Below are 243,793 nucleotides of genomic sequence, written 5' to 3'. Positions count from 1 at the left end.
TTGCTTTCCCTGGCCAGAACAAGACGTCTCCAGCTCTTTCTTTGCACTTTTCAATACCCAGATGTGCTTCATGAATTTTTTCAAGCATCTCAGCTCGCATTTTGTTTGGCACTACCAGTTTTCCATTTTTAAACAATAATCCATCAGCGTGACTCAGGTCCTTTCTAAACGTCCAGTACTGCTTTACAGGCTTTGGTACTTGAGTTCTTGAGTTTGGCCACCCGGACTGAACCGCTTCTCTGACCATTCTCAACTCTTCGTCGTTCTCTGTTGCTAACTGGAACTATTCTTTTTTTTTCTTTGAAACCGGTAGCTGATGCACAATCAAACTCACATCCATTTCATCCTTTTCTCTGTTGTCCGGCGTGCAATGCTCTTTAAGGTAAGCTCTGCTCAGTGCATCCGCAATGTGTAGCTGCTTTCCTGGAACATATCTCACCTTTAGGCCGTACTTTTGCAGTCTCATCAGCATTTTCTGTAGTCTGGACGGGGCTTTGTGTAGAGGCTTCTTGAAAATTATTTCAAGTGGCTTATGGTCAGACTCCACCTGTACACAGCGTCCGTACAGGTATTGGTGAAATTTTTCGCAACCCTTCACAATGGCTAACAGCTCCTTCTCGATTTGTGTGTAGTTTCGCTCACTGTCAGTTAATGCTCTGGAGCCGTATGCAACTGGTTGTCCCTCTTGGAGAATCACAGCTCCTAAACCATCTGAGCTGGCATCAACTGACAAGGTAACTGGCTGTTTCACGTCATAATATTTTAACACTGGGGCTGTACTCACTAGAAATTTCAAGCAGTTGAAGCTCTCTTGTTGCTCCTTCTCCCAATGCCATGTGTTTCTCCTTCCAGCAGTTTTCTGAGAGGTGCTGTCAGTTCTGAAAGATTTTGGATGAACTTTGCCATGTACTGCACCATTCCTAGGAACCTCTGTAGAGCTGACTTGTCCTGTGGCTCTGGCATCTCCTGTACAGCTTTCACTTTTTCTTTATCAGGTTTTAGTCCGTCTTTACTGGAGGTAAATATAGGATATGTTTTATATAGGATGTGACCTATATAGCTGATTTCACTTAGGCCAATCTTGCATTTCGCTTTGTTCAGTTTCAGGTTTATGCTTCTCAGTTTCTGGTATTAATTTTCGGGTGGGTGCACATTCTCTTGAAGTTGGGAACACCAGTGCTACCCATAGATATGGTGCTACCAAGGAAAAAAGTTCATTTCGAGCGCTGTTCTCTATTTATTTGCTTAAATATGTGTGCAAGTTACCTTTGCATGCTATTCAGTTGTTAAAGAAGTCTAAACTTTGCAGTTATTACAGGGGAAGGGGATTGTTTACATTGCGTTACAAGTTGTTTGCGAAACTTGCACAATTAAAAGGTTCTGTATTTTGACTGCAACTGTCATGCATCCTGATTCCTTCACTTCATCGTGAGTGCCACCTCTTTATAAATAGCATCATTTTGTGGGACTTACTAACCCATATAATATTAGAGTGGAATTTTTCTACAATATTCACTCACCATGACAGTATAAAAGTGCATTTTAAGTCAATCAACTGCAGTATTTCCTCTCTCAATCAGTAGAAATGTGGTTTTAAAATACCGTACTGTACCGGAAACGTATGGTGCGTAAATGACAGAATTTTTATTTTTGGGTGAAGTATCCCTTTAAACCAATCCCTGTCGAAACTACTATTTTTGGGTAATTAAATTAATATATTTCTAACCCAGTGTGGGGTCAAAAAGAATCCAACCCAACCAGTGGGTTAAATTAACCTAGAAAAAGGTTTAAATTTTTTGGAGTGCCCCTTCAATGCACACGGTGCAAAGGAAGTACTATAGAAATGCATGAAAAATCTACAGTTCACAAAGTGCAAAAAAGATCATAGAAGATTATCATTTAGATGCATTTAGTGTACATATATAAATAATGGTGCGCACAAAGTAAATGGTTATGAATGCTTTTTTTTAATAATAACACAGTTACTACTAAATTTGGTTAATATGCTGTCAGACACATTATTCAGATATAGTTCCCTCCATGTGGTAGCCTAGTAAAACATATACAAGCCTGCTATCTAGTGGTCAAATAGGGTACATATTTCATTATTATTGACAGACTTTCAAAGTTAATAACCATTTTAAAAACATTTGAAAAAATGTATTGCATACATAATAATTAATTACCACATGCTTCCTTTTTAAAACATATTCTCAATAAATAAATGATCACATACTTTTGTGTGCGTGTTGTTTTCTATTGATTCACTAGTTTTCAATAAATCCCCATACTGAAAAGACACCCAAAATTCACATGTGCAAAAAACACGTTATCACATGTTTTTGGAACATTTAGGTGTGAATCCCATGTGATAACATGGAAAAACCAATGGGATGACATGTGGTGATGTGTCTCCACGTGATCACGTGTTCTTCACATCACCACATGTTGCACGTCATCCCACAGGTTTTTACACGTTATCCCATGTATTTCACATGGGAATTCAGACAAAAATGTTCCAAAAACACAGTTTTTGCACATGTTGTACACATATGATCACATGTGAAAAACGTGAAATTCATGAGTCTGTTCTGTAAGGGACATTCTGTTAAATATAAGAATCCAACAGGTTGCTGAAGTGCTCCAGCGTAGATATCTGTCCTTCATTGTAACCGATTTCAAATGGTGCTAGAAACCCCAAAAGACTCTGAACACCAAAAGAAATCAGTCAACCTTGTGAAGAGGACACAGATCTCGAAGTCAAAGTATACCTCCTAATATAAGCATACAGAATGAAGGTGGTCAGTTCTTCAGATAGTTGTAAAAGTGATGTGTTTCCCACTCTAAGAACACTGATTTTAAATGGTGCTAGATTTATTTCATCAGTACTCTAAAACACCATCTGAAACCAGCTTCCAAGAGGAGTTACAGTCAGCCTCTCTCCGCTGGCCTTTGATGATCAATTGCTGAAACATAAATCATACAAACAACAGCAAAAATATTAATTACATGCTAGACAGATATACAGTATTTTTACAGTGTAGAACCCTTAAGAAACTTATTTTTTCACTTGTTTCAAAATAAGTGTCAGCAGAAATTAGGCATTTTTTCATCTACTTATAAAACACAACTCTTCCAGGCTTTGCTTTTGATTTAGAGCTATCATGTGCCTGGTTACCAAAATATCAAAAGTTATAAAGTCATGCAGTGAACCCTCTGGCTGGTTAATACATTTTAACCATAACGTCAAACGCATTATTGTCATCATCACATAATCGTTTTTATTCAATAGCAGCTACTGAAAAACTCAATCCTTGCTGACAGACTGACACAACAAACCACAATAAAAAAAAACACAATAAACCTCACACCGCCCATTCAACAGGAAACCCAACCCCGCTACGCTTCTTTGACAAACAGTAATCAAGATTATTAACAAGATTAATAGACAGCTTTGAAGAATCCAGCAGATAGGATTTGAAAGGGAAGAGGCAGGCTGCTTTAATCTCACACATCTTCAGCTGGCCACACTTTAATCAATCAATGGAATGAAGAAAAAAATAACTTTAAGCAACACCTTTTATCGATTTGAAGGATAAAGAAATAATGTGGTTTTATAAATGCAAGAAGTGGAACACGAGCAAATGCGGTGGCATAATGCCAGTGAAAAATAATACAAAAGACAATGCTGATTTGCAACCTGACTAGCAAATCTGGCATAATGGAAGAACAGTATGTATATAACAACAGTCCACACCTCCATCTCTATAGCTACAGTCTGAAACATTTTGTGTTTGTATCTCCCCTATGCAAATGAGCCAATTTACCTACATCTGATACATTCTGCATCAGACAGATTAAATAATGGGCACAGATGCTGGAAAATGTCCTTTCTAGTCAGGAATGTGAGGCAGCACCTGTTGGAGGCAAACATGAGGATTAGGACTAAATCAGTGCAACATACAGTACCTGACAAAGTGGGAAAATGTCTATATCAGACTCGATTTCCCTTAAATGACTGTATTTAAACATTCCTTACACAAGGATTGTTTACATTTTGTAAGAGAACAGAGACTATGTTGTCATGGCCAGTTATGAAGTTAGTGAGGTTTGTGCCTAAAACACGAAAAAAATGCTTTTACGACAACAACAAAAAAACAAGACAAAACGCTGATTAAGAAAATATTAAAACAAATATTATTGTTCTCTATGTATCTGGTCATCAGTGACAAACCTTTTGCATGAACATAACCTTAACATGTATATTCTTTATTACATTCAACTCCATTCCTAAAGACTGATTTACAGAGTACAGCACTTCACAGAGTATTGTTTTCAACCTTTAGTTTGATATGGTTTACTTTGAGCTCTATGACAGAGGGAAGAAACATGCCATAGGAGCCCCTGTAACCCTTATCTGACTAATAGGACAGCACCCGTGGGAGTTTCCCAGCCGAGAGGAGAGGAGCATGGAGACAGTTGCTGTTTAGAGGTATCTGGTTGCCCCTCTCGCTTTCTCCCTTTCTGTTTGTCTTATCCCTGCTTTCAACCTGTTATGTAATATGTACGAAATTTTACAGTAAAAGCTTTCTTTTGGACAAAACAAAAATAGTATATATACTCATGCGTAACATATACATACATGTGTAAACACATATTTGCAATCCCTTAAAGGCGTTTCATATTTTTAAATAAGTTACATCGACAAATAACACAAACACAACTCAAATATGATCTCCTGGACGAACGACACAAATACAAATATCACAGACGAGGGGTAAAACAATACCACACCAAATATCGGTGCAAAACAGCACAAGTTACAATCTGCGTCACAGTCAAATCCTAGGCCCAGACGCCTGTGGGTTAACTCCATCATGAGTCTCATCCCTCAAAATATCCCCTCCTCCCCATATGATGAGGCAGCCGGAGATGCTCTCCCCTCCAGCCTGCTTGTGCCATTGTGCAACCAGCGTTTGCCATAGCTCTGGTCTGTGGCGTCTAATGCAGCATTAACAGCTGCAGTGCAACCTCTGCCTCACACGCACACTCCGATGTAACCTGGGGACAGCGCTGCTAGACGCGCAACAGGTTTCGGATGAGAAAATATGTTTTCTGAAAGGGTCACACTGTCTTCTACATGACAGCAGAGATGACACGCAAAGTTGCAGACATATAGCAAGATGCTGCTTTGACACCATGCATCTAAACAGGAAGCACAGTGGTCAGCTAGCGGAGGAAGAAGTGATTGACGGTGCCAAATCACGCAACAACTCTGTATCGAGGAGACGGCGTTAGATAAGTAACTCGAATAAAACCTCAAGAGAATCGAGGATACAGGATCAAAAACCCTTAACCAGATTCCTTCAATTGATATTACGTAGTAATATCTGATGCGTCACAATCAAGAATATAAAGAACAAACATATGTTTACTTCGACTACATCAAATGTACACTGTTTTGGCGTAACTCATTTCTATTAAGTACAGCTCTCTAAAACAACAACATCCCACGTCATACAGTACTCCCAAATAACACCATTACCTTTCGACCAATCGGATTAATCGTCCAGTTGATAATCCAATAGGACTCGGAGCAGCAGAAGCAGCAGATAGGAGCAGACTTCTGTCACTCACTCCTCTGATGCGGCTGCTTTAGGAAGTCTAGCGCATGTGAACTGGACGCCTGCCAGTGCACAGTCACTAAGAGAGCAAGGTAAACAATTTCTCTCTCTCTCACCCGCTCGCTCTTTCCCTCTCATTCTAGCTCTTTCCCCGATTCCCTCCCTTAACATGTACGCCCTTTTCTAAAAACTACCCTACATTAGGACACGAACTAAGATATAAGGTGAGACACAGGGAGAGAGACAAACACAAAAAAAAAAAAAATGCAGTAAACATACGACTGCGTCATTAAGTGTGTTTCCCGTAATTCGGCGGAAACATTTTAAGGATGAAACTGCAACACAACTGTCCCATTTACCAGCAATATCTGGAGCCAAAATATTGTATTTGGGTTCCTAGTGGCGTAAAAATATCTCGAGTCGCACCTGTTCTTATTTCCACCTGAGCTTTTACAGTATGTGGAGGATAAAACGCAGGGTACCAACCCTAAACTCATTTCACAAGTTGTCTTACCTGTAAGAAAGTGATCTCTCATAAGCCCTTTCTGAGTTTGTGATATATCACTTACCTGTTACTAGGAGCCAGCTTTTCTATACGGTGGCGTGTATAGATACACAACAACATCGCCTGAAAACCTACGCATACAATGTAGACCCTTTCGGTGTTGGATCAAATAATGATCAAAACAAAACATTTACAGTATATGCATCCTAAAGTCTTCACGCCTGTATCGAAGGAACGTTCGAGAGCAGCATTCGCTTCGTTAACGCTTTATATTGTTCATCGTTTTTTGCTCGTTCGCATCATACAAACCTCGCGACGCCATCACACACCCAGCATCGGACTCACACACACCAATCCTCTGAATCACACACACGCTCACAAGCGTGGACTGTATAACTGTATCACATTCTCAGCATCCATGTTTGAGCAGCGATTCTGGAGAACGGACGAAATCGTGAAATCAGAGAGAGTGAAAGTGTGGAGAGGAAAGCGATGGAGAAGAAAAGAAGTGGATGAAAGGCGGACGGATAGATGGAGGGCTGGGACACACTCACAGGTAGGAGAAAATCGCACATGTCCGAATCCTCTTCTCCTAGCTGCTGTTTTCCTCTCGACGTGAAAAAGTGACGTAGCAACTAATCCAAAATCTCTCTCTTCCTCCCTCCCTCCCTATCTCTCTTCGCTCTCTCTCCACCAGTCCTCCACCCTCTCCCGCTCGCTCTATTTTCATCTTGTTGCAACAGCAGAATCGCTCTGTTTTTTTCAGACAGACACATGTCGGCATAAATAGATCACTAATACACACATATGAACACACACGCTGTGATCACCCAGACAGTTATGGCGAGAACTCCCACAATCCCTGTGTATACTCCCTCACTTTGTCTCCGTCTATCTCTCTCGCTCATTGTGACGCAGCACTTAATTCTTGGGTCTTTTTTGCCGTTACGGCCACACAAACGTGGCTTCTTGAAAAATCCAACCTGGCAACACGCTCGCTGCTACATGATGAGCGATAAAGAGCAAGACCGAGAGGGAGACAGAGCTGTTTGATAACAGTTTGCTTCTGTCTGGTATCCTCTTCTCCCCTCTGTCCTCCTATAACTGTGTGTCTACCCATCATCCCCCCCATATCTTTAGCGTCTCATCTGCCTCTCCGAGAACACTCCGGTGTCTCGATGAACTGAGACGACCGTGTTCCTCTGATCACCTGACAGCCTCCAGCTTTTAAAGGCACATCGCAGAGCTGGGTTATGTAACAACTGGTCTGTTTTGTTTCTTGCGTTTTTAATCTCATCTTATTTCCTCGGCCTGTTCGAAATGTCCCAGGCTGTCGGGGGAGAGCTAAATCAGATAATATGGGTTGGGGCGGAAGGACTCTTGGAATTATAAACACGAAAACTGACAATATGACAACATTATTCTGTTAGATCGATATGTGGCTGGATGGATGTTAAAACTATTTTTTATATTATATGATTTGGATGGGTATGACAGGACAAAATATGACAGGATTTTTTCAATCATGGAACGTCTCACCACCAGTATCTTATAGGTTTCCTCTTCCTGTTTTAAGAGTACAGATCTGTAACCATGGAGACAGCATAGATGATGTAACTGAATTCAAAATTACGTAAAGGAAAAAGGAAGCGTAAATGTTAGCAATCACATTAAATTTAGTGATTTAGCAAACACCACATGCAATTTATCACATAAAATATAAAAATAATAAATATTAAGTAGCTTCGGGAACAGATGCTAGAGCAGTAGTTTAAAAAATACAAAAATGTTTATTATAACAAATCACTTAAAAAATATATCTGTAAGTGATTTGTTGGCAAAAAAGGGCTAAATTAAAGAAAAAACATGACACATTCAGTTCACAGACAGAGGAAAACGTCCATATTTGGCTGGTTGACATGGACCACCGTACTTAAATATGCCATTTTGTTCCAAAAATGTTGTTCTGTCTCTATATTAACCTAAAAAAAGTCATGAATTTGAACAAAATAATGTTTGGTAAGCAACATTTCATTAAAGTATAACACGTTTAACCAATACCTGCTTGATTTTGAGAGGGATGCATTAAATGTTTTATTATTCTTCCATTCTACATTGAGTGCATTCTGTACGTAAACTCAAGATGTTTAAGGTGCAATCAGCCAATCAGTATTGTCAGAATGTCGTGAGTTAGTCAGACATCATGGACAACTCTGGTGGTTTCTGGTTTTCTCTGCTTTAATAGACCAGAAGCACCACTTCTCTAGAACAAGATATTAGAACGTCTATCCTATCAAAAAAGACAAGCACAGGCACCTAAAATCTCTCCAAACCTAAAAACTCTATGCTCCGAGTAGCCTGACACACTTTCACGTGGACCACAATTCCCAGCATGCACCTCCCTTTGACATCTCAATCTAAGTGTGGAAGTGAGGCAGGTCAGTTGGCAGGGTGCGCAGCCGCCTGCAGTCTGGCACCAGCAGTAAATGATAATCCTCCTCTCTGTTCCAGTTTATATGCGAGAGGTGCACAGTATGAAACGGCACTATGAAGTGTGTAATGTTATTCTTGGATATCTTTAATTAACGTCTTGTAATCAAACGTCTGCTTAACGCCCGGAGGAACTTCTATGTCGGCTTAATGGCTTTTTGAATAACCCCTTATTGCATTACAACTTGGCACCAAAAACACTGTCAACCGTGTATTGATTGGGGCATAAAAATGCAGGAAGATACAGATAGACCCACTGCAAATAGACTTTAATTGGATATAGAACCAACTGGACTTGCAGAAGGAACAAATGAACTTTCATTTAAGCTTGAAAAAAGTCAGTCTGAACACAGATTAAATGTGGTCAACATTCATTGTGTCAAATTCATCAAATATGTTTTGATTGGTTGTGGCAGACAAATGACTTGGTTGCTGGAAACTTCAAATCTGTTTAGGATATGGTATAAAATATGAATGTAATGTAGTTTGAGGTTTGATCTCGGCTCTCATCTTTTTAAAGCCTCTGCCCTATTTTAATGGCTATTTTGTGGTAAATAAACAAAAGCTAAATCAATACATTTGATACAAGACAAAACATTTGAATGACAAGAAACACTCTGTCGTTATCAACACAACTGATATTATTTTGACCTTTACTGTCTGTGTTTGTTTGTCAACCGTACGCACTAACTAGGGCCCTTCCTGTTGCTATTAATACAGTCATCATTTAGCACCAAGCAGCAGGTGGGCTAATTTTAGTAGCGTCATCTTTACATAGTACTCCACATCCTAGGCTTAATGTCAAACAGTAGGGGAGCCCGGCCAGATGACTACAATGGTCCGACAGGCCTCGACTACCTCTCAAATCTCAGGCCCTGAGTGACGCACTTTCGAGATAGCTGCCACAGTAGACGCTCGGAACAAATGACAGCAAAACCGAGGCATAGGATGAGGATCTTGGCAGACAGAATATAGTGTGCAGGGCTGTAGAGCCACTAAGGAGTGAGACTTTTAAAAGACTGATATTAGTTTAAATTGGGTGGAGGGCAATGGGGATGTGACTAACCTCGTTTGGCTTGGACAGCTGTAGAAGAATTAAACTGCAGATTCGCAACTCCAAAATAGTCCCACAACCAAGATTTTATTCTTTATTACAAACCTATACGAACAATATGTAAACACATACCTTTATGGTGTTATGGTCTCTCTCCATCCTGGATCCCCTGAAAAATAATAATAATACTATGTTCACAAATACAGCAGAAAACTATGTACAGAAACATTTGAAGATTGTAATTTTATGAAAACTATTTATAACATTAAAGAGCAATCAAGTGGTATTTTATATTGTTCGAGTCTGATGAAGTAACATTCAACATTAGTCCAGTCTGGTATCCATAATGTAATATTTTGGAACAGAATTGTTTCACAAGTTTCTCGTATTGTGGCAACAACACGTGTAACTTTATAGTAGAAAATAAATGTTACAATAAATTTACTCTAGGACAAGACTTGACCTGTTTTGTACAGCATTCATTACCATACTTTCGGTCCATGAAATCCTTAATCATCCACAGAACAGCCTTTCAATTACCAGCCGAGGTCGTAACATCATTCTTAACCTTCTCACGCTCCCTTCTAAAGAACCGTCTGCTGTCAATGCTAAATTCTTTAACACTAATAAACTCAAGCCCCTTTATAGCTGACTTCTCCAATCTCTGCAGTCACACAATACAAAACAGCGCCACCCCGCGACATAAGAAAATAAATGCCTGCTTTGTTTACATCAGAAATAAAAGGTGCGCACTTCACTAAAAACATTATTAGCTGGGAATTTCGTGGCTAACAGAGGGATAAAACGTCACACAAAACACCAAACATCCAGAAGTGAAAATAAGGACAAGAGAATTAAAAAGTTATATAAACTCAGCCATAATATTAGGTATGACTGAGCAAGGTTTTCATGCAAATTTGAGACATTTGTGTACTCGGTACATCAATTTGGTTAATCGACTGATGCATGTTAGGAACCCTTATACGCTTAATACTGATGAGAAAATATCGAGCTGACCTGCTAGATGGTATTCTGACGGGAAAGCTGTCTGATGATGGTTTCAGTTCGGATGAAAACATGGGTCTGGGCAAAGCGCATTGGCTTGTAAATAAGAACTGCGTAACATCCTATCTTTGCCACGCCAAGTAGGCTAGTCCATCCTCGCGCGCACGCATACACACACACACACACCTTTGTCGCAGCAGAAAACCCTCCTCCCTGCAGACCCCACCTTGATTTGTTCTCGACTAAAGGCACGCATCTTTTGTATATTTAACTAAAGGCAATTTTGAAGTCATTTTGAAGAACACCACTCAAGGTATTCCCAAGAGATCTCAATGAACACATAACGTTACTTCTGTTTCACAGCATCATTATCATGAAGCACATGGACATCACAGAGTAAATGGACAAAATACGATTACATTGGCTACAATTTACAATAACAATGACATACTTGAATACGCAATTCTGTCTTTGAGCGTAAACACAGTTTAACAAAACTTAAGCAACCTGCCACATTACAATGCATGTTTTTTTTTCTTCTAATGGTGGATCATCTGGAATGCCCAAGGACTTCACATCTTTCTTGAATAAATTCCCCATTTACCTGAACAGGCGTGTCGTTGAGTTTTCTACCACATAACGAGGGCATGCGGTGGACGAACTCCTATCATTTTTAAATCGTCTATAACACACCTTGTTGCCGAGAGCATAGAATTTTCCAGAGCGCAGCCCCGCCCATCCGCACACACCCCCGTTTTCTGATTGGCCGGTGTTCCCGAACGCAGTGTTTCGTCAGCAGAATCACATGCTTTTGACGCATGTTTACAAACACTCGACCGAAACACATGTCGCAGAGCAATTTCAACAAGTTTTGCTGCCGCTGGTTGACAAGTATGGTTCACCGCAAAGAGTCGTTTCCTTTGGGCTACACTCGCCTGTGTGACGAGCCGCTTTAAATAGTTAGATGACAAATTTGAGCGGTCTGTCACGAAATGCGACAAACGTGCCTCGGAAGAGGCGTTTCCGTAACAAAAAGTGGCGTGCGAACCTATAAATGACTGTTTATTAATAATATAAATGCGATTATAACATAATAATCAAGCAAGATTATACAGCACAATTAAACCGGAAGTTTTTGATCTTTAAAATGTTAAACCTCCAATGGTATCTTTTAACTCTGGCGATCGCCATCCTGCCTTGATCTGGAATGTTCTGGTGATTGTCGATTCTGAGGAAGACGCTGGTTTGCCCCTGTGCAGCACGTCACACCCCCATGGCAAAAATACTAAAAAAATCTTGTTTGTTAAATAAATAAGAAAATCTTTGTTCAAGCTGCATTTTACATTTTTTTATTGAAAAGGAATATATTAAAATAGATATTGCCAGATATAGGATTACTTACAGTACGATCCTTATAAAAATGTTTTTTTTTGTACATAATTAAAGTATAGTAAACATGTTTTTGGTTATGGTTTGGTTATAGTTTTACTACAAATACCACAGTTAAAATGCTTACTGTAGTAAAACATGATTAATGTTTCGTAATGGGTCATTTCCTATTTATCACAGCAGAGGGCGACATTTGCCCAATAAAAACACAACAGGCTAATGAATCAGATAACATTCCTAGACTGTGATGGAAATGTTTGAATTTCACACAATTTTGGTCTTCACTCTGGACCCTATCCATTAAAGCACTTAAGACGCTACCCAGCTTGTTCAAACTGCTCATGATATATCTTGCTTTTAATAAAAATTGATGCACAGTATTCTTTCGAGGCCATGTGCTGAGGTTAAGTTAGGGCAAGACATTTTTGTCTCTTCAATGAGCTGAAAATAACAATAATGTAAATCAAATGATGTCATCGTTTATATTTATATAACATATAATTATTAATAATTAAATGCGGCTACTTTTACCAAAACACTTTTACCCCATTTGCATGTAGTAAAGTCAGTGCTGATATAGAGAGACTCACTAATAGACTGCAATGTTGGATCATGTTAAGATTTGAGCTGTAGTGACGCTTGACTTTGGTGTGTTACAGAGAACAGGAAATGAAATCATGTGCATTGCATCATGGTAGAATGAAAGAGAGAGATGTTTTCCACATTCCTTTGGCTTTAAGGGCAGATGCTCGTTCACATGGTCTTAGTTCGTAAATTGTTGCTGACAAAAATGGTCTCAAGAGTGTTAACAACATGCCTTTAGAACAATTGTTATAATCTTTGTTTTCTTCATAGTGCTGCTGATGTTTATTTTTTATTAGTACCAGTGTTTGTGAGGTTTTTATACATATGTATTTAAATACACACACACAAATGTGTCCTTAATATAGGCACATCTCTTGAGCGGTAATCTAAATGTAGAAGCATGCTTAATTCTACATTTTTCTGTATGCACTTGTTGTATAGAATGGTCATGCATGCTTTAGGCAACAGGTGCGAACTTTGCATGTGATTGACAGCATGCTCGAAATTCAGAGATGCAGTAAAACATTACGATCCTCTAATATTCTTAAACTATACCGCTGTCATGTGGCAGGGATTTACAAGTTTGTCCACACCCAGGCTCCCAAAACACCTCTTCACGGGCTCTTTTGGAATGAACTCAGTCAGGCATGTTGTGAGGTACTTTCAATAAATTAAGATATATGAACGTGCTGCTTCCAGTGTTGGCAATCCGACTCTAACGCTATACACAGTTTCTGAGAGTGTGTGTTTTAATCTGCGTGCATGTGTTAGCCTCACCAATAAAACCTGAGAGTATCATATTTTACATAAGGTGAAATGAGTCTCAGGCGTGGCCACCAGAAGTCAGAAAGTGAATGCCGAGAGAAGCTCGTGCCTGGATGGCTTGTTATGTGTGTGTGTAGTTTAACATGTTATGGACACACCCTTAGGTCAGACCGAGTAGCAGCACATGGCTGTGTCAAACTGAGAGACGGATAGAATTTGGCACGCCTAACATGCGTAAGCAGGGCTATCCTTTGGAAAATGCATGTTTTGTCTACGTGTCTGCAAATGACATAGGACATGTTTGTCATGTATGTGCTCACCCACAGAAAAATGTTATTGCTCAGAGGTTGCACATAAGTGTCTTCATGACACTTCGTGGTTCTTAGTCATTTTTTATTAATTAAAATATGATCGCTGTCTGAAATGTTTTTCCTAAAAATCCTCATGAGAATCATTTTAGGAACATTTGACAAACATCTTTTGTCATAAAGAAGACATTTGTTATTCTACAGTAAGATTATAAAGTTATAACAATGAACCCATTTGTCCTTGTTTGTATTTATATAGTTCTGCTGTGGGGTGATTGTGGTTCATTCATGATTTGTAAAATATATTTAGCATGAGGGGGATCTACATTGGCCCTGGTATGTGTTGGGGTAATCAGAGTGGATTGTGGGTATGCCACTGTGGCTACCTATACCTATAGGTGTATTAAGACCTTACATAACGAAGCGTTATATTTTTATTACCTTAGAATGAGCTATTTCTACAGGTCCCCTTACATGGAATTCTCCATGTTGTTTCTACAGTAGCCCTAAACGGACAAACTGCTCTACAGAGCGTGTTCCGTCAATACATTATCTCCTTCAGCAAAGAAGCGAAAACGTCACGACATTTTAGTTCTGTGTCAGCCACCGTAGTTCCATTTCTCCTCCTCCAACCAAATTCCGACAGTTAGGTCTGGAATTCAGCCCATCATTCAACACCCTTTTATGACCCTTGCTGTAAGAACATCCATTGCCCCCCGTAAATCACGTATAGCTGTGGATTATGTGTCCGCTATATTATTCGAACACACAGTCTCACTGCCATTGGCCGTCGATGACAGCCCGTGTCTGGCATTAATAACTTGCAGCTTTAGACTGGAAGTGTAGGATGGAAAGACGGATTAATCCGAAAGGCTAACCAGTCGTGATAGTCCAGATGAAATTAGAGGCCCTGCAATAATAAAAGACACAACTGTCGACTATGTTGTCTGGCTTTGTGTCACAAGTTTACTGAAGATTCATTTAGCGAGGTTATCGTAAACATGATTTCGAAAATTTCTAGGTATTTGGCATGGCATGGATTTCACAAGTTTGTTCCATCTTCTGAGCATCTTGTTAAATTATTACTTTATTACTAAATATCCAGTGATGCATATACGTGCATCACTTCCTCGTTGTTGTGGAATTCTTCTTCTAGGAGGGGATTTTAAAATGGGGGGAACCAACGAATGGGGGAAAGTGGATATATTTCCTGTTCAGATCTGTAGGGACCAGATGTTTCCCTACTGCACGAGATAAGGACAGTGTCAACATAAAGTGTTCGAAACGCTGAGAAAAGCAGGAAGTTGGTAAACATTCTAAAGCCAACTGATTCCTAATAGAAACCTCCTGAGGATACATCTTATATAATGGGGACAGAACGGTCACGAGAAACTGTTTCTGTAGATAAGAGCAGGCATATGATCACGACATTAGCCGTGTTTACTTTGCCTTTGACTTATAGGTTAGATGGATTTAGGAATGATGTCATCTGTGGCACTGGCTTGACATGTAAAGGGGTGATATTATTGGGCTAAATCTCTCTAGAAATATCAGGTTTAGCTTCAGGCTATGATCATTGACCCATAAGGAATATAAGCATTTTGTTATATTGTGCAAGAGGAGTTCATCTAAAACAAAATATTTTGTTCTTTTTTTCACTCTTTCTCATCTATACTGTATTTGTACTATGTACTACCATTTTGATTACATCAAATCCTTTCAAAGGAGAGGTGGTCTTCAATACGTTCAGGAAGTTGAACCGAAGATGCCGGTGTGATATTTATGTTCATTTCAAACGTTCTAGTCAAAACAAATGAGGTAGTGCTGCACTTTGACCCCTCACATTGACACACCGTCAGAATCAGCGTCTGTCTCCCCTTCATCTGCCTTCACCCGCTGTGACGACATCAGACTCTCCGGGGATTCTCCTCCCTTGGCCGCTTTGACCCGAAGCCTACAGCTCTCTCTCTGTTTCTCAGTGAGGCTTTCTAAGCATGGGATGGAGGCGAGAGAAAACTCAATGAGTCTCACAGCTGCATCAACACACAGACCCGCCCTTAGAGGCCCGACGGCCAGATAAAACACCCTGCTGCCTTGTGTGGGAGTGTGTGTGAAGGAGTGTGTTTAATCTCTGACACCTCCTCTTTCACACACACATGGAAAAAGCAACATATTTTTCTAGAAAAATAGCACATCATACTTTTTTTATGAACCAAATCCGCTGATAATCTGTGACCTTGGGAGTGGACACACAAATAAAACATATCCATGGCAATGTCATCTTTTTTTGTTAATTCTCAAAAAGTTTTGCATAAATCCTGCAGTTTTTAAGGCGAGGGTTCGATTTTTCTGATAAACTAATTGCGTTATTGAAGTGTATTGATAATCTATGACCGGAACACACCCTAATGCATTTCTTTTACCAAAACATGTCAAAAAAACATCAAGAAGATTTAAAGACATGTTTTTCCTGCACTCAATGTACTTTTCTGAGGAGACTATCTCAGTGTTCCTTGTTTGCGCGAAACCCATTTGTCCTTGTTTCTATTTATAGTTCTGCTGTGGGGTGATTGTGGTTCATTCATGATTTGTAAAATATATTTAGCATGAGGGGGATCTACATTGGCCTTGGTAGATGTGTTGGGGTAATCAGAGTGGATTGTGGGTATGCCACTGTGGCTACCTATACAGTATGAAAATAGATGTATTGGTAGTATAACTGTCTCCAGACAGGAAAATGTCTGGATACTGATAAGTCTTTTTTAAATATATTTTTACCTTTGTATGTTTTGTTTCAGCAATATATGTTCTGAGCATTTTTTTCTTGATTATTTGTGATTTCTTAAGACTACATTAATAGCTTGTGTAATCTTGCTTGTACTTTATATGCTGCAAATGCTGTTGGCTGTTAGGACAAATTGCTTGTGCTGTGCCTCATTTGAAAGACACTGTAACTCATTTAGCGTCTGATAAATACATGTTATCTAATTTCGTCTAGTAAATCTGAGTCTTGGCTTATGGTCACAGGCAAGGCCGCATTTTACTTTCAATGTACTGAAGGTGATAATTGCTTCAACCACTAATCTGTGCAGTATCTTTTAACGACTCACAACTTTTTATGACCCCAATTTTTTCCAAATACCTTTTCCTCTGCTTTTTCTTTTATTTATTGAGAATGCTAAGACACTCTTAAAAAGGCTGCTACAAAATGTTCTTCACAAGTGATGCCATATAAGAATCATTTTTGGTTTCTTATAAGAACTATTTCTTTCTTATTTTTTCCACTAACAACCAGATTCAATGGTGCCTCTACAGCATCATAAAGCACATTTATTTTTAAGAGTGTATTTAAATGGACTATATGAAATTTATGCAGAATTGGGTGAAAACTTGAATACTGGTTTGAAATAAATGCTGCAGCAAATAGTCGCCTTGGATTTATAGGGTTCTATCTGACATTTTTATCAAATATGAGTTACTACAAAAACAAAAAAGTAAAATGGAATGGAAAAACGTTGAAGCTTGTTATCTCGAAACTCCTCAGAATGCAAATGGAACCTTACTTTATAATTACAAGGTTAACAGATGACTTTACCCAAAACGAAACATTTAAAAACAGTTTCATCAGATGCACACGCTGGCCCGAAGTTAACTTCCGGTCTGTGTTTGGTTATAATATAACAATTTATTTTATATTTATTTTACATATTTATATTTTATATGTATTTATATTTATTATATATCAATTGTATTAAATTAATTGAAAACTACTCAAAAGTTATTGATTGTTTGCAGAGGTCTACCGGAAGTTAAGTTTGGGCCACATAACGTATGTTTATGTTGTTGCCGCTGAAAATATAATTTACTCAACCTTATGTCATCCCAGATGTACAGGACTTCCTTTCTCAGTTTAATGCAAACATAATTTTATATTAAAATGCTGTCATGATTTATTCTTATGGTACTCAAAATGGTGAAACTTTCAATGTAATCCAAATGACTCCAATGTATTATGTCTTTGAAACCAAAATATGTTTGTAAACAAACAGAACTGATTGCTAAGTGGCATGTCCAAATCTCATTGGTTCCTGTGTGCCTCATGACTAGTTTAAAGTCATATGTATGTTTTGTTGCATTATATACCGCCCTATTGAAATTTAGCACATTAAAAGGTTTCAGTGCATTATGATTTGTCCCATAAACATGTTTTTGTCTGGGGCAAACAATTGAGTAAAAGCTGCAAACAGTACTGAACAACTGATTGTTCAGTACTGATTTTCTGAACCCCACCCATATCACTGCGCTGATGTCACCACCAGTTATATGTAAACCAGCTGTTTGCTCAAACAGCATTTAGATAAGAGCCAAATCTTTGCTTGTGTGTAAGGGAATGAGCGTGAGATAGAGAGAGAGTGCATTTGATCTCAAACAGTCTTTTTGAGAAACATCATCTCAGCCAAATAAATGCAAAAAGAAAAAATCTAAGGCACAAAACGATGAGGTTTCTCTGGCATACAGCACAAATGGACAGTGAGCCCATCACTTTATTTTCTAAAACTTTATTCCTATCTTAAACATACAGTACATCCGTTTAACACAATGCTAAGACACCGACCTGAAACACGAAAGAAAAACTGAATGTTACACAGGAAAAATAACAGAATTTGAAAAGGTACATGCTTATGGTGTAATGTCATTTTTTCCTGAATATGTTCATATGTTCTTATAAAATCCTTGTGTAATTCCACTTTCGTGTTATTTGAAATGACACATTCACACTAGCATCCAAGTTTAACCAGAAAGTTTAGAAGTTTTCTAGAGAATGATTAACAAACAGAAACACAAATGCGTGTTAGTATGTAGAAATGTTCTTGTTGTCTGAGTGTTTCCTCATTGTTTGCCGTCACTCTACAAAGCAACAGTAATAAAACTATAAGTACAACTTAAAGGGACAGTTCACCCAAAAATGTAAATTCTGTTATCATTTACTCACCCTCAGATTGTTTGAAACTTGTATAAATTTCTTTGTTCTGTTGAACACAAAGAAAGATATTTGGACGAATGTTAGCAATTTTCAGCTCTAAGACACCAAGAATTTAGGAAAGCCAACAGTTCTGCGGCACCTTTGACGACCATTACATTTTTCCTACTATGGTAGTCAAAGATGTCCCGTAACTGAAAATTGCTAACATACTTCCAAATATCTTTTTCTATGTTCATCAGAATTTATACAGGTATGAAACTACATGAGGATGAGTACATTATTACAGAATTCTCATTTTTTGGTGAACTATCCCTTTAAAAAGCCGGTCTAATGGCTGCACCAAGATACATCAAACTGAATAGTAATGTTTTCCTCTGCATTATGGTTAATGTACAGTGTAGTAGCAAATTACAAAAAAGACACCCCCCCAAAGTCAAAGGTCATTCAAACTATTAAGCCAGTCATTCATTCCATAAACACTACAAGACTCTAAATGTCTAGTAAAAATATTACAAAAGAGCATAATACTGGTTTACAAAGAACGGTGATGGTATACCTCATACCAATGATTGAATGCTACATCGGTCAAATAACACTTAACTGTGACCCTGAGCACTAAAGGGCTTTGCAGTACATTTGATTTGTTGGATTTACATTGTGGTTGTTTGCAGTAATGAAATGAAGCTTTTGTTCATTTTTCAGACGGCTTCAAAACTCATTACTTTGTCACACAATGATATTAACAAAATTATACACGACTATAAGCTAGTCAAATCTTATTGTACACAAAGACAAACAAACAGAACGTAGTAATTTCAGTACACTTGACTCAGAGGCACGTTAGACACACACAAACAATCTGTTGCAAACAAGACCACAACTTCCAAACGCTGCAGTCTGAGTGTTTCTTTATGACGTGGTATATTTTACAGTGAGATGGAAAGCACTGGTGTGTTGGGACCGGAGAAGGGACCCTCCCATGTGTCCTAACCCTGGCTTCCCTCATGGAAGCCAGTAATGACTAATGGGAAACGTCCCCCACCTCATACCAGTACTACACTCAAGGAATGCAACTTTTTTTAACCATATTCTAATTAAATTATACGATGTTCATGTAATTGCGGTCATAACTTGCGTCAGCATCAATCATCGCTTGCCTTTATAACATACAGAAACCGTTTGTATAACAATTACGCATATACACCACTTGTGTAGGAAAACTTGCTTGGCCAATTATGTTTACTTCATTAGTATTTTTTATTGTTTTCTTTGTCCCAGAAATGTTCAGAATAAACATATCCGATTGTATTTACATGAGAATGAGTCTTTATTTGATCTCCCTTGAGCCTGCTGAAGGTCAAGGTGGATGTGCAGTAGACGGAGCAGAACTGATTCTTCACAGCTCTGTGTCTGCTGTCTTGGTGGTAGAGTGGCCGTTGGTGGCGGCAGGAGGAGTCTGGGTTATCACTCCCTCCGGGGATTCTCCATTCAGACTGGGCTTCTCCTGGGGCTCGGGCTGGTTCAGAGGGGCCACAGACACGAGAGTGTTACCCTGGTTCTCTTCATCAGCCATGTAGGACTCCTCAGTCTGTGAGAAGATAAGACACTCAACTTAACTTGAAGGTTTCTTGTAGCTTACATTGCATTTGAAATGCAAATATCATAGGTTTGATTTCAAGGAGCACATAACTTCGGATAGAAGCGTCTGCCAAATGCATATACTATATAGTATGTAATTATTGCTCAAAGGTTGCTGTTTGGCTGAGCAAAAACCTCATCTGTCTATTCACTTTTTCTTCTAAAGAAGTTCAATAAAAAATAGCGTTGCTGTCCTTCCAAAACCTCTGATGTCCAAATTAGCTGTGTTTCAGAAAATGAAAAAAAGCACTGGATTTTTTAAACGATTAAATACTGTTTTGTCAAAATGGACAATTTTTAATACGTTTTATGGGTTAGATATTTGCAAAACCCAGTGACAAACATAAAGATTGACTAATAATACCGATTTATGGAAAAACATCATGAAATATGGGGATGCAATGTTTCAGAAGGACCGCAGCGATATGTTACTACATTAATGACACAAAGCTGAGAACTCCACTAAGTCTCATGAGCTATACAAGAGCAACCTCTAAGCAATAACATTTAGTCTGGGTGTGCTCACGGGTCATTAACATCTTTATACAATTTTATTAAGTTACATCGGCATACTAGAAAAGAAGCAAGACCTCTAAACCCTCATTTGGAAATGCTATGAAATCATTTTTCTTTCATGGAATACATTTTGCTGGCCCATCTTCAAAGCAAACCCACTCGATCGTTCTTTCTGCTTTGAGCAACATGTGGCTTATAAAATCCCGCTGTAAATAAAGGGGTGTTATAATGATCCACACAATGTTTTTTCTTGCTAGGCATGTTTCAGTTTCATGATTTGTTATGAAGAGAAAAGAAAAACGGTTGAGAAGTATTGGCAGGGAGATGAAACTGTTTGTTAGCGTCTGCTGTGGTTCTCAACATTAGATGTGGGGTAAGTGCTGGACTGAAATGCCGCTAGTTGTTTTCTTCTAAATTATGAGCTTGGCAACACATCACTACCAAATACGCGAACACTTGTCAATTAAAATTAATGCCTAATAAAATTGAAATTTGATTGATCAATTTGTGAGACAGAGGAAAAATTTTGGAGGAATTAAAATAATTACATAGGTGTCTAATTATATTTTCAAGTGCATAAAGATGGTAACAGTTCAGATAGATGTAATATAAAACACATTAATGTTTATCACAGTGTAAGTTCTTACAATAAAAAGAGTGGGTTGGTTTTAGATCCTAGATTTATTGATCGGGTCAGTGAACTACAGTATCTGTGTCTATGTGCTAACACTCACCAGTTTCATGCCTCCTTTGCCATTGGTTTTACGGTGCTGTTTAAAATAGTATGCGCCAATTATCATTGCAGCAAGCAACAAGCCTGTCACCAGAACAGACACAAAAACCGCAGAAGACCCAGAAGCATTCTCGTTTGTGACTTCAGGCTCCTATACAGAAACACAAAAATAATAATGAAGACATGTCTGATAACTAGAAATCTCAAAAGCATTTTGATTCAAATTTCATCGGATCATATAGTTTCCCCTAACAAGCAGGCAAGAAGTTGGATACATTTACAGGATACAGGATGTTTTGCATCTTCTTGTAAATTTGTCTTTACAGTTTGAGTGTAACTCAAACAAACCAAAAAATAAGGTAAACAAACCTGATCTTTTGTTTAAAGCTGTTAACCTCTGATATAAAAACAAAAAGTGGAAGTGAGCAGGTATATTATAGTTGAGCATCTCTCATTGACCATTACAGAGTTTACATCATCAAAAGTTGAAGTATCTCAAATACTGATCCAGCATCAAATGGCCTCAAAACAGCTATCGTTCAAATCACTTTAGGCCCTCAGATTCTCGCCAGCACCATCACTTCCTCTTCTAACCTCTGTTTAGATTGAGTTTATAACCACACTGAAGCAGTGAAAGGAAGCCTCTGGTCTCACACTTATTCATCTTGTGTGTGGAGGCATTATTTTTAGTGAATGACAAAACAGGATCTCCTTAATCTGGCCTCACAGGCAACAACAGCTTCAACTATCTTGCCAAACTATGTCCTCGCAGATACAACGTTTCCTTCCTTTCAAATGTGCACAGATGCAGACGACACCAACTGAAACAAAACATCTGTCAAACTTGTTCTGTTTATCGGTTTGGCAAGAGGCCTTTGAATTCCAGTTTTACTTAGATATAGAAGTATACAAGAAACGCTGTCATCTACATTCCTTCTAATGATATTTTTGGTAGATATCGGATATGTATCCGGTCAACCACACCTCTCACAACATTCAAAAAACGACTTAAAACCCATCTCTTCTGTGAATACTTGACAGACGAATGCGTAAAAAAAAAAAACTCAGGTAGTGGTCTGGGCCCGGTTGCACAAAGCACCTTACGTTTTTCCCTTAAGTATGACACTTCAGGGGTGATTTTCCTTTAGCAAAGACAATAGGAGAATAACTTAAGTAAAACTTAAGGTATACTTAAGGACACACTTAAGGGAAAATTACACTTAAGGTGCTTTATGCAACAGTCCCCTGGCTTTTGATGAAACTAGTAACTTTGTATTAGCACCTATTGTATCTTTGCTCCTGTATGACATATCGCTTATTGCTCCCTGAACACTCTGTAAGTCGCTTTGAATAAAAGCGTCTGCTAAATGACTAAATGTAAACTAAAATAGGGGTGTCACAGTATACCAGGATTGACCGTGATATTAAAACCATGATTATCGATATCATGTTACACATATGATACACATTCCTACGGTCATGAGTGTGATTCATTGATAAAAAAAGACATGCACAAAATAAAGTTAAATGTGAATTTGACTGTTTTGACTGTATGTAAAATTCTTTTATATCCTAGTATTGTTCAAACAAAATGATTTTGTGGCCAAAAACCACTTACTTCAGAAGTTAAGGACTTATTTAGGCCTGAAATAGTTTCTTCCTCTTGTCTGCTTTCGGTTTTCCCTGCAATGAAAACTGAGGATGGATTGGCTGCAGAGACTTTCAATTGGACAGGCTGGGCCGTGGTCTCGCTTATCCCGATAGCATCAGTGGTGTTGTCTGATGAAGGTGCAGGTGTTGTAGGGTGCGAAACATCTGGAGCTGAACCTGAGGAAGAAATCGAGGTGATGTCATTATAACACTCCAAAGATTCAACTAAACCAAGTGACAGATTCATGCTGAAGCTCACTCATGAGAATATGCATGCATCCCAACAAAACAACTAAAAATGAGTCATGAAGCATTATAGGAAAATGTACAGGTTCATACCTGGGGTGGTGATTTCAGTGCTTCGGTTGCTTGGGTTATCAGTATTTGGTTGATCTGTGACTGCTGCTGTGGTATTGATATTAGTAACTGCTGGTGTGGTTGTAATGTTAACTTGGTCATCCTGACCATGACAACCTACAGAGAAACAAAGAAGATATTAAAGAACAGAACAGACACACTTTAACTTTTCACTTCCACCTCCGCATCACCTTAGAACAAAGAATCTTCAGGTTACATAAGCAATGAAAAACAATATTTCTGCACTTGCCATTAAAGGAATAGTTCACCCCAAATTCTGTCATCATTTACTCACCCTCAGGTTGTTTCAAACCTGTAGAAATGTCTTTGTTCTACTGAACACAAAGGAAGAAGAATGTCAGTAAACAAACAGATCCCATCCCCCATTTACTGCCATAGTAGGGAAAATAAATACTACGGGAGTCAATGGGGGATGAGATCTGTTTGGTTACTGACATTCTTCCAAATATCTTCCTTTGTGTTCAACAGAACAAAGACATTTATACAGGTTTGGTACAACTTGAAGGTGAGTAAACGATGACAGAATTTTCATTTTTGGGTGAAGTATCCCTTTAATCCGCCACATTAACAGCTTTTTGTCAAGCCATTAAAGTCAAGTCACTTTTATTTGTATAGAGCTTTTCACCGTAAACAACAATACAACAAGCATTCTATGTATTTAAGCACTAAGGAAGAAAGGCATTCACACAACTATTTTCTTTGCCTATCACGCAATCACTGGGGGGTTTAAGGGGTTTGGCCTGAGTGTCAAGCATGAGCCGGCCACACTCCCTCTGTGTTTACTAACGTGTGGGTGGTAGGTGCACTGCGAGGTTGAGCGGAGGTTAAAAAAGCCTGGCCCCTCCCGACCGTTATTCAATGCCCCTGTCTACACCCGCTCCAAAAATGTGCCCTGTTTGCACAGCCACTCTGCTATATTATTAGCTTAAGCAAGAGGCTAATGCACACACCAAGGACAATGCAAATAAACATCACCCGCCAAAAGTCTCGACCTTTGGCGTGGCTGTGTATTACGACACCCCTTGTGAAGGAGTCTTTTTTCTAAAGAGGTGGTATGCAGGAAAATGATGAGGAAATGAAAATAACACGCGAGGATGCGGCAGGGTGTATTACGAATTCATTTATTCACTCGTTTGTTTTGGGTGGTGCATCCTCCTGGCGAATGCCTGACAAAATACGGCATCTCCGAAAGCCCTTGATCAGTGAGTTCTTGCTAACAGCAGTTAGACAAGTTTATCACTTGCCCTGGTCTAACTAATGGTTAAGATCTACAATCATTTCTGGTGCCATTATGGACTACCTATCATTCTGGGTAGAAAATAATAAATAGATCCACCCTGCGTATCCTGTAAGCAGTGCTATTGTGCACGGCCGGCCATATATTTTAATTAGCTGAACCGGGCATGTTTCCTACTGCTCTTAAAAATGTTCATTAAAGTAAGCGCTGACTTACCCAAGCCAAAAGGTGACATGTTTATTGATATAATAACAGTTAGGAAGAATGTTCGACTAACTTCACATAAACGGCGCCTGTTTTTTCCAGTTTACATGCACGACTTTGTATACCTCTGTATTTGTGTGTTTTTTATAAACGAGAAGTGCTAAAACATTCTGTTCTTTCTGAATCAAAAACAAACTCCTCTTAAATAGATGCAGGCGCAATCGCACACACTGGCGGAATACGTTAAGTTAACATGTTGGCATGCTAACTGTCCTAAATAGTATTTACATTTATAATTTGTGTTCCAAATCAGTTTATTGAAAAAAGCATGATGTACTGTTTAAATGTGCTGTGTGTAACTTTTGGAGGATCTGTTGACAGATATAATATATCATATACATATACAATATATAATATAATATACATTACTACATATTACATAATGAAGTGTTGTGTTTTTATTACCTTAGAATGAGCTATTTCTATCTACATACACCACGGGTCCACTTGGATGGAATTCGCCATGTTGTTTCTACAGTAGCCCTAAACGGACAAACGCGTTTCGTAAATACGTTATCTACTTCGGCAAAAATGTGACAACATCTTACTTCTGTGTCAACCGGCAAAGTGCTTTGAAATGGAGGGGTGGAGTGAGCCATTGGTTGCAATACGGACCTCACCTCTAGATGCCGCTAAATTTCATACACGGGACCTTTAACATGTTAGAAGCGTGCATTTGGGTTTTGTGTAGGTTGTGGATATATTTTTGTTGCATGCAATAGCACAAAGTTGGACATGAAGGTGAAACCTGCTGTTTAAACTGTGACTCCAACAACAGCCATAACAGTCCACAAACAAGACACATTTCCATCCCATGTGTGACCTTTTGAAACCTAGAATTTCACAATTTGTACCGCTGTGTGATTTTTTACCCATCAAACAGTGACATCTGGATGCTCCTACAGTAAGCACAAACAGAGTTCTAGATGAGTGCTAGAACGTGGCCCCACCCGACTGCTTGCCGCATGTTTCTCATCCACCAATAGAGCGACAATGATGGCGGCAAAACAGAACCATTGTTTTCCTGAGGCAAGGGGACACAACTGGGACCACAGTACTCTCCAGATTTCTGAATCACTCTAATTCGTTCCATGATGTTCTGGCACGTTTGGTCTGATGTAAGGCAATCTCAGGCAAAGACTCTCAAAATCCCCCATGCTCTCACCGTTTCTCAGCTGCGCTTGAATGACACATAGCAAAGAGCAGACCCAGACACGTTCTGACAGCTCTGATGCAAACCACCTTCATCCACAATCCCGTGGAACATGAGAAATGCCCCCAAAATGCTTAAAGGAAGTACCTCATTGTCTTGGTTTCAGGGGTTAGATTTCAAGAACTGAGCGTTTTGGTTTTTTGGTTAGTTGTGTGTGTAGTAAATACAGGAGAACTAATTTTGACTAAAACTAAACTAAACTAAAACTAAAGTCTTAGCTGCAAGAGCATGCTGATGAGATTATTTTTTGGACCTCTGTCTCTTTAAATGTCCCTCGGGTCTATGCATGACACTAAAAATGATGTCACTGTCATTTTCCCAGTGACATTTATTTCTGACATTCTGCATGCATGTCTGCATTCGTCTGACTTTAAAAGCCCTCTGGAAAATTGTATTCTGAAACGAATCCACAAGAGGAATGCAGCGATAAACAATCTGCCTTTTCACGGCTCATAAGGGAGTGGCTTTAATCTACCCGCATCAAAGACTCAATCACAAATCAATCCAACTATGGAATAGTTTCTATCTTGCTAACAAAGATTTCTTGTTGTCTCTCGCTCAGAGGACTCTAAGCCATGCTGTGGTTATCTTAACAGTACAGATGACCATCACAAGATCTCTTATCTCTGACCTCCGGAGCCTGATTGGAAGAGGAAACAAACAGCTTAAAGAAAGAGAAAACAGTGTGGTGATGGATGGAGACAACACAAAAGGATTGGTAACTACTCTAATCGCCACTAATGTGGTGTTTTTTCTTTCATTTTTCTTACATTTCTTTCCATCAGCAGATGTACAGATCTCCAGGGAAGCTCTCCCCTCCCAATGTACTTGGTATAAAACATCAGGCCGTGAAGTCCACAGCCGCTTGGCTGGACGGCAGACTGGGACTCATCCCCTCCACACCCAGACCTTAGAGAGCGTTTTTTAGTGTTGATTGTTGCCGGCTGCAGCTCTATCCCCTCCTTAAAGCAAGCATGAGCTCCGTATGGTCCTCTACAACAGCCCACATGTCTTGGTCCTACCAAACTTGCAATTTCAATTCAATTCCACTTGAGAACTTCAATATGGACGATTATGTGTCAAACCTAGCAAAGCCAATGTCATAGGTTTGTTTCTTAAAGGCACAGTTCACCAAAAAAATAAATATTCTGTCTTCATTTACTCACCCTCAAGTTGTTCCAAATCTGCATTCATTTCTTTGTTCTGATGAACACAGAGAAACATATTTGGAAGAATGCTTGTAATCAAACAGTTCTTGGCCACCATTGAGTACCATAGAAGGAAAAAATGGCTTTTTAAATTAGTTTGTTCTGTTCAACTATCCCTTTAAGAAACACACACTGATAAAATGTATATCTTGAATTTTATACAAAGACAAATTTTATTACAAAGCAAAAATAAATTTCTTACTTTTTACTTACTGTACTTCTTCCTTAAGTATCTAATTCAATTTTTGTTGTTGCTTGTTTTAAAGATAAACCTACTTCTTAAATTTTCTTTCATAGACTAAATGTATCAGGTCACTTTCCTTGTCAAGTAAATTAATCTTTAATAAAGAATTTGTAGATATTTGTACTATAAAACGAGACCAAATTGCTTAGTAAAAAAGAATCTTTTGCAGTGTATACAGTACTAATACTCTCTCCAATCATACTGGATTGATAAAAATATTTTTTCCCAAGATGCACTGTGCCATCATCACCAAGCTATAATTTCTTAAATGACCAAGGAAATTTTAATCAGGAACACATAACTGAGGCACTGAAACTATACTCAATTCATCTCAACTATGGAGAACTTTTTCATTTGTTGATGTTGATCCTCAGAGTTTACTTAGAAGACAGCTGCGCTATGGGATCCGCTGACTAAACAAAAATGGGATGAAGGAATAAATCAAATTACCGTCAAGCGTGGATTTTACTCCACTCAAGACAGGGTGAAGGTATCTCAGCAAGAAATTATAAACTAATATGCCAGAATGTTAACCATTAGTAATAACGAACCCATACTTGACCGCACTGATATTTAATACACAGACCACCCACACATTTAACCATCCAGAACCACATGTAGAAGAACACAGCAATACAAATACTGAACTTTAAATCTGGGGCCGGTTACATAAACTACTTAGACTAGACAAGTAAGTCATCTAATTTTTTTCTTCAAGCCTGGTCATCACTTCTTAAAGTCAGTTACATAAAAAGGTAGATTGGTCTAATTGAAGTCTGAAAAGTAGATTGATTGGTCCTAAATAATTGCTAGTCAGTGAGACTACCTGTTAAGACGCAGCGAAGTTTATGCAACTGGCCCCTGATGCATGGTTTCACCATGAATGTTGTAGATATCTTTTCTATTGTGTGCAGTAAAAGCTGTAGTTTTTTACAAAACTGGCGAGGCTTTTTCTTGTTACCCCCCTCTGTAACGGCTCACTGTCAGCACCAGCAACATTGTGTGGCTGCAGATGTCCATGGAGCGTTCCAAGCTCTTGTTCTTTGACATCACAGTGCAGATTGATTTGGACGTTGTAACTGGATATCTAAGTGTCTGATCGGCTGCTATGCTCAGCTTAAATAATGCTCGTAGAAACGGCTACAACAGAAAGAAGGGGGTGAGTTTGGGTGAAGCGCCTATTCCTTCTGCTTCCTTTCACACAAAAGAAAAACTAGGCTTGGGTTTTACCCCTCTCTCTTTTTCTGGCTAACCGTAACAAATCCCCTGGGTTCTGTAACCCTGCGGTTAAAGAGAAAAGACTGCCATAAAAAAGCCCTCATGCTCTTGATGGCAAGAAAACGATACGATCTTATGTTTTCAATTAAGGAACATTAGGGAGAATTGCCCCAGTGTTGTGTTGCTTGCAGAACATTAATTACCCCACCGGTTCAAGAGCCTCAGCCAAGCCATATTACTCTATTTACTCCTCAGGCAAAATGGCAAAAACCACCCTAGAAGTGAATGCTTATAACAACTAATACAAAACACAACTATTTAAATTGTCTTTGCATTTTATATGCTGATAATGATTTATACTAATGAAACCTATTCTCCAACGAAAACATGTCTGCATGATGTTGCACAATTTTGCATTCATCCCAACAGTTACAGGCTAGGTTTCTCTTAACCGTAACTTTGCTGCCATCTCTTTCTACATGCTTATTAGATGAACGATGATGCAAGCTGTAGACTGATCCAAACCGTCTTGAAGTTTCCATTCATTACAGATTTTGTATAACCACAGGCAAATGATGTGCTAATGTTTGGACTCAGGTTTTTAAGGGCTCGTATTACAACAGCGCCGGTGTCAAAATGAGTGTCAGCGACTGTGAGACGCAATAACTGCTAAACTGCATTTCAGTGCCAGAATTGCAGAATAACAAAGCAATGACAAACAAATGCTAATACGGATCCAGATTGTCTTGTTTTACTCATTAACTAATTGAACATGCCTGTTAGTGAATTTCTTGCTCAGTTGGGATCTTTTCTGAACTGTTGAGGCGACACATGTGAGATTACAAAGGTGTGTTTCTCATGAAAAACATCTGAGAGCCTGGAGACTAGCGGTACAGTAAAAGTCTCCATTACTCTTATTCAATTATTAAAGGGATCTTAAAGGGATAGCTCACGCAAAAAATTAAAATGTACTCCCACCATGTCTTTTCAAACCTGTATGACTTTCTTCTTCTGCAGAACACAAAGAACGTTGGTAACCAAGCAACATTGTCCCCCATTGACTTCCATTGTATGGACACAAAACTACAGAGACATCTCTAAAAATATATTTTGTGTTCCACAGAAGAATAAGTAGGCTAATACACAAAATAAACTAATGCTTATTTGTATTTCAGTATAAATCAACAAAAAAAATCCAGATGAAGCAGATTACGCATAAATCTGATTGAAGCTCTCCTTCTGTAAAGGTTCCTCCATCCATGACACTAACAGGACATCAGCAATGTGTCCCGGCACTGCTGGAATGCCAGGCAATCGCCGAGGGCCATGAGAAACTAGCATTTGTAATTTTCAGTCCATTTGTTTGGCCAGAAACTGCACTGTCCGCCAAGGGGAATGTTCTAGGTACACAGATATGAGGGACACATGCTTAAAAACAAGCTAAATAGCTCTGCTGTTCTGGTCAATGCTATAAATACCAGTCATACATTTCATGTGTTAAAATAGTGCCTAAGAATAAATGTCTGTTTGGCAGTTTGGGAATTCTCATTTGTTGGTTCAGATCAGTGTGGATGAAATGGCCCCACTGTTGGTAAGGATGATGTGAAGGACCGCAGCCCTGGATCATATCCAAATATAAATCTGTAATGCCCCACACTTGTAGGGTTGGGAAAAGACCTGCTCCAGGGATAGCTCTGCCAACTAGTTGAAGACGCCCGAAAGTGTTTTCTCACTCGCCACTGAGCGCTCAAGCCAAATAATATTCCATGATGCCTGGGTGGCACCAACCGTCACACTGGCACCTATCCATTGAAATGCCACATAGCTAGCAGGGTGTATAACGGCTCGAGTCCCATGAAAAAAAAGGTGGTAACTGAAATTGGGCAAGTTTGGAAAGCTAACGTTACTTGGGAGAGAACGTTTGCTCAGTTAAACATGTTTGCCAACAGGCTATGTCATCTAACCATTCTGCTGCTCCTTCCTTCTATGAGAAAGATGTAAAATCTCTATAAGAGTAATACTGGGCCATCAGAGTGCAATATTTCTAACTATTCTTTCTGTCTTCTAGTTAAGACAGAAGTTAAGACTTAAATCTAGTTCAAATATATGTTGTATATTGTGAAAATGGCTTCAATCTTCTGACCGTCTGTTAGTGAAGTCTCACAGAAGTGCCAATTGCACTAAAGTGTTGACCATTAACAGGCTGGTGGAAATGGTATCCTATAGTGCTTTGTGGTACATAGTGGAGAGGGGCAGAGGTCTGGAGTCAGAGCCATTATTGATGGTCATTACAGCTTAATGAATTCAGTAGGTTAACAGTTTTGCATTTATAAACACTTAACTCATAGGACATTTGAGGATAATCAAGGAATGTAGTACATCCCAAGCCTTGGGAACTTCAGTACAGGATACAGGCTTTCATTTACTAACAAGAGGGGCGGACCTGTCTAATTCAATTTCTCTTGTAGCTTGTAACAGATTATCTGCCGGAGTGCTTTTGTGTCCATACACATTTTTAACCTAGAATAGATTTCTTCCTTCTGTCATTGAAATGCATGCTTTTCTTTCTCTTATCTCAATGGGAAGATGAATAACAAATCCGATCTCTTTAATTGTTGAACCGTGTCTCCTAGATAGCAATGAGATTAGATAAAAAGCAATTGAAGAAAAATATTTCTCCAAAGATAAGGACCCTAGTATTCACATTCAAGTATTATTATGTACAGTATATGTATTTAAAGGAACAGTTCAACCAAAAATGAAAATTCTGTCTTTATTTACTCATTTACTACTAAGAAAAAACGCTTTGTAAAATGTATTTGTTCTGTTGAACACAAAAGAAGATATTCTGAAGAATGTAGGAAAGCAAACAGTTCTGTGGCACTTTTGACCATTGTCATTTTTCCTTCTATGGAAGTCAATGGTGGCCAAGAACTTTGGTTACAAGCATTCTTCCAAATATCTTTCTCTGTGTTCATCGGAGCAAAGAAATCTATACAAATTTGGATCAACTAGAGGGTGATGATGACCGATATTTTATTTTTGGGTGAACTGACCCTTTAAAGCTCCTGTGCAACAATGCAAAATCATGAAAAGCGCTATAGAAATAAAACCGAATTGAATCTAAATAAATGTAAACAATTCCACATGTGCCGTTTCTTTGAAGATATCTCCCAAGAATCTGTATATTAAATGTATACATTAAACACCTAACAGCTCTAAGTCCCTGAGACATCAAAAAGAGCATGCTGTGAGCGATAAAAGTTTATCTTTTATGTCTTTGCCTGGTTCAGTTTTTACACACGATTAATACTGCCATGTCCCTTTTACTTTTTTTTTTTTACTTTTTTTAACTGTGTTTAAACCAGATTTCCCATGATTAGACCCACTCTACAATACTTACATCTCTGGGGGAAAAGGGAATGGTGCGTACAACTGCCCAGCCCACATGGGCGTCACTTCCAGACATTTTTTTTACCCCTATTTGAAATAACGGAAGTGCAGAAACCTCTCTGGACGGAAAGCAGAGTTCTTCAAAACCGTCATCATCCCTGTGGCCAAAAATGTAAACATTCATCTATTTCCACATGAATGTGAACCAAACACAGTGGTCCGCATCTCAGATAACAATAAACACATGCGTAAACCTGACTTTGAGAGACAGAAAGCCCTGGAAATCAACTGTTTCACGTTGTTAAAAAGGCAGGATAAACTAGACATAAAAGATGCTCGACTGACCCCACAAACACTTCCTAAGCTTTACAACTCCTTCAGTGCTCGAACTAACATAAACACCCATGTTTCGACTCAAACCCCTGGCCAGCTCCACCCAGGCAGAGAACAGGAAACAGACCATAATTACGATCAACGGCAAATTTCCACTCTAGGCCAGACCCCTTTGTTTTACTTTCCCGCTAACTTTTAACTAGTCTCTTCTGAGTAAACACTACACGCTGCCGGCTGTCACATCCATCAAGGTGGGACTGTGTTTGAGTAAAACTGATGTTACTACTTAAAGTCACTAAAACCCCAAATTTTTAGCTCAAATCCACAATGCTTTATGACTTAAAATATGCCGTTCATCTTCTGCCTGATTTCCTACACCTCATTTAAAAACATGTTTTTCTTGCACAACTTAACAAACTAACTGATAAATGATACAAAATAACAAAAAGAGAAACATTAAAATTTACGTGAATGTTCAAATCATGACTAAACACTGCAAATAAGAAAAACAGAAAGACTATGTTCACATTACGTCTTATTTAAGACGTTTAAAAAAGGTATTTTTAAACTTACTGTGTATCAGAAGAAGACAGAACACCAAACCCAAAGCCGTCCTTTTCCAAAGTTCATTCATTGTCATGAAGACAGCCATTCTCTCGTCCGTGCACGCTGAGGTGTGTGTTGAGTTTAGGGGTTTCCTGAGCGTGAGACAGAAACGAATGGGTCACAGGATAAAGCATGGCTTGTGCTCCAGGGGTTTTATATGGCCCCACTCCACTCCCCCTTCATCTCTCTCTCTCTCTCTCTCTCTCTCTCTCTCTCACCCATCGCTCATCTCTTCCTGCAGGCTGGCCACCTCCTTCACTGTGCATTTCAGACTATAAGGACTGTTATAATACAGATGTGTAGAAATCTGGTGTAGTTTATTTGTTTGCTACTAGACTTCTTTATTGTGCTTTCTCATTTTTGTTTGTTTGTAGTAATTTGAACAAATCTCCTAAAACAATTTTTTTTATCATTAATCATGTTTCCAAATATATTCAGAGAACTCATGATTATTTATTATTAAAGAAATAGTTCCTAAATTAAAATGAATGCCGTTTCACCACATGGAAGTTATTGTAGAAAGTAAAGCTCAAACTCTTCTTCTCCATAAAAAGAAAGTATTGACCACTGGCTCTCAAACGAAAAGCATCATAAAGACTTTACCCTGAGGGCCTGAACAGAATCTCTCTGGAAAGATTTAAACTACTCTATAGGCATTATAGGATTTTCTTTAAAACCAAGAACATTTTCAATTAACAATTAAAAATGTTGCACATCATTTATCCATTAAGCATTACACAGTGTTTGTTTATGAATAAAAAATATAATTTGCCACATAAAAAAATCGATTTTTTATTTTAGGGGTTCTGTGAAGGTCAAAAACTCCAGCTTTAAATGAATCATGCATGTCTGATAAGCTTTCAACATCTGTTTTTTAATTGGGCCAAACATTTGTTTAAAGAACCACATCGTTCAGTTTCCACATATGTATCTGCTAAATAGTCGAATCTCCTCACTGTGTTTATAGCTGATCAGCTTGTAAAAGCACGTGGGATCACACTCTTCGATTTGTGTGTAATGGACTAATGAAAAATACAGTGAGCCCTCAATAACCCAAAAATACATACACACATGTTTAGATGTACAACATATCTGATGTGCTGATCATTCAGCAGAATTAAACTGCAATTTGGCACACACATAAATATATATGTGCATTTGGGTAAAGGGGCATAAGTGATTCATTTTTGTGGTGCACATTTTTGTAAGTAATTAATAGCATCAACGGTTTAGCGGCACTAATATAAACACACGCACACCCTCACGCAATCCCGCTTCCCATTTCTCCTCAGTGTGACTGGGCGGGAGCGCTTCACATGCATCTGTGTTTTGGCCCTGCGCGGAGAACATCTGGAACGGTGCAGCTTTGTGTGTTCTTGGGGACTGCTCGCAAAATTACTCGTCAAACATTTCAGCCAGATGGAGGAAAGCAGAGAACATGCGTCCCCTCCCACAAGCCTGAGTTTCGTTTCCCTACCTTTTTTGAGGTTAAAGGAGTTTGCGTGAACCCCATAATGTATCCCCTTCATTCATGAATCACACACATTCAGACATACACACAGACAGGTGTAAATGTATTGAGAAATTATATTTACATTACAGTATAATATTATACTAATGTAAAAGTCAATTGTCGGCGTACAACACAAGTTTTGTCGAACTTTATTAATGTTTTTTTTAGTAAAATGTGTTAACTGAAGAAATGTATCACCGCTGTGTCCAAATACAGTTCACATTGAAATGCATGTCACTGGCTACAAAAGTTCAGCCTGGACTGTAATTCTATTGGCTTGTAAAACACTTTGTAGTTTCAAGATCTGTAAAAAGTAAAAAAAAACACTTACTCCATATGTAATTTAATCTATACTTACACTTAATATATACTACTTAAAGGTACAGTGTATGAAATTTAGCGGCATCTAGCGATGAGGTTGCGAATTGCAACCAACGGCTCACTCCAACCCTCACCCCTCCCTTTCAAAGCACTAAGGCGGCTGACGCAGAACTAAGATGTCGTCACGTTTTTGCTTCTTTGCCACAGGAGATAACCTATTTAAGAAACACGCTCTGTAGAGCAGTTTGTCCGTTTAGGGCTACTGTAGAAACAACATGCCGAATTTCGTGTAAGGGGTGATGTATGTAGATAGAAATAGCTCATTCTAAGATAATAAAAACATAACGCTTCATTATATAAGGTCTTTATTCACCTCTGAAGACATAGTTATGTATATTACATGTATATTATACAGTATATCAATTATATACTTTCAGTAAAATTACTCAGAAAAACACATGCATATTATTGTTTTCTCTCTCATGTTGGAAGTGAAATGATTGCTAGACTCGTTCTTGATTTCAACCCACAACAGCCACCTGGGCTCTCTGGTTTCTCGCTAGCAGCAGTGAAGGGGGAAGTGGGGCAGGACCACTAACACTCCAGTGTGAGGAGAGTCCCACAGCAGAGCCAAAATTCAACATATGGAACCACAAGTAAACTGAGCTAACCTGCATTATGCTATGAACAGTACATATAACTCCTGTTACAAATAACCAATAAGTTATGCGCATCTATGCGCCAAAGAGAAAAACAATTTTGAAAATGAATTCTTGGCTGTGCTTTTGAAATACAAGACGCTTCTAGAGATAATCATGACCACTCACAGGAAAACTCATTGTCTGCTTTAGCATCAGTGTGATGACTAACGCAGACACATGAATGAATTATAAAAAGTGTATAATGGCCGTAATAATCACAGCCTCTTCCTTATGGCGACAGAACAGCCCTAAATAGCCTGATGAGAGATAAAACTACGAAGTGCGCTCATTTCCTGTTTGTGCTATTTCCTGCTTCCTGTCAATTCCTGTTTGTGGAATGTGCGGTAGGATCATTATTCTGTCATCTTGGTTTGCATAATAGCTCTGTTAGTGAAAGCCATTGATCTGTAAAGCACTTCATTGGCAAAATATTTGCATGCCACTCAAGCAGCTCAAGACCAGACGCCAAGACTCTAATAAGCATAACAATGTGTAACAAAAACACAGAACAAAATCATGTGTATTTAATGTAAACATTTCTATTTGGGGATACATGCAATTGAGCCTTTACATGTGTACAGAATATCGTATCTGACATCATTTTATTCGAAACAGCTTTCAAATGTTATCTAAGTAGGCTCACTCAGTTTTAAACCAGCGCTAACTTCGCACACATGCGCACAAGCACATTCAAACACCTGTTTTAAATTACCATCCAGACGGCTAATCATCTTTTTCTTCCCCTTCTCTCTTTTTTCTGAGTCTCGGGGGTTTCGAGAAAGGATTGCATCATAGCGAGCATGTTCTGCCTCCTTCCTCTGCAACCACGCCTGTGAGAACACAGCAGAGAACATTTGATATCTTCTGAGAGCGTCCCTTCACCCACAGCCTCTACAATAACCCAAACAAACCCTTTCTGTGTCTATAGGCCATGACATGGGCACCATGCAGTCGTAGAAGAGCACTGGGGGTCGGGGCACTTGACCTATCATGACCTTATTTTATTTTATTTATTTATTTACATAGTCTGTGGGGGCAGGGGTATGGTTTACTCAAACTACCACAATGTAACTAGCACTACTTTGATAAGGAGGGATGCCTCCCACATGCATAAGGGTTGAAATAGACAGTTTGAATGATTTATAAAACTCATCTTGATACATTTTATACATAATAACTTTTATATATAAATATATATTTTATATATATATATTATATATAAATAACTTTACAATGTAAAATAACTGGAACAAAATATATTATAAATGAAAAATCTACTATAAATAATTATATTTCTTTATAATATTACATGCATATACGCCTTTAATAGTCAACATACAGTACCATCCAGACCTAGTAGCAATCATTTTTAAAATCTTTTTTTCACACTCTTGTTTCTAAGCTTGTCTAGATGTTGTTTACCTCAGGTCGAAGCTTCCCTTGACTCCACTAAGGAAGTGAGCAGGGGTGGAGAGAGCTGTGGCTGATCTGCGGTTTACATGCGGTGACGCTCCTGTTAAGCATGTCCGGCATTCATAATTCACAGTGACATTATTCTAACAGGCTAAAGTCAGTCCCCATGCTTGAGTTACACAGAGATGAGCTGTATGGTGCAGTGGAGGAAACTGTGGAGAAAAGGAAAGTGATATGAAAGTCAATGAATATGTCCAAATCAATGGAAAAACATAATGTACACCAAGGTTATTTTAGTTTACTAAAATTAAAACTTTGAAAACGTTTCTGTTTATTGAAATCAAACCATATTGTCCTTTTTATTTAAATATATGGGCTATTTTCCAAAATTACTAGAAAAACATTGAAATAAAAGGAAATACGTTTAATACACTAAAATTATAATAATAAACAAAAACTAAAATAAAATTAAGACACAAATAAATTAATCTTATGTACAAACATAAATATATATATATATATAATATCGAAAGTATTCAGTTGCTAAAAAAGCAGCCAAAATAAAAGCTAATTTAAAAATCAATAAAACAAAACAAAACATAACTCCACAAAAAAGTTCACAAAATCCCTGTGAATTTTTTATGAACCATTTATCACATACTGTATATAATCATATATAACATCATCATAAAAAGCTGAAGTTGGTTATTATAATAAAATACTTGTCAACTTTTTCTAATTCAATATTAACAGGGGATTTTTCACTTATCCTCCAAACCGTTTATCCAATGTAATGCTTGCGTTTAGTTTAATAATTCAATTCCGAATTCTGAGCAACAGTAATATTGACACGGAATTGAACTGTAATAAAAATCAGTAGTAAATAGTATGTGTATGTGGAAATATAAATCTTTCATGAGTAATTACCCTGCAATTTTACATTTTAAAGAGAGATGGCGAAAGAGAGGCAATAGTTACAATTTGCAGCTTTAAACGACCACAAAATCATTTGTGAAGCCAATTTGCTGATGAATTGGGCTTGTGTGAGTACTACGCCAAAGTGTCTTTAAACAGCAACTATCTTGCATGCACTCATCCTTCAACGGCCATCATGGCAAACACTTCTGCAATCTATAAATGATCTAAAACGACACATGCGGAATGGTCACTAAATTCCTTCCTTGTCTGTCCAAACAAAAACCACAGGCCTGTTCAAACAAGCAGTGATTAGACTGACCACACCTTAGTTAACATCTGATGCCAACTGTGTCACTGATATCAACAACAGAGACTTAAAGATGCCAAAAAAGGTAAAGGAACAGACGAACAAAAAATAACACGTCAAGGAAAACGAATCAAAGTGACAGACAGCTGTTCACTGGAGCTGTTCCTAATGGTCAGTGGAATTATGGAAGATTACTTAAATATTGAGTGAATGCCTGTCAGCACGTTCAGGGACTGAGAATCAAGTTCCCCAATGAAAATAGGTGGATGCTGAGGAGCTTACAGGGTCTGGACTGCATTCTTGTAGAAACAGTCCATAAGACCAAGACTGGACTTGCTTTGGCCAGGAAAAGCAGGAAACAATACAGGGAGCCCCTATTCTGCTTAGTGTGAAAGCCAACACTCCCTTCTTCCTGTCCAAGCATTGCCTGCTTCCTCTCATTCATTAATGTGTATATTCGTGTGTGTATGTGGGTACCTGACCGACCTCCTGTCATTAAACTAAATGTAGACATCTCTCTGGGAGATGACCCTGGATGACCAGGTTTCTGGCCCGGGTCCAAGAGTATAGGTGTTAGACTGTCCCACACTCATTCTGTAGCACTGATGACATCATTCTTTTCTTATATATTATGGAAATGAAATTCCGCATACTTATTGGAGATCTGAGTGGAATTAGCGTCTGCCTCGCTCCAAAAACATGGAAAAGGAGAGAGTCTTAGAAAACGCCCAAAAGCTACCAAAGGTGGAGACAGAGAAATTTTCCAAATGGGAAAGTCAACCGGGAAACTAAGAGGAAAATTATTTTAGTGTAAAGTGCTGTGATGAATTGAGATATGAGTGTTTTATTTAACTGTTTGCAGTTTTTTCGGTAGTCTCTTAAAGGGGAAGTTCACTTAAAAATGAAACATGAACTAAATGAATGAAATAATCTTGTCACGATCAGAGCGTGGTGGAAGAGAACCCAAGCGCAGGCAACGGCAGTGAAGGGGTTAACAGATATATTTATTTAACAGAAACAGAAACAAAACCCCCTCAATGGGGAAAACGGAACTCAGATATATATATATAAAACAAAAGACTTCCCACGAAGGGGCAAAATGAAAACAAGACAAATAACTAAACTTAAGGAACTCGACACAACGTCTTAAACTAAAACAAGGCAGGATAAAACTAAAGCAAAAACACAAGACTCACAGCTCTCACACGACACAGGAACACGGGCGACGGCATGAACACATACACAATACACAAGCACAGGACAAAGAAACATGAGGGTAAATATAGGAACACAAACGAGGGATAACAACATGGGACAGGTGTGGGACATTAAACACTCAGGGAAACATAACGAGGAAACGAGAGGAATGGGGCCAATGACAAGACACTGGAGAGAACGTATATTATAGTCAAACGGACAACAATATGTTTCTCTCCACACATAACCAAAGACTTTGTCATGGCTCTGCTACAGGACCAAGAAAAACATGACTAAGGAAGCAGAGCCATGACAAATCTACCCTCATGTCGTTTCAAACAGGTATACCTTTCTTTCTTCTACAGAACACAATGCAGGATATTTTAAAGAACATTGGTAACAAACAACACAGACTATGGACAAACATTTCTCAAAATATCTTCCTTTGTGTTCCACAGAAGAAAGAGTCATATACAGGTTTTCAATGAAATGAGGGTGAATAAATGATGACAGAATTTGTATTTTTGGGTAAACTATCCCTGTAAGATCACTTCATTATGAGGGCATGCATACAGAATGTTTAAGTTGCTTCATAGTAGCCTGCTTCAACAACTTACAGCAAAAGATCAAGGTAAATATGATCACATAATACCTTTTTACAGATACATTTATACCTTTATGGCTGCTTTATAAATAATATTATAATAATAGCAATGATGCATGGAATTTATGCAAAATAAAGCATGAAAGTAAAAGAAAAAGTTGGCTTTCCAACCTTTCGTCTAAGCCAATTAAATCACTTCAGGTCAAAGCTGCACATAAGGAAATGTACGACAGCAGAGAGATATGTGCTTTTGCGTAATGACTCTAGCACAGGCTTGACAACAACAACTCATGCCAACTGGATTTTTATCAGCAATTGTGCTTGAGCTGATAACATCGCGCCAATAATTGTTACTAACAGCCAATAGATATTGCAGACCACATACAGTACAGACATAATGAACGACCGTTCGCCTGCCTCTATCATTTATAAGTGATTAGGCTAGATGGTTTTTGAGCTGCAGTCAAAACTACAGAACACAACACTCTGTGTTTCTTGTCCTCAGTCCAAATTCCCCTCCGTTTGTTCTGAACTCCCTCAATCTATTTCTTTCTTTACTGCCTGTTGTCTGAGTCAAGCATGTGCAGATGTTGGACTTTAGTAGTTATCTCAGGAGGGAGGACTCTCCATGTGCTAATAAAACATCGCCACCACACCCAACATCGTGTGCGTAACCTCAACAGTATGAGAAACAAAACATTCGACAGACATTTAACTTAATAAAGAACTGAAATGCGAACACATGTAAGTCATGTGCGCTTTTGTGCCCACACGCATTTACTCCAAAAAAAACCACAACACTCAGAATGTTTTAAACAGAAACTTATTGGGGCAGTTTCCCGGACAGGGATTATCTTAAACCAGGGGCCAGTTGCATAAACTGCTTAGACTAGTCTTACAAGTCACCTATTTTTTTTTCTTCAAGACTGGTCATAACTTCTTAAAGTCAGGTAAATAAAAAGGTAGATTGGTCTTATTGAAATATGAAAAGTAAGACTGATTAGTCCTAACTAATTGCTAGTCTGTGAGAATAGCTGTTAAGACACAGTCTAAATTCAGCGGCTATGTTTATGCAACTGGCCCAGGACTGGGACTTGTTTAAATTAGGATATTTAAGTGATTTTTAAATACATAATTTACAAAAAAACATTACTGGTGTGCATCTTGAGACAAAACAATCACACGGATATATTTTAAGATATGTCATTGCAATTTTTAAGTAATTTTTAAGCAATAATTTAAATTAGTCTGGGGCTAGGCTTAAACCCTGTGTGACTCGATCACAAAGTAAATAATTGGTTTGTGGAAAACAGTTCAAACATTTTTTTATCTAATTTCACAAATGTTTTTTTAAAGGGGTGATATGCCACGGCTAAACCAAATATTATCGTTTGTTTAGATGTAATGCAATGTGTATACACGATTTAAGGTTCAAAAACGCTGTATTTTCCACATACCGTGCATGTTTGTATCCGCCTCTCTGAAACGCGCAGATTTTTTACAAAGTTCATTGCTCTGAAAAACGAGGTGTGCTATGATTGGCCGGTTAACCAGTGCATAGTGATTGGTTGAATACTGCAAGCGTGTGACAGAAATGTAACACCTCTTGGAACACATCAGGTTCCAATTTTACAATTTTGCGTGTCTAATACATGGGCAACTTATAACACACCAAAGACACAGAAAACACGTATTCGCGCCATATGACCCCTTTAATTCACTAGTTCTTAATTATTACTGATAAATACTTACATTTGGGTGTGTATCTTCAACAAAGCAATAACTTAAGACTATAAGTATGAGTCATGTAGATTTTATATAAAATATTATTTGACCCTAAAGACATACTGTCCTGTTTTCATTGTAAGGAAGAGGGACACGTAAAAATTTCATTTCGACAAAATTTCGGCATGTGAGTTTGGACATGAAAGTAAACAATAAAATCCCCTTTAATGAAAATTTTATTTTAACTTTTTAAAAAGATTCAATGGAGGTGGGGTTGAAGCGATTCGATTCAATGGAGGTGGGGACCAATTAGCATATTCAAGAATCTGCATATTCTCAATGAAGCAAGGGTGTAGAGTAACACTAAAGTCATTTTAAGGCATGAAGAAATTATCATCACAGGAAAAAACTTACTATGCTATTTTAATGCTTACAGATGAGTTTTAAGTGATAACATTATCAAATTGGGACTTTAATAAAAAAAGACAATCACAGTTTACTACAGTATGTTTCACACCATGTTGATAGTCTGGACATCTGGAATCCAAACGCACCATTTATCTGTCATGTTCTGGTTATAATGTAAGCCTAACCACATCCTTCATTACATCATCATCTCTGCTAAACCAAATTCCCCATTCCACTGTCTTCACCAGAACAAGTTTGAAGAGGACGTAACTCATCACATGACCAGTCCTGACTAGTACTGATTGAGCAGCTTGGCAGACATCTTAAAGTGATTTATATTACTGAACATTTAATCCCTGTGAATTTCTACGACCCTCCTTTAACCTCCAATATAACTCTTAAAGTGAGACCTAAGGGAGATATCAGAAAGAATAAAGAGAAATCCTAACCCTTAAAGCGCAGTCATTTCTCAGCAAAATGCTTCAAGATCACGCCTAAACCTGCTTCTCATACACATACGGATGTTATTGATCATCATGTGTTTTTTCATTATAGTTTGTTCCTTTATCTCGCTCCCTCACTATCGAAGGTCTGAATCCATAAATCAGACTGAGTTCTGTCTACAAAATGAACACGAGACATTATGTGGAAGAAAACTGAGAAAACTGGGAATTACAGTACATTCAATCATTTGTGTGCAAGCATGAGTTGACATTGAGCTGTAGCATGTCAAGGTAAAGGAGTAAAGAATTTTACCATAAATCTTTAGAAGTGTGTAAATGTCTGTGGGTGAATCGGAGTGAAATTAGTTTAGCCAGTAAAGGCTTGTGAGATCGATCTACTGTAGAGCGCATGCAGATCATTTATCAGAATCATAACAGATTTCTCACACAAGCATTTTGCCTTTGATAGAAATGTTTTTCTCCACTAGTAGTCAGACAAAATATAGAATTCAATACCTAACCCTTACTAACAGCATCTCATACAAACTCTGACATTTGGTCCTTTGTAGTATCTCATTTTTAAGCTTGCAAAGCAAATATTGTGAGATTTTCTCAAATGAATTTGTTTTGTTACATTTATACTTTTCAAGAAATTAAATATTAAGGTTTCAATTTTCCACAGTTTTTACACACAACGAAAAACAAGGAACAACTGGGGGGGGGGTTGAGTAATTCATGACAGGATTTTCACTTTTGGGTTGGAAGTGCAAGAAATGTAATATAATTTCAGATCTGCCTCCAGCCACGTGATGGCAGCATAAGACCTGTTTACGGAGGACACTTTACAGTATACCAGAATAGCACCATGTTACCATGACGCCCTCTAACGTTCAGACTGAGAATTGAATGTCTCCAAACACGAGCACAGAAGATGCTGTGAAGGTTAAACTGGTTGTTTATTTGCACTTCTACTATTTAGTAAATTGTAAAAAAAACCTACTCTAAACATAAAACAGCCTCAACAAAATAGTATTTAACTCAAAGATTTAATTTATATGCATGAGACCCATTTTAAAGTGTTAAGCTTATGTGAAACAGTTCAGGGATCCTCAAGTTCTACTGTAATAATCACCAGAGTCTGTTTTAGTAGATACGAAATGTACAAAGAATGCCTTTGGAGTTTTTAAAGCATGCTTGTTTCAGGTGTGTGTGTGTTGACTGCCTCTTGATGTATTTGCTCTAGGCTTGAGCACAGACTCTCAGGATCTACGCATCAAATATTTATCCTGCAGTAACTCTTATGCCTTAAATAATTCTCAAAGAACTGCGACAAAAGCAAGCCCTTATCAAACTAGACACGCTTCAGCCTGGACAATGGATTCAGGGGAGTGGAGAGAGAGAGAGAATAAATGGTATTTCGAAAAAAAAAGATGTGCACTACAAGCTATATTAAAAAAAATACCATTATGTCTTTAGCTAAAGTAGAGTATACCTGACGTTCAATTGAGTGCTTTATTTGATATTAGCAAAGTTACTGAATACCAGTGGCCTCATGCCCCTGCCCCTTTTGTCAAAATGTAAATGTAACCTTCTAGTCATACTGAAAATAGTTATATTAATTAAAAAGTAACTAGATAAAAATACCATCGCAATGAAACAATTAAATCCAGAATATTTTTTATGATCAAATTTGCGTGGGGGTGGAGCAGGAAGCGAAGGCTGTTTACGGCGCTGCACGCGCAACTATGTCTTTATTTTGGCAAGTTGGCAAATCAGTTCCGGGGAAAATATTGGCGTTTAATGGAAGGTTTATTTAATGCTGTTAACTTAAGTTGTATGTTTTTAGCACTTTTATCTATATATACAGCCATAAAAGGTAGACAAGTAGCCCAAATAACTTGTGTGCTATATTCTGCTATAGTTTTGAATACATACTATAGATTTTTGTGGTACAGACCAGAATTTAAGATTTTATCTTATTTTATCCATGAAAAACAGCCCGCTATATCTCTTGAATAGCATTCACACATCAGCCTTAGTGCATGTAGTGAGGGCAAGTATTCCTTTAACACCATATAAGACCATATTATTTAACCATAATAAACTTTGTAAAACATATCATAACAAGTTCTAAGGGAAGATAAAAGCAGGACAAAGCAGTGCCCCTCACATTACTAAAACCATCGCTTCTGTTATGATGTCATTAAAGTTGGACATTGGTTGGACTCAACTTATGAGAAATATAGCATCAGGAGCAGACTGTAAATGAAGAAAAAACGGATGCTCTTTATTCAGTTAAGATGTTTTAGGCAGCTACTATCAATAAATAAAATGCTTCCTGAGTTTGTTCTGTTTGATATTGACAGAATAAATTAAGGGGCTGTTTCACACATTTCCTACATTTCAGCTGGATCGAAGACTATAGAATACTTGAACACTGAGACTCGCGCCAGAACATCTTGTCAGTGTCTCACACATTCATTTATTAATTTGTGTATTTGCCCAATAATATCCACAGCCATGAGAGAAGGCTGATATTAGCTGTACCTAAACAGATCTGATCTGAGATCATTGTGGTTTAAAATATCTGCATATGTTAATATACATGCTAGAAGGACCAACTTGGCAGGCAGATGCCCACCAATGTCTGCTTGTACCAAAGAGACTTAATTTGAATTCAGTTAAAAAAAAAAATAGGTTTCCATCAACAACATAAACAATGCACAAGAAGGAGCACTAATGCACCAATAAGCACATGAACTTACATACTCAAAGGCCTCCACTGACTCTCCAGCTCAACCCAGATGGCGTGGGAGTGTGCGGTGCCACTGAGGGCCAAGAAAGTGCTTCGCAATTGTTTTCCACACTCTTTCAGCCTCTGATGAGAAGAAAAGAGAGGACCCTCTTAACATACCACTGAGGCTACCGAGTCATGTATGTGCCGTTGAAATGAATTACAAGTCTAATGAGACACAGGAAACAGTGAGAAGAATATTAACACAAGAGAAAACCAGACAGATGCTCAGTAGTACTGACAGACATCAGTGTATCTTAATGGTGCAAAGCAGATAAAGACCAATCATTTTTCATCTATAAAATAAAAATGTCCAAGGTCCAAATTTTTGTTTCATCGCAGCTTCAAAAGGCTCTACACGACACAAGCCGATGAATAAGGGTGTTGTCTAGCGAAACGATTAGTCATTTTCCAAGAAAACTTTATATACTATATATAGTAAGGGATAATGTACAGGCGCGAAGCGGAGGGTCTTGTATCACACCGAAGGGGCTTATTTCGCGATACTAGCCGACTGCTTGTACATTATCCGCTTATTACACGGCTACTTCCCAGCTAACACAGTAAGTTGTGACGACGTACCTGGACCGGACCATATTCGTTGGCATGACGTACCATAATAACGTTCCAGTGACGTAACTTTGTAATTCCCATATTCGTCGTGACGACGTAACATTGGACGTTGTTGGGACATGGTGATTACCTCCTGAAGACATACCTGGGACGTACCATATTCGTCGCAGCGACGTACCAAAAACGTTTCTGGGACGTGATAAGCACGTCCTAACGACCAAACGGTCACGTTGTTAAAATCGTTTTTTATTTATTTAATTTAAACCATTATCATCCCTCAAATGGAGGATTAAATTAATTTGTGATTTAATCTGTGCGTTATGCACAATTGGAGTAATTCTCTGTTCAAATATGTATAAAGCACAGTATAACAATTATAAAACTCAACACAGCACTGTACATCACAATCAGATATTTTATTTATACTGTAGTACATGACATAAATAATCAAAAACTTCAACACAATATAGAGGATTTAAAGCAGATATTTACTGAAAGAGATGAATAAACATTATGTTTAAGTTTAACATTATATTCTTGTATTACCACATACGTTAAGCAGGGTGTCCGTTTTTAAAAACAACAATCAAAAGCTTCTTTACATTTACAAACATCAGGGTCCGTTCATTTAAAAGAGCCAAATCGATCGAAAATCACTAAAATATGTGTTTACTCTCACATCTGTATGGTATAAAGTAAAGAAAGAATATTAATAAACCTCTAAAGGAATATCAGGCAGTGACAAAAAAAGAAATGACCGTTAACGTTTAAATGATGAGAGCGCGCGGCTCTTTGCAGAACAGAAAAGGCGCGTGCGCGCACATTTCAGACGCGCGCACTAAATAAATAGAAACGCAGTTTTAATTGTGGTATCGAATTAAACTCCTGTTTAATAGCTGTCAGAAGTTGGATTTATAGTATTCATCTTGACATTATAAAAGATTTTACTCTGATCATAAATTTTCCACACAATAACAAAATAAATAGAAATGAACAGATTCATTAATCAAATGACCAGTGTCCCTGTTATCTGAGGACCAGTACATCACGTCGCTACAACGTTCTCCATGGGATTAATTTACGACGTTATTTGACGACGTGGCTAGGACGTTTCTGGAACGTTAGCAAAAATGACCAGATTCATTATTCAAATGACCAGTGTCCAGGTTATCTGAAGACCAGTACATCACGTTGCTACAACGTTCTCCGTGGGATTAATTCACGACGTTATTTGAGGACGTGGCTAGGACGTTTCTGGAACATAAGCAAAAATTCTAAGAAACGTATATGTTGCAAAGACGTCCTCAGAACGTGGTCACAAAGTAATGTCACGGTGACCAAATGAAGACGAACTGGCGACGTCGTCAGAACGTACTGTGTTAGCTGGGTTGCCACATGAGAAAAAAACTGGACAAAATGTGAATTTGAAATATTTTATTAGCTTATTTTTACCGAATGCAGACCTTCAGCGAGGAAAAGCCATTTAATTTCGGTTTTAACATAAGAAACGACGTTCAAACGTCACGAACAGGCAAATTGGTTTAATCATTTGTAAATATAATGTCATATGTTATTAAAAGACATATTTATAATTCATTTTGGTGTAATATTAAACTGCCCCTCTCAAAATGATTTGCAGCATCCGGGTTACAGGGTGTTATTAGTTTGGTTATTTGAAAATAACAACCCTTGGAATGTAGCGACTGGCCAATCAGAATCAAGCATTCAAATGCCGTGAAATAATACTATATATTATATACTTGGTAATAATTATATACATGGAGGCACTCCGTGGCAGTCATATATTTATGTATAAAAGGTATACAATTTTTTCGTTTTTACTTGGAAATGATTGTTTCGCTAGACAACACCCTTATTCATCAATTTTATTTTACAGTGAACTAATAGAATCTGTGGCATGTTGTCAAATTTTTGTCTTATCCTTTAGATATGTTTGTCTGACCAATGGTGTATCTAGAGGCATAGCAATTGCACACGCCACCTTTAACTTCTATTCAAATGTTTAGCTACAATGTGCCTCATGAAACACGAGCAGAACGATTTTTGTGTAAATCGTTCGTAAAGACGTTTTGACGTAAATTTTCGGATTCATGAAAATGTTCGTATTTTCAAAATGTTAGTTGGTACGAAAGAAATGTACACCTGCTCCATACCACGTGTAAATAGTGCGTAAAACCACGTTCTGTATTCTTTTAGACAAACTGATGACACTGCATTTTGATGCACTATGTACCGTCTTTTATCATTTTTTACTTTTCAACTTTGGGTAAAAAGCAGAGCTCGTCACTATCCGTTTTTACACAGCCGTCCAATAACAGTGGAGAAGAGGTGGGACAAACACTACATTGACCAACCATCATACACAACAATGGAGAAGTTAATATTAATGGTTACTAAATAATATACTAGTATAATATACTAGTAAGTTAACAGGTAGGCTAACTGTTGCGGATATTCTAAATCACAGCAACCAACGCATCTCCGGAAGAGTGCCTCCAAAGCGTTCTTAAGCGCCAGCAGCTGGTCGTTTTCAGAAGAGCACCGGGTATTATTATTTTAGCTGACTAGAAACGCTTTGGTGGACACAGTTTAATGGATACATTTTTGGTAAGCATATAGCCTGTTAGTATCTTATGCATTTATGCAATATAATGTAGCCAAACCAGATAATAAAATTCCAGCATTCCTAGATACGTAATTTGCGTAGCTGTAATTCATAAAAGGGGATTAGGCCTATGCTAATTGTGAATCAATGAGCGTGCATGCGCGCCCTGTTTACGAATGATTGGAATTCATTATCATACACACAATTTACTACGAAATCTGACGTTTACTAAGTATTTGTGAATCTGGAGGAAAGTTTTCGGGAAGGTCTGTTTTACGCGCAAATTCTTCGGAATTTACTCATATTTACAAATGTTTCATGAATGAGGCCCAATGTGTGTAATCTGCACGTTTTTGGTCTTTCAGAGAAGCACAAGTAAAAAGCCTCACGTGTTCCTCTGCCAGCTTCAGAGAAGAGCAAAAGAGAGAAAACTGACAGAGAGATTAGGTGAGCGGACCAGAACGCTATAAATAACTCTCCTTTGACAAGCAGACGGTTGCTTGACGTCTATGTTTGCTCTCCACCACCAATTTTCCTTTACACATGCCCATCTTCCTGCACAACGCTCTCCTCCAATCACACGCGGCCGTGCTGACCTCTATATCTACAGCTATTCTTCCTGTCCGCCTTTAATATCCAGCACTGTGATTCAGTACCTCACCTCAGTTTCCACAAATGATGCCTTTAAACTTTCACACGACATCCGATTATTGACAAGAATCTCTTTCAAACACCTCATCTCTGTGACATCATTTCTCTAGTTATTATTTCATCATTACTTCATTATTCCCAATTCCTGTCTGATTGCTCTTGCGTTCTCTTCTGACAGTTAAGCACACTGCTCATTTTGGTTTTGTGTCTCACAGCTCTCTTCGCAACTGCCACTTGCCTTCATCTTTTCCTTCCCCCCGGTTCTCCCTATCTCCTCTGTCAGGTAGCATGTGAGGACAGCTCTTTGAGGCTTAAGTTCTGTAACTAGCCTCAGGGGATGTGGTGACTAGCCGCTGTCAGAGGATTCTATTCAGGATTAGGCCAGCTGTAGCAGTCTGCGGATGACAGCAGTGTCCATCTCCAAGACTTTACACTAAACATTATACACGTGCATGAACATTAGTCTGTTCTATAACAATCATTTTAAATGCACAATTAAGCGTAATCAAGCACCTCTGCTAATGGACATTCTCAACTAAGTATTGAAAGTTGCCCATATTCCCACGTCAAAACACATCGACAAGGTATTAACATTCACAGAGCAGCTTCACAGCTAATGAAGTTGCACTAAAACCCACTCAACTGCCTTGGGCAGCACCTCAATGGCGATCAGAGGTCTCGGCTCAGCACGCGGTAAAATATTTATGACCGGCTATTACACAAGGCCTGTTTTATTATTGATGGTGAAGCTTTGAGCCGGACGGATCGTACCGGACCTCGATCTGTTTGACCGGCTAATTAGCGACAGACCTCACCGTGGCAGCTAATATTGACTAGATGCATAAGCATCAATGACAGATGGATGGCGGTTGAAAAACTAAATCGACCAGCAGCCATTTTCACACAGGCTGCTTGGCGATCTCGTTCACAGCTCTGGAGTTAATGAGAAACAGAGCCCGTGTTCTCTGGCAATCTTAGTGAAGTCTATACAGTAAAACATGGCTACTGGGTGCCATCAGGCTTCTTAAAGTGACAGTTCACCCCACATTAAAATTGGATTGCATTGGGAGTGCAGTCAAAGCTAAAGCAGTCTTTTAAGATGCATTCTTCAACCAATGTCTTCATGTACTTGTGCTTTCTGGACAGGGTTACAGTATACTCGGAAATCAGCCAGTGAGCCAGTCAAGGTTGAAATGAATAAATTCAACTCCCAGTGAATTACATTGAAAAACATATGCCTAGAGTGTTTGGTTGCTTTCTTGCCTGAACTAGACATCTCTATTGATTTAAACCCAGCGCATCTACCTCAGTTCCTTTGGGGGCATTTAATAGGGCCAACCAATCAGAAACCAGCGGTCCATTTACCATCGTAATGTAATTTGTCTGAGAGTGGTGCGAGAGAAATGTCCAGCTGGAGATAATGGCCATGTGGAAAGACAAATTGCAGCGCTGGGCTGTTTAAGATCCATCGGTTACCTTATTACGCAGCGAGTGTTCATTGACGGCGGGTTTAAATTGCATCCCTGGATTAACCCCAGCAGTGTGAAGAATCTGTGGTCATTTTTCCCCAGAGGTGATAGAAATCATTTATGTTTCATGTAATGCTACTGTACGTTACATACTGAAACTTAAAACTGTACTTATCGGGGGCATCACTGTACATTAAATAAGAGAAGTACTACAATTTTTAACCAGTAAATTTTATTTATATATAACAACAGTACAAAGTGAATCCTTGGCTTGCAAAATAGGTGTGCTTCATATTTACAATAGGTACACAGTAATATAATATAACAAAACAAAATCAATTAAAAAAACAAGACCAACTTTTTTTCTTTTTAAATACTCTCTTACAATTTTCACAACACTTAAAAAACAACAAGAACAGACACCCATAAGCGTTATTATTATCGAGGTCATTATTATTTCTATGTACTATGTTACAGAGCTCCAGTGTCTACAAAGAGAGATTTGTTTATAATTTAGAGTGATCGAAAATGGAAAGATATTCACCTGCGCGGAAACTATAAAAAGCTTTTATCTCGGTTTTGTTTCCTCGGAACGACAATCGGTAATATGAAGAGAATATGAACATTTCACTTGTTTGTAGCATGCTATTCCATCACATGAACTATAAAGATAAAAGTGCACAAAATTGACTCTCGATTCGTGCCAAATATAAAATGAGCAGCCGTTGCGACTGCTGATATTTCTCAAAGCTGCCCAGTACTGTCGAATTTCATTCTGCTCTGCAGAATAGCGCAATAAAAAAGAAAACTTTAATCTTTTTTTCAGAGGGGATCAAATGTCTTCTAATAAATAAGCATCATTTTCTCAACAAAGTGCAATTTTCTGTGCCACAAATTTTTAGGACAGAGAAATACGCCGTTCTCTTAGTTTTTGCACCAGGAGAGTCGTACCTCCTTGACCAAGGTGGCAGCAATGGGGTTCACATTAATATTAAAAGGTTTTAAGCCACATCCTGGGAAAAGTTGCAAGGACATCGAGGTCTACAGAAGGTTTCTGAAATACTTTTGCCCTTAGAGAGTCCGGATGAGCTCGGATGAATGTACAAGAGGGAAGACTGTGGATAATCAAATGTAGGAAGCTTCATTGTGTCTCTTCATGTCATTGACATGAGACACAACTTGTAAATTCACATAAGCAGCAAAAACACATTTTCTTAATCAGTGTTTTGTCTCATTTTCCAGTTAAAAACTCCTGACATCAAGACAAACGCGAGAAGCAAAACTAGGCTAAAAGAACTGTTTTCCGATTACACAGTATCTCAAAGTAGGTATATCATCCCATAGGCAAATTATTATTTTTCAAATTGTTTTTATGCATAAATCACATTTCAGTGTAACTTTTGAACACTTGAATTTGTCTCATTTTTGGGATGTTTAAATGGAAAACGAGAAGGATTAAGAAACAGTTTTTCTTGCAGCGTATAAGCCACATAATATACAGTGACTATACATTGTGTAGATGATAGAGGAATGTGTGGTTGTTCAGGAAGAGTGAAATTCCCATTGTTTTCCTTACCCTAACAGATCAATTCACTGTCAATCACATCGCCCTTCATTTGTAATCTCTTGCACCGGTTCCTATTTTTGATGTGTATTTTTTTTATCTCCCGATCACACTGTGCACACGACTGCTCGAGATCAAAGCCGAGCTTCAAAGCAGCAGGAGAAATCTGAAGCTAAAGGGGTCTGTCTCTCCATCTCATTCCTATGCTTCTCGAATACTCGGCGAGACACCACCAACCAACCGTCTGAGAGAGGCCACGCCTCCTCCATCCTGCTTCATCGTTTCATTCATGCCAGTCATCGGATCAGTCTCAAACACAGTTAACAAAGACAGAAAAATCAACACAAAAATATCAAATAATTTAAGGCCACAGGAAAAAAACGAGACATTTGAGTAGTTTCAATTGGATATAACAGAACTGTAAGGGTGAAGGGAGCTTGAGGTTAAAATAGCCGTGAAGAGAGAAGCATCGTCCTTCTGTAATAACTGTGAACCCAAGCTGACTCCGACCTGAACGACCTTGTCTATTTTGGTTGGGATGATCTTGAAAAACAACTCTACCTGCCATCATGCATTATAAATGAAAGCTATGTTCCCTTTTGTCAAGCTTTCTGTTGACATATTTCATGTCAGATGAGGGGAAAAAAACTGAGAAAAAACCACTCAACATATCCAGCTTCAACATTTACAGTGTTCCGAGCCTGATCTTTTCGTACCTGAATTTGCAAATGATGAGAGCGATCGCCCGGTCACATTTGTGCCATTGACCTTCGAAGGGTTTGTTCCCTTAATAAAGCATCAACCGACAAGTGTGTGAATCATTTCAAGCAATCTTTTGGCACTTAATCCCCACGGGTCCAGACTGGGTAGTACAGAAAGGAAGTGACACGGTATATTACATCATCAGCTTTCCTCCGAGTCATCCATAACTCACGTGACCTCTTGGCACTTGAATGTAGGAGCGTATGAGAATGGAGACGTAATTTTTTTAAATATGAGGTTCTGTATAATGCATGCAGACTACACACACATTGGACCATACATAATAATTAATACTCTTCTGGTAAGATGATCTCAAGTCCAAACGGTTCTCCATTCGCGATTTCAGCTGAAGGTGCTACTCGTCGCTGCGTCCGTACAAGAATTTTGCCAGCTGTTATGGAGAAAAGATGAGCTCATCAGTTCTTCGGGACGTGCCGTCGGGAGATCAGCTCAACTGTCTCCCATTTTTATAAAAGCAATGAAAATTGCAAAGACAAAATAGAGTAACGTTTGTACATTCACATACGCTTACATGTAGAAAACAGGACATATACACACAGAGAGACCGCAGAGCAGTTTGTTCGTCCGGTTTCTGGTCTTTCGCTGGAATTTGGGGCGAACGGACATGCTGGTTGAACTTAACTGAGAGGTTTTATTTTCTCCCAGATGAGCTGAATAGTTCCTCATGGTCTCTAAAGCAAGAGAGACTCAAAACTGCAAATCTGTCCTGGCGTGTCGACATGCACACGCGTGTTGGTAGCAGCCGCTGCTTTCCGGAGACAGAAAGAGTCGTTTCATCACACTGAAACTGATGATCTATGCAAGCGTCACTATGCTGTTAAGACTCGAGAGGCAACTGCAACAGAACTCATGTATAAAAATAAAATTTGGAAGTAAAAGCCATCAGCTGGGCCGTAACGGCGAGGCAGTAGATGTCCGGTTCCCGTCGAATCCTCTTCAGCAAGCACGTTTTTAGAGGAAGTATCCAGAAATCATTTAGGGATTCTTGCATCCATCAAGGAACGTCAAACAAATCAGCCAGACAGACAAAAACACACAAAACCAGTCCAGGAAGCTCTTCGCCCCACTTTGCTGTTTCGAAAAACAAACGTGAAAGTTTCAGATGCAAAACAGAATTCCGTAGTTTTCGCTCTTGATTTCCTTCACTAGATAAAAGCCACGTGGCCAGCATTTATCAAATAGTTGTCCATTGGTTTCGAAAAGGTAACCTGTTCAAAAAACTTAAGAAAAAGCACAAGCTATGTGGTAAGGTCTCTAGCCAGTGTAGGTCGCTCTCATGTGGAGAGGCTTTGGATGATGTTGAGTGAACGTTACTCGTCCTTCGCTCCAGCTCGGTTTTCCTCTCAGCTCTCCAATGACATGGCACCGATGAGCTGCTCCACCTTGTAGGCCAGACGCTGTTTCTTCGCTGTCTCGTCTTGTTCCAATGCAGCCGTGATCTGGCAAAAGAAAGCAGAAATGTGTTAATCGTTCTAACTGGGGTGAGGGGTTGCTTATCTCACATCTGCTAAAGTGCACTGCACACTATAGCGTGATGAAATATGGAGAAGTACTTACAAAGCATTTAAATCTCATCTCACCACTGAAGATGATCATCTCAAAATGAGCATTTAACAAAATGACTATGGCAGAGATCAATCGTGGCACAATGGGTGCACGGCACCTTAAAACTGAATACAAGATGAGATTGTTCAGTGAAATTTCAAGTAAGGCTGTTCAATGTTTAATGGCGATTAATCACATCCAGAAAAAAAGTTTGTGTTTACATAATAATTGATGTCTGTGCACTGTGCATAATTAGTTTGTATCTATAAACACATACATGTATATATTTAGGGAATATCTAAATGTATATATTAATATATTTTTTAATTATATATAATTATTTATTCATTTTTATATTTTCCTAAATATATGCATGTGTATGTGTTTATAAATGCAAAATTAATATGCACAGTACAAAGACATATTATGTAAAGAGAAACTTTTATTCTGGATGCGATTAATCTCCATTAATCATGGAATAGCACTAATTCCATGTATTTCCCAAGGCATCATGTTCATGTGACTTTATTCACAATATGTGACCCTGGATCACAAAACCAATGGCAATAGCCAACAAAACATTGTATAGGTCAAAATTATTGATTTTTCTTTTATGCCAAAAATCATCAGGATATTAAGTAAAGATGATGTTCCATGAAGATATTTTGTAAATTTCCTACCGTAAATACAGTGAGGGAAATAATTATTTGATCCCCTGCTGATTTTGTAAGTTTGCCTGCTTACAAAGTAATGAAGGGTTTATAATTTTTATGGTAGGTTTATTTTAACTGATAGAAACAGAATATCAACCAAAAAATCAGGGGGAAAATTATATAAAGGTTATAAATTGATTTGCATTTCAGTCAGTGAAATAAGTATTTGATCCCCTACCAACCAGAAATAATTCTGGCTCGACAGATTGGTTATGTGCCTATATGGACCACAGATTAGTCCTGTCACTTTAAGAAAGTACTCCTAAATGGAGAACCTCCTCCCCTTAACTAGATCACTGAAGATGGGTCGTGGATGTGCCTTTAACATGACAAAGACACAAAACATATTGCCAAGACAACCAAAGAGTGGCTTAAGGAGAAGCACATTAAATGTCCTAGCCAGTCTCTAGACCCTAGTCCTATAGAACATCTGTGAAGGAGGCAAAAACTCCAATTTGCTGAGCGACAGCCAAGAAACCTTAAAGATTGACAGAGGAGTGGACTAAATGTATTCGGACACATGTGCAAACCTGCTGACCAACTATCAGAAATGTCTGACCTCTGTGCTTGCCAACAAGGGTTTCTCCACCAAGTACAAAGTTATTTTTTCTCGGGGATCAAATACTTATTTCACTGACTGAAATGCAAATCAATTTATAACCTTTATATAACAACTTTTCCCCTGATTTTTTTTGATATTCTGACTAAGTTAAATCAGTTAAAATAAACCTTAATTTCTTTGTACGCAGGCAAACTTACGAAATCACCAAGGGATCAAATTAATATTTCCCTCACTGTATATAAAAAACATTATTTTTGTGAGTAATAAGCTATGCTAAGGACTTCATTTGGACAACTTTAAAGGCGATTCTCTCAGTATTTAGATTTTTTTGCACCCTCAGATTCCAGAGTTTTAAATAGTTGCATCTTGGCCAAATATTGTCCTAACAAACTATACATCGATGGAAAACTTATTTATCCAGCTTTCAGATGATGTAAAAATCTCAATAAAAAAATTGACATGGTTTGTTGTCCAGAGACACATATGCAAAGGAATCTGAATGCACTAGTTTTTTGTAAAACAAAATCACATTTTGTGAACCATATCCTCTCTTGCCATCGAACTGATGGTCATCGCTATGGCAACCAACATAGCGTAGTCAATATCGGTCCTTATCTAAACCCCTCCTCCAGAGCGGAATTGAAACATTTTTACAGACTGCGGAAAATAAACTGTGTATTTCACAAAACCGATCCGGACAGCCATTAAACACAGAACACGTGATTCAGACGGCATACTCTGTATCTGCTTAACGCAGACCGGTTACTGCTCACTGTGATATGAGACTTGGGCCAATTTTCAGCTTCTGTGAGAAAAATTGCCTGAGACTTTATTTCATGAATATTTCATTAAAAAGGAAAATATAGCTTTCGAGTCGGACCCACACTGTGGAGTGCCATATCTCATTTGTGTCTGCGCGCTTTCTTTTTAAAACACGGCAGTCAAAAGCGTCGAGTCATGTTGAGAAAGGCCGAGCAGATGGGATCGACCCCTCTCTGTGCTTGTGTTGCAATGTCTGACCGGGTGTCGGAGGAACACCGGGGAAATGGCATTGTGACTGCGGACTGCCCCTGATTTGCATATCAAAAAGGGAAAATAAAGGAAAACTGGATCGATATGGGCATAAACCGGGAGCAAAAATGAGGATATGACAATGGTACCTCTAAAGTGGTCACAATGATGGTTGGGAATGTATAGAGAAATCTCCTTTTGAAACTTTGATGTATTTTGATGTTTTTGGGGGGTAAACTATTCTTTTAACCAACAGACTAACTCAACTCCAACCTGGTTTCTTTTCTCAGCCCTGACTTTCACGCCATCAAAACAACGAAGCTACTAAAACTATGTCATTTGGACCCAAAAGTCACATCGTGGCAACAAACCAAAGCACTTATGCGTAAAAGTAAAATATGGAAGCGCTTTTTTTTCCCAGAATGCCTTTCATTCAGGTCCACACCTGCTCGACTCCTCGCAGAGCTGTTGAACGCTCTTACATCTGCTCCGAGCCTCCGTGAGAAGTCGCAGAATGAGCATGTATTTAACAAGGAGCATGTGCGCTGAATTTTTCATGCAGTTGCAAAAGCGCTCTCCACATTATTGTGTCTGATGTGGTCATCTTCATTTTTAAAAGAGGGCATATTCGCTGTCTTTCTGCCTCTCCCCCCCCTCTCTCTCTCTCTCTCGCTCATCAGGTAAAGTGCTCTGAAAGCCTGACAGAGGTAATTATTCTCAGATGTCCTATTCGCATTTTATAATGAAATAGTGCAGGTACGGCATGTTCCTCCTCGCGACGGCGGCCACCAGACATTTGCTCTGCAAACAAAAGTACGTTGTCATCTCAAGTTTGGGTTTCAATTGTTCTCGCTCTGGGAAACAATTTAGGAAGTCTATAATAATTCATATTTCCAAAAGTTTCTATACATGCATATTGGGCATGTTTCAGGATTTTTGGAAATATTAATCAATAACCAATTAATAGCCTCTAGTAGTTTTATATCGGGTTTGCATGCGACTGGAGAGTCTCTGGGTCAGAAAAGATGACATCTGCTGTTCAACACTATTTGAAGACAGACTGAGTGAATGCATTTCGCAGAGTGCAAAAAAAACACCAAAAAGAGAGACCGGGGTCTGTTGAAAACCCAGACAAATGACTAAAAAAAGATATTTACATGAGAGAGGAGAAGAGAGGCGGCAGTCTCTGGGCGCTCTCCTAAATGCTGTGTAAAGTAAAGGTCAGACTAATGGGTCCCCTGAGTGAGGCTGCCATTACAGCTGGAACATCTCCATCGAGGGTCCTACTCTATGGCTCTTTGTGTCGGAGTGGCAGTCAGTGATCTAACTGTGTGTAATCTTCCTCATCAGAGCTCTATTCATACTCTCCCTCTTCTGTCCACTTCTCTCTCTCTCTCTCTCTCTTTCTCTCTCTCTCTCTCGCCATAGTGTGTGTGTCAGAGAAGTTTCTTGTCCGTGGCTTTAGAGCCAGTTTAAAAATTACACCATTCTGCGAAATACCCGTCGGAGTGTGTTATTCGACAAATACGGTTTTTCTGATCTGGAGCGAGTATTTATGACTTATCAACAAATTATAGACGATTTCAAAGCAACAACGTTAAAACAACAAACGTTACAGCGCATGCACGCTTTTGTGGCCCAAGCTTAACTTTCCGTTCACACCAGCAAAGAAAAGTCCTGTAGATCATTTCTGATAACACGCAAAAGAAATTACATTAGCTAGTTGAAAGTATGTCTAGTCAGTAGTATTTTGGGTTACCAGTAGAAGAACCGTTCCTTGGTTAAAGTTAAATGCAACAAAGTTACACAACTCATTCATCAAATTGCTTATTTAATAAAATGAATATACAATAAAATTCAACAAATTGTATATATAATAAAATTGTTATTCAATAAATATGAATATACATGAATATTAATATAAATAAAATAAAATATAGTTATATTATTAGCCACTAGCCAGACCGATAAACAAACACAGACTGGAAGTTAACTTTGGGCCAGGCACGTGTGTCTGATAAAACTGTCTATACCAGTTATTAATATATACAGTAGGGATAGTTTACACAAAAAAATGTTTTTTTTTGCCATGATTTACTATCCTCATGTTCTATACTTGTTCCTCTGTGGAACACAAAAGGAGAGAATGTTAGGAATGGACCGTCACCATTCACTTTCATTGTATCTTTCTTCTATGCAATGAAAGTAAATTATGACTGAGGTTGCCATCACTAAAATTGTGGCTAATATCTGCTAGAATTGTGGATAATATCCTTCCTAACAGAAAGCTGGGTCTGAGACAAGAGCAAATAGTTTTTTTTTTACTATTTATACTAAAAGCATTAAAGATGGACATCATATGTAACTGATGCCTCCAAGATTGAGACTTTGCCAACATATAATGAATTTTAATTGAATTTTTTTCTCCAGCAGGCAATAAACAGCTTAAGCAAAGCTGTTCACAAGGAGATATGCAAGTGTGTTTGTGTGTGTTCAACTACACCTCACCTCTGTGCTGTACTTGCTAATGTAGGAGTAAATCTCATTGAGGGCACTGAGCATGTTAAATTCACTGGAGTGAAGTCGTGCCTGTTCAGCCAAATATGCATTCATGTCCTGATCGGAGATGGCTGGCAGCCTGCTGATGTCAGCGTAGTACCTGTGGAGACAGCCAGGGGGCGATACTCAATGCTTGTACTATTGACTACAAAAAAGATTATTCCATTTTTCTTGTACACAAATACTTATAAAAATACAATATTTGAAAATATTACTATTAAATATGCATGAGACTTTTGTTTTACCTTTCTACCCAATTCTTGTAGTTGGGGATATCTTTAGCATAAAGCAGCTTATTTGATGGCGAGTCTTTGCCCAATCTGTGTTCAGATGTGGAACATGAATCCATGAAGGTCTGGGCCACCACGGACAGACAAGCATCCGTGATGCTGCTCTTGTGGATGTCGAAAACAAACTGCGGATTCTTGATCACATTCACCCAGAAACGCAGAGGAAGGCTGGACAGAAAGAGACACAAAGAGATGGCATATATTGCTTTACTCTTTGGTTTCTACTGCGAACATGTGTAGAAATGAACACATTTTGCAAGGGGAGTCTGTTTATCAGTGTACGTTTTGGAGGTGTTTGACTACGTTCATACCAGTTGCTCTTCCAGGTGTGACGGACGTCTGTGTCGTGGATGCCGTGCTTGTCTGCCTGTTCATCCAGGAAGTCAAACATGTATTTGATAGCTAGCGGAAGGGCGCTACCTCTGTGCACCGTGCTGAAGAGAGTCTCGAACAAGTCGTCAACAAACTTCTGCAGTGTACCCTGAGAATGACAAAAAAAGGTTTTCCACTTTCTCTCTGGTCTTACAGGTAAACATGCTGTTTTACTAATGTGCCTTTAAAGGAACAGTTCATCCAAAAGTGACAATTCTTTCATCATTTGCTCATCCTCATGTCATTCCAAACATGTGTGAATTTCTTTCTTCTGCAGAACATAAAAGATGATATTTTGAAGAACAACATTGGACTCCATTGACTTCCATTGTATGGACACAAAACCTTCCTGGTGGAACATTCTTCCTAACTCAATCTGGTCAACCACATCTCTCAAAACATTGAAAAACTACTTAAAACCCATCTCTTCTGTGAATACTTGACAGAAAAATGAGGGGGAAAAACACTAACCCTCTCTCTTTCTCTCAACAGGTATTGGTCTAGCTTTTGTTGAAACTTGTATTAGCTCCTAGTGTATTATTGATCCTGTATAACATATCGCTTATTGCACACTGAACTCTCTGTAAATCGCTTTGTATAAAAGCGTCTGCTAAATGACTAAATGTAAATGTAAAACCACTGAGATATTTCTCAAAATATCTTCTTTTGTGTTCCACAGAAAAAAAGTCATTTCAGGTTTTAAAATACACGAGGGTGAATAAACGATGACAGAATTTTGATTTAGGAGTGAACTATCCCTTTAAAGCAACACTAGAGAGTTTTTCGACCTTAAAATAATCTCTCTAAAATAATTTTAGTGTTAGGACAACTCTTAACTGGACGAATTTTACTGCCGCTGCTACCTAAGCAGCCCTCTATTGGCTGAAATCACACTTGTAACTTTGGTGTGAGGGTAGGTTCACAAGCCCCGCCCATCACCTGCTTTACGGCATACGTCACGTTTTACTCGTAGCCTGGGTGAAGTTAGCCAACAGCTAACAAGAAGAAGAAACAACAGCTAACAATAAGAAGAAACAATCTAGTTCAACGCAAGTCTCCAAACCATCATAATGGCAGAACCAGCAAAAAAAAAACTGAGGAAAAGAGAGAGAGTGATCCACGAGCCCGAACACAAATCAATATCTGACGGACTTACACTCGGTGGAGCGAGCTGCAAGAGGCAAAGCGTTGCAAAACGGATGGAGACCTAGACTTCCTGCTACTGGATTTGAAAATCTTATATGTAAATGTTTTCTTACTCTCCTGTACTTTTGAGCTTATTAGTTGTTAGGCTGTGCTGCTAAGGTTGTTTATTGCCCTTACGAAAATTAACCATGTTTTTTTTTTGTGGTACAAGTGTAGTAACCATGGTTTTTTGGTGCATTGATTACTTGGGGAAAACCCATGGTTTTACTACAGTAACCATCGTTTACTATGGTTTTTACAAAAAACATGGTTTTCAAAACAATGATTATTTTGTGATAACCATTGTTTTACTAGAGTAACCATGTTTTTCAATTTTAACTGTAGTAAAACCATGGTAAATTTTCGGAAGGGCGCACTAACGTTACTGGTTCACAATTTATAACCATAAAGTAGACTAGAGATAATGTAATGTTGCCGGGTCTCAACAATTTACGTAGCATGATCGTGCCTCGTCACAAATTTAGTGTTATGCATGTAAACGATGACTACCAAACCAAAATGTTGTATGGTCAATAGTTGATGATTCCAAAGATCATGCATGTAGACTAATGTTATTGATATTTAGTTACTATGCTTTGCCCTATCCCAAAGCGAGTTGAGTGTAAATTAGTGATTGCACCTACAGTATTACACAAAGCACAACGCCTGGTCGCGAAAATATAACTACAGAAAATTATTTTCGTTGGTTACTAAACACATTCACGTCCATGCGTTGTGTTTTGAGTTACTGCAAATGTGCTATGTAGCTAACGTTGGCACGTCAGCTGCTATGTAGCTAGCACGCTATGCACTAACGGCTAACAACCAGCTGCTACCTCAGAATCTATTTTTAGCTATTAGTATAGCCCAGTAGTATACCCCGCGGGAGCCAAAAGAGTGCTTTAGTACAGTGGTTCCCAAACTTTTTGAAAGCAACGCACCCCTTTGTAGTGTTTATTTTCCCACGGCACCCCAACCCTGATTAAACTAAATGTACATGCGTACATACATATATAAAATTAAATCCAGATGAGCAAACAACAAATGGATCCATCTTGCGTCGTTGAATACGTCGAGTCACTTTCAACCAATAAGATGCCATGTAAGAGGTCGCGTTTTCATTGGCCCGCCGTGGAAGCCTATCCCTGATTGGTTGACTACTTTTGACAGACTATAATGCCTGGAACACACAGGAGGACCTCTCGAGAGCAAGAGTACCAAAGTATTCGTGGACGCACGGCATGCATTTTGAGTGCGCACACGCTCACTGAGCGAGAGGAGAGAAAATTCATAAGAGAGCAGCGTATAATTGAAAGCGCGCGTCCAGTTTTGTGCATGAGCAAAGGAAATCGGAGTGCGAGCGGAGAGATTTGCGCGCTCGTATTACAAGAATGCGCTCGCCTTGTAATAATGCGCTCACGACATTTGTCATTAAAATAACGCCATAGGTGCGCACCTGCGAAGTGTACCCGAGTCCGCTTAAAAAGGTCTGGGTGCAGTTCACGTGACCTACAGTACGCTTCGTTGTTGATATGAACGCAATCGTACCAAATCGCGGAAGTGAACCGCTATTAATTACATATTATTTGGTAAAAATGTGTGCTTGTTTCACTCACTTTTCAGACGAGTGTGACAGACGCGCTCCAAGCAGAGAGCTGTATGTCTCATTTCTGTTCGCCTTCAGCGTTCTTAAGAGCATTTGCAGTACATTCATAGACGAAAGTGCCATTATGTACTGAAGCTTTTGGAAACAAAACATATGTATAAAAGTGAAGCGAGCACTGTAATGCATTTTGCCGCCTTCTCCTGTGTCGTCGTTACAAGCGACAGGGTAAACAGCTGCAGGCTTAATGACGCAAACGACCCCTGGTTCGGACCCAAAAATAATAATATGAACGCAGTCCAGCGGGGGCAGTGGGAGCAATCAAACTAGGGTTCGGACAAGGCAATCGTGAAACCAACCTGAGATAGCTGGGACGCGTGTCCCACATGAGCGCGCATCAGTACAATGGGCGGAGCTGAGCGGAGCCATTCTCTCCAAGGAACAGTCCAAGTGGCGGTAAAAAAAAAATTAAAAATTAAAAAAAAAAAAAAAAAAAAATTTTTTAAAAAATTTAAAATTAAAAAAGAAAAAAAAAAAAAATAGAAATTTAAAAAAATTTTAAAAAAAAAAAAAAAAAAAAATTTTTATTTGTTACTGTAAAAAAGCTGACATTCGGCGGCACCGGCACCCACTTTGGGAACCACTGCTTTAGTACATGCACAGTTTATGAAGTGACATGACGTAACAGCGGTTTCTGCTTAGTCAACAAATTCAAGTGTATTGCGCTGCCCACAGGGAAGCTTATACGGGGACAGTATTTACGACACTGATAACAGACAATTGCGCTTATCAACCACACGGGGGAACCATAAGCAAAAGTTCTCTAATTTGCTTTAAGATTTAACAATTGAAATATTACTTATATAGTTACCTTAGTAGCAAGCAGGCGGGTGAGGTAGATCTCCGATACCATCTTGCTGCCACGATCACCCTCTTTCTGGTCTCCATGCTCGTGGTTCTTCACCAGATGCCAGACCTTGACTCCGCTCTCCAGGTCAGGTGTGATCATCGGAGCGCGGGACCGCAGGCTGTCCGGGCTTCCCGTGTAGCGGAATGTCGAGTCTGCAACAAGAGAGAAATAAAGAATCAGGATAAAGATATCACGCCGTGGTTGTTCCGGATGAACACAAAGCATGACCCTCACGCGTTTCATTTATTCTCCCTATCCCTACGTATCTCTTTCTCTCTGTAGACAATTCACCCGTGTATTCATTCTAGACCGAGTGAGATGAGCCGAAGCTCTCCGCTCTACTCTTAAAAGGATTCATAATTGGCTCGTCCTGATTCATTGTTCTGCAGACACGCTTTAAACGTCTGCATCGCGGGACCTAATCAATGCATCTAAAGATTTCTAATGGCTTAAGCTCTCCGACCACCTCATCCAACTCATCTCCTTTCACTTTCCGTCAGTAATCAGTCTCTTGCTCACTTCTTTAGAGATCTCCTGGGAGGCTAGAATGGCTTATCACAATGGTGGTATAATCTTCAGCATCTCTCTCTATATCTCTCTGTCTCTGGCCTGTCACCTGGCTTCAAAGGCGATGTGAAACAGCAAAGGAAGGCAAATAGCCCAGGCTATTTTGAGACAGAAGTGGAATTCTGAGCAGATCGGAGTCACAAGGGAAAACCCAGGAGATTTGGACTTGTGAAAGGGTGGGTGTGTGATCGTGTCGTTAGCAGCAGGGGGTGGAGGAAGAAGAGGATTGTGGTTTCAATCCAACTTAAACTACTGCATACTTACAGGCCTTTCGTCCGCTGCTACAGTGTTGTTATTGAGGGATTACTAGTATAGATTGTGTATCTGTCTGAAATTTACACAGGGTGAATAATGCTTACAACCAGATTAGACCAAATTACTTTAAACTTCACTTTTCAAATCACTTTAAACCAATGTTTTAGAAGCAGACCTGCTTAGAATGTAAATGCAACAAACGGTTAACAATCATACTATATATAATATAATAGGAATTATTTTTACAGTCATTTCACAAATATGAAATGTTTTTTATATTTTCTAAAATAATTGTAAATTTCTGTAAAAATAATGACATAACTGTATATTATATAATTAAATATTAAAACATTTATTATATGAATGAAATTAAGTAAATGACTAAAATAAACTGTTAACAATCCTGCAGATAATATTTTATGTTTACTATATATTATGTATTATTTCTACAGTAATTTGACAAATTACAATAATTTAAAATGCCTGTAAAAATAATGATATAATTGTGTGCTACATATTAAATATTAAAATACTTATTATAAATTGTTCCCTTTTTATAAAAAGCGCAATATAAATAAAATTGAATAAACAACTTAAATAAATAATTACTTTCTTTATGAGAACGAGTGTTCCAGCATGATTTTTTTTATTTAAATCTAAAGGCTAAATAAAATGTGATTAAAAATCAGAATATCACAAAATAATACAAATATACCTAACAAATATTGCAACTTTCTGACAGCAAAAAATAAAAACAACAGAATCATAGATAGCTAAATCACAAATGTCCGACTCTTCTAAGCTGGTTCTTATAACAGAAATGTCCAAAAGACTAATAAAGATAAAAGATTTTGGTCTTTGAATCTGTTAGAGCTGTTACGAATTAAGCAAATGACTCACTTACAGTGCTTACTGAATGTCTAGATGACAATTTGTAAAGTCGTGCTCACAAGAGTATTTTTATAAAAACTATATAGTGTGATGCAGGTGCCTGATCAAATACCAATGTAAACACAGATGTGTACATACAGGTTGCGTGTATGTTTGATCAATGTGTGAGTCTCTCTCCTCCAGTCGGAGGTGTGTGAGCAGCGTGTTATTTTGGGCCGGGGGTGCTGGCATGCTAAATTGGGCCGGGCTGCTAAGTGTTGAGCATTAAATTGATATGAATCAATCAGCGTGTGTTTTGGGCCACAGCTGTGCCCGCTGTGCCATGCCGTGATTGATGGGCACCGGGGCGCTGCCAGATGAGAGAGCTGCTTTTCATCCGCCACACATGAAATTAGCTTGCAAAAACACACAGAAAAGGAAAACCGAAGACCTCCGTTGTGCCGTCTCGTCGCTATTTTACGAGTTTCCTAAAATAGCCAACAAGCTCTATGTAGTAAAATATATCTAAACGTTAAAAACGATTAATTAACTTTTTCAGGAGGGTGAAGGACACAAATGATTGAGGTTAGCTGCCACACAAAAGCGTCTGACAAATCGAGATAGGTGTTCAAACGTGTTAACATTTTGGCACTGCTCACATCATCTGCTCTTTGAATATCCCTTTCTGATGTTTTCCCCTGAACTTTAAATGTCATTATGTTTGTAATCGATAAGAGATGATAACTACACTCTTTCACTAAACCGCACATTTCCTTTGATTAATGAAATTGTGACGATATGTGGTGCGTTTCACATGGATCTACTGAATTAAAACCAGGCGAGATGTTTGATAAGTGTTGCTAAGTGACGACGCATAAGGGACCCAATTTCAGCCCCGGCCCATGTCTCATTTGTTTTCTTTTCACCCATGTGTAGCATCATTGCTGGTGCATAATTAGCAATCAGAGAGTGGCCTGCAGCTCAATGTGATGGGAAATGAGAAGGGCCCTGATGGGAGCCCTGTGGTGTTCCCTCCAAGCAACGCTATGGGGAAGGAGCTAATGTGTCCATTACGGGTGGCATCCACACTCGGCGGAGAAATCAGCTTTATTGAGCTTCACACTAACTCTAACACATCTCTCTCCTCCTCTAACCATCTCTCTCTCTCTCATTCTCTGGCACCCTGAAGACTCCCTTGGGCATCCCGTGGGCTGCCGAGCAAAGCTCAGGCACACAGTCATAAGAGCCATTGTTTAAAGGAACAGGGCATCAATTTTGTTTTTACATCTTTATTGTAAAACAATGATGTTGACTCAGATACTATTTAGATATTAATTAGTTTGCAAATTGATAAAAAAATTGGCTCTGTCCCTTATGATGTCATAGCGCATGTTTCACTGTCATCTACTGAAAATACTCACCATATCTGCTTATGGAGGTCCGGGAGATGCTTGTTGTGGGTGGAATGTTGTAGGAGGACGTCTGCTTGGGTACCAAAGCGACCACACAGCGATCCGACACCTGCACAAGACACACTTGGGTAAATCTTGAGTATTTTTGTCCCATAATCATCCACTTTACAGTTTTTGGTGTCAAAGCCTCTTATTAGTAGTCAACACTATGTTAATCTGCTTTTTGAGAAATAAATTAATTTTGTTGAATAGGTAATCCATCTGTACACATCCAATAATATTACATTACATCACAAAGTGGTGTGAAATTGCCAAGTTTCTCCCCAGTGTTAAAATAAAATATTTCCAAAAGATCCGTCCTAGTTGTAAACGTTTAAGGAGCGTTCACGCTGTGTTCTCTGATCAAACGCACATTCTTGAATAAACGCAGCTTTGTCCCACAAGGAAAAAGGAGTGCGATTAGAGAAAAACCCCATATTTACATATGACAGCACATATGAGATGTTCTTCAGCGAGACTCCTGTCACTCCACACTTCTCAAAAGACAGTAATGAGTCGAGCAGAGCGGAAAAAAAACAGATGGAAGCTTATTCAAATGCATAATGCAACAGTGTCACTTTAGCTTGTACACTCAAAACACAACTGTAAGCAGCAATATGCGAGCAGTCCAGAAAGCAGAAGGAAATTAAATACTCAAATGTCTTGGATGCGTGAGGCGAATTTGTTCTGCATAAGTAGCGGGATCTCAGTTGGTAACGCAAACTGACCGACGGCGCTGAATTTTTAGGTTTTCAATATTTATATGCCTGTTGCTAAGCAACTACAGCGCTAATCCAGCCAATAATTGACAGTAAATGTAGCTGCAGAAATAGCTGGCGTGCAAAAATTGGTGACTTTTCATCACAGAGGGACGAAGAAGACTGTTTAAAAAGGACTAAGAAGAGAAAAGGTAACAGCACAAGCATTAATAAACTATAGATTGGAAAGAATTGTGTACACACACATACAGAGAGAGAGAGAGAGAGAGAGATTTAAAATGAAGGGTAATAACTGAAAATACAAATAGAAAGGCAGGTTAACAGAGTTTTGACATGATGTGGTGATCGATTAATTTAGAGATCAGGAAATAGGAGGTGATGGAGTCCAGGACTCTGTACATTCGGGTGAAGCTCTCAAATTTTCATTGTCTGCTCTGTGAGCGCTCAAGCGCCACATGAAGGTAAATAAATGATGACCGAACCCAGGTTTTTGCTGACCTCAACAGCTCAACAACCTCATCTATTATCCATCCATACAAATCTCATTATTTTCAGTCCAAGATGTTTCATCAACAGTAGACGTCAAATTCCGAGTCCATTTTGAGATTAAAAACCCCTCTGTCCTCTCTAATAGATGTATGAGCACCTCCTGAGCTCCTCTGCAGTCTGAGGGCAGTACGCAGTCTTCATTCTCCTCCTCCATTCTCAGGGCCAAAGATGGTGCCACTTTATCCTTTTTACGCCCCCATAAGCTCCAACCCTATTAGTCTCCCTGAGACCGACCCTCACTGCAGGCTGGGCTAATAGCCAGACTGGAAAGCCACTTGAAAGAACGTAGGACTTTAGACCTCAGAATCACCTCAGACATGTCACCGGGTTCATCACACCCCCAAACGTCTTTTTTCCTCCATCTACTACCCACGGCTCACAGTCTCCCTCCTGAGTTCCTGTGTTTTTTCCAGTTGCACCTGTGACAGGTGCATGACACCAGGAAGGGTCTTATTACGCTCGCTCTCTCTCTCTCTCTCTCTCTCTCTCTCTCTCTCTCTCTCTCACTCACTCGCTCGTGCTTTCTTTGATAACCAGGGTTGTGCAACATTCAGTATTTTGTGGCTTTCTATCGCATCTTTTTCACCCTTTCTTTTTCTCTCACAGCAGTGATGGTGGTCGTATGAAGCCTGAATGATGGAGGGCAGATGGATTCGCCCTTGAGACATAATCTCCAGCCAGCCAGCCAGGCAGGCATGCAGGCAGTCGGGTGGGCCATGCCGCTGGGTGTGAGAGTGATAAGAGCTGAGCTTTCTTCATGATAACGTCTGCACCAAACAGACAGCTGACCCCTTTTCCAAATGTATCTCTGAATCCTCTGCCTGGGCTCTATCTGATGGCGAACGGTAAGCTAAACGCCTCTGATTCAGACGCCGCATCTTGACGGAGGGAAAGGAGGCAGTTACGTGTTTCCTATTGTGTCAAGTCAGTCATGCTAGTATGATGAGCGTGACCATACAAGAGCTTTTGCCACATGACAGATGCTGGAGCGGGTTGGATGTTTCATAGCTGACATACAGTATGCATCACAATGACGACTGTGAGCTTGCCAAAACATAAATAAATGAGAATCTTGGTGTCCTGTATGAGTACCATGTACGAGTACTATCGAAAGTGGAAATTTAAGAAGTATGGGGGCCCACGAGGGACACGCCGCCACTCCACCGTTCCACCATTCACACTGTGCAAGGTCAAGTGCTGCTGTGATTTCAAGTAAAAGAGAACAAGAACAAAAAAGAAAAGTAAGCTATACGACATCTTTAACGTCCTGACTGATGAGAACTTCTCGATGCTTTAATCAGCCCCGCACAATCAAAATCAGCAATCAGTGAAGAACATGCTGACCACAGGTTTACCGAGCGTCACAAGGACAAAGCCGCTGATTATACTGTCTGTTCTTTTTACTCCATCGAGGAACCGACTGGGATTAGAATATCTATGGTAGTTCAGGAAAGAGGTGAGGGTGCTTGTGTGAGGACTCAGAAGTGATGGATTTTAATGCGGTGTTGTCTAGGAACCCCCTAGGATATTTGTGGAACACAAATATCAAAGATGATATTTTGAGAAATGTCTCAGTGGTTTTGTGTCCAACAATGGAAGTCAATGGACGCCGAAGTTGTTTAGTTACAGACGTTCTTCATAATATTTCTTTTAAGGTGAAAGAAAGTCATACAGGTTTGGAATGACATGAGTGAGTAAATGATGACAGAACTTTAATTTTGGGTTGAACTGTCCCTTTAAGTCTGATCTTTGCAATTTAGCCAAAATATGTGTTACAAGAAACTATAGCTATTGTAACTCCTGTACAATCATAATATCTGTATGTAGAGTTAAAAATGAGATGCTCTTTCTTTGTTCTCTGTCTGATCTTCTCTCTCTCTTTTCATAACTGCTCTTATCTGAGATCTGCTTCTGACGTGTGCCTGTGTTTGAAGTACAGACAAGGTAAAGTCTGTAATTAATCCACTGAGGTAAAGATCAATCTCTCTCTCACATGCACATACAGTAAGCACACACAACCCTTTTTCCAGCTACACACTTAAAAATTTCAACCGCTGAGCTCAATAATTGTCCTCTGTTATATCGCTATATATAGTATAGTCAGTATATAGTCAGACAGAACTGCGGGAGAGAAAGAGCTGTCGCCCATCCCCGAGCGGAAGCTCACAGCGAGACATTTCTGAGCACTTTGAGATAAAGGGCGTGTTGTTTTTTTGTTTAACGTAATTTTTGCTTCAAGTCTGGAGGGCTGAATGTACTGTAGATCGTTTTCTTGTGTGGTTATGACACAAAAATCAAACATGCAGTTTCTGCTTCTGTCTCTTTAAGAAACAGCGTAAATATGTCACTAACAATAATGTTGGCCTTAGCAAATGTCTCCATCGAGCTTTATGTCACGAGTACAGTATGTCTTTATACTACATCGAAAAAGAAAAAAATCCATAATACGTCTCTTTTAATGTCAACCATCTGAGAAAGAAGAGGGCACCATGGGATAATGTATGTGTCTCTTTCATACCTGATAATGCATGAGAGTGTTCAGTCTCTTCCAGTCATTTTCAATCTTAGTGGTGATGTCTTCATCCTGCAGGACCACCCGGGCCATTCGTCCCTGTCGCCACTCTGATCAAAACAAATCAAACATCTGCCATTAAGACACATAGAGATCTCCCCAAGCTCAAACCAGATTGATCCGATCCAGTACTGTGAATATGTATTTTCAAATGGGTTCAAAATGTGTGCGCGTGTACGGTAGGGTATAATTAAATGCTAAAGAGAGAGCTGATAGGATATAGACAAGCTCAGAGTGAGAGTCATCATTGATTTTGTCCTCTGTTGAATGGGGATTATTAGTTTGTGTGATTGCCAAATGCACAGATGACACCTGCGGAAACCAACCCGACACACATCTACACATACATTATTTCCTTAGAGATAGCTATTAGTTTTATATACAACTTTAATATGAACATATCAGATTTATTTATTCATTTTATATACTGCTTAATTGCAATCTCTATTGCAAAATTACCTATTTGTGCACTTTTAGCTTTCACAAACATTAGCTACCTCTTTTAAATGCCATTTTTACAAACATCCCAAATGAACCTAAACTTAAATCTTTCACACAGAACACACTTCTAGGGATGAAACAGCACAGACTGTTTCAAAGCAACAACATTAATAAACGTTACTGCGCATGCGCATTTGGCCCGAACTTAACTTCCCGTACACATCCGCAAAAAATCGAGTCTCTATAGATTATTTCTGATAACAAGCAAAAGAAATAACACGTAAATTACATTAGCTAGCATGTTAAAAGTATGTCTAGCAAGTATTAACCAGAAGAAGAATGTTTTATTTAAGGGTTATTTAATCAAATTAATATACAATAAAATTCAACAATAATATATGATAATATTAATATAAATTAAATTAAATATAAATAGTTATATTATTAGCCACTAGCCAGACCGATAAACAAACACAGACCAGAAGTTAACTTTGGGCCAGGCGTGTGTCCGATGAAACCGTCTATAGATAAGGATGTACACACACACACGCACAGACAAATCCTAAGCAAAGGCCGTTCCAAAGCTACTTAGATACTGTAGAACATCATCATGGAGGAGATTGCTCTGGTCAAGGTGCTGGAGGGCTGATTTGCACGGCTGATGGGGGGCCTTTGTGCAGCAACGGGTCTGTGTGTATGTGTGTGTGCGTGTGTGTGTGTGTGCGTGTGTGTGTGAGTGTGTGTGTGAGAGAGAGATAGACGATTGTGTGGCAGAAAAGAAATGCGGAGTCCGTCTGTCTGTGCCGGCTGTCAACCTTTACTTCACACACATAGGCTACACACCTGCTTGCACATAATCAAGCAGAGTTCAATTTTTTGTATTACAGTTTTTCTCAGTCGCTTTGGCGCATTTCTCAGATCAGAAATGAAATTCTCAAAACTAGTTATTCAACCTTCACATCATCTTGTCACTTGTGCACATCAGAAAAGTAGTTTCTTATTATTTTGAACAAGTTGCAATTGCTTTAGTACATTCATGCAATTGATTATGTACAATTGTCTGTTGTTTCCTACATTATCAGTTGCTATTGTCATGTTGCTCAAAATGTATCATATAGTTCTCTGTGCAGTTGTCTTACCCCTCTAAACATCTAGTCATTTGTTCATCGTCTTAGTCATTCAATGCAAAATGGTCAGACCAGTTGTCATAATCTGTCAGGCATATTCAGTTTTCTTACACTTATGGGTTATTGATCCAAACTGTGACTAGATTTACTTTGCTCACAGGTTGCTTTCACTGTTAGAAACTCAGATCCTTCCTTCATACAACACACACACAGAGACACACACACTGTACAGAGATTTTCCACGAGGATCTCATCTCTGATGAGGAGAGGGCTCTGTTTCAAGATGATTTACAAAAGCATGAGGTCATTTCGGATATCGTTGCATTTTACTGCTGCGTTGCAGGAGTAAGACATCCCAAAGCCAAAGGGGGGGTAGACAATATGTAGTTTGATTCCTCATACAGCACTGTAGCAATTTTTCCCATTGTGCTGTAAAACAATGTTGCATTTTCTTCATCACAGTTACTTTTTTCAAGCTTGCTGTGTAATTTGTTGACAGACCAACAGAACAAGTGTAAGTGAATCCTGTTCAATCTTTAGCTATCAGTGTCGCACATACAGTTACGTATAACTTTGTACTATTGAAAGTGAACTTTTTTTTTTCAATCGCTTTGGCTCATTTCTCTAAACTGTAAGTTCAACTGTCACAACTGTTTGCTGGAACATCAAATCTCTATTGCATGTCTGCAAAACGTAGTAAGTGATTCAAAACATTTAGTTCTTGCTTCAAAAGTTAGCTGCTTTGTCAGACAATTGGCCAGTCCCACCAAAATAGAAAGTGTTTTTATTATCGTGTGAGCCGTACTAATCAAAATGTTTAGATTCTTTTTCACAATGGCAACATGGGAAAATTATTGTTATATACAAATTTCATTTATAGTCTACTTTATGACACTGACTTTTTACTGTAATCCACAAAAATGTTATAAAGCTTACAGTAGGTAAAGATTTACAGATAATAATAATGTACTGTAGTACCCAGAAAAAGATTTATAACATTCATTTGTGTGTGTAAATGTGTTTTCTTCATCACAGAAATGATTGTATTTAGTGTTTCACAGCAATTGGCAGACAATTTGACAATTTAGCGGACATTATAAACTTGCCATGTCAGAATATACATGCATGCCTTATAGATTTTGATAACTGAATGGATCATTTTGCACGTGATGGTTCACACGATGAAAAAATGTTCCGAGGTTTTGAAGAGATTGACAGTTTCACTGAGAATCAGCTAATCCGTTTTGATCAACAAGCTATATGCATTTGTTATTGTGCATATTGTTGAGAATTGTACCTAACCTTTTGCACACACGTGCCAAAACACATGCAATTTGCCTAAATCAATAAGAAACTCAAGTCTGATGTGAACAAGAACCTAACTGTTCAGAGACCCAAACTTATTGTTTTGAGAAAAAAAAGCCTCATTCGAGAAATGAGCCAAAGCGATTGAGAAAAACTGTAAGTCAGTCTTGTGCATTATCAATGAGTGTCATTACAAACTGAAGCCATAGTTTACATCCGAAAATACTCAAAAAAAGAACAAATAAAGCACCCGTTATATTGACAACATGGCTAAACATTTTGACTGTCTTGTTCACGAACAATGACACAAGGTCTTGCCATTTTCATGGGACTGACATGTTCATTGATGTAAAAATGTAAAGGATTTTGAACAAGTTACACGCTTTTGCAGGAAATCCATGATGTTGTGCAGTTTGTACAAATTGTTCTGAGAAATGCACAATATTTAGCTAATTTTAAGAATGATTCGAGAAATGCTCCAAAGCGACTGAGAAAAACTGTAAAAACACATCAAATCAAAACATTTTTTTAATTAAATAAGGAGTGGTGCTGTAAGTGGTTGCTAAGGTGTTGCTATGCGGTTGCAAAGGTGTTCTGTGCGCAGTTAATATATGGCTATAGCCCAAGTCAAAACTCCACATCTCCAAAATTCTAGATATGGCTTGTGACCCTTGTTAAATGTAAGACTAAACTTTCATCGTCTTTTTATCACTTTCCAAGCAACCTTGGAACCTTGAAAACGAATAGCACATCTCTCCTCAACACACCGCATGATTTGAGGTATCATTCATGACCATAGCACATATAGTGTTTCTGAATGTATGACTCACCCAAGTCCATGTCCACAGCTTTGGGTCTCTGTGAGTATGGCATGTTCTTATACACAGCGTCCAGGATTTTCTCTTTGACTTGTGTGATGGTGTCACAGTTCAGAACCTTGACTGGGATTTCTGGGCTGTTCTCATTCTCCGGGTTGACGCAGTTTAAGATCTGCAGTAGAGAGCAAGAGAACAGGTGAGGAGGATGAGGACGGTGAAGCCCTCAGAGACGTTCGGCTGTTGTTGGTAAGCCCTAGGTGGGGAGCAGGACTCTGGAAAAGGCCATTTCCTGGCTTGAGAAATCTAATTTCACACCCTCTACGGGACCCCAATCTCAGCCTTAGCGGGGTATTAGACTCTAATGAACACCAGCCAGACTGTCTGGTTTCAAACACACACACATACTGTACACACCCTGATGCAATAATACCAGCAGTAGTAATGAGATACTACATTTATTAGCAAGATCATAAGAGAGTGTAATGCTGACCAGCGTCTTGTAGTCGATCTGTTGTCGGATGAGTTTGTCTTCGCTGAGGGAGTATCGGGCCTCTCCTGTGATGGCGTCTATTGGGCCTTTTTCCATCTGTTGTTTTATAGCACAATACAGCATGAAGAGAGGCTCACCAGCACACTCCTGAAGAGAGCGAGAGAGCAGGGTCGGTCAAGAAAATCTTGTCGATCAAACTTTTTTCAATTATGGTTCGGGGGAAAACTGCAGAAGTTGTTTAAACATGGTAAACATCATGTTATGTAGTTTCATTACAAAAGGTAAAATGTAAAAATATGAAATAAAAACAAACCACGTTGCTGCATTTAAATCTGTCGACAGATTTTGAAACTGCCATAAGGGGGCGCTAATACTCCCATTTATTGACCACACAATGACAAATTCAAATATTATCATACAGTATTAATCACGCTGATCAAAATATCAGCGTAATGTGGACAAAATAAGTAGTAGCACATTTACAATATCCTAAATAGACAAAAGTGATATTTAAAGGAAAAGTTAAATTACCTTTAGGAACCTATGAAGCAGGAAAGCAAACCAGTTGGTGAGCATCTTCTCAGCTACAGACTCTGTCCTAAAAATACACAAGTCACACATGTCCTTCTGTTAGGAGGTGAAATAATAACAATGACCTCAAGGTGGCATAGCAGGTGAAGATCTGAGCTGTTAACCAGAAGACCTATATTGAACACTTGAACAAAAACTGTGTCCTAAATGACTTCATTATGTTTGGAGCAAAATTACATATTTAGATTACTGGTGTTAATGAGTACAATGTGTAATTTGGAGGATCTATTGACAGAAATGCAATATAATATACATAACTATATCTTCAGAAGTGTATAAAGACTTTACATAATGAAGCGTTATGTTTTTATTACCGCAGAATGAGCTATTTCTATCTACATACACCACGGGTCCCCTTGCATGGAATTTGCCATGTTGTTTCTACTGTAGCCCTAAACAGACAAAAAACTGCTCCACAGAGCGAGAAAGTAAATACATTATCTCCTTCGGCAAAGAAGCGAAAATGTGACATCTTAGTTCTGTGTCAGCAGCCGTAGTGCTTCAAAAGAGAGCCGTTGGTTGCAATTCGCAACCTCACCACCAGATGCCGCTAAATTTCATACACTGGACATTTAATGTAATACATAACAAAAAACATGCTATTTTAAAAAATAAACTTCCCCACACTGTTTTAAACTTTTTATGTGGGATATCCTACTTTTTCAAAAAGAGAAAGAAATAGAGAGAGAGAGACAGCAAGAGAGAAAGTGAGACATGTCACTAGCAGACGGAGAGCGTCTTTGTTTCCTTTCCTGTCATTCATTCATTCTTCAGCCTTATTGTCCATTTATAATTTCTTTGTTGTGACCACCCCGTCTCATTCCTTAATATCTTTGCTTTGAGGTGTATGTGAGACAGATACAGACATAGCGCCTCAGTGACAAACAGACACAGCACTCAGACAGTGCTCTCTGGGGTTGTGGGCAATAACTTGGGGAGAGAGAAAGGATAAAGGATGAGCCGAGGGTTTGTTGAAGAAAGAGCAGGTGGAAAACTCGAGAGAGAGAGAGAGAGAGAGAGCGAGAGAGAGAGAGAGAGAGAGATAAGGAAGGCAAAGGAAGAGAGAAGGAGAGAACAAACAGCACCCTAACGGGAGCAGTTAACAAGCATGAAAAATACATGAAAGGGTTATTCCCTGTTCTGACGGCTAAGTGTGTCAGTAGAATACCAATACTTCTCTTCCCCGTCTGGATCATTCTATTAATCGCTGTCTTTTCAGTTTGATAATGTGATTTTGAAACAAATAATGCGTTTTAAGTGTCCTTGATGTGTTTACATCCTAAAAAGATACGTTTTTTTAAGAAAGGGGAAATATAAAGGTGAAACACATGGGTAAAGTAAAAGACAAAATAAATCAGGAAAAAGGAGAAAAACATAGGATAACACTTATGTATATGACCTCTCATGCTTAAACGCAAAACATTTGTCCATCAATCCTAAAAAATGCCCTTTCTCTCCCTGTCTCTCTTTTAGCATGAAAATCACTCACAACACACAATATCAGCATTTGTTGCCTAGTCTGACAAACATCATCCGCAACGTCCACACATCTATACGCGCACACACTTTCACACACTCCACTTGGCCACTATGGGGCCAGCGAGGTAGCACACCAGCAATTTACTCAACAGCAGAGAGAGAAAATGACTCTTTTAATGCATGTGGAAATAACTATGATTACACCGCTGAGACAGCCCGCAAACACTAAGTGTGGGAGAGCGTGTGTGTATAAGTGTGTATCTCTGCGTGTGTGTGTGTGTGAGTTTGGGTGGCACGTAACAATGACGGCGGATCGGCCAGACAAGATTAGCTCTGTCCACAGAGGTCAGGTTTGGATGATGATAAACTGTCATCCCGGCATATCCACGTGACAGAGTGACTAGCACTAGACAGCTGTACTCTAATGCTCTTTAGACAACATTCTCAAAGATAGAAAACTTCAGAAGTACTTCAGATTGAATGTGGTTTCTGGCCGGTTCACACAAGGTTGGGTTTTTATGAGCTTGACTACCCATTGACAAATACATACAGGGGTGAATGGGGCGTCGACAGCTGCAAAAAATATAATTCAGAGACCAAGTTTTATGTGTTTAAGTAAAATGATAATTTTTGTTTAAATCTGTGAAGTACTAACAATATTTCTCCCAAATTTCAAATTAAAATATCATTTCGATTTGCATCTATTTGCAGAAAATGAAGTACTGAAGTAACATGTCAAAATAACAGAAAAGAGCCTCTGTATTTTTTTCAGTTTCATTCAAGTTTTTTTCAAGTTCATATTCACTTTTAAGCAATACAACAGTAATATTTGTACATGTGTTTTGGCAAAGTTCAAACATTATTTTTTATGTGATAACCTGGATCTTTATCACAGTTTTCATGTCTTGTCAAGCTGTCAGACTTTCTCATTGCTGTTCACTCCTGAGGTTTGATTTTGTTGAAATTCAAAAGACTGGACTGAAATGTCCACAATACATAAATGAAAATGTGGAATTTTCTCCACGGCTGTATACGTATATGTCTATGGGACTACCAACTCTTGCTGACTAGCCATCTAGTTAAAATAAAAAAGATCTAATTTTGGTCAGATTTTAATGACAATTTAACACTTTAAGAAAGAAAAATTGATGTCTTATGCTGCTATAGCCGTTTTCAATCTTTTACCATTGAAATAAACAGAAGCTGTACTTGCACGACTACTAAACAGGCATCAAAACGGCAGAAAAATAGAACGACTTGCATTAAAAATGAGTTATTAGCGCTCTTAGGGGTTCGGAGTTTGTATATTCAGGAGCTAAAAAGACCATTAACATAAAGACGATGTTATTTGCATTACGTCGCATTTGTTGCTTTGTGTCTGAGGTATTCACTCGGCCGGGTTAATGCATTAGCAGATTGTAAATGCTAATTTTATTGAAAGAATAAACATGCCTCTCAAATAACGAGTCCGCCAAATTATGCCCATTTAATGATGCCGCATTTCAGTGAATAAATCAGTCCGGCTCTCACATGGAGATAAAGAGACAGATGAAATGAGAGAAATGTTATCGTCTAATATAAGAAATGATGCAAGAAGACGGAGTGAAATGAGGGAAAGTCTCATCTTCATGGTAAGTGTGTCAGTTTGTGTGATTGTTCTGAAGGACAGTGTGTGTATGAAAGAATGTGTTTTATTCAGAAGCAAGCGTGTCTGTCTGTACAAAACAGCTTAATGTTTATATATTCTCTTTTAAGCCTGTCATCTTTCCTCTGTTTTCTTTTGGGTCTACGAGCTGTGGGACCTTAGCAGTGAGATGAACGTGTGTTATAGTCTCTCTCTCTCTCTCTCACACACACACACACACACGCACACGCACACACACACACACGCACGCACGCACGCACGCACGCACGCACACACACACACACACACACACGCACACACACGCACACACACACACACACGTCTGGTTTACTATCTCCGTGGGGACAGTCCATAGGCGTAATGTTTTTTATACTGTACAAACTGTATATTTTATCCCCTAACCCTACCCCTAAACCTAAAGATTATACTTTTCTTTTGCAATTTTTTAAAAATATTTTTTATTAGCTTTTTTGCACATGGGGACCTCAATTTTGGTCCCCACAGTGACACGAGTCCCCATGTGTTGGTGTGCATTCAGGTTTAGGTCCCCACCGGGATATAAAAACATGTCCACACACACACCACATGTGAGTGACAGTGTGTTTGATGTTAGTTGCATCAGGCGTTGGAGGAGTGTTTCCTGTCTGTATCCTTTAGCACTTAATCAAAGATCAATCATGAACACAATCATGACAGATTCATAGAACCTCAACTCACACACTAAACTATCACATACTGCTATACTTACGGAATATACGGGAGAGTGAGAAAAGCCATTTTTACTTAAGATATCCTTTAAGCAAGGGGAAATGAGATTAAAGTAAAACTAATAAACTGGGAGAACTTGAACCACCGGAGGAATATGTGAGCAAAGTGCATTTAAATTATAAAACGAAAATGATAAAAACATAATGCATAAAAAATACTTTGCAGTTTCATCATGTGCATTTGTCAATCACAGGCAAGTGTACATTTAATGGACCCATCCACGTCTTACCCGCTAACACATCACCCACGGTTCCTCAACCTAGCTCAGCGTGTCTTTAAACTAGGTCTAACTGGTGGAAATTGAGTTCTAACAAAGAAAATGAAAGGAAATTGGATAGGCATTTTCAAATGCACATGAGAATTGATAAGCATGCTCTTGGTGTACCAGCAAATTCGATATTTCAGGGGACCACCGAGTCAATACCAGGCTTGGAAATGTATTTCAAACCCACAGAAGTCAATCTCCAAAATCACTTCATTGAAGATTTGATGCTTTAAAGACCTTACTGAATCACTATTTTCTTTTACCGGGAAGGACACACACACACACACACACTCACACACACACACACACACACACGCACACACACGCACACACACACACACACACACTCACACACACACACACACACACAAAGACGCCGTCTGTTCATCTCCCAGCGAGAGAATGCATGAATAAGAATTTAATAGTAGCTATTTAAGCATCTAAATGAGGTTTTTCAAACTCTACAACTTCATCACATGCAAAGGCTTTTGTGTAACGCTGCTTCAGTCATCTCAGAAAAACTTTCCTCTATTCTTCAACCATGTTTGATTTCTTTTCTCCTTTAATTGAGTTTCATTAATGAACATGAAGGTTTTATTAGCGTGTTTATGAGCTGTGCGTGTGCGCTCTTGTGTCTTGGGGGGGTAAAGGAATGCTTCATTGAAGGGGAGACACGCAACACAACGTCCCACTAATAGTCCATTCCAAGCGACTCTGGGCGCCTGCAAATCTCATTAAGGGAAAACATGTACACACACTCGCCGACACGCAAACAGAAGCCTGAGAGAGCCCAGGGCGATGGAGCCGTTCCATTTATAGCCACCATTCTCTACAGAGATAAAAAAAGAGTGAGACACAAAAGGTAAAGAGAGAGAACCTCAACATGAAGGCTGTAGTGAAAACTGTAACGAAATGAAAATAGAGGTGTGAGATATGGAATGAGATTGGTTTCAGGTAATAGAAACAACACCATCCATAATTTAAGTTTATCCTCAAAACCTCTTTCAAAAATGGGAAAAACACACAATGACTTTCATGCACTGTACAACAGTTTTCATTCATTGTGGCTTTCCACTGTGATGAATCAGTCTGCTGAAAACATTCAGATTCCCTGCTGATTCAAAGAGAGACGAAGGCCCAAAACAAGCCCGCGTCTTGCAAGATTCTCCATCACCTCCGTAATCAAATAAAGATAAAATAGACAAGCAAAAAATTTACGCCAATTACGCTTTAGGCTATTTGAAATGAAAAGAAGAGCCAGTCTGATGACCACAGAGACCAGACAGACCCTTGTTATTTTTCACAGTCGGTTATCATTAAATGCAAGTGGGTCACTTTATGAAAATAAATTAGTCTCGCTGTTGATATTGTCTGATTCCTAAAGATGTCTCATTTGCAAGCGACTGCCCTACAGGCGTCTTTGACATTCATTATTTTCCTCAACACACATCAATGTTCTTTGTCCTCACGTCAAGAAAATGCAGAAGGACCATCAAAGTAGCTCAACTTGCTTGTGATATTATCAGCTCCAACTCCAACTGTTTTTGGATTTCAACGCTTTTGTTTTTCTGCCACATAAAATAGCTTGAAGGTTTTTGGTTTCTCTTTTATATTTTTCAGTGAAACTGGGATTCTATTAAACTGCTCACCGTGATGTTTCATTAGCACCTTACAGGAAGTGACATCACATGCTACCCAAGAACCAAAGCTGTTGATAAAGGAACAGCAGGAAAATCACAAGCGGCACAAGTCCTTAATGTATATCAGAGAATCGTTGAGGTCACTAGAAGGGCGTTTTATTTCCACACAAATCAATGGAAAGCAAAATGCTCGAGACGGACAGGAAGAAAACGAGAAAGAGGAAGAATAATGCGTTTGGTTAAAGCAACAGAAAAGCAGAACAGTGAGACGGAGGCCAATCGATGTGGAAGAACGAAGCATTATTTTCTCTGACAACATCGGCAGGAAACTGAGCCGAGACGGAAAGCAGCGGACAGGGAAAGTAAAACAGAGGAAACGGTAAATAAATGAAAGCGAGAAACCGATTCGTAAGACATTTCTAATTCAGTCTTCTCGTTCGCCAGATGCTTTCTAGAAAAGTGAGGACACACTGTGCAAAAAGAAGCACATCGAATCAATAATCTCTAAAATTCCCATATAGACAAAAAAAGGAAAAAGTATCATCTACGACTACATTCCCCGATCCCCACAGCCCCGTTCTGCCAATGCTGGAGGATTAGTGTTTTGTGTTCCTAATGGCAGCAGATAACGAGAGAGACGCGGCATCTGTCGCTTTAAATAACGGCATAATCCACATTTCCCCTGCATCTATTTACTGCGACTATTAATGAGCCGAGTACCATCGCAACTCACTGAAAAGAGAGACGGGGAAACAGCGCTAGTGTTTGTTTAGCACGTCCGCTTTGAATATTCCAAGTGTGATGTACAGCTGATATAATGCAGCGTTCGGCAAGAACACGTCACCTAAAGCTAAAATACAACTCTCAAGAGTTGTAAGTGGCTGTAATGAAAGCAGCCATGGACTAGGATGTATGCTAACCCCCGGGCAACTCTTTGTTTAATCATTATTACACTAAATCTTCTAGTTGACATACTGGTATAGAAAGTCTTTGAAAACCTCAATGAATTTAAAGAGGGGAATAAGAACGAGCGAGAGGGAGAGAGAGAGCGAGAGAAAGAGGGAAGGAAGGAAAACATGTGGATTTGAGCCGCTTGTAAATGTTTTATGAGAAGCCAGCACATCCAGGGCTGGCCTGGGAAGAAAAATCAGCCCTGGCATTTTTAGGCCCGCATGGCATCACCTCCGCCTCATTTTGAGCCAGGAAACACCCTGAGGATGGATCTATAAAGCGTGAATCGATAGTTACAAGACTGTAATCTAAGCTAAGATAACAGAAAATAACACATTTAGCTCAATTAGTTACTTACTTTATCCATATGATATTACAGCCCTCACAGCAAGGATATTAGTATATAACACAAACTATTAATTTTACATTTTCGATAATTGAAGCAAACCATATAATGTGAGTGAAAAACCAAACCAAACAAAAAAAAAAAAAAAAGAACAGTTGTCGGTCAATAATATTCCAATTGAATAAGATATCAATTGTGATATATACATAAACAGTAATAAAAATGGTAGTAACCTTGACTCACAAAGGTTTTCATAAAAAAATGCCAAATGCTCAATCATACACCACCTACGTGCTTGCTATTTGCATATCGCATGGGTTCATATCCCAATAGAAGTCATTATAACCATTATAGTCATTATAATATGAGAACAACTCTTGTCATTTATACAATGTGGATGGCTTACATATGCTGACATTAACATTTATGTTCTGTATATAGACAATTTCATCTGACGCACGAAGTTAACTTCAGGTCTGTGTTTGTTGATCGGTCTGGCTATAGTGGCTAATAATAAAACTACTTATATTTTATTTGATTTATTTTCATATTAATTTGTATTCATATTTTATTATATAATAATTGTATTACATAAACAATTTGTTGAATTTCATTGTTTATACTGTAAATAAAAAAACAATTTGTTGAATGGGTCGTGTAACTTTGTTGCATATAAGTTTAGCCAAGTAACGGTTCATCTACTGGCAACCCAAAACAATACTGGCTAGACATACTTTTAGATTATGTAATTTACTTATTATTTATTTTGCTTGTTTTCAGAAATAATCTGCACAGACTCTTTTCTTTGCGGACATGTACCGGAAGCTATGTTTGGGCCACAGAAGCGTGCATGTGCAATAAAGTTTGTTTATGGTGTTGCTTTGAAACCATCTATATGCATAGACTTATTCTTTGTATAAATTCAATCATATGTGCCAGCCCAACATTTGTCCTTTTTACTGTTACTTCAGTCTACTTCTCTGCTTGGAAAAACTGTGTATTATTAAAAGAAAGTGCTATTGAAATAAATTGAGTTGAAAAAAAATGGAATTCACATCCGTTAGTGTGGAAATTACAGTCAAGTAGAAAAAGAGAGAAACTGAACACTCTCTAACCTTCTGAGCAGTAGTTTGGGATGGTTCTTGCTCTCCAGGTTTTTCTCGATGAGGTCGGACAGCAGATGTTTGAGCACATCCGTTGCATACTCCAGCCGACCCTGTAGAGCCGTCATGATGAGCGACGCCACGTTGCCACGGTCACGCATGGAGAAGGAGCGTTGCATTTCCAACGTTCGGATGAACGTCAACAAAAACACCTTGTTGTTTATCAGCTGGGCAAACACTTTCAGAGCTTTTTCCACACTTAGCTGCCCATTACCAGAGACCTGGAACACAACATATTCACCAACGTTTATCTACAAACCAACTTTGCTGACAAAATACCAAGAAAATACAATACTTCATACATAATTTACACTGTAGGCACACATGCTTGGCAAGTTGTAAATAACACCACGTCTTCACCAACCACAACTACAACTGGACATTTTGTCGATCGTGGGTTTCTATTTTTGTGACATTGTGCCGGGTAGCCTCGCCCACTGCGAAATCTCATTGATCCAACATTGGTGTTGTGTCATGCCTAGTTACGACACAGCGTATTGTTAATAAATTCCATAAAGGCAGATGACAGCCCACCTCCAGTTCTCTGAGCACAGGATGGTCTTCGATCCCGGGGAATAACACTCTCATGGCATACGTGCGGTAATCCAGATATGGGATACCAGCTCGGTCCAGATCACTGGTTAATTCATTAATATCTGTCTGCAGCTCCGCAAAAGCTGGAAATGGAGATGAGAGAGAAATAGTTTAAGATGTTATTATTTCAATACATTGAATCGTTTATATTTCTTTGTCAATATAATAAAAATATCAAAAATATATAATTGGATACATTTTAAGAAACCTTTGAATAATATAAAAATCTATAATAATATTCCTGTCAATGTTTACTGCTATACTGTAAAAACATCAATTCATTACTGTAATATGAAAAAACTGCAACATATTATTTTCATTATTATTATTTTTTTCAACCTATAATTATTTACTGTACTTATTACGGTCGAATTTATGCAGATCAAAAATAATATAATTATATTTATTAGTACAGTAGCGTATTAAATATTTATACAAATGTTACAAATTAATTAAAATTAATAACATTTTATCATGTATACATTCTAATACATAATAAATTCATAAAAAATGAGAATCAACATTAAATAAATTGATTTTGGTATGTGATTAACTGTCATTAAACTAAAATCTTAATGGTACTTGTCTTCATTTTCATAAATTATTTTGAGGTTTACGTGAACGTTTTGTGAGATTTCGAAGTTTTGAGTTTTTTTGTTTCTACAAAAAGGACCTAACACAGGACTGAACATTCAATGCTCTTCTAATCAAGACCTCTGAAGGCTTGACTTTGTCCATTTTCAGGTTTTGATGAAGTTCCTGAAGGCTGACAGAGAGAAAACCAAAATAACATCTTTGCCTCTCTCTATTTATGGCTTTCTCTCTCTTTCACACAAAGACACACACAGCGAGTAAATTGAAGGCTGCTGGAGCACGTGTCCCCTGCCGGTGGAGACTATAGGTGGGATGTCTTTAATTGGGTCCATTCTAACAGAGCCCGCAGCATTGCTCTACCCTGAGGGAGTTATCTCTCTCTCTCTCACCTCACGTTTTCTTCCCTCTACTTTCTATATTCCTTTCTGAAACGCTCTTTTTGTTCATCATCTCTATTGCTGTCCAAAAGCACCCTCTTCTCACATCTTAAACCCCCAGTCTGTCTCAGGTGTTCGTTGAGAGCAGAAATCCACCCCATCTGACAGCGGGAATCTGCCCCTTTAATGCCTCCACATCTTAAACTTCTCACGGCTCTAGTGTCAGTCAACACAAACCTCACCTGCTCAGCCCTGCTAACTATGAATCGCTGCTTTTATCTGCAACGACCTACTCAAACCTTCAGCGACGTCAGAGTGTGATGCATCATCAACGGCTCACAATCTGATCGGTTCAACGTGTCTGTGGTCTGTGTCCATTTCTCACCTTCCTTGCACTCCAGTGCCACCCTTGACTCCAGGTTGTCCATTTGCATCTGCAGTCTCTTAAGCGTTAAGTCGTTCTCTCTAGACTTGCGCTTGTAGGCGATAAGCACGAGGATGACGATGATGAGAAGAAGGCCACCGCCCGCAGCGATGCTGACGATAGCAGGAAGGGTCAGGAGACTGTCGGAGAGAATGTTTACTGAGCCGGGAGACACATGCAGACCTCCAACATGCACCTGAGAAAGCACAAAACATGAACATGAGAATCCAAAAGTGCACATGCAGAGATACAGAGTGCAAAATTGCACCTTACCCACCGAAACAACAATGATACAAACAAAACATATGAAATAAATAAAGTGTTCGGTAAGTTTTGGGGCAGCACTTAACAGTAATTGGTTTGCTGTTCCTCGGGAACATGGAAACAGCAACAACACTGTCTGGCCCGCGTCTCCACCGGCAGTACATTAATAATGAGTAAATAATGAGTGTTTAAAGAGCAAATTCAGCCCTCATGGCAACGCCGCAGGTCTCAAACCTAGCAAACAATGATCTTACCATGATTTTGTATTGGCCGGTGAGATTAGGGGGCTCGCACAACAGTTGAGTCTCAGACACGGTGACAGAACAGGGAGTTTCTCCAATCAGAACGCTGTAATTGAGCTTTACACCAGATGCAGAAGGAACCAGATTTTTACCCTGAAACACACGCAAAGAGTATGCCTATAAACACATGTACATATATCATATTTGATTGGACAGTAACACCAACAGGTCAAGTCTGTTTATGGACGTACCTTTAGAATAATAGGGGACCCTGGTTTTTGTTCCAGAATGCCATTGGTGCTCAGAGGTTCAAAGTAAGGGTTAGGATAGTACAGAAAGTTAGTGTTGTTGTACACCAGAAGGGCCTGGACGTTGTTGAAGATGAAGCCGAACTCGTCCGCGTGCTTCACCGAGTCCAAACCCGGCCTGTATTCGGCATTCAGCGAGGGAGCGAAACAGTTCATGGTAGTCACGTTCAGAACCTTACACACCTGGAAGAGAGAAAGAATGAGAGAGAGAGATGGTATGTGGTTTATTTTCATCAGCGTTTTCCAAAGTAATTGTTATTCATTGTTTTATCTCACTTCAGTTCTTTCCCATTAAGATCCCTTTGATACCATCTGTTTTCAAGTGTGTTTTATTGAGCTGAAAAGACTACAGCTGCATATCGTTTTGTTAGACCAGTAGTTCTCAAACTGGGGGCCGTGGCCCCTGGGGGGGGGCCCCCGAGATGGATCCAGGGGGCCACAGATTTTGTGGCATTTTATGAAATATAGAAATTGATCATAGATTTTATGCAATCAAACATCAGAAAAATAAAACCACCAGACAAAAGAATTGATGTTTCAGCATTGTATAACCGAGTATGTTTTTGTTTAAATAAAAATGTTAAATTTAAGATTATACGTCTTTATTTGGGGGGCCGCAAAGTGATGCACTCTACAAAAAGGGGGCCTTACAACGAAAAAGTTTGAGAACCACTGTGTTAGACAACAACACAGCTAGAGAACAAAGGCCAGAGCGGCTTTAGTGCTCGAAAGTCAGAAGCGAAACTGAGAGAAAACATTAAAAGTATAATTTACACTCTGATCAAATCTCTCTACATCACAGAACAGTGTGAGACTACTTTCTATTTCAAAGGTCTTCTTTAGCAAAAGAAGAAACATCTACTGTTAAAAATGTAGTACATATTTCACCCCACAATCAAAGAATTATGAAATTCGATTATGTTCACAAAAATGTAATAAAATGCAATTTTAAAAAATAAAATAAAATACATTTGTATGCATGTGAGATTCATTTCACAAGACATAAATGTTCTACAATCTTTAAAGACTTAAAATGTGTTGATAAGATACACTGAAACAGGAAGTTACAGTAAAATGTATTGTGTGGCTCCTCCCCCTTTAAAAATAGCCAATAGCATTTAGTTTACATAACAGCTTGGAATTTGATGAGAAGCTGAATGATGCACAAAAAAGTGGAGCACGCAGGTTTATAGATTCTTCAGGCTAACATATTTATACTAAGATAAAAACCATTATAAAAATTTGAATAAAAAAGAATTGTTTTTAAATAGTGGAGTGAATAAAAAAGATGTTTGAGTGCGAGTGCTTACTGGTCATAAAAATATTGTCAACATTTTAATAGTCCTGCATTTGAATATTAGTCATTCACACTATGTAAAATATATTTTCACATTTTAATTCTGATTTTAGAGTAAAATGTGGCCTTTTTACGACTCACCCATGCAGCCAGAAAAGCCACAGCTGCAAGGTGACCAGTCCAAATGAGACAAACTGCATGTATGAACTCCTATACTGTAAAAATATTATCTAATAACACTCTCATTCCTCAAGCACTCAACATCTGTGAGCTGTACCACATAAATATAAGCCGTCACACACGACAAACACTCAGGCATCGAGCCGTTCTCTCCGAGCAGCGGAGAACAACATTGATGCTCCGACAACAAAATTGATTGCTGCGAAACTCTGACTGCGCCGGGAGTTTTTCATCTCATTCCTTACTTCTCCTCGACTCTCAGGAGAGAAACGTAATTAGAGCTAAATATCTTCAAAGCTCGGCAGGACCGGCAAGTGCCACGCCTCCTACTAGCATCCTGCATCCTCGCAGGCCGAGCCGCAATCGATAGTAACTCATTTTGACCACACAAACGTGATTTTGTGAGATTGAGGGTGCATCTCATTCCAGTGCTTTTGGTCTTCATTCCTCTGCTATTCCTCTTGACTCGGCCCTTGAGGAGTGTATAATAAGTGATATTCTTCACAGCCATCCTGAGATTGCATTGGTGTTTTTTCTCAGTGATTAACCGGTATTGGCTTTTTCTGCACTCTGGGTTGGTGTATTCTGAAGGAAATTCATGCAGGTGTACTATGCACTGAATAATATTTTGCTTTAAGATGTATGTTTAAAAAATGGAATTAATAACCTGGTACATTTTTTAAAGAGGTCGTATGACACGTCTAAAATGAATATTATCGATTGTTTAGATGTAATGCAATGTGTTTACACGATTTAAGGTTCAAAAAAGATGTATTTTCCACATACCGTGCATGTTTGTATCTCCTTTTTGTCCCGCCTCCCTGAAACGCGCAGATTTTTTACAAAGCTCATCGCTCTGAGGTGTGCTATGATTGGCCAGTTAACCAGTGCGTAGTGATTGGTCGAATACTACAAGCGTGTGACGGAAATGTAACACCTCTTACCATATTTGGAACATCAGGTTCCAAAGCAATTGTACTGACAGGTACACCCACCTTACTTGCATATACATTTGGCCGGTCAAATCATACCACAAACTGATTCGATTTTACATAATTCGCTTTTAGATAGAATGCATCTAATTTTTGCAATTTTACGTGTCTAATACATGCATGGGCAACTTTAACACACCAAGGACACAGAAAAACACGTATTCGCGCCATATGACCCCTTTAAGACAAGTCAAAAAAGCATATGAGGGTGATTTTTATTCCTTTTAATTAATGTATTAAAAAAAGAGTATTTCAACTTTTACCACTTTTTATAGCTATACTATAGAGGGAAAGTGAAACAATAATGGGACATTTTTGCTATCTTATTATTTTGTTTGCAATTTTTTTATTTAGTTCATTTTCTTTTTTTCTATTTTTTTCTTTTTTTAGAAAAGACATTTTAGTAAATTTATACTAAAATTTAGTATATTTTAGCAAAATAATATTTTAATAATGTATTTAAAATAATTTTATTTGTTATTATTTATGATAAAAATACTATTTTAAACCAGAAAACTTGTAAAATACTTCACATTTGCACACTACTACTACTGTATGTTCCTGTGTAGCTCAGTTGGTAGAGCATTGCGCTAACAATGCAAGGTTGTGGATTTGATCCCAGGGAACACACACTGAAAGACATGTATAGACTAAAATGCACTGTAAGTCGCTTTGGATAAAAGCGTCTGCCAAATGCATAAATGTAAATGTAAATGTACTACCTGCTCAAGCCCCGAACAGTGAAATTCTGGCAAATTTAACATCTCAACACCCTAGCTCACTAAGAAGAAAAAACGCTATTCTAATCTCACCCTAAAACTACAGGGGATAACATAATAAAGAAAATAAATCACCCATTAACAAAAACATGCTTCTGACATTCCGACATTTAATATGTCTGAACATCATGCAGGTTTAAACATCATCTGACATGCTTTACAGAGCTCAGATCTTCTCGGTAGTTCTGGGGCACTCTCCATTACACAAAGTGTTTGCATGACAATGCAACTAGATCAGGTTAAAAACGAATGGGATTCAATAACACTGTCATCTAAACATATAATCCTATTACACACCCCTCAGCCCCAAACGTGAGCTAACTGACAGGCGAATGAAGATCTAGTCAAATAGGCCGTTATGATTATCCCGAGCAAAAGAGCATTAAAGGACATATACTGACCTGCTTTTTACTTACTAGGATTTAGTCTAGATCTCAGTATCTACAGTAATCTAGTTCTAACCATAAGGCTATCACATCATGATCGGTACCTTACAAGCTTTTCACTGCGCTAAAGGGTCTAGCGGGACATAAGGAGGATCTAATCTGATTGAACTGCATTTAAGTTTTTTCCCCCTTTGATGGCATTGCCATGCCGTGCCATGGCCACAACCAGCATGGCACGACACAGGATAGCCCAGAACAGCCCCGCTCTGGATCTGCACACCATCTGTTTTAAACTGGCTGAGCGCACATTGCCCGCTGTCACGTTTTGTGTTGCTGTACCAGTTTGGTTTTTTTACATCCTCCCACAATGCGTTACCAGTTTTTCACAAAATGTAGCTTTCCACATGGCTGGAATTAAGTTAGAAGATCACAATACTATAATACAAACAGTGCAAGCATACGGATATGTAAATACCGAGCAGGTCGAAATACACATTGAAATATATTTTTTAATTTGCCTTGCAGTATTCTAGGGCCCGCACCCGACTAATAGCTTTTGAGTTTCTCTCCTGTCCTTTCATGACCAGGTTGCAGTAGCTGCAGGTATTTGTCTGTGAAAATAATTGGGATCCGTATCCTTTCCTGTCTCTCTGAAATAATTGGTTTCCGGTTCTTCCGTGAACTGACACATGACTCAGCACAAACCACAGTCCAATGAAACGCTTTTTTCCACAGTCATCTCTCCAGCTTCTGGGCGAAAAGATGTGTATGTGTAACTTTTGCCTGTGTATTTAGTCACCTGTATATCTCCTTCTCTGTTTAACACATAAAACTGCAGGTTACTTTACGTACTTTTCCTTATGTTGAAGTCAAATGATGTCAAATAGACATTTCCTGGGAAATCGTACCTGACAGCTTAACTTATAAATCATTATTATAAGCTTATCATTGTGAATGAGGGTAAGTTAAAAGTAAACACCTGTTTTTATGTACTGTTCAATAATTTTGGTTTATTTTTACCCCCCAAATCTTTTTTACACCAAAATAAATAGTTTGCCTTCTTGTTTCAAGTATACTTTAAGAATAAATATTTTTTGTGACATCATCGTATGTCTCTATGTGTGGTAAAGATGACCTCAACATTTAGCAAAACAATCAAGTTTGGAATATTTTGGGTGAACTGACCACACATGAACACATACACGTGAACCCTTTCCGAATAATTCTGAAAAAGAATCGCCCTCAGGATTCATTGTTCTTACCACCATTTTTTTTTTGTCCTTAAGCATAAAACTAGATACTGTATCTTGCCATACGGCAGAAATGAAAATGAATGCATAACACCATATGTTTCCAGGGAAGTGCCTGTGGCTCTATGTTAAATGCACATGCTACAATGCTTTTATCATCTACTGTATAGTTCGTGTTCTTTTTGTTGGTTTTGCCAGTGTGCTCTTATCCGCGTTGTCTGGGGAGGTCTTTTGACACTGATTGGTGGGGGCGTCTGATCGCATCGTTTTAGAGGAAAACTGAAGTGCTTTTGTGATGGGCTCAGATAGCGGCGAGTGACGCTTCAGGAACGTGCCTCCAGACTTTATACAGGATCTCTCCTGTAACGTGTCAAACGTTTCTTTCTCTCAGGAGAAGAAAAAAGCAGAAAAACTAATCTTTTAGCTATAATCAGGTAAATGATTAATGTCTCAATTGCGGGCCGGTGACAGGTACAGCAGGATGCACAAAAGCAATTGTGTGCCTTTCGTTCGGCTGCCAGGTAAGAAAGGGGTGGAGGGAGGTGGTAGAGAGGCAATTTGGGGAGGAGGCACATGACAGTTTGAAAGCTGCCTTGGCGGGCGCTCGGCTCTGATTGCTAGACAACTAAACCCCACAAAAATACAGGGAAGGGGGAAATAAAGAGATACATAATTGTAACCTCTGCGGTTAAAGGAATAGTTCACCCAAAAATGAACATTTTTGTCATCATTCACACACTCTTTCAGACTCGGTCGGACTCAGTATTAATTTCTTTCCTCTTTGAAAAGCAGCACTTTTCCACACAATAACAGTGGATGATCATTTTAAATGGCAAGTTTTAGAACAGACAAAAAAGCACCGTGAAAGTGCCTCTTACTACATGTTCTCCTGAAGCCATTTGTCATCCTTGAATCTTTGTGTTTCACAGAAGTTTCAGAAATAAAACGGAAAGGAAAGAAGAAAGGAAGGAAGGAAGAAAGAAAGAAAGAAAGACCACTCAGCCCCCTACATAATGACTTTATGAGCAGAAAGTGTGCAAGCTCTGTGAAGCATGGAGAAACACACTTCAAGAAAAGATGCTATAGCAGTTGTACTTTCACCTCCGCAAAGTCAATTCTCACTCAGAGATGAGTGATGAACATCTGTTTTACCTTTCTAAGGTATTAGACACACTACCTGTTTTGCCAATACATTTTTACACCAATGAAAACAAATGAGGAGGAAAATCTACAACTACAGTGTCCTGCACCCACTAGTAAAAAATATTAAATCTATATCTTATATCTGGTGTCTGAATCATTTTTGGTTTGACTGTATTTATCTGAATGAGCATAAACAAGATTGAAAGTAAAATATAACCTCCTGTACAGTGTGTTATGTTAACAAAGCATAATTATACAGTAGACGCTCTCTCTGTTTGAACACAAGATGCCTCGGGCTATCCCAACATTGTGTCTGGACAGACCAAGCAAAAAACCCAATTCCATTAATTCCCTGCCGTGTCGAGCAAATTGAATTTGTACCGATTCCTCTGCCATTATTTCGGGATCTCTTTATGCTGACCAAGCCCGTCTGACAGCAGCTTATTTTCTTTTGCAACCCATTAACCAACACAATGCTCTTCTCCTAGCCACAATACATCCAGAAAACCTTTTAAAAGATGAAGAATCTACAGTACACAGCATTTTTCATATAACGGCCAGCAAATTCACATTGGGCGATGGCGGTTTCAGACGAGTAAAATGCACAAATTAAATGCTTCATCCACACCGTTTTGCACAGTCTGAATAATTCAGCAGGGTACTTAGTCGAAATTACAGATACACGGCTTAAAAAGAGGTCACGCAGAGGCTTGTGGGTAGGAGACAGATGAGATTTCTGGAGTTACGGCAGTGAGTCACGGCTGATCTCGCCTCCGTGGGTCAACAGAAAGGACAGAAATTAGTCTAATGCATCCCAAAAAGGCAGCGCGCAAATGGGGGGATCCTTTCTCTTCTGAAAGTCACACATAATTAACTCAAACCTGCAGACAAAGCATGCCACTTTTCAAGGTCGTGCATTTCTGAGGTTGAACTGATACGATTGGGTTTAAATGCGTTCGCTCTCAGGAGAGCCGTTCTCTCAAAAACCCTGAGCTCAGGTAACCGAGGTCGTTTCAAACGCAGAGGGCAGATAACCGAGAAACCACCGATAACTTAGAAAGATAAATAAGTAGCACTTGTCTTCAGTTACTCACATTTACTGATTCCCGTCCGCCATACTTGATCCGAATTCTCGGCTCCTGTATGACATCCAAGTTCGTCCCGGTCACCACCAGAGGCGTGTGTCCACTGTAAAACACATGACGGCATTAATAAAGGCTGCTAATTTCATAACATCAAAATTGACATTGAGCCTCAAAAGGTTGCAATTGAATTAAATAAGCGTGTGCTTCAAAGTAAAGATTCTATTCTGTCTACCACAAAGCACGCAGGAGGGTCATGATTCAGTGTTCTCAGCCGTTTCAAAGCAGTGTCCACATCAACTCAAAGAGATCTGAGTCCACTTTCAAGTCCAGGTACAATGTGAATGCTAAGAGAACTGGGTTCTTTTGTACTTAACTGAAATGGCAAAGGGCCAGTACTCGAATAGCAATGGAATTTGAAGATCGGTCGTTTTTTGGCACACTTTGTTTTAACGTGAACTGCGGTTTTAGTGTTTTATGTTGTTATTCTGTCACACTTTAGATTAGGGTCCATTTCTCATTATTAACTTAAATTCCTAATTACTGCTAATAAGGTAGTTTTTAGGTTTAGGTATTGGGTAGGACTGAGGAATGTAGAATAAGGTAATGCCGAATTCATATGTGTTTTATAGGTACTAATATACAACCAATATGCAGTTTAATAAGCAAGTAGTTAATAATGAATTTGTGTACCTTAATATAAAGTGTAACCTGTTATTCTTTTAACTTAGATCTATAAGCAGCAGCAAAAGCAATACGAATAATGAAATGTTTATCATATCATATTTCTCACAAATATAAGCTATAACAGTTTTTGATCAATTTGTCCAGCTCAAACATAAACGTTTACATATTCAGCATAAAAACGTTATGCTACCTCTTTATGCTAAAACTACGTTCGCGATCTTTATGCAACTCATCTCCACGTCAAAATAGTTCCTTTGTAAAACGCTCCTCAGAGGATAATACGCAAGAGCGATTAAAGATGCTTTAAACCGGCTTCAGTAGATTCAATCAAATATACTAGATTTGTCTTTGAAATCGGAAAAGAAGCAGCAGTGGTCCTGTTTAGCATTCTGGGAATGTCCAGGGTTGGATGAAGTACAACAAAAGCAATGAGCTTTAGAGAGCGAAAGGGTGAGGAGCTCCTGCTGTAGGTGTTATTGCTGTTTACTGCTGAGTACTTCATTAATCAGGTGTGTGGTTGTGTGGCCGCTGCACTGCTTCAACACCATGACCGTCAACTGACACCCTGCCGGGTGTGAGGGAATGCCATTTGTAAAGAAAAACACAAAAACGAACTTTACAATCCCTGTTGTGTCTCCACACAGGAGTGAGATCAAAAGACAAATAAGAAGAAGAGACTTAAAGTCGATGTATACTTTCAGTCGGCTCTCAAAAAAGTCCTGTTATCTGTATTGAATGTTGACAGAGGCTTTCTGTGGATATATTCTTCAAAATCTGTATCTGAACATTACGTCTGTCTCTCATTCATTTTGTATATTGTCACTGTATATAATCCTGCGCAGCACTGCAAGAAATACTAATATTTTAAAGCTCTGTATAATCAGTTCATTTCTGTAGTGTTTAGCACTTAAAAATCACTTCAGATGTACTTACAGAAACCGTCTGAAGAACATTAACACACCACATTAGAAAAGCAAATTTGAGCTTTTCACTGATGGAAAGGTAAAGAATGTACTTTTAAAATCTATAATTAAAAACGTAATAAAAAAATGAAATTGAACTGAAAGTTTAAGGATTTTGAAGAAAAAAAAAGAAAAAAAAGATCAATATTAAAAATTATTAAATAAGAAAAATGTAAAAAAATATTGACCCAAGTTGGAGCAAAAAGTATTCTGTGCTGTTACTGATACTGTAGCATGGTTTAGACATGAAAGAATAGTTGCATTGTATTGCATGGCATAGGTTTCTGTAGACTGCAGACTGTGCAAAGGATTATGGGAGTTTAAGACTTTTAACCAGTGTTAACCGTGAAAACGATGAGTTTCTGACAGATCTGACAAAACATGAAAAGAGTGAGTAAAATTTCTGGTTTGTCTGTCTTCCTTTTTAGAAAACTATCTATGGTCACCTTGACATGGCCATATTTTTTGTTTGGTCACAAGCCATTTATTCATTTACAAGAATAACTCAACCACCCACAGCCTTGAACAAAGACAGAGTGAATAAGATCTATTTCTTGCAGTAACGTAACTCGTTTGATATTTTATTTCATTTACCTTGCGATGCTCCATTCTGGTTCAATGCGTTGAACAGTAGGATCATCTATATATTCAAAGGTCAAGCTCTCCCTGACCTGGGCACGATCCACACTCACGCCAATCTGAACAGGCCCCACCCCTGTCTGGGAGGGGGCGGAGTAACACACAATCTCGGTCATAGTTCGCCTGTGGACAAAACAGACAGAAACATTACACTAAGTCTTACCATGAAGATAAACGGTGTAATTGTTTTTTTATGTTAAAAAAATTGATACTGTAGTTAAGCTATTTGAAGGATGAAAACAGTATCCTATAAGACTTTTAGGACCACTGAGATGGCTACACATTGCAAATTTTCTGAAACACGGTATCTGAATGACACATGTGGGCGGCTCTCTGATCTTTTCCAATTGTAGTCTTTTTCTTAGGTCTCTTAATGAATGTGGTACATGTGCAAAATGAGCATATAGTCATCCTCTGTGGCATATCGGAGAACATTAAGCTATTACTTCTCCCTCACAAACACACACACAACATGAACACACCATCCTTCTAGAGGAACACAGCGGAAAATAGAAATCTGCAATTAGCCGATATCTCATTAAAGCAGTTGTCTCTTGAACCTTAAAGCAGTACAATCAGCCTCGTCTTTAAATAGACATCCTGGAGAGACGGTGAGTGGGAAAAGGAAGATATACTGTATAGGAAGAGAGTTGGTGGGGGTCCATTATTTAGGTGGAGAGGAAGAACTCACTATGTCAGCTAAATCACACAGAGAGGAAGAAGACCTGAGCGTGGAAAGTTAAATCTAGAGCTGCGGTTCTAAGGTGGCGTATGATTTCAAAGTATGAACCAGCTAAAGCAATAGTATACAGAAAAAATGGAAATTCTGTCATTATTTAACCTGTGTGACTTTCTTTCTTCTGCAGAACACAAACGGAGATATTTTGAAGAATGTTGCTAACCAAACAACACTGGACCCCATTGACATTGAATGGACACAAAACCGCTGAGACATTTCACGAAAGATCTTCTTTTGTGTTCCACATAAGCAGTGTTGGGTAAGTTACTCTCAAAAAGTAATTAATTACTACTTAGTAATTACATATTCAAAAGTGTAATCAGATTACTGTACAAATTACTCTCTCCAAAAAGTATTTAGTTACTTATTACTAATTACTTTCTATATCCTATATCAACCTTGATTAGTTAAGTGATTCAAGGATAGGCATGTAAGGGCTCTTTTAATTCATTCAAATAAATAATATTAAACTACATAAAGTAGTATTATTAACTGACCAAAGTATTACAAATGTGAGAATTATACATTAAAGCACGGATTTTAAAGTTAGACTTTGAATTTTGATGTCAATTCCACTATTGCACACACACATTACACAAAGTATTTAGTTTAATTACATCAAAAGTAACTGTAATTAAATTACAGAAAAAATAAGAGCATTCCCTTACTTTACCTTTTCAAGGGAAAAGTAATTAAATTACAGTAACGAATTACTTAGTAACACCCAACACTGCACATAAGTAAGAGTAACATACAGGTTTTGAGAGGTCTTCAGGAAGGACCCGGGACCAAAACTTTGGTCAGACTCGGCTCAGAGAGCACAGAGAGGATAGCAAACAAGTGCTGCTAATATCAGCGGTCATGGATGGCACTAAACGAGCAATCATTATTGTAGTTCAACAATATATAATGAATGGAATTAAACATGTTCGTTCAATTGGCGAGAGAGGACTAACATGAATGAAAAAAAGGAGGATTGCATCACAGTCAGGGATGCAAAAGGCCACTTACAGTAGGTAAGACAAAAGGTTTTATTTTCGCAACTTGTTTACGGACTTTAAACGCGTCGGACCTGTGTAGCACATTCACGGGTCTCTTTGGTTACACATTTTTGGACTATTTTGAACCACATGAGGGTGAATAAATGAATAATTGTTATTTTTTGGTCAACGATCCCTTAACACACCAAATCGGGGGAAACCACAATTAAACTCTAACTTATAATATTATGTGGCGTACAAATAATACCTAATAGGCTACACACTTTAGATCTAAAATTAAAATGTTTACTTTTAACAATTTCACCAGATTGCTGTTTTTCATATTTCATTCATGCAAGTGGACATTTCAATATACATTTGGCAAAACAGAGCACAGTGCATAAGTAACAATGTACCCACAATGCAATGGGTTCATAAGATGACCGTTCTTACTCATAAAATTCGCAGGTCTGGTTCCCGAAAAACACTGTGACACTGCTGCCGGCCCCCAGATTCTCCCCGATTATAGTGACTTTAGTTCCACCAGACTCAGGGCCTCGACTGGGGACCAACCCTGTGATAGAAGGCATCTGTACAAGAGATAAAAAAGTAAGAGTTCATTTTATATTAAGTCAGTAGCCTATTATCTATAAACCTGTTTGAAAAGACACTATTTTGCATAAATGCTTTTGCATAAATAAAAGAGAAGCACATATTGAATCAGGCTAGATGTTCCACAAAAGAGAAGTCACATCTGTAAACAACAACCGTCCTTCACAAGTCTCAACGGCTTCAGCGCAGCTTACAAGAAAAAGTAAAAGCTACAAAGAAATGCCATTTCCAGTCCTGTTTGAGTGATGCGAGCTCATGAAAAGCATGTGTGAGGACAAATACAAGGTTTTTAAACCGCGGTACATAAATTCTCTAGTTCTCCGCACGCACTCCCTCTCTCTATGGTGTGCGGGGACTGAAAATAGCAGGCAGAGAAATAGAAACAGACAGCTCTGTGTCTTAAGAATAAACATTCGATGGCTGCCGGCCGCCTTCACACGTGCAAAGACTAAAAATGTATTAGCACCAATTTCTCGCGCCTTTTATTGTTACACAACCGGAGGGCCGCTCTGGGACTCTATGTTGTTGGTAGGGTTATATCAAAGATAACATGGCGCTTTTATGTTTTACTATGCGATATGAAAGGCGCAGGTGGTGGAAGCCTATGGTGAAAATAATGAACGCAAACACATACACACATGCATATAGGAAGTGGCTCTTTTAATTAATAAAAGCTGTAAGTTGTTGTGGTAAAGATAAGTGTGTGTGTGTGTGTGTGTTTGTGTGAATGCTGTTGATTATCTATTAACCCAAAGCCGACGATTGGGTGTTTGGGACAGGTGTGAGGGAGCTCCCACAGGTGCCCCTCCGCAGCAGACAACATGGCAACCATCCTGCCTTTGATACGGTTAATGGCTTTTGTTGTCTCAGTGTTCAATACAGGCCCCCCCGGTGCTACACGTTCATAATCACTCAATATTATAATAACTGCGAACAAGTCCTATTATGCTGACAACAGCTTCGCTTCTAAACGCAGGAAGACGGGAGGCTGTAATAATGACAAACACAGCGGCAATCGGTAAATTAGCAAGCTTTTATGCCTTCCCTTTAAGACTTCCCAAGTCGTTGTGCCTGATGAGTGCATTAGTTCAATAAACCTGCGTTTCTTTTAAGGTCTGGGTAAATAAATGGGTAAATAACATTACTTAAAAAAACTGCTGGAAAAAAAACTGCTTGAAAACAAGACTTAATAGCAGCATTAGTCTATAAAATGCTATGTGGAAAATGAAGTGGAGTGATTTTCGCACACTGTGATTAAAGGGACAGTTCACCCAAAAATGAAAATTCTGTCATCAATTACTCACCCTCTAGTTGTTCCAAATCTGTATACATTTCTTTGTTTGGTTGAACACAGAGAAAGATATCTGGATGAATGCTTTTTCCCAAACAGTTTTGGCCACCATCGACTATCATAGAAGGAAAAATGACAATGGTAGTCAAAAGTGCCCCAGAACTGTTTGCTTTCCTACTTTCTTCAAAATATCTTCTTTTGTGTTCAACAGACAACATTTTTCCTACTATAGTAGTCAATGGGGTCCAAGAACCGATCGGTTACAAGCATTCTTCCAAAAATCTTTCTCTGTGTTCATCAGAACAAAGAAATTTATACAGATTTGGAGCAACTTGAGGGTGAGTAAATGATGGCAGAATTTTCATTTTTGGGTAAACTATCCCTTTAAGTAAATGACATCCCATAAGAAAGAAAAATCACAGATGAGATCTCGATAATATTGCAATTATTTTTCCTAGACCTTAATGAGATAAAATGGAGAGCAAATGGAAACTTTTGATTAATGGCTGGAATATACTACAAGACTTTTAAAATCTGAACAGATTTTTTTTTTAACTAGACATAATACACTTGCAGACTTTTTGAAAGTTTCAGATAGAAACACACTAACTGATCAAATCTGCAGACTTGCACAGACTTTCTGCAACAAGTCAAGACTGAAAATCTGGGCAAAATCTGAGCAAAAGTCTTGTAGTGTATTTTAGCCTTAAGTCTCTTGCATCTCAGATGTTTCTCTTTAGGCAAATGTCACAAATGTCTCAATTTGTTCTCCAAAGAAGTCTCAACAATGTCACAAACTGAGCTCAGATTTGCCCAAACTGCAATCAAAAGTAAATATTATGGAATATTTCATTGCAAAGGCAAACATTTATTTGAAGTGTACCAAAATCCAGATTATTGCACATTTACAGTATTCATTTTACAGATCCATACTGCTAATATATTTTAACAATATTTATTTAAATAATTTAATTAGCGCATTTCTGGTCAAATTCACTTAAAGAAAGTCTTTGTTCCAAAACTGAAGCTAGCTGAAGTGTGTCGAGTCACTTCATTTGACATTTTGCTGTTCAAGGGCTTCTGAGAACAAAGCCACCTCAGCAAAGTTCACCTGTCCAAAAGCGTAACATCACAGTGACCCGTGACTTCTCTTCAGTGGACCGAATAAAGCCCAGTTTAATAAAAGCAAAACACTGCTCGGTCTCAACAGCACCTCACTGCATTATTCAGAGAAACAGCACAGTTCAAGTCCTTACCACGAAGGAATACAGCTGAGAAGAGCGAGTCTGCAGTTCAGGTCTACACTCCCCTACGCACAAATGGACCGGGCCGGGTTTACTGTCCACAGGTGCTGCGTCCATCTCACACACGATCCTGAAGAAGAATAGACACACAACAGTAAGTCAGTTACATTTACAATCTTCTGAGTCCCGTTGACTGATCAGTATGCAACTACTGGATATCTTTCCATTGATTTCCCTGTAATTTTTGCTTTGGTTCCTTGATCGCTTTAGCGCACACATTCCATTAGTTGAATTGACAAGACCACCTAAAATATACAGACTTTTGGTGCATCAGACCCTTATGTTTTCTCAGAGCTCTTCCCGTAAGCACAGCACGGCACGCTGTAAGCTTGCGAATCAGACCGAGACTGCTCGTACCAATCAATACCACGTTATCACACGCTCTGATCAGAGAGCTGTCGCTACATCATACAGACTGATCAGGTATCGGATTGACAGACGGGTGGCCAGATCAAATGATGTAATCGAAACACAGAACACACTGACTGGCTCTCAAATGGAGTTAATATGAAACCGACATGGTGACTGATAGAAGGCATGCAGCGCAGACTGTTTGATGGTGGGCGTGATGCGGCTTCCTGCGGTGCATCTGACAGAGACGGCAGACAGCGTTCACAGCTGTGTCCTCCATACTTTGCGCACTCTACTCAAATACACTGAGTGTGAGACTTTTAGTTCTGTGACAGTTAAAGTTGAGAGTTTGGGTACTTCATTATTAATGTTGCATGGGATCGAGGTTAGAAAGTTAGTTCCGGCATTGCACGTGCAAAAAGGCATATATTATTTAAAGGAACAGTTCACCTTCAAAATGAAAATTGTCTCATCATTTACGCACCCTGTTTTCATTTCCTGTGTGATTTTCTTTCATCACAAAAGAAGATATTTTGAAAAATGTTGGTAACCGTTAACTTCCATTGTATGGACACAAAACCAATGCAGTCAATGACGGTTTTCTGTTCCCGACATTTCTCAAAATATCTTCTTTTGTGTTCTGCAGAAGAAAAAAAGTCATAAAGGTTTGAAATGACAAGATGGCGTGTAAATACTGACAGAAGTTTCATTTTGAAGGTGAACTATTCCTTTAAAAGTATAAAATTAAAAAAGCGAAAAAAGAAACAATTGGAAATGAAAAACAGAAAAAAATGTGTGCAAGCAACATATAAATGATGAACATGTTGCATGAATGTTGCATATATGTTACATTAATTTGAATGCCTTTAAGTTGTCTTATGCATTATATATTTTGCAAGGTTTTGCATTGTTATAGTTACAACTTTTAATATAATAGAGTATAAAACATATATGCACAACTATTCTGGCTTCTGTTTGTGCCCCCCATCTGCAAGTTTGATGGGGTCCAATGGCACATTCCCCATTTCCTCCAGCCACCCCTCCACTGCTCCATACAAATGAATCCACTCCCACTCGGCTCTGCTCTGCCCCGCTCGGATTAAACTGCTGTCAGGGGAGAGGAGCTGACAAATCTGCCTCCTACAGACGGCAGCATGCCGTGCATTTCAATTACCGCACATTCTCCGTCTGTACCCACCTCAGCGGCAGAGAAAGGCATTGTGGGGACATGCTTTCCCTAAACAGACACTATGGGATATTTGTATGCCTTGGAAAAACAGAATTTGAGTCAAGGCAAGATGACCCTCATCTTGTACTAAATAAAGATAACTGGAAACAGCAAGACAGTAACAATACACAATGTATCTCTATAGTGATGACCGTGTACTTTGATTCCGACGTTTATTTTCCTATGAATATTAAAAGTGTAAACACTTGCTCTGTGGTGCTATCAAAACATTGCTTTGTCCGAGCATCACCACTCCCCTTGGCAAAATTTGAGACAGGACCATCTGTTCTTTCGATTAAAAAGTATTTCCAGGTGAGACAAACTTTAACCACGCAGTCAAACCTGTGTCTGCATAAGCGCACATTTTTTCTGCATGTCCTAGCAAGAAAAATGCATTACGTAGGCATACGCACAAAACATAACTTAGAATCATCAAGTTTTTGCTCTTTTGGCCCCTATTTGTTTTTCGCGAGGTCTGGTATTAATGATGAAATACTGCCGCAAGTACATTTACTGAAGCCGAAAACAAACAGGGTTAATGACACAATTAACAGAGTAAACACAAACAGATGCTGAAGACCAACCTCAGTATGTCTCGACTCTAATTGGAGCTCTAGTCACCGTTGACAACCGGCCTTTCATACACAAGTGTTTTTTCTGCCTTTGTTAAGATGTTTCTGTCAGACAAGATGCTGCGGCACAGTAACTAGAGCAGAACTGAATGCCACAGCCAGGCCTGCCTCTCATACTCAAACCTGATTGGTCGGTCAGCAATTATGACATCAAAGACACTTGGACCTTGTGTGTGTTTAATGGACTCATCTTGCTGTGCTTTGAAGCAAACTACATGAAAACCTGAGGTGAAATAACATTTCTTTCCCCACGAGACAGTTTTTCATACAGATCTTTTCAGCTCCTGCTGTTTTCAGGAAGATGAAAGATAAGCGAAACTAGTTTCATAGCATGACTTTGTCTGAGGACATCACGTACTGTTCAGCGATGATGTAGCCGTCCTCTTTCGGGGTGCACTGGATTCCTGCCACCTGTACGTTGTTGATCATGTCGGAGAAGGACAGACCGAGATTGATGCCGCGGATAGTCACTCTAGTGCCCCCTTCAGGTGGTCCGGCCACTGGTGTCACCTGTGACAGGAGAGAAAGAGTTAATGATGCATATTCGTGAGCACGTTCAGCAACTCTTTCTTGGAAAAGGTTCAAGATTTCAACTCTGTCAGCAATATGGTAAACATGCATAAAACAATAGGTTTAGAACACACAGCTACAGCATCGGACCTCTATAGAATATTTATAAAATAGATAGTTCTGGTCTTAGATGCTGACTGGTCAATATAGTGTTTTAACCGTGTTAAAATACACATTATACTGTAGAACCAGAAGTAACACACAAAAAAATGTTTACCTGGCTAAAGTGTACATTAATGTTCAGTATATACTGTAGAAACCATCTACCATCCTTAGTTTACATGCAAGGGAACATAAGTTCTACTGGAAGAAAGTAACTTTATTTTTGCTCAAGAAAATTAAAACTTTGAATAATATATTTTTTTCGTTTTACTATTTAAAAAGACAACACTGTGTTTAAAATGGTCTTATATTGTACATATACTGTAGTGACGAGGGTTTCAAGTACACAACGCAAACTTATTATATAGTTTTGTTTTCATATTTATTGTAGTTTTACTAATATTCTAGCTTTCATTTTGTAATACCTTTTTATTTTAGTTCAATTTTATTACATTATATTATTGTATTATATTAATCTATTATTTTATTTTTTATTTATTTCTTTTTATATTGATATACTGTATAAGTTTAATTTATTTCTATTTCAGTTTAATTTTTATTTAATTTAAGTTGATAATTTTGTTCCTCAATTTAATCTTATTTCAGTTTAACAATTCTAATTTTAGTTTAGTTTTAATTATATCAATAATATTTATGCTTATATTTTATATTAATTAACAGAAATGTTTTAATAGTTTTTGTTTAAATTTTTTAAATAATATTTAGGACTATATTTTATTTGTTTTCAAATAACAGAAATGTTTTAATAGTGTTAGTAAACTATATCACCCTCGGTGCACACACAATACATAATTCACATTATAGAGACAAAACTTCCATAAGCACATACGTCTTTTGTGTGTTCACACTGTTATGAAATAAAAAAGCAAAATTCATTACAAACTTATTTTTGCACAGTGCTTTAAAATTTTACAGTCAGATCTGCATGCTGTTGCCACGGCTAATAAATCTAACACAAGGCCATTTTAGCCTTCAGTGCAGCCCGCCCCACCCTCTCATAAAATACAATATGGCCACTCAGCGTGACCTTGGCTCTGGGTGGCACAAAGCCTTCTGTGCTGTAAAAGCCCAAGAGAAGCTCAGAGTTGGACCTTCTCCAGATCCAAATATCACAGAGAGAGGGCAATGAAAAGAGTATCTGAGAAACCAAGAGTCCACATATGCAGTACAGCCACTCGATGCACAATCAATAAACCATTTGTGTGCAGTCATGTGGAAGTTAAACCAACATGACCGAAGTAACTGTGCCGGATTGCTGATCTGGAGCGGACTAGATGATGCAGTCACCCAACAGAAACAGTGAAGAGAGTGGACACTAATTGGTTAGAATCTAAAGTAGGTGTGTCACTGCAGTACTTTAAAGTGGAAGTACATGAATCTTTTATTCCTTCCTGGGCACGCAGGACCCGAGCAGGAAACACATGTAAACAAGGAAGGGAACAGATGGAAAAACAGAGAGAAAAAATGCAAAGCTAAATTTATTCACTTCAGTCCAAGTCAGCATCAGATTAACTATGAAAAACAAACTAAACTTTTTAAGTCTGGTTCCAGAGCACCATATGGGTATGTTCGAAATAGCTAATACTTCCTATTTTTCAAAAAGTATACAGTAGCGTATGCTATGCACAGTATGCCAATTTTCTAAAAGCATAAACATACCCAGAAAGTCTAGGAAAGACTAATTTGCCAAAATGCAGCACAAATCCCACAATGCACTTAGTTCACATTTCTATTGTGATGAATGTGAAATCAAAATAACCTTGCGTCTCTTTTGTGATTACTAAAATAGCAAAGACATTTTGACAAAAAAATATACAGTATATACAAATAGGCTGAGTGTATTTTTACCAAAACAATGACCAGATGCCATTGTTTAAATGAAAAATTGTGAGAATGCATTTGTATACTAAATAATATACTAAAAACAGCACGCAGTGTACAATAAACTCTGTAGTATACTAGTTTTCTACACTGAACACTGTCTTCACAGAATAAAATAAACAAAAATTAGCAGGTATATAAAAAATAAATGTTGAAAACTTCTTTCTCCTTGATTCACAATGGCAGATTCGCTAGGACTAGGTGTTATAATCCCACTATTTCAGCACAGTTGAATTGCCCAATAGGACATTTCCCACGCTTTATGCATGACAGGGGGAGCAGCCAAGAATATGAATAGAGGAAAGGAGGTCTGAGGTTTCACTGGTTCGTCGGGTAGGCATCCTCTGTGTTTGGGGGATAGATGATTATACAAATACATAGCATACTTACCTTTCCTGGCCATTACCAGAGAAACATCTCATGAGTTGAGTGTCCTACTTTCATCACATTATCCTGGGTGAAAGATGCCTTTTGGTGAGGTGCTGCTGATAATGCCCTTTGTATGGTTCCCATCAATGCGACACATCGTCAGTTGTGCACCTCAGCCTCATTGGGTGTTTCAGCCCTTTATCACAAGACACAGGTTGATCAGACCTGGGTGTGTGTCACATTGTTACAAGGTCATCTGGCAGCCCATGCTGTGTCCATCCGCCTAAACCACAGCCATTGGCTTCTTCTTTCTGCACCACTGGCCAGTTCTTGATTATCCTCCACTGGACCTGTCCTCTGAGAGTGACCTATTTGTCAGCTATGGTGACCTCTGCATTTAACCCGTCCAGTGAGTAGTGAACTCACGCACTGCAAGTCGTGAACACATATACACCAGAAGCAGTGGGCAGCTATCACTGCAGCTCAAAGGCACCACAGTCGTTACATGCCGGCATGTCAATACATGTCGTTACATAAATGTCAATACATACCGGCAACCTTTTGGTCACGAGTCCGACTCTCTAACCATTAGGCCATGACTACCCACACCGTTAATGCGCGCTCAGTGCCCCCGGTCCCGTATGGTATACCATTACAACACATTACCAAAATCAACGCAACCACGCGCCAACCCATTGGCTAAGGCTGTTATAGCCCCACTGGCTCCATTAATGCAAGCTCAGTGCCCCCGGTCCCGTATGGCATAACATTACAACACAACACCATTTTATTACGTGGTCACTTGGCAGCCCATATTGTGTCCTTCCGTTTCAACCACAGCCAGTGGCTGCTTCTCTCAGAGACAGTGGCAAGTTCTTTGACTACCATCCGTTGGGCCTGTCCTCTTAATCAAACTTAATCATGATTAATAATTTATCTGTCACTGTCAACAGTTTGATGAGTAAAATGTATGAAGAGCAGCTTTAAAAAGGGGTATATGCACATGGGACGATGACATACTTCCGCTAAAATCTCAGCCAGCTAGGTCACTTCTGCTCTCATAGCACAAAGGGGATAACGATGTGTTTAGTAAGAAAACGTTCAAATTTTGGCGAACCGACAGCACTGCGGGTGAGCATTGTTAAGTGCATCTGTGATCATACCTCTAGTAAGTGCAAAAGTTTGTTAATGTAGCTTGAAACGGATAGCCTGACAATCCTTTTTGGTTGTCGATGTATGGCGAAGTGTAATAAGACTCACATTGTTGATCGTAATCCTATGTGCATCCTGAAGCGAAACACCATTGTTCCCTATGGCGCCGGATGTAACAGCCTAGCTGAGATTTAAATACGTCATCGACAAAAACAATAAAACAAATAAATAACTTCATTATGATGGTCTATGGATTAAACCTCTACTCAACTCAGATTATTTGATAGCTCTCCATTTAATCTCATTCCAGATTCACCAAACATGATACTGATCCGACTGACCACTACAGACATCAAATGGGCTTTATTCACACCAAGCATAAATATCTTCAGCATTGACTCAATACTTCAAAGTCTCTTCCACCCACTCCAAGGGGAAGCGCTGCCTTGTTTGACCCCACCGACGACCTCAGCCGCCACACAGAACATGAATGCGTGGCTGCCATTTCCAGAGCTGCAATCATGCACCACTGCAATTTCACCCTCATTAGAAAAGGGACCATCTGCTTCTCAGCCCGGACACAATGCAGACCTTCACAGAACATCTCGATGCTTCTCAAGGTTCCAATTGCTTGCCCTTCCTTTAAGTTACACTGACACGAACCAACAAAAACAGACAGAGTCAGACAGATACACATACAGCCACAGGCCAGTGTCGTGTCTTGAAAGTGTTTGGACGACAGAGAGGAAGTCTCTTCATTTCTTATGCATGTCTCTCCTGTGGCCAGTCAGGGTGTAATCCCTTTAAAATCAACATTTGACAACAGAACCCTTTTAGTTCTGTAATGAGCGTTTTCACACCTGTGTATCGATTGCTTTGTTCCGAAACCGGGGGTTAAATCACTACAAAATTTAAATTTATTTTAGTTCGGTTCGCATTCACAAGGCAATATTTCCAAACGGACCAAACTTTGTCAATAAAAGTCACGTGCGAGTAAACTCTCATTCGATTGGTCAGAGTGCATCTGTTTATTTTCCGGCCAGTAACGCGAGTGATAATGAGCGTCAGCTGCGCGTTGTCTCGCGTATCTCACGGCAGAGCTAGGGAAACATAAAAGGAGGAGAAGGACGAGAGAGAACCAGGCCTGGATTTTATGTTATGTTTTATTGTGTTTGTGTGGCCGGCAGTCGACTGTGAGGGAGCTGTCAGCACTTTACTTTCGTTTAGTTGTTTGTTTATTTTATTAAAAGTTTGGTTTAACGTTCGCCGGTTTCCGCCTCCTTCCTTCCTTCCTTTGAACATTGTTACAGGAAGCCATTAGCAAAACAATGCCTTTTGCGTCACGCAACTTTACATAATTACCCGTCATACATTGTGATACAGTCTGGTTCGTTGGTCCGTTGGGTCGGATGGCTTTCACACGTCTACTGAACCGCTCCAGAGTTCGCATGCAATCGGGTCAAGACCACCTTGTTCAGGCAGTCTCGGAGCGATTGTTTTGGTGCGGATCCTAGCGCGATTGCCGTGTTCACATATGCCTAAACGAATCGAACCAAGAGAGAAAACGCACCAGGTTTCGAAACAAACCCTTATGTGTGAAAACGCCCTTATTATGCGAAACAAGATATTAGGAAAAACATAGGAAGCGCCTTGACTTCCATTGGGATTTCCAGTCAACCATGGATGAACTTCCCTCTGTAAACACCGCTGAAATTCCTTGGCTAGGAAGAAAGCAAGTTTGATGACATCATTTCAGAGCCAAATTATACATCAAGAATGTGTATTGAAAAAACAAGCTCGATTTTGACTTTAAAGTCCCTTACCCAGCATACAATAGGGCATAAAGAGTGGATCCTCCAGAATAGGCACGAATTAGGCGTATCGTGTCTTCATCATAGGGTACAAGCGAAAGACGCTTTGAAAAATCTGTCGGAAGGTGTCAGTCTCTCTTGCCAAGTGATGGAGAAATGCTAATGCTTAACACCAGCACGTTCGAGTCTAAATGGGGATGTATTTCCCATCCTTGGAGAGTTTTCACGAGCTCAATTGCTGCGTATAATTAGGAAGCTGTAATGAAAGTGTGTGGTGGAAAAGGAAAGGTGTGATTTGTTACCGCGACCGAGTCTTTTCAGCTGATTCAAGCACGTCCCAAATTCACACCGAGATGCAATTTATGGGCTTGATAAAACCCGGCTTACGGCTTGTTTCGTGCTGCATAAACTGCATACTAAACGCTTTATTTGCTCTTAAATGTCCCCGTGGTTGGCGGCGATAAAGAGTGAAAAGGAAAATGGAGAAAAGAAGGGCCTGTTTTTGAACTTCGGCCAAGTGGGAAACTGTTTAAGCAAAGAAAGAAAGTGACGGGGGACTTGAAAGTGGTGCGTCTGGTTTTAAAATTGAGATTTGTGGTTGAGTGCGCTGAGCCGAATTATCTGTCAACAGACACGTGAGGTTGTAGCTCTGAAAGGAGAGAATGCTCCATCAGGGCAATATTATTTATTCATGACGACGTTCAATGCAGACGCTCTCTCTTGCTGTCCGTGTGAATTTAGTCCATTATTTCCCGAGTTTTGGGCTGATGCGTTGAGCCAAACTAGAAAATAAGAATGCATACTGAATGTGATTGCAAAAGCTTGGGAAGTTCTTACATGCAAAACATACTTTTCTGCACGTGAAACCAAGGTTTATTGGCCAAATCAACTTTGCTTATATACAATATACACAAAATGCATAAACAATGCCTTAATAAACCCAAATTTTCCAAAAGTCCTCAACGCTGATCCCCGATCAGGTCTTAGGGGCACGAACTGACATCAACCTTTCCGTGACTAAACCGCTAAGACGAGGCTCAGGGACCATCTGAAGCAAAGAGCAGCGTCTAGACCCGCTTCAAGTGCCCGACTTTCCTCCACAATTCATTTGATGCCTAACCCTCTGCTTTCACTGAAGGCTTAAGACTCATTCATATTAATGACGCTTTAGAGGAGGGGCAGAGCGCTGCTTAATAGAAGCATTAATCATTCATGACTGTCATCTTCCTGTAGGGAGATCTTAGTAATGTCTGTGTATTTGTACAAATCAGCTTACAAATTCAGACAAAAAACAACATCAGGTACATCAATATTTCTATTAGTCCTCCCAAGCTTTTTGTTGATCTGACACCGCTCTCTAGTTTGATGTGCGTACAGTATATCGGCAAACCAGTGCAAAATAATACTCAATAACAATTCACATTCACATTCTACATAAACAAAAACAGAACAAACGGTATAACTCAACTCTCTCCTTCGCCAAACCCAAAATCCATTCACCTAACAGTTCTTAATCTAATCCACCTATTCTAAATTAAACCAGACAACAGGAAGTCACAACTTTACTTTTTAATTGTCTCGCGTGCACACAGGGCCACACCTCGTGACACGCAGACTGCAAAGGGCCGCATGAATCAATGAGCAGGTACTTTAAACACAGGGCACTGGTGCGTTACCCAAACTAATTAAACACCATGTCTTCCTCTCTCTCCGAGCACACACACACGTGCCTCGCAGTATGCCATCAGCATTCTAACATAGCGTTAATTACTACAAAACGTGAGATATTGGCGTCTAGAGTCACTGATGATGGAGGGTGACACTGAGAAAGAGAGAGAAATATTTTCCCGATACACACGGCTCACCTTTCACTAGAAATAGCAGCATCAAACTGAAGAGTAAGAATATGAGCTAGCCGGGAATCCATTTCCATGCAACTCTGTGTGTGTGTGTGAACTACTCTAGAAGACTTTATACTAAATACACCTTGAGTAGAGAAGCATTTGGACATTGCATTTGGAAACACTTTATGACAGGAAAAGGAAAATACAATTACTTGTTATTTTGGAAAAAAACATTCATATTTAGCGCCCACACACCAATGAAGAACACATTGTGTCCATTCTAAGCATTTTAAATGTGCGATCTCTTTAAATTTAAAATGAATTTTGATTGGCTGTAATGTTTTGTCATTCATCAGCTGGGAAAAAATGCTCTTAAAGTAATCCAAACGTTGTTGTTGTTATGGTTGTGATGTGGATTTTTGAAACATTGCTTTATAGTAATCGATACTGTTTCATCCTTTGTATGAAGGGCCTTAAAGCCTTTAATGTAGAAAAGCTGCAGAATTCACTTAAAATGCACTTTGGTACAGAAAACAAAACAAAAAAACCCTTTGGGATTTCTTTTGCGTGTTCAAAGAACTGAACTCTCCAAATAAGACTTACTGACTTGAACTACATAACAAATGTTGGCACAAAACAGAAAATAGCAAGCTTGTAAAGAGGACTCATGAGCATGTATTGTATGTTTGCGTGACGCACCTCTGTGATTCGAGGGTTGGTGCACTTCACGTTGGTGCTGCCGAGGTGCAGCCAGCGGCTGGTGTAGGGGTTGGACATGGGACAGTGCTGGCGTAGGGTGCAGCGACCCTCCATACTACACCAACCACACTGAAACTTCCTCTCCGCCTTCAGACACACACCACAGCTGTCCCTCTGAGCGCCACACTTGTACAGGTGCACTGTGGGATATGGGGGTTTCTCACAGTTACTCATAATCAATGTCAGTCTACCCTAAAAGTTGATCTTTTTTGAGTAATGGCTTTCTGGTCTACACTGACATGAGCATACTGACAAATAAATCCAGCATTTTCTTTCAAAACAACAAATTATGTACCAGGAATTTGGTAAAACTATCAAGTTTTAAGTTCAGATGTAGTTCAATAAGTTTTGATGACATTAACACGAGGGTCTCCGACTGTAACATCAGATAACATTGTAGTCACATTTCATCTCTTTTCTCATAAAATAAGGACAGACCAATGGATCCTAATAAGTGTAGATACCACATTTAATTTGGTGGGTCACTTTGATTTTTGGTCTACAAGAAATGTTTTAGAAAGACATCAACTTTGGCCAAAGTCAATAGCAGTCATTCAAGATAACATGACGTTTCTATTTAAATGATATTTAAATAAATAGTAGGTTTGTGTAATACCTTTGATATTCTCAGGATTATCAATGATAAAGTTTCCATTCCACACCACAGAGAAATCCACCGGCAGCTCGCTGATTCTCAAGCCTTCATACAAATACTGCGAGAGAGAGAGAGAGAGATGACAACAGTATCCTTACAGTGCAAACACTGCCATAATATACAGTTTAGTTTCGTTTATGTTTTATTGAATTTTGTCTTTGGCATGTCAAATATTGATTGCAATATGCAGCCAAAAAACATGAGAGAGACAGACAGAGAGAATGAGAGGAGAATGATAGCGGGAGGGTGTGTTCCAGGTGGTTCGACTGGATTAGTTTGGTTATTGAGTTACTCCAGACTTGCATCATCAGTCAGAGGAACAGGGACCACTTTTAAATTTTCTACAGCTTGGACAGTCTGCTCCAACCGCCTCCAACCTTATCTCTACTGTGTGTGTTTGTGTTCGAGTGTGAAGAAGAGAAACCGAAAAATATTGGGCAAACCAATGGCGCAATATGGTTCATAACAACATCACAAAGCAGACTAGCTCAAAATGGAATCACAAAAATAACAAAAGGTTTTGATAACACTCCCTCTCTCACGTTGGTCAGGAAACAGGAAGTAAGAGATACCTCACACTATTGGATGAGCCAATGGTACTAAGCTGGGTATTATTCTGATATTTATGTTTTGCGGAAATCAACGTACATAATGTATACATGTGTGTGACATACCGAACTGTTCTGGCATTGCACGCTGGAGCTGTTGAACCTGAGAGCGGTCACTCTGTGACTGACTCCTTGTATGTGTAACATACACTCGTACCCGCGCTGACCCGATTGGGGCTGCGGAAGATTCCGGGCTTTCAGCGTAATGGGCTTCACCTCCCCCGCCGGTATCAGAATCTCCTCAGAGCGGACCAACTGAGGACAGTCCTGCAGGAGCAAAGGGAGCAAAAGGTGAACGGGTAGTCGGGACAAGAGCATGTACCAACCTAACCTCCCCCTAACATGCACATTTACAGCAAAATGCCATCTGACGGTACTCAGCAGAGAACATGACAGATGAATCCAAAAAGACCTTCTAAAAACTTGTACAGCGTACACGGAAACACACACACTTTACAACCCGGGATGCCCCAGATGCTCTTTAAAAGCATCTCAAACTGTTACTGTCTAAAAGCTGTATGTAGTCATACTAGTGAGAGGAGTCCCTAGTGTCTCTCCTATAGCCCCCCCCCCCCCACAAGTGGATACACGGTAATGTGGATTTAAATCTAATTTCATAAATTGTCATAATTACAGAATATGACTACAGATTAAACATACTTTGCAAGGCACATATAAGATATAAATAAACAGTTATGTGGCCCAAACGTAAATTTCAGTAGACCTCCGCAAAGAATCAATAACAATAGAGTTCTGTAGAGTAGATTACTTTATAACAATTAATATAAACTCAAATATTAATATAAATTGAATATATTATAAATTGTTATATTAGCAGCTGGAGGGGTCATGAGTTTTATGGTGTTTATACTGTTATATACAGTCGACGGATAAACAAACACAGACCGTAAGTGAACTTTTGGCCCGATAAAATCGTATATGCTATTTTATGAGGTGGCTTACTCGTATGAATTCGTACAATGTGAATAGTACAAAAACGTTCGATTATTAGAAAAAAGCAAAACTGAAGCACCTCCCCTAACCCCACACCTAAACCTAACGTCACTAGTGCGAAAGAAAATCGTACTAAAGCATACAAATAAGATTATACGAATTCATTAGCCACTTCGTGGAAAAGTTTCGAATTCTTGTGAGATTGTGTTGGATATACAATAAACGTTGGGGCAATTCATTGCAACTTTTGATTGTTATTCATTGTGTCGTAATAAATTTCGGAAGTGTGTGAAATCGAGCAAAGCTTAAAGTGGTTGTGTACTTCACATAACAGTACTCCTTAAAGAAAAGCTTTTGCATTTTTACTTAACAAAAAAACTCAATAATCATGTTTTTTATTATGTTATCATGTTTTTAGTTAGTTTAGTTAGTGTTAGTTAGCTATATTTTTATAGAGTTATTATTACTTAATCAAAACAACCCAACTGCAGTTTGATTGACATTAATTGAAATGTACATGATTATTTTTATTTTTTTTCGGAAATCTTTAACTATTTTTGCTTTATTTATGAACCTCTATTCTGTTTAAATAACACAATTATGCAAATGCAGAAATGATCGATGTCACACAGTAAGGGGTTTTCGCCTGCGTAAGTGTGTGTGTGTTTATTAGTGGGAAGCCTGTGTGTGCTGTGAAGGAGAATATTCTGGATATCGACTGCTAATTGCTCGCTGTGAGAGGGTGAGCAAGTGTGTTTACCACCTGACAGGGTGTAATGTAGCACATTGATCAGCCGAACACCTGCAAGCGCACAAACACAGGCTCACCGGCCCTCGACTTCACACACACTTTCTATTATTGGAAGCTCTTCCCAAAGGCTTGTGATCTTGTAGATTTGACACTGTGATGAGGCAGAGCGCTACCGTGAGACCTTGACCTCATACACACAGCTGTTCAGTGTGTGTGTGTGTGTACCTCCGAAGCGTTGACACGTCCCTCCTGGAAGGAGCAGCTGGAGGGGTCATGAGTGCAGAGGTTTCGATATTTGCACCAGTGGCATCGAAAGGAACTGGTCACACAGGAAAGACATCTAAACGAAAAGAGAAAAAAACAAACAATGTTAAAACAGGAGAGATGGCTTTGTTCTACATGGGGTAAACACTTAAAACACCCAGCTGCTAACACTCACACATTGGTTACGAGTCGACCTCATCTTGTCTCACTCTTTGCCTCTGAGACACAGCTGCCTGCATCTGCTGGTCTAGGATCAGTTTCTCACACAAAACGTGTTCTTCCAAAAAGCGCTGAAATAAAGTGCTGTTTCCACCCTTACTTATGATCCAAAGCCCTTTCTAAAAGGCTTTATGAAAATATTCAGTAATAAAACGCAGCTCTGGGTTTTAGATTAGCACTGGGGATGAGGCTGTGCCTTTGAGACCGCCACTACTGTGTTCTTGACCTTTGCCGCTTATTGCTGACTAAATTAAAAGTGGACTGTGAAAATTAGTATGTAGAGGCCAGCGTCTGCCTCCAAAGCCCTCATACAGACATTCGACCTCAGCTGTACAATCATCACTCAAGTATTAAGACATTCTGCCTGTGTGAAGACATAGCTATAGTGTGACATGATTTGCAATAACATCACATTGCAAGATTATTCAAAATGGAAAGAATGATATAAAATGAATAGCAATCTCTAATAATAATCATCAAATGTAGTGCATCGTATAGTAAATAAATTTGTAATTAAAATATATTTGGATTTAGTAAATGTATTTAGTCAACAATAAGTCTTGGACAATCATTTCTTTTAAAGGGATGGTTCACCTAAAAATGAAAATTCTGTTATCATTTACTAACCTTTATGTCATTCCAAACCTGTATGACTTTCTTTCTTCTACAGAACACAAAAGAAGATATTTTGAAGAATGTTGGTAACCAGGGCTCCAGACTAACTTTTTTTACTAGGAGCACTGTAGCCCCTGACTTACAATTTTAGGAGCGCAAGCAAAAAAATTAGGGGCACACCTTAAATCAGCCTGCAATGCAATTATTCACATTTCCCCCAAAATAACTGTATTACTGACACTGACAAATAAGTTACTTGATAACAGCAGATTTGGTTCTGCTTATTTAAAAAGAGGCAGAGTCTACATGTAATAGTTGTCTTCAGTTTGGTTTTGTCTCTGTGTTGATTATTAGTTAATTAGTCCCTCACCTGATTCTGTTCTCCCTGATTATATTCCCTTGTTATTCAAGCCGTGTGTTTTGCCCCATTCCTTTGTCCGGTATTGATTGTGTTCTGTGTGCTTGTGTGGATTCGCTTCATTTTATTAAAAGTTACCCCTTTTGGATTACCTCTCTCGTCGTGCGTATTTAGTCACACAGCGTACCGTAACAGAATACCGGACCTTAACAGAAAGAAGCGTTGTTTTTTCCCTTTTTTTTGGGTACCTTTTATATGGATTTACCCGCCGTCCAGCTTCTCTGCCTGGAGCAGGGAGACCGTCTGCTGGAAAGTCATTGTAGCGAGGAAGGCGGGACGAGAGCCGGGGGGCAGGAAGGCGGGGCCGGTGGCGTGAGTGATAATGAGTATCAGCTGTACGCGCACCGGTCCCGCATGCCTCACGGGGAGCTAGGGAGCATAAGAGGACGAGCGACGGGACTGCCGACGAGAGAGGACCGGGCCCGGAAGTGTTAAGTTTTGTTTATGTTCGTGTGGCCGGCAGTCGTCCGTGAGGGGCTGCCGGCCTTTTTACTTCTGTATTATTGTTTGTTTATTTTTGAATTAAAGTTTTATGAATGTTCGCCGGTTCCCGCCTCCTTCCTTCCCTACATTGAACTTTGTTACAGTCATACTCAGGACTTTTTAGATCTGGCATGCCTCACGGACTTCCCGGATCGCTCGCTCTGTGTTTTTTACCTCACCGGCCTGAGCGAGCGATCGAAGGCACGCCTTCTAGCGGACGGTCCCAAGGAAAACTTTGCTGCTTTTGTGGAGTGGGTACTGGAGAGAAACGGACTGTTTCCCGCTGAGGATATCTCCAGTCCCACTCCCGAACCAGAGACCAGCCAGCCATCACCCTGTGCACGGTGCCTCTGCATGAGCCCACCGCAGATGGAGAGCCCGAGCCTGCTGTGATTGAGGAGCCATAGCTTAAAGGAGCGAGAGAGCGGATCATCGCTCCGGAGCCCGAGCTTGACGACATGTCTGACCAGGTGTGTGAGCCGGCTACACCGTGTGCTGCCGTGGGAGTCCTCGTGGACGTCGAGGGGCTAGAGGGAGCTAATACTGGACTCTGACATATTAGACTGTGTCAATGGATTGGATTACTGGCTGCTCCCGCCCAGCTCCTCCTCATCTCCGCTGGTCCCGCCCAGCACTCTTTCAGCAGCCAGAATCCCATCGCCAGTTTAAAGAAAGTCCCCGCCCAACCTCCCACTCCCGCCTCCTCTATCATCGCCAGCCAGTTCATCAGCCCTGGGTCTACTGGCACCTGGAGATGCCTCGGCTCACCCTCTGCACGTCAGAGCCATTGGGTCGGTTGTGCTTCGGGATCTCCAGCCACCAGCTACCTCTGGGGTAGAGTTTCCCATGTCTTCGCCACCAGCCCCCGAGACCCGGACTCCCCCTAGGCTCCTGACTCCCTCGACTTCACCATGTCCCGTCAGCCCACCAGCTTCACCAGGCTCCCTCGTCCCTCCGGCTCCACCTTGGTCAGTCGTCGACCATCCGTCGCCTCGGGGCTCCGATCCTCCGGCTAAACCTCATCACTCTGCCCCTTCTGCTTAGTCAGGCTCCTCCTTCCCCCCGGCTTCACCTCCATCCTTGGTCACTCTGGCTCCACCGTGGTCTTCCGGATCCCTGCCTCTGCTTCGGTCACCGGAGCCGTCTGCTTCGCCTTGGCCCTCTGGACCCTTGGTGTCACCTGGGCTCTCCGTCTGCTCATCTCCACCATGGGCTCCTCTTCCATCAGCTCCGTCAGTCAGCCCCCTGGTGTCATCAGCCCTTCCTCCACCAGGGCTCCATCTTCCGGAGACTCCACTGGGGGCCACCGCCCTGGCTGGTCTCTGGACCACCGGCTACCTCCTCCTACTTCAGGCTCCTCCCACCTTCCTCACCACCCTGGCCCCACGGACTGCTACCTCTCCCCATTGCCTGCCCCTGGCCAGGCCCTCGTCCACTTCCTGAACCACTGCCCTCCCTCCTCAGTTCGACCTTGTCAGCGCGAGGACGTGCCGTTCCGGAGGGGGGAGTTATGTAACAGTTGTCTTCAGTTTGGTTTTGTCTCTGTGTTCATTATTTGTTAATTAGTCCCTCACCTGATTCTGTTCTCCCTGATTATATTCCCTTGTTATTTAAGTCCCGTGTTTTGCCCCATTCCTTTGTCCGGTATTGATTGTGTTCCATGTGCTTGTGTGGATTCTCTTCGTCTTATTAAAAGTTACCCCTTTTGGATTACCTCTCTCGTCGTGCATATTTAGTCACACAGCGTACTGTAACACTACAGAGAAGCTTTGTTATTGATTGGTGCTAAATAGAGAGACTGTAATCTGATTTAATTTGAACCAACAGAAATTGTGCTTCTCAAAAATGTTATATATAGTATATATTTAATTGTTTAAAGTGTTGCACATTAAAGCAAAATGAAAGGTCTTGTGCTATTGCGTTCTTACGATGATTTTATTGCGTATTAAGGAGCCCTTTCCTCATGTTCGCACAACACATGTAAATGTAACGTCAAATAAAACTTAAAAAGAGCCTATGTCGTTCGTTCTTGCTGTGAATGGATTTGAAATGATCCAGCGCTGCCATCAAATGGCAAATGCATAACTTTGTTTTTTTTCCAGTATTTTCACTATACATGTATGTCCATTGCACAGTCCTATGGGAGAAACGTAAGTTTAAGCATTTAATTAAAAGGGGTCAACTTTAGATAAACAAGGGTCGTGATCTCAGTTAAATATCATTTAACTGCCTGGCTACCACCTTAAGACATGAGACAACAGCAATGTTATTTCTTCATCATTTACAGTACATGCAGAAGAGTAAAGCTCACAATAAAGACGTCCCGAATCCACAATACCAACATGTTCCCATGAAACATTTGCATGAGTTCCCTAATCCCTAGCTTGGGCGAGCAGGCCTTGTTTTGTTTGTAGAGGAATACCGTATGTGATGTGTTTGATGTTGTGGAATCCTGGAGGCACATCTAGGGCAATAAACCTCTACAGCACTCTGGCGTCCAAGAATGTCGTTTTTTGCATCCCGGTTAAATTATGCAGTAGTACGTATGCTAAAATATTCATGAGAGCAGGCGTTCCATTGGGCCATAGGACTCACATGGGCAAAGCTGATTGGAAGGCGAGAGAGTACACTAACTGTAATTAGTGTAGCATATTACGGTGTACTTAATCACTTTGTTGCTTCACATGGGAACTCCAGATAAATTACCGCATTTGAAAACATTTAACGCAAAAGGAAATCATGGGACATTTTGGTAGGAAGAGTGTGCCAAACAACCAGGCTGAAGAGTAAACCACTAAGCGAGGGGCTATCCTGCCTCCGTTTACCCATAATCCCCTGTGGTACAACCAAACTGTGTGTGGTCTGCCAGGGATTAGATACAGGGAGTTTGTTTGATTAGTTCCAGATCTGTCAGATGCTTCTGTGACATGGGTGTGAGACAGCAAGGAAGTGTAGAAAAGGAGGGAACTGGCTGCAGAAGGGGAGGGGTGAGCCTCTCAGCACCAGCCAATAGGATCCCTCGGAAGCTACGTCTTCCTGTGCCTTATAGCAAGCTTCCAGCTACCGGGGCACTGTGATCTCCAGCATCGCACAGCATCTGTTCTCCACAGAAGACACCAGAGACGTATGTGAGATGAAAACACACACGGGCTATGAATATAAACGGCAAAAAATATGCAAACACAGATGCAAAGAGAGTTCGGGAACGTGGTACGAATACAAATCCGAACGCAAACTGACGTTCATAAACTGGCCTCCCAGAGAGAGCAGAGATGCCGTCAAACTCTCTGATCACTCAATACTGTAGATGAAGTGGAATTACACTGTGATAGACAGCGATGCCGCCAGCCAGAGCACAAACCCACGAAACACTTAGATTCAGCAATTCAGACATCTCAGTCACTACACTTGAGAAATGTCAAGCAATCAGACAGCATTTGCCCTAATGGAGGCTTTTTATAGCTGCGAGGACCGGGCACAGCAATGTGCAGCCTGGGAGGGATGTCAAGATAGCGGGCCACAGTTCGAAGAGTTCGGACTAGCGGCGTTGCGGGAATCTGGTGCGGAGCCAAACGCAGCTTCGATAACAAACTCTTTGAATATTATCAAGACACCCACTGGGCTCGAAACAGTCACAGTTTTGTGTGTTGCATAACACTTCTGAAGTATTCACAGCGTGTGGAGAGAACTGGCTGAGCGGTGCGACATAATGCTCTCTGAAACAGGAAGTGAGAAATATATCAGCAGGACTGATGGCGTGGTCATACTTCACAGACTTATATCACACAGTATTATACCCAAGTAGATAATGCATCAAACATCCAGCGAATTACAAAAAAAACGTTAGAATGAATAGCGAACAACGAGTGATATTTTATTGTTCAGGTTGCTCCTTCTTAAATAACTTAAATAGCTTAAATAACCAAATATTTCCAAGGTCAAATGTGTCATTTTTGATATACATAACTATGTCTTCAGAGACGTATAAAGACCTTACGTAATGAAGCGTTATGTTTTTATTATCTTAACTATTTCTATCTACATACACCATGAGTCCACTTATACGGAATTCACCATGTTGTTTCTACAGTAGCACTAAACGGACAAACTGCTCTACAGAGCTTGTTTCGTAAATACGTCATCTCCTTCAGCAAAACAGCAAAAAATGTGATGACATCTTAGCTCTGTGTCAGCCAACGTAGTGCTTTGAAAGGGAGGGGTGGAGTGAGCCGTTGGTTGCAATTCGCAACCTCACCACTAGATGCCGCTAAATTTCCTACACTGGACCTTTAAAACTTGGTCTGACTAATAAAAAAGAGACAATTTCTGATACACAGAAAAAGTACAAAGATGTAAAACATATGTAAATGTCACAAATGTGAATTCGTTTAAAGAGATAGTTCACCCTCATGTCATTTTAAACCTGTAGGACTTTCTTCTGCAGAACACAAAAGATATTTAGAAGAATGTTGGTAACCAAAGAACATTGCCCCCCATTGATTTCCATTGTACTGTATGGACACAAAACCACTGAGACATTTCTTATCATCCGTGTTCCACAGAAGAGAGAGTCGTATACAAGTTTCGAGCAACATGAGGGTGAAAAAATGATGACACAAATTTCATTTTTGGGTGAACTACTTGAAAGAAAGAAACATTTGATATATAAACACCATCTCTTGTGAAGATGAAGGTGATGTCATTGTATACTTACAGCTGGTGCACACTGCAGTTGTAGAACTTCACTTCGGTGCTGATCAGCATCTGACCCGTTTCCTTCGAGTTCAATCTGAGCTCCACACCAGACCAGTCTGAGAGAGAGAGAGAAAGAGCACATTTGTCACATTACACTCTGTTGTGTGTTCACCACAGTTTTGTTTGCCACACTATTTCAGTTTTCCTCATACTCAAGCTGTCTTCTGATTAATACTTGGCATTCCTTGCGCCGCAGTCTTACAGCCGAACGATGCCCGGAGCGTGGCATCTTAACCAATGCGAGCATATTTCATCTTTGTAAAGACACGCTATTGTAACCGAACACAGCTGAGCCCTGCTGTTAGTGTGGAACAGGCCCACGGGCGGCACAGCAGCCAGGCCGATCGCGTTTGGCAGGGTGGCGGCGTGGAGAATTCCTATCGGGATAAGCGGCCAACACTTCACACTCAAAAAAACCCACGAGCTCGTCCCAAACAGGCTGCGATTCAGCTAACATACAGCATGTGGGAGTCAGCCGTGACCTCCAAGGCGCAACTTTCCCTCCTTCGCACCTGTTTCTGCGCCTCGTTTTGTCTCAATAACACGGATGACTGGACGGAAGGCTACAAAGTTGTCATTTTCATCTTTTTCATCTTGCGTGCCAGTTATTTTCTTCCCAAATGCCCAGTGCCTCCCAGCGACTGGAAATTAACTGGAATACGATCAGTCACACCCACCACGACTTCAATCAATGCACGTACTCGTGGCCAGTATTTCCACACGCAATCGATGCTCATATGCTGCGGTGGAGAGACAGCCAGCAAATATGAAGCACCGGGGGATTACGTGACATTTACCTGAGGGAGGCCACTGATTGGATAACGCTCCCCGACACGAACGAGGGGTTGTGGGTAAACAGAGCTGTCATTTACAGTGGGGTTGGTTGGGGGATTATTGTGAATCGGATAATCACAACCAACTTCTGCTGCATATACAGCCATCTGCTTCAGAATCGAGGTTAGAAAGAAAGCACATGTAGGAATTTGTTCATGAATTTTAAAACCAGCAGCGAGAAAAACTAAATCGATGACGTTGCTGCATAAAGCCAACAAACTGAAAAGTTACATGATGATTCAGTATTTGAATTGCTTACATCTTAAATTACAACATTTGGTTGGAGGTCAAACCGTGCTGAAAGATGTCGCAAATACACCATCTGGCTGCAAAAAGCATTTCTATTAGCAGCCATTTGAAAAAAGTCATGTATTCTTTTGGCAAGCCAACATATTATGTTTAATTATAATAATACCAGTGTTATACCAGCAACCAATCAGAGCTGTCTCATTTTAGTCATTAGTCACGTGACGTTTACGGTATACGTGATTGGCTCAACAGCAAACCATGCAGAGCTGAGTGCCCATGAGCTGAGTTTCATTTCGAATTGGCTGAATACTCATCAAATCAAATTATTCACAGTCCAACGCCACGCTCTGATCCCAGATCAGTTCTCCTTCCTAACCCATTCATAACCACAGACGACTCTGAACCCAATTGGTGATCAGCACTCAGGAATAACACTCTCCCTGGAGCAATTACAGGTTTGGAGAGGGCAGAGGGCTCGTCACCTGTAATAGGCGTAACTGTGTCTGAGAGCACGCCTGCAGCCCTGGGGCTGACCCGGGGTCAGCTTAGACTCATTACAGCTGCGGTTTCACGTGGACGGTGGGATCAATGGTATGGCTCGAGTGTGCGAGGGGGAGGCCCAGACGAATGAAGCTCTCATTAGGAAGCGCGGCTGTCGGGTACACCGAGGAGAGTGTATTAACGGCACATCTATAGCTGAGAATAGAGATCGCCTCACTTAGGGGAACAGGTAGATAAAGACAAAACAACAGGAAAGGAGAGGGCAACTGATAGAGCACATGGAACCGATGGGAAAAGTTGAGTACATGGAGGCAAGAGCAAGAGAGAAAACTCAAGGGGTGTTATGCAGCTAGGAACATTTGCACATTAGTTGTTATTAGTACTTTCAAAGATTATAATCCAACAATTAACTATTAAATAAGGACGGATGGATGGATGGATAGATATACAAGAACACCAATAAAAAAGGAAAGAAACTGAAAGCTGCATGTGTCAAGAAGAGATCACCTTGATCGGTGGGGATGATGGGAACATCTTTGGCGGCAGGAGATATACACAGAATCTGGTTCCCATCCACTCTTCCCTCGACCTCCGTCAGGTTCCCAAAAGAGCATGTGATTCCAGCGGAAAGATCCGGAACGTCCGTCACTTTCACCAGCAGCTAGACAGAGGAAAGATCGAATTTAGACTAGATGACCCCATTACGATGCAAGAACAAGACTGACTTGGAAATGGCGAAAATTAGATCAACTCAACTTATGTGTGAAATGATGATGTAAAAGACGATATTTCAAAATATTGCAATATCTTACCTCATAAATGTATATTGATATTCTCACATCTAAAAATCAGTACTTGTAGATTCGTATTCATTCATGAATACATTTCTAAAAAGAGAAACTGACTTCAAGTGTATAAGAGGACAAAGATAAATGGGCAAAGTGCATTGCATAGCACACAGCAGATGGTCTCACCATAACATAAACTCAAGCCATCATTACAGACCTAATCATATAAAGATGCCTTCTGCTCGAAGAGCTTGAAACTGGACATTTAACAATCCCGTTCTGTTTTCAAACTCCATCTACACTTCACAGCTTCTCAAAGCTCACACTTAGTCTTCTGAAGTCCCTCGGAGGAACTGGTGACACATAGAGGACAAAAGCTCATCGGCTATGAATACACACATTCACACGGCGAGAGAAAAGAGCAGAGCGGTCCTTCATCTGCTACAGGAGATAATTATTCCTGTGGCATTTGTAAAAATCTCACGGCTAACTTAATTTTGACTTCTCGCTGTCCATGCTGAGGGTCTCATTTTGAAGTTCACACCTTCTAAACATATCTTCCCATCTCTTTCACTTTCTTCGTTCTTTCCTTTGAAATTTCAAACTCTGAGGAATGTCTGTAAAGTGTCTAATTACCCCCAAAACCACACAAATACTCCATTCTGCACTCTTTAGGCTGGCAAATTGGTGCGGTGCAATTGACGGCTAGAAAATCTCTAATTAGCGATCTTGTTATTCGCTGTAGATCTGCTGAGAAAAGGCATTGTTTGTGGTTAGTTCTGCCTACGAAGCGCTGTCTGCCCATAACAACATTGTTGAGGTGTGAGTGCTGTTGCTATGTTTTGCCTTTGCTCCTTTCACAGCATGTTAACGCTCTGGGTGTTTTTTCAGCGGCTGTCGCTGTGTGTATAAAGCTAATCATTGCTAGCATTTCTAATAAAATAAATATGATTGTTTTCACTGCTTTTCATGCTCACCAGCATCACGCGGATGGGTTTGGTTGGCATGGTGATAGCTTCCCTATGCCACGCGATGCGACGAGCAGAGGTGACCCTGTCGTGTTGTCGAGCGCTAAGGCGCGACAGAAACATCTAATTTAGCGCCGGCCGTCTCATTATCTTAATCAGGTAGCTGTGATACAGAGACTCAAATATCTGGACAAGGGAATTTTGTTACACAGATACTTGCTGAAAGCGGCTTCCTACACTGTCAGTAAATAATGAATAAAAAACATTACAGTTTTTCTCGATTGCTAAAACACTAAAACCCATTGGCTGAACAAAGTTCTCAGTTGCCTGAAATCATTTAGCTAATTGTGCAGTCTGTTGTCAATACCTTTCACATGGCAATTTGCAGATCTCACTTAGACTTTTCAGCAGAACTCTAAACACATTCTCATTCTCTAAACACATTCTGTGTTTAGAGAATGAGTGCATATGAGAGGTGGGCGACGAGGAGGAAGACAAAGAGTGGAAATATCTGATGAAATTCGAGCAACAGTCATAGACCATGTTCTTGTCCATGGACTGACAATGAGGGAAGCAGGACTTAGAGTGCAACCCAGTTTGAGACGATTTTCTGTGTCCACCATAGTAAGGACATTCAGAGAAGAGAACAGGTACAGTATACTACTGTATTTTTGTAATTGCAAATTTACTGTACTGCACTATATGCAGCTGTTTCAATAGACATTTGTAAAGTTCATCACTGTATGTATAGTACTGCATGAATATTTTTGGTAACTGCACATCTACTTTTTGTAGAATTGCAAGGCTGCCACATGCAGGTGGAAGGACAGCTATATTCACTCGGGAGCGAGAGGCCGTTATAGTGGGCATGGTCCTTCAAGATAATGTAATACGACTCGGAGAAATCCAGGAACGAGTGATACAAGACAACACACACTTCCAGGGAATCGACAGTGTGAGCATTTCCACAATTGACCGTGTCCTCCATCGTAACAGGATGCGAATGAAACAAATGTTTGTTAACTTACTATTTTAAAATTATGATAAAACGCATGCTTTTTGAAGCATTTATGCATTTAGGTTCAAATTGGTCAACTGTACACAGAAAATGTTTTTTAAACATTTCTCATTAACCCTCTTCCCAGCATGCACTGGGGCATGGCAATTTAATATAGCTGCATTATTTGACTGTCTGCTATATTTATTTGCCTTCTGGTTAATTATGTACATGAATTGAATAAAAAACACAATGCAAACCGTTCATTTGTACAACTTACTTTTACAACATACTAAAACTTAAGCAAAGTAAAAACCTATAAACTGCCTGTTACTGTATGTCTGAGGAAGTTCTGCTTACACCAGCTAAAACAAAAATAAAAATAATGCCCAGAGAAATCCAAAACAAGAGTCTAAGCAATGCTCTGAGTGTCCATCAGAATAGATGTCTCAGTCTTCTTAAACAGAACTCCTACATCGGCCCACACACTTTGTGGTATCTCACCCACACATGTACAGTACCTCAACCAAAGCCCCAGAGATCTTCAGCCGCCCACATAGAGCAACTCAACAAACCCAAAACTGTTTATCCAGATGCTGCACTGAAAACTAATTCATGCTAAAAAGAATTTACTTTGCTGGAAGAAACCTTCACTCCACTGTTTTATTCAACACCACCTCAAGGTTGTGAAAAGTATCAATTGTTCTAAAGAGGTGCATGGAGTCTCACCGGTACACTTGGTTCAGACACGGCGATGCTGTCCGGGTACACCGTGGCTTTCACACACTGGCTCAGCGTGGCAGCAAAACGGTACGGCTCATTCGCTCGCTCACAACGGTCTCTTTGTGAACACCTGAGAGAGAGAGAGAGAGAGAGAGAGAGAGAGAGAGAGAGAGAGAGAGAGAGAGAGATTATTAGTTGTGCATTGTCATTTTGGCAACCACAAACGTTTTACCTTTATTCACAACTTGCAATTAAAGGTATACATTTCTTATTGCTAGCAGGTACAGTAAAATAATCATTCTCACACCATGTATCAAAATAATAAGGCAAAATAGACAAAGGGAGCATTTTTTTACTAAAAATAAGAATCCTTTGAAGCATTTTGGTTGTTCATTTACCTGATAATGGCGTTTTGGGGTCTGAAAATGCTATCGTTTGAAAGCGCGTTTTAAAATGCAAGTGTGTAGTTGACTCTGTGTAAACCACAAAAATATGAATTTGTGAAAACTGGGACGTCATGCGCATGCATGTAATGTGTTCAAAGTTCACCGCTCTGTAGAAGAATGTATAGGCCTATGTGCGCAGACTCTCCTTCCAAAGTGACATCTCTAACCACACGCCTGTCATGCATAATACAGCATTTTTAGCTATTTGTGTCCATCCATGTGATCGTTTTGACAATGTTGTTGTCTGAATGTGAAACTTTTCAAAAACACCAAGGACAAACTTTTTTTCATTTTAGTACGTGAGTGTCATGTACACACACCATTAGAAAACTGAAGGGACATTTACCCAAATAATACCCCAAAATATACTTTTTTATTTCTGCCTTTGTTCAGGACAGTGGAGAACAGGGATGAGAGAGGGGGTGCAGGACTGGGACATGACTCAGGTCAGACTCGAACCCAGGTCCCCGCAAGTCAGTGAATTATATATACTGTATGTCTGCAGCATGTGCACTGAAAACCGCGCCACTGCGCCACATGTCCAACTCAAAACTGATTTTTTAAAGAAATGACCATCATCTTAATTCCATAAAGGTATTTTTGGGTGAAAAATTAGCTGCATTTCATCCTCACACAAGCTACTATAGGGGTAGACATCAGCTGCTGTCCTTGGTCCTGAAAACCAATACCATTCATCCACCAATTACTGTACATTCTTACCAGTTACCCCAGTTACCAGCAAAACCAGTCACTTCCAGACCAGCTAATCAGACACAACACGTCTACAGCTCTCACTACTGTCAACCACATTCTTGTTCTAGATACTAACTCGAGAATAAGACCTTGTTTCAATGTGTATACCTAAAATCACTGACACAGAAAAATACTTGTTTTTACATTAACATACAGTTTCATTACACAGACTGGCTCCCAAACTGAAACTACTGCCATTCAACCAACCTACGATAATATATCCTACTGTACTTCTGGAAATCTGTGGGCTGTTATTTTTACTTTCACACCACATCCATTCAGCTTGTCACTTGCTTTGACTCAGCCTCTCTCTCTTTTGCTCCCTCTCTCTCTCTCTCTTTCCCTGACAAAGAGCGTGTAGGCTTGCAATTTGCCGTGTCTTTTTAACATGCCTAATGCTTGGGGGGAAATTACACTTATTGCGCTTTCAGATGTCCGGGACGGCTCGAGCATACTTCAACGTCTGAAAATGTGGGTGTGCGTTTGTCTGTGCGAGCGTGCGCATCCTCCGAGCCGCCAGATTCAGGCAATGGGTTTGATTTTGGAGGAGGTGGTGGGTGCACTCGGGATCCTCGTTGCCATGGCACCCGGAGACGGCCATTATAATGTGTGTACGTGTAAGTCTGTGTACTTAGAGGCCAAGCTCTTCTCTTTCTTTCATTAAAATGAAGTGTGTGTGTGTCCATGCCCATCGTTTTGTCTGTGATGGGTTTATTCGATCTCAACAGCCCTGGTTCTCTAAACACAGAATGGAATGTTTAGAGGGACCTAATTTTACATGTTGTTCACACATCCACATCAAGGAAATTGCTGCACACCCTCATACACATAATAATAACAAATTACAGAATAAATGAAACATGTCGTATATATTATTTTTGTCCAACAATGTATGCAATATTATTAAGTTCACTTATAATTAAGCTCAACATGATCATTTTCCTTTTCTCTGTACCTTAGACTTAAAAATGCTGTATGTGCTGCTGTGACTTTAAGATTTCAATATGCTCTGCTCTCACTGGCTAACTGAATTTGTGAAAGCTACTAGTGTTTAACACTTTGTTCATCAGGGCAGACTTGATAAATACAGAGCTGAATGTGTAACAAGAATAATGCGTGTGTTTGTGAGTGTGTGTATCAGAGAGAGAGAGAGAGAGAGAGAGAGAGAGAGAGAAAGGGAGAGAGAGAAAGGGAGAGAGAGAGAAAGGGAGAGAGGGAAAAGCGGGTAATGGCAGTGGTGGAATAACCTTTGGGTTTTACTCTACCGTCTGCCTTTAGCCCTGTGCACCAGACAGGCAATTACACTCTTTTCTCCTCCTTACACACACACTTTCTCACACACGTACACAGCCCTGACAAGAGAAGACAGATGACAGGAGAAAATGTTCCCTTGTTTCTTTCTTACAGGCGTCTCAAAAGCATCCCGCGAGGTGTGTGGCGAGACAGACCGATAGAGCAAAACTCTGAGGGAGAGGAAGAGGCGGAGTTTTACAGAGTGATAAAACTCCAGCTATTAAAATAAAACTGAGAAGAAAGCTGTGAGAGCCAGGAGAGAAGTGAGCAGAGGAGAAAAGAGGAGAGGAGAAGAACAGAAGTGAAGAGAGATACGAATAGAGGAGATCAAATAAAACATTACAACAGACATAACCAATAGAGATAAAAATATACAAGATGAGATGATACGGAATGAAAAGATGAGAGGAAGAGACCAGACGAGAACTAAAACATCCCTGAACACACTAAAGTAAACCCCACTCACATCTCTATACTGTCCAATTATTTCTGCACGAGAATTCATTCATAAACCCAAGCTGTACTGATAGCTGTGCATTGTGAAAATGTAAACACCTAGAACAGCTTCCATCTATTCAGCAGATCAATACGTCATTAGGAATTCATTTAGAAGAGCAAGCAACGAGATACCAATCACATATAAGCCAAACGTAGACCTGCGCTCGATACCGAGATCAAAGAGTAAACACCATCACCATGTAATGAGCAATGTAAGGTTGTCATTTACTATAGTTTGCTGTAAAAGTTTTGCCTACGTTTAGAACTCTAGAATATTACTGTATACCATAGACATATAACTAGACGCCTCATTGTCCGCTGGATCGTACGTCAACGCCGCCGCCATATTGGTGAAGGCAAAAGCCGACTACAAAGACATACGAGTGAATGGTGGAGCTGCAGTTATCTGGATAAAAACACAACATCGTTTTCATTTCTCAACTAATTTCAATACTTTTCTATATACGTGGAGTACAGAAACGTTTTGGCTCCAGTTAAAGATGGTTAGACTTGAAAATGTATATATTGTCATACGGAACTGTTAAAACAAAGACTTATCAAGCAATCGTTTAAGCTTAATTATTGTCTACACATCGCTAATGTGAAATAATTTAAGGTAGATTAAATGCACATGATCAGAACACAGCTCGTTCACTTTAAAATCCTGGGAAAAATCGAAACAATTCATCTTTACTATATGACTACACAGTATACTGCTATGTCATACTTACAATGCACGGCAGTGTTATTTGATTTACTATATCACATACATCATGTTTTACTGCTGTAACGGGTTTACCGGATAAATAAAAGAACATCTTTTATCTTTTTATCGTCTACAATTACTACAGAAAAAGCCATTTCCGCAGTGAAAAACATTCGTTTTTATATAACACGTAGTAAATTAAACTATATTACCTTGGGTGTTTTGTTCGATGATTCAAATAAATCTCAGAAACAATCTCTAAACTACATGTCTGTTTTATTCTCGACTACTGCAACGTGATAATTTGTTGCTTGTCTTGTCTACATAATATCACTGAACCTGGTGCCATCTAGTGGATTCTCACGAATAACAGGCACAAATATGTATTTCACATTTCCTTATGACAACCATTAATTTTAAAGTAGCTATAATCGAGACACGGTAACTAGAGACATGGTAAAGTTGTACGTATATCGTAAACCATTGAAATATGTTAAGAAATGTAAACGTGATTGTGCTTTTAATGCCGAAAAGCGCAGCTCTCCCATTGGGTTCAGTGGGCTTTTAGTGCACTGTCGCCCTCACCAATATGGCGGTGCCATTGACGTATCGCAGCAGCGGAGCAAAGCGGCGTCTAGTTATATATATATTAGGGCTGGGCGGTATATCGATTTTTAAGATATATCGATATATTTTTTCAACGCGATGCGGGATTAGACAATATCGTTAATATCGATATGGGGTACATTCAACTTGAAGCGGCTCTGTGGTGTCTGACATGCGCAGTACCCATGCGCAGAGTGAGCAGAGCACTCTCGCTTTGTGCGCGAACTGGACGGACCCCGCAATTTACATGTTTTAGTGGTGTGTAGCTGGATTAAAGTATGTTGTGAGTCTAAAGTATGTTGTGAGTCTTCACAAGAAATGCTGCGTCATTTGTAACTGCAGTTGCGATATTACGCCACAGTGCAGGCGCTGTTTCGTTATCAGCACACTGAGGCGCTAAAAAGAGGTGCAGAACAAGAGCTAGCCTGTGTTTCACACGGCTGTTTGTTTTGCATCCATGTACGTTTAATTTCTTTAAAGTTCTTAAATTAACATGACGTACATCATTGTAATGTCTTTAGCTGTGCAATTGGATCGTTGAATCATCGTATACCGTACACATCGAGTTCACCAGTATGAACGCACATTGCGTTTAGAACGACTCGCACACGAATGACTCATTTGAACCGATTCATAAAAACTATTGGACTTTTCAGTCACTAGCGAATGTAAGAGATCATTGAATCATTTAAAGTGAACCACAAGGAATGAAAGATGTGAATGAGCTTTGCTCATTTTTAAAGACTGGTTAATTCAGTTGGATATTGTGGGCTGAAAAGTTAGTTGAAAATGATAAAAAAAGCTTTATTTGATAAAAAAAATACATGTTTGTTTGGTTGAATAAAAGTAATATTTTATATAACTTAATAATTGTCATTTTTATCTAATTTTATTAGACCTTTTAATATGTCAAACTCAAAGTCACTTTGGTTACGGTAGGCCTACGTGTGTGTGTGTGTGTGTGTACAAGATCAGGATGGCACCACCTCCGCCTCATTTTGAGCCAGGAAAAACCCTGTGTATGTTTTCAAATAGGGCAAAAAACCCTGTCATTGAATTTCTTTTCACAAGCCATTTTAATAAAGGTGATTGTGACATCTCACATGAGGCTTTGACTTGCTAGTAAACATTTATTCCACTTTGTAGAAAATATCGATATACATATCGGATATCGCCTTTCATCAAAAAATACAGAGATATGAATTTTGGTCAATATCGCCCAGCACTAATATATATACACTCACCTAAAGGATTATTAGGAACACCATACTAATACGGTGTTTGACCCCCTTTCGCCTTCAGAACTGCCTTAATTCTACGTGGCATTGATTCAACAAGGTGCTGAAAGCATTCTTTAGAAATGTTGGCCCATATTGATAGGATAGCATCTTGCAGTTGATGGAGATTTGTGGGATGCACATCCAGGGCACGAAGCTCCCGTTCCACCACATCCCAAAGATGTTCTATCGGGTTGAGATCTGGTGACTGTGGGGGCCATTCTAGTACAGTGAACTCACTGTCATGTTCAAGAAACCAATTTGAAATGATTCGAGCTTTGTGACATGGTGCATTATCCTGCTGGAAGTAGCCATTAGAGGATGGGTACATGGTGGTCATAAAGGGATGGACATGGTCAGAAACAATGCTCAGGTAGGCCGTGGCATTTAAACGATGCCCAATTGGCACTAAGGGGCCTAAAGTGTGCCAAGAAAACATCCCCCACACCATTACACCACCACCACCAGCCTGCACAGTGGTAACAAGGCATGATGGATCCATGTTCTCATTCTGTTTACGCCAAATTCTGACTCTACCATTTGAATGTCTCAACAGAAATCGAGACTCATCAGACCAGGCAACATTTTTCCAGTCTTCAACTGTCCAATTTTGGTGAGCTCGTGCAAATTGTAGCCTCTTTTTCCTATTTGTAGTGGAGATGAGTGGTACCCGGTGGGGTCTTCTGCTGTTGTAGCCCATCTGCCTCAAGGTTGTGCGTGTTGTGGCTTCACAAATGCTTTGCTGCATACCTCGGTTGTAACGAGTGGTTATTTCAGTCAAAGTTGCTCTTCTATCAGCTTGAATCAGTCGGCCCATTCTCCTCTGACCTCTAGCATCAACAAGGCATTTTCGCCCACAGGACTGCCGCATACTGGATGTTTTTCCCTTTTCACACCATTCTTTGTAAACCCTAGAAATGGTTGTGCGTGAAAATCCCAGTAACTGAGCAGATTGTGAAATACTCAGACCGGCCCGTCTGGCACCAACAACCATGCCACGCTCAAAATTGCTTAAATCACCTTTCTTTCCCATTCTGACATTCAGTTTGGAGTTCAGGAGATTGTCTTGACCAGGACCACACCCCTAAATGCATTGAAGCAACTGCCATGTGATTGGTTGATTAGATAATTGCATTAATGAGAAATTGAACAGGTGTTCCTAATAATCCTTTAGGTGAGTGTATATCTATGCTGTATACTATCTTGCAGTGTATACTTCCTGTTCATTCTAAAGCGCACTGCATTGTGGGATACAATTTTACGCAAAAAGAGTAGTTCATTCGGGTATTCAAAGCACAACCGAAAATTCACAAACATGACACTATTACGTGCCATTCCAAACACAGCCTATGTTTTGAACTCAGACATGGCCATGCCAGTACATCAGACAGAGAGAATGAATATTTCCCGGCAGCACGGATCAAAAGCTGATACCCGCTGTGAAGATCGCCTCGCTCCTGAAGCGGCCGCCGCAGCCATGCAAACAAGACACAAGCCGAGAGCTCACACACGCTCTCAAACTCTCGTGTATTGCATAATCTCAAATACGCTTACATTCTGCTCTTGATCAGTGTTATGTTTTCCCACCTCTTTCCTTCTCCCCATTACGAAGTAAGTCCTAAAACCGATTCTACATCTGTCGAATTGATCTCTACTTAACTGCAGGATCATTGATATTAAAACGCCCAATGACCTCAGAGAAGTTCAGCCAACCGGATCATCAGTAGGATTAGTGTTCTTAAAAGGAGATTAGCCTCTCCAAAAATCTGACAGCAAAGTTTAAACTCTCCGTATATCCGCTCGCCCCTCAGACATCTTTTTCAGGGCCCTGAAGAATGGAGGATCCGATGACTTTCATTTTTTCCGAAGAACACAATAGAAGATATTTTAAAGGACGTTTGTACCCAAACAACACTGGCCCCCATTTCCTTCCCATTTCTCAAAATATCTTTTGTGTCCCACAGAAGAAAGACTCACATACAGGTTTTGAACAACACGAGGGTGAATAAGTGTCGACAGAATTTTTATTGTTCGGTGAACTGTCTCTTTAATATCCAAACCCAACTCAAGAACTCAAAAGATGTTGATGAGATAAAAAAGAACCATTATAAACCTTTGTGACATGGTGCAAAGTGTAAGAAATCGCTCCAAATGCTCTATTATATGAGAAGAGTGGACTCCATGGGGGCCGTAAGAAGCGATAAATGAACAAACATGTGTGTGGATCTGAAATTAGAGCGAGAAAAAGAGAGAGGAGGTGTTAATTTTATTAAGCAAACACCGAGGGGGAATTTACTGCGCATGAATCCATCCTGCTGATACACACATTACACATACTGTATGGTAGCGCCATAATCTTTTTGTATTGAATACATAGATACCATGTTTCAGAAACAAATACCAGCTGTATAGCATGAGCTTTAATACAGCACAAAGCCCCAGAGGGCTGCTGGGGAAAACGAACCCTGCCGCGCTAACAACACTCCGAGACGTGAGCCACCAGCCTCATGCTGAACGGAGATGCTAAAATACCGCTCGCTTCGACAATTACTGGTCCCTGTCCTGTCGGGAGTCATGTAAATTACTTTTAAGTGCACATTTCCTGGGAGGTACGGCCACCATTTGAGTAATGACAGCATGTCTGTCATCCCTACAGACTCCTGACAAGGCAACAGCCAATCACAGCCCCATAACACATAAAGAGAAGCTGTACAGGAGATCCTTCTGTCTGGTCCACTCGTTTTAACTAAACATTTAAAAGCAGTTCCACAATAACACTTGAGAAATAAATGTGTAAGGATTCAGCTTTGTGAGTTGAACAGATGCAGGAGCAGCAGTTACATTTGTCCTCCACCAGAGGGCAAACATCCTCTGTGCCATTCGAAAGCTTCGAATAAGGGCTGAATCAAAACCCTCAGGCTCTCCTAAAACCATTCATTGATTTTTTTTTGGCCATTATATTAAGCAAACCTTTTCAAATGAAAACACGTGTTTGTAATTTACTGCATGCTGTATACAGCATACTGCAATTTCTAGTGTGACGGTAAAAACGGGACTTACATGTTATGCAGCACACACCAACCACAGTGAGGATCTCCAGAGCTCAAACACTCTCCACACGTGCCGTACTGCTCGCAGGACTCGATCGGCACCCGTGTCACCTGCAACACACATATAGAAAGGTTTTTTTTTAAATAAGAACACCATTCATTCAGCAATCAGTAAGAAATAGTATGCATTCAGTAAGGAAGTTAAATATATTCATATATAAAATATTTGGATATGCTAATGAATATATATTTGGATATTTCGAAGGTTTTGAGGAGAAATGTTTGGGTGCCTGCCTATTGAATTTCTTCTGATGGAAAATCTGACAGTTTGAGACATTGCTGATGTCTTCTGAAACTGGAGACGAATGTAAAATGTGATATTATTAAAGGGACAGTTCACCCAAAATGAAAAGTTCCGTCATCATTTACTCACCCCCGAGTTGTTCCAAATCTATATAATTGTCTTTGTTTTGATGAACACAGAGAAAGATATTTGGAAGAATGCTTGTAACCAACAGAAGCAGCTGTGTTACAGACACCAACACAGCGGTCTTTTGTATAGCCCACTGCACCTGTCTGGCTACAGTAGGTACGAACCACACACGCACAACAATTTAACATCGAGAAAGAAACAAAGGAACTTTAAGACATGATCTGATTATCAGTCAACGCAGACCAGAAATTCCCTGTAACTGATGCACACACACCAAAAGTGACACACGTGCACACCAAAGGCAAAACTCTGATGACCTTTAAGATCATGTTGAGCTTCTTTTCTCCCCAAAGTGTCTCAGTGAGCATTGCAGTAAAAGCCTATCCCACCTTATAGCCAAACAAGTAGCATATCATCAACAAATGTTCTCTCGCACACACATGCACACACCTTAAAAAAACAAAATAAACACTCCAGCAATACCTCTGAGGACAGCGCTAACCAGACACACACATGGCCAACACGACAGACTAGAGCCTTGCTTTGGCCACTGACCCACAATGCCCCTCTCCACTCCGCTCGCAGATCCTTCTGCTGCCCACTTGGCATGCTGGGATAGCACCACTGCGATGACCGGGCCACAGCTCCATGATTTGTGCCTGTGTTTGTAATATCACTTTTATCTATTCATTGATTTTCAGACGTCCGCTTTCATCGCCAGGGCTGGAGCTTGTGATCTGTGTTCTTGTTGCTTGAGGGGTTTTTAGGGTGCACCTGCATCCTATTAGCACACACACACACACACACACACACACTCAAACAGATGCCTTGCGTGTGTTTGTAGACATCAAGGATTTGGGGATTTTTTTTGCAGTTCTGCTTAGCAACACATGACATTAAATAAAGACAACTTAAATGTACGAACATTTTAACCCACAGCATCACGCCAGTTACAGTTTCATCTGAATTCAAGCATGCCGTCCTTTCACTGAGCTTTTTGACGCGCCAAGCCTTTGTGTATCTTTCTTCCGACATTGTTGCCGGGGTCAAAGGTTAAGATGAAGTGAGAGACAGTTTTAAGATGGATGAGTAGGCACACAGTGTGTGGTTAGTGAGCGGGGCGGAGCAACACGCCGGGCTCCCGCTGCGAGTGTGTGTGCGCGCTGTAGGGCCGTGTTAAATGTCATTAGCGTGTGAGCGGCGGGGTCTGACGGTCCACCTGTCCCCGCGACACACGGCCCACGAACAAAGACGCATTCAACATCCTGCTACCAGCCGCCCCTGTTGCTTTCACAGACACATGGCCGCTATTGGTGGATTATTCACGACCGCGCAGTTGTGTTTTTTGTTGTTTATACATACACGGTGTGACTTCACGGCAAATTAGAGAGGTGTCGCACAACAGTCCGTCCCTATTCCCTTTTTTCATTTTCACCCCCTACTCTCTCACTCATTGCCCCAGGACAAACAGGTGGTCAAAAGTAATGAGTCCAGCACATCATCTCGGCCGCCCAGCCTGATGACAAACAAGCTCACCAGGGGCTCAGCTCACAAAGCAACGCTGGCAATAAGTCTCAATGTTACACAACACGGATTTAAAGTCAGACCAACAATGATGCTCTGACATGATTATGAAAAACTAGATTTTTAAATTGCCTAGTATCTGTTTATCCAAAACTCTATGATGCTTGGGTGTTCTGGGTAGTTGCCAGTGTGTTGCTATGCAGTTGCTATAGCAACATGTTCGGTCTGGTTTTTAACATGTTGCTAGGTGGTTACTATAGTGTTTGTATATGTTTTATATATGAAGAGTCCGGTTCCAAAACGAGATGAATTTTTCAAAAATCTTGTTTTTTATTATGCTATCTTGTTTTTATTGTGTTTAGTATGGCTTAAATCAAAACAAACCAACTGCAGTTTGATTGATATTAATTGGAATGCACAATAAAAAAACATGATTTTGGAAAGATTTTGAGATATCTCATTTTGGACCCAAACTCTTCATACTGTATTCTTGTCTGTCTCATCTCCTCCATCAATAGAAGTCTATGAGATATTTTACACTTTTATCATATGCAGGTCATAATCCGATGTTAGCAAGCAACACTAATATACATATATAAATCTCTTACCACTGATATGAACGTAGAAATGCCCACCCTATGCATCCCATATTGTCTGATGGAGAGCCACTGAGCCTACTGATTTACTTGAGGCAGCTGAAGCAGATCTCAGATCTGAGGCGGTGTCGAGCGCTAACGGAAGGTAACAGAGGACAGCTGCCCTGCCGCAGATGTGCGTCCCCGTCTGCGCACACGGCAGGACGATGTCGCAGGAAGATATGGAGACAGAGAGATTGACAGAGAGAGTAACAGAGAGAAAAAAGGAGATGGATAAAGGTGTTATGGGGGCTGCGAGCAGCTGTTGACCAGCACATGCTTCAGTCACTCATGACAGCGGGAAGCACAATGAGGTCTGTTCTCCCACTGAGAGCAGCCTGGGATTGTGTGTGTGTGTGTGTGTGTGTCAACTGGTCAATGTGTGTTTAAATGCTTCCTCATTAAATATAAAGTTTGATCAAAGAACACAGAAATGTGATATTAATTTGCACCAATTCTTTGTTATAGTTTACAATGGAACCGAAGGCAAGAGGTAATGCATTGCAGTGATTTTACTATGGTTAAAGTGTCAACAGGTTTAATTGCTAGATGGGGCAAAAGTAATCGGCACCAATGTTCAGTAAATTATATTTTAAAGCTTCAGTTTAAAGTTTATGAGTGAAAAATATAGTTATTGGCCAAGAATAAAAAAGTCTCATTACCTAATTCTGATTCGCAATGTAGTCTTAAAATAATGATTCATAATGGGAGCTGTCAAGTATAATTTTGACTTCGATTTTAACTTCAACCCATGTTGAAAACAGACAGAGATCAGATAGAAAAGAGAGGAAGAAGTTATGCATTGCAGTAAAAATAAAATAAAAGAGTAATAATCTCAGTAAACAATTGTTACATCGTGTCTACACCGGATCGCGCCGCATCCAGTGTGGACAAAATTAATAATAATGTATTATTATTCAAATTAATAATAAATTGAGCGTGGTCACAAAGACCAAAACAAAACCCATTTATTATTTTATTAAATGTTTATCCACCACCAAGCATTATCATTACCATATTCACTGAAAAATGATCATATTTGATTGAAAAAATGCCCATATGACCGGTAATAATCTCCACTTGCACTTGTGAACTTAATGTATTAATAACAGCCACTTGGCTTAAATGACAACTGTAGTTAGATTAATGTGGAATTCTGGGTTCAGCCCAAACTCATGGTAGGACAGGGGCCTTGCCAACTCCTAATTTCCTCTTGAGCTCTGTAATTCTTCCACGGCTTAAAATGCTTCCAGGATGCTATCTGCTAATCTCTATCTGGCTTGAATTCGATATTCTCGCTCTGAAGCTGGCCAAGAAGCGCCTGGAGACAGGACATTTACAGAAAGAGAAGACGAAGTTGGCGCTGAATTCCAGACGCAAACAAGATTCCTTGAGATAGTAGCCTTCTGTACAAATAACCTCCGCTGCTGTGGTTCCTGACCTGTGATGTTATAATTATATCAGAAAGGCTGATTCCAGACCTGTGCGTAGGGTTATGAGATTGATATGGAGGATATATGGAGAATACAGCGTGCGGGGAGAGCTGGAAGGTGTTTCTAGACGTGGAGAATAAATGTTCGCATTAGCTCTGTGTTTCATAGTTCGCACTGCCACGGGCACCTGTCTGATGAATGGAGAGCCATTAGGGAGAATACAAGAGCGAAAGAACGGGCGAGAGAGCTGGGGAATGGGAGAGAGATGTAGTGTCTGAGGTAAATGATTAAGAAAAGAAACGTCTGGAGTTGTTATGAAGAGAACATTATGGAGCGAGAAAGAGAATGGAGAGAGATATCAAATATGTTAGGTGGAGACTAAACTAAAGAGTAATCCACTTTTGACCATAAACATAAAGTCTAATCCACCAAACAGCACCAAAAAACATTTAAATTTATGCATTCGGCTGACGCTTTTATCCAAAGTGACCTACAGTGCATTCAATGTATATATTTTATCAGTATGTGTGTTTCCTAGCAATCAAACCTATAATCTTTAGTTTTACATTTCAAATTGTAAAGGTCCGGTGTATGAAATGTATCGGCATCTAGTGGTGAGGTTACGAACTGTAACCAACGGCACACTCCACCGCTCGCACTATGGTGGCTGACACGGGTATAAGATGTCGTCATGTTTTCGCTTCTTTGCCGAACTATAGTTATGTATATTATCTTGCATTTCTGTCAATAGTTCCTCCAAAAAACGAAATTAAAATGGACCTTTAACACTTAACACTGGTACATGACAAATTACTTGGAAGTTTCTAGTTCCATGGAAATGTATATTGATTCAAAGGAATGAACACGCACTCGAACCATTCACATATTCCGCATCGTGGTTGCCATAGCAACCAGTCCAGGCATTGACCCCTTACCCCTCTCCTGGAGTGAGCCATAAACAGCGGGTACCTTTGGGACACGCTGCCACTAACTCATACATTCATTTTTAATGTAAGCTACTGAGCTCCTCACCCACAGCAATGAGAGCCATCGATCACATCCTGTGCAACACACACACACGCACATACACACACACATATCCGTAAAAGAGTATTAGACACACAATATGCTTTAGTGTATATGCACACATCTGTGTGATTCATTATCCACCGTACACAAACACATACGGAACAGGGCCTTTCCATTGACATCCATTGTCTTTTGTTAGAAAAGAAACATCCTTTGTGTTGACTGGTTTCCTCAATGTAGCCAAAACCTGACACACACCGTAATCCTGAGCACAGCCTCTGGTGATAAATCCATGCTTGTCTTAGCCGAGGGCAACAATTAACTGTCTCCTATGTGGTCAGTACAGTGTCTCCCAATGTCTCACACATGTCCAATCTGATCCCTTTTATCGCACCAGAGAGAGGAGTATAGCTATTCACCTCACACCTCACCTCACAGGTCACACGGGTAAACACACTCAGACAGACTCTTGACGCACACATCTTCTCTAAAATCTCTACAATCAGACACTACAATATATTTATGACACATCCACAAACACACCGACTCACACACGAGTAAAGACGCACAAGTAGTGTTTTCACTACTTCGCCAGCTCTGTTCGCTCACATTTCTCCAGCGTGCGTTAGAAATGAACGAATGTGTGTGGGGGTTGAAAACTCAATCAAAGGATTCCTGATTGCGTGAGGAGGCTCTCAGCGAGGGTACAATGTTCTGAAACTGAATGATGGGATATGAGAGAGAGTGAGGGAGAGAGAGACTTCATCAGTGTGGGAAAGAAGATAAACCAGTTCCTTCAAGTACAAGGAGTTATTTTTTGATAAGACATTTTAGTTAAAATGTATCATTATTGCTCAAATGTATGATTGGGGATTGGAACAAACCACTTCAACACTCTCAGCATCCAAAATGGCCTATTACCCTGTTGAAAAAACCAGCATATACTGGTTTGGTATGTTTTGATGCTGGTTTGCTGGTTTGTGCTGGTTTAAGGTGGTCATGTGCTGGTTTAAGCTGCTGGTCCTTATCTGGTCATGTGCTGGTCCTTAGCTGGTTTAAGCTGGTCATGTGCTGGTCCTTAGCTGGTCACATGCTGGTCCTTAGCTGGTTTAAGCTGGTCAAACCAGCATCAAAACATACCTAACCCAGCATATGCGGATTTTTTCAACAGGGTACTGTGCTATATAGTATGTGAAAACACAATGCCACTTGCTGGCAACACCTTAGCATCACAGTCAATTTTGCATAGGTAAGCACCTGTTTACTTTGTTCTTAAAAAAACTCAATTTGATGCGTAAAATGTATGCGCAGTTGGACGCAGCGCAACTGGACTGATTAGGAACTATATTAAAAGCACAAGCGCAGCATCTACTGGCTGACCTTTGAAATCCCTCTCCGCTCGGAGCTTAAATGTCATATGGACTTTTTACTGTCCGCCGGAACAATACACATAAATCAAAATTAGACATCCTCGCAGCCCGCCAACAACCTTACATGGCAATAAAACACAGCGAGTGAACTAACCGTCTGATCAGAGCGCGCCGTTTCCGGAACAAAACAGACTTCAAAACAACATTAGACGGTTTCTAACCGAAAATCGATGGTTATTTCTGAGTGAAGCATCCTGTCAGACTGTGTTTTAGATGAAATGTGAGTGCTCTTAACTTCGCTGTTAGAACAGAGCTCAGATCTTCCCCAACGAAGCGTTTCTCTCCCATCAGAGCTATTTGTGTAATGGATTTGGCCTAAACATGCAGATTTTACCTCGCCGCTTCTGATCTATTCAATGCTGCTATAAAAAGCTTTAGAGAACCACAGGCATGGTAAATCTCAGGCATGGACATAACGCGTGTGTATACGCAGAGAGGTTGTGGCTAAAGTCACACCAACAGACCACCAACAACATATATATAATATTTTTCCACCGGGAAAAGTAGTCCAACCTTTAACACTAAGCAGTTCAGAAAACATTACAGCTCAAACAACAAATACATTTAATGAATAACTAACTGTCTACGTAAAAGTCATCTCTCTTCCTTTAAAACCAACAACCTGAAAAAAATCTTGTCCTCAGCCAAACAGAGAGCCTGCTCATATCGCAACATAAAAATGCTTCTGCATTGGGATGCTCATCAAATATTTTGAAAGCACCATATGTCTAGTAACAGACATCAACCATCACATCTTCCAGAAAGGCCAGAAACCTGGGAGTGGTGAACGATGATCAGCTAAACTTCACAGATCAGGTTGCCAGCACCACTCGGTCCTGTAGATTCATCCTCTACAATATCAGGAAAAGTAGACCTTTCCTATCCGAGCATGCTACGCAGGTCCTAGTCCAGGCTCTTGCTCTGTCCAGACTGGACTATTGCAATGCGCTACTGGCTGGACTTCCTGCTTGCACAACGAAACCTCTACAGATGATCCAGAATGCAGCGGCAAGAGTGGTCTTCAATGAACCGAAGAGAGCACACGTCACTCCTCTCTTCATTAAGTTACATTGGCTCCCTATAGTCGCTCGCATCAAATTCAAGACTCTGCTCCTGGCCTACAAGACCACCACTGGTTTGGCACCCCCTATCTTCACTCACTAATGCAGACTTATATACCCGCCAGATCCTTACACTCTGCAAACGAACGACGTCTTGTGGTGCCATCCCAAAAAGGTAAAAAATCGCTCTCACGAACCTTCTCTGGATCGGTTCTACATTTGTGGAATGATCTACAAGATCAGCAGATTCTGTAGCCATCTTTAAGAATCGGCTGAAAACACATCTCTTCCGTCAGCACCTGACCGATCATTTCTGACTTCTATATCTTTTCTACTATATCTATATATTAAAAAAAAAATCTTAAAAAACTTAGCTCTGTACACTGTAGTAGGCTTTGTGAGACATGTTTTATTGCACTTATGCTTGTTGTTGTCCTAATGCTGACCCAATTGCTTCCATTGTTTACCCAACTTGTAAGTCGCTTTGGATAAACGCGTCTGCTAAATGAATATGTAGTAAAAAAACTGAAAAGTACCTTTCATTTGTTACAGTAAACAGTATTTACAGATACTGTAGTCACAAACGCAATTTATAAACACATCTGTAAGTGACATTTCACTAGCTGTTGTAAAATGACACAGAGAATAAGTGTTTACGGTAAAAGCACACGGGTAGTAAAAGGGTCAGAGAGACAAAGAAAGAGCTGAATAATATAGAGATAGCCCAGACCTTAGATACAGGCATGAAAACTGCAGCCAGTAGATAGAGAGTGAGTACATCAATAATGTATGACTGAAACCCTCTCGCCGAGGGTGGAGCGCTGCCGTGCGCACGTGTGTGTTTTCAGCATTATTTAAGCATATTTTGTGCCTCACACGGGCATACAGTATGTACAAAATCTCTGTCAGAGTTGACAAAATGGTGATCCATACTGCCTCACCTGACAACTACGGCTTGCACTAATGAGAAAAACCCAGCGTTTGCCTCTTTCAGGAGCACGGCTCCTGGGCGCAGCTGCCGGCCGTGCTCGGAGACCCCTCGGGAAGGCCGCGGTAAAGCCCTGTAACCTGTCTGTCCGTCAGGCTGTCAATTACACCTCGACACCTCCCTTGCAATGTGCCAGGAGGGCACAGGTCTTGAACTTTTATTCTGAGTCTCAAGGTAGGGGGTTTGAGCTAGCTATCCCGGTCAAATCCAACTGTCAGATAAACTAACTGATGAGACCCTTAAATGTAATTACCAGCCATATGCCGGCTTTTCTGTCTGGGATAGTTTTGCAATCATAAATAATAGCGTTAGCACATTTTGGGAAATAGCAGATGTTTAATTACATCAGACCAAGATGGAGAGGTTTTATTATAAGTGGCCAGTATTGCAGCCAGATCCCAAAGCGCTGGACTGTAAACTGATAGCTCGGTTCAATCTGACAATAGACGGAAGCTGAGGTGCCATCTGAAGGGTGAATAATTCAGCCGTCAAACCTCAGCAACAGGCAGGGCGCTCTGCACGTGCAAGTGGTGGTCTACATCAGCGCAGCAAGATGATAGGGGGCTTATTGATTGAAGCAGCCAGACAGTGGGCTTCCCGGACCCGGGGGATGCATAATAATCCAGGTTTGATTATGTGAAATTAGAGCCTATGAACATCAGGCACTTCTTTTGTTTCTGGAGAACAAAAAGCATCAAAATTCCCCACTTCAGCATAAACCACGTCTGTTTGTGTGTGTGTGTGTCAGCGTGTGTTGGGTTTCTTTGTCTGCTTGTTTCCCCCCTCCACATTTGTGGAAGTTTCTGGTGCGTGTGTTTGTGTGTTGCACGCGTGTGTACATACAGATGGCGGGCTTGGCTGCACCCCACTGCTCTCTTGGCTGCTCTGCAGGTGTACGCCCAGCGTGATTGGCTGGTCGGGTTTGGGGAAAAGGGGGAAAAATTGGGCGAAGGCTCAGGTGGCCCCGTCTGGTACCAGTCAAGTCATAAACAAAGCCTCTAGCATTCAGCCATCAGACCTGTGAAAAAACTAATTTAGCAGAACTGCGTGCGGACACAACTGACGGCCCATCCTGTGAGATGCGGGGATGGTGATATGATTGAGACGTGGGCCAATTTCTTTTCCTCCTCCAGGACAGAGAAGAAAGAGGTGGATAAGTTCAATCCAAGGAACGCCACCACTGCAAATAATAGGCTCTCGCTTTGTTGGAAAAAAATGTGAAGGAAAATGCACGCAGTTCCATTCGCCTCATTTAATCCAGCCCCTCTGACAGTCTTCTTCTCCGCCTACGCCTAAGAGGAAGCCACGAGAATATTCTGGAAATGAAGCCTGGCTGTCTGTGGATGTCATTTTGTACGTCCATTTATGTTTGACTAGATGGATATTCAATCAAACTCCTTAAAGGAGTAGTTCACCTATAAAATGAAAATTCTGTCATTATTTACACGCAACTTGTCATTTCAAACCTGCATGACTTTCTTCTGCAGAACACAAAAAAAGATATTTTGAAAAATGTTGGGAACAGAAAACCGTTGGTCCCCATTGACTTGCATTGGTTTTGTGTCCATACAATAGAATTTTTGGTTATCAACATTTTTCAAAATATCTTCTTTTGTGTTCAATTTGATTTTCTTAATGGTTTCAAATGGTTAGTAATCTTCAACTAAATAAAATAAAATAATAAAACAATTAAAAAATAAAATAAAATGAAATTAATAAAAAAAATCTCTGTATCTCATTCTCTGTATTAAATATTTTGGGCCACATCTATGAAATTAAAGAAGTCAAAATGAAAGTGGGAAACGTACAGATAAAAAATCAGCCATTAAAAACATTGGTCTACAGCTATTTATATTAAGGTAAATTGTCTGAAGTGTCTATCTATGGTGGTTACGGAGAAACCCCCCCAAAAAACTAGCAGTTATACCTCAAGTCTACAGCAGGGCTTTTTCAAATAAAATGTACACAACAAGTATCCATTTGGCATAAACCTTAATTCAAAGCGACTTCTTTCAAATACCTGCTTGTAAGACCCACATTAGCTTCAGTTCAGGTGCACTCGATTTGGAGTTAAACTCTTTAGGCTGGTGACACTCCAGGAGCTAGATTTAAATAGCCCCGGTCGAGACACTCAGTCATGTACCTTGTGCACACCTGCAACTGAATTAACACTTCAAAAACATCTCGAAAAATCCTTCCAAGTCTTCCTTCTCACCTTGTGATGCTTGCCTACCAACATTCATCACCGTCTCTGATGTGCAACCCACCCGCTTGAGACTGACATCCATCACTGTGAAGTCAACATACTCTCACTGCATTAGTATTATCACTACGACGATAATGCATGCGGCGTCTCTCTCTGAAAGTATATAATTGAAGACAGTGCATCTGTCAATAAGCCGTGGAGAGCAGGTCATGCAATGAAGATGGAAAACCTGACTGTGTGGAACTCGGCTTTATTAAGCGCGCCCGTAGGCATGTTTATTAATATATCAAAGGTCAAAAACAGGAAGTGTGTTGTGGCATTAGCTCATAAGAGCTGACTGTACCACTCTGCGTGTTTCCCTCGAGAGTAAATGACACAAACACGAGTCCACACGCTCAAACTGCATCCATCGCTTTGTGCTGACAGATCTCTCAATATGATCTTCTCACGAGGACAGACGGAGTCTCCAGGTCGAATCTCTTCACCGTTGGCCAGGAACGCTTCTGCGACACACGCGGTATTTCGAAAAGGCAGAACCCGTCGTTACCGCTGTGAAACAATCACATCACGCCGTGCAGGGTGTTTGCGGTCGCATCTGAGCCATTAACAGGACAGACAAAGAGCATATGCAGATCTGGCAACCGTTGTGCCGTGGGGCGGGCATCACCCTAGACTGGCAGCTAAACCCGCAGAGGTGCTAGAGAGAAGAGGAAGGGGAAATCTACAGGAGGGCTTCATTTACAGCCTCTCAACACAAAACAAGAGGAGGAGCACCAGGCCCGCTGTGACATTCAGCAGGGTAAAAGCAAGGATACATTGACCGGATCTGTCTGGAAGCACGCAGGCACAGTGGGAGCCAGGCTCTCATCTCCATTATGGCCTGGCACAGACTGAGACACCACTCAAATTCGGGCAGATGTAATCGATAAAAGGAGGACAGGGGTTTTGTTATTCCGGATTCTTGGAGCCAAGTCTTTAAAAAGCTTGGACTCGATTAATGAGAAGTATCTCTGAAACGCTGCTGGGCACCAAATTAAGCCGAATGAGAACAGAAATAGAAAGAACCTGATTTGAGAGAGATGTGGAAATTGTGTCGTCAATAGCACATACACTTTGCAGCAGGGAAAGTCAATCTAAGAAGCCAACTATGGTATATTTTAATAGAAAAAATCATATACTAAGAAACATTAGCAGTTGCAAAACATTGAGAAACAACTCAAGGCAATAAGTTGTTTAGTAAAACCTTGCTGAAAAGACCAGTTTGGACCAGCATACATGTTGGTTCAGGCTGGTTTATGCTGGTTTTGGTGTTGGACTATCATGGCTATGGTTTTCATCAATAAAAAGCATGGTGTTTACCGGCTCTTCCAAAGAACTCAGATGATGAAAGACATTTTGCTGGTTACTATAGTAACCATAGTTTTTTGGTTTTATTTGTAGCACAATCATAGTAACCACAAATTTACTATGGTCGGTAAACATAGTTTAACCATTGCATTTGTAGTAAAACTATGGTAATACATCAAATAATTCATCAAAAATATGCAAAAAAGAAAAATCATTATACTTTTAGGTCACTTTCACTTCACTTTGGCATCTGAAACAAAAGATAATCTTATCTTTTCAGGAGGGTTGTTTTATGCAAATATACTAATATCAAAAAGGTTTGTGAACTGCCAATAACAATAAAACCACACAACTCCCAACAAAACCTCCAAGTCACTTGATATATTCACTGTGACAAAAGTCCCGAGATATTTAAAGAGCAGTATGAAAGTTTTTCGCCACACAGGCTAGAAACAAAGTCATCTCTCTCAGTCTTAGCATACCGCCTTCGTCAATTAGACAGCTAGCGGTGATGATAGCACGCTAGCAGCGTTTCTTGACAGAACTGAGGCTTATTACTTGAATTGAAAGTCAATTCTCTGCGAGACATCTTTTTTGTTTAATTAGGCTTGTAAATAATTATTGCAATTAAAGCCTGCAATTACAAGACTGAAGCTGCACTGTTAGAAACGTGACGGATGCCAGCGAGACCCCTTGGTGTGGTGGGGCGAGCACAAAGCCTACAACATTACGCAGTCGCACGGTGACAGCTACGATGACTGTTGATATGCTAAAGCATTTTAATTGCATATGCTATTATCTTGCCATCCTCGCATCCGATTCCTGAGACAATGACACGGTGGATAGGAAATTGCAACGTGTGTTTATATTTAGACGATAAAAAATATTGTTCATACGTTTACTACTTATCACATCAATTGTGCTTTCCAGATTATTAAAATTGTTTCAATTATAAGGTTAAATTCAATGAACTAAATTTTTTTCTAAAAATTCCTAAAATTAAATAAAACGAATAAGACATTTATGAGTCTCTCACGTATAATAAAGAATTTGGTTTGAGAAGAAGTTGAAATCTCATGTTTTGAGGAAAATTTTGCAGCACAGAGGTTGTGTCTTATTTATGAATCAACTTTATTCCAGATATTCTGTTAAAATAAAAAAAGCATGATAATTAGATATGAGAAACTTCTGAGATAAAATAACTCAAATTTGGTTTAATTTTCAAATTAAGAATCATCACATCCCTGATGCTTTCCTTTACAAATTACTTAACAGAAATAAATGAAACACAAAGATACTTCTGAGATATAAAGTCAAATTAAATCCGTTAATTTTGGGAATCTTAAAAGATTCCATTACTATCTCGCTTTCATCTCTACTGCAAAAAAATGCTGCTTTTTCAGTTTTACTTTAGCAAGACTCATTTTCTATCGACCGCATATTTCGATAAAACAGCAGGGCCTGTGTTTAACCACTCATCAAGCTAATGCTTGTCAAGCCACTTTACACTATCGACAGCTCTCGATAGGTGGCCCAACTCGAGAATGACAAACAGAAAGATTGCGAAGCTGAATATACCCTCTACCTCTGTCACTCTTAACCACAGTTTTGCACGCTAGACGTGTTATCCAGCGACCCCACACAGCCACCAGTCACTTAATACAGCATCCAACAGCCTCTAAAAAAGCAATGCAGCACATCTCAGGTGCCCACAACCTCATTTGAAACTATTAAATCAACACAACACTGAAAGGCCCCTGGAGGCCTGTGAGACAGCGGTGAACATTCAGCAGGTACAGACTGTGCCTCTAGCGTTTTAACTTATAACACCCAATGTGACACTGCCACAAACTCTATGACCGTCCTGACAGGTCAGAGGTCAGCGTGAGGTACGAGCAGGCTGTTTACTAACAAAAACAAAGATCTTTCACCCCAGACTACGAATTCTCTGCTGAACACCAGCCAACGCTGCTTCGCTGCGCCGTGGAGCAAATCATTTATTGACAACCCAGATGCCGCCGGGGTGGAGGAGAAAACAGAGAAAATGCCTTAAAGGCAATGCTTATTTTAATTAAACAGTTGATGTGGGCTGACAAGAATTTTGCTATCAAATAATGAGGTTAGAACCGGCCAACGGTTCCCGTGCACAAAAACTGATTAGCGTTAATCCCCGCTTAAGTCAATTACCGATGCATAGACCGGGATTAATGTAAACGGAAGGATGCATTTCGTTGAGCAGAGGAACACGAGCGATCGCTCCACCTCATAAGTCAGACACGTTGAGAGTGCTCAGAATCTGGTTGAGAGGGTTTGTTCCAGTCCCAAAGGCATTTTAGGAATCTAATAGGCTTATCTGTAGGATAAAAGATCTTAATATTTCAATTGTTTTTCTTTGACAGCAATGAGAGCACTGTCAAAAATCCCTTAAAAAATGATGAAATGAATTTTCTGGAAGCTGGGGTGCAGGTAAAATACCATAAAGTAACAGTTTTTGTCACAGACAATTACATTAAAATGAATTTCTAATGTTATTTTATACCCATCTTGTAAATTTGCAGTCTATTTCTGTGATTTTACAGCATATCTGCAAAATCTGTAAAGAATAAATTTTTTTAAGAGAAAACTGAGGCTGTTGCTAAAGAATTTTGGGCAATACTTTACAATAGGGTCGTATTTGTAAACATTAGTAACATGAACGATAGTATTGGAATAAATAACATTAACAAAGATTAATTGATGCAAAAAACTATATTGCTCCTTGTTAAGTTTATGTTATCTAATGCATTTACTAACAAACGCAACCTTAAAGTTCTATTGAATTTTGTATGTTTTTGAACAAATGTTTGTAAGTTTCTCCTCAGAAAAGATGTTGGTAATGTCGTATTTCATCTAAGCTTTCAAAAGTTTTTTAATATTGTCTTAAATTCGGTCAAATTTTGCAATCAGAAGTCAACAATCTCAGTATGAACTTAAACACAAAAGACCAAAATGATCTGAGCAATCTTATTTACTTTTTATTAATATGAAAAGCTCTATATTGTATGTAAACATTTGTCTCATTTGTGTAGAACGTTTAAAAAGAACTCTATTAAGACTCTTGAGAAATGAACGGGCAATGTTAAAGCTTGAACTCTTTTTTCCATCTGAGAAAACATGTTGAGGGTTTTCAAAATCCACTTTAGGGTTCATTCCAATTTCACAGACAAATAACAGAAATCTGCTGACATATCTGTAGGGGGAATGGCAACGGTATCTGCCATAAATGGCTCTTGTGTCCATATACAATTGACCTTTTGGTTGACCTTGGCAGTTTGATACACTGCGCTGGGTCAAGCACTGACCCATAGACCGCAATATACGCTGCGTTCAGACATAAAGCCTCCAGGTGTCCGGCGTGAATCTAAGATTGGAACCAGCTCTGGCAGACTGAACGCGCTAAATAGCTTCATCAATAACGCTGGACGCAGAATGTATCGACAGGCAGATTTATCCTGATCTGTCCCTCTGTCAATAGCAAGTGAAGCTGTCAAGATGACACTCGGGCCGAGACAAAAACCTTGGCTCTCCTCTGCACCCTATCATTGAAATGGATTCCCTACCTGAGCGCTCTATAGCGCAATCAGTGACCCCCTAAAAATCTGAGATAAAAGACAATATCGTATCAATCAGTCGCGCCATTGTGTTAGCAAGACTGTATACTAGCAAGAGGGCTAATCGAGAAGAATGATTGACATTAGCACAATGCACACACTGGCAGCTCATCGCTGTTAGCGCAATGGCCCGCAGATGTCAGCCTGCTATACGACCTCCTGCCATCACGCGTCACAGACTAGCATTGTTCGTGCCCCGTTGTCTAAATAAACACGACGAATTTCACGGTCACATGACGTGACAGGCTGCACCATTTGTCCCGTGTGGCGGAAATTGCTTTTGACCCTAAACAAAACCTTTAGCTATTTGTTGGGCAACAGTACTGTATGTCATGTTGCACACAACTATTTTTTCAACTAGAGCTGTCACAATATATCAGTATTGTCAAAACCGTGATTTTTAAAACCATGATTATTGCCATTGTGTTAATTCCACACATAATGTGATATTGTAAACTATTCAGCACCCTTTTCAAATTTTGGAGTCACAATGGTTACAAATTTTCTCTCTAACATTTGTATTTTGAGTGTGATTTGTTTACAATAATAACAAAAACAAAATGAAAGATAAATTCATAAGATGAATATATTTCACTATATATCACAATGACATTGTTATCGTAAATTCTGTTGGACACAATAACTGTCTAAAATCTGATATTGTGGCAGCACTACTTCCAAAGCAGAAGCTGTCATTTTAGCAACTAACACCACGTATTCTGATTCATTTGTGAAAACTGATTCATTTGGATGATTCGTTCGACTGGGTTATTCAAAAGTGATTCACTGTCATCACTCAAAGATGTCTATTTACGGCTTTTAATTCAGATGTTTCTTTGAAAGAAAAAAATCTTGACATACAATAAAAGTAGAGTTATCAAGCTACAATTCTACACAGTCTTTTAAAGAGTTTAATGAGAAATCTTTTAGTTTTAATCCCAAACTCAAAAACAGGCACAGGCTCTTACATGGGGAAAAAAATGAGACAAACACAAAATTTCTACAAAACTCACAATTCAGACCTTATCTCACTGCTGAAACAATTGACATTGAAAATCGGCCATTTATAGTTTTTCTCTTCCATGGCACTACTACACTATCGGACTGGACTGAACTGATTTTTCATGCAAACAATGGATCACATTTCTCAAGTCTAATGCTTCAAAAAAGAACACTTTCATTCTTCCCTGTCAATTACAGCAGCAGCTACACTTAATCTCCCTCTTTGTCCGCTGTGAGATGAGTGACAGTGATCTGTGGATAGAGAAGATGAAGGTCACTGGTCAACACACTTTCCTTGTTCCCATTTTTTAGCAAGAGCAGCTGCACTTTCACAGGGCGACCAAAGGTCAGATGCTGGAGGATATCGGGCTGACAACGCACATTTTTATTTTCCAATCTGTCTAACTCAGGGCACAATTCCTTAGCTCATTGTCATCTGCGGATTTCAGCACAACCAGGTCTCTTCCTGTGCGTTCTGTATAAGAATCAGAGTCCGCGAGTGTGTCCGCACCTCTGTTAAGTGAATATTACCGCTGCTTTGTTCTCATTAATCAAATCCTCCGCTCTGCTGATTTCCTGTTAGACCTTTCATCATATACACCCCCACCCCCCTAACCACGCTACAGTCCCCCGAACACTGACATCCCGACACACACGCACACATTCACAGAAAGCCGCACACACACACGGAAAACCGGTGGCTTTTGGCCAACTCAATCTGCATGCAGTATGAGGGGCCGTTCAAATCCAACAAAGACAAACAAAAGACCCCAACGGAAAGGAACGGAGCGTAAATCACCAGATATGCTTACTTGAGGGCACTATCTGTGCAAACAGGACTTCAATTATAGGACATCTGAATATTTCCATAACTGTGTGCCAAAAAATCTGCCATCATTTATTCATCGTTCAAACCAGTATGTGACTCTTTCATCGGTGGAACAGAAAAGGAAATATTCTGAGAAATGTCTTGTGTCCATACAGTGGACGTCAATGGGGGGTTGTTTTGTTACCGTTATTTAAAATACACTTTTGTGAGAAAGTCATACAGGTTTGAAATGGCATGAGGGTGAGTAAATGATGAAAGGATCATTTTGGGGGGCCTTAACAAGCAAAACGATTCCAATGCCAATGGGGGGCAGCGAATGTGCTCAAAAGAGAAAGTAAGATCCAATCTCAAATGCATACATTTGCAATAGCCATCATTTCTGATCAAACACTGTGCATGTGTGCAGAACACAGAGATGATTCCTGACTAGATCTTTCGCTGGGTAATGGAACAGAAGTGTTATTTTAGGAGCTGGCTGGTATGGGCTGAGAAAGAGACGAGGGCTTTCAAACAATCTCATTGCGGGTGAAAAATCCCATTTCCCTGCATTTGATAGCCGCACAGTTCATTTCCCAGACAAAGGTAGTGCACGTTTGAGAGGAGTGCGTCTGTGTGTGTGAGTAAAAGATCAAAACGGTAAATACATGTATATGATTTTAAATACGTGTGTGTGCGCGTGGATGCTAAGCGTGTGCAAAAACACAGAGCAAATAATCTGGTTCTTCAAGACATGGAAAAGGGAAGCCATGCATGGATTTCAAATTTCACAGCTGAGCACTTGGAGGGAAATTGCCCGGGCGGAAATGCAGAGGCTCTTTTATTTGCTTGATGATCTCGGTAACGTTGCTTTTATGAGTTGGGGGTGTGGGTGAAAAAAGCCGATCTTGGATCTTAAGCTAGCTTGAGCTCCTAATGCTACAGATACCGCAACCATAGAAAAGAACGACAGCAACACATGTCAGAAGAATCAGGTTTGGTTGTGAAAATCAATACTCCATTCGCAAGCGTCTTCGAGTTAGTCATGCATATGGAAATTTAACACAACTCTATAGTGAGCGTGAGACGGACAATGCCAAATCGGTGTCTTGTGACAAATCTTTAAGCCACATTTAAGCAAATATCTGAAATTTAGATGGATCTGATGGACGGACAGATATGAGATGTTCTCCGATACCACTCATGACTCACAAAGGGCCATTTACAAAGCGTATCCCAGTAGACACATTCATCTCATATTGCTAATAAAGCCACACTTTCATCACTATGGATGGGCACTGAGTTCAGACCAACATCCTCAGTCAAATTAATAAATGATTTTTTAGCAGTAATGCAGGGGGAGTTCATAACAATTTATTGTGCGACTGAATAAACGACCGATAAAAACACTGACAATCTATTCTCAAGCCCTCTTGTGCCAGATTGAAGAATAATTTGCACTACGTTTTGACATTTTACTCGTCTATGTTGGGCCTCTCAATTAGAGTAAGACAGAAAAGAGTTATTTATAGCGCTGAAGTGAATCGAGAAAACGCTGACCGATATAAATACACAGCAGCCTGAAGCTATAATCTTTGTTTCGCAGTTATATGAGCTCGTATGCAAACAGTCTGAGGAGAGATATCTCCTTCCTTCTACTTTGCATAAGGGTTTGGTTTACATCCCCCAATGAAAGCGAGGTTGGTTACATGATATGGATTTGCAAATAGTAGCAAACCCAGGTGTGGCTTCGCTTGCCCCAAAATATACTATATGCTCTTTGAAGTGCTCAAGCTTTATTTGATTATACTTTGCGTAAGGGTATGGTTTACATGCTCCGACGAAAGCAAGACGAGAGCAGTAGAATCGGTTGAAGGTGGTCACATGCTCTGCAATTGCACATGGCAGCAACGCAACTCCCCCTGCATTCATACTGCAAAAAACCTATATATTTGTTTAATCCACAGTGGTGAAAATGAGTAAAACATCCAATGTGAACTTTTATTTTCTAGACAGACTTGAGTCATCAGTGCTGTCCAGAATGAAGATCAGCTTAAACTGACCAACACTGTCTGTCCATCTAAATGAAAAATGTATATGTAAAGTTCAATCAATTCTAGTATAAATATATATTAATATAAATATGAAGTTTTAGTACAAATGCACAGTACGTCAATTTAATTCAGGTGGACAACATAAAAGAAATAGTTCACCCAAAAATAAAAAATGTGATCTCAGGCAATCCCAGATACTGTATGACTTCCTTTCATTCCTTCATTTTTTTAATGAGGATATCTGTTACTTTATATACATACATAAGTCCCAAAATCACACTTGTGTGTAAGCGCATAACTCATCTGAAACAAAATGAAAGGTGTGTGAAAAATGAAGTTAATGACTTTAGCACTTGTTTTGGTTAAAATAATAAAAGCCATCGCTCACACACCCATTGGGTTGCTTTAGAAAGCATTTATTTAACCCAGTGTTGTTGTATGAATTACTTTTATTATGGATGTACATGCATTTTGGGACCTATACACTGATTGATATAAATTGATGGACATTGTTAATATAAAAAACATTTTGAGTTCAGCTTATGAGAGAAAGTCATATACAACTGCAATGAAATGAAGCCATTTATAAGAGCATTTCGAATTCGGGACAAATTATTACTTTTAAAAAATAGATCTTTTAAATAACAATGCATTTTTAATATGTGTTTTAAAGCCCTTTTCTCATCAGCTTAGCAACATGCTAAAATTATATTCCAAACAACAGCCAGTCAAGTTGCAGAGTAAAATACATTTACTCACTATTCTAGCTATAGAAGTCTGCTACAGACGTTTGCAGGAAGGCTTAAATCTGAAACTCAAAAGGGTGTGAGGCATTCTTGAAATAGTCTTTGACACGCACTTGCAAATGTATCTGGCACTGTGAGGCCTTCGTGTCTGTTTTTGAGACTCCCTTTGTTTCTCTCGCCCCACCGTCCACACCCTCTCTCTCCCTCTCTCTGTGAAGCTGTTATCAGCTGAAACAGCTCTGACCTTTCGTAGCTGTTAGCCTCTGGCTCTCATCCCCAGCCAAACAGCCAAAGCACTTTATCACAACGCTATGAATTACCACAGAAGGGACACCGTCTCAACCGCTTCCTGATCTAAGACTGTCCACGCTCCTCTGCTCTGGACACTCTTTCTTTCATCCACATTCGGTAAATAGACCTGACACAACATGACAGTGGTTGGATGATGTAGCTATGTATTATCTAGATCTATACAACCAATAACTGTGGATCATTAAAGAAACAATACATCCAAAAATGACTAAATCTGCCATTTCAGAAATTACTGAAGAATCTTCACACATGAGTCATGACTCTTGTTCTAGGTAATATAATAGGTTTGCCTAAGCCTCACAAAAAAGAGCAGTACTCTTATAAAAATGTATGTTTCGCTGAAACAAATCTGTAACATCTATGCCTATTTAAAATTTTATGAAAAGAAAATGCAGTAATGCATTCACACATACACTATATGCTCAGAGTCGGAACTATTCTGAGTATTTGCCTATAATTCAGTATTTGAGTGTGATGAAGTCTGTTTGAAATTTTTTTTATATTTTCAATATATGGCCTCATAGAAAATAATTATTGATGCTGAAGGGGAAATGTGCTAGTTAAGTGTGTGTGTGTGTGTGTGTGTGTGTGTGGTTACACGCTAGGATGAGCATGCTTGAAAACTGCAAATCCATCTTTGCTCAGGGCGTCTGATGCATGTGTGCATGTATGTCAATTTGTACTCTGTGTCTCTGTATCCAAAATATGAAGAGGATCTATATGCATTCATCAGTACTGTACCTACAGTAGGCTACCAGAACCATATAACACTATTTTAATCAAACGCATATCTGATGGTGCCATATTAGCTCCTCTTATCCAACCGGCATGCAGGCGGTACACTTCACAATCTGCAAAAGAGAGCTGCAATAACTACCCCAGTTCAGCCATTCCAGCTCCATTTTTGTTAAATTACACCTCATATGTGACTCCACTCCGGCTATGTTTCCTGATACCGTAAAGGTGAATGCTAACCCTGTCACTCTGCGAAGTGTGAAACGTGACTGCGCTGACTTCTCAGACCGGGGTGACAGAGTCCGTGTGGCGTTCATCAGCATTTTCAGCTCCTCTCAGCCCAACGAGCGCACTTCGCACCTGCATCCTGAATTTTAAGGCCACTCAGAGGAATGAGTCAGAGGCGGCAGGCGCAGCGAAGAGAAATACAACAGAGAGCAATCGAACCTGATGCGAGCTATGCCTCTCGACACAGCCGCTTAGTAATCTGCGATATTGAATTAATCACATGAAACACTTGAAACAGGACAAAAGAGGTTGAGGTAAAGCTGGAAGACGCTGATGGATGTTTTATGACAGAATGGGTCTGAATTGCTGTGCGAGGTGGGTGATCGTTAGAGGATTCGGATAAATTGCTCCCCACAGACTATTCTGAACTGGGAAGATGTGTACCTGTATGGGAATGCATGATGTACAAAAATAAAGGTTTTGAAAAAGGTTTGACAATAAGAGAACATTTGAAATGCTGATACAGTATGACGCCATAATAAAAGAATCTTCTCAGAAACTTTAGAAGAATGGAGAACTTCAAAGGTTCCAGCTTCACTTTTCCTCTATTAAAGGGAAAGTTCACCCCCCAAATAAAAATTCTGTCACCATTTATTCACCCTCATATCATTCACAAAAGAACACAAAAGAAGATACTTTGAGAAATGTCTCAATAGCTTTTTTGTCTATATAATACAAGTCAATGGGGTCCAAAGTTGTTCACTAACGTTCTTCTAAATATCTAATTTTGTGTTCTGCGCAAGAAAGAAATGCCATGGGAGGAGGAAATGAAAAATGTTTTTTAATAAGCCAAAAACTCTTAAGAAGCAGACAACTCAGAAACCCTATGCAGGAACAATATTTACCTTGCGGTTTCCCAGTTTAACCGCATGACTGTGAATACACTTCGTGTTTGCTTTTCAAACACAAAGTTATGAGGAAAACAAATATACAGTACTGTCACCGATACTATCAACGGAGCATAACTTGTATTTATCGCACCATAAAGAACCCTTAAATTTAAAACTGTATAACAACGAGAAAGAAATAGAAAGTGGAGACTTTATCGAGTCTATATCTGTCTTGTTAATTCTTTGTCACCAGATCTGGGTGATGCATGAGACGCCGACCATAAAGTTGATAAAATACCGAGAGCACTTCTCCATCCCTCAGGAGAGTGTGAATAGTCACAATGTGCAGACTCGACAAGTCTCGCGCTCTTTCTCTCACCCGTGGCTTACCCAGCATGCATTGCGTGTGCTGCTATGATGTGAACCTGTCTCTCGTGCATTAAACCACCTCTCTCATTACCGACCCATTCCCTCTCGCCACACCCGACCCCATCCTGCTGCCCACGTCCCAGCCCAGAGGGGATATCAGCGCTCGGCGATGGATGTTAAAAAAAGCCTGGAGATGTTGAGAAGCGGCCGAGCCATCTATCTTCAGACTGAGACAGTATTTGTTCGTTTTGTCACGCCCCCTATCTCTATTATATAATCTGAATTAGGCTTGGGCGATAAGACTGCATATAACATCTAGTATGGATATATCTATCCCACAGGACATAAAGCACTACCAGGTGTTGTATGTAAGTCTATTATATGAGACGGTCTCTCTTTCCTTCTCTCTCTCTCTCTCTCTCTCTCTCTCTCTCTCTCTCATCATTACGCTGTCAAGAGGGAAGCGGGTGACCTTGTCCTTTCTCCATCTCTACTCCTTCAGCTGTCTCTCCATCACTCTCCCCTTCACTGACACGACTTCTCTCCTCTCCTCTTTCATTAGCGACCGCTGTCACATTCTCCATGGCTGTTATGAAGCAGAAGAGAGCACATTCACGCGTGCGAGCGTATATATGTTCTGACCTGTCTCTCCGACATGACGTAGATGTAGCTGTTGTCCAGGGAGAAGGCCATGTCTCTGAGGACGGGGCTTCCGTCTTTCATAACCGGCAGAGTTTCATACTGGACGCCACCATGAGGAGGACCATCAACCCGGATCTGCAACAGAAAGAGGAAGGTTGAGATTATAAAAGGATGTTCGGCAGTTCAGATTATAACATTTCTTAAAAAAAAGCTTGAAATGTATTTTGGACAAGATAGTAAAGGAAATACAGCCAAAAAGCGTACATGGGAACTCATTCAACGCAGTGTTAAAACATCCCAGTTGGACATATTAAGTTATTTGAGAAAATGCCTGGAGTGTGCAGAACTATAATTTCGGAAAAGGTGCGATCAAAAAATGTATTTAAAAAATACAAGTATATATTTGTATTGTTTCATTTCTACTTTAAGAAATGAACCTTTAAACCATGCCTTTCAGTGACAGAACAGTGTTATTTTGATCATGACAAAGGTCAATAATATCAAATACTAAACGACAGCACATGTTTCATCTGTCTCTGCCCAGCCTCCGCCCCAACACTTCCACCCGCCCCCAACGACCAATTAAAAGACTTGGACACATTGTGGCTGTCCTGCATGGAGGGTGTATGTCTGACCAGGGTCAGAGTCAGGTCACGCGTCTGTCTACTAGAACTTCACAATAGAGCAGATGAGGAGGACGATCCAAACACATTTCCAATGGGGAGGGGGAACGGAGCGAAACCCAAGCAAGAGTTCAAAAGCAAAAGTTCTCAGCCAGTCTTTCATTAACCATCAAACTTACATGCATCTTCTAACATTAATTGGCTCTTGTAAAATTTTGATGAGAAATGTCTGAGCTCATATTGAAATCCCTGATTTTTTGCTTTGGTATCACAGCAAATCTGAGTGCAGTTTGAAATGATTAAGATCACTTTGACACTCTTGACGTGTAAGATTATTGGACCTTTTCTTGACACGTCTGAGAAGCAGAAGACTATCACATCTCTGCTGGTGCGCCATGTTAACATTCTCTGCAATCTCTCTCAACGCAGTAGGCCCAGATGCAAAAAAAACCCTCGAACGCTACATGTCCGTGTTTCACTAAAGCCTTGTTCGACCATTAGTCCACTGCAGCAAATGTTAAAACCATCTGTGAGCCGCAGACTCCCGTTCCACTAAACTGACATTTACAGCACACCGAAGTCATGCCGTAACGGTAAATGTGTTCATACATAAAACATGGCAGCCAGTCAACACGGCCCGTCTTCTCTCGCTCGGCCGAGCGTGACCCCGGTTCGACCCGGCGCGCACCGTAGGGACGTTATGTCACGGAGCGCAGTGTGTCCACTACTCCGCAGAGGGCACTTTGAAGAACATACTTCATTTGCAGGCAATAAGCAGGCCTGGCATTCTGGTTGCGGAGGTAAATGTTGTGTTCACGACTCCTGCAGGGAACTTAAAAGCGTTCAGGCAAGGATACGGCTGCAGGGAGAATATGTAATTGTAGAAGTGATAAGACATGGGGTGAAGGTAAATGTCATGTTGTTAAACAAACAAATGCATCCACTGCAAAAACAAATTATATAGTTCGTATTTTTGTGTTTTATTCTAGTACAAATATCTAAAAATTCTTGCATAGAGTTGCATGAGTTTAATTCTGACTACATCTTAAATCACTTTGCTTCTGCAGAAAATCTTGATTTAGGACTTTTTGTTCCCAAAAACAAGACTAAACATCTTAGATTACCTTCCTTGTACTACAAAACAAGACAAAAGGCTTAGTAAGAAATTCATTTTTGCACTGTATATCCACACATTTACAGTAAATATTGCACGTGAGATAAATGCAAAACCAGTTGGTCAGTAGAGATCCAAAAATGGGTTTCAAGTCTCTTCACAGGGAGAAAAAACTCCTTTCTCTCTCTTTCTATGATCTGCCGTTCACCCAGGATTGAGTCTCGTTCTCTCGCTATTTTTCTCCAAGACTTATGCTTGTCATCTCCCTTCATTCTTCCGCAACATTTGCTCATTACTTTTTCAGAACTGGCTCTCTCCATCTCTCTCTCACTCCTGTACATTATAGATGGCTGCCGTCCCTTTGGCTCCAGTGAAAGTGCAGCTGTCTTTCTCATTGGGAGATGCAAAGAGCGCCGAGAAACTCTCCCACGCACAAATACACACACGCTCACCATGTAGGCGCACACTTCCACCCATATGTGCTTGTGTGTGTCTGTATGTGCACATGTCCAAGTATTTCACCTTGAAAGGATGCCAAAGCCCGTACCTGTACCTGCCACTGATGTCTCACCACGGGGGTCTGTAAAACCTGGAGAGAATTATCAAATAGCATTCTCGATCATCGAGGAACCCCTGGAAGAATGCGATCTTAAATATGCCATCTGTGCACACAGAGCCAATCACCTGAGCCGTGAATGTCATGTGACCTATCACATGGAAGCTGCAGGAAAATAATGCTGCACAAGGATGCATGCCAAAAAAATTGGTTCGTTATTTCATTTAATATATCGCTCAAGCTCTTTTTAATGTGTATTCATTTCTCCACTGGTTTGACCCACATATGGGCAGCTGGACTCCTTATCCGAGTGGCTCCCTATTTGCATGTTTTTTTATTTATGTACATTTGTGTGTACTTGTAAGGGGACTTCCGAGACTGCCGGTCACATCCAGTTTCATGCTAATGCCAGCAGGACACATTTGATGTGAAAATGTAAGCGTAATGGGAAAAGCGCCCCACATTCAAATGCTCTTCAGCAAAAAAGACTCGCTCGCTTGAATACATTGTTAATGTTCACGAATTCCTATAACAGAAATGTGCAGAATACAAAAGAAACAGTTTGAACATATACAGTATGTGCACATGCTACAACAACAGGCACACCGAAATCTGTAGGTGTGTCTTTATGTACAATACCTACTGGAAAGATTTGTGAAGTTATGATGTCACTAAACCTGCTTTCTTCAGCCCATACTGGCATCTTAATGGAGCTCTCTGTCATCTATGGCAGGTCCCACTAAATGCTCTCAGAATCAATTTCGGTCGGAGCCGTACAAAGATCTATAGCGGCCTGAGAGGTCATTATCCTGTTTGTGCTTTAACACCCCTTTTCCATACCAATACAGCTTTACTTCTATTCTCACACTTTAATAATAGCAATGGTATATTTGGTATAACATAATGATTATAAGCATTGACAGGTCAACGCATCGATCTTAAATGCAATCTTTATCCTGATCTAATGCAATATTTTCGCTTATTTGACAAAGGGCAGGCGAAATGTAATGCAAGAGAGACATTTAATTCCAACACAAAGCACTTACCAACTGAAACATTAACCTGTTTAAAGACATTCAGCAACAATATTTACACTCTTCTATAGTTTTAGGAATGCGCTTTAAACCACACCACTCAGAAAAACACAATAAAAAAACTTAAATGCATTCGCCACATGTATTTTAAGGCTTTGAAAAGCACAAACCACAAGAAGATCACTTTCAGGTCACCACGGGACTTGTACACAATGGATGTCCTTGTTTAAATACGTGTGCGCATGAGAGCGAACGAGAGGCAGAGACAGAACTGAGACTGACAGAGTAATCTGTCCAGTGGCCTATCTCTGATCTTCAGTAATCCATTTTAAATGTGTAGACCCGTGTGATATGAGACGGAGAGGGAAAGAGAGAGAGAGACTGCTCAGCCACCTGCACACACTAAATCGAATTACACCAAAGGGGATTTCTCAGAATCGACTGCTCTCACAGGTCAAATGTCACTGCTTATCCAGTAAGAAAAGGGTCACACTAAAGGAAAGGGTTAACTGTCAAAATAAGGCCAACCTGACCCCTTTTCTTAGATTTGTTGCACTGGTAACATCCATGAAAGCTTTAAACCCAATAGCCACGTTTCAACCCCTAGGGACTAACCTGGGTCCTGGTACCACATTCATTTGGATGTCTTTGAAGTGAAGATTCTGGAAGGTATGAATTGCTCCTATTGATGCCTTGTAATAGTAATAACATGCTTACTAGGTTTTAAAGTCACCAGAGGACAGAGGCCAATGTTTCGCCCAAATTTAAAAGTACTGTTCAGAAAGTCTTTAAAGTAATAGGTTACCCAAAAATGAAAATTCTGTCATCATTTGCTTACCTTCAAGTTGTTCCGAACCTGTATAAGTTTCATTGTTGTGCTAAACACAAAGAACAAAATTTAAGGTAGTCAATGGTGCCCCAGAACTTTTTGGTTTCCCACATTCTTCAAAACATCCCGTGTGTTGAACAGAACCATTACGTTGCATATTTTTTTTGTTTTAGTTTCAGACATACAAATTTCACTTCACATAAATAACAACTTGCAGACATTTATTATAAAGCGTATTAAATCGCTATAAAAAAATGGCCTCATAAAGTTCCCGAAAGTCCTCTGACCCTAGAACCACCCTGTCAGAGAACAATAACCACAAGCATCTCTTAAAATGACTGCTGCTGATTTCTCTTCCAGTATTTGAGGTGGGTTGGGGATTTTCAAGTCGAAGCTTTATTTCTTTCTCTATTTACCACCCAGATCACCCCTCCACCTCCTCCTCTCTCGAGAATTTTTCTGAGCCCAAGTCCGCCTGGATAACACATCTAATCCATCACCTGTGTCAGCCTGAAGAATTCTGGTGTCAGCAAACCCTCTCTCTCTCGCTCTCTCTGATGGTTTCTATCAGTGGAAAACAGACTCTTTTGTTCTAGCTGCTGTAGTACAACACTATCTTCCATAACGCATGTGTTACAGCAACAGTCTGCTAGCGCCGTGTCACTTTCCATTCAGACACACTTGAGCACTAAAGCAGATCTTGAGCTCTCCAGAACAAAGCGGAGAGACAGAGAGTGGACTCTTCCATTCTGACTACACTCTGAAACGATTTCCAGGGTCACATTTGCCAATTGCAACCGAATTCTAAATTTTTTTCTATTATTAAATCTTTATATTCTGTCTCAATGACAACAATCAACGGCTAACATATTTGTGGCAAACATGTCACTCAGTGACAAGCCAGATTCAATGTTCACATCCACAACCATCCAACAACTCATAAAATAAACGGATTGGTCATATCTTTGAAGGCTATCAATAAACACAAATATTCTGAGAAGGAACTTGTTAAGCATCATTTAACAAGTAAAATAAGCCACGTAATCCAAATACATCATAAACACAGAAAAGAGGCAAACACCACAGGGTCCCGGGACCTCGAGGAAAATTCTCCCAGTGGTGGAGACCCATGGCCGTATCTGTTCCATACACATATCCAGGGCAGTTTTAATTAGACCGCTTGGCATTTACACACAACAAACGCTTTCCCTCGTGTGGAATGTTGTAAATACTTCTCCAACTCCGGACATCATGTCACAAATAAACTTCCAACAAAGTTCACTGACAAACTTTGATATAACACAAACAAGAATGCGCTTGTCAGGTACAGAACCCAGATCTAAACATAGAAGGGATTGTGGTGAAACATGGCCAAAAATATCCTTAATGATTTAAACATGCCAACAAGCACAGCTACAACCAGCCAGAAACTGTATATAAGGAAGTCTTAAAATGACACAACCACTGCCAAACTGGTGGACTGTGTCCAAGTAGCTTATTGAAAATGAGTTTGAGGTAAAGCTAATGTCGAACCAGTGGTTACATGGTGTTTTTGTGCACCTAATTGTCCTGAACTGTTCTACATTAAGACTTTTTATATTCCTCGCTGAGGTTTCCTCTCTCGCAGCGTTTTAGACAGGATTTGTGTTAAGGACGGCAAATTTAAAGTTCAGATATCTTCGCTGAAGGCTAAAATTAGCTTGGAGTTAGACATGAGATTTCATGCTCAATCCTATAAGATTCTTTGCACCCTCTATGACTTTTCCACATTTACAGGCCTGTGCAGAACTCAGAGTTCTTCCTTTTAAAGTAGGCCTACTATATCCTCTTGCTTAGAGAAGAATAAAGTGTTCTGCTCGGGGGACCGGGCAGTGTTTACTATGAGATCAGGTGTCCCATTAATTCTGCGCTGAGAAGAAAATAATGTAAACAGGAATTATACAGCCCCACTCATTTAGCATGACCCATAAAAGGAGTATCAAAGGGGCCTAAAAACTGAATGTTAAAATAAACCTGGACCGGCAAAGACAAATTAGCATGCACCATTAAAAACCAAGAAGCTGTTTAAGACTCGACATCGATTGTGAACATACGTCTTTCTCGAAATGCCTGAGAACAAAGGACAAATACAGGAAAGTTTTTCACTGTTTAGGAACATCATAAGGTCATTTTATGTTATTCTTTGAGCCTCTCCAAAAAAACCAATAATGACTGTAAAGTATCTTTCTTAAAGGGTGGTTTACCCACCGAAAATAAGTAGCATTATTTAATCACATTCATTCACCCTCGAGTGTGACGTTCTTGCTTCTATGAAACACAAGAAGATATTCTGAGAAAAGTCTTAGGTATTGTTTCCATCCTATGGAAGTCAATGGGGTCCAGTGTTGTTCGGTTAGGTTACAAACCTTCTTCAAAATATCTTGTGTTCTGCACAAGAAAGAAAGTCACACAGGTTTGGAATGACATGAGGGTGAATAAATGTTGAAAGAACTTTCATTTGTATGTGAACTATCCCTTTAACAAATTGCAGAAAATGGAAAAAATGAAAAAGCTGTGATAGAAATATTTATTCATGTCTAAATTTGGTAAGAATTAAATAAGGTGAAAAAGTTGTTATAAATTGTTTTTTATCTCACTTAAAGCATCAGAATATCTTGTACTGTCACTGATGGCAACTAACCAAAAAATAAAACAAAACTAGGTTCATAACACCACTGTTCACCATACTTCACCGATACCTCCCAAAAAAATAACGGAGGTAAGTGTCAAGATGAAATATCTTTAAGAGCAAGAGAGAACCACAACACGAGGACAAGAACTGATCAAAGGGAACAAAACAACCCCAAGCAAAAATGCAATGGATAGTCACAGCTATGCGGTTCAGGACAGCTGCGGCGAACTCAGTATCAATAGATGCATGATTATAAAGACTTTATCAAAGCAACATCAAAAGCGTTTGTCTTCAAAAAAACTCACATGAGCATAATGTGTGTGTTTCTCTCTCTCTCTCTCTCTCCACCTAAGTGCTTCAAGTGGATGACGGAATGAATGAAATATAAAGTTGCAGAGTGAAAAGAAAAACAGCAGGATCGGTTTGAATTTCTCCCCTAGAGAACAATCATATTGTATTGCAAGTTAGCAGGCTGTAATTTGACATAAAGAGAACAAAGAGTACAGTGAAACCGAACTAAGTGCATGCTCATTTTTAAAAAATAAAAATAATAATAAAACGAACACGTCAGCTGAGACGGATGTGGCTTTCATTCAAATCAAACAATCAGAATAAAACCTCAGTGTTCCTTCCACTTTAAATATGGACGGCTGTCTGAAACCGTGTAATTTCCATCAATTTTATAGGCGGTGCATTTTAAACCTTTTTGGAAAGACATGTCAAATTTAGTTTTTTGACAAGTCAATACACGACTACTGCATATTTTGCAAAATTGGACAAAATTACATCTTGACTAGAAGTTTTTCTGGGATTTTCTTCACACACTGCTCTTTAACTGTTCACTAAAACCTCTTGGTTTGAGCTTGATAGATGAAGATTGTTGCTTTATCAACTTCATGGCATCTTCATTAAAGAGACATTAGAAAAAGCATTCAACAATATTTACACTGTTAAAGCCTATTAGCCGGACAAAAGAGAGAGACCGAGATGGGCTTCTGGCGGAAGAGCAAGATATCTTATTTACTGTGTTGTCTTATTTAGATCTTATTTACTCATGTACATCTAGAAATGGTCTTTAAACGGATTAGTATGCTTCTTCGTATTGTTTAGACACAAATGCACTTCATTGTCTTCGTCTGTGCTTTGTCCTGTTATCTTGGGAGTAATGCCCTGGTGCTCTTTTGTTCTTTGATAAGGTCAGTCTCTTACACAACACAGCACGATACCCACCGCTCTCTCCATTGATGTATTATTTTTATACATTTCATTTTCACTAAATGTATCACACACACAAAATTGAATTACAAAATGCTGAGAGACACACAGCACACAATGAGAAGTGTTTAATAGCTAAAATATAAGTGTGAGATTGTTTGTGTGTGTGTGACATAGTTCCTCTTATCAGCCGCCCTGTTCGACTTTCCCCAGAGACCCGCCCGTACCTTATCTCGACCCTTGCGCCTGAAACTCATCGCTGTTTTCATTCAAAGCCGATATCTGCCTGCTACTGTCCAAACAGTACTGACCATTCGTTCGATAGCCCTCCTGGGTGCCGTAAGTGATAAGGGTCACGTGACCTTCTATAGATGGGGGTCATGTGACCCGGCGAGCTTGCTTGTTTCCGAGGCTGCCACAATCCCAATGCCAGGACCGTCCGCCACCATCCCGGTAACCATGACAACGTGTCCTCCAGGAGGCAGGGGGTATTAGAGAGGTCAGCCCCAACATTGACCCACTCGAAGAATTTGCGCAATAGATACACAAATGATACACAAAAACACCTGTTGGCATTTTCGAGATGTACGGCATGAGCTGTGAATGATTTAAGGTAGTCTCAGGAGAAGCGCTCTAACTGAGCACGTATGACAGCTTTCCACGACATATGTTCACGAGCACATACTGTATGCCTGGCACACTTTTAGCAGAGAGAAAAGCAAAGGTGGATGCATGTGTTTTTTCGTTAGAAAGCCAATAATGTTTTATTTTTTCTAGATATAGTATATATACATACATTCTGTAAATAAATCCACAGAAACATTTCAATTCTGGGAGCGAAGGCAAACGCAGCCCCACCAAATGAAAAACATGAAAACGCACACATACTACCTCTCTAGTAGATCAATAACTGAACAAAACCTGGAGGTCTTGTTACAAAGACAAGATCACCACTAAATCAACCTCTATGCATTATGGGAAAAAAAGAAGGAGGGGGCACATCAGCAGCTCTCACCTCAACTCTCTCTATATCTCTCATGGATGACTGCAACCATAAATTCACTCGAGGTTCTTCTCGCCTCACTCTCGTCACTGCACGCCTCTGTCACCTCCTTAATGACACGCAGCCGTGCCCTCGTATACAGGAAGACGCACATACAGTATATGGGGGGCGGGGGGGTAGTCGTGAGCGACCATACGCCATGCTGGCTCGAAGCACTCCCCAGTTGCAGCAAATCACACTGACAGACCCATAGGGAGGTGGAAACCCGACGTGTGTTATTGCCTCGGCTATACCGTATATTATAGGAGCAGAGGTGAGGACCGGAGGGGGATTTGGTGGTTTGCCTGCCCACAAATGACTCTCCCTTAGAAGCAAGGTAAAGCGGATATATATTTAGACTTATTACGGTTTCTCTCAACAGCTCTTTAAGATTGTTTTTGTAGAGCTAAAGGAAGGGTTAGAGGTGGGAGGAAGAAAGGAAACGCCTGAGCGATGATTGTTAGCATTTTAAGGTCAGAAATATACTCGATGTGAATGGCCCCTCTGTATGTATGTAATTAATGTGGCAAACAGAAAAATGCCTCATGTCATTCCAAACCTGTATGATTTTTTTTCTCCTGCAGAACACAACAAATATTTTAAAGAACATAAGTAACAACATTGCTCCAGATTGACTTCCATTGTATGGACACAAAACCACCGAGACATTTCTCAAAATATCTTCGTGTTCCACAGAAGTAAATCTCATATACAGGTTTTGAATGACGTGAGGGTGAATAAACGATGACCAAATTTTCATTTTGGGGTGAACTATCCCTTTAATTCAATTGCGTTGTTCATACATCTTTTGAGTTCCTACCCAATATTATATTGCATCAGTGATTACGTATGTAAATCAAGCCAAACCTTTCATTTTCTCCTCTGGCTTTGCATCGTCCACACACGCACAAGCCTGCAAGACACTGTATGTAGGCCAAAACCATTAATGTCATTATTGCCGGTCAGCGCCCAACCACACTGTGTGTGTGTGCAAAGTCTACAACCGACAGAGGCGGAAACAAGCCGAGGAGGAAGCCAGAAAAGTTCATCTAGGAAAGGCAATTGAGGAAGAAGAGCCTCGGGCGAGCGTGCGTGCATGTGTCTGTGTGTGTGTGACTGCCCCAAACCCCCAACTGTCCATCCCTAAGGCCCCAGGGGTCCGCTCGGAGATCCTCATTATAGAAAAGAATGACAGCTTGCTGTCAAATATGGGTCAGACATGAATCAAATTATTTCAACTGCTGACAGTCCATTCAGGTACAGCTGTTAATATACACAAAATTAACATTCCAGCCCACGGCGTGCACAAATTTGACCATTTCTGCTTTAAATAGGACATGTAGTATTTGTCACAGCCTCCAATTATGGCTTATTACTCGGAGAGCGAGTTGAAGAACAGGTCTTAAGCAGGAGATGGGTTGATTTGTTCCGACTGGCACTGGGAGGTTGTCGGATGTCTGCATCAGTGCCCGTCTCTGCGCAGTGATGTTGCACAGCATTACCTGTGCTATAAAGCATTTCCTCGCTATAAATTGCCTTTGTGAGGTAATGTCTGGTTCTGGCAACAGGATCGAGGGTTGGAAGTCGAAACGCTTTGTCCACGACTGAGTGACTAGCAAATCAAACGCAGTTGCTGTTGATTTAACACGCTCTATTGTTTTCCCAAGGTGCACGTTCGTTATGCAGAGATGGAAACCAAATGTTTTGTGTTTGGTGGTTGTTTGGGTGTTCTGTCATCGGCCAGACCGCTTCTACGTTTCCAAAAAACATGTTCTGAATGAATGAAAAAAGCAATCAATAAAAATAAGGTTGCCTGGAAAAGGATATAGACACACTTTCTCTCTCTCTATCCATCTATCTGTCTCTGTCTCTATCAGACAGACCAAGAGGAAATGTCACTTAGAGATTTTACTGCTCTGGACACTCACCCAAATCCTGGAAATGAATGGAAAATGAGAGCAATAACAAAAAATCTTTTTCTCAGGACAAACGTTTAGAGAGCTGAGGAGTTCAAACCAACATCTCCATTTCACCTCTGTTTAATCCTACTGCTGTTCAGGAGAAACTACTGTGACATCAAAGAGCTTTGTCATTTCTCTTTCCTTCAGGAACAGGTAGAGTTTTGTTTCCACTCCTAGAGCCAAAAAAGAAAGAACGCATTAAATTTCTTTCCTCTTTTATCTGCTCACCATAGACTCCTTTCAGTCGGCACTGTGCTTGTCCAGATTCTGGCCAGAAACACTCCGGTTTCCTGCTGGTCAGTTTCTCTCTCTCTGTGTCTTCCTTGCGCTCCTACAGTATATTTGGTGGTAATAATATAACCATAGATATATATAGCTAGATGCTGCATTAGCATCTGTTTCTATGAGCCGCTATATGTAAGTCGTCTGCCATATTGGTAGGTCGTCGCTTTCAAAGCCATGGCTGCGCAGTGTTAGGCCATTCTTGCAAACTGTGAGTGACGTCAGTGGACCGTTCCAAGATGGCGGACACATCTACGTGCCTGGGGCGCTTAAATGTGCCATCTAGTTATATATATATACTGTATATCTATGATTATAACAACATACAAAGAAAGATCAAACACCTAGACTTTTTGTCTAAATGATCTTTATCCCCGTATCTACAATATTGATATTCAGCTCCAAACAACCCAAATTTGGTCTATATACCTCACATAAATCAATTGTATGTTTTCAGAAGACTTGGAATATAGTACATGAGATCATGCATATTCCGCTAAACATCAGCATATGTGATCTATAAAAGAAAACCAAATTATATGTTTAAAAGGACATATGCTGTAATGACAAAACAGCTCACCTTTCTCTATTCTCCCTCATTTATGACTTCAATGTGTACAACTACATCCACAATAATGGGCTCCATATGTAAGAGGCATTAAAAACAGGGACGGCTCTGTCTTAGGGGGGATGTGAGAAACTATGCTTTGATGAGGTAAATGAGTTTGTGTTTGTGAGAGTCAGAAAGAGAAAATATGCATGTGCGTGGACACGACTCCCGAGGGCTCTCAAACAGGAAGTGTTGACAGTGCTCTGAGGAGCCGAGGGTTCCGAAGAAGGCGTGAAGATCAACAAAAGCTACAAAGAAACAATGTGTGTCGGATGACCTTAGTCTTGTGTCTGAACTATCGGCTGTTCGAAAGAAGGTTGGGAAGAATTTCCGGGCCATCTCAGTGTATTGTTTTGATTATACTATATTAAAAAACACTGTGGAGCTTCAGATATACATGCTCTGAGCGTCCTATACTTACAGAGAACTTATAAATTCCAGAGGTCTGCTAAGCAAGCCTGTACTTAACCGCCTCGCAGTTTAAGTCTGAGTGGCAAACACGCAACAATGCTTAAGAAGGGACAAGGCTTCGTTCTTGTTGACATCGTCTGCTATTCATGAAGATCTGAAATTAGAGGCCCTGCATGTAGAGTGCTGAGATACACACAGAACAGGGAGAGAGGGTCAGATGCTCATGCACGCAAGCAGCTGTCTGGAACGACAGACATCTCTCCCGGCGTCTGCAAGGCTGCTAGCTTTGTCTCCAACCTCTGTCCACTTCTCTGTCTATCCTGCTTTCGTTCTCCTCCCTCTTTGACTCTTGGTCTTGGTCTGAGCCATGAGAAGGTCCAGATGAAATCTGCAGACTTAATTCACATTTAGTGCATTGATTTTGAGAAAAAAATGTGCAAAATTGATGGTAAAAAAGTATTTGAGCTCAGACAGCCTGAAAGCCGGCATAAAAATCATTTATTCAATATAAACAGGTCAGTATAAATTTGTCAATGGCTAAAAATTAGAAAATAATATTAAATATATATTATTATATAATATAATTATATAAATTAAATATAATATAAATAAAAGTAAATATATTATAAAAATAGAAATAATTTTTTTTAAATTATATTTGTATAAATAAATATAAAACCATATTTAAAATTAGAAATACAAAAAATAAATATAAATAAAAAATATTTTGTGAATTAACTCGAAGCAGGCAGACAATGTTTACTAGGCACAAAATAGAAAATTAAAGATATATTAATGATATAACATTAAAAAAATATATTATATTATACAGTATATTATATTATAAAACAGAAATAAGATATAAACATATTTTTTATTATATTTTTATAAATATATAACATTTTAAATTAGAAAAAACCTTAGAACCTTCCCAGGTTCATCAGAATTAAAACACCTGTTATTCCTGAGCTTTTCATTGTGGGCAGATTCCACATGGACCTGGTCACGAGACGTTAAACGTTAAAGATGGAAACAAACCATTCTTCACATCCATCAAACGAACAGCTTGTCACATTTTGGCGCTCAATGGCACTCATCCTACGTTGAGGAAGTCACGCTTCACAGGTCTGCACTTCCTCTCACCCTCAGCCCTGCGTCAGGGGGCCTGACCCCGGACAGACACCCTGTCATGCGTATCCCCCTACTGAGACGCCGGGAGAGGCTAAAACTGTGATCTAGGGAGAATGACTGGGCTGTAGCATAATTCAATCACACTAATCCCCAATGAATGGACAAAGAGGCGGCAAGTAAAGGGGGGAGATAACTGTGCATACACCGACAGACCCGGAGGCACGGGGATGCCTGGGGAACGGGTGCAGCTGATACATGCCTGAAAGGAGGGGTAAAGGGGTGGATGGCATTCTGCTGTGCCCCTCTTTATGTGGAGAAGGGGGTAGGCAGTTTGGGGTCCAGCTGGCTCACAGTCAGCCAAGTGAGTTATTGCCCGTGACTGCTGAGTCTGTCTCTGTATGTATCCTATCCATCTATCCGTGTGTGCATGAGAGATGAGCGCGAGGCATTCATATCAATCGATTATCATTTGAACTGATCAATCATCCGTCCTCTAACTCACACTGACTCATTGACCTTTGACTCCAGTGCTGGAATCAATATCATTAATGCCAAAGTCTCTTCCCAACAAGCAGACATAAAGTAGACACACACAGGTTTGTATGGAAATGCAAATACATTATCATGAAAAAAACATGTGCGAGGATGGCCCACCACCTCGATTCCTGCTTTGTTCATTTTGACAGAAATGAGGTGAAAGCAACACAAAGAGAGATCGGTCAGTCACACGCACACAGAAAACGTTTTCGATTCGCCTGACTGCTCAGTGATTACTCAGACCAGACCGTCTGACTGTTCAATCTAATCTGCCCACAAATACACACAAAACTAACATATGACACAAGAATACTTAAATAGAGATCTATGTGGAAATAACCGAGATCCACATTCACTCACTACCATAAACAAAAAATCATCTGGTTATCAATATCAGCTTCTTGTCAAATTATGCATTTCATGTATAGCTATAGCTGTTTAGGGGCACATTGATTATATCTCACATATTGTTTGTCTTAAGTATTTATGCAAATGTATCTGGTAGAGACGTTTCAGTGACAAGATCAGTGCATCGAATCATCCATCCAAGCAGTGGTTGCCCTGATGTTCTTGTTCTAACAAAACAGCTTTACATGCACTGGTATGAGACTCAGCACCTATGACGGGTGTTACGGTAAATAGCTCAGGGTGATAAGACAGATATATTACACAATTTCTCTTTTTTTCTCTGTCAACAACCACAGTAGGTTTTAAGCCTGTAATAAATACAGTGAATGCATTTTTTGGACAGCATCTTACAATGTAAAAAGCATCCTTAAATTGTTAAGCTAAATCAAATTGGCTTTACAAGTCATTTGAAAATAAATTATATTAATAAATAAATCGAGTTATATTTCATATAACGTAATTTTATAATACGTGAAATACGTCTAGATTTTTTAAATAACTTGTAAAGCCAATTTAATTTCACTTAAAAGGCAACTTGAACTACAGTTTTTAGGTTGAACTTTTTTAACAGTAAAATAGTTTTTGTTTTCAGTTATATTGTAAATATAGTTCATTTTTGTTTAATTTTAGCAATATTGTTGTGTGCTTTTGTCGTTTTATCATGAACTTGTTTATTTGTTACATTGCTGTAAATAGTGCAAAACTTATTTCAGTTTATTGCTAAGGCAACATTTCTAATTTTCATTTAGTTTAAGTTTTGTAAACTATATTTAGACATTTTTTAATTTGATTTCAGAATCGTCTTAATAGTTTTAGTTTTAGTAAACTACTAAAAACTTAGACTTAGACTAACACCTTGTCTTCCGGACGCGCCACGTCCGGTGTGGACAAAATTTAAAATTATAATGGATTCTAATGCGTTCTATTGTCTCTTGTCGCGCCACATCCGGTGTAGACACGGTGTAAAACCTTAGACAGTACCCACAGTCAAGTCCAGTAAAATGTTTTTAAAAGGTCTTTAAATATCTTCATGTTACATCATACTAAACAAACTAAAAGAAATAAAAAAGCATTACTAAACTTTATAAAAATCATTATATAAAACATTCCAAAACCAAATAGAGCACATTTTTTTCAACTCAGACTCCAAACTCAAAGCAATGAGACCTCATTTTAAAATATTACTAAATATTTCTGCGGGAAACACTTGCAAACACAGAACTGCAAAAATACCTTGACCATAAGGGAATACAATCTAAACCACATACAGTACACTACCAGAGTGCGGCCTCTATACAGTTCAATTAAAACGGTAAAAAAGCAAGAGATCCACAATTGATTTCCCACAAAAATTTACGCATGGCGTGGACAGCAAAAGCTGTCATTACCAGAGGAAAGACTATTCAAACACCCTCGCTGCTTCACTCATGAACACAAAGCAAAAACATTAACACAACCTTGACTCCATTTACAGCTGATAGAAAACCTCATAAATAGTTTATTCTCATACAGTAAACCAGCTGAAATTCATTTGGAGTCTTTTTGCCAATCAAACTTTTCTCTCAAACTGTTTTTTTTTTGTTTATACAAAATAATCATTTATGTTGTGCACAACCTGAAAAAAAATCAAATTTCAGTGGTCCATCTGCAGACAGCTGCACAATCTCAACAGCAGTTCGGCTCTGAAGCTGATACTGAATATGAGGGAGGGAGTGAACGTTCTCTGGAGGAGTTTGCTGCCGGCCAGACCTTACATACTTCAGTCATGAGAGAACTTCCTCTTTCAGATGGAGGAGAAAGCAACGGGGAGAGAATGGCAACAAAGAGAGATGGTTTATGAAAAACAACGTTACCACATAATTACAGCTGCTAGAACAATCCTGTCTAAGAGCTGAGTAAGCGTTCTGTTTTAGTGCTAAAAAACATGGTAGTTACAGTAAGAGCCAACAACCTTTGACAACTTTTGGCCTTCATTTCCAAGATTTTCACATTTGGGCCTCTTCTGTCATTGTTTCATTTGTTTATTTCGTTTTTTAATGTTTATAAAAGTATATGTATTTGTGTTCCTGAGGCTCAATTGGTAGATCATTGCATCATGGCAGCATTCAGTCAGGGGTTTGCAGGAAACACATTTTGATAAAACGTATGCCTTGAATGCATTTTAAGTCGATTTGGATAAAAGCGTCTGCTAAACGCAAAAATGTACATCATGCATTTTTAATCTACATTAAAACCTTCCTTACAGTCATGCAGTCTGTTTCATAGAGTTATGAGCTCTGCACTCCTAACAGACAGGACATAAAAATACATTTTGAGAGATTAAAGCCTTACACGATTTCTCAGCTAAAGTAAGTCCACTTGATGCTTCAGTAGTCAGGGCGGGTTAGATGTTTCAACACCAAAACCGGTATGATCATCACAGATGTTTACTTGGCCGATTCCTAAGTAATCTCTTTCCTGTGGGAACCAGCAGCTCTGTCTGCTACTTGTTCAAGAAAACTCCCATGATTATGCGCGTCTTCAGGAGTCACAGTTTCGTGCATGCACAAAGTCCTGTCTGAGATCCACCTGTACTCTGTACAGTCAACAAACAGCTAAAGCCCGCAGAATAGTCTCCGGGTCGGTACCCATGGAAACAATAATGAGTCAGTCTGAGGGCTTACAGTCGAGCTGGGAGTGGAAGAAGAACCTGACCCAGAGGGCCCGAAACCAGACAGTGGATTTTAAGTTTGGGGCATAAGATGGGATAAGTTGCCTAAATCACACAGCAGGAATATGGCGGCCCAAACATGCCCTGTTACCAGCCTAGACAATGACTGCATCTCATTGGCTTCTCTGGGTTTTCCCTACTCTCTGTGCAGGGAAAATTGGTTCTTGTGGAAACTTGGCAAGTTGTTTTAAGGTTTAATCAATCAAAACACAAGTAAGACACAAGACTAGGGTACTGTACATATGGTATACAGCCGTGGGGGAAAAAAAACAAAAGACCATTGCAAAATCAGTTTTTCTGATATATTTATTTGTATTTTACTATTTATAGGTATGTGTTCAGGTAAAAAAACATTTTTGTTTCATTCTGTGAACCACTAACATTTCTGCCAAATTTCAAATACAAATATTGTTTCTATTTGCATTTATTTGCAAACAAATGATAACTGGAGAAACAGGTCAAAATAACAGAAAAGATGCTCTGTATTTTTCCAAACCTCAAATACTGCAAAGAAAACAAGTTCATATTCACTTTTAAGCAATACAACAATAATATTGGTATATGTTTTCATGAAAAGTTGTTTATGTGATAACCCGGATTTTTATCACACTTTTCTTATGTGTCTTGTCATGCTGTCAATCTTTCACATTGTTGTTGGAAGACTTTGTCACTCCTGAGGTTTGATTTTGTTGAAATTCAACAGACACTGGACTGGAATAGTCACAATACATCTAGAAATCCAGAATAAATGAAAATTTAGAATGGTCTCTTCATTTTTCTGGGGCTGCGCACGTGTCAGTCAAGAGGGGACTTAAAGAGATTTGCATTGAGAATGTGATGCATCTCGAAAACACTGCAATGCTCATAACCTGAACTGATGGCCTGATTAAACCTCAACTGTTTGCTATGAACACTCACTCCTTTTTAATGAAGAGCGGCGAAATGTCAGGTGTCTGAAGAGGCCTCTCTCTCTTGCGCTCGTCCACTCGCTCTCCTTCCACAAATCAACAGTCTTTTAATCACATCATAACCAAGACAAGAAAAAACACAAGTGCAAAGCTGTAGCATAGTGTCAAAATATAGTAATTAAAAAACACGGAGAAAAAAATAATAGGGGATGTCTATAGACACTGAACACAGAGCTAAGAACTCTGTCAGGTGGGACGCATAAGGCACATTGAACTATAATGGCACAGTGAAATAAGTGTGCCTCAAAAATACTTACTCAACAACTCCAAACTTACAAAAGCCATTTCTAAAGCACAATTCTATTGTTTGACCTTCCTACCTGTACGTTTGGGGGTTCTAGACAAAAAAAAGCACAATGGATAAAACTGCCCTCTGCACAAAACCAAATTCCCTTATGCACAGAAGAACGGATGGGTTCACACTTATATGAGTCTAAATCAGGCTAATTAGCCCATTAATGAAGAGGCAAATGTCAAGTCCTCTTGGCTAGCCGGGTTATGAGGACAGTGCCGGAGGCCATTTTGGGAACGAAAACTCAGCAGTTTCAGTTTTAGCCTGTCAAGGGATTCGCAAAACCCCGAGCCTGCATGTAACCGGAACGCAAGGCTACATTTCAACACGATCCTTGCAGAAAACCAGACCAAAAATAACATTAGACTAGGTTTCTTAATATCGACAAACCTGTGTAATGAGTAAAAGGCTTTTTGGCTCCGTTCCATTGAAGACTAGAATGTGAATGTGTATCTAAATTACAACACCGAAGTATCTTCTTTCATTTTTGCAAAATACATTCATTTGTATTGGATTTGTAGTTTAGAGCATATAACAGAATAAGAATACATCAGAACTGTCGAACAATAGCAGAAGATGAGGATCATCTAACACATCTAAAACGTTCAGATTCCCATATACAAGTCATAACTGGGATATTATTTCACGTCTTTGTTACAAGAGAACTCCGGCTTCAGCAAATACCACTTTGGCTTTGGCGGGGAAATACAAATGCCACAAGTAAATCCAAACAAGTCCTTAGGAACTTATGTACACAGAACTGAGCTTAAGAGACTAAACAAAAACATACAAAGAAACTGACAACCTCACCATATTTGCACATAACAGCCTTGTCAGGAGTCATTGTTTTCCTGTCGCTAATCTAAAGGCCAGTGGGTTCCCTTCAGCTGTTCGGGGGGTTTCGAGGGGTCCAGTGTGGGCTTTCACTCAACAACAGTTTGTCAAGCCCCTCTGCTCCCCCGTCACCTTTACAGTAACTCTAACCCACAATGACACCCGATCCTGACTCCGCTATTCTTTCTGAATTTGGCTCCCACTGAGTTCAAACAAATAAACTTTCCGTGACTTAACGATGCTTCTCAGAACGCCGGACCTCTTGGCATGGGGTCTGGCTGGCGTCCATACAGTGCCCCTCGCAGCTTACGTTGAGAAGCCGAGCTGTATAATGTGATGGCTGGAGGAACCATTAAAAAAGCATTAATTGTGAAGTCAAGGCCTCTGGTGTCAATGTATGCTAATATTTGAATGTACGCAGGAGAACAGCTGAAAAGAGAAAAAAATCAAGAGGACAGTTGCACAAAGAGACAGCGAGAAAAAAGTAGAAACCACCACAGTCGAATGGGACACAACAGCACAAAACACACACTTGCTTAGAGACAGATGCTTCAGGCACCAAGAAACAAAAGCGGTCATTGTGGAAAGAAAGCCTGAAAATAAGGTGACGTGTTTTAACTTTTGTCCTGACATTCAGTCACTCCTTTAAGCATACATTTACAAGAGCTTGAGGTTAAACTTTTGTCTTTTTCAAATAATAAATATCTAAGAATTCTTAAAACAAATTTGGACTGAAATACAATCGGAAAAATTAAGCGTGGTTATCCATAACATAAGAAACTGTGTAATAAATGTGTTTTCCTATTCAAGATCTGCGAAGGAAGGACGAGCGGGCAGGAATCGGCCTTCGATAGCAACCGAATCGAACGACAACTCCTGAATGTAAAGTGTTTATTTGTTCAGCTCAGGGGCTGCGTTTATCTGAGGTTCTCTCCATTTCTGATGGGCTCAGGACAAATCAAAGAGGCTAAGCCCAGAGCAAGCGGCTTATGCCAATGCAGCCTAACCAGGGATTTGTGCTGTTTCATTCAAACAAGATTTATGCTATTCACTGGCAATTATTACTCACATACACTCCCAGTACAAGTTCAGCGAATCAGTTGGAGACGTATTTGGACACGTGTCATCCCATGTGAGGAAGAAACGGCTGGATCAGCTTATAGACCATCAGCCATCAATCAAATAACTGAGAAAATATGAGCTCTTGTAAAAGCGTTTAAAATCATGATGATGCATTTCAACATTCCGTTCTGCCTTACGATGCTATAAATCACTGTTAAAACTGTAAATTACTTCAAAATTTTTATTTTTGCAATAGTGCTGTTTTGATCCCATGATGCTGATGCCAATATGTAAAACCACAACTTCGGTTGAAATGCTGAACTGTTCAGCAGAGATCAATGCAAACTCTTCTGGGTCAAGTGCATTGTGGGAAATGAAGTCCCTTTGCACCTGGTTCACAAATGTGTTAAAGAAACAGTTCACCCCAAAATAAAAAATCTCTTTTTTTAACCAAGCATTCTTCCAAATATCTTTCTCTGTGTTCATAAGAACAAAGAAATGTACACAGATTTGGAACAACTTGAGGGTGAGTATATGAAGACAGACTTTACTTTGGGGTGAACTGTCCCTTTAATGAAAATCACTGGCATTGGTAATGAAGAAAAAAATCTGAAAAACACATACAGACATAAACACAGATGAGAAGCTATATTTCTCAAATATTTGCTTGACAAAAAGAAGAAAAACACTTATCAAAAATATCAAAACAGAAAAGCTGCCTGCTGAGCAAAAAAATAAGGAATCCAAGATGAAAAAATACTAAAACGCATAAGAAAGAGGATAAATCAAAGACTACCGAGCACTATTAAGACGTTAATGGACCCGTTCCACAAAAAAATGTGCCGCTCACTGTATATTTTATAGCATCTTTATGGGTTTTTGTGTTTTGTCTCTGTAAGACACCAAATGGCTTATTTTCTTCTCGGATGTTAGTAGCGCGTCTCTGTTTAGCCGTCTGTGGTTTGTGCGGAGGATGTAGAACAAGAGCAGAATAGAAATATTTACAAACACATCCTACAATGAACTTTCGAGAGCCATTACAGAGCGAATAAAAACAGAAGTCGGAAAGAAAAGGGACCGACGTTGAGCCGAGAAAATAACTTAATTCCTCAGTTCATCCGCCGGCGTATACTTTAAATCTGATATGAGATGACAGAAGTGATGCAAAATCCAAATCCATTATAATGCAGAGCAGAGCGACGGCACAGGAAATACAGAAGAGCAAGAGAGATGTAAAAACAGAGAAAGACACGGGGTGCCTGGAGAGTAAATACACTGTTTTCTCTGTCTGACAGTCCATGATGATTCTTTTATGGGGGAAGTCATTGTGGTCTGGAACGGGAAACAATTTCCTCTTCGTCTCGCAAGGCAACAATAGCATCCAGTGTAACCGCTCTGGATCTGAACTCATGCCGGTTCCGCTGCTGTTATTGTTGCTTATAAGATCCCAGAGGTCTGTGTTTTTTGCTTAAAGAAGTTATTGTTGGGTGCCGTGCTTTTCCATGGCCCTGTCCATGAAATAAATGTCTGTGGTCAACGGACTGTATGATATTAACTCTTTAAGAGCTTAAATAAAATCCCTTTGAAACAAACATATTTTATAAAAAAAATCTTTTCTGACCATCGATATGGTAGAGAATGTAGAGGTGTACATATATTCTAAGATATATATACTGTATATTTAAATATATAGAGTTCAATTTACTATAAATAATTTACACTTTTTTGCAGCCTTAAGTTTTTGAAAAGGAACAGTTAACCCAAAAATGTAAATTCTGTCTTTATTTACTCACGCTCAAGTTGTTCCAGATCTGTATACATTTCTTCATGATGAACACAGAGAAATATATCTGGAAGAGTGCTTGTACCCAAACACTCCTTGGCCGCCATTGACTACCATAGTAGGAAAAATTGCTTTATAAATGTCTTTGTTCTGATGAACACAAAAGAAGAAATTTTGAAGAATGTAGGAAAGCAAAGAGTTCTGGGGCACTTTTGACTACCATTGTCATTGTTCCTACTATGGCAATCAATGGTGGCCAAGAACTGTTTGATTACAAGCATTCTTCCAAATATCTTTCTCTGTGTTCATCAGATATATACAGATAATGATGACAGCATTTTTATTTTTGGATAAACTGTCCCTATAAATTCTGCATTTAAATGTTTACTATACTATGTGGTCAATGAAGACACATTGTAGTCAAAACCGCCCAACTGTATTTTTGACCTTCTAGCGCAAGACTGATGGACCCCAAAGGATTATGGGATTGCTCACAGAAACAGAGAAAGGCCGAGAGTTAAAAAGAAAAAGAAAGTCAGCATTCGAGGTGCTTGAAAGCCGATCTTGTGCAACACAGTTAATCTTATCTCTGTCACACAGCTCAGTGTGACCCTGTCTAAAGCAGGCAGCGCTCTGGAGAGAGAGCAGCCCAAACACCAGACAGATCTCATTACACGGGGGCAACCCAGGAAGCCAAGACTGTCATCAGATCCACCACACACCTTTCAGCTCTCACACACGCCGTCAAAACAACGCATGCCTGCCATGGACGAGACACTTTCTGCTGCTAGTTAGACAATTTGCACAATGCGGATGTGAACCGCCTGATGACGGAGGTTTATTTGTCACTCAGTTGTGTTTCATGATGTTCTTAATGGGACCGTTGCCTAAAATGACAATTCTGTCATTCAGTAATTTATTCATCCTCTTGTGATTCCAAAACTAAACTATTTGCTTTCTGAATGGGAGAATGTTGGTGATAAAAATTTCTATACAATGAAACTGAATGAAACATCCTTAAAGGGACAGTTCAACCAGAAATAAAAATTCTGTCATAAATTTTCTTGAGTTGTTTTTTTTCTCGAGATGATTTAAATCTGTTTAAATGTATTATTTTCTGATGAAAATATTTGGAAGAAGGCTTGTAACCAAACAGTTCTTGGCCACCATTGACAACCATAGTAGGAACATTTTGTCATAAGTGACCCAGAACTGTTTGCTTTCCTACATTCTTCAAAATATTTTCTTTGGTGTTCAAAAGAACAAAGAAATTTATAAAGCAATTCTTCCTACATGGTAGTCAATGGTGGCCAAGAACTGTTTGGTTACAAGCATTCTTCCAAATATCTTTCTCTGTGTTCATCAGAACAAACACATTTATATAGATTTGGGACAACTTGAGGAGTAGTAAATGAAGACAGAATTTTCTATTTTAGGGCAAACTGTCCCTTTAAAGCAAAATGTAATTTTTGAAATATGAAAAAATGACGTTTAAATGTAATATGTGGTTTAAGTGTACAACTAATGTCAAACTTCAAAAAAGATTCTTGCAATACTTATCCTGGTCACTGTTTACTTTCATTGTATGGAAACGAACACCAAAACAACCTTAGTGGTTTACGGAACAAAGAAAATCATACAAATTTGGAACGACATGAGGGTAGCGCATTTTCAATTCAGAGGGACTGCCCCTTTAATTACATGCAGACCTTGTGGGTAAATTTAAAAGAAATATCTTCACAGAAGGACCCTACAGCGATTCTTCTACACATTGGAGATATTTGGGCCAGTGTGAAGTGTTGACTCACATCCAGCTTCATTAACACCCAGGGAATGCATAGACAGTGATTGGACTTATGATGGAGGACTCTCCGTGTTTACTTAGCCCAAGGGGCAGCTGTTTACTAGCTCCATAGGAGGGTGACAGAAAAACAAACTATGGGTCAGGGTCCAAATCTACACTCCCTAACCCTGTCCACACACAGCCTGTGGGTATGGACCCCCTGCTGGACCAGCAGCTGCTTTGAGCCCAGCCTGATGGCATGAGCCAAACAGTGTTGGGTGTAACTAGTTACTAAGTAATTAGTTACTGTAATTTAATTACTTTTCACTTGAAAAAATAAAGTAAGGGATTACTCTTATTTTTTCTGTAATTTAAATACAGTTACTTTTGATGTAATTAAACTAAATACTTCTAACTTTTAAAATGAATGCTTTAATGTATAATTCTCACATTTGTAATACTTTGGTCAGTAAATAAGAGTACTTTATGTATAGTTTATATTATTTATTTGAATGAATTAAAAAAGAGCCATTTCATGTCTATCCTTGAATCACTAAACTAATCAAGGTTGATGTAGGATATAGAAAGTAATTAGTAACAAGTAACTAAATACTTTTTGGAGAGAGTAACTTGTACAGTAATCTAATTACACTATTGAATATGTAATTAGTAACTAGTAATTAATTACTTTTTCAGAGTAACTTGCCCAACACTGGAGCCAAACACATAAAAAAATACAAAAAAAATATTTACAATGGAATTACCCATTTACCTGTTTTTGGATGGTGTTTTCCCATCTTTTACCAAAGTTTTAACACAAATGTAATAATTAAACTATAGTTACTATACCGTACCATACAGTAAACACAAGTATTATATAGGCATAATATCTGACATCCTTACTATAAACCATTATATCATTATAGCTCTTAATAAAAAGGTTACACGAGCAACATAACATCAGTTTATACTCTAAAGACACGCTCGGCTTACATTCATATTCTGGATTTGCCCTTGTGTGGCCTCCTGGGAAGGATCTGTGATACCTTCACGCCCGAGGTAATTATCCTATAATGGATGACGACAGTGAAGGGTCCATTTGAATGCTTTTTGCCTCCGACGACACTAAGCTTTGCTACATAAAACTGGGATGTTAGCCTCACGTGCCACCCTTTGTAACATACCGCATGCCTCTGCACCCTTGCACTTCCTGTCCAGTTGTCATGATTGTGTAATGGGATTACAAGGCCCTGACCTCGTACCATGCCGTAGCACTCCTGTTGCCCTCTGGACTGACTCACAGGCTGAACATAATGAAAAAGCCTGAAGCGGTGTCGAGACAGAGCTACTCAGACAGGATCCCAAATGAGAAACCACCGAGCAAAATATCCCATCTGTTCTGTGATGCCTGTAGACCTTTGCACTGAAATGAACAAGAGCGACTGGACTTTTGTTCTACCTTAAAGTGAAAGTTCACCCAAAAATGAAAATTCTGTCATCATTTTCTCACCCTCTTGTCATTTCAAACCTGTATGACATTCATTCTTATGCAGAACACAAAGATACAGTAGATATTTTGAAGAACGACGGCGGTACCAATTGACTTGCATTGGTCGCAGTGCCTATTGGTTTACAATAACCAATATTATTTCAACATCAATATCATAGCAATGACATAAACTACAGGATATTGTTTTTTAAAAAAGCGATGCGCCCTTTAATGTTCCGACTTTTTGTTTCAAGAAGAACCCTCCCCTCTTGTCAAGTGATGTCAAGTGTTGGGACGCACAGCATGATTAAAAAAATGGCAGTCAAGCGGGCATTTCCATTTTCTGCCGGTCTAAATGTCTGGATGTGCATTTGGATGCATGAACGAGGTGCAGCTGTCAGTTCATATTAAGACGCATGGAAAAGTGACGTCACGCTGAAGTCTGTCACAGAGCAGCCGGGTGGGGTGAGATCAGATGAAATGAGGACGTGGAGATGGGGTGAGGGCCAGGTAATGACTTGGCGAAGGAGATGTTATTACCTGACATTCGCAACATTATCGCTTGCTATTAGATAAGAATCAGAATTCATTAGAGATGATGCTATCTGGATGCTGTCTATTGAAGGGTGACGAGATTGAGAAAGAGGTGGACAGCTCAAGAGACAAGACAGGAAATGACCAATAATGATTTGACAGCAGCTAAATATTCCCCCGAGCACCACAGATGCCTCTACATATCACCAGAGAGTATCCACGGCACAAGGGGTCTATATTAGGAGGCATGCACCAGGATCAGAATTAACCTGAGCTCTGGAGAAAATGCCACAGGAAAGTGACTGAAATGCCATAGTAATTAAAAAGTGGGGCACAAATGCCAGCGCGTTGTATGCATCTTATTATCTAACAGACTCTGTGATGACCTGTGGCTGGTAAAAATAAAAAATCAGCTCTGAAAAAACGCTACCAATAACGCTAAAACTTAAAATAATCGTAGAAGTTGAGAACACGAAGAAGCAATGAATTTGTGCTCTGTATATAGAAAATGTTAAGAAACATCACCAGTTTGATGTTCAATTTTAACAGTCATGATATGAATTAAAAAATTTATCTTTGAAAAATTGAATCTTCAGAATCGGTATCGGCATCAACAGATCTGAATAATCAGGTAACGGTGCATCTTTAATAATAATATTAGCAGATATCTTATCAGCATTTTTATCATTATCATTAACTGTTCAAAGTAAAAAAATATAATGTTTTTAACAATTAACTATTTTATGTTCAATTTTTGCATTTGTAATTACATCAATTCACAAATCTGCTAAATACTTCAATGCAAATTGGTCTAAAGTGGTAAATATTCAGCAGTACACAGCTACTACTGCAGCTATAAAAGTACTTTTGACATCTTATAATGGCGCAGGCAACCACAATACACCTTGTCAGCTAAAATGAGTTCATAAGTAAGACATGAATAGTACAAAGCAGCTTCAATCGTTGACATGGTCCAAACAAGACAAAGGTTTTTCGAAGGTGTAATTTAAAGTGACGGGCAAAGAAAAGGAGCGGAAAAAAAGTGCTGCTTCACGAGCACAAACAATGTTTGCAGCTATTGTCAAAAACATCATTCAGCGTTTCAGTCAGAGAACCTTACTTGAAAGGTACACGATAAAGCGAGATCCTCAGAGACGCAACAAAATCAACACACAGTGGCTATAAATATGAGGGCAACAAAAGAATGTCTCTTCATATTCATCGCATATTTCATGTATATTTATACTGCATCACAGTCAGTTGCATGGTCTGGGCCTTCTTTAAATCTAAAGGGAAAAAATTTACTACTTTAACCACAATTATCTACAAATTAAGTGTTTTCAGGTGTAAAATTAGAACAAACTAATGGGTGGTCAAACTACAGCTCGGGCCCAGGGTGCACCACAGCACCCAGGCTTCAGTAAAAGCCAAACCACCTTTAATTGATTTAAAGTGCACTTCACCTCTCCCGACATGCACATGCAGTACATTCAGAGTTTTCCCATCTCTAGGCTTTAGCTTTTATCTAATTTCCCCTTCAATCTAAGAGACTACACTAATGAATTGGGTAATCACAGATATGTGGCCCATTCAAGTGCTTTGTAAAGTAAATCAATATAGTCTGGCATCGGGCCAGTTGTCCACTTTGACGGACAGTAGAAATCTATTTGTGGAACTGCGGCCAAAAATGCTTTTACACTCTCTTGCTCTCTCTCTCGATTACATTATCTAGCGCCTTTCCCCCTTCATCCCATGTCCTCATTCCCCGTATTTGCTACTTCTATGGTAAAGGTAGGATATAATTTTACATTTACGTAAGGAGCTCATGTAACTTGGTTTAATTTCCACTGTAACAGATCAATACGCCAACACCACTGAAAGGGGTTTCTATGAATTTCAAATGCTTTCCCTACAATGATTACGTGAGCTGGGTTTCTGGTTGAATATCGATATTCTGACGACTAGCCACGCTATGCTAATGCGCTAGGCTTCAAGCAAACCACAGCGAACAGCCGACATCAGTCCGCAAATACAAAATGGATGTCATTACAGAGGTTTTCCTTCTCTAAACACACTTCAAGAAGATCCCGCAAGGACATCTGTTAGCAATAAGGCCGCCGTGTAATTCTGGTCTCTGTTCGTGTTTAATCTTTGGAGCGCTTTAGCGGGAAGACTTTGAGATGGAAACGCAGATCTTGTCAGATGTGGTTTACCGGCCCTTATGATACGCTGTCAAATGTTAGTGGAAACAGACGCCCAATTTGCTAGTTCACACGGATTACATTCAGACCTCTGATCCGGATTACAGCAATTCTGACACTACAAGTTTGAAACACACATGAAGTACTGTACATGCAAAGGTGAGAACATTAGCTGTAAGACACTGTCAAACAGAACCGGACACGTTCTACTGGTTGGAAGTTGTGTCATGTTAAGCCACAGCATCCACTTGTTACATCTAAGCAAATAACTAAATTCATAATACATATATACAGTATATATAAATAATACATCAAATAAAAAAAATCATTTTTCAGGTTACACAGATTTTCAGGTTGTCCTTTCTACTGTCCACCATATATATAAAAATGAATACATATAACATAAATATAAATAAAATTTAAAAAATATATTTTTATTGTGCGTTCCAATTACAGTAATATCAATCAAAGTGCATGTGAGTTGTTTAGATTAAGTAATAACAACTCAAAAAAACAGCAATACAGCTAAACTAACACAATAAAACACATAACATAATAAAGAACATGATTTTTGACCATTTTTAAAAACTGTGTTATCTGTTCTTGCAAATAAACTCTTTATATTATATATATTGATATTTATCAACATAGATATCTAGATAGATTTATAGATATGTATATATAGAAAGACAGATTAGATAGATACACAGACAGACAGACAGACCTGCAAACAGCACTAATAACAAACTCCATATAGTGTTCATTCAAGGGGGAAATAAATAGTGAGACTCACACGCAGGTCTCCAGTGACCACTGACTCTAATCGCAAGGTTAATTCATCCCCCTCATGACGTTATAAGACCAATTACAGCAGGCAGTCAACAGGGTAATGTACCATGCTCTTGAAAAATGATATGAATAAAATTAAAATAATACGAGGAGGGAAACAGTTATTGGGAGGCGTTTAATAAAGCAAAAGGGTAGGAATAAACAGATGCTGCACAAGTGAGCAGAACACGGGGTCTTGAGAGGGTGCAGATATTGGCATCAACTACCTAATCATCTCTTCTGAAAACAACTAATGTGATCAGTCTGCAAAACAAAACAGTAGCAATAGGGAAAGAATGGGCAAATGGGAAGAGAATAATAACATGATGCTCTTTATCTTTCTCTCCAATGTGTCTTATGTTTTCAAGATTTTTTGGGAAATATTTATCGATGAACACATATGTTGGTTTGCTTGATATAAAAGAAAATAGAAATTAAATACACAATAATACGATATAGCCAATACTGTACACTCGCCATTTAAATGCAAGTAAAAACTGGCTTTGGCAAGTCAATAAATTGCTAGTCGCCTTCATCAGGAACTGCAATGTTATGGTATAAATCCTATTTGTAAAAACATTTATGGTCATTTGTCCAAATCACACACATATTAATTTCATCACACAAAAGTTGAATTTGGACCCTGTGTGCACTATTGTTTTGCAGGAGCCGCAAGTCAGAATTCCCTCCAGGGTGTGTGCGTTTAAGAGCAAGAGCTTCTTTTAAAGCGAAGTATAGAAATGTGGTTTGAAAATGAATTTAAAGAAGCGGGGACAGGCAGACAAAGAACAGAGAGAGTACAAAAGAGTCGTAATACACAGAGAGGGAGAAAAAGCTGAGTCTCACGAACTTAAGAGCGAGTGGAAGAGAGGAACGGGAGAAAGCTCAAGACAGTCAAAAAGCAAGAGAGAGTGAAAGATAGGAGAGAGAGAGAGAGTGTGTGTGCATAGTCTAATGGTAATGTAATAGACTAGCAGGTCAGACAATATGAGCGAGACAGAAGAGAGAGACATCGAGACAAAGAGAGAGAGGCAAAGAAAAAAGCTGATCACTTTAAAAGAGGTTGGTAGATTGTTATTTTAAACTGAAAAAGTACATGAATAAAACTTGACTGAACATAAGATGACGTTGAATCCACCATCATTGTAACCAATAGATATTTAAATAAAGATGCTTCAAAATCACTACAAAATGCAACAATCATCTAAATAATTACAGTAATTCAGCGTTATTTACTTTATCCAAAGTTTTTACAGCGAAGGACGAAGCGCTTAGAAACACAAAAAGGAAGACAGCTGGCCAGTTCTCAACTCAGAATTCGGACACGACTGTCCACGAACAGACGGCCGAATGCAGACCCTGCCAAGACGATAAGTGTAAGAGGTCTGTGTGTGTTTGATGAGTGAATGGAACAGCAGGGTTCCTCTATCACACAGCCTTTGGCTAAACTTGGCTCTTTAGCCGGGCTTCACTCGTGAAAGCTTGAGATCCTCTAAAGATACTGTAACGCCTGCTCTGAAAACCTGAATGAAGTCTCGCTCTTTTTTTGTCTCGGTTAGCACAAAGCCGCTTGGGTCAATCAGGGGTCACCGGGAACGTTAAAGTTCACCTTGAACCAAAGTGAAACAAAGGACTAAAAAGCACAACATGCCCTACGTTCAACTTCCGCTAATATTAGAGTTTTACAAAAGCTCTAACTGTTTTTTTAACATATTTAGCCAATAAAAGCATTACAAAATTGTCTAGTTATATATGAAACTCTGTTATATAGAACTAGCTTTCTATGCCCCAGTTGCCCGATTTCTTAGGAAAAATCAGGTGAGTCAATCAATACGTGCTCTCATGACCCTTAATTTCGACAACCAATCAGAGATCCCCACTACACGCAGGAGGCAAATTAAAGTTGAATTGCCTGAAGTACAGTAACATGATTAAGAAGATTGCTGGCAATCTCGCTGACAGTCAGCAAGGTGGCACTGAGGAGCAATAGCACACGCAATCACAGCAGACAATGACCGTTACTGTAATCACCTGATCATTCTATCAGGACAGATTTACTGACAATAAAAACTGCTCAGATGTCTGCAAAATGTCGGAATATTGTACAGCTGTAGATAGACTTTACAGTTACGTGAGACAGACAAACTGACAAACTCACACAGCGAGAAAAATAGAAAAATAAGGACGTATTTATGATGCAAGTGAAGATTAATTGAAGCAAAGAATTCGATTTACAGACAGATTGTTGCTAATTCAACATGAAATTGGAGAAGGAGCCGGAATTTGGACTGATGATTAAAAACGCATGTTACCGTTTTGCTCATTCTGGCTGAATGTAATTCAAGCTCCCTTTACAAGACAGTTAAACAAGTACATCTGGTATCTGTTTGTTTCTGACAGTGCGTAGCGTACGTCCTTTATGACGGCGACTTATTTATCTAAAACTTCGGAGCCAGGGATAATAACACACTATACTGAATGTGAAATTCAAAAAAGAATAACTTGGCTTTTACAGAATGCGCTCAATCCAAGTAATTATAAAACAGCAGGCAAAATGTATAACCTCAGCCAACAACATGGCAGATACACCAATTTGTGTTGCCGAACAAACAGCGGAATTTGTTTTTGCAGTATGTCGAGAAAATGCCGCCGGTACGAAAACCGATGTGCTAGATGCCCCTCTGACCTTGAAAAAACAAATTAACACATAACTGCTGGGCAAGTTTTGCTTGGCGGGCAGAACTCTGGAGAGCGTTCTGTCGCTGACAGTCTGTTTCTAAACGACTCATTAAGTTTCCGACTCACCGGCTAAAGTAAAAATCATCTCTGCCTATCAAAGAAGAATGAAGCGCAGACATCTGGAGGGAAAAAAACTAAAGAGAGAAATCGGTGAATTTTTAAAAAATGCATGCGCCACATCTCAGCGTGCATATCCTTCGGTGTTTATGTGGATTCTGAAAAGAAAACCCTACAGGGACAGATGCGCTTTTATTTAGAAGTTACGATAAAGCAGAACGTTGTGCGGTGTATGGTAAATTAAGCCTAATAGACCTGCTAATGTTTAGTATGATGTTAATATTACTAAAAACAGAGGTAAGCACAAAACGTGCATTTGTACTTTGTTGCTTTTCATAACTGTTTTGGTGAAAAATAAACAAATATCAGATATTGAGCAAGTACTTACCCTAATGTGCAAAGTTAAAGGGATAGTTTCTTTTTTGTGCTTACCTATGTTTTTAGTAATATTAACAACATACTAAACATTTTTGGGTGAACTATCCCTTTAAGCTGTCAGGTACAATATAAATTTTACATAAAGATAAGTACAAAAGGTAACATGCAATGGTGACAGAGAAGGCGATATAGGCTATTTTTGTTTGACAATAAACATGTATATACATTTACTGATATAAACAATTATATAAATAAAAATTTTGGAGCATATTACTTCTTGGTGAATAAGCAAAGGTGATTTAAAAAAAAAATATATACTGTATATTTATATCTATCGACTACTGCTATTTTAGTACTGCAAAACCCCTAGACAGACAATAAAGCACATCCCCAAACACAGCTCATTACGCTCCAAATCCAAGGGACAATCAGGAAGCCACAGACTGGTAAAGCGAAACGTGAAAGCCGCCAAGCCAGCTGTTTCACAGCTCATCAAAGCCAAGCAGACTTTAGCATCCCGCTCTCAGCACAAAGCGCAAACATCAGACACCATCTCAACTTGCTGCAAAACACCACAAAGGATGCTCGTGACAAACCAAAGGTGTTCTGAGGACGAGATCAAGGCTAAGCTAACTAGCGGACGCAGATGCGAGCTCACCCCTTTAAACCGGCCGCCCTTTCATGTGCCGCAGTCGCTTGCAGACCACCGCTGCGTCTCTGCACCAGTCCCCCAAAAACATTCGCTGTGTCACAGAGACGATGTCAGCGTCGAGGAGAATGGGACCGCTGCCCAGAATCTCACTTAACCAGTTCAATGAGACATTTGTCCAATTAGGACCTCAATCGGTCGCCAGAAAGAAGCCACCTGAACCCGTCTTTCACGTCCAGTAGGGTCCAAACCAAATGCTGGTTTTACAACAAAGCAAACATTTGATTTGTGGTTGAGATGTTAAACCTAGGCAGGAACTACAAAACGTCAACTGAGGACGGTGTCTCGCTGGGGATTTTACACAGATGGATTTACCATGTAGGTCATGCGAACCACTCCTCATTAGAGCACCAATTACAAATGAAAGATGTGTCTAATGGGGCCGTTTAAAATTAGCCCAGGTGCTCTCTTCAATTGACTTTTTTCGTAAACCTGAGTCACAACGTCTGTCCCACAGTTCACTTTGCTGGCGCTTTAATTAGATTAATGTAGTTCAGATCGTGTGACCATCTCAAATCGGCGCTAATCTCTCAGTGGGATACTTTAAAGATCTCCTTTTAGCATGCGGTCTTTTCCTCTCTGACGATATCAAAGAGAAACTGTCATGATTCTGCCCTGAGGACATTCTGCCCTCTGCCCTCATCATGACAGACCCACGTGTTTCATGTGGAGAGAGGTATTTTTTGTCCTTATGGCTTTCCATACACTCTCTCCGGTCTCGTCTCTGTTCCCGCCCTCTCGTCTCCTCATTATTGCTTGTTTATTGTTTCATGCCCTTCACCTGTTTCCCTCTTGATTTTATCCCTTACTTAATGCCCCTGTGTCTTCTGTCTTGTGCCGGATCATTTTGTGATGTTGTGCTTGACGTCATCCACCTTGTCTTATATTGCTACGTAAGTCTAGTTTAGTTATTTGATGTCATGTCTAGTGTCAGGATTTAGTCTTGTCTAGTTTAGTGTAGTCGGTCCTTGTTCCTGTATACCCTTCCTGTTCTTGCCTTGCTGTTCTTTTGTTTTACCCCCCCGTGGGTTTTTGTTTCGTGTTTGTATTTATTATTAAAGTCCTTGTTTACCCCTTACCCGCTGTCTGCGCTTGGGTCCTCTGTCCTTATTCCCTCCTCGTTCCTGACAGAAACGAATCCCACCGGGGCATGTTCGCTCCTAACATACCCCCCCAGGAAGCCCCCCGCTATCTCCTGAGATTTACACTTAAAGCACAATATCAACTTAAATTTCACACCCTATAATTAATCTGATGCAATGTGTTGCTAACAGAGGACGATGTTTTTCAACAGCAAACACGGGCGACTGCATACTTTCTTTTACTCACAGATATTATTGAAATATGTATTATTAATATGACATGAAATAAATAAATATAGCGCTGCATGCGTTCATTCTGAGTTTCAAATTATATAGATGCAAAATACTGTAATATATATACAAGTAAAATAATATATTGTTATTTCAGATTTTGTCACGGCCTCGCCAAAATGTTACAGATTTTTATTCTGCTGTTGTTGCCAAATTCTGCTCTTCTTATCCCGACTTACTAAGGTTGAATTTAAAATGAGTATATCCTTATTACAAATGAAAATCACTATTGTTAAGACAACACCAGTGCAAATCCCTCAAAGGAAGGCTGTTAATCTAAAAAAAATAACATTTTGAAAAGTATGGCTCACTGCTTGAAACAGATCTACATTACAAAAACGTTGAATGCTACAGTAGCCCTGTTGAACCTAGTGTGATGGAATTGGCATAATACCCCTCTGCACGGCTTCTTTCATTCTGCATTTATTCATTCATTCATTCATTCAAATGGCTTTTTCTCAACTCATATGTTCAGCCCGCAGGCCTCAACGCTGGGAAAAACTCTGCCACTACTGGTCCAACTGCAGAAGCCAATGCTGCAGGAGTCGCCTGTATCTCTTTCACCACAACCAAACCAGCATGGAACTTCTTCTGGGAGCGAGGAAGGCTATAGTGGGAGACTGTGTGGACTGAATGGGAAATGTGTGTCTGTGTGTGCGTCACTGGGAGAAAGAGAGGGAGAGAAAGTGGCAATAGAGAGTGCTGGGTTTGCTCTTTGGGAAAGGAGCCAATCCAATTACAGGCAGCAGTGCAAGCCCGGTTTCTTCGGCTGAATTTCACATTTCATCAGTCTCTTCCTTTCTCTTGCTGCCACTCGGCTTCTCTTTCTATTTTTCTGTTTCTCTTTCACCTCTGCAGCTGGAAGGTAAGAGCAGGCAGATCATGCGACCGACTCTATTCTTCAAAGCATGAGACTCAACCGCTCACCCCTCTGTAACAATATCACCGGAGCATCAGATCCTGTCAATTTACAGTTCCTGTCAGCATGGATAAAACTCCTTGTAGCCAAATATTTTGAAAAAATATACAAACGTTCAAATTGAAATTTTCATAATTTACACAAATAATTATAAAAGCTATTTTAGCCAAGTAGATAAAAATCAAGTAAAAAAAAGAATGTCATCATATTTTATGCACGAATAATACAATGAATAGTCAAAACTAAGAGGAAGGTTATATAGCAAAAAAAAGAGGTATTGTACTGAAATATATCTAAAAAAAGGTTTAACTTGGAATAAATCTTTTAAGCTGCTATTGTATTTAAGTGTAAAATGCAACAAAAAATGCACCAATAAAACAATGAATAGTAAAAATAGAAATATGAACATACATACTGTATATTACAATAAAGTATATGACAAACGCAAAGAAGAGATCTTAGCTTTTCAATTTTCGTTCATTTTTTGAGTGATGACGACAAAACGTTGAATCAGATTACTTTATTAAAAAGTAAAAACGTATTAATGGAAATAAATCGAACAAACCAACGCTGTGTTTGCTACTGAAAAGGCGCAAGTCAAAATATTTGTCTTCAAACTCACAAGCCATGAGATGAGACAAGAAGATTTAATTTTATTGCAAAATCATTGTGAGTGAATATTCAATTTATTACCAAGGCCTCTCTAGCACACGATAGCCAGATGCTCTGAGTAGCACAGCCAAACCGAGATACAAAAAAAGTGACGTGCAAGTCCACACGGCTTTCTAAGCTCTCCTAGTTGTGCATTCTCCAAGAGACACAGAATCTGGTGATGTGACAGTTCCCTAACCATTCCAAAACACACAAACTCATACAATAAGACTGTCGCAGCTTTTCCTCTGACACTGTTGCGCCGTGTGCAGATGTGGCTGGAGTCTGTAGCATGATCCTCTCCTCTCAGCCTTTCATCTAGAGTAATGCCTTTAAAATTCTGCTTTTTCTGTGGCGGCAAGCATGTAGAATTAGTTTTCTGTAACGCGCATTCTCCAGTTTGGTGTGAACTGGCTAAAACGCAAGCATTTGCGAGCACAGCGAGTTTGGGGCCACAGAAGCAGCAATTCTAAGAACACAGCGCTGTCGTCCTAATTTAATTTTGCCAACTGAGAAAAAAAATAACGTTAATGAATAAGTCGCTAAAACACGAGGATTGCAGAGAGCGAATGCCTACCACACCACTTCCTGATTGCAGTGCTGATTCAATTATAAATTCATTAATCAATGCGCAAAATGCGATTTGGACGTTGCAGTTACCGCCTGAAACCAGGGTCTGACACTTTGACATTGTCCACTCTCTCTAGTGTCTGGAAAGGCAGCTGTCTTTGTGTTTGTAGGGGGAAAGTGGGAATGAGGGACAAACACAACGTTTGTACAGAGCAGGTTTGGAGCTTTTTACTGTCTCCTGCAGCTGCTGTGGGGTGAGGAAAGAGGAGGGCATGTCTGTTCCTGCTCATCTAACAGGGCTTGTCCTGTCACTCAATGCTGTAGGACCCTGGGGAGTATGAGTCCCAAAAGCAGCTGACGGAATCTTATTCACCTTTAGAATTGTTTATTATCACCGGTAGTCAGCTTACAGCCTATTTTTACCACAGCGTGCCAAAGTATAAAGCTTAAATTAGTCAAATAATAGCAAATTACAATAGTAATTTGCTAGTAAATAGTAAATAGTAATTAATATATCCAAGCTTTCACAATTCAACCATCTATGAAAAACAAAAGATATTTCCAGAAATGTCTCAGTGATTTGTGTCCATACAATGGATGTCAATGGGGGCAAATGTTGTTTGGTTGCCACCTTTCTTCAAAAAATATTTGATTTGTTCTGCAGAAGAAAGAAAGTCCTACAGATTTGGCATGAGAGTGTGTAAACGATGAAAGAATTTTCATTTTTGGGGTGAACTATCCCTTTAAAAGGTTGAGTATTCTTGTCAATCATGCTAAAATTACCATTCAAAAACCTGACTATAAATCACACGTTGTCTCCATGCCCTTTATGCGAGATATTATAATTATGTATATTACAACCCTTTAGCCTTGGCAGTGTCAGGCTTATAATGCCAGTGTCAAGGGTCTCTATACTCAATCTCCATGTCTCTATGCCTAACATCTTCTCCTGGTTCTGGCTGAGAAGGCATATTAAAATTAATAGACTCGGGAGGTAGAAACCCCAGAGGTTGCCACAAGCTGCCCTTTACGGACGCATGATGAAAAGAACCAGAAGGACTTAACAAAAAAGACATCAAATACTCAAAGTAAAAGTTTTTGGTTCCTACTACCATCCATACTTTCAAAGTCGGATGATTCCAAGTACAGAGGACACCATAAATAACCAACGTGACACGCCGTTTGCCAACAAAAGCGTTTGCTAGCCACTTAGGTTAGAGATCTAAAACATACTCGTAATAACGCAAACATTTCCAACTCTTCGTAGCTCCTCAGAGGACAGGACACGCCAGTCAAACCTGTAAGTGAAAGTTAAAGCAATGCAGACTAGACACCAGCACAGAGAAAAAACAACAACACCTGTGTTGAGGCTCACCTTCTTTAGTCGTCCGCCCTTGGTGCCAACGAAAGCCACGCAGTAACCGTTGTAGACGTAGGATGTCACCGAGGTCATGCGATCCCTGCTCTCCGTATAGAGTGTGTGTCCGGTCACCAGCTGAGAGCCGCCAAGAGGCTGGTTGATGTCCAAACCGCAGAAGGAGTCATCAATAGGGACAGGCTACAGGAGGAGGAAGGTAAATGGATAGTCAGCAGTTTGCTTAGAATCCAAAAGTCAAGGTCACTCGGTTGTTTACACACACATCAGCAGGAGGGTGAAAAGGTTGCCCTGTTTTTAATACGGCGAAGCGCTTCGCAAGCAAATCGCAATGAGTGATCGAACGTCAGCTGGTTGTTTTGTTGTTAAAGTAAACGTTCACATAAAACTACAAAGACTTGACCCTCATGTCTTTCCAAACCTGTATGACTTTCTTCTGCAGAACACAAGATGAAATTTTTTGACAACATTGGCCCCTATTGACTTCCACTGTATGGGCACAAAACCACAGAGACATTCCTCAGAATATCTTCTTTTGCGTTCCACACAAGAAAGAGCAATATGTAGATTTTGAACAACATGAGGGGGGAAAAATCATGACAGAATTTTTATTTTTGGGTGAACTATCCCTTTAAACAAGGTGCAGAATGGATCAGGAATACAAAAGTTCTATTCAGACACGTTGATAAATTTAAACATTTTACCCAAATGCAAATCAGTCAAGTATCCAATTGTTTGTCAAATTTTTTGCGATTTCTTTTGTGCCAAACATTTTACAGTAACGTCATTCTGGCCTCACAGAGTTCCCACGCCTTCTGAACCAGTTTCACCAGTGCATCACGATCAACCTGAGAATGCACCGGACAGGCCAGAGAAAACTGACTCTTTGAAGATAACTGGACCATTGAGTGTGGTTCCCCCAGCCAGATGCTTGGTTTTCTGTTCGGCCGGGCAGACATGTTCTCGCTCTGCTCTAGTGAGTCCTGCGCCGGACTGTCTCATTACCCTGTGCTATGAGAATAGTGTAGCTCACCCCACCAGCTGGGGACAAGAGCACATTCACACACACTTACACACCACACCAGCACTAAAACAGACAGGACAGAAGCTAAAACCATAAACACACTGTTAGATTTAAAGTTAAATTATCTTGTCAAGGGCAGAGTGGTAAAAAAATCTATTTTCCCCTCACTCGGAAACATACACCCAACCTGAATAGACCGAAGCTGGTAAACATTTACAACATAATGGGATGGACTATGAGCAATTTTTCATGTCACACACAGGCATGGGCAACTATCAATCCCTATTTGAGCTGGGGTGGAGAGTTACAAAGCTCTGTGCAGTTTAGATTCAGGTCATCGGAGTTTGTGACTGACACTGGCCTCAAAGTGCCATGTAGACTAAGAGAGATGAGTGCTGTGAGCCCATGATGCTGAACGCAGCTCTGCTCGTCCCCAACACTCCGCAGCCCTGTAATATCATCCCACCGACTACAGACTCACGCTGTAAAATCTTTACTGCCTCCCGGCCCTTCATAAGCTGGGGGACGGCAATAAAGAAGGGATATAAATGTCTCGTACTCGGCCGACCGCGTTCTGCCCCTTCTTAGTGTGTTTTCTTTTAGTTTCGAGTCTAAAAATAGCAGCAGGAACCAGCCTGACATATTGTTGTTCTGCGAGGTCAATACGTAAATTAAATACAATTAAATGGTATACATTGATGTAGTTGTAAATTATTGTAAAATGTAAATTATTTAAAAAGCAAGTCAGGCTATTTGGTGTTAATACTGTATAATGTATACATTGCAGTTAAGAAGTTTAGAGTCACTTAAGAAAAAAATAATATTCTGTCTTCATTTACTCACCCTAAAGTTGTTCCAAATCTGTATACATTTCTTTGTTCCGATGAACACAGAGAAAGATATTTGGAAGAATGCTTGTAACCAAACAGTTCTTGGTCACCATTGACTACCATAGTAGGAAAAATATTTATAAATGTCTTTGTTCCGTTGAACACAAAAGATATTTTGAAGAATGTAGGAAAGCAAACAGTTCTGGGGCACTTTTGACTATAATTTTTCATACATATATAAAACATTTTCATACATATACAATACAATTTTCCTACTATGGTAGTCAATGGTGGCCAAGAACTGTTTGGTTACAAGTGTTCTTCCAAATATCTGTCTCTGTGTTCATCGGAACAAAGAAATTTATACAGATTTGGATTAAATTATGTAAATGATGATAGAATTTTTATTTTGGGGAGAACTGTCCCTTTAATAACATTTTCCTACATATTAAAATAACAGTAATCTCAGAAACTATGGGGAAAATTATACATAACTACTCAAAAACTACTTATGCTTTACCACAAATGTAACTATAAGAATTAATAAAAAAAGAAATGAATAACTAAATAAATAATAACTAAATGGGAACTATGGGATATTTCACTCAGTGAGCTTCCTGCACAGAACTGAAATCCGTTTCCCATTATTGCTGTTTAATGTAGCAGGCTTTGGTTCCATACACATATCTAGACAAAGGTCATCACCTGATCAATAGTGTTCTCTTTAGCTCACCGGTCCGACTCGCATCACGTCAGGCTTGATCAGTCAGCCCGATGAAACGCTACAGCAGCTGAATTAGTGAACAGCATCAAAGGCTGGATGAGCAGGTTGACTAGGCCGAGAGACACTGGCAACTGGGCTGTGTGATAAATCTTTCATTGAGCCTTCTTGCCAATCTCTCCTAATCTCTCTTACTTTCACTTTTTGGAGCAAAAGGCACTGGACCTAGTTGAGGCAAAAACTGCACAGAAGTCTGTGCAAGAGCCAGCGATTAAAATAGCACAAAATAATAAAACTAAAACTAAAATCACTGACTGGGCGTTCTTGTAGTACTTTTTAAGTAAAATGAGCTTGAATAGCAAAGTAAAATGTCTAGGGAGTTTTATTTTGTTGTTAAAATATTTTCGTACTCCTACTGATCTTAAAATGGGATAAAAACAGCTCCGTGGCAGCAAGAGGGCTGAATTCTCCGAAACCTCCCTGCTGCGGCTTTTGATTTGTGTGGGCTCATAGACTTTGCTATGTTAATCGTTAAAGATCTACCTGCATAATACTATGGATTTATTGAATGATATTGACTGCAGAGGTTTTAACACTGCATACATCGCTGTGTTTTTTCTTCTGAGTCAGCTCTGACACATTCCTTCAAGACCAGGAGAAGAAAAGCACAAGGTTTTGCTAGAGCTATGTTTTTAATGAGGCTTAGAAAAACATGGAGGAGGGCTGGTTGACATCATAAGGCGTTGACAACCCATGAGGGTCACACGGGGATCCTCTAGGGCCCTTAATGGGGCCAGAGTGGAGTCTGCTACTATAAGGACCACCCCGCTCAGACACTCAATAATGTTTTTCTCGGGGTGACAATCACCTCTGACATCATGCTAATGGTGAATTTACTGAAGTTAATAAAGTATACCCTGGAGGGAATCACGTACCGGTGGGTTGTCGTTAATACTTTGTCTCATGGCTCATGCACACAAATGTAAAAAAGAGACACAAAAATATTCACAATCGTATATTATTGCTCCAAGGCTGCGCAAGTCAATGCGCACGCTTGCAAATAAACACACGCTGAGAATTATTAGTGTCTCTAATTCAATTTGTTTATACCCGCGGATAAATAAAGACTCTGAAAAAATGTGGCCCCTTGGGACTGAGACTGTAAAAGAAAAAAAAGAAAAGTGAAAAGATGCTGAAATTATTTCACGTTTTTTGCTGTCAGACTTAGAAGGCATATGTCAAGCTTCCTCACTTCTTACTCTTATTCAAAGCTATCAATTCTAAACAATTTACCAAAATTATAAACAGACTAAAAGCTGACAGGATAGTTTTTTGCATGTTTTTATGCGTGGACTAACCCTAACCATATAGACTGATATTCAATCCTTTAGGTTATAGTGGTCAATAGGTTTGCTTGGATAGTATTCTGTTACACACTAAAGAGTGAAAGATGGTAACATCAGAACAACCAGCGGCTAAATAAACAGAAGTCTGATCCTATCGTCATTCCAGGGGAAACATAAAATTAGTAACTATCCCCCTCTGACGTGATCTACTGAGGTTTGCTGGTGAGAAAAAGCAGACACAGGAACTGGCAAAAATATAACAGAATTTTAAGACAGAGATATTGAAAATTCAAAGAAAATATGCACAAGTGCTGTTACAGTACTACTGGTCAGAATCTACAGCTACTGCAACTACTGTAACTTGTAATAACAAAAAGATCTCTCACCGCTTTGGTACAAGGTACATCTTTTCCCAGCAGCCAGTTGAGCTCCAGGTTCCCCTCTCCCTGATAGCAAGACTGCATGCGTTCTTTGATCCGAGCGTTGATGTCCCGGATGGAAAACACGCAGAGGGCCGAGTCATCCGGCGGGTCGTGATACTGTTTCTGACCTTTGGAAAAGAGAGCAAACAGCACATCATCCTGAGCGCTAATGTTGAGGGACACGGCGAGCACCCGTCCGGGCTTGCCCAGGTAAGCAGCCTGCAGAAGCCGGTATTCTATTCTATTCCGGACACAACCTATAGGCAGCGACACATAGGAGTGGAATTTGTGGTCATCTTTGCAGAGTCGGACGATGCGGGAGGTGTAAAAGAGATCATTGGAGGGGCCGCTGGAAGACATGCTATTCTCGGGCGTTTCCGGCTGCACGGTTAGAAAGTAGACGAAGTTGCCGCTGGCAAAGCCGTAGATGTAGTAGATGTCGAAATGAGACACCAACGCCAGGGTGTCTGAGGGGATCTTGATGAGTGACGAAACAAAGTCAGTGTGGAGCTCGTAGTCCAGCATAGCCGAGGACTCCGGGTCGCGAGGAAGCTTGCGGCTGGAGATGGTCGGAAAGTAGTCTTGCTTGCCATCCACAGCCGTGCCGATGAAGAGAGTTCCATCCTTGCCCTGTGAGGGCACGATGACCCCGTACATGGTGCCCGTCTGGTTGACGCTGGAGAGGTAGTGCTCTTTTTTATGAGATGGTTCCACTAGGATAAAGAGGTCGTCCAACCGTAGCAGTTTGCAAACACCTTGGTAAAGACTACCACAAGCGAGCAGCCTGTTCTGAGAGTAGTCAATGAGCAAGAGTTTGTTGATGTTGTTAGTGGAAACCAGCGGTTCACTGCAGGGCTGAACGATGAGGGGAGGGTAACAGGCCTTGTTGTCATCTTCAGGACCGGTATCATGGGACACTAGAAGAGTTAGGTTGCCGGATAACTTGTAGACACGGTTGACAGCACCGATATAGAGCGCCCCTGTCGTCTTGTGAACCGTTAGGTGGTTGAAAGCCCATTCCCGTCGCTCAGGGTGAAAGGTTGTGAAGGTCTGTTCACTGCACACTAGTGGCAAGACTAAAAATAACAACCAGGACCATGTGAAGCCCCATGTAGGGCTTTGATTTAAAGTCCTCTGCGAAGCCTGCTGTCCCCCCATTGTCTGAGGGACCTGCAAGATGAGAGAGGATAAAAACGAAGAGGAATATCAGATGGCAAAAGCTTTCTTCTTGTTGTGTTAAAGCAAGCTGTGTAGTCCAATTCCTCAGCAGGGTCTTCACATTTTTCTGAAAGACAGAAAGAGAAAGTCATTAGGAAATAAATCAGCATGTCAGAGTATCGAAATAAATCAACATATGATGCAAAAAAGGAAACAGACAATGGAAATTGCACCTCATTCACCAAACAGAGGCCTTCGGCCACCATAGGAGGAAAGTTTTTATTAGCTCGGTGTTAAATCAGGAGGGGGCGGCTGCTCTTAGAGACAATGGCAGGAAAGGCTTATCTTCACATTCTAAAGGAGTTGTTGGGTAGATAATGCATTGTAGCAACGGAAATTAGCATGACCTGAGTCACGCCGCTTGACAGTTATCTGAGACAGCAGTTTCTAAGAGCGTGGTTCTGTCAAAGGTCTCCAGAAGAGAGCTTGCTTTGTCAACATCAATATCTAAGATCACAAAAGGAAACAATGACACCATTTGCAAACAAGTCTGACTAATCGTTCTAAAATTACTCCTTTGTACATTCTGAGCAACTTCATTCTTAAAAAAATTCCTGACATGCTTTTTAATAATGCATTTATGTCAAGAAAAGAAAGCTTAATAATATTCATTTCTACTAAATGTGAACGTCGCAATCTCATTTCTCATCCTCCACCCCAGCATATTTGTCAGTGCAGAATAGTGCATCAAGGAAAAATGCAATTTATGTAATAGAAAAGGGTGGTCTCCCGCATACAATAAATCAAAAGGGGGACCGGTCTCCCCTTTCTTCTGAATTTATCCCAAGGAGTTAATTATCCAATCCGCTGCATGAGGGAGACCTGGATCTTATTACTACAACAAAGTGCGAACAAATTGGGTGCTGCTTCCATGCACCCTGTTTTTACTATCTGCACTGTAAGGGGGCTGTTAAACAGGATCTGAATTCATTAATTATGCCTTCCAATTCTCTTCATCTGTTTTTCTCTCCTTCTTCTTTTTGTATCCCTTTGACACCATTACGTCTACGAGGGATCAATCATTGGCACTAGAGCAATCATCCCTAAACGAATAAGGCAGCCATTAGAGATATACAATCTACACTGCCCACATTCACTACATTTCCGCTTCTATTTTTCCTGTTTGATTTGCATGCGTTATCAACGCAAGGTGGCAGGGTAACAAGTGCAGACAATGCTTGCGCATCACAGAATCACATATGATTAGGCAAAGCGGCCCAACAATAGTAACTAGATCCATCATGGTGGTAAGTCTTAGCGAACAGCGGTCTAGAACATTTCAGAATGTAGAAGCTATTGTTCCTTGCTTCGTGATTTGCATGTTGAGGCCAAAGATCTGAGTGGAATTACAAACACCACTTTGGTAAATTTACATAAAAATTCTGATATACTGGTGAAAGAACAATAGCTGAAAATAGTCTATCTATCATGATATCACACGTACATCTGGGAGACGTCAATTTGATGTCTCCATTTACATCTGCGAGACCTATTTGAGATCTCTCCTGTCAGATAATGTCTGTAAGATCTATCTATCTTTCCTACAACAATCTTAACAGCTATAAGCATGAATTTTGCAGTAGTAATTTTACTACAGCGAATTACAGTGCATTTAAGTTACACAGTTCATCTGTATGCGTGTTCTGCTAATGCAATGTGCACATGTTTGTTTGCTGAGATCTGCAAAGTTCATATGTTAGGCAGTATATTAGCATGGTTGTAAAGGGAGCTGTAAAACTGTAATGTCCTTCATGCGGCTCTTTCGTGTTCGTTCCACATGCTGGAGGTGCAAAGCACGTTCCCTGGAGGTGTCATCAGGCATCTGCTGAGCAAGCAACTTCCCGAATCCTGCATTCTGGCTCTGAGTCCTCACCTTCGAGCGTGCTCACCCCTCCCTCTGCAACAGTCACTGGCCTTATTTTTGGTTTTAGTCACTTAACAGCCCCACCTCCTTAGCCCCCCCAATTTATCCCTCCTTTTCTATTCTCCTTTTCCACCTTCCCTGCTGACTGCTGGCTCAGCGCGAGCGCAACTCCCTTTTTATGTCTTAGCGACAGCTGCACTGAAGAGGGGTCCGAATGGTGTAAATAACGACTGCTCGGAGTTTAACAGCAGTGCTGTCAGGAACAGAAGCAGGGCTTTGTTTATAACGCTTTGTCTTTTTTCCTCTCTTTTCTCTGCAACGCTTGACAGGACTCTCGTTATTATGCGAAATGGTCATGGAATTGAATAGATGAGTCTGATTCGCCTCTTAGTTTCCATTCATTGTTTGAAGTCAGGCTTTTACACTTGGCTCTCGGAAGAGATTACCATGTCAATGTTTGCACCTGTGAATCACGGCTTCGTCACACTACAGCCTATAGCGATAATGGCACAGTTTAGACAGGTTTGCCGGAACAGGAATCCGTATTGTAGAAACGGTGTTTTGCCAAAAGCCGTATTTCACCATGGCAGTGATTCATGTCCATACAGCGCACCACTGGAAAGGTAACGGTTGCCTCATTAGCATAACCATTACGACCTCACAACCACAAGCGACCAAGCTTTTCAGTCCAACGTTCTGTCCTGTGTGTGTGTCTGGTTTGATTTGTGGAGTTTAACTTATTCGACAATAAAAGCCACATAAAAAAGACTATGTTACTGGGAATTTTTCAAGTAAGACAAGCTCCTGGATCAATATCTCTGGCAACCGGAATTGTATTTCTAACCACAACCCTAAAGCTTCTTGGTTAGAAAGTACTACTGAAATCATAAAGAAATTAATAAAATGGTTTACGTGCCCCAAACCCCATTCTTTCCAACCCTTAAAAACTGACAAACAACTAGAAGCATCCTACTTGTCAAGACCACATAAAAAAGTAAAAAAATGCGAATAACTAAGCTTCATACATTCAATGCATCTGTTTCTAACTAAGGAGCAATCACTATTATTCCACTGCGGCACCGAGCGGTATTTTAGTTCCATCTGACCAGGTATCAGCACACGTTTCCACCCAGTGTCATTTTATCATGTGAAAATCCATCCCCGGGTTATAATCCTCTCATAACGTTTACATTAAAAGTGACCTCAGGGACATGATGCTGTTCAGATGGGATCCAAATTTAGCACCACTAATCTCTTCTGAACCATGGCAAATTCAAGGCTATGCTTCTAAAACATTCTTCGGCTAAACTGTGCACAGGCACACAAAGCTGATTTTTCAGGCCGCAGTGGTATCTTTTACACTGCGGTATTCAACTGCATAAAACTCTGAAAAGGGGTCACAGGATTTGCTAGTGCGTTACTGTATGTGCGAATACACAGCACTGGATACGAATGCAGCTCTACATACTGTAAATATCTATAAAAAACAAGAGGTCTTTTTAATATATCATTTCTTTCTCTCAGACAGCAGTAAGATTAAAAGAAGAGCTTCCTTAAGAGCTCTGCATCTTATGTTTTTCATTAAAAAGACCTAGAAAACGGCACCATAGAAATTTGTGAAAACTGTGTTCCATAGAAATCAAGCTCACAACTTTTGCACTGCTAATTCAATGCATTGATCTAAACAATTTCAACAATCTATTTCTCAATAAATTTGGAGAACCACCTGAGACAAAGTTGATACTTAAAACACAACTGTGAACTCAATTGTCCTGAGCTAAGAGCAACCTCTAAGCATTAAACTTGTCCTCTGGGGTAAATGTGCACAGAAACGACAGAACAGGAAAACCGCTACATTCCAGTCAATGCTGACGCTGTGATTACTGTACAGGAAAACTGTTGTTTTCCTTAATGAACAGTAAGGCAAAACAAAGCACATGTTAGCGCTAACACCACCCACTGAATAAACACACAGTGTCCTGGTGACTAACTGTGTGTAGTTAGCTCATATATCTGCTATGTGCTAACATCATACAAAGATGCTCTGGCCTGGCAACATTGCGCTTAATGATTGCTTTGCCAACATAGATTTCTACCAGTGCATTGTTTGGTAGCTAGCTAATCTCTGGAAGTATGAGCTAATATATGCTACTGTATATACTAGTGTTAGCATATAAACATCAGAACTGGGTTGCCAGTGAATAAAAGAGTAAAACTAAGGGGATTTAACAAACCCACATGGAAAGTCTGAATGCTGAGAAACTGTTGTGTACTCGCTCATGAGACTTTCTTTCGTTTCATTTTTTTTATATCATCTTTGGCTCATATATTTACTTTAAAACTCCTTAACATGTAAAAATAGACACAAGTAAGATCATTGTTGACATACGGTAAGAGTATCTCTTATTTTAGGATGAGACTATCTTTACTTCAAAGTGTAAATCACCAGATTCAACTGCAATTTCAACGGTTGGTCTGTATAAAGGCTTCAGACTATGAAGCAAAACGTGCCACCAACACCCCCCTTTCATACACCGCCACGTGTTGTGCGACTTGACATATTCTCCCTCATTCTTTAAGCTACTTAACAATAGAACCCAAGTTGTTTGATCTTTTAAATTCCTATTTACAGCTATTGTACTGCCGCAGATAAAAAGCCTAAACCGCAATCCCGTTATGGTGGAAAATCCCATTAATTGTTGTGGAATGAAAAAAATGACACTTTGGAATTTCATGCCTGGGATTAATCTGTCATTCCCAATAAAGACTCATCTTCGAGCATGTAATCTAAATGGTGAAATAAATACTAATACATTCATACCTGCAAGAAGGAAACTTATTTAAGCAGACAAAACTCAAGCAGTAAGTTTGTTTTCCGTTCAGACCACTTGGTTTTCAGTTCTGAAAACAGACAAATTTGCTTTTGCTTGGCAGCAAAAAAGCCTCATCTCCGTTGCCATTTTTTGCAAGTTAAAAATAGAAAGTTTAATTTTCCTTGAGGGAAGAAGAGCTGTGTGGGAGTGTGTCTAAAAAACGATTAGTAGGAGAGGTTAGTCCATTAGTCTTTATTTCTTCTCTGACATTCTCTGGCGGCGATAATGAGAGGCTTTGTGAGAGCAGGGTGTCGTGGCAGTGTAGTGATATTTATAATTTCTTTTGTCTCTGCGGGAGCTTCGACTGCAGTGGTAATGGCTGCCTTTCTCTGTGCCAGCTCTTGGTGTTGAGCGCATCCATTGCACGCAGTGTGAAGTACAGACGGATTACACTTTCCACATGGCTTCCCGATGCTTCTCTTCACCTTACCCAGAAACTTTTAGATGATTAGAAACTTATGAAATCTTTATGTGCTCCGCCTCTAAAACAACCTTTCTTTTTTGCTGACATCATCAAGCCCTCTAACGTTGACTCCTCCCCTCCACCTGTCCTTTTTAACAATTAAATCAATTGACCCTTCGCAAAGCCCGTCCCCTTTTGCTATGTCCGACATCAGCCAGAGCGCTCCCACTGCACTAAAGAATATTTATCGTGAAACGATCATTTCTGGAAAAAAATGATGTGTACTTTCAGCCAAAAGCAATAAGAAAGTCTGCAATATGCATTTGAAGTATATATTCAGGATGTGAAAGTAACTCGGAATAAAGTAAACAAACTACAGATTGACGCTCTAGTCTAACGTACTGTGCTTGCTGTAAGGAAATAACGTCTGGATAGCGCCATTGGTTTCTGACACGTTTAGGCAATGGGTGAAACTGTGATTATGACCATAAAGATCAAATTTGACCTCCGATAAAACTCTGGCAGTGTTGATGAGATGCAGTCCTTCAGCGCGAATCATATGACAGTCAGTCTTTGACGTAAAACTCCGCAGACAAGTCTTCTTGTATGAGTCTGTTTTAAGAAGTCTTTATTGTTGTACGTTATGACAACTAAAATTCCACAATGACATGACTTTTAGCTGGGATCATGTTCGTACAGTCTGACGAGTTGAACTCAGGTCAACGTTATGGTAATGAGCTATGACGGGGTTTGGCGGCAACCAATCGGAACGTAGAAGTCCACCACTTGAGAGGATTCCAGAGAACGCAGCCCTGTACACTTTGGTCTACGTCAGAGCGCCAGAGCGCCCACGGATCTTTCTACAGCGTTGCTGGCCAGAGCGATTTTTGACGCTCTCGACGGCGGTGTTGTGAACGTACAGTAATGCTCAGCCGGTTAAACTCTATGCTTTGATTGTTGGACAAAATGGCGAATAGCAACAAGGGGGGGGGCGCATTATATTGGCGTTATGATTGGTCCGGTCACCTGTAAATCAAACTCACGCGAAGGGTCAATTGCCAGAACTTTTATCGTCATAAAAACCCCGATACATATCGCTGCAGTACTTCTGAAACCTTGTATCTCCGTTTTTCATGATTTTTTTGTGGTTGCCATAAATCATTATCATTAGTCACCCTTTATGTTTGTCACTGGGTCTTGCAAAAATCTAAGCAATTAACCCTATTAAAAAGTGCCTATCAACTTTGAAAATCATTTGAAAGTTCCGTTTTTTTAGTTTTCTTGAAAAACAGCGCATTTAGGCATACTAGGTTTTGGAATGACAGCGACGATATCAAATTAATTTTGAAGGTAGCGAAATTCTACTAAGTTCAAACCCTGCGGCTTCTCGCCATTATCTCAGGCTGTCTCTCAACGGGACATTGAATGATACAGACTGCCTGAAGCATATTAAAGACTATTAAATCCCCTACACATTGTGATTTCCCACAGTAAAAGCCATGTCAACATGACATCAGAATTAGCAGACATCAGCGGGCGTTCTTATCCTCAAATACAAACACGGGGGTGCGGATATAATCTTCGCCTTTCACCCGCAACCTGCTGCGACGCCACAGCATTCTCAACGCTACGGCTCTACGAAAATAAACTCCCTTTCCCTCCCGACACAGTCCCATAACTCCACTGAAGGGAGATTATAATATTATTGTTATTCTAATGCATTTTATTCTCCCTCCCACAGTCGCCACCTTCTTGGCTAACAAACACTCAAGGGCGTACGCAGATGCTCGAGAGGTGTACGAAAATCATACACTGCTCGAGTCTTGGCCTCACAGCTATTACCACAACTGACAATCTGCTTAAGGACACACAGGAAGTACTTCTCATCAGAGCTGTCTGTCAAGCCTGGCACGGGATTCTATTAAGACTTATTTCCATAAATCTGAATTGTAAAGGCTGGCGGTGGGAGACGGGATCCCTTGGAAAAGCACGAGACACAAACGGAAAATGTCACCAGAGGCCACGGGATTCAGATCTACCTCCCTCAGTTCCGCGGCTATGAATTTAATTAAACGCTTTGATTGACGCGACACGCGTTTATCAATCGGGAAGTTTTGAAAGTCAACATTGTGGGGAAGAGACATGAAAGAGAAAAAACTGTGCAGCCCTCTTCGGAGCGCTGCCGTTTCCAGTCAGAAGGTGTTTGTTCACACTAGAACTGATGGGATAGTTGACGGGATAGAACGGATGGGATAAGCTATGGCCAAAGATCTAAAGGCATTTCTTCCTCACATTTAAACTACATAAAAAACTTTCTCTTTTTAGCTTTTCTGTTTCTAGCATCCATGTTCCAGGTCCAAGTCCCAGGTGTTAGGGCAGACAGTATCAGGCTTTAGAAAGTATTAGATGGCCACCAAAGACAGAACCCGGATTTGCCGGCTGCTGAATTACGTAAACGGCAGCACTCCCAGCTGTGAGAAGCGACTGTTAAGCTATTTCAGACCCACATCCTAACACCCCAGACTGGGGTCAGTGATAAACCGTAAGCCTCCCCTGGACTCGTACTGCCAAAGCACAGCTGCAGACTTATCCAATGAACTAAATCGTTGCTCTACTCAACATCAACTATCAGATCGCTGCAAACTGAAACCAATGCCACTAAAGCTGTAACACAAATACATTCGGCCCATCTGAAAATGTGTTGAAAAATGCAAAAAAAACATGCAAAATATATATCAGGAAGTTAGTGACACAGAGAGGATTTCCCCCAAATATTTCCTCCTGGGATTGGTGTGTGTGTGTCTGAGGGTTTGGCTGGCATGGATAAGCGGCCATGCGAGGCTCTGGCACCCTGGAGAGAAGGAGAGGCAGCAGAAGCCCATCTATTCATTACTCCAACTGGGCAACAACCCGTTACAACAGCAGTCACAACTCCAAAAACTGGCACCCACACACAGACTATTATCTGAGGCAGATTTACACAGCCTGGCACAGAGAAAGACACGTCAGTGAGATGAGGGAGAGAGGAAGCGAGGGAGATTTACAATGTTTGTGAGGGAAAAAATGAACAGGGGAGACAAAAGAAGAGATAAACGGATGGATGTCGGGACAAAAAGCGCATGTTGTTTTTGAACTGGCCCAATGCAAACACGTCTAGCAGACTGCACGTACTGTAACACAGTAGTTCTCAAACTGGGGGCCGTGGCCTCTGGGGGGGCCCCGAGATGGATCCAGGGGGCCACAGATTTTGTGGCATTTTATGAAATATAGAAATTGATCATAGATTTTATGCAATCAAACATCAGAAAAATAAGACCACCAGACAAAAGAATTGATGTTTCAGCATTGTATAACCGAATAAGATTTTGTTTAAATAAAAATGTTAAATTTAAGATTATAAATCTTTATTTGGGGGGCCGCAAAGCGATGCACTCTACACAAAGGGGGCCTTACAACGAAAAAGTTTGAGAACCACTGCTGTAACATTATGATGGCGACGTCGGAAAAGATAACATGACAATCTGCCCTAAAATCTGATGCATTATATAAGAGATTCAGAGAAATGAAAGGGCACCTGTCAGAATAATCCACTCTGTATCTCTTCAAAAATTTCAAGCCCCGGCGACAGAATCCAGCGAGCTAATCGTACTGCAACTGTAAGCAGAGCCATTCAGAACTTCATCCTGATACTCCACGCACAGCGGGAGGAACAGCCAGCGCTGTAAGATGTAGACACACATATGCCAGACTGACTGATGAGCGACTGAGGCCACACGCACAAACAGACACTTGCGTTACTCTAGAAAACATCAGATGAACATCATATCACATGTCTTAAGATTGGTGTAGAGTGTCTTAAGTAGATTTCTATGATAGTCATTCTGACTTAATCCAACCTTTGCATGTTTTTATGTGTTATGTTTTAAACTTAAATAAAAAAGAAATCAAAACCATTTATTAAGCAATCTGTCTTCTTATCTTACCCTGATTTACATCTATACCCTTAAAGACCACTTCAAAAATAATTAAACATTCGCCCAGAAGCACTTTTTTATACAAATTTTTATTGTATTTTTATAATAATAATTTGTTATTTGAGCTATCAGGTGCAAATTCATTGAAAACGTCAGTTTTATGTCAACTGGCATATGTAAAGTAACCTGCAATTTTATGTTTCAAACAGAGATGGCGACATAGTTACAGATTGCAGCTTTAGTCTTTTGACCAATTCTAATCAAGTATTCCAGAAAGCCTTGTAAAGAAGCAGGATACATCACGTAAGGAATAATTGACTCCGGTCCGTTCAATTATCGAAAGTTAATGCACACCCCGAGGTGGTAATGCGGCCACGACGCGAAGCGGAGTGGCCGTTACACCTCGGGTGTGCATTAACTTTCGATAATTGAACGGACCGGAGTCAATTATTCCGCTTATACCACGGTCACAACACCACAAGACGTTGTTCTGATACCACAAGACGTTGTTACGATGTTTTATCTCAAGACATTTGTATGGTATTTGTCCCGGAATGCTCTTGCTGGTAGGACTAATTTCTTACGCATCTCATCTGAAGGCGTTGCTTGAGCTGCATATGCAGTTTTCCGAGAGCGAGAGGAAGACAGAGTGCACGTGCACACGCGTTTGCTTCACTGAGAGTGAAAAGACAAGTATCTATATTTGATTTGTTTTCGTCGTATTTAACACCCCTGTCGTATAAGAAAAGTATTAAGAGAAAAAAGTGACACGGAGGTTTCTGCGCCAGCTGCGGTTCTCGCAGTGGCATAGAAAGCTTCCTGCTGTGTGTTTTAAGTCCCGTTTACCCATTCCACAGACGAATTTAACATGTTGTTGTTGTTGTTATTTTTGTGCTTCGTGTTTTATCTTTAACCCGCTGATTGTGTCATGTAGTTTGCCGTTACCTTTGATATATGCTTTAGTTTTTCATCTGAACAGTCCTGTACAGTGCTCTCGCCATTGTTGTTCAAATGTTCATGCTGTCCATAAATATTAATAGTTATTTCTTCTCAGACAATGGAATTTGCCAGTCACTTTGTCTGTTGTTAGATACATATTCACTGGCGGACAGTAGGCTAAACTTGGCGAAGTGATATGGAACTGTAATGCGGTCAGCAGACCTGGAACACCTTCATAGGTGTGCGTTTAACTGAAAAATAATGCACACCCGTCGAACGTTCGTCAGCCAATCAGAATGAAGCATTCAACAGCCCCGTGGTATAATAAAACAATATAATACAATGATAGATAGAAAGTTAGTCATCCATAAAATAAATTCAGTTAACTGTTATATATATTATGCAATATTTACTCGACATTCACTTGAACTGTAGCCAAAATTCACTAAAAACAGAAGATCATCAGCATTAAAAGAACTGGTGGTAGATAGTTCACACAAAAACGAAAATTCTTTCATCATTTATTCATCCTCATGACTTTCTTTCTTCAGCAGAGCAAAACAAAAGAATATGTTTTAAGAGCGTTGGTACTCCAACAAACCGCTAACCAGCTCCCATTGACGTCATTTGTACAGTGATTGACATTTCTTAAAATGTCTTTTGTGCTTCATAGAAAAAGATTCATACGTGTTTTGAATGACATGAGGGTAAGTGATAACAGAATTTTATTTTTGGGTGTACTATCCCTTTAAGAACTGACTCAAGGGGAATTAACAAACTTCTGTTAATCATCTCATACAGCAGGCCCAGCTTTCACCCTACACTGATAATCTCAAAATGCCAAATATCTGCCGTTTAATCAGTCCGGCCGATATATTAGTCCCTTTCTCTCTAATGCTCAGTCCACACCAATCATGTCTACGGCCAAATGTGATAAGCAGTTTCCCAACCTCACTGCTCGTCTGCTTCACGTGAAAATCTGGAACTGAACCACTGACCTTCTATTAGCATCAGCAACTAACCAACATAATCACCCTGCTTCTAAACATAAACTACAGGAGATTTCAGTCTGAACGGATGAATATAGGTTGTTTTGAATGGCAGGTAGGCCACAGAGGGACCACAGTCTGTCTCCACCCACTTTGCTTCTCTCATTATCCTCTAATCAATCAGATGCCAATCTAATTAATTTAGGCCTGGTGACGGCCGGTAGTAAAGGGGGCCACAGTGTTCCAGGTTTAATCTGGAGCAGAAAAAGCTCAACTATTCTCTTTCATAATCCATTTCGTTAAAGTGAATCTCAGCCATACAGCTTAATAAACAATAAAGATAGCAGACGGCTTTAAAAAATATGTCATTCAGCAATAGTACAGACTGATGCAGTCTAGGAAAAAAACTTCAATGCACCTCCAAACCGTTCAAACGCACGTAGGGGTCATTAACCAAAGAACTTTATGGTCAGATCTGCAGCAGTAGATGTATTTTACGCCATCATTGTTATGAAGCTCCTGAATAAATCATGGAAATGCTGCCGAAATAACTGCTTTGGAGCCATAAATCTGTCGGTTAATTATAGTGTTATGGGGCAGTTACTGTGCATCGCTTTGCGTGCTTAGGCATGGCATGTTAGGAAGCCACATTGAAATTCTTTGCTGTCAGCGCAGGGAATGACAACTGTATGCAATGTCACGGCAGTCTATACCGACTGGATCATCCGTCACAACCTCCCCAGGCGTACAGGACATTGAGTCTGTATATATACTGTCGCTGAGCGGCATTCATTAATACGCTGGGCTGTAGAAGGCAAGCTCTCTCTATCCACTGGCCCTGCACTGGCTCTGAATCTTTTTCTGTCCATCCTGCAGCATCCAGGTGATATCAGTGTGATTTATGACGTGAGAGGTGCAGGCATGGGGATTTGCCAACTAAGCCCTAAGACAGTGACTTCTTCACCTGGAATTTCAAGGACGTTCTTAAATCGCACTAAAATAAGAAATCATGGATATGTATTTCAAATTAAGCATTTCCTACTATTAGACTTTTTCCCGTTGTTTTTCTAAACACTGCAATGCAATAAAAACAATCACCACTTAGAATAATGGAAATAATGAAAAACACACGGACACATAAGAGTGAGAATTTGGCAGGAAAATATGTTGAACTCTAAAGAAGACAGTTCTCCCAAAAAGAAAAATTCTGTCATCATTTATTCACCCTCATGTTGTAGACAGTTGGATCTAATCAAAAATCTACAAAGACTTGCTTCCCTTGCTTGAAAGAATACAGCATTCTGAGATGCACAAAAACAAACAGGATCATGTTTATGGGCGTTTTCACACCTGTGTATCGATTGCTTTGTTCCGAAACCGGGGGTTAAATCGCTACAATATTTAAATTTATTTTAGTTCGGTTCGCATTCACAAGGCAATATTTCCAAACGGACCAAACTTAGTTAATAAAAGTCACGTGCGAGTAAACTCTCATTCGATTGGTCAGAGTGCATCATGTGTATTTTTTCCGGCCGGTAACGCGAGTGATAATGAGCGTTAGCTGCGCGTTGTCATGCGTATCTCACGGCGGAGCTCAGGAAGCATAAAGGAGAAGGATGAGAGAGAACCAGGCCTGGATTTTATGTTATGTTTTATTGTGTTTGTGCGGCCGGCAGTCGACTGTGAGGGAGCTGTCAGCACTTTACTTTCGTTTTGTTGTTTGTTTATTTTATTAAAAGTTTGGTTTAACGTTCGCCGGTTCCTGCCTCCTTCCTTCCTTACTTTGAACATTGTTACAGGGAGCCATTAGCAAAACAATCCCTTTTGCGTCACGCAACTTTACATAATTACCCATCATACATTGTGATACAGTCTGGTTCGTTGGTCCGTTGGGTCGGATGGCTTTCACACATCTACCAAACCGCTCCAGAGTTCGTTTGCAATCGGGTCCAGATTGCAAACCTTGTTCAGGCGGTCTCGGAGCGATTGTTTTGGGGCGGATCCTAGCGTGATTGCCGTGTTCACATATGCCTAAACGAATCGAACCAAGAGAGAAAACGCACCAGGTTCCGAAACAAACCCTTATGTGTGAAAACACCCTAAGATTATACCCTTGTGATTTATTTGTATAAGCACTGTTGTAACCTTCACCCATTCAAATCATATTCATTCACAATTATATGTAATTGAGAGCTTCTGCTTGAAAAATACATCTGCGAAACAAGCAAACCATGCATAATAAACACAATGCTGAAATCTATATAGATCAAATTTAAGGAATTATTAGCCAGTCACGGCAGAGGAGTACAGCTGCTTGCGAACTGACAAATTTAAATGACATTATTTACTTTTCTATTCATTTGGATTTAATACACGTGCCAGCCCTCTACACACTTACTGTGTTACACTAAGTTAAGAAACTGCTGTGACTTTAGCCGTCTTCAGATATCCAAAAGTAAGTTCATGCTACTGTACAACAAATGCAATTGCAGGCAATAAGTAGGCGACTTTAAAGGGACAGTTCACCCCAAAAATTTATTTCTGTCATGAATTACTCAACCTCAGTTTGTTCCAAACCTGTATAAATTTCTTTGTTCTGATGAACACATAGAAAGACATTTTGAAAAATGTTAGCTGGGGCACCATTGACTACCATTAAAATCGTTGTCAGAGGTGCTACTATTCTACTATGGTAGTCAATGGTGCCCCAGAAATCTCAGTTGCTAACATTTATCCAAATATCTTTCTTTGTGTTAAACCAAACAAAGAAATGTGTACAGGTTTGGAACAACTTGAGGGTGAGTCATGCATGAGAGAATTTTCTTTTTTTGGGTGAACTATCCCTTTAAGGATAAAAGTTCGAAAGGCAGACAGATACCACTTTCTTCCGCCATCTCGCTCACTCTATCTTGATACACACAAAATAAGCATTAAACACATTCCAGATTCCTTTTCTCTACTTTAAGTTTACTATCTCTAGTCTACCACGCTGCGACAACTTAAAATCTTATTTAGCACACACGGGGACCATTACTTCAGTCTATTACATTAGACAAAGCCAAAGTCTTTCCAAAGCAGCATTTCTCTCTTCCTGTCTTTCTCTGCCACACTTCCTCCGTTCACAGTTTCAGACAACAAGAGCTATTATTCCACCAACAGCAATAAAAACAGACCGAATCGAATTGGCGGTTTGTTATAGAGCCTATATAGTGGCAATAATGGAATAACACTCTCTGAATTAGCTACTGAGAACTTACACAGAAGCGCTGAGAGCATCTCGTGGGGGCTTTTCTATTTAAAACAGAGGATCTTCCCTATCATTACCTTGGATCTGAGGAAGGACTCTATCCGAGCAGCATCTAAAACACAACAACTTTTAGAAGTTCAGCAATACAGAAAAAGAAGCGCGTAGTTCATATACAAAATAGAAAATTTTGTTAAGCTTTAGTTAAGACTTTAATGCCAAACAGGCTAATGTGAATGTTCACTGCCTTTGCAAAGTGCACTACCTACGTATAAATATATATTGGCAGGCCAATATACAAAGTAAAAATATATACAATTTTATATATCTCATGTCTCAAGTCATTTGCATACCACCTATCGGTACAGTACATGTCCCACAGTTTGAGATCCACTGCTTTAAATATATCTGCTTTTCCTCGTTCCTCTTGGCCTTCAGACAGACACTCTTTTATAAGAGTACACCGTGAAACCCGGCCTGACGTGATCTCTTTTAGGTCGGCTGGAAAGACGGACGCGCTGCTGATCAGAATGAATTCATTCAGGTTGTCCTTTGGTGACCGAGGACAGCTATGCCAGGCTGAATCTTACATGCGTATGAATAAATGAAAGCAATTAGTGGATTGGTAAATTATGAAATAGGGACAAAAGTGGGTCAAAACCCACCGGACTAGAAGTAAAAGGTTGGTCACATAAACATCAGGTGATTACATCTGATGGCTTTTGTTATCTATTTATAGAGAGTCTTTTGCAAAAGTCACATGCATTATGGTATGTAATTAACATCTGCTCGCCCTCATTTACATATCAACACCTATGCAGTATTAAATCATTTCAAGGGGGAGCGGTTACTTATTTCACATATAAATAGTATAGCCAATCATAACTAGGTGCATTTACAGGTAGGTGTCTAAAAAGTACAGTAGCAACCAATTAATTCAAAGCATCAGGGTGATGATGTAAAAGAGCCATGTAAAACTACAGTATTAGATATTATTATGACTAAGACTATAATGGTAAATTTTAAATGCTACCAAACTGTAAAATATTGGTAAACAAGATTGGATTTCCTTTATGCATGACAGAGGTGTTCACAATTATCTATAGAAGTTGTTGGCTGTGAGCTGGGGTCTGCAGCCAGTAGCCTCAAGAGTTATTTTACATCTTCCGGTCTGAGAGAATTGGATAGGTCAATAATACTTTGAGCATGTAGAAGTGCCAACTTTATCATCCTGAACCCTGTCAGACATGGTTTCCAGCCAGCGGAAATGCTGAGTCACTGCTCTCTAGACTAGAGTTTAACGCCCACAGGAAGAAGCATGAAGTGGAAAATAAGACGCCTTCTTCAAGTGTGGCATCATGTGACCCAAACTCCTGACGAGGTCACTTCCTTTTAGAGGTGTAGCAAGATCCATGTAATGCTGTACATCTTCAAAATGAATTGACAATTTATAAGCTACATAAAACAACATTTAAAGTGATAGTTATTGAAAATTATATCATCATTTACACGCCCTCTTGTCATTTCAAACCTTCATGACTTTCTTTCTTCCGCAGAACACAAAAGAAGATATTTGGAACAAAGTTGGTAACCGAACAACACTGGACCCCATTTAATTCAATTGTATGGACACAAAACCAATGTGAATTGGTGCCAGTTAACAACATTTTTTTAAATGTATTCTTTTGTGTTGTGTGGAAGAAAGAATGTCATAAAGGTTTGAAGTGACAAGAGGAGAGTAAATAATGACAGAATGTTCATTTTTGGGTGAACTATCCCTTTAATATGCCAATGAATCTAATGCGACAAAATCATGGAAAACAGAAGAATTTAAGAAACATATGCTAATACGCCCTTTTCACATGACGTCACGCATCTTCCGTTCTGCCGCGAAGCAGTGTATCATTACTTCCACTAGCACTCCAGTTCATAAGGTGGCGGTAATGCACCTATAAGCTGATTTGCCAACTGCCAGTAAAACTCAAGAAGAAGAAGTTACTTCCGCTAGCGCCTCAGAACGGAGTTTACCAAGTGGCTTGCACATCTGCCACAAATACGTCTAGATGATGTACAACGTCTTGCAGACAAATTTTCGCAAGAGAAAGGATACAAATTCTTCATTGAACAGTACCTGTTTGATTATGAAGGTAAGTGTTTTGTTTTCTTTTTGTGTTAGCGAAGGTGCTAGGATAAGTACTTCAATACGTGTTCTGTCAGTTTTTTTATCACTGTTGTTAAATTCCAGCGCGATGGCAAAACGGAAGTGCTTCTTCTTCTTCTTCTTCTTGTTTGTTGCAAGACGGATGTTATGATACACTGCTTTGCAAAAAGGCTGAAGTTAAGTGACGTCATTGTGAAAAGGGCGTATAATGTCATTGGATTTTAGCAGAGTTACTCAGAAAAGCCATAAGAAAAGTTACAAATGAAATCTTAATTGTTTCTTTTATGCAATAATGACATTAAGGAGATCTTAGAGAGACTTCCCTCAAACATTTCTCATCAAAATCTTCCTAAACCAAACCACGTGCTTTCCACATTTATTTTATAGCTAAGCACTCTTTGTTTCTGTATGTCAACATTTGGCTGACTTGTATATACTTGTATTTCTAATAAGCAATTTTGGCAGAAACATCTAAAAGAAAAGTTTGATCATTCCTATACATCTCCTAAATTACAAAAGACCAACATCTCAAGGAAAAATCTAACGGTGGAGGATAGTGAATGTCACACTGACCTACAACAACAGATGAAGAATTTTGTGTCTGCATACTAACACCAAAGCACTGCATTATTCACTGAGGCATGGGGCAGGTGTGAGAGGCCGAGCCTTATAACAAACACACCAGATGAAACATGAATAGCCACGCTGCTGAACAATAGAACAGAAGAAGCCAGTATAGACGCCCAAAGAGCAGAGATGCTAAAAGGCTGAAGCCGTGGGACTTTGATTTCATGCCCTTGGATTCAAAAGCACTGCCCATCACACTAAGTGCCAAAAACTAGTTTACTGGCTTCCATCTCGAACTCTCTTTCATCCTTTATTAGCAATTCCTCTTTTCTAGCTCCTCTTTCTCCGTGAGCATCTTGGCAGGGTAGTGGAAGTCCAAGGATTGGGGGCTGGGAGGTGTCAGGTAGGGTTGGAAACATATGTACTGCCTGTGGCGCCATATCCATTTTGACCATCAAAGATGGTATGGGGAGAGTGTGACCTTGACAAAGACTGTGAGTATATACAGTAGAAGCCCAGGAATATGCTGTGTTGCAGATCTTGCACTTTATATTTTACATTACATTACATTTACATATATTCATTTGGCAGACGCTTTTGGAAGACGCTCCAAAGCGACTTACAAGCATGGAGAGCATTTAACATTTTGTCAACACGCTAAACAGTTTCGTTAGTTTACAAGGCCATGCTATTAGGAGGATTAAAGCTGGAGTAAGCAAGGGAGAGAATTAACAGGTTTTTTTTAGACACAAGACATAGACAGTTATTGGTTAGTCAAATGAATGCGGAACAGGTATGTTCTGAATTGTTTTTTGAAAGTGGTGAAGGATGCTGCAGTTCGGGTGGAGACTGGCAGTTCATTCCACCACAGGGGAACCGAATGATTAAAGGTTTTAGCAAGCGATTTGGTGCCTTGCTGTGATGGAACAACCAGGTGTCGCTCATTTTAAGACCGAAGATGAAGGGAGGGGATGTAGACCTGGAGCAGTGAGTTAAGGTAAAGGGGCGAAATTTGCCGTTACATTTACTGTTTATTTTAATGAGCATCACTATTGCTGTTGCTTATACTTGTGTGAGATGACTTACATGCAGAAATGTAATACCATTTGTGTAGATATCTAAAACTGTTTGTGCTCAAATCACATTTTTCAAAGCATTTTACTTTTCTAGGTATTCAGACTAATAATGTTCATTGATGAAGCAGGACCTTGAAATGATTGCCCCGTAAACAATTACTAAGTAACCACCCTAGCAACCACCTAGCAAAGCCTTAGTAACTGCCCGACCAACCACCTAGCAAGCCTTAGCAACAGCCTAGCAAAGCCTTGGTAACCACCCAGCAAGCATTAGCAACAGCCTAGCAAAGCCTTAGCAACCGCCCAAGCAACCACCTACCTACAGTAGCAAAGCCTTAGCAACCACCCTAGCGACCACTTAGAAATGCTTTAGCAACCAGAATATCATATAAAAACCATATGGTAACATAATAAAAACTATTTAAGCAACCTTGTTGCAACGTCTTTGCAACCACTTACAATTGTTAAGCATCAATCACTTTTTTAATCAGAAAATTGTATGTCATCTTTTATTGACATATTAAATAGAGTATTTTCTTGGACTTTCTCAGAAAGAAAACACTACGATAACCTCACATTCTCATACTCCAACTATTTTAAATAGAGAAATGCATTTTAATTGAACATACATACTGATATCATCACATGCCTATAACCAGCGCACATCAGCAGAGAGAATTAAAATTCAGAGCAGGGATTTACTAAACCCAGCCCAACATGTGAACTGCATAGTAATGAAATAATACTACTGACTTACTAGACCATATGCAGCACATAGATCCTTTGGGACTAGCGTTGAGGTGACAGTCTCAGGCCCATGCTGTTCGTTCAGGAACGATCCGTATTGGTCATGGTCTCAACCTGAATGGTCAAAGCCATTTAAACATTTTTTCACTCTGTGCCTCTGACTCTTTCCGAGCAGATTTGGAAAACAGATGAAAGGGTGTTTTTCCTTCTCTCTCGAATGCAACAGACGCTCCTTGGGCATTAAGTTTGATCAAAGACTAATTTGTGTGTGAATGATGATTCAAATTAGCATCTGTTTCAGCTGGGCAACCGAGAGAGAGGCTGGACCCGAAGCTATTTGAAAAATAAGAGAAAAAGAGAAGAAATGGAAGGAAAAAGAGAGAAAAGAAACCAGCACATTTGTGGATTTGTAATGTTTTGTAACAGGCAATTCTGGTAAGACTAGCTGGGTCCAAAAACTGTTGAGATCCAACCACTTTTCCACAGGAATAAAAAACATTATTCACAAATGAATAATAACCCATACCATCTGGCTCCCAGGTGAATCACAACATGACAAACGTTGATTCATGGCAAAAATATATTTAGAAAAAACACTATAATGGTAAACTTTGTTCTTGTAATAGAATTCTTATGAATATTCATCATATTGCAAATGCTACGTTTTCATGTAAAAGTTGTTTTTTTAAATCATGATGAGTACTTTAGAACTTCAACCGAAATATAGAAGGCAACCTAAAGGGATAATCAAAATAAATATTCTGTCATCATCATTTATGATTCTTTATTCTGTGGAACGCGAAAGATATTTTGAGAAATATCTCAGTGTTCTGTCTCCATACAGTGGAAGTCAATGGGGGCCAGTGTTGTTTGGTTCTTCAAAATATCTTCTTTTGTGTTCTATCGAAGAAACATCATAAGGGTTTGGAATGACATAAGGGGTAGAAAATGATAAAATAATTTTCCTTGTGGGGTGAACTATCCCTTTAATCTAAGACATCCTTATAAAGCAAAAGGCAAACCGACTTGTAAATCTATGGCTTACTTCTTAGTCATCAGCAAACGCATCAATTGCATAAAGTCGGAACTTCTCTCTTGGCATCTGGCTTTTGATGTGCAGTGGAGGATGGAGGTTGAAAAGTACACTGTGTTTATAATCACATCATGCCAGACAGAAAAGGTGAGTATGTGCATGAGCAATGCACTCAACGTCAAAATCCGACAAACGTGTGCATAATCACTAAGGCCGTGAAGTAAAATCACTGATCCTTGCTTATTTTTTAACCTTATAGTTGAGGTGAATCATAAATTCCTGTTACTACAAGACAAGCGTTAAACATGCCTGGGTTTCTAAACAGGCTCCTGTCCAAATAGGGTGACTTATCCTGCTTGACCTTAGCATGGCGCTATGCCAGCCGCCCTCTTTGACGGCCACGTGAAACTGTATGCCACTTCTTCCGTACTGTGAGAACGGTCACTCCAATGCTGTGCCCTGTCCATCAAACTTCCCCTGAGCGCCACTGCTATAATGGCTACTTCCTTTTTGCTCCCTTCCTCTTCCTGTCTGACTCACTTTCACAAGGAACAATCAAGGAGACCTTATTCACATTCCTTTTTTCTTTCTTCCTGTTTCGAGTCATATTCTATGCTGCCTGCGAACGCTGTCAGTCACACAGTTCCCAGTGACTTGGAAGGCGACTAAAACACAGCAAACAGGAATCTTCAGCATCACGTTACCAGCCGGAGGAATTTGTCTGAGATATTTTGAGATGATGTCACTGTAAGCACAAAGACTTTGACTGACGCTCTTGACAAAAGTCATAAACACGTTCATTAGGATGAAAAACAGAGAAGAAGGGTGAACATTAAAGGGGTCATATGGCACGAATACGTGTTTTTCTGTGTCTTTGGAGTGTTATAAGTTGCCCATGCATGTATTAGACACGTAAAATTGCAAAAATTAAAGTGTCGGAACAAAAGATGCATTCTATCTAAAAGCGAATGCTCACCCAGACCTGCCTGAAACGCCTCGTGTAACCACACCCCCACAAATCTACGTCAGTTCGTGGTATGATTGAACAAAGACCGGCCAAATGTAAGTAAGATGGGCGTACCTGTCAGTACAATTGCTTTGGAACCTGATGTTCCAAATATGGTAAGAGGCGTTACATTTCCGTCACAAGCTTGCAGTATTCGACCAATCACTACACACTGGTTAACTGGCCAATCATAGCACACCTCGCTTTTCAGAGCGATGAGCTTTGTAAAAAATCCATGCGTTTCAGAGAGGCGGGGCAAAGAGGAGATACAAACATGCACGGTATGTGGAAAATACAGCATTTTTGAACCTTAAATCGTGTATACACAATCTAAAACAAACGATAATATTTGTTTTAGCTGTGTCATAAGACCCCTTTAAAGGGATATTTCACGTCATAATTTACTCACACTCAAGTTGTTCCAAATCTGTATAAATTTCATTGTTTGGTTGAACACAAAGAAAGATATTTGGAAGAATGTTAGCAACTGAGATTTCTGGGGCACCTTTGACTACCATAGTAGAAAAACAATATTATATATTTTTTTGCTCTGTTGAACACAAAAGAAGATATTTTGAAGAATTCAGGAAAACCATTATATTTTTGTCTATGGTAGTCAATGGTGCTCCAGAAATCTCAGTTGCTAACATTTTCCTAAATATCTTTCTTTGTGTTCAACAGAACAAAGGAATTCATACAGGTTTGGAACAACTTGAGGTTGAGTAAATGATTACAGATATTCCATTTTTGAGTGAACTATCCCTGTAAATGACAGATTTGTGACAAGAGAAAACTGATAGGCTGTGTCCCACAGTATGTCAGACACAGGAAGCATCAGAAATCTCTACATTTATTTATTTCATCCACATATCCGACGTGCAACAGCTATGACGGACACCAACACAATCTGAAGTCAGCACTGGATTCTGTTCAAACAGCGTTACGGGAGAAAAACAACAAGAAGATCGGAGCTGATAGCAGGTCACGGTATACTGATGGGGTCGTTGGATGGAGTTACGGACGCAATTTATGCTACGTCCTGAGGTGTTGCTCCACGGACCTTATCTGAGTAAAGATCTTTTATTATTCTGCTGTGTGAGAGAGAGAGTAAAGCAGAGCAGCCACATGATTTGAAATGTATTGACTCTGCGTGGAGAGCCTGAGGCCGGTTGGACGGCCGTGCCTGCACACTTAGACACCTCAGCTTTTGTTCTACTAATACCTACTTTTCATCCCACCCTTGAAAAACAGAGAGGACAGGCAACCACAAACAGCAACAAGGGGACAGGTGTGCGTGTGTCTCTCTGGTCATTAATGCAGACGCACTGGGCATCTGCCAAAGTCCTCCAAAGTCACTGGGTGATGCACGAACCAGGCTTGACAGGAGAGGGCACGTTCCTATCCGCACTGCAGTACCTACATACACAAACATGCATAACCCCACCCACGTACACCGCACACAACTGTTTTCTTACAGCCCCAAACTCATACGTCCTACATCCCGTTGAGCAAACAAAAAGAAGAACAGAGGAACCTGGGGAGGGGACAGCATTTGGGAGGGGTGGAAAGCTGTCTGCTACAATCTGTTAATTGTCAGGCAGTTGAAATGAGTAAACAAACAATATAACGTGAATTAATTTTTAATTCAGATTTCAGGTCTGCTTTCCAGCACACTCTACAAAATTCTTCAACAAAGCCTAAGACTGACAGATTCGCTCTGGTGCGCGATAGCGCAAAGATATTGAAATATTTATCGCCCGCAGGAACAACAGTGTGTGTTACATAACGGGTGCATTTCCAAAACAACCGATGTGGGGCCAATAGACCGAGCGGATGAGGTGGGTGGTTTAGCAAGATTCACCTCTGAACTTTTGCTCGTGGCAAACGGCATCGTCTTAAATTTAGCTGACGGTTAGAATCTTAATTCGTGAACAGCTAAAATGCCTCGGGTCTGATCCACAAAGCTAATAAACATTTCAACCTAAAGCCTCCAGAGCTTTTGGTAATGAGAATGTTTTTGGAACTCTTAGAAAAGTCGCTTACGGTCCAAACGAAATGCCATTCACAACCAATTTTAATTCTGTATTTTTTCTGAGAGAAACAAAGTTACACATCAAAAATACTTCATGCTTAAACACATCTGAGACGTCAATGCAACAAGAGATGTGCATTAAAATGAGGTCAAAAGTTGACAAAAATGACTAAACAAAGGCTAGTAAACAGCAAGCTAACTTATGATAAGCTTATTCAACACAGTCTCAAATTGGGAATTCGTGACATTTTCACAAACTGTAATCTATTAATTCATGGACACAAATTTTCCCCTTTTTTCATGTCACCCAGCACGACTTTCAATCTAAAGTATTTTAATATGCGGTATCTTTTATATGTATTAATATATATCAACGAAATCTGATGTGAACTATACCTATTTTACAAGGTGGCTCATTTGTGTGAATTCCTATTTCCTATGATCTCGTTCATATGTTTTGTAATGATTTCAATTTGCCCCTATAAGGTTAGGTTTAGGGGCGAGGTAAGAGTAGCCATTTATCGTTGCTTTGCCACTTCGTGAAACGCACATTTTTAGCTAAATTAGCCTTTGCGGCAAGCTTCTTTTGATATCAGGTTATAAATATATAATTGTACATACATATGCGATCAGTGTATTAAAAGTCATGCTGAGTGACACAAAAAATATGGGAAATTCATGTCCGTAAACACGAATCAATAGATTTCAAATTTCGTGCCCGTGCCACAAACTGCCTTGAGACTTGGCTTATTTTATGAGAAATCCAAATACTGTATGAACTGCTAATAAAAACTGACCTAAGATCAGTGTAAAAGCACGGTGCTGAATAAACCCCCATTACATCACAGTGAGACAAAGTGTCACAGATTTCACGCATTTACTGCTTGTGTGGCAGGCATTAGACAATATTACCCATAATCCTACACTGCCACAGATGCAGACGTTTTCTCTCTCTCTCTCTCTCTCTCTCTCTCTCCCCACCCCCCATCGTCAGGCAGTAGCTTCAGCCCAGTCATATTTAATCAACATCTCGAAGGACAACACAGGGATCTGCCGTTCGCCGTTCAGAGTCTCTGTACTGTCACTCTCGGGATAATTGTCTTAGATACCCTAATTCGCCAGTCACGTCTCTAAAACGATGAAGAAAAAGCGTGGCTGACCTACATTGCTGATGATCTGTGAATTATACATAATGTCATCATTTGATTATTTATTTCCTGTGGTGTAATTCAAGAGCCGAACGCTTACGTTGACAATTTACAAATGCAAACACAGAAAGCTGAAGGTAGATGATGATGTTGTGGTTTGACACTGCAGGCGTAATTGTATGACATATCTGTTGCGGTGTTTTTTAAAGACATATTTTACGGTAATCTCTAATATCAGTTATGATGCGCATGCTACTAATTTTTACAAGCATTGTGTTTATAACGTAAACAAATATTTGATGGAAAAGCCAGAGAAAACAGCAGTTGTTCGTTGTTCTTGTGATTCTGGACAGATCTTAACATGCTCAAACAATCAAGTTCGCCAAAAGGTCAGATTTGAGGTCTAATCAATACTTAGAATATCAAGTGACCTTGATGTTTTGAAATGACTCGATATTTTCTAGTTTCATTGTTACTATCAGCCTTGAAGGACACGCTAATAAATGACAAGATAGATAATTGCTTTTTATTGGAAACACCACTAGAAAGCAAAGCATTAGTGGCCAAAAGTGATGCCCAAGCAGCCCAACATTGGAGAACTGACATCTTCATTGTATGATATGCTGTACTTTTGCCTTTTCTGCCAAATAATTTTGTCTTATAAATAAAAAACAAGTGTGGTGTTTTCTCCACTTTTGTACGATAAAGCTAATATTTTTATGGTTCAATCTAACATGAGGAGCCATTAAAATCAAATATTTTAAAAATATGCCCACCTGGACAAAATCAAATGTGCTTGGTATCCAAAGTCAAGTCGAAGCCAAAGTAAAGATTCCAAGAAGGACACAGAGCACCATGGAGGACTTAAGATGTCTACATCCAGAATACCGAGACTCTCCTCCTGCATGACCCGCTGTTCCCATTCTAAGTACAGCTACTTTTTGTTTCCAAAGGAGCGTGTCCAAAACTCCTGGCATCAGCGAGTCTTTGTCCAAAGAAGGGATGCAGGTACCAAGATAGCATGTCATGTTTCTAACTCTGCAACTTTCATCAACTCTGAGTATGTTAGGTATGTGCTGTGGAAAGTGTTTATCTTCTCACCCTCTTCTAAACCATCTCTTTCTCTCTTCTGTGGAGCCCTCTTTGCTATCAGCTTCAGGGATGAATTTGGAAGTCTTATCAGAGCTCTTTTCCCAGCTGAGGCAGGGAGGATGTGTTGAGGCGTCTGCCTCCTGACAGGAAAGAGGACCTATCTTTGCTGATAAGGCCATGGCTGACTTGTAACAAATTGTAACAAAGCGGACCGAATGGATGCAGGTGGTTACACGTAGGCGTGCATGCATAAGCCTGCAGCCAAAATCCCAGTCTGGAAAAAGGAGGTTAAAAGCAATTACAGTACCACAACAAAGAAATGATTCCCAGCCAGCGTACAAGCGAGGAGTCGTGTAAGGTGTGATCTGAATTAAGCAAACATTCAGAAAGAACAACAAAGATTCAAAAAGGTTTACATTTTTTAACAACTCTGAATAACTTACTGACTTATAAAAGTCTGACAAGTCATAGAGTACCCACAAAAATATAACTAATTATTAGTACTAGTACTATATATAGAACTCCTATAAATTTAGCGCTAGCATATCTGTGACGGTGTCTTGACTAAGGGTTTAGCAAACACAATGTGAGCGGGTGAAAAATCATTAGTGGTTTGTGGAAACACAAAAGGCTTGCGTAAGCGTTCCATGCCTCATAGACGGCGTGTAGAAAAATGAGCATTTCCTTGGATTTAACACACGGACTTGATGTTGACGTACAGCCAGCCTAAAGTTCACCGACAAACAAACAGGCGATGCCTATTATTAAGACGCACAACGTCCGTATATTATTACTGCTATCAGCAGAACTGGTATTCTTTACATACTGTGAAATATAGTATGCCATTTAGAGGAAAGGATTACATACGGCGAGAATTACAGAGCAGCACCTCAATGCGTATGAGACCTGTTGTGCATAAGCCGCTAATGTGCTTCGAGCTCAAGACAGATTGAGCCGTTGAAGAATGGCTGAGGGATTCTGTCCTATAGAAGTGTGTCATGAAGGCAATTCCATTAACATCTTAATAAAAGCGGCTCGGGCCCCAGAGAGCCTTGAGGCTTTGACTAGCGCTTTCAGTCAATGGCATGAGATGAAACAGTAGGGCCGCGCGGCGCAGGAACTTTGCGGTGGCGTTTTTTTAGAGACCCTTACTCTTCCCAAAGGACAGGCCTGTGAGTTTGTATGCTCTCCATCATGGTCCACTAGCTCTATTCGCTCTACTGTTTTCATTTACTGTCCTTATTCCCATCTGCTGGGTCGAAGACCTAAACAAAAGCTTTTGTTTTGGCAAGCTGGCGACGGCTGTAAGGGGAGTGCTGGGTTTAACTGCAGTGGACTCTTATGACTGGGCACATGGCAACATGTGTTGGCGCCTCTGTGATTCTTTTTCTTACCCTCTCTCCCTTTTTTGCTCGCTCTCTCTCTCGCACCCACTTTACACACAAACTCTTTCTCCGTCACTCAGCCACTTTCTTTACTTCTGAATGGCCAAACTCTCAAGAGGCAAAGCTCCATCAAGACCAGCTCGTACAGACAAAACTAAACGGTAAACCTTTGACAGACATGGCCCACGAATGCAACGACAGCAAACCCAAACAGCTGAATTAGCTCCCAGGCAGACATGCTACGAAAAACCAAACCGTCACAAAAGTTTAAACATCGGATAAAAGAAGCAGAGGAGACGCATGATGCAAGTCTACAGATTGATTTTGACTTTTTGTTTTGAGTTGTTCATGCTAATGCAGCACTGTCACATTGTTGAAAAACAGTGTTCGCTACTGAGAGAAATACAAGCAATTAAAATGACAAAATACAGAATAGAGACGCATTTTGATTTTGTAAACCTAACTCTGGTTTAGCTGCAGTGTATGGGAACGTTAGCTTCATTTAAAACACACAAAGCAGCACAGAGGAACATTCTGTTGGTCAGATGTTGATCATACATAACTCATGAGACTTATTAGAGTTATTTAGCTGCACCAGATGTTTCCTCTAAAACCTATAAAATGTCACAAACAAACAAAAATGCTGACATGCAGTTATAGTACAAGGCTATAAAAGTAAAGCAAATAGATGCAAAATATTATATCATCATATTAAAATCTCTTTTGGTATTTTAAGACATTAAAGGGATAGTTCACCCAAAATTGAAAATTCTGTCATTATTTACTCTTGTCATTTCAAACCTGTTTGGCTTTCTTCTGCAGAAGATATTTTGAAGAATGATGGTATAACCGAACAACGGCAGTACCCATTTACTTTTATTGTATGGATACAAAACCAATACCAAAGTCAATGGGTATCGGCGTTGTATGGTCACCAACATTCTTCAAAATATCTTCTTTTGTGTTTTGCAGAAAGTCATACAAGTTTGAAATGACAAGAGGGAGAGTAAATAATGACAGAATTCTCATTTTTGGGTGAACTAGCCCCTTTAAAATCTCTTCTGCAACTCTGAATGAGAAAAATATAAAAGGCATCGGACAAAAGTCTTTAATCACACTGAATCTAAGAGAATAAAAAATATAACATTTTTGTTGCTATGGGAGAACGCTCCTATCATACTCTACAGTCGGATCACACAAACAACAGATCTAACAGACAATAGTGTGATTCAATTGCTACAAATGAAATGCTGTATACAAACATTAACAGTATAGGACTCAACATTCTCAGTCTGACCAACACCCGCCTGTGATTGGCTGAAGCTATAAATTCATCCACACCCACAATTCTCCGTGACCAATCTGGACACCGGCCCCTTCCAACCGTGAGTCTGTCCACCAACTGTTCAAGGGTAATTAGCTGCGGCACGCAACACAGGTCTAATTACAGAGTAGAGAACGCCGGGTCACTAGCAACTGCATGTCTAATCCACAAACACCGAAGACAAATTATCACGCCACGTTGTTTACAACCTTTCTCCACAGATAACGATGTACGGATATAGACAAAGATGTTAATGTGCCATCTTACTCCCTATTGGTCAGACTGGGGCATTACCTTATGTAAACCACAAACTGGTTGCACGGTAAATAAACGTCCCTTGATACCCAGCTTTCAAGTTTGCCTTGATCAATGTCACAGTGTAATTTTTATCGCCACCACATCTGGCTTCACTTGGATGCACTCGGCTGTAAGCACGTGCTAACACAGACAGGCACGGTAGAGACGCTTTTTCCGTGAGAGAGCAAAGCATGAAGGGTCGAGAGTGATTGCGATCTTTGCTGTGACAGCTGGACGGCACACAACACTAAATAAATAGCCGAGCAAAAGCCGCGAGAATGCAAGATCAATGCGTTAAAACAAACAAATATAGGATACACACATATTTATGAGGCATAGAGGAACGAGATGAACTCACTGTACGTTGGTTCATCCTCCAGGGTGTGTGTGTGTGTCTATCTATCTGAGTAAGCATTTAGGGGACGGTGGAATTCCTTGCAAACACAGCTCACCGAATGCATTTGTAATGTTCACTCATTAAGAAATAGGTCAAGGATTCCGCCTGCATGCGCCGCGACTTGTCAAAACCTCTTAAGCTAAATAGGGGCAATGCCACGATGAGAATGTAGCAGAGCACAGAATGGACGTTTATGGAGGTGTAGTGCGTACGCTGCAGTGCCCAGCGTGCAACTAAAACAATTATTGAAAATTGTGCTTTGAATGAACACATCAATAGGTGGCGTTATTGAGCAACGTGGATGTGCGTGGTCAGCTGAGGTTACTCGGGGGACCGGTTGGGATCTTCATTCAATGTTCATTTAGATGTTTAGCTGCCTCAGCGGTTGAAGCCACACGGAGAAGAACTGGCTCTTCAGCAAACAGGAAAATGGTAGATGACTGATCAGATAGAAAATACTTTAATACCTTTATACCGCTGTGCTTCTCTTCGTAAAAAGACAGATAAGGTAATCTGACCGAGCCAAGATACAACCACGTACCCAAATTGGCCTTTAAACTAACACACTCAAGCATGCATTTAACTGGGGCAAGCAAGATAAGCACTCAGCATGGGTCTCTTGTGGCTACCCTATTGAGAGTCGACCCTCAGCATCCCCTCAAATGTATACATCGGAGAGCCAATAGCTGAAGACAAAACAACAAACCCCTCTTTAAGAACATAATACCCTCCCGTTACCCTTCAGGAAGCGTTTAATGCACCTGACTGACACAATCAAATCAATAGCACGGGACCCCGAGTAAAAGTGCTGCAGGCTTTTTCATAAACCGTCCAAACATGCAAACCTAGAAGAGCTGAGAAAGTTCACACTGTGAAGCAAGGAAAAGACAGACACGGTTTCACTTTATGATTCAAATCAAACCGCATGGAGTCGGGGTGGTGAGGGAATGTATATAGAGAACACGTAAAGACGATGGGTAGAGACTTGTCTTCTAGGCTTTGTGTACTTTAACCTTATTGATTAAGAGCCTGTGATCTGGAGATGCTCTACAGCTTTCCATGTCTCTGAGCGACTCTTCAAAGAGAACCGGCTACAAAGAGTGAGAGGGTTACCTCATACAGAACGCATTCAGACTCTAGCCTTGCAGAAGTTTAAACTGTTATAATGCTTGCATACATAGTTCTGGGATCTGGGGTTACATTTGTCAGACAAATCTCAATGGAACTATTTTAAGATGGAAAACTTTTGTATTATATGCAGATGCTAAAAACTATTTAACAAGTGGCTAAACATAACGTGAAATATTTGAGCGAAGTATTTTACGAATTGTTAGGAGTTTGTTCTCTAGTTCAAATCACGCTAAACGTCGTCCTCATGTTTCCTCAATTTTTATCTCACCACACGGTTTCTTCTCCAGTGTGAAACAAAGCTTGAATCTAATTTCCCTCGAAACTGGGTTAATTTGCTCATCGTTCACCAGCACTGGGCACTTTCACTTCTTGAATGAGAGTCGTTTCCATCCCGCCGACCTGCCGTCTCAGGTCAAGCCGCTGTTTCGCTTTAAGACGGAGATAAAAAGCGACGATGAGTAGAGGTCACGCTTTAGATGAATTCACCTCACAGAAAGCGCCATTTGATTGTGTTAGTCAGACCGATTAATATCATTCCCGTCCCTTCATAGCAGATGCCAGCGATTCTCATGCAAATGCCGGCCGATATTCTACTCAAAGAAACATTTATTTTCTTTAGTGCCGATGTCAGAGCTGTGCGCGCGAGGAAAATGAAGATTTGCGAGTGCATCTGGTGTGGAGTTTGAGGTAGGAGTTTAAAATACGACCAGCCGGCAAAATGTATCAGCTTCACATTCTAAACGTGTATCAATTTCTTTGACAGCTTCCCGCGAAACATCTGTCGAGGTTATAGTTGTACTGTACATCACGGAGGTCAATGTCTATTTATAGGACAGAGAGGTGAATGATTTCTGAAGCGTAGGTTTTACAGCAGACAATGACAGCGGGTTAGACGCAAGGTGTGTGAGAGGTAAGAGCAATTAACTTTAAGTGTAAATTAGCATCAATAAAATAAAGTTTAATGTTGTGGAAGCGCATAAAATCCGATGTGCCTATATGACAGATATGCCTTGTGACCAAACAGTCCTACCATTGCCGCTACAAGAGACCATCGCAAGAAATGTCCATTTCTAAACCGGTTTGGAGGACAAAATCCAAATTACGTTAAATAGCCACACGGAGGTTGAAAAGACAGGGCACCGTTATTATCAATAACGGCTTGCATAATAAATTAGATAAAAAGTTGAAGCATTGCAACAGTGCGGTTATTCTATGCTTGAAGTAGGCTAGACATTGGCATCGCCAGCATCAGCAACGCACACTGCCATAAAATGCATCAAATTAAATCATGCTATCCCAATTAAATTGCTCGCACACTACAACTTCTTGCGTTTATCCCAACTGAATTAGTAGCCAATGCATTATTAGATTTCTCTGCTTTCCTCTAACAGTGCACGAAACACATTAGTATTCTTAGCCACATCTCGCACGTAAAGCACCTCTAGGCTGAAATGCATTCGCGAAACACGTTTCTCCACTCACCTATAATCCAAGAGAAAACAGAAGAGGATATTAAAATGCTCTAATAAAGCAGTTCTGTGAAGATGCTGCGTTCAGCTCAGTTTGTATGGATAGATCCACATCGGAATGAATGCTGCGGAGTCGTCCTTGTAAGCTTCAAGATAGTATCTACAATAATTTCTCACAATTCCTCTCAGGGTGCATGCGAGACGACGAATGACGCTCGGTAACTGATCTATGCAGCAAAATCAACGCTTCATCTATCCACGCCGTCCGCTCGGGAAGATGGTCATTCACGAGCGCGTATGCCAAGCGCATGGCACATTCCCTCGGTCCCGTGACACTGACAGCGGCTTGACATCACGCCTTTTCGTCAGTAGTTCCGTTATACCGATCATGCACGCGTTCGTTGCTCTTCACCGAAGGTTTTACGCTAGACTGGCACGCTCAATGGAGCCCAGCAGCGGTACAGTACCACCGCGTTTAAACCCAGCCCCCTGTGTTAGCACCGGCTTTATTTGCATGTCGCATGTTTTAACCATTTCATGTAGGCTACTGAACACTGGTCACTTGAAATACACATCTGAGGTGATTAGAAATCAAACACAGCAGGTGATGGTATAATTGCGCAATATTTAACTGAATACATCTGTACACTGTATGTGCATGTCTTCGAACACACGATGTGCATAGCATATGTGTATGCTGATTAATAGAGATTAATAAAAGTTTGGGCCGATTTACTGCTGGTCACATCAAAACACAGAACTCAGTACAAGAAACACTGAAAATATGTGTAATTATTTATAATATGTACACCACTTTACAGTATATATTAGCCTTATAAAGATTTATAAAAGCCTAATATTAAATATAATATTTTGAGGCACAATTTAAAAGTCTAGAAAAATATGTAATCTATATGTTTACTTTTAAAATATAGCATATGGATTAAGAACTTTATTTATTTATTTTAATGACATTTTTAAGTTATACTAGTATTTGTTATGGTTGACAAAGGCCGACACACAATATGTAAAGGCCATTTACATGTTGAAAAGCTGGTAATGTTTAGCTTTTATGTTCTCTCTCTTTTTTAAATAACCGCAAATTTAAGGGAGATGCTGGTTCACGTGGTAATTTTGCTAGACAGTGCCATCTTTGGACAGAAGTACGCAATTACCTCCACTTAATCTACAGGGCCACTTCTACAGTAAGCTTTCAAAAAGGGTACAGAGCTGAGATGGGGAAAATCAATACATTCAATCCATGTATTATTACAAAAACATAACTTACAAAATAATTTAAAAAAGCTTTATTAAATAGTACTTTATTTTTTTAATTAAACCAGAATTCATTTTGTTTCTGCACAATCATGATCATAACACAGTAGACCAACTTATTTAAAAATGCATTTTATGATTTAAATAACACAAATTTATCCATTTTCACCAGACTATTTTAATATTCATATAGGCTATATATTAATATATTTTTGAATATCTATTATTTAATGTCAATATATCGCTGTATCACCGCAAACTATTTTTGTTTCTGAATTTGCAATGAGTTTTAAATCACTCTCATAAACAGACTACATAAACAAGAAGTATAGGCACAGAATTGATGCTGGATTCCCTGAGCTGTTTCTGCCCTGAATTTTGCTTCATAATAACCTGTTCTGTTGTTTTCAATACAGATCCCTGCTTCTATATATAATCACAGAGACCTATTGCAATAACTTCCAGATCAATTTTTAGGCTGAAACTCGTTTCATCTAATAAAAACCTTCGCCAGCATCATAACGTTGTGTTATACAACCAATAAATGATATTTGCCTGTCATAGGGAATTAGTGGTCCGTAAGTCATTAGCAGTCTCTTTCTGCACTAAATGAGATATTGCATCATCAATTCCGTTTTACAGGAGACATCAATCTTTTCTTCATTCTTTTTAGTTTATAGGCAAAAATAATAATAATTCTGTTCTGACGGTCTGAAAAGTTGCTGAAGGTATTAGAATACCCACAGAGAAAAACCTCTCTCTGCTTCGCATCTGTCGCACGATCATTTAAAATGACATTCTACAATCGATACTTTGATTGGTTGGCTACAACAGAAATAGATTACACATCGCCGTGTCTTCTACATCTTTGTACTTAAAGGGGGATATTGCAGGAGCACTTATTCCATGATCCATCAATAATTTAAAGTGGGAAAAGAACCAGTGGCAGCCATCAAAAGTATTGCAAAACTGCCAGAGGAGAAGAGTGCACCCACCAAGCCTTGTGTAAGTAGAGGCTACTAAAAGCTGTGTACTCTTAAGAGAGGCCGGGTCAATATCTGGAGGGCGTCCATATTGAAGTTCCACTGCACTACCTCTCAAATGCATCTTAGTCATCTACTGGTAATCAAATACAGGATTTTTAATACATTATTCTCTGGCCTGTTCCGAACAAGTGGTAGTATGTTTTAATAAAGGGTAATTCAATTTGTATTGCAAAGATAAAGCTCAATCCAGTTAGGCTGAATTGAACTGTATTTGCTTAAATTGAGAAAAAAATAATTATTAAGAAAAATCTCATTTGCAATAAAATGGGAACACCTTCAGGCATACAAACCCTTTGATGAAAAAAGCTTTTATTGTCTGAGTTGCTCTTGACATATTGAGCCACGGTGCTTATGAGGGTAATTCAGGTTTGACTCCATCCTGCATCCTTCAATTTCTGTCTTCTCCCCATCATCCAGGTTAACTAAATGCATAAACAAACAATTACTTTTTTAAATGAGGGGTCGCAAAATAATATTTTTACAGTGTGAAACACCAAAATCCATTCAGTGTGAAACACTCAGCTCCATTCGACTTTGGTCATTTGAAGTCAACAGTGACAGATGTGAGTGGAGACTGCAGCTGTGTAGCAGTGAACACATGTCCTGTGTTACAACCACTTCGAGGCCCGACTCAAGGTTGAGCTCAAGTGCCAGGCACGGAACGAATGCTATAATTGGTACAATCCACGAAACATTATCCCTGCCTGACCTTGGCCGTCGTCGTACAATCTGAGCCTAATTACTGATGATTGCTGGACACCGAGGGGTTGTGAAAGTGCCCAAATTGGGTCCTGCGTCCAGATGGTAAAAAGGTGAAACACACCAGAAATATTTCAGAAGTCTCAATTAAAACATTGCAGTTATGTTTGCTGGCAATCATTAGGATAATGACAAATCCAAGTACCTTTGAAGCACAGAAAATGTAATGGTGATTTTTATATTATCTATAATATATAGACCACTTAGGAAAACGTAAACAATGCTGGTCCAACATTGGTCCAGAAGAACTTTCTGTTTCAGTTTTTTAACACTACACAAATGTTTGAACAGAATAGTTTAACTGAAAATGTTGAATGAATATCTGCTTCTGGGCCAGTGTTTACATCTTGCGAAGCGGTCTACCAGTTTTGGAACAGTTACTCATTCATATTTTCCCCCATTTTGGAATAATACTAAACTCATCAAAATTATGTTGTAACTAAAACAAAAAATTAAAACTCGTTTTAGCATCTTCATGTAGTCACGTTTCGCCTTGAATTTGCTGATTTTTTTTCTTTTCATTTTATCATAAGCAGCTTCTTGAAGTCTCACCCTGAGATGCTTTTAAAACAATATTAAATGAGTTCCCATCTTTTCCAAGCTCTTATTGGCAGCTCTTTTTTCACTATGCAGTCAAAGTCAAAAACTTTTAACATTAAATGTTAGTTTGAAAAAAAACTTACATTTACATTTGGCAGACACTTTTATCCGAAGCGACTTACATTGCATTGTACTATACATTTTGTTCTGACTATGTGCAATCCCCTGGGATCGAACCCATGACCTTGGCATTGCTAGCGCCATGCTCTAACCACGGAGCCACAGCAAAGCCATAGGAAGTCTAGACATTTACATTCCTTTAGATCATTTTTAAGATAATGACAAAATTATACACCTTTGGCCACATTTTATTTTTAAGAAAACATGCTGTTTATCTTCTATTTCAGATCTGCACTCCTAAAATCCTTTGCTTTGCGCCACACATCACGATTTCAGGATTGATGGATGGGTTTCATGCCCTTGATGGTGGAGTCTACAGATAGCTCCTGTCCATCGCACCACATTCTCTCCCTCCCTCTCCTATTCATCCTCTATGGCTGTATAATCCTATGCAAGTCAGTGGTGGATGCAAATCGATTGACCCATAACTCACATACACCTCTGCTGTCAAGGGTCTCCATTAAACCCCTGGGACTCTGCCACACATTTGAGGGTGGTGTGTGGGCGCACGGCATCTACCCACGCCAACGCGTTCAGCGCTGCATCGAAAAGACAAACAAAAGTGTGAGTCATCGCTCAATCTTGTGGCGGCTTTCCGCTGCCACGATGTGCAGCCGCGTCTTGCCCGCCGTTCGGCAATGAGAAAGCTGACAGACAGCCTCTCAGACCCTTCCAAATGAACACCCCCTCCCTTTCACCCTCAATGCACGTCTGTGGAGCGTATTTGTAATCCAAATGCAACAGATTACATTGTGGACGAAAAGACTCGTTTCAGGAATTAGAAGGGCGTAAAACGACTGTAATGTTTATCCGGATATGGTGAGACACAGGGAAGGGTTTTGAGGAGGAGAGTGGGGGCGGTTTTGGGGGGTTAATTCACAGCGTATTACAAAACGGAACGATTCCACACCATGCACTGATCCGATTTCGATTTGTCGGGTGATCAGCTCGGTGGGTGAGCCAGACGTGGGGCGAGCGGGAAGCGTGCTGAGCGTAATGCAGGGCGATGGGCCGCTGCAACAACGCCGGTCATCCGTTGGTGGATCAAAGCACTCGCATGCTGTAATTTTGTAGCGAGCTGAAGGGGGCTCTTGCTTTGACGCACCGTGGTGTCTCATCATCCCCTCCCAACCGTCTGAAAGCGTCACGAGGCCAAGCGTGACTCTGCCGGCACAGCGGGAGATCCATTCCACCTCTCAGTTCAGCCATGCCAATGGACTCACGCAACACACACCAGCCACAACAACAGCTGATTCTGTCACACACATATACTGTGAAATGAAGGATTCTGGAACATTCACTGAATCTGGATGTATTATTGATGCGAAATCTAGTGCTGAGTTTTTCTGGCCTCGGTTGGAGTAAACACGCTCTTGGTCTGCACACTTCGGAAGGCACTGAGTGTTTGACCTGCAAGACATAACAGACAGTTATTAAAGTAACAGATTTACAAAGTTGGAGTCGATAAGTTAACATGACATGTAGAATAGAAAACAGTCCTACTTCACAGCTGACACAGTACAGTACAGTATTTTTGCTATGCAATCTTATTTTTCAAAGGTTGCTCTATTATAATATTTAATATTTATTTATGTATCAACTTTGTTTCAAATGTTACTCACAAAATTAAAGTAGCAATACAATTTGTGTCTAGTAATAATGTAGCTAAAACAAAATTATTTAAAAAAAATTCATATGAAACTTGGAAAGTTAATGTTGGCAAAATCTGGGTATAAATAATTTCGGGATTTTACCAGGTCACTGTGTATAAGCAACAAAAATCATATTCACTCCTATTTTAAAGTTTCAAAGCTCCTCTGCTCTATAAATAACTACCACAGACTAATAAAGTAGATGTTAAGGCATGATTTTATGAATGTACTTTTAATGCTTTGTGTTCTGGATTTTAATGTTAATTCAAGATCAATTAAAAGTCCCACTGTAACTTTATTATTTATATTAGAAAAGACACACGAAATTCACATGTGCAAAAAACACATGTGATCACATGTGAAATGTGTGTTTTTGGAACATTTTGGTGTGAATTCCATGTGAATTCCCACGTGAAACCCATGGGATAACATGTAAAAACCCATGGGATAACATATGCGACACGTCACCACATGTTGCACATGTCATCCCATGGGTTTTTACATGTTATCCCATGGGTTTCACGTGGGAATTCACATGGAATTCACACCAAAATGTTCCAAAAACACACATTTCACATGTGATCACACATGTTTTTTGCACATGTTAAACACATGTTGTATACATGTGATCACATGCGAAAAACATGTCAAAAACATGTGAAATTCATGTGTCTTTTCTGTAAGGGGTAGCGCACTAAATTTTCATTTAATCAGCATTAAATGTATTGTGGCCATTCCAGGATTGACAGAGTCATCCAACAGCAATGTGGAAGATTGACTGCATGACAAGACGCATGAAAACTGTGATAAAAATCAAGGTTATCACATAAAAAATATTTTTTTAAGTTGCCTTAATATATAAAACAGTAAACATCGCTAAAACGAAATTAGTTACTTTAAATTAAAAAAAGTTAAGTTAATAGACCTCAATAAAAAGTTGTTAGGTGAACTCAAAAAATAAACTGATTTGTTAAATGTTTGAAAACATCTTGTAAAGTAAATGTTGTATTTCAAGAGGACCCTCCTGTTTTGTCATCATTTCTTTGTATCGATGTTAGTTTTTGCTTAGTCTAATGTAACTTACTTTGAGTTTGTTGAACTTAAATCATTTAAGGCAATCGGTTTCCATAATCATATTAATCATATAATTGTTAAGACTTATTTAGATTTGTTACCTGAATTCAAACTGACTGAGTGAAATAAACTAAAAATCTTTAAGTTTACTCTAATGATTTACTAAACAAACACAAACAAAATATAAGTAAATTTTAACTCAATGTAAATGAGTTTACAATACTCATATTTGAGTTACCGTAACTTGTCGGGTTTTACAGTGTACAAATATTGCTGTTGTATTGCTTAAAAGTGAATATGACTTTTTTGTTGCAGTATTTGAGGTCTGAAGAATACAGAGCATCTTTTCTGTCTTTTTGACTTGTTTCTTCAGTTTTCATTTTTCTGCAAATACAAACAATCTTTTTATTGATATTTGGAAGAAATGTTGTTAGTAGTTAGTAGTAATATAGTAGTAATGACCATTTTAGTTAAACACATACAGTACCTATAAATAGTCAATTCAATGTTGAAATGGTCTTTCATTTTTCCACGGCTGTACGAGCAGCAGCTTTAATTCTCTGGTCTGTATGTCATTGTGTCTGGGTGCATTTGGGTTTGTTCTTTCTCTGAGAAGGAAACTGGCCTAAACTTTTTCCTACCACATACACACACAGATTGAGTAGCCCGATCATGTGTCTGGGGCAGAACCTCTGCTCTCTCATATGGATATCTGTTCGCTGAATGAACCATCTTTGTGTAGCGACAGTTGTTTTTGTGCTAGCCTGTATACGTGAATTTATATACACGCCTGTCAGAGCAGCCAGCGGCTGTAAGGCTGAAACATACCACAAACACACACACACACACACACACACACCTACACGGACACACACTGGTATCTGTGCCTCTCTAATGGCCCACTCAAGAAGGAAGCCTGTGGGCAGCTTCACCACAAACACACACACACACACACACACACACACACAAACAAACAACTAGCTTACGGTCAGTCTGTACAGGCAGTCCGTAAGAAGAAACATTAATGCCCAACCAATCTCTATTCTGTAAGCAGCACAGCAATTGTCAGGGGAGCGTTCACCTTTGTTGTATCATTTCAGCGTAATGGCTAAATCATCCTCCTGAACTCATCTGATCAGGAATGAAAGACCCTCATGCTCGACAGAGAACAAACATCATGAAAATCCTTCAACGTGATGCCCTGCAGGGACCTTCGATTACTCCATCAGAAACAAAATGCGATTTCATTTCTCCGTTCTGTTCTCGCAGACAGGCAACACAAGAGAGTCTGTAATTGCCAGCAGCGCGTGTACGAGGCTGCACGTATCACATTGAAATGTTTATTATTGTTTTTGTCCTTGCTTGAAGGCATCTGACTGACAGCGGGCGGAGGGAACCCGCGTTCTCGCATATCAAATGCGTGGGAGAGAGTGGCGGGCCGCGTCAGCTAGCGGCGCTAGCACGCAGATGGCCGAACCTTCAACCAGCGCTTGCCATCCCTACCACACAAACATCATCTCAAATCCTACCGGAGGAGATCGTAATGGATAAAACAATTAAGAGCGGCACATTCGCAAACAAGTCATTTACACATTTCGTCAATTCACACTCACACATAACAAAGCGTCATTTCACAAACAGTACGTCACTCATAATGACACACAAAGGGGAAAAAGTCATTTTCGCTAAATGACTCAGACAGGATAGAGCGATATTTGTAAAGACCTCCCACTGACAGGTTTTCATCCTAAAAAAATATGATTAACATAATAATTATTTTTCACGTTTGTGAGGACATTCTCAAAAAGACACATTCTAAACGCACAAAAGTGCCTCACGCGGTTTGAAACGAATACACGACCACCACAAACACATCCGTACAAAAGCACTCACGAAAATGACATGCACGATAAATCAGGGTCCATTTTAATAAGCTGTTTATCAGAACGCACGTCTCTCGGAAATGACTATGTATTTGCTCGCCTCTCTCATTGTCGCGGATCTTGATAATGTATTTGATTTTAATTAGACGTATTTCCACACCCTGCTACGCCAAACACCTCTCATTGTGGCGGCGGAAACAGGCGCGTACACATCCCAGCGATTCTGCACGGCTCCGGCCAAATCAAAAGCGCAGCTATTAAGCAGAACCACACCGCTTAATAGGGTAATCACCTGTTGATTTTGTCATTATGTCCCCCACAATCAGTAACCAGACATTGTGTGCATACTAATAAACTACTTTGCATATTAGCTAGAATTTCTAAAGACTTCAAAGTAACAAATGCTCAAATAAGTGTACCGGCCCTTTAAAAATACAATGACTTCAGTCATATCTGTACTACGGTATGTCTCTTGATGTGATGAAGTCACTTGAATCATCCGTCGAGGACATTAATGTAAGTGTACATGACACAGACCTCCCCTCAACAAACATTGCCCGAGGTTGTGTTTTTTCTGTCTCCAAGATGAATTAACTGGGCAACAAAATACGTTTTCCCCACACTATGGACCAAACCAAGAGAAAGCATACAGAATGGAAACGTCCTTGATAAAACAAGAAAAATACGATTTTTTGTACAAATACAAGTAACACAGGTTCACAAATGATGGTTGTCAAACAGTATAAAACACATTTTATCTTTGTTTCTCAATGTTGTCCTACATTGTAGGTCACTTTCAACACTTTGGATAAAAGCATCTCCTAAATGCCTAAATGAAAATGTAAAATACAACAGTGGTGTGTGGTATGCTTCTTAAATAAGAAAAAATTGCTCTGGTTACAATGTAAATGTATGCTTCGTTTACATTTATGCATTTGGCAGATGCTTTTATCCAAAGCAACTGCATTCACGATATACATTTTATCAGCGTGTCCCCTGGAATTAAATGTATGATCTTTACGCTGCGAATACAATGCTTTACCAACTGAGGTACAGTAATGCAGAGTTAATTTTTTTTATTTTTAGGAGGCAATCAATAATTTTATATTTTGGTCTGACTTCATTACTTTAACAACCAATCAATTCCTGTCTTTCTTTATTATCTACAATCAATGAAGTGACACAAAGGCCAAAACTCAACTTGAGGCTATTTTCTCCATCAGACAATGATTGTCAGTTTTTAATTAAGCGTGTCAATGTTTGCAATGCCCTCCTCTACCCGAATGACTCTGAGCTCAATTAATCTTAAATAATTCCCTCCTCTCACCAGCAGAGCCAAAGGACACCAGACACGCCCCATCACAAATTCATCCCATTACCTTTCGTTAAACCCCCAAAAATGCCAACAGACATGAATTACTCATTTCATCCGCCTAATATCCCCCACCAAGGGATGCGGAACGCACAAAGGATGAGACAATTGCATTCACCATTACACGTCAATGCCCTCCATCACCAAGGGAATGGATGGAGTGATGACAAAAAAGAGATCGAGACTGATGAACAGATGACGAGAAGGTCAGTCTACCAAGATGGGGATTTAGACTCCTCGCCTGCCCGTTCTAGAGACACCACAGACAGCTTCTGATGCTTTAATCCCACCTGGCCTTTCACAGCCCGACCCGGACCACAGCCTATGTAGATAGAAGATGTAAATTTAGAATAGAGGGATCAAGGGGAAGGATGGAATGGGATCAGGACGTGACAGAGTCATTAGAAGAGGCTTCATCCGTCACGCTGAGGACGACGAGGGTCACGGTTAGATGCGTGACAGGGAAAACCAGACAGCAGGGGAAAGGAAACGTGGTGTCTGTCTGTTTCTCTTAGGGCAGCAAGCTTGGTGGTAAAGATTTCTGTAGTTTTAATAGCATTTCGACTTTGAAGCTTTAAACCAATCCAGAGGAAAGACAAATCACAAAATAGACGTGTTTAATACCTCAACTGTGTCTCGCAGAAAGCGTTGGGAACAAATTTGAGTTAAATTTTAGTGTCCAGTAATCAACAATGTGTCAATATCTCCTCAGATATGCCAAAGCCAGCAATAA

General features: G+C 39.8%; 2 protein-coding genes and 1 long non-coding RNA gene across 3 annotated transcripts; all 3 read right to left on the bottom strand.

The window, feature by feature from the left end:
* Window positions 1–3,033: 3,033 nt before the first annotated feature.
* LOC130545442 (uncharacterized) lies at window positions 3,034–11,361 on the bottom strand. The gene is made up of 3 exons (XR_008961647.1): window positions 11,283–11,361; window positions 9,806–9,842; window positions 3,034–3,917 (listed from the first exon to the last, which is right to left on the bottom strand). It is a non-coding gene; the product is annotated as an uncharacterized LOC130545442 (long non-coding RNA).
* A 6,907-nt stretch (window positions 11,362–18,268) lies between these two features.
* On the bottom strand, window positions 18,269–33,493 carry cd34 (CD34 molecule). Its single transcript, XM_057319937.1, has 5 exons — window positions 33,308–33,493; window positions 23,586–23,720; window positions 23,215–23,423; window positions 21,598–21,747; window positions 18,269–20,297 (listed from the first exon to the last, which is right to left on the bottom strand). The coding sequence occupies exons 1-5, from the start codon at window positions 33,384–33,386 to the stop codon at window positions 20,106–20,108; spliced, it is 765 nt and encodes a 254-aa protein (XP_057175920.1). The 5' UTR covers window positions 33,387–33,493; the 3' UTR covers window positions 18,269–20,105.
* A 17,722-nt stretch (window positions 33,494–51,215) lies between these two features.
* On the bottom strand, window positions 51,216–233,740 carry plxna2 (plexin A2). The gene is made up of 32 exons (XM_057363340.1): window positions 233,293–233,740; window positions 200,875–202,195; window positions 196,568–196,750; window positions 158,889–159,023; window positions 135,380–135,480; window positions 126,747–126,870; window positions 123,772–123,925; window positions 121,640–121,736; window positions 115,152–115,266; window positions 113,288–113,488; window positions 112,575–112,671; window positions 111,899–112,098; window positions 103,808–103,959; window positions 101,191–101,308; window positions 98,485–98,621; window positions 96,268–96,435; window positions 94,037–94,130; window positions 86,859–87,098; window positions 86,620–86,760; window positions 86,063–86,297; window positions 84,647–84,789; window positions 84,065–84,333; window positions 75,796–75,862; window positions 75,265–75,411; window positions 74,787–74,946; window positions 71,030–71,133; window positions 67,214–67,313; window positions 64,062–64,252; window positions 60,342–60,511; window positions 59,986–60,198; window positions 59,690–59,840; window positions 51,216–54,789 (listed from the first exon to the last, which is right to left on the bottom strand). The coding sequence occupies exons 2-32, from the start codon at window positions 202,066–202,068 to the stop codon at window positions 54,694–54,696; spliced, it is 5,697 nt and encodes a 1,898-aa protein (XP_057219323.1). The 5' UTR covers window positions 202,069–202,195; window positions 233,293–233,740; the 3' UTR covers window positions 51,216–54,693.
* Between the last annotated feature and the right edge of the window lie 10,053 nt (window positions 233,741–243,793).

The sequence above is a fragment of the Triplophysa rosa genome, linkage group LG21, assembly GCF_024868665.1.
Source record: "Triplophysa rosa linkage group LG21, Trosa_1v2, whole genome shotgun sequence".
Classification (NCBI taxonomy): domain Eukaryota; kingdom Metazoa; phylum Chordata; class Actinopteri; order Cypriniformes; family Nemacheilidae; genus Triplophysa; species Triplophysa rosa.
Note: the sequence above shows the minus strand (reverse complement) of the source record. Positions and strands in the feature narration are given on the sequence as shown.

Bases quoted from the DNA above. Each gene is read 5' to 3' on its own strand.
- cd34 (XM_057319937.1), bottom strand. From the start codon at position 33,386: ATGGCTGTCTTCATGACAATGAATGAACTTTGGAAAAGGACGGCTTTG. The intron at 21,748-23,214 runs GTAAGTGGTTTT...GTTTCTGTATAG, and splicing joins ATAAGTCCTTAACTTCTGAA to GAGCCTGAAGTCACAAACGA. The intron at 20,298-21,597 runs GTGAGTGTTAGC...ATCTTCTCACAG, and splicing joins GCAAAGGAGGCATGAAACTG to ACTGAGGAGTCCTACATGGC.
- plxna2 (XM_057363340.1), bottom strand. From the start codon at position 202,068: ATGGGGGGACAGCAGGCTTCGCAGAGGACTTTAAATCAAAGCCCTACA. The intron at 84,334-84,646 runs GTGGGCTGTCAT...GTTGTGTTCCAG, and splicing joins CTGTGCTCAGAGAACTGGAG to GTCTCTGGTAATGGGCAGCT. The intron at 64,253-67,213 runs GTGAGTATTTTC...CTCTTGTTGCAG, and splicing joins GACCTCCATAAGCAGATATG to ACTCGACATTCCGCTACACG.